At 51.6% G+C, this 269,396-nt stretch overlaps 12 protein-coding genes, 2 long non-coding RNA genes, 1 other non-coding gene and 1 pseudogene across 28 annotated transcripts; 10 read left to right on the top strand and 6 right to left on the bottom strand.

The window, feature by feature from the left end:
* Positions 1–35,179: 35,179 nt before the first annotated feature.
* On the top strand, positions 35,180–54,491 carry ADAMTS10 (ADAM metallopeptidase with thrombospondin type 1 motif 10). Its single transcript, XM_060007649.1, has 26 exons — positions 35,180–35,248; positions 37,477–37,555; positions 38,869–39,055; positions 39,294–39,640; positions 39,991–40,147; positions 41,145–41,362; positions 42,833–42,916; positions 43,015–43,160; positions 43,566–43,609; positions 43,758–43,863; positions 43,949–44,095; positions 44,292–44,433; positions 47,296–47,403; positions 47,813–47,958; positions 48,056–48,119; positions 48,848–48,950; positions 49,182–49,315; positions 49,414–49,537; positions 50,546–50,626; positions 50,715–50,878; positions 50,974–51,100; positions 51,196–51,325; positions 51,671–51,875; positions 52,117–52,293; positions 52,387–52,546; positions 53,710–54,491. Exons 3-26 carry the CDS (start codon positions 38,968–38,970, stop codon positions 53,817–53,819), a joined length of 3,312 nt encoding a protein of 1,103 aa, XP_059863632.1. The 5' UTR covers positions 35,180–35,248; positions 37,477–37,555; positions 38,869–38,967; the 3' UTR covers positions 53,820–54,491.
* A 1,355-nt stretch (positions 54,492–55,846) lies between these two features.
* On the top strand, positions 55,847–87,893 carry MYO1F (myosin IF). Its single transcript, XM_069540510.1, has 28 exons — positions 55,847–55,952; positions 64,662–64,799; positions 65,200–65,289; positions 65,373–65,467; positions 65,857–65,944; positions 66,072–66,161; positions 68,103–68,234; positions 68,400–68,534; positions 68,774–68,906; positions 69,112–69,308; positions 70,059–70,139; positions 70,248–70,334; positions 71,159–71,245; positions 71,728–71,895; positions 73,067–73,152; positions 76,461–76,542; positions 78,028–78,134; positions 78,583–78,681; positions 78,770–78,914; positions 83,047–83,161; positions 83,255–83,424; positions 84,078–84,223; positions 84,588–84,734; positions 84,921–85,069; positions 85,593–85,676; positions 86,270–86,465; positions 86,543–86,712; positions 87,440–87,893. The coding sequence occupies exons 1-28, from the start codon at positions 55,950–55,952 to the stop codon at positions 87,514–87,516; spliced, it is 3,297 nt and encodes a 1,098-aa protein (XP_069396611.1). The 5' UTR covers positions 55,847–55,949; the 3' UTR covers positions 87,517–87,893.
* A 3,792-nt stretch (positions 87,894–91,685) lies between these two features.
* ZNF414 (zinc finger protein 414) lies at positions 91,686–95,435 on the top strand. Its single transcript, XM_060006595.1, has 8 exons — positions 91,686–91,914; positions 92,622–92,931; positions 93,243–93,350; positions 93,450–93,555; positions 94,091–94,434; positions 94,515–94,565; positions 94,997–95,170; positions 95,264–95,435. Exons 1-8 carry the CDS (start codon positions 91,912–91,914, stop codon positions 95,335–95,337), a joined length of 1,170 nt encoding a protein of 389 aa, XP_059862578.1. The 5' UTR covers positions 91,686–91,911; the 3' UTR covers positions 95,338–95,435.
* A 749-nt stretch (positions 95,436–96,184) lies between these two features.
* LOC132421778 (uncharacterized) lies at positions 96,185–98,261 on the bottom strand. Its single transcript, XR_009518770.1, has 3 exons — positions 98,153–98,261; positions 96,583–96,781; positions 96,185–96,375 (listed from the first exon to the last, which is right to left on the bottom strand). It is a non-coding gene; the product is annotated as an uncharacterized lncRNA (long non-coding RNA).
* Positions 98,262–99,480: 1,219 nt separating this feature from the next.
* On the top strand, positions 99,481–107,091 carry PRAM1 (PML-RARA regulated adaptor molecule 1). Its single transcript, XM_060006594.1, has 10 exons — positions 99,481–99,669; positions 102,102–103,146; positions 103,236–103,293; positions 103,367–103,443; positions 105,951–106,008; positions 106,124–106,232; positions 106,382–106,544; positions 106,633–106,666; positions 106,751–106,785; positions 106,926–107,091. The coding sequence occupies exons 1-10, from the start codon at positions 99,667–99,669 to the stop codon at positions 106,961–106,963; spliced, it is 1,620 nt and encodes a 539-aa protein (XP_059862577.1). The 5' UTR covers positions 99,481–99,666; the 3' UTR covers positions 106,964–107,091.
* Positions 107,092–108,346: 1,255 nt separating this feature from the next.
* On the bottom strand, positions 108,347–147,442 carry HNRNPM (heterogeneous nuclear ribonucleoprotein M). 10 transcript variants are annotated; one of them, XM_060007647.1, is made up of 17 exons: positions 147,322–147,442; positions 138,583–138,752; positions 131,098–131,150; positions 130,188–130,195; positions 130,009–130,102; positions 128,853–128,891; positions 128,700–128,735; positions 127,884–128,037; positions 126,970–127,019; positions 126,027–126,087; positions 123,348–123,449; positions 122,038–122,082; positions 121,507–121,584; positions 113,925–113,978; positions 111,069–111,871; positions 110,358–110,409; positions 108,347–108,767 (listed from the first exon to the last, which is right to left on the bottom strand). In XM_060007647.1, the coding sequence occupies exons 1-17, from the start codon at positions 147,432–147,434 to the stop codon at positions 108,604–108,606; spliced, it is 2,076 nt and encodes a 691-aa protein (XP_059863630.1). In that variant the 5' UTR covers positions 147,435–147,442; the 3' UTR covers positions 108,347–108,603. The 10 variants fall into 10 exon arrangements, with proteins under 10 accessions (XP_059863630.1, XP_059863623.1, XP_059863620.1 ...); XM_060007640.1 differs by lacking the exons at positions 131,098–131,150; positions 138,583–138,752; positions 147,322–147,442 and adding an exon at positions 117,406–117,504 and having other exon boundaries at positions 130,009–130,899; XM_060007637.1 differs by lacking the exons at positions 131,098–131,150; positions 138,583–138,752; positions 147,322–147,442 and adding an exon at positions 117,406–117,504 and having other exon boundaries at positions 128,700–128,891; positions 130,009–130,903.
* A 2,381-nt stretch (positions 147,443–149,823) lies between these two features.
* Positions 149,824–164,303, bottom strand: MARCHF2 (membrane associated ring-CH-type finger 2). 2 transcript variants are annotated; one of them, XM_060006592.1, is made up of 5 exons: positions 164,166–164,303; positions 160,116–160,343; positions 154,529–154,724; positions 152,852–153,061; positions 149,825–150,602 (listed from the first exon to the last, which is right to left on the bottom strand). In XM_060006592.1, the coding sequence occupies exons 2-5, from the start codon at positions 160,289–160,291 to the stop codon at positions 150,444–150,446; spliced, it is 741 nt and encodes a 246-aa protein (XP_059862575.1). In that variant the 5' UTR covers positions 160,292–160,343; positions 164,166–164,303; the 3' UTR covers positions 149,825–150,443. The 2 variants fall into 2 exon arrangements, with proteins under 2 accessions (XP_059862576.1, XP_059862575.1); XM_060006593.1 differs by lacking the exon at positions 164,166–164,303 and having other exon boundaries at positions 149,824–150,602; positions 160,116–160,340.
* Positions 164,304–171,203: 6,900 nt separating this feature from the next.
* On the bottom strand, positions 171,204–181,736 carry RAB11B (RAB11B, member RAS oncogene family). The gene is made up of 5 exons (XM_060007636.1): positions 181,590–181,736; positions 174,395–174,590; positions 173,339–173,532; positions 172,907–172,987; positions 171,204–172,248 (listed from the first exon to the last, which is right to left on the bottom strand). The coding sequence occupies exons 1-5, from the start codon at positions 181,627–181,629 to the stop codon at positions 172,103–172,105; spliced, it is 657 nt and encodes a 218-aa protein (XP_059863619.1). The 5' UTR covers positions 181,630–181,736; the 3' UTR covers positions 171,204–172,102.
* Positions 181,737–190,864: 9,128 nt separating this feature from the next.
* Positions 190,865–196,477, bottom strand: ANGPTL4 (angiopoietin like 4). Of its 2 annotated transcripts, none has more exons than XM_060006590.1 (7): positions 195,954–196,477; positions 195,668–195,778; positions 195,424–195,541; positions 193,030–193,143; positions 192,607–192,702; positions 192,243–192,524; positions 190,865–191,521 (listed from the first exon to the last, which is right to left on the bottom strand). In XM_060006590.1, exons 1-7 carry the CDS (start codon positions 196,287–196,289, stop codon positions 191,340–191,342), a joined length of 1,239 nt encoding a protein of 412 aa, XP_059862573.1. In that variant the 5' UTR covers positions 196,290–196,477; the 3' UTR covers positions 190,865–191,339. The 2 variants fall into 2 exon arrangements, with proteins under 2 accessions (XP_059862573.1, XP_059862574.1); XM_060006591.1 differs by having other exon boundaries at positions 191,402–191,450.
* A 1,780-nt stretch (positions 196,478–198,257) lies between these two features.
* On the top strand, positions 198,258–205,726 carry LOC132421774 (uncharacterized). Its single transcript, XR_009518769.1, has 3 exons — positions 198,258–198,328; positions 199,084–199,354; positions 205,477–205,726. It is a non-coding gene; the product is annotated as an uncharacterized lncRNA (long non-coding RNA).
* Positions 205,727–208,626: 2,900 nt separating this feature from the next.
* On the top strand, positions 208,627–209,226 carry LOC132421772 (large ribosomal subunit protein eL20 pseudogene; annotated as a pseudogene).
* A 7,391-nt stretch (positions 209,227–216,617) lies between these two features.
* Positions 216,618–216,734, top strand: LOC132423779 (small nucleolar RNA SNORA40). Its single transcript, XR_009519087.1, has one exon. It is a non-coding gene; the product is annotated as a small nucleolar RNA SNORA40 (small nucleolar RNA).
* Positions 216,735–226,765: 10,031 nt separating this feature from the next.
* Positions 226,766–239,929, top strand: KANK3 (KN motif and ankyrin repeat domains 3). 3 transcript variants are annotated; one of them, XM_060007633.1, is made up of 11 exons: positions 226,766–226,792; positions 230,489–230,605; positions 231,393–232,703; positions 232,788–232,887; positions 233,091–233,288; positions 233,400–233,484; positions 233,965–234,181; positions 238,100–238,242; positions 238,372–238,572; positions 238,645–238,743; positions 239,664–239,929. In XM_060007633.1, the coding sequence occupies exons 2-11, from the start codon at positions 230,572–230,574 to the stop codon at positions 239,739–239,741; spliced, it is 2,466 nt and encodes an 821-aa protein (XP_059863616.1). In that variant the 5' UTR covers positions 226,766–226,792; positions 230,489–230,571; the 3' UTR covers positions 239,742–239,929. The 3 variants fall into 3 exon arrangements, with proteins under 3 accessions (XP_059863616.1, XP_059863615.1, XP_059863618.1); XM_060007632.1 differs by having other exon boundaries at positions 233,397–233,484; XM_060007635.1 differs by lacking the exon at positions 238,372–238,572 and having other exon boundaries at positions 233,397–233,484.
* Positions 239,930–240,110: 181 nt separating this feature from the next.
* On the bottom strand, positions 240,111–241,235 carry RPS28 (ribosomal protein S28). The gene is made up of 4 exons (XM_060007631.1): positions 241,155–241,235; positions 241,013–241,060; positions 240,393–240,526; positions 240,111–240,187 (listed from the first exon to the last, which is right to left on the bottom strand). Exons 1-3 carry the CDS (start codon positions 241,191–241,193, stop codon positions 240,404–240,406), a joined length of 210 nt encoding a protein of 69 aa, XP_059863614.1. The 5' UTR covers positions 241,194–241,235; the 3' UTR covers positions 240,111–240,187; positions 240,393–240,403.
* Positions 241,236–241,293: 58 nt separating this feature from the next.
* NDUFA7 (NADH:ubiquinone oxidoreductase subunit A7) lies at positions 241,294–246,917 on the top strand. The gene is made up of 4 exons (XM_060007629.1): positions 241,294–241,410; positions 241,865–241,914; positions 245,176–245,325; positions 246,705–246,917. Exons 1-4 carry the CDS (start codon positions 241,360–241,362, stop codon positions 246,793–246,795), a joined length of 342 nt encoding a protein of 113 aa, XP_059863612.1. The 5' UTR covers positions 241,294–241,359; the 3' UTR covers positions 246,796–246,917.
* A 2,586-nt stretch (positions 246,918–249,503) lies between these two features.
* Positions 249,504–254,172, top strand: CD320 (CD320 molecule). Its single transcript, XM_060007628.2, has 5 exons — positions 249,504–249,709; positions 252,387–252,512; positions 252,876–253,109; positions 253,390–253,548; positions 253,708–254,172. Exons 1-5 carry the CDS (start codon positions 249,571–249,573, stop codon positions 253,845–253,847), a joined length of 798 nt encoding a protein of 265 aa, XP_059863611.1. The 5' UTR covers positions 249,504–249,570; the 3' UTR covers positions 253,848–254,172.
* Positions 254,173–269,396: the final 15,224 nt, after the last annotated feature.

Genomic DNA, 269,396 nt, shown 5'->3' with positions numbered 1-269,396 from the left:
GTGGCTGAGGTGGAACTAGTATGCCAAGCTCAGTTTTTAAAAGCCCAGAAGTAAAATCTAGCTTAGGACCTGAGCCTTGAAGCCATCTGTGGCTCTCCAAGGGTGTTCTGTGGCATCCCCCTCTCTCTTTTCTGTTTTTCTTTCCTTTCCCTGTATAATAAGGTTGCTGCTGAGCTAGACTCAAAGCTCCTCCCTAATGAGAAACTGGGCTTCCATCCCCTGACTGGGCAGTGTTGGACAAGAGGTATGGAGAAATGGACAGCCCTCTCCTCCAAAATCAGAATGTAATTAAACAGAATCTTAATGTCAGAAGAGGAAATGACTGAGTGAAACTAAGAGGACTAGCCAATATTGGCCATGGGACGCTGATGGTGGTCTCTGAGCCTCAGATTCCTCATCTATAAAATGGGTTCAAGGGTCCCCATCAAATGCAGATGTTTTGAGAATTAAATAGTAAGTTGTGTGTACAAGACACCTGGCATGTCCAGGTGGTCTCACACAGAACACCTTCCTGGGGTTTAGCAAACCCCTTCTTTGAGCCCAAAGATACCCCAGATGAGGACAAACTACAGTCACCAACAAAGGAGAAAGAAATTTAAAACTTTGAAAGGAAAAAAAAAGGTGAGGAAAACAAAAAGATGAACCAAAGAAGAGAGGGTAGGCTGCCTCACAAATTCCCCACCCATGTGTGAGCCCACAAGCTTTCCCTTTGCTCTGTGCTGAGTGGGGAGCTAAAAATGAACACAGACTCTTCAGTGGGTGTGAGACTTCTTAACAGTCACAGACAAGAGGTGGCATTCATATGGGCCACGGACATGTGGAAAAATTGTTTGCCCCCATCCGTTATAAGAGAAATACTCACTTGTTTTCATTTACACAGTGAGATACTGGTTTTTTCTAGCTGAAATTGGCAAAGATTTAAAAAATGATAAAACCCAGTACTAAAAAGGATGTGGTGAGATGGGCACTTCTATATCTAGAAGGTGGAGGTGTAAATTGCTTCCTGGCAAAACAATTAGACAATATGAAATAAAGTTGGACTCATACCTCTCTGAGGAGTAAAGGTGTCCCGTCCTTCCCATCTAGATCACTGCTTCAAGCACCTGTCCTCAGCAGCCCCGATATCCTTCCTCAGACACACAATTCCAGCCACTTAGAACCTCTTTCATTTACTGAAAAGATATTCTCTCACCTCCATATACTGTTCCTTCTGCCTGAAACATTCTTCCTCTTCCCACACCAATTACCCAGCCAAATCTTATTCATCCTTCAGAACTTAGCATAGATGTTACCTCCTACAGGAAGCCCACCAGACTGACCCCTCTTAGCTAGGCCAGAGGCCTCTTCTGGGCTCCCTGTGCCCAGGGGTTTTCACCACCACCACCACAGTGATCAGTCTGGGTCTGCCTCCCCATGTCCACAGGTCTGCAGAATACGTGCTCAATAAACACAGGAGGAGTGAAATATTTGGAGAAGGGGTATGCTTTGTGTGGTCCCAGAAGGCGGAGCAAGGACCACAGAGAGGGGGGTGGAGGTTCAACTGGGGGTCAGCATCTGAAAGAATTTTATAAAAATTCCAGCTCACTAACCCAGGAGAGGCTGCCTTGATAGTTAATGAGCTACCCATCACAGGAGGTATGCAAGTGGTGGTGGGCAGTCAAAAACCACTTCTTTCAGTCTCTCTCTCTGACTTCTCCATCCTTCCCTGCCCAGACTCAGGGGGCCCGGGGTGAAGGAGGTGCCTTCCTCCCCGAGCTGTTACACGTGGTTCTCCTCTGACTCAGAAGGCAACCCAAGCCCAGGGAAAACAGGGAACCCACAGAGGCTGTCTAGCGCAGCCCAGCCCATTCCACGGAAGAGCCTCAGAGGCACAAGAGGCTACACTCTCATCCGGTTCAAGGCGCCCAAGTGAGCCTCGGGGCCCTGCACTCTCACTCTGAGAGAACCCCTACTTCATAAAACCCCAGTGAAACCGACCTCTAAAACTGAGAACCCTGTTCAGGAACTCAGATTTCAAGGGGAAAAATGCAAGGCACTCTGGGTCTGCCACCGGCCCTCCCCTTCCCCCGTCCCGGAGCACAGAGTGGCTGGAAGCCATTGGTACCTCTGTGCCCAGCCCGCAAGCCCAGCTGGAGTTCCCAGAGCCAGGAACAGGCTTGATGGGCAGGGAGGGGGCGGGGTGGGCAGGGGAGGGGTGTCAGGAGCCAGGCCAGGGGTTCAATCCCTGCTGTGCCGAGGACATATTACGTGACCTTAGACAAATGCCTGGTCTTCTCCAAGCCTCAGTCTTCTCACCTGTCAAATGGGTACAAGGTTGGTGCCTGGATTGGTAAGTAACCCAGGTACATGCTTAGTCACAAAAGGTTATGGGTGTTGTTCATCAACTCCAAGAACTTCAGGGAGGCCTCCAGGGCTCACGGGGTCTGATCCAATGGCAGGCTCATGTCGCCCGCCCATGAGTGTCAGCTCAATGGAAATTCACCTCCTGCAACTCCCATGGAAAAAATTCATCTCCAGGACCTTAAGCTCTCCACCCCTGGCCAGACGAGTCGCTCAGGCTCTACCTTGCCTTCTCTCCAGCCCAAACCAGAACAACCCTGAAAACGAGAGGAGGCTCTGATCCTCCTGGCAGGCTGGGGTCCAGTTGCCTGGCAGAAGTGCAGGCCCCCTACCCAGCCCAGAGGTGGTGTCACCAGGAAGGGCTTGAGGGCACCTGGCCCCAGTCATCACTCAGACTCTAGAGAAGGAAGCTCAGAGGTGACCCATGTCCAACCAACGCCAGGACCCAGCCAGCCTCTGCTCCCACTCAGGCCCCTGCCAGGAAGATCTCTCTTCCAGGCACCTGAGTCCCCAAATGCCCTGCAGGTGGCTGGACCCCATCCAGTTCCCCTGGGCCCTACACACAGCCTAACAGCTATGACTCCGCTGGCTCACTCTGCTCCAGACACATGGGCCTCCTCACTGTTTCCCTAACACACCAGGTATGGTCCTGCCTCAGGCCCTTTGCACAGGCTGTTCCCACTGCCTGGAATGCTGTTCCTGCCAGACACTCACATGGCCCCTCCCTCACCTCCTTCAGGTCTCACTTCCTCAGCAAGACCTGCCCGACCCCTAGGTTAAATTGTCACCCACAACCCCATTCATTTCCTCTCCTTCTTATCCTGTTTTGTGTTTATTCAGTGAACTTATCACTCCCTTACTTTTTAATTACTGACTGATTTGCTTAGTGTCTGTCTCTACCACTAGAACACCAGCCCCTGAGGGCAGGCACATCACCCCTCTGTGTCCCCAGTGCCTACAACAGCACCTGGCACACAGTAGGCGCTTTTTTATTTATTTATTTTTGGCTGTGTTGGGTCTTCGTTGCTGCACGCGGGCTTTCTCTAGTTGTGGTGAGTGGGGGCTACTCTTCACGCGGTGCGCGGGCTTCTCGTTGCAGTGGCTTCTCCTGTTGTGGATCACGGGCTCTAGGCACACGGATTTCAGTAGTTGTGGCACACGGGCTTAGTTGCTCCACGGCATGTGGGATCTTCCCGGACCAGGGTTCAAACCCGTGTCCCCTGCACTGGCAGGCAGATTCTTAACCACTGCAACACCAGGGAAGTCCCATTGCTTAATAACTATTCATATAACTAACTATTTGTTGGGTGAATGAACCAGCATGAACCATCTTGTTGAATTCTCACAATTTCTCTAGAAGGCAGGTTGTCCCATTTTTGCTACAGAGGTTCAGAGGTACAGTGTCTTGCCCAGAGTCACACAGCCGGTCACGGGTGAGTTTGGAACCTGGGCAGCTGGACCCCAGAGCCCACTCTCTGGAGCCCTGAGATACAGCCGGAGGTGCGGCAGGTCCCAAAGACACTCTGAGGCCAGGACGCATCTCCTGGCTCAGGGCTCAGTGTCTCTGGAGCCCCAGGGCCTCAGTCTCCCTTCTGAGCCGGGCCCAGGACCTTACTGGGAGTAGCAGCTTCCGGCTCTGGGAGCCCTGCCCTCCACCCCCAAGGGTGCTATCCCTCCCCTATCTCTACAGCTACACTTAAAGCAGGAACATCCCACTTTCCCAGCCCCTGCAACTCCCAGAGCCCAGAGACACAATGGTTCCTGGAGACAGGCCGGAGCTGTCCCTGGGGACCTCAAAGGGTAGGGACTGGACCTTGTGACTTCTCTGGGTCCCCAAAACCCCCACTGGTGTCATCCGGGCGCTATCTGGGAACCCAGCCCTGCCTGTGCTAAGCACTTTATAGCCACTATCTGCTGGAGAGATCTTGTTCACCACACAAATCAGATTATGCCACTTTCCAGCTTAAAATCCTCAACAGATCAACACCACACTCCCTTGCCCCACCCATAGGACCCAGCACAGTCCAGGTGGAGCTGGTCCCCTCCAAGCCCCAACCACTCTGGCTTTCCGACCACTCAGACACCACAGGGCCTCTGCAGGTGCAGTCCTGCTGCCTGGAATGCTCTTCCTCCGTTCCCCTAGATTCCTTTTTCTCATGCTTTGATTGCAACTTCTCCGAGAAGCCCTTCCTGACCTCCCAAGATAGATCAAGTGCCCGTACTCTGCACCTCTACTGAGCACAGGGTGTTTCTGCCTCCTAACATTTATTATGGAAGTCATTTTACATTCACTCGTGTAATTAACTGACTCATATCTCTCTTTCTCCCATGAGGCCAGGGCCTGTGTTTCTTCTCCCCAGTGTTTCCCCATCCCGGGGCCTAGCACACAGTAGGTACTTGATAAATACTCGTTGAATGAATGAGTGTACTGCATGCTGGCATCTCCCCCAGACTCCCATTTTACAGGTGAGGAAACTGAGGCTTGCTCACCTGAAGTGGCACCCTCAGCACCCACCATAAGCTCCCAGGCACCTGCTGCAGCCAGATGGCAGCCACAAAGTAATTGCTCAATAAACGTGTGGATGAGCGTGGACTCTAGTGGGACAAAGAAAGAGGAGGAGAGGGAGAGAAAGAGATGGACAGAGGAAGCAGGAAGGGCAGAGAGGGAAGGATAAAGGCAGGCAGAGCGAGAGAGAGAGAGAGAGAGAGAGAGAGCTGATGGCCACCACCCCACAAACTACAACCCCGCACTCAACAGACTCCAGCAAACGACATCCCAGATCTACAAGTCCTGCTCATCCTCCATGGCCACTGGAACTTCACCACCAACATGCCAGACCCCAGCGACCCCCAAACCCTTACAATAACTGGCTCCCCACAGTAATTATCTAGTCAGACCCCACAAGATACCGACCCTGCACAAACACAGACAGGTCTACACAGCTGCTGGGACTGCTTCACCACCAGATCCCAGAACACAGGGGGACTCCTGAGGAACAAACCTGACCCTCCCCTACACCAGACCTCTAGAAGACCACCCAACAGCAGGCCCTCCCTGGTCCCTGAAGCAGCCTCTTCTGAGACCTCAACCTCCCATCCAGTTCCCAGTCTCCCCAACATCCACAGGGGCTGCCATCTCCCTTCAGGACTGGCGCTCTTGCATCCTTTTTGGATGTGCGTGGAGCCTGTGCTTTTTCATCCCATTACTGCCAACCGGGTGAAACTAGCCGGACATCAGCCACCAGCAGCTGCTCCACGTGGGGGACAGGGGCCGGGCCCCTGTCCCCCACATGGGGCAACACCCACGTAAGGAGCAGAGACACACGGCAGGAGGTCGGGAGCCCCGTGATGGCAGAAAGGGCAAGAAGTGAGGAGAAGAGTGGGCTCGGGGAGAAGGCAGCCGCAGGAGGGCCCCCGAAATGAATGTCAGTATCGGGATCTGAAGGCTGATGCTCCCACACCCGACTGCATGGGGCCTGGTCCTGGATGCCACCTCCACCAGGCAGCCCTCCTGGCCCCTTCCCTAGGGCAATACCCTCCCCTTTGCTCCCCCTCAGGGCAACATTGTCAAAGGAGGCAGAAACTAAGAAGGGAGAGGAAGGGGACCCTTGGAAGGTGGAGAAGCCTGTTCTTCCCCTCCCCCACTGGCCAGCACGTGGGGATCGGATGGGGCAGCAGGGACGGTGGCAAACAGAGAGACACGCAGGTCGGGGTCACACAGAGAGAAACCCCAAGAGCCGCAGACCCTCAGAGCCAGAGTCCCAGAGACAGAGATCTAAGACAGAGAGAGACACAGAAAGTGCTAGCACCAGGGTGGGAGAACTGTAAGAGGCAGAAGAGACTCAGAGACAGTGCGAGAGGGAAGGGACATTGTCAGGAGAGGGGCTGAGATGGGCTGGGGGAGGTGGACTGGGTGTGGGGTTCCCGAGGCCCCCCGCCCCCTGGATGTTGACCAGCCTGGCTGGACCTCTACCTGCCTGCAAGGCTCACCTCCGGGTGGCTGTACCCCCAGCGAGTCCCACGAGATCCACGTCAGCCGCGTGAGGCCTCAAACTCCTCCGTGGTGGAGTCACCAGCACTTCTATAGCGGTGACACCCTGGCCCCCGCCTGTAGTTCGTGGCTTTCCCTGCAGGGCTGCATCTCCCACCTCCCACCTGGTGTCTACCCAGGGAGCAGGTGCTGTGGGCTGCCTCAGGCTCAGGAGGTCACGGGGGAGCAAACAGCCCCACCAGGAGGGCACACGGGGAGGGGGACCCACTGATCTAGCCAGTGGGGACCCAAGGAGGAGAGAGTCTGGGCTGGCCAAAGCTACAGCGTCTCATTCCAGCCCCTCAAGACTCTTCAAGATAGGGCCAGGGGCGAAAGGAAGAGGGCCTTTTCTCTCCCGCTCAAACACCTTCTGTGCTTCCCCACTGCCTTGCAGATCTTCTGATCTCTCACTCTGAACATACCTTCTCTGCACAGCCTTCCCATCAGAGGAAACTGAGGCACAGAACACCAGGAGAAAGTGGGTCTAAATCTTTACAGTACGGGTTTTTTGAGTGGACATCGGTAAACGGGAATGGAAGGCATTCCAGGCAGAGGAAACAACAATGCAAAGGCTCAAAGGTAAGGCTCAGCATTTATACATTCAGGGAACCCTGGAAGGAGGAGGGACGTGGGCAGAGCTCCTTGCAGGAAAAATCCCACACATGACCCCGGGAGGCGGATGAACAGACTGCAGGGGCGGGACGGGGACCTGGAGGTGGGGAAGAGCCTGAGGCACGCTGCGCATCCTCTGTCGGTGCCCAAAACCTGACCTGCTTTGACGAAGAATCACTCCGAGGTGGGATTGAGCGGGCCTTGATTTGGAAACAGCGGACCCTGGTGGTCGCCATGTAGAACTGCACCCTCCTTCATGGGTTCCTTCAACAGACATTTATTGCAAGCCCAGCGGCCTTCCCGGTGTATTAAAATATTTTTTTTCAAAGTTATGAATATTGTTATAATTTTATAAGCCATATACATACCTGATGATTTGGGTTTTTACTTATTTATTTATTTTTATTGAAGTATAGTTGATTTACAAAGTTGTGTTTGTTTCAGGTGTACAGCAAAGTAATCCAGTTATACTTACATACATATATATATTCTTTTTCAGATTCTTTTCCCATATAGGTTATTACAAAATATTGACTAGAGTTCCCTGTGCTATACAGTAGGTCCTTGTTGTTTATCTATTTAATTTAAAATATTTTTAAATTCCTCCTTCCTATACAATAAATTCACTTTAAGCAATAATCATGTAATGAACCAAATAATAATAATGGCCGTAAAAGAAATGCAGGCAGTGAAAATTTAATTAATATTTTACGTAAATAACTGTCCGGTAACTACATGAATTTTAATAAAATTGAAATATCTGCAAACACTACAATTTGGGAAGCCACAAAATCGTTCCATTGATGTACCATTTTATCTTCTTGATTCATTCTTTAGTGTTAAAACAACGAACAGGGCTTCCCTGCTGGCGCAGTGGTTGAGAGTCCGCCTGCCGATGCAGGGGACACGGGTTCGTGCCCCAGTCCGCGAAGATCCCACATGCCGCAGAGCGGCTGGGCCCATGAGCCATGGCCGCTGAGCCTGCGCGTCCGGAACCTGTGCTCCGCAACGGGAGAGGCCACAACAGTGAGAGGCCCGCGAACCAAAAAAAAAAAAAAAAAAAAAAACAAGCAACAATATAAAAAGAAGGTTTTATACACTTTGTTTGTTTTTGTTTGTTTGCCGTGCCACATGGCTTGTAGGATCTTAGTCCTCCCACCAGGGATCGAACCCGTGCCCCCCACGAAGGAAGTTCGGAGTCCTAACCACTGGACCACCAGGGAATTCCCAGGTTTCATACGCTTTAAATCTTACAATTTTATTTGTCAGTTATACCTCAATAAAGCTGAAAAAATAAAATTAAATAAGTATAAAAAAGTTTTTAAAAATATATTATTCAAATTCAGCACTATAGTTCATGGATGAGCTAATATTTACATTTGCCAACAAAAACAATATTGTAACTCATGATTTGCAATACTTTGTTGTTTTAATAAGCATAATAAAATCAAATGGTCAAAGAAAGTTATTATTATTATCTGAGTGACTACTAAGTGTCCAGCACTGTTCTAATCGCTTTACACGTCATAACCTCTTTTAATCCTTCCCCAAACCTGTGAAGCAGGCACTATTATTACCCCATTTTACAGATGAGGAGACTAAGGCACAGGGGTCAAGGTCACGGCCCAAGATCACACAGCAAGGAAGTAATGGAACCGGATTTGAACCCAGGCCGACTCCCTGTAGGATGTGTGTTCTTGACGTATCAGAGTGGACTGGGGTCAATAGGAGGGTGGTCAAGGACCACTTCCCTGGGAACATGGAAGGTTAACCAGGAAGAGTAGAGGAAGGGCATTTTTAGTAAAAGGGGATGACAGTGGCAAAGACGCTGAGGCAGAAATAAGTTTGATGAGTTGGAGGAATAGAGAGGAGGTCCGTGGGGCTGGAGCCGAGTGAGGTGGGGACGGTAGTGGGAGATAAGGTGGGAGATGACAGCAGGGGCTGCATCATGAAGGGCCTTAGGGAACCACGAAAGGCTCTAGGCAAAGGAGGAGTGACTCTAATTTCCTCCCTTCTGTTGTGCAACATCTGGCGCCACGAGGAAGTAGGGCTCTTTTGGGTGTAAACAACAGAAGCAGGAGGCAGAATCTTACACGGGATGAGGGGTCTAGGCATCCTGGGTCTGCCCACCCCAGCAGTGTGACCATTGACAGATTGCTTCACCTCTCTGTGTCTCAGTTTCCTCAGCTGTGCAAAGGGGATAATAATAATACCTACCACAGAAGGAGAATTAAATAGGTTAATACACGACAAGTGGTTAGAATAAGGGTCTGGCAGGTAGTAAGGGTTACATAATGTCACATATCATTATATTCCTTGTCACAATAAATATGGGCTCACATAACTGGGAGCCTGACAGCTTCAGGTGAGGTTTGATCCAGGTGCTCACAAGAGATCACCAAGTCTTCCTTCTGCCATCACAGGCTGCCTAGGTTTTATATGATGGCTCCACACAGCAGCTAAAGCCCCAGTCCCAGCCCGGTGGTCCACAAAACTGCTACTGCAGTTTCTCCCATCCTCAAACCACACCACCTAGGGCCAGATTGGGGGTCTCTTCCGGTTGCCCCAATGGAAGGAAGATGTGCCTCCCCAGAATCCCCACCAAGTCTCCCTGCCTCTCATTGGCTCTAAGTGGGCTACATGCCCACTCCTGAGACAATCGCTGTATCCAAAAGGATGAGGTAGTGGTTGGGAGCTGGGGCTAGAGCCAGTCACAGCTGATGACGGGGGAACATGGTCAGGAAAGAAATGCAGGGTCCTAACTCCACTTCACCTGGACTGTTGGGTTCTGTGCTGGATGCACAGAGAATCACCACCTTGCCCCAGCTTCCTCACACTGCCCCAAGCCCCCAAGTGCTACATCAAGTTGATTCCAGAGCAAAGACGTGGGGAAACCACACAAATATCATTTGTGTGCCGTTGGTCAGAGGGTACCAACTTCCAGTTAGAAGATGAACACGTTCTGGAGATCTATTGGACAGCATGGAGACTATAGTTAGCAATACGGTATTATATACTTGGAATTTGCTCAGAGAGTAAATCTTCAATGTTCTCACCACAAAAAAGAAATGGTAACTATGTGACAGGACGGCGGGGTTAGCTAACACCATGGTGGTCATCATTTTGCAATATGTAAGTGTATCAAATCAACACGTTGTACACCTTAAACGTACCCAATGTTATATATCAATTATATCTCAATAAAGCTATGGGGGGCAGGGAAAGGAGTAAGGATTAACGTCAGGGAAAGGCAAATGTAAATATGTAACAACAGCTGATTGGTTGAATAAACACTGAACCATCCATCCAAATACAAACAAACAAAACATTTAAATAAAAATAATATCTTACCCCCAGAATCACCTACTTGCTTAGTGTGAAGAAACCCAACTAAAATACTTGGAAACACAGCACAATGCCACGTCTCTTTTGGAGAAAAAGATAAGATTTCTGAATAGCATATACTCTGTGTTAGCCCTTACTCTGATTGACGAGATGCTATCTTAGGATCAATTGCTGTGGATGCAACTTTAAAATTCATTGTGTTTTAGCCCTAGACTTTACAAAATAAATATGCAATTTCAGGAACTTCTTTCATTACCAGTGACAATAAGAGAGGGACCACATTCTGATATTTAAACTATTTCGTGTCTGGGGTGAGGATCTTTTCCGCTATCACTAACTATTTGGTATACACTCTCTTCCCTTTTTTTTTAATAAATTTTTTTAATTTATTTATTTTTGGCTGCGTTGGGTCTTCGTTGCTGCGCACGGGCGTTTTCTAGTTGCGGCGAGCGGGGGCTGCTCTTCATTGTGGTGCGCGGGCTTCTCGTTGCTGTGGCTTCCCTTGTTGCGGAGCACGGGCTCTAGGCGCGTGGGCTTCAGTAGTTGTGGCACACGGGCTTAGTTGCTCCAGGGCATGTGGAATCTTCCCGGACCAGGGCTCGAACCGGTGTCCCCTGCCTTGGCAGGTGGATTCTTAACCACTGCACCACCAGGGAAGTCCTTCCCTTTTGTTTTGTCACCAACTAAAATTGGACTACTCAAGAAACACTTAACTGTTATGACTATTTCACTGTTAACAATTATTGGCAGAAGTTATCTTCAGTGCTTTAAAAAAACTAAATGCATTGGCTATCTAGACACTTTTCACAGGTTTGAAACATTTGCACATTTAAAGGAATGAGAGAAATTTGGCCAAGGAATTATTCAAGCCAAGCTGAAACTTAAAAAAAAAAAAAATCACCCTTGTGCCACAATTCCCACGTCGATACCTCTGGTTGCATCCTCGCTGGCCTCTGTGCGGGTTTCACGAACATCTCAAAGGTAATATGACCCCGGTTGTCTCAGTCAGCTCAGTCCAAGACAAATCTGTTCTTACATTTACTCACCAGAAGCTCTGGAGTGGCCCTCAGCTCCTCTTTCTACACCCCACACCCAGTCCTGGCAGCTCTGCTTCAAAATCTAGCCAGAATTAACCCACTTGTTCCCACCCGTGCTGCCTCCACCTGGTCCAGTCCCATCATCGCTCACCTAGACGGGCACAGTCACCTCCACCTTAGTCCTCCCTCGTTCCCCAGTCTGTCCTCCCCAAAAGAACCACCAGAGGGCACCTGTGAGCACCTGAGTCAGGTCCAACCCTCGGCTCTGGCTCTCGCCCCCACAGTCTGTCCTCCCTGCAGCAGCCACCAGAGGGTGCCTGTGAGCACCTGAGTCAGGCCCCGCCCCCTCCCCTACCTCCCACCTCCCTCAAGATTAAAAGCCCAAGTCTTCCCCAAGGCCCATGAGGCCCTGTACCACCTGCCCCATCCCCTCCCTGCCCTCCCCTCCTCCCTCTCTCCACCTCACTCTCTATGATCCAGCCACACGGGCCTCCTCACTGTTCCTCCAACACACCAGGCACAGTCCTGCCCCAGGGCCTTTGCACAGGCTGTTCCCTCTGCCTAGAACACTCTTCCCCCAGATGTCACACACTTCCCTCCATCACCTCCTCAGGTCTCTCCTCAAAGTCACCTCCTCAGAAAGGCCTCCTCTGACCCCAAGGCTGAATGACCACACCCCCTCCTCAATTCACTCGCTCTGTTTCTTGCTTTCAGGGCACTTATCACTACCTCCCATCTTGTTACTGACTGATTGACTTGTGTAGTGTCTGTCTCTGCCATTACAATGACATTACAATGACATCCCCTGGAGGGCAAAGATGGGTCCCCTCTGTGTCCCCAATGTCTAGAGCAGACCCAGGTGCCTGGGATCAAATCCCAACTCCACCCCTGCCCAGCAGCTGGGATCTAAAGCAAGTTTCTTGTCCTCCTGGGGCCTCACCTTTTCCATCTGGAAAGTGGAGATAATCATCGCAATCAATGAGCTTACCCACATGGTGGGCTTGGAAAGTGACTGGCACACAGTAGATGCTCAATAAGTGCATGGCTGAGGGTCCACCATGGATGGCCAGGGGTCCTTGGCCAGGTGCCATTTACCCAGATGTGTGTGTATGCAGGCAGGCGTGCACCTGTGTGTCCACACACCTGTGTGTCCATCTACAGGCATGGCACACACACAGAGGCAAAACATGCCAACCACTCTGGGCCTGGCCTGGCCCCAATGTCCTCCCTTCAGGCCTGATGCCCAGGGACCCTGCTCCCAGCCTGGCACAAGCTCCACCCCTCCCCACCAGTTCACCTGGCTCAGGAATGGGGTCTCTATCGGAGCTGAGGGCATCCATCCATCTCTGAGGGTAAAGGTGATGAGGTCAGCAGGGTCTCAGCTTGGGGTCCCCTGATGCTCCCATGAGACCCACATTCTTTTTTAAAAAAATTTTATTGAAATATAACTGATATACAATGTTGTGTTAGTTTCAGGTGTACAGTGAAGTGATTCCGTTATACATACATAGAGAAGGAGACCCACATTCTTTTGAGGATTCCACAGGAACGGTACTGGGAAGGGACCTTCTTCAGCTCCACAGAAGACTCCTCCCCTCCATCCCAGTCCCCCCTGGGGTCAGGATTCTTCTCCCACCCATGTGGCTCCATCCCCAAGCTCCCCGACCTCTGAGGTGTCCACCTGATCCATGCGGACCGATGGGCTGGGGGTGTGAGAGGAGCAGACCCAGGGCAAGCAAGAGGGACAGGGAGAGTTGTGAGGGACAAGTTCTCCTACCCCCTGCCCTCTACGCCCCCCCCAACTCACCTCAAGTTGCCAAGGCACCAACACTGGGCAAGCTTCTACCATTCTGGGGGCAGTGGAATCAGAGCAGGGTCACCCTTCCTCCCCGGGATGCTGAGTCCTACAGCACAGCGTCTGCCCGACCCTCCAAGCACAGGGCTGATGGGAGAGCATCAAGCTCAGCCCCTCAGAAGAGCAGGACGAACCCACCTGGCTGATGAGGTTTTCCCGCAGATCAGGGACCACTTATATATGCCCTGCTCTTTCTGGGGCCTGAGTCTAGGAGTGGAAGGGCAAGGGACGGGTGTCACCACTGCAGCCACCCGTACCCCCTCCCGTCGTGTCCCCCCCCTTCTGGGCCTCAGTTTCCCAAACAAACTTGGGATCCACACACCAGAGCTTCATGGAGAAGCAGCAGGGATGGGGGAGGCAAGGCAGATCCCACCTAGCCTCCACAACCCCAGGTAACAGGTGGGAGGAAGCAGGGGACAGGGGAATGACAGTGTTCACAGGCAAACACTCAGTTGTCCATGGTGGTCACTCACCAGCCACAGCCAGATGCCCGGCCATCCATGGTGGACCCTCAGCCACTCACAGAGGGACACACTGCCTTCAACAGGTGGGCTTGAAACCATTCTGTTGGGGAAAGGGAGAGAGTCATTTCCACACTGTATTCATTTCCTCTAACTGTCATAACAAATTACTACAAACTTTGCAGCGTAAACAACACAGATTTATTATCTTACAGTTCCAGAGGTCAGAAACCCCACCCAGGGCTCACCAGGATAAAAAGGTGTGCACAGGCTGTATTCCTTTCTGGAGGTTCCTGGTTTCCTTGCTTATTTGGGTTATTGGCAGATTTTACTTCCTTGCGGTTGTAGGACTGAGTTCTCCATTTCCTTGCTGACTGTCAGCTGAGAGCCACTCCCAGCTTCTAGAGGCGCCTGCATTCCTTGGCTCGTGCCCCCCTCCCATCTTCAAAGCCTGAAGCAGCAGATCAAGTCCCTCGCACCCTTCCTATCTCCCCTCCTCTTCTCCCATCTCACTTCTGACCCAGCTAGAAAGGGTTCTCTGATTTTAAGGGTCCATGTGATTGTGAGCCCACCGGATAATCCAGGACCACCTCCGCTTCTCAAAATCAGTAACCTTCATCACATCTGCAGAATCTCTTTTGCCATGAATGTGTAGGGAACATACTCAAGGTTCTGGGGATTAGGACGTGCACAACTTTGGGTGAGGCAGGCATTAGATGCACATGGACACCACACAGGTAAGTACGGGTCTGTGGCTAGCAAATTGTACCTGTATGCAAATTAGAACAAGTCACCTTGTCATCACAGTAGACTTCAAAGTCATCACAATGGACTGACTTTGACAGAATGAGACCCTTGACTGCCCTCTGCTGGAAAGTAGTCAAAATAAATAGACAAATCGACCGTGTTTCTGCTGTGAATGAAACCCCTCAAAGGTAGCACCCTAGTGCGGAGAAAACACATACAAACCAACTTAGTCAAACACTTGCATACTTACAGCCCACAGTGAAACTAGTTGACATAGCTCACAAAAGAGTTTGCTATGGGGACTTCCCTGGTGGTCCAGTGGTTAAAACTCTGCTCTCCCAATGCAGGGGGCCCAAATTCCATCCCTGATCAGGGAACTAGATCCTGCATGCCACAACTAAAAAAAAAAAAAAAATCCACATGCTGTAACTAAGACCCGGCACAGCCAGATGAATAAATATATATATTTTTTAAATAGTTTGGTTTTGAGCCATTGGTGCAAGTGTGGAGTCTAGCATTAAGTGAAGATGTCCAATGGAAGGGGGTGGACAGCTTGTCCTGTGGGAGCCTGTGGACATCGTGGACAGCTGACCAACAGTTGCTAAGGGGTCACACACACAGTTACAGAAGGGCTGGAGGATGGCGGGCAACAGGAAATAGCCCCTGGGATGATGCGAGAGTGGACACCCTCAGAAGTGAAAACTCTCGGATGAGGCTTGGGTCCTGCCTGCAGACATTCATTTATCAAGTGTCAGCCATGTGCCGGGCACTGTTCTATGGCAACTGGTGGATAAGACAGATGTGAGCCCACCTTGCCAGTGGGCCCTTTCTTAAGCCACGGAAGAGAGAAACAGTCCCTAGATCACCATGGCAGGGGACAAGAGGGTGGCCATGACCATCCCTCCATTCCTGAACAGCACATTCTACTGAAAACAATGCAGGGAAAAGCTATATAGTTCCCAAGCTAGCCCACAGTAGTCTACTTAGCCCATAAGGCAGGTGAAAGTGATGGGATAGATGGGAAGTGACGGGGGGAGTACAGACAGGTAAGGAAGAGAAATGTCCCATAAGGAAGAGGTCAATTTCCATAACTAGACTGATGGGCTAGCCTGGAGGTTATGGTCTCTGGCCATAAGTTCGCTTCTTTTGAGAAGTGAAAACATTTCTGAGCATCAAACCCTTTAAGTTTTAAACTGACAACTCAATGCCCAGTCACTCACCAGCAAACGCGTGTGGGGTATTGAAGGGGGAAAATTGCCACAATATTTGGTAGCTCCCCCATCAAGAAGATATGGATTCTGTTTCTCTTCCTCCTGAATCTGTATTTGACCATGTGATTTGTTTGGCCCATGAAACTTTAGCAAACATGACACAATGGGGAGCAAAAATGCTAGCAGGCTCTCTGCTTTTTCTGGTAAATCTGCAGCTACGGTGGACATGAGTTCAAGCTAACCTGCTGGAGAGACCACATGGAGGAGAACCAAGGCACCCTAGCCAACAACCTGTGACTACCAGACACATGCAGGGAGCCCTCCATGATCATCTGGCATTTGGCCCCAGCCCACCCACCAGCTAATTGCAGTCCCATGAGTGACCCCAAGAAAGACCAACAGATGTATCACTCAGCTTAACTCAGCCCAAATCTCCAGCCCACAGAATCAAGTGTTAATAAATGACCATCTTTTAAGCCATTACACGTTAGCGTAGTTTGTTACACAGCAAAGGCTAACTGCTACAATGTTGAAACACAGTCTCTTTGAAAGGAGACACACAAGCTCTCTAACGTGCAGCCACTAACTCTCTTAACAATAACCACACAAAGACATTGGTGTGGTCAACGTGTAAGTTTCAGTGCCAGAAATTCTAATTTATTCATCCTATAATTTATTCATCCTGCCATCCACTAGGTGGCAGGAATTCTTCATCTGGCTCAAACTTCCACTTAAGCTAGAAGTACAGGCTAAGGAATCAATTTGTGTTTCCACTTTAAAAAAAAAAAACTTTTATCTTGCAATCATTATCTTGATTTTGCAGATGAGGAAACCTAGGCATGAGGAGATTTACATCTCTTGCTTGTGAGGGATGAAGCCAGGGTTTGCATCTAGGCTGAGTCTACAATTAATTACTACATTGGACTGACACCCTGCTCCATCACTGATTATCTGTGTAACCCTGAGCAAGGCGCTACACTCTTATGCCTCAGTTTCATCTCGTGTAAAATGAGAGAGCTGAACTAAAACCAAAGGTTCCTAACCTGGAATGAACAGCTATGATACCATATAACTGTCCAAAACAATCTTGGGGGTAAATATATTTGGAGGGGGGGAGTTGAGGGCAATGGATTGGAGGTGGTCTTTAAATTCAGTTAATTCCCAAATGAGTCTATGATCCAGAAAAGGTTAAGAAACATTATATAATATCCTCCAGGAGACCTATTCCAGGAATCAAGTTCCTATTCAAGTTGATACCAAATGCTATAATTACAATTGTGCAGAAACCATGCAAGCCTTACAGAGAACAGTCTCAGGGACAATGTGGTCCATAACGCAGCGGTACTGAACTGTGGTCAGGGTTAAGCATGACCCTGGTCTTAATTCCAAGCTTGAATGGAATGCCTCTTTCTAACACACCCTGTGCCCTTATCTTGGAACTAGACCAGTTATGGGCTTGTCCCACTGAGTCACGACCTGCCCGGGGTGGGGGGCGTGCTTTCACCCTGCCCCAGGCAAGGTTCTGTTGCTATAGCTTTAACCTCTGAGCCCTACCTATCCACACCCTGAGAAAGCAGTTAGTGATGATTACAGGAACTACCAAAACAGTCTACAGCGAATTCTGTCTGAAGCAGCCTTGCCTAATTTTCCGGAAGTCTGACTCATTGTAACTGTTTCTGGTGGCTTGATGTTTCCCCAGAATGAGCTGCTGTCTCTCACAACTGCTCACCCCCCAGCCTCCTCTCCGTTCTGTACCAGCTCCCATCTGCCCCCGCCTTGAGTTCCCACAGCCAACAGGTCCTCCTACTTGCCTCCAAATCTGCACGCCAGCCTGACGTCAGAAGCACCTACAGCTGTTCACAGCCACTGGCCTCAGGTGTCCTGAGCGAGATCCCCCCTTCCCATGACAGCCCAGTTCACTCTAAGCTGGTCATAAAGTTTGCTATGTGGTGCGAGTATGCAAACTTTTCCTCTGGGCGGTGGAATTTTTGTCAAGCAACATCTTACGGAAACTCAAACAACGCGAAAGCCTTTGGGATGGCAGGACCTTAGAGAGAGCACCGCATCTTGGGGGGCATGGGGGTGGGGGGCACCCTCAGGTAAGTATGCAAAGTTCACGCGTGGGTGGCCCGGGGAAAATCGAGGAAACAGAACTGGTTTCCCCAAAGCGCTGGCCCCGGGAAGGTGGGTAAGAGCGAGGGTTCAGCGGGCAGGAACTCAGGCCAAGAAGCAAGCATGAGAACACAGGCCCTGGGAATTTACAGACATCTCGGGGAGGGCGCTGGGCTTCCCGCAGGTCGTGGGAGTGAGGCAGGCGCCAAAGCTCCGAGGCCTGAGTAACCCCAGCTGACATCTGGAGAACAGCTGTTATACAAAAGAGCCTGTCCCAGCCAGGGAGCAGTAACCCCAGCAGGGCTTTCAAACACCCAGCAGGGTTTTTTTAATAGCTTTAGAGAGATTCTTTCACAACAACAAACTCACTAAGAGCCACCGCTCAGCTGCAGCATGGACACACCCCGAGACACACATGTCCGCCACATATAATAATAGCCCAATATTTCATGCATGTGCCGTGTGCATCAGACAGGGTACGATCGCTTTACACATAGTAATTCATATAATTCTTATAACAACTCCTTGGGGTCGATGCTATCCTCATTCCCATAGCAGGCAGGGGAATTGCTCCAACACCCTCCCAGGGTGAAAGCGCAAACCACCCCCATCCTTGCCCATAGAGCCTTGCATGACCTGGCCCATCCCCTCCCTGCCCTGACCTCTTCTCTCTCTCCCCCTCGCTCATTCTGTTCCGGTCACGTGAACTCCCCAAGTAAATTCCTGCTCCAGGGCCTTTGCATGTGCTCCTCCCTTTGCCAAAGAGGTTCTCCCCACTGAAGCACTGCACAGCTCTCGCCTCGCCTCCTTCCATTCTTTACCCACAAATGTCACCCCCCTCCCCACATGCACATACACAGCACTTAACACCATCGAGCATATTGCATACTTTGATTTCCTCATCTAGCATGTTGTATACTTTTATTTCCTCATCCCTATTGTCAGCACGACCCACCAGAGCAGGGATTTGTGTCTGTTTTGTTCACTGCTGTGCCTGAAGTGCCTAGAACAGTGCCCAGCGCACAGTGGGTGTTCGGCAAGTATTTGCAGAGTGAATAATCCCCGATGAAAGAGGACACGGAGACAGGGAGAAATTGGGCCACGTACCCAAGGCCCACAGTCCTTAGAAGCTGGACTCGAACCCAGACAGTTGAATTCCCAGGCTTCCTAGTCACTGCGCCTCTTTTCCCTAAACACATTCCCGCGCACAGCCACAAACCCACACGATGGCTAACACATTCGTAAATACATGCTGCTTACCACCAGGTGCCTCCGCGGCTGGCGTTCCCACAAGCACACCCCCTCACTCAGGCCCACCCTCAGCCCTCAGACTCCTGGCCCCCAGCGCTCACCTCCTCGAGCCCCTCGCCCCAACACCCCAGGCAGGGAAGAGCCCTCGGTCTGCGCCCTGGAGAACTTGAGCTCAGCCTCCTAGGGCATCAGGCTGCTGTTTACCAGGGCAACCGTGCGTGAGCGGCTCCGGGCCACCCACCTGGGATCCGGGTTGATGGTGGCCAGGTCCAGCGCCTCGCCCTGGGGAGGGAAGACCCAGGAGAGCCGCTGGTGAGGCCGAGGGTGCGGCCACACAACCCCCCTTCCCATCTTCTGTGCCTTCTCAATCGCCGTGTCCCCATAGCACCCTCACCCTGGCGCCCCCAGGGCACGTGGGGCAGGCTGCTGAGACCCCACTGTCTTTACGTCCCTTCTCCCATCAACCCAGGCCCTCATCCGAGCCCGGCTCCCTGTGCTTCTCCAGCTTCCAGGTCTGAGGCAGGTAGCCGCCCACCGTGGCACAGGGCAGGCTGCAGAAGAGCACAGCCTTCCCTATCGCCCGCCCCGTCCTTGCCTCCCATCCTCCTTGGACCCCGGGGTCCCCTCAGGCTCCTCCCTCAGCCCAAGCCCTGCCCCCTCCCGGCCTCAAGTACAACGTAGCCTTCCAGGACAGGTGCACAGTCAGCACCAAGGCATCACTGAAGCTTTGCAAGAAGACCTGCCACCTTGAAGACCTCGCCTCCTAGGGTTCCTTTCAGGCCCCCACCCCAGCCAGCCCCACCCCACCGCTCCAGCCTCCAAGAAGGGCGAACTGTGGCCCCCTCACCCCCAATGGCTCCTCCCCACTCCAGCCTAGGCCCCACCCAGTCACCTACAGCTTCGGGGTGCGATGCACTTGGCCACGCACCGGCTGGCGAAGACGCCCGGCTCGACCTAGCTATCATGGTCCCTTCAGCCGCTCCCGGACCCTCCCAGGCCACGCCCGCACCTGCCCCGCGTCCTGCCCTGCACGTATCGCACCCCACGGCCTGCGCAGAGTGCAGGCATCCGTCCGCGTTCCGGTGCAGTCTGAGAGCACCTAGCCACCCCGAGTGCAGGACCTGGCGCAGCCGGAAGGGCGCGCGGGCCTTGCCCACCAGCTCAGGTTCCCTTGGGCCTCGGCCTGCAAGATGCTGCCCAGGAAGAAGGGGAGGTGTGGACCCCGAGTCGCCGCCGCCTCCCCACGCACAATACGCACCCCTGAGCCTCACTGGATCCTGCGGGGTCAAAGGGGGCTTTGAAGCAAGTCAAGCCCTCGACTGCCCTTCCTGACCATCCATCTGGGCAGAAGTAGCGGGCGTGGCGCAGAGCTGAGCTTGCAGATCCATCTAGAGAACCTGGTTTAAACCAGAGGAGCCCCAGCCTGCTGGGCTCAGATCAGAGACCCCTAAACCTACCTCTGACTTTTTAGAGACCTTGTACGGAGCGCCTCGATGCCTCCACTGGTCCCCATGCCCCAACCCCTGGAGCCATTCATTCCTTGAATGAACATGTGTTGAATTCTTATTGTGTTTAGACCCAGTGTTGGGGATACGGGGACGAAGAAGCAACCATCGTCTCTGCCCTATTGAAGCTAATACTCTAGGGGAGAGAGGGGAGCTCGATGGGCAAGGAAGAGACAAAAATCATAACGACAGATTGAGGTAAGGGCCACCAAAGAAATAAACAGGGAACAGCGCGAGAAAAGACAAGTGATTGTAGCCGGGATGTCGTCTTCTCTGAGGAGGTGGCATTTGAGCTCAGATCTGAAGGACGGTGGAGCTCACAGTTCAAAAAGCCAGGGGAGAGCACACCAGGCAAGGGATCCTGCAGGTGCAAAGGCCCTGAGGCTGGAACAAGTTTTGCCATCAAGGACCTTGCTCCTCAGCCTTCCCTTCTTCCTCTCCACTGACTCTTCCCCCTTAGCCTCAGAGATTCTCCATCGTCCTGAGAATCCCTTTCTCGCTGTGCCTCTTCCCGTCCCATCCCCCCATCATGGACAAGTTTCTAGAAAGCATGAGCTAACCTGAATGTCTATCAACAGGGGATTGGAATGAGATATATGATTCAGGGTTGGGATCGAAACATCTACCTGTAGGAGGGAAATAGGAAGTTTGTATGACCCTGTTTGGGGGGCTAGTGATGAAAGGTACTTTAATATCTAGCAAGGCAGATAACTTAAAATTGCCTACCTTCCACTTTCTGGGGATGACGTTAATGTTCTCTATCTTGATCGAGGTTGGATTACACGGGTGTCTGCACCTCTCCAAAGTCAGGGGATATACACAGAAGACTTGTCTGTTTCTTGCCTGTTTCACCCACTTCCCCAATAGCAAAGAAACATAAGATATTGAACTCTTAGGTAGCGATGTCCATGCTGAAGTGTTTCGGGGTAACGGGTGCTGATGGCCGCATCCTAAAAATAATGTGGATTGATGGATGGAGAGAGAGGAGGAGGGAGGGAGGCATATCTGATAAAGCAAATATAGCATGATGTTAATTGTCAAATCTAAGGGTGGGCAGGCCAGTGTACAATTCTTTCCGTTTTTCTGTACATATGAAAATTTTTATAACGTTGAGAAAATTTGTCTTCCCACAGAAGCTACAGGTCATTTTTCTATTAAAGTGGGCCCAGCAAGGCAACCCTGGTGCAGACCTGTGCTGAGGAAGGGTCCCTGAGGGTCTTTCTTAGTCCTGCAAGTGTAAGGGGAATATGAGGCAGCTTTCATAGGTTGAGATGGGCTGTTGGTACCCCGGGTGCTGGAGGAGAGGTAGGGATGGAGATGGGGCCATGGGGAAGACACAGGAGTGGGAATTTGGTGAGGGCTGGTTCGGAGTGGCCAAAGGAAGAGCTAGCATATTTGTTTTAAGCACATCCATCAGCTTGAAAATGGGCAAATGACCTGAACAGACATTTCTCCAAAGAAAATAAACTAACAGCCAACATGAATAGATGCTCAATGTCGCTAGTCATTAAGGAATTGCAAATCAAAACCACAGTGATATATCACTTCACACCCAGTGGGATGGCTAGAATCAAAAAGTCGAATAAATACAAGCGTTGGCAAGACTGTGGAGACATCGTAACCCTCATACACTGCCATGGGGAATGTAAAATGGTTCAGCCGCTTGGAAAACGGTTTGGCGGTTCCTCAAAATGTTAAACATAGAGTTTCCATATGACCCAGAAATTATACCGAAAAGAATTGAACACAGGTATTAAAGCAAATATTTGCCCAGGAATGTCCATTGCAGCATTATTCACAACAGCCGAAGGCAGAAACATCGCAATCGCCATCAGTGGATGAATAGATTAAAAAAAAATACATACATATATATATACATATATACACACAATGGAATATTATTCAACCATACAAATAATTAAGATACATACTGCACAGGAACATCGAAAACATTATGCTTCGTGAACGAAGCCAGTCACAAAAGGCTACATATTATATGATTCCACGTGTACAACATTCTGGAAAAGGCAAACTGTAGTAACGGAGAACAGATCAGTGCTTGCCAGAGGCTGGGGATGGGGGCCTATTCCGCATCTTGATTGACGTGGTGGGTGCATAACTGCATGCATTGGCCAAGAATCAGAATCGTATACTAAAATTGGATTTTACCATATATAAATTATACCTTATTTTTTTCATGAGAGCGGGGAAGGAGCCGGTAGAAAAGACACACTATGCGGTAAAAATAATAGCTGGATAGGAAAGGAAAGGCTGTCTGTACTCTGCAGATCCACTTCCTCCTTCCCATCCTCTCATCCAGCCTCGAACTCTCTCCCTGATGGGACCCTGCTCCCTTGGCTGGTTGAGTATCAGGCAGATGGCTAGCTCCCCAACGACGCCCTGTTCATTCTCCTTGTGCTTCTTGTTGCCGAGTCCCTTAGATGCTGGGGAGCACTCTCTCCTGCTTGAGAATCACAGCTCTCTCTTACGCAACCTCTCCAGCCCGCCTCCCCCATCTCCAACTCTGATGGCTCCTGCTCTGTCTCCTCCCTTAACTCCTCACCCCCCCCAGCTGGGCCATCCTGCTTGTGGTTTCACAGGCTGCCAACATGTCAGCCACACCCAGTTCCCCCCACCCACCCAGGCATCTCTTGACTTGGATCTGCAGTAACATCACCTCCCAAGTTCTCCACGACATATTTCTATTAATACGACCTGGGATCCATATCTGACTCACACTGTGCCTTGTCGTTGGCCGAACCCCCAGTCTGGTTCCCACGTGACCTGTGCTCTGAAGTCTCAAGATACTGTTTGGCAGGACTTCCCTGAACTTTCCCTGTTCAAGAAACTTCCGTGGGATTTAAAGACCTAAAATTAAGAGTTAGGGGCTTCCCTGGTGGCGCAGTGGTTGAGAGTCCGCCTGCCGATGAAGGGGACACGGGTTCATGCCCCGGTCCGGGAGGATCCCACATGCCGCGGAGCGGCTGGGCCCGTGAGCCGTGGCCGCTGAGCCTGCGCGTCCAGAGCCTGTGCTCCGCAACGGGAGAGGCCACAAGAGTGAGACGCCGCGTACCGCAAAAAAAAAAAAAAAAAAAGAGTTAAAACTATAAAACTTTTAGAAGAAAACATTAGGGGAAATCATAAAAGTTTGAGAAATCTTCATGATGTTGAATTTGGGAACAATTTCATGTATATGACATTAAAAGCGCAGGCAAAAAAAGGCAAAATAGATTCATTGAACTTCATCAAAATTGAGAACTTTTTTGCATCAAAAAACACTATTAGGGCTTCCCTGGTGGTGCAGTGGTTAAGAATCCGCCTGCCAATGCAGGGGCCACGGGTTCGAGCCCTGGTCCGGGAAGATCCAACATGCCGCGGAGCAACTAAGCCCGTGTGCCACAACTACTGAGCCTGCGCTCTAGAGCCCGCGAGCCACAACTACTGAGGCCTGTGCTCCGCAACAAGAGAAGCCACTGCAACGAGAAGCCCTCGCACCTCAACGAAGAGTAGTCCCTGCTTGCCACAACGAGAAAGCCCGCGCACAGCAACAAAGACCCAACGCAGCCAAAAATAAAATAAATAAATTTTTAAAAAACACTATTAATAAAGCAAAAAGACAACCTACAGAATGTGAGAAAATATTTGCAAATCATATACCTGATAAGGGATTAATATCCAGAATATATAATGAACTCTTACAACTTGACAACAACAATAAAAGTTCAAAACTGGTCAAAGAACTTGAACAAACATTTCTCCAAAGAAGGTATACAAATGGCCAATAAGCACATGAAAAGATGTGTAATAGCATTAGTCATTAGGGAAATGCAAATCAAAACCACAATGGGATACTACTTCACATCTACTAGGACGGCAATTTATTTTTTTTATAAATTTATTTTATTTATTTTTATTTTTGGCTTCATTGGGTCTTCGTTGCTGTGCGGGCTTTCTCTAGTTGCGGCGAGCAGGAGCTACTCTTCGTTGCGGTGCGCGGGCTTCTTGTTGCGGTGGCTTCTCTTGCTGCGGAGCATGGGCTCTAGGTGTGCAGGCTTCAGTAGTTGTGGCTCGCGGGCTTAGTAGTTGTGGCTCCCGGGCTCTAGAGCGCAGGCTCAGTAGTTGTGGCGCACGGGCTTAGTTGCTCCGCGGCATGTGGGATCTTCCCTGACCAGGGCATAAACCTGCGTCCCCTGCATTGGCAGGTGGATTCTTAACCACTGCGCCACCAGGGAAGCCCTAGGATGGCAATTAAAAACAAAAACAAGGGCTTCCCTGGTGGCGCAGTGGTTGGGATTCCGCCTGCCGACGCAGGGGACGCAGGTTCGTGCCCCGGTCTGGGAAGATCCCATATGCCGCGGAGCGGCTGGGCCCGTGAGCCATGGCCGCTGAGCCTGCGCGTCTGGATGACTGTGCTCTGCAACTGGAGAGGCCACAACAGTGAAAGGCCCGCATACCACAAAAAAAAACAAAAAAAAACAAAACAAAAACAAAAACAAAACAAAACAGAAAATAACAAGTATTGGTGAGAATGTGGAGAAATTGAAACCCTCTTGTGTTACTGGTGGGAATGTAAAGCGGAAAACAGTTTGGTGTTTCTTCAAAAAATTAAACTGAGAGTTACCATAGGACCCAGCAATTCTACTCCCAGGTATATACCCAAAGGAATGTAAGGCAGGAACTCAAACAAGTATCTGTACATAAGTGTTCATAGCAGCTTTATTCACAGTAGCCACAAGTTGGAAACAACCCAAGCGTCCATCAACAGATGACCCAATAAATAAAATGTGGTCCATGCATATAATGGAATATTATTCAGCCTCCAAAGAGAATGAAATTCTGACACATACTCCATCATGGATGAACCTTGAAAAACATGTAAAGTGGAAGAACCCAGACATGAAAGGACAAATACCGTATGACCCCATTTACATGAGATCCCTAGAGGAGTCCAATTCGCAAAGATAGAAAGTGGGATGGTGGGCGCCAGGGGCTGGGGGAGGGGATGGGGAGTGAGTGTTTCATGGGGACAGAGTTTCAGTTTGGGAGGATGAGAAAGTTCTGGGGATGGCCAGTGGGGATGGTTGCACAACAATGTGAATGTACGTTAACACCACTGAATCGCACACTTAAAAATAGTGGTAAATTTTATGTTATGTTATTTTACCATAAGTTTAAACATTTTAAAAGAGCCTGCATAGCTCCCTCTTACTACTTCATTGAACCTAAACAACTCAGCCCTCTGCTTCAGCCGGCCTGGGTCCCTGGCCTTCCCTCTAACCCACCCTCACACACTTTTATACATGGGATGCCCTCCACTGGGGGCACTGTCTCCACCCCTCTCTGTCTCCCCTAATCCACCAGCCCTGCCTTGCAGACTCGCAGACACGCTCCCCTGTGGAGAATCAGCGCAAGGTAGCAAGGTAGGGGGCTTGTCCTGGGACCCGAGACCAGGTGGGAATAGCTAAGCTAGTCTCGGTTCAGGAAGCTGAGGCAGGAAACCATCCTTAGTAGAACTAGAGAAGCTCCTCCCCACGGCAGCTGCAGGTGCAGCTCGAGAAGCCAGAGGTAGGGGAGGCAGAGACAGAGGTAGGGGGCGGACCCTCGGAGCCCTGTCAAGGGCCCCAAGGTCAAGATGTCCCAGAGATGATGCATTCTCTCTGCGTTCTCAACTATGTCCCAGCATTCCTGTCTTATTGGCAATGACAACAACAACAGTAATAATAACAGCCCGGGGGCAGCCAGCTTTGCATCTGCCTCCGCTTCCCTGTGCCCTTCTAGACTGTGCCCATCAGGGCCACACAGGGGCAAGGCCTGGAGTGACCGAGTCCCCGGGGTCCCCACAGCCAGAGATGCTGGGAGAGGCCAGAGCGGGTGGGCAGAAGGAGGTAGAGGGTGTAAGGCCAGGGGCTGACATGCTGGAGGGGCCGCCAAAGGAGGCTGGGCAGAGGCCTGGCAGCTGGACCGAGGGGGCCTGGCCAGCAGTGCGTGTTTACTTTAGGAAGAGAGGGGCCAATCTGCGGCCTCCCACTGTGACCCTGGACTCAGGGGTCCGCGGGGAATCAGATGTTTCTCTCCTGAGCTAATCTCTGGGCTTCATCCCAGGGGATTCTCTGGCCTTCCCAGAAGACACGCCCACCTCGAGAACCCTCAGACATCAAGAGACATTATCCGGGTTCAGGAATCCTGTGTCTCCACGCCCCCAGGAGCCCGGTCAGCCCCACAAGCCCAGCCCCTCAGTCTCGCCTGGACTGACCCCATCCAGCCTCATCCTGAGCTCCTAATTTGGCTGGGTTGCCCAGAGTTTGCAACCCCACTGGGCCACCCCAGAGAGGGCCGTGGGACGCCAGCCTTGTTCTCAGTGCCCAGGTTCTGGGAAGAAGAGGAAGGGGAAAAGCAGGAAATCTTTGATGCTCGGCCAGAAGTCTCTGCCTGAAATTCCACCATGCAAGTTTCCCCTTTGGTTTAAGGCACTGTTTCCTTTATGTATTCCAGGACCCCCCAGACCCCTAAAAAATGCTTCGGAGGGGAAAAAATGTCAAGGGGGGCACATAAGTTCTGGAAAGCTCTGAGCACATGAAAGGCTCTGAGAAGACCCGCACGGAACGGCCCCATTTAGCTCTACCTAATCCCCACACTTGGCTCTGGTTCCACAGAACATGCTCTGGGCATCCAAGGCCCCAATTAAATGCCCACTGTGACAGCCCAGAGGAGTAAGGGGGACCATCAAGCTACAGAGGGAGTAAGTCATTTCGACTGGACCTGGACGGAAGGGATGTGGAGGACAAAAGCCCTGCATGCCACCCTCGGTTAGAGACCAGAAACATCCCCAAAGCACGGGAAGGGGGCTCAGACCTCACTGCCACCACCTTGCTCCTTGCTCAAGCTCCTGGCTCTCTGATCAAACCCCTGTTCCTGCACCCAAGACCTCAGATTCCCCCAGAACCGTGTCTCCTGCTCTTGCTACCACCATGTGGCCGTGGCGCGGGCCACTGTACCCATCCACAGGGCTCTAACAGAGGCATCACAGGCATTGGCAGCCAACTGAATGCCACGCGGCCACGTTAGAAAGACCAATGACGGGAGTTAGACTTTGTTTGTTGGTTGTTTGTTTATCAGATTAGCAGTGACTTTTTTTTTGAATTGGGGTATAGTTTTTCTTCAATGTTGTGTTCGTTTCTACTGTATAGCGAAGTGGAGTTCCCTGTGCTATACAGCAGGTTCTCATTAGTTATCTGTTTTATACCTATTAGTGTATACGTGTCAATCCCCATCTCCCAATTCATCCACCACCCCCCTTCCCCCCTTGGTGTCCATACGTTTGTTCTCTACATCTGTGTCTCTATTTCTGCCTTGTAAACCAGTTCATGTGTACCATTTTTCTAGATTCCACATATATGCGTTAATATACGGTATTTGTTTTTCTCTTTCTGACTTACTTCGCTCTGTATGACAGTCTCTAGGTCCATCCACGTGTCTACAAATGACCCAATTTCGTGACAGGAGTTAGACTTTAATGAACACCTTCATCTATTATTCCTGACACCAGGAGAACAGACGGGTGTTATTTGACCTTCAGGCGTCCTTGGCAAAGGCAAGCAGCCTTTAATGCTCACTTGTAGCAGGAGCCCCGCTTCCTTTAAAAACTCTGTCTAAGGAACTCAGACCACCCAAAGGGTCCCCAGATGCAGGTGAGGGAACCCTAGGCATGTCTCACATGTCCCATACTCATTTCTGGAGGCCCTAACAAACAGCAGGTGACTCCAGAGAAACTCACTGAGTTCACATGGATCAAACATGATCGATCAGGGAACAGTTAGCAGCTGCGCGATCCTGGGGCAGTGAATCAAACTCACCAGACCTCATCTGGAAAATGGGGCCAGCAAATGAGTCCATCACAGGATGACGGCGGGGATTCTGTAAGATATGGAACCCAAGACCTGGCCTGCTCTTATGCTATTTTGTCCTTTTCTGGAGTCTCCTGTCCCTCCTCTGCCCACAGCCCTCCAGGGCTCCCATCTCCCTTGGGGTACAAGCCCAAGTCCTCCCCAAGGCCCACAAGGCCCTGCACCACCTGCCCCCATCCCCTCCCTGCCCTCACCCCCCTTCCTCTGTCCCCCTCGCTCACTCTGCTCCAGCCACGTGGGCCTCTGAATGATACCAGAACAAGTCAAGCACAGCCCAACCTCAGGGCCTTTGTACCGGCTCTTCCCTCTGCCTCTTCCCCTCAGATCTCCCGCACTTCCATCGGGTCGCGTTCAAATGTCACCTCCTCCAGGAGGTCACCCATGATGTCTCCATGCTAAAACAGCCCCAGGGACTAGGTTGGATAGGGTTCCCCCCACCAAATTCACATCCACCCAGAACCTGTGAATGTGATCTTCTTTGGAAACAGGGTCTTAATGTCATCAAGTTAACATGAGGCCATACTGGGCCCTAAATCCATCATAAAAGTTGGGGGGGGGGGAAATTGGGTACATGTACACAGGGAAGAAAGCCATGTGACAAGGGAGGCAGATGCATCTGCAAACCAAGGAACTCGCAGGGTCACAGGCAACCAGCAGAAGCTAGGGAGGGGCAAGGAAGGATTTTTCCCTGGACCCTTCAGGAAGAGCACAGCCCTGCTGACACCTTGACTTTGGACGTCCAGCCTCCCGAGCTGTGAGAGAATAAACTTCCGTTTAGTTAGGGCAGCCCTAGGAAACTAACATACCCCTATCTTCCCTCTTCATCCCCCCAATCCAGGAGTCTCTTCTCAGCACTCATTACCACCTGAAACAGTACACAGTCTGTCCTCAGGATTCGCAGATCCCACAACCGCAAATTTGCTGCCTCACTGACGTGTATGGGTAACCGCGGAATCAATGCTGGTGGGACTCTCGCGGCCACGCAGGGCGCCTGGGGTGCACAGTCCCAGATGGGGTCGATTCAGACAGGAGTTATAAAGCTGCTGGCCATGAATTCAGTGGAAATGAATCAACAGTGTATATTAAGTAAGGGATCTTTCAACAGCAACACACACCACACAAGGTTATGTACCAATCAGTGGATGAAAATGTGTGTCCTCTAACTTGGGCCTGGAAGAGGCCAGACTCCCACGGATGGCCAAGCCAGGGGGTTTCACCGCGAGACAGAGGCTGTAGGTGTCCAGCCTGGCTGGATGGCGGACACACAGGCCAGGGGATGGTCAAACACATGGTTCTGGGGGTGTCTGTCCAGCTCGAGCAGGAAGGCCAGCGCAGCCACTCAGACACTCACACTGTCACGCACTAGGTACCAGCCTTTCTGAGACTCCGGGTCCCTGTCAGCTAATGGCTGTCACTGGGAGAGCCAGTGGGGCAGGATTTTAAGTGTTCACTGATGCTTGTCTGATGATGGGGGTTTTCCAGTTACCAAGGATCTTCCTTCGTTTAAGTAACAGCCAGTATGTCAGCTTCCACTGTCTCTTAGAGAGAGGCTGTCTCAGCATAAAAAAGAAAAAGAAAAAGAAAAAGGCTTTTATGCGTCTAAAGTCAGGATACTGAAAGAATTAACAACCCGGGGCTGGGAGGGACACGGCTCATCCTAGTGGATCTGGTATAGACAGAAAACAACCTAGGCTCAGATCAGTGGTTCTCACCCAACCGATCCTGCCTCCCAACCCAGGGGACACTGGCCAGGGTCTGGAGATGATTTGGGTCCTCAGAATTGGAGGGTGTTACTGGTACCTGCTGGGTGGAGGCCAGAGATGCTGCCAAACACCCTATAATGCATAGGATATCCCCCTATCCCCCACCAGCAAGAACTCTCCAGCCCAAAATGTCAGTAGTGCTAAGGGTGAGAATCCCTGGACCAATCACCCATCAGGCTGAAAATGATGTGGGCAATCAGAGGCATCACCAACATCATCATCATCATCCTGAGCCTGTTTATTATGCACTTACTGGGTGCCAGGTCCTGTTCTAAGTGGCCCCATGACGCCCACTCATGTGGATAAGCCAGGAGCAGCACCGAGACCCAGGCAGGGCAGGACAAGAAAGGCAACCACATTTGAAGTTTACGTCAAAGTCACAAAGTGCTGGGCTTGAAGAAAATCGCCTGCCACGGATTCTGGGGGTGGCAGAGGGGGACAGCTGAGCTTTGTCTGTCCCAGCAGCAGAGGGGAAACTGAGGCCAGCGCTCAGATCATCACTCTGAGATCAGGGGTGATGTCTCCAACAGCTGGCCCCAAACCGGGGAGGAGGGGCAGGGGATCTGTGTGTGCTGTGATGAGGGGGAGGGGGCAGTTGGGGAGGCAGTGGGAGCAGGGAACCTCCAGGTCTCATTGGAAACAAGGGGGAAGGCAGGAGGGTTATGTCACCTTTGCTAGGCAGACTTTGGGGGTTTTGAGTTGCTTTTTGTTCCCCTGCTTTGTTGAGATACATAACTGACATATAACATTGTGTAAGTTTAAGGTGTACAACTGTGATAACATGGTACAGTTACATATCATCAGCTAACACCTCCATCATGACACATAATTACCATTTCTTTCTTGTGGTGAGAACATTGACAATCTTAGCAACTTTCAAGTATACAATACAGTACTGTAATCACGATGCTGTCCATTACATCCCCAGGACTCATTCATCTTCTAACTGGAAGTTTGCCCCCTTTGACCAACATCCCCCCTTTCCCCTACCCCCCAGGCCCTGGCAACCACCATTCCACTTCGAATCCACGTTAAAGTGAGGTCATAGATGGGGCTTCCATGGTGGCGCAGTGGTTGAGAGTCCGCCTGCCAATGCAGGGGACACAGGTTCGTGCCCCGGTCCGGGAGAATCCCACATGCCGCAGAGCGGCTGGGCCCGTGAGCCATGGCCGCTGAGCCTGCGCGTTCCGGAGCCTGTGCTCCGCAATGGGAGAGGCCACAGCAGTGAGAGGCCCGCGTACCGCAAAAAAAAAAAAAAAAAAAGTGAGGTCATAGAGTATTTGTGTTTCTCTGAAAGGAAACTTACCACACGCCCTTCCCTCTCCCACTCCAGGTCTCTGCCCATGATGTGTCCTCAGCCTGAAACTCTCTTCCTTGCCTCTCCTAACCTTCCTACAGAAAGCCTTTCCTGACCCCCAACTAGAAAAGGATGGCCTTTCTGTCAGTTTCACCTGACCTTGAGCGGGTGCGATTTGTCTCAGCATTTAAGAGGATACCAACTCCCTGGCTGGGAAAAATATCTGGCAGGTGGGCTACAGATGGGGGCTCCAGGCCCTGAGAAAGGGATCACCACGCAACACAATGATCCCAGGGCACCTCAGGGATTCCCTCCCACTCTGGGAGATCTTCCACCTCGAAGCTCACCTGCCTTCCCCCTAGGTGGTCAGATAACCTGTGACTTTTATCTTGGTTGTTCTATTCTGGTTCTGCTACTCCTTGCTGGGCAATCTTCATCAAGTTACTGAGCCTCTCTGTGCCTCAGTTTTCTCATGTGGGAAATGGCTATGATAATGGTGCCCACTTCATAGGACTGATGTGAAGTTAAAACGGGCCTGAAAGCAAGTGCTGCAGCATCGTGGTCATTATTATTATTATGTCTCTCTTCTTTTCCCAGTTCCTACAGTCCAAGGGCAAGAATGAGATTCTGCCACACCCTCCTGTGGCAGCTCTGGAGTACTGCATCCCTCCAGGCACAACTCATTACATCACTCTGGGTTCTAAAGGTTGCAAATTACAAAAAAAAAAAAAATCTTTTAAATCAGTCCAAGCTGGTTTAAGTCCAAAGATAATGTATTGGCCATAACAGCCTTTGCACTTGCTGTGCCCTTCTCCTAGAATGCCCTCACTACGGGGGGGCCCCCCCTCACTTCCTCCTTCTTTAACATTCAAACCGGGATGTCAATGCCACCTCCACAGGGAGCCTTTTGACAGCTCCCTATTTATTCAATACTGACACCAACTCTGTGCCAAACCCTGTTCTAGGCACTCAGGAGACTGCTGTGGACCTCACAGATGAAGACTCCATCCTCAAAGCTGACATTCCCGTCAGAAAGACAGAATCAACAAACACAAGTATGCCACAGAGTAGGTCAGGTGGTGACTCACGCTGAGAGTAAAATAAGTCAGGAAATGGGAGAGGAGGTATGTGTGTTGGGGGGGTAATCTTGAAGTGTGTGGGGGGTGGGGTGGCTGGGCAGGCCTCACTGAGGGGGCTATGTTTGAGACTAGACTTGAAGAATGAGATGCAGTTGGCCTTCCAGGCACAGCAAACAGCAAGTGCAAAGGCCCTGAGGCAGGTCAATTACCTCTGGGGAATGGAGATTGTCATTGCTCCTGGCTGTGTCTCCGGTACCTGCACCAGCACCTGGCACAAAACACTGTTTAATAAATATTGCATGAATGAAAGCCCAGCTATGGGCTTCAGGAACAGCTGGCTCAGGGCTGAAATGATGGCCTTGGGGCCATTGCCCTCCTCCACCTGGGTGGCTTCATCTTTTTTTTTTTTTAATTGAAGTATACTTGATTTACGATGTTGTGTTAATTTCTGCTGTACAGCAAAGTGATTCAGTTATATATATATATATACTTTTTCATATTCTTTTCCATCATGCTTTATCACAGGATACTGAATATAGTTCCCTCTGCTATACAGTAGGACCTTGTTGTTTATCCATCCTATATATAATAGTTTGCCTCTGCTAATCCCAAACTCCCAATCCTTCCCTCCCCATTGGCAACCACAAGTCTGTTGGCTTCAGTCTTATTAGAGGTCTCTCCCTGTCGTCTAAGATGGGGACTCAGCTTCAAATGCTACTCAAGATGCAAAAATCTGTTTCCCAGGATTCCTTGCAAAAGCCCTGACACAGCTCATTGCGGGTTGGTTAAGTGCCCATCCTCCAATCAGTCCAGGAGGCCAGGAGATGGGATGTGGGTGTGGCTTAGGGCCAAGTTACATGTCCTACACCCAGACCACACCTAGCGGGGAAAGGGAGCACCCAAGGGACATCTGGGGTGGTGGCACGTCAGGGAGGGGGAATGGATGCAAAGAGCCAGTTTCCCAGACGATTATAGGAGGTTTTACAGCTAGTAAGTGGCAAAAGCTGGGAGCTCCTTGTACAAAGCAGCCCTGAAATTCTCAGTGCTGTCTGGTGGCCACCCATCACCAGACTAAGGACCTGTGGCTGGAGCAGACACTGGGCTGAAAGGAGGAGGTTTTAGCATCAGGGCAAACTGAGAATGCAAAGGCAGCCACCCCCTCCGATGGAGAAAGAAGTAAACAGAAGGCAGCTCAGGGTGGGCTCCCAACAGGCCCATGCTGGGAACAGAGGGACAGGCTGGCAGAGGCAGAGAGGGCTTTCTTAGACTTGCTTCTCCCTGGGGGGGTGGAAAGTGGGTAGCAAATGAGAATGGGCTGCCCCTCTGGCCTGGCCTGGGGAGAGGATGGGGTGGAGGTGGAGCTGTAACCTGGTGGGAGCTCCGGAAGGACTCTGGTATTTGTGGAGTACCTACTGTATGCAGGAGCCCTGACACGTCATTCCAAGTTCAAGGCAAAGAAAACAAATGTTTGCTGTTGGCTGAACCCCTCCCGCTTGGCCCTGTAAAGGCTACTACGCCCCCCACCCCCCCCCACCCCACCAAGGGATGAGGAAGATGAGAAGGCCAAGGGCAAGGCCAGGCCAGCCTCTGCCTAGCTCCCTGGGGGCCAGGCCTGGAAAATGCCTGGAATCCTGCGGTCTGCGGGTCACCGCCCTGCCCCTCCCGGAGCACCAGCCCCTAGACAGGCACCCAGAGGCCTGGGGGGCAGCCGGCCACGTGGGGTTCAAATCCCATCCCGGCCCTGACTGTGCAGGTCACCCCTACTCATGCCTTAGCTCCACGTCTAATGAGCATTGCTCCAGGGGTAACCAAAACCCACAGGGCCACCCCCTCTCACGGAGCGTTCACTCGCCCCCTCTCCGGCCTCAGTTTCCTCTTCTGTGAAATGGGACCAGCCAGGCCAAGCCCTGGCTCCGTCCTGGTCAGACTCCCAGAGGGGAGCGCTGGGAGGGCGGGGGCGAGCTGAGATGTATTCAGCCTCCCCGGGCACTGTGCCTGGCACACGGGAGGCGCCCAATAAATGCTTGTTTGAGCGAGGACTCGCCTTCAATAAATAACAGCTGTTGTGGACGCTGTGGATGCCGGCGAGGGAGTGGGCCCTCCCCTCCCCCACCCTCTTCCCCCATCCCCCTCTGGCCCCATTCCTGCCCCTTACCGCCCCCCCTCACTTTGCCTCCTCCTCCTTGCCCCGCCTCTTTCCCTTCCAACTTCCCCCTCCCCCAACCACCCCCTTCTCCTCTTCCTCCATTTCCCTTACCCTTACCCAATTCTCCCTCCCTCTCTAGCCCCCTACCCTAGGCTTTCTCCCCTCCCCCCACCCTTCCACCTCTTTCTCCCCGCCCCCCCCCCGCCGCCGCCCATTATCCCCGCCCCCACCGTATTTCACCCCCATCCTCCATCCCTCCCCCGCCCCCACGACTGGGCGCCTGTCCGGGCGGGGCCGCCCGAGCTCCCGGGTCCCTGGCTCGGGTCCAGCCCGCGGCCCTGCACCGGCGGCGGCGGCGGCGGCGGCGGGCGGGGTCTTGGCGGCGCGCGGTTTGGGGGTTTTTTATAACCCTGGCAGGCTGCTCAGGAAGTGCCGTCCCCGCGCCCCCTCCCCCGGCCACGCCGCCGCGCTCGCTCCCTCCCTTCCTGCGCGTGGGCCGGCGAGACGGCGGCGGGGACTGCAGGCGGAGGCCCGGGCGGGCGGCCGGCCGCGGGTAACGGCGCGGGGCGGGGCGGGGCGGGGGTGCGGGACTAAGGGGGACTTTGTGTGTCCGCGTCGTCGCTCGGGGATGGCCGTGGGCCGCCGGACGATGAACGTCGGGCCATGGGGGTTGTGGCGGTGTGCGATGTCCCTAAGCGTGTGCGACACACAACGCGCCCCTGAGTTCCTGGGAGCGCCTGTCTGCGTTTGTTTGCTGCGTGTGTGTGTGTGTGTGTGGACATCCACGTCTGTATAAATGCCGTGTGTCTGCGCGTGTGTGGCTGTGTGAAAATGTAAGTGCCTGGCTGTGTTTGAATTTGTGTGTGATGTGTGATTTGGGTGTTATGTCTGCGGAAGTGTGAGTGTAAGCCGGTGTGTGCACGTAGGTCAGCATCTCCTGGGTGTAAATGTCTGGATGAGTGTGTCTCTCCAAACATCTGCCGGTGTGTCTCCGTGTGTGTCTGAGTTTCATGTGCGTAAATGCCTGTGTGTACGTGCATCTGGTGGGTCTCAAGGTTTGGAGGACTAAGTGAATTTGTTCCTGGTCTGCTGTGAGTGTGGAAATGAGTGTGTACGTGTCTGTGCACGTAAGCCTGGGTGTGTAACTCTGGGTTGTGTGTGTATGTATGCACATAGGTCTGGGGAACGTGTAGTTGTGTGTCTCGGATGTTTGTCTCAGGGTGTGAGCGTGTCCTGAGTGTTGGGGGGTCCTTTGTGGGTCTGCGGTGTCTGGTTGTTGGTCCCCAGCCTCACAGGTGTGGTCACCCTCAAGTGTGTGTGCGTGCACGTCGTTGCCAATGTGTGTTTGTGTGTCTGGGTGTGGGAGTGGCGCCGCCCATTTCCCCTGAGTTGGTCATCGGGGCCACAACCGTCTGTCTCCGAGTGTCTCCAGCCATCAGCTCAGGGCCTTTAATTAGCGGCTGGTTGCAGACCCGCCGGGTGCCGGGCCCCCTCCTCCTGCAGGCCGGGCCTTTGTCTGCTCTCCGGGCAGGGGCTGCCGCCTCTCCTGCCTGCCCGGCCAGATGTGCAGAGCCTGGGCTGGCCGGGCCTCTGCCTGGGCAGTCTCGGCCTTGGCCTCCGCAGGGAGGCTCCGCGGCCCTGTCCCCCAGCCCGGCCCTGGACATCTGGGTGTAGAGCGGCAGATCCCTGCAGGATCCCGGGGATGGGATGGAGCCTCTGTTTCCAGAGGCTGTTTCCGCCGGTATTTCCTCCCCCACCTCCAGCGGGCTGGCACCCTCCCCCACGTTGGCCATCTCCCTCCTGCCTTGTAGGAGGGAGGGGCTGGAGGAGATGGCCAGGCCTGGGTACACACACACAAACACACTCTTACGGTCACACACAGGGTCACATGGGCAGACACACACAGTCACGTGGGCACACACCACACACAAAGTCACATATACACAGTTACAGCCTCATGGATGTGTAATCACCCACACACATCCCAGGGGAGACCCCCAGCTGACATCCTGTGGCCCCCCCACCCCAGGCTCAGGCCCAGTAATCCTCTACCCACCCCCAAGCCTTCTCTTCCCCCCCACCAGAGCCACCAATCTGTTCGTGGTCCCCCCAATGCCCAGAGCAGGTCATACCTCCCAGCCCCACTGTGGGCTGTACCACTGTTCCAGATTCTCTCCCCCTGGCCTCACCCTGGCAGACACCTGTACCTGTACATTCCCCCCCCCAGACTCCTCCTATCCTGCACCTCACCCACCACCTGTGCTGGGTCCTTCTGCCCTCCCCACACCCCACTTGAGCTAGAAGCACCAGAGGCATGGGAGAGGTTGTAGGGGGGAGGGGCCCAGCTTCAGAGGACCGAGGTGAGGACTCAGAGAGCCACAGAGCCACTGAGCTTCCGCACCAGGCCTGGCAGCATGGGAAGGAGGAAAGGGGCAGGATTGGGGGGCTGGGGGGCTCCAGCCTCACTTGCAATGAGAATGCTGCCGCCTCGGCATGGGGAGGGGTGTTAAGGCAGGAGGGGGCTCGAGGGACCCCCCACACACACACACAGAAGGGGCTTTGATCCCAGAGCTAGTCAAGGATGGAATAGGGGAGGGGATGGGGATGGGAGGGGACAGAAGTTGGGAGGAGGGAGGTGGGGATGGGGAACTAGGAACAGAGGGAGGATGAAAGCGAAAAGGAGGATCACCAGGGCCGGGGAGAAGGGCAGGGTGTCCTCAGTGACCCCTGAACTCCAGACCCAGCTCTGCTCTCCTCACTGCCCCCTCCCACCCTGTCCAGGCTCCCAGAAGAGGCACTGAGGCCCAGAGAGACTCACACACAGGTTCGACACCGCGCCACCAACTGAAGACCCCAAAAGGTAAAAAAAAAAAGAGAAACCCAAGCATCAGCCCATCTGAAATGAGCACCACAGTCATAGAGTGGGAGTGAGCTCCCCATAGCTGGAGGGGTCCAATCAGAAGTGGCCGGGGACGGGGGGTGGGTGTCAGCTTCTAAGTCAGCATCTTGGAGGAAACCTGGCTCCATCTCTCAGGAGCTGAACTGCCCTGTTTGGGGATCGACTCTCAGACTTGGCCAGGCTGCAAAGAAAACAAGACAGTATGTGATTAAGGGGGAAATTGCACAGAGTAGGAGAAGGAGGGCGGAGACAGGAGGGGGGTGGAGGGTTTGGCACAGGGTGGTGGCCCAGAGTGGTGTCTGTGGCAGGCCGGCCTGGGGCAGATGCTGGAGAAACAGACCTGCCCGGCAGGCCCGGAGCTTCGAGGAGAAATGAGAGGAAGCAGGACTAGGGGCCGGGCTGGAAATGTAGGGTGGAGGAGAGGTCACAGGAAGAGAGACCACGATGCAGGGGTTTGCAGCCCCGCTGGTGGGGTGAGTTGTGCTACCCGTGACACAGAATCTGAAGGCAGGGCCCCCGGGGGAAGGGGTGCTCCGAGCACTGGCCTCGGGTTTAATATGGGTTGAAAATTCACGCTGACCAGCCTTCAAGTGTGTCCCAGGCCAGCAGCCCCTTGCTGCCCTCCTGCCCTGGCCCTTTGTGGTCCTGGGTCCACACCAAGCTCCTGCCTGCCCCTGGGCCTTTGCCCCTGCCGTTCCTCTGCCTGGACCACTGCACTGTCTCCTGTCTCTTCACTTCTCATCCTTCCCACCTCTGCTTGCAAGCCTCCTGGTTATTTCTCATGAAGAACGTGTCCTGATCTGAATTACACGTCTTTTCGTTTACTTGTCTGTCATCTGTCATTCCTGTGAGACTGAGCCCCACGGGGTGGGGGGGAGTGGGAGGAGAGGGACTGTATCCATATTACACACAGTCGCCACCCGATGAACGAATCCCCTGGGTTATTGCAGAAATGAAATGAGATGGCATGAACAAGCTTGGCCAGTCGCTGGCACATAGTAAGTGCTCACGGAGTCAAGGTCCCCGCCTGTCCTAAGAGCATACAGAGGATAGTGGGGAAGTGGGGGGAGGGGGGGGACAGAGAGGCTACTGAGTAAGGAAATGCATTCAGAGTCTTCAAACCAGGGGCGTGGAGGGGGGAATGCCATGGGCATCCGTGAGGCTGGGAGTGAAGGGCTTGCTGCAGGTGTCTTTGTCTGCCTGGTGAGGGACCTTGGCACTGGCTCTGCCCGGCAGCAGGACCAGGCCCCGCTGACCCAGCTCTCCCATCCCAGGATCCCGGTGATGCTGCCCAGGCTGTGAACAGGGAAGGCAGCGCTGTGGGGGCTGCTGGCAGCCGGGGCTGGGGAGAGACATGTGGACACGTGGCCTCTATGGCTCCTGCCTGCCAGATCCTCCGCTGGGCCCTCGCCCTGGGGCTGGGCCTCACGTTCGAGGTCACGCACGCCTTCCGGTCTCAAGGTAGGGGTGGCTCGGGGGTAGTGGTGGGGGACCGAGCAAGGAACTGAGGAGGGGTCAGTGCAGCTGGGCCGGTGGTCGTGGTGGGGTAGGCCCTGGGGTCAGTGAGACCAGAGTCTTGGAGCAGGTGACCTGGATTCAGGATTCACTGAAGCCAGCATCGTTTACCCTGCAGCCAAGCGGGCAGGACACAGGGGTCCTTCCCAGGGCCCGTCCCCAAGCCTTTGACCCCCACCCACAGATGAGTTCCTGTCCAGTCTGGAGAGCTATGAGATCGCCTTCCCCACCCGAGTGGACCACAACGGGGCACTGCTGGCCTTCTCACCGCCAACCCCCAGGAGGCAGCGTCGGGGCACAGGGCCCCAAGCAGAGTCCCGCCTTTTCTACAAGGTGGCAGCACCCAGCACCCACTTCCTGCTGAACCTGACCCGCAGCCCTCGCCTCCTGGCGGGGCATGTCTCCGTGGAGTACTGGACTCGAGAGGGCCTGGCCTGGCAGAGGGCCGCCCGGCCCCACTGCCTCTACGCCGGCCACCTGCAGGGCCAGGCCAGCAGCTCCCACGTGGCCATCAGCACCTGTGGGGGCCTGGTGAGTGGAGGGTTCTGGGCGGTAGGGGGAAATGCCCACGAGTTTGGGAGTTAAGAAAAACACGTATATAGGTCAGAGAAGGAATCACAGTGGAAGTTCTTTAAGCATTTCGAGCTAATCGAAAGGATTAGCTATTTTAAGATGCAGCTAAAGCAGTCCGTAGAAGAAAGTGTGTAGCCGTAGGTCAGGCTAAAGATTAATGAGCTGAACGTCGAAGAAACCGGACAAGGAACAGTAACATAAACCCAGTACAATGGAAGGAATTAAATCATAGAGACAGAGATAGGGTCCCAGGGGTCCTGGGAACCAGAACCTGAGCCGAGCCCTCTGTCCCACTTCCCAACCCCCAGCATGGCCTGATTGTGGCAGATGAAGAAGAATACTTAATCGAGCCCCTGCAAGGAGGGCCCAAGGGGCAGCGGGGCCCAGAGGAGAGTGGTCCCCACGTGGTGTACAAGCGTTCCTCCCTGCGTCACCCCCACCTGGACACAGCCTGTGGAGTGAGAGGTACATACATCTTTCTCTCTGGGGCTGGGCAAAGGGGGTGCACAACATCTTTGCCTTGAGGCAGAGGTAGCTGGCAGTGTCCCTCCATCCAGAAGGTCGGCAGGCAGCTACACCAGGGAGCAGTGCAGACAGTCAGCAGGGCAGCAGACAGTGGAACAGCGCATCCGTCGCTGCCGTAGTCCGATGGCCCAGCAGTGAGTGAGACGGGCAGCTGGACAGCCAGGCAGGCGCTCAGGTGTAAAGCCATCCATCTCTAGGATTATCGTCTGATCAGACAGTTAAGCAGCGGGATGGTGGTAACCAATATCGGGGCAGTTGCACAAGGAAAACACCAGGAGACCTTAGCCACCATTCGGAGGATCGGATTCACAACCCGACTTGCAGGAGGACAGTTGTAACATCAGGCATTTAGGGAATGGGAAAGTAAGGAAACTAGCTAGACAACAGAAGATTCCCCAGGACAGTCGTACAGCTAAAAAAAATGATGTCTGTCCAGTGGAAAGGCAGAGCCACTGGAACATTGAATTAGTTGCATAATCTGAGAGTCCCAGAGTAGCACACCGTGGCAGACACACCACCACAGGGGGTTGTAGAAACAGAAAAGTGGATGGTGTCACAATTGGACAGTCGCTGGGACAGCCGAGCAATAAGACCGTCAGGCAGGTGGATTGTTTTACAGCCAGACAGTTGGCAGCAGGGTGAGTAAAAAGTTGCACAGTCAGAAGGCCAGGGAGCCGTACAAGCACACAGTTCTGGCAGCGAGGCAGGCTGCTACACACATCCATTCGAGCCGTGGAATTGTCGGGAAGTTGCACGGTCATGTTGATTGTCATGGGATGCTGGGCGGCTGTTCAACCAACCAGTTTGGCAGAGAGACAGCCACATCATTGTAGAACCAGCAGCAAAAGAATGAGCTATTTGACAGCCAGATGAATCATCAGACAGGGAGTTGGACCATCAGAGCAAGCAGCAGAATGACCAGAAATTGTCCATCCAGATGAGAAACCGTGGAAGGGGCGGCCTTGGTGGCTGCGCACCCTGAAACCGCCACCTGCCTGGCCCCTCGGGAATGAAACAGAGCGCGGCCAGCCAGGCCTGAAGCGCTCGGTCAGCCGAGAGCGCTATGTGGAGACCCTGGTGGTGGCTGACAAGATGATGGTGGCCTACCACGGGCGCCGAGACGTGGAACAGTATGTGCTGGCCATCATGAACATTGTAAGTGCCTCCCCCTCCCTGGGCGTGGGGCGCCAAGAACATAGAGCTCGCTCCAGAGGTTAGGAAAAGGGGTGTCACCATCCCCCCCCATCCCTGACCTGAGGCCAGTGAAAGAGAATGGAGAGGGGACAGGGTAAGTGAGAAGGGAGGGCTTTTTGTGGCCAGGAAGGAAGAGAAGCAGCCTAGCACAGTGGCTAGAAGCATGGACTCGGGAGCAAACCAGCCTGGCCTGAAATCTCAGCTATGCCGCTTTTGAACTGTGTGCCCTTGGGCAAGTTACTTTACCTCTCTGCCTTGGTTTACCCATCTGTAAAATGGGTATAATAATAGTACTGACTTCATAAGGCTAAGGTGGATGCAGTGAACTGCTAAAGCTTAACACGGCACGTAGCACACAGTAAGGTGCCCTGTAATTATTTGCTGTATAAAAAAATAAATGGGCGACTTGCAGGTACTTGCCCAGGTTAGCAGTACACACGTTGGTGCACATCTGTCTTCATGCAGGGCTCGCCCAAGCGCCTACCTATAAATGCATACAGGCTGACCTGGCTGACCCACGCTCAGAGTCAGCACCCATCCTAGATCTTGATCAAGACGGTGGACCTCTCTGAGCCTCAGTTTCTGCCTCTGTAAAATGGGGCTATACTAGTATCTATCACAAAAGGGTAGGAGATAGTGAGAGGGAAGCCAGCTAGAGCACTTGGCACACAGTAAGGGCTTGATGAGTGATGCTGTTGTTCCACTAAAGCAAAAAGGGAAGACAAGAAGTTTAGTGCAGACAGTTGGCCCGTTACGTTGACATAACTTCATATCTGATACCCCTGCTTTCTGCCCAGGACCCGCCTTCCTCCCTTGGGCTTCCAAAGTTCCCTAAAACCTGCCAGGGTTTCTGGGGGTTTCCACATGGGACCGTGATGGCTCAGGGCTCCAAGGTCATTGCACAGAGTGGCCTCCATCATCTGTGCCCACTCTCCCCCGGGCACTTCCTCCTCCCCTCTGACCACTGTCTCCAGAGCTTCCTGCCCCCACACTTCCACCTTCCGGTGGTGATGCTCAAATTGGTACCTTCAGACAGTATGGAATGAGGCCAGATGAGCACATCCTTTAGGCCATCTCTGGGCAGAGGCAGCCGGCGGGTGGGCAGGGAGGAAGGAGGACAAGTAGACAGACAAGCTGAGCAGGGTAGGGGTGAGTTGGAAAGAAACGCACTGGCAGACAGGCTTAGCCGGACTTGAATCCCACTTCCAGCGCCTGCCAGCTGCGCATCCTAACCAGCTGAGCATCAGTTTGCTCATCTGTAAAATGGGAATGATAATACGTACTCCTGTGAAGATCTATGCAGCAGGCTTAGCCTGAGCCCCAGCACACAGTAGGTACTAGATCGAAGCAAGCTATTGTCCTCGTTTCACTTTTTGTTTTCTACTCTGGGCCCCTCTTAAGACTCGGTCTCTCTTGTTTCTTGGAGGTCAGGTTGCCAAACTTTTCCAGGACTCGAGTCTGGGAAACATCGTTAATATCCTGGTAACACGCCTCATCCTGCTCACGGAGGACCAGGTGCGGGGTTGGGGGGGCCCACCTTCCCCTGCACGCCAGCGCTGCCCACCTTCCCCTGGGTGGCTAGTACCCATGCACCTCTCTCTGTCCACCCTCAGCCCACCCTGGAGATCACCCACCATGCTGGGAAGTCCCTGGACAGCTTCTGTAAGTGGCAGAAATCCATCGTGAACCGTAGCGGCCATGGCAATGCCATTCCAGAGAACGGCGTGGCCAACCATGACACAGCGGTGCTCATCACACGGTGAGGGGCGGGGACGGCTCCACTAGGACTTGAGCCGGGGGACGAGCTGTCCAGGGGACTGTCCAGGTCTAAGCAGGGATCACTTCTGCCGAGAGATGGAAGAGGCCGAGACTGTGCAGCCACCCCCTTGGGGAGCCGGGGAGGGGGAGGGGCTGCTGGGGAGCCTGAGGATGTGTGGCGCTGTTCGGACACTGACGCATCCTTCACTCACTCTGTCATTCATTCAGTCGGTCATTCATGCACCCCAGCATCTCCAAGGCCAGCTGGGGCAAGAGCATGAGGCTTCAGTTCTGAGGCAGGGAACGCTTCCCAGGCAGGACTCAGCCACCAGAGACAGGCAGGATGGTAGCAGCGGGGCTTAGGGAGTCAGCCCAGCTCCCTCACGGCCCTCCTCTCCTTTCACAGCTATGACATCTGCATCTACAAGAACAAACCCTGCGGCACACTAGGTACCCGGGTCCCCTGGGTTTCAGGCACGTCTGAAGGCAGTGGGCTGGGTGACACTGGCCCTGGTGGGGGTGGGGACCTGACAGAGTGGACAGGGTCGACGACGCAGTCCCGAGCCCCCAGCTGCAGCCCCACACGCCCATTTCCCAGGCCTGGCCCCCGTGGGCGGGATGTGTGAGCGAGAGAGAAGTTGTAGCATCAACGAAGACATCGGCCTGGCCACAGCATTCACCATTGCCCACGAGATCGGACACACGTGAGGCGGGGACACGGGAGGGGGCGGGCGGGAGGAGCCTGGCAGGTCCCTCGACACCCGGCAGAGCCGCCGCTCCTCTCCCCAGGTTTGGCATGAACCACGACGGCGTGGGGAACAGCTGCGGGGCCCGTGGCCAGGACCCGGCCAAACTCATGGCCGCGCACATCACCATGAAGACCAACCCGTTTGTGTGGTCCTCCTGCAGCCGTGACTACATCACCAGCTTTCTGGAGTGAGGACCCACCTGCCTGTCCCACCCAGGGACACACACTCGCGTTGGGGGAGGGGAGGACCTCTGGCAATCAGGGCCGCTTCTGAGAAGGGTCATGTGCTCCCAGGGCTGCTCCCCGGGACCCGCACCTGGCTGGGGCCTCTGAGCTCTTGGCCTGCAGCCCTCCAGCGTGACAGCTGCTCTCTTCTCGCCACAGCTTGGGCCTGGGGCTCTGCCTGAACAACCGGCCGCCCAGACAGGACTTCGTGTACCCAACAGTGGCCCCCGGCCAGGCCTATGATGCAGACGAACAATGCCGCTTCCAGCATGGAGTCAAATCGCGTCAGTGTAAATACGGGGTAGAGAGAGCCTTCCTGCTTTCCTTCCTGGGAGGGGAGGGGGCCACCACCACCAGGGTGGGGGGGCCACCGGGGGTGGGAAACTCCATGTGGGCACCCCACACACGGGCAGCGGGGGTGGGAAGAGCTGGGAAGGGAAGTGGGCCTCAGTGGGGGACGGGAGGACAGAGGTGCATGGGGTTATACGAGCGTCACGCACAGTCACAATGCTCGGGAACAAGAACGGGATCTCCTGGTTCTCCAGACCCCTGTTTTGGGGACTGAGCTGGGGAGAGCCTGGGGGTCCACCTTCTGCTGCAGCAGGACTGAAGTCCCAAGATCCCTAACTGGGCCATTTTTAACGAAACATCCAGATTTGGTGGAACTAGTTTCCCTGGGGATGAACCATCTTCCCCACTTGGCAAAAAACTGGAGAGATCCTTCTAGGGATACCCTGTCTGCATTCCCTCCTTCCCCCACTGACTGGTTCACGAGATCTCTCGACCCCAGTCCTTAGCTGGACGAGCTCTGAGCCTCCTGATCACTCCCCACTCTCGCTGGAGGATTATACTCAGCTCCCAAAGCCCCATCCACCCGTAGAGAAGTGAGCTGGGGATGCCGCTCCCAGCTCCCCCGAGGAAGCTGGTGACCCTCTTCAGCCACCAGGGACCACCGGCTCATCCGGGGTCTGCCCCTCCATTGCCTACCTCCCCCAATTCCCTGAACACACCCCCTAACTCCTCACAGCCTCAGCCTTCGTAGCCCAGACGCAGTCCCAATTCTGCACACCCTCAAGACTCAAAAAGATCAGCTGGAATGACTTGCCCAAGCTAAGGCCATGTTAACTCAAAACAGGGAGCAGGCAGCTGTTAAAATGCCCTCGCTTTATTCCAGTGCAAGACAAGGAGACAAACCCTGGATCAATTCATGTTTAATCCACTCTCAGCACCCCACCCCACCCAACTTGGCTGGTAACTAACTACAGCTCCCTCTGATGAATTCCTAAAGAGTTCAGAAGGTACTCTTGAGCATCTGCTGTGTCCAGGTGTCCTAACGATGACAACGATGGCTGACATTTATTGAATGCTCACTGTATGCCAAGCATGTGATATGTATCATCTCAGTTAAACTCCTGACAACCCTGTTGCCCCCACGTTGCAGAAGAAGGGACTGAGGCCTAAGGAGGATGCCTTGCCCAAAGTCACCATTTGAGAACATGACAGAGCTGGGATTGGAATCTAGGTTTCTCTATGAATCTAAATTTTATAAAGGGGTGGGTAAGTGGAGAAAGTGCCAGATTATCAAGCAAGGACCACTGCTGGCTGTATGTTGAACTGATTCTTCCTTTTATTTTTCCAAGGAACATCTTCCTGGCCTTCCTGGCAAAGGGGTAAATGATTGACTACATGTAAACCAGTTAATATGTGTAAAGAGCTGGGCCTGGTGCCTGGTCCAGAGATAGTTGTGGTCTTATTACTCAACAACAGGGTGTTTATGCAAGCCCTTTCATATCTACTCCGTTACATGCCCCTCAGCCATATGTAGACAAGGCCCATCTTAACAGATGAGGCCCAGAGAGGGGAAATGTGTTGCAAGTCAGTGGTGGAGTTGAAGTCTCCATGAGTGGCCCAGGACTCATTCATGTATACCATGGCACCTCCTTGTGGAGAGGAGGAAGAGCAGGACTGGATTAGGCAGTTCTCTTTAAGAGGTGTCAGAAGTGGGATCAGGGCCTGTGATATTTTTACACATGGCCAGGAGAACATAAGCCAAGTGAAGCCAGCAAACCAGGCTGAGTTTTTAGATGAGAAGTATCTTCTGAGGGAGCAGGTTTGAGAACAACCCTCCAAACTTCTCATGTGTGTGCAGGTGTCTCTCAGAGGCTAACACAGGAAAGTTCCTTCTTACCGCCATTGCTCAGTCCAATCCCAAATCTTCAAAGTTTGGAAGGATCAGGTTCTAAGAGAAGATTACATGTGATTGTAAAAAGGGGACAGAAGAATCTTCACTTCTCAGAGGAAAGACCCTGGGATATGGAGCGGGATGTAGGCTAGAGGATCAAATTTGGCCACACCTGAACCCAGTGGGGCTTGTCCAGGGGTATTAATTAACCTGAACCTAAAGGCTCTGAGTGACTCCCTGGGACTGGTCCAGCCTCCTGCCAGGGACAGGACCTGATGCCAGGGTCTGGGCCAGCCCAAGTAAGACTCAGGAGGAAGATGGGCTGATTTTTCACTGGGAGAACTAGAGGAACTTTCCACATAAACCCAGCCTGCCCTTATCCCCTCTCAACCCTCCATAGATTAACAGCTTTGGGAGCTTCCCCAGTTTAGGTGGGGGAAACAATGAGAACTACCAGCTGGAAAAAGAATTAGAGACAGGGCCCTTGACCTGAGCCATCATCAGGCCTGATTTTTCAACCACTGCTCTTGGGTGGGCTGCTTTGCCCATTCTAAAAATCCTTCCTCTTCATTTCTCAGCAGGTCCCAAGGTTTCTCCTAGAAACTTGGGAGGCGCCACGGGTTGAACTGTAGAGGGATGAGATCATAGACGCTGCGATCTAAGTTCTAGGTTAGGATCCAGACTAACCCTTAGGAGCTGTGTGACTTCTAGCGAGTGACCTTACCTGGCTGAGCCTTGGTTTTCTCATAGTAAAATGGGGATTGTGGTGCCTAAGGGAGTTTGCGGCACTCCTAGGTGTTTTATAAGTGCTGCTTACGGGCAGAGGAGAGGTCCCAGCCCATGCCCCCACAAGGGCTTGCAAAAAGAGACCCAGGAAAGGAACGCTGGGGCCCCACTGTCCGCCGGCAGTGAGCGGGTCGCCTCGGTCCTCCCAAGGCAGGTGGGAGGGGGGCGAGGCTGAGCGGGCGCCTTGGCCCGCAGGAGGTCTGCAGCGAGTTGTGGTGTCTGAGCAAGAGCAACCGGTGCATCACCAACAGCATCCCGGCCGCCGAGGGCACGCTGTGCCAGACGCACACCATCGACAAGGGGGTGAGCGCAGGCCAAGAGCCTCCACACCCCCACCCCCACCCCCAGACCCCTCCATCGGCTTTGGCCACGCCTACTGCTTGTAAGCCCCACCCCTGGCCTGAGGCCACACTCGCTTTCAAGCCGTGCCCTGCACGCTCGTCCCAACACTAGCTTCACCACTCGTTCCGGACCCAAAGTTTAGGCCACGCCCCTTCTTTGAACAGTGTCTCACCCTAGCCACGCCCCCACATTACCGGACAGAATCCCGGTCTTCAGACCCCACCTCCGTCCCCCACCCCCTCCCGCTTTCGCTCCACCTCAGGAGGGCTCAGACTTCCGGCTGGGGGGCTGGGGTGGGGGTAGGGTTGAGCGCCAAGCCCCAGAGAGTCCGCAAAGCCCGACTCACCCCTCCCCATCATCCCACCCGCAGTGGTGCTACAAGCGGGTCTGCGTCCCCTTCGGGTCGCGGCCGGAGGGCGTGGACGGCGCCTGGGGCCCGTGGACCCCGTGGGGCGACTGCAGCCGGACGTGCGGCGGCGGCGTGTCCTCCTCCAGCCGTCACTGCGACAGCCCCAGGTCAGCCCCCAGGCCCCGCTGCCGGGGGAGCGGGGCGGGCGGTCCTCGCCCCCTACTCCCCCTGCCCCATTTCTTTGCCGTCCACCCCCATTTCCAGGCCGACGATCGGGGGCAAGTACTGCCTGGGCGAGAGACGGAGGCACCGTTCCTGCAACACCGATGTGAGTCCCCCCAGGATCCCAAGCCGGGTACCGTTGGCCCCTCTTACACGCGGGAAAAGAAAGGCATACATCAGCTTCCAACGAGCCTGGGCCAGCTGGCCACCGTCTCCTCTGGAAACCTGCAGCGGCCACCCCCTCCTTTCCCGGACCTCCCTACACCAGCCCTGGGCCCTGTCTCCTTCCAACTCTTCACACTTTTGCAGTAGATGCGTCTCCCACCTGGAAATAACTGCTTGGCCCCTGACAACCCTCTCCAACTACACGCGTTCCTCCCTTTACTGCCCAATTTCCCCCCAAAAGCCCTGCTCCTGCCCCAAAGCTGAGCCGAGCTCCCTGCCCCAAAATCCAGTGGCCAAGTTTTCGTCCCCTGCTTGCACTGCCTTCTGCCCAAAGACCACAGTCTCCTGTCCAACACTTCCGTCCACACATCCCCCACACTCGCGAAGAGTGGGCTTTGCTCCTTCCTAAACCAGCTCTCTCGAGGCCCCATGGTCTGAGACCAGAAACCCAGGTGTTATCCTCCGCTTGCTCACAAACTCTAATGAGTCACCTCCTCCCATCTCAGACACCACGCCCCCTCCCCGGCCTCCTCCCTGGCCTCCTTGCCTCCGGCCTCACTCCTCCAACCCACCCCTGCTCAGAGCATTAGTTCTCCGTCCCCAGGCCTCTGCCCTAACTGCATCCCCCCCAACACCTGGCCTCCCTACTTCTCCGTTTTTGTGCCCCAGGACTGTCCCCCAGGCTCCCAGGACTTCAGGGAAATGCAGTGCTCTGAATTTGACAGTGTCCCCTTCCGTGGAAAATTCTACACGTGGAAAACGTACCGGGGAGGTGAGCAGGGGACTCAGAAGGCCTTGGGGCAGTAACGGGACAGCCGCAGGTGGAGACCATATCATGGGGTCTGCCCTGAGCCCTCCCCTCACCCAAGGAGCCAGAGCGCCCGGGATGTGGCTCAGCAGCGCCTAGACTGAACACCGGGAGGCCCCGCTCCCTCTGCCCAACCTGCCCGTCCTTGTTGGGTCTGGGGTCTGGCCCTCAGTCTGATGGGGCCGTGCCCCCCAGGGGGCGTGAAGGCCTGCTCGCTCACGTGCCTAGCAGAAGGCTTCAACTTCTACACGGAGAGGGCGGCGGCTGTGGTGGACGGGACGCCCTGCCGCCCAGACACAGTGGACATTTGTGTCAGCGGCGAGTGCAAGGTGGAGGGGACTCCCCGCGAGAGGGGAGGGGAGAGGGGGCCGGAGGTGGAGGGGGGCGGCTCCCTGAATTCCCCCACGCACACCACTGCCCTCCCCAGCACGTGGGCTGCGACCGGGTCCTGGGCTCTGACCTGCGGGAAGACAAGTGCAGAGTGTGTGGGGGTGATGGCAGCGCCTGCGAAACCATCGAGGGGGTCTTCAGCCCAGCCTGGCCTGGAGCCGGTGAGAGACCCCCCCCCCAGCTTCCCTTTCACACTCCCCACTTGGTGGCTGGGGGCGGGGCTCGCCCCACCACAGTAGCCAAGATCAGCAACTCCTCAGAGCCGAGGGCCCACTGGGGTGTAAGGGACCCCAAAAGGTCCCGGATGTGATGCCCCAGGTCAGGGTCAGGGACCGGCTTGGGTTCTTGGTGCCTGAAGCTCGGCAATTAAAGTGTCCAAGGGGGTGGAGGCCTACCTCTCTCCCCTGCCCCATCCTGAGGGCCTCAAACCGGGTCTTGAGGGGGCAGGTGCCTGACCCCCCAAGGAGGCTGAGGGACCCTCTGTGCTGAAGCACAGAGCTTACTAGGGGTGGGGATAGCTGCAGGGTGTGGTGAACTTGAATGCCTCCCAACCTTGGGCTGAAGGGAAGAGACCCCCGTGAGGTGGGAGAGGGGAGGTGGGCTTAAGGGACCAAACGCACACTGAGGGCCAAGTGTGGAGTTCAGGGGACAGTCCTGGGGTACAGATAAACTAGCGGGGACGCAGGTGGGCAGGGATAGAGGGTTCACAGGGTCCCAAGATCATCCAGGTCGTAAGTGATGGAGCTCACTGCAAACCTGACTCTGACTGCTAAAACCGCCAAGTCACCCTGTGTGGGTCAGGGCCTCGCGGTGCCCCCTTCCCCCTGCCCAAGCCCAGCCCTGCTGCTTGTTGGGGGGTGGGGGGCGGGTCGGACCACTTTGATGGTTTGAGAGGTGAGAAAGTGTGGGTTCAAATCCCAGCCCAGCCACTTCCTAGCTGTGGAACCTGAGCAATTTGTTTTGTTTCTCTGAGCCTCAGTTTTGTCATCTGTAAAGTGGGTGTGATGACACATCTACCTTCACAAGGTCAGAGCTGCGGATGAGGTGGCATGTCTCTGTACGTGCTTAGCATGGTAATGGTTAGTTGTTATCATCAGGGACCAGGAATGGGGGAGACAGGCAGGTGCAGGGAAGGGCCAAGTGGGTGACATCTGAGCTCCACTGTCCAGGGTACGAGGAAGTCGTCTGGATCCCCAAAGGCTCCGTCCACATTTTCATCCAGGACCTGAACCTCTCCCTCAGTCACCTGGGTGAGCCAGAGGTGGGAGGATGAGGACGGGGGGTCAGCAGGGGCGGCGTCAGCGTGGCTGGGGTTCTGACCCCTATGCTGTCCCCCAGCCCTGAAGGGGGACCAGGAGTCCCTGCTGCTGGAGGGGCTGCCTGGGACCCCCCAGCCCCACCGCCTGCCCCTGGCCGGGACCACCTTTCAGCTGCGACAAGGGCCGGATCAGACCCAGAGCCTAGAAGCCCTGGGACCCATTAACGCATCTCTCATCATCATGGTAACAGCAGGGCTGGGAGCAAGGTGCAGGAGGACATTAGCATCCTTGTGGGGCCTCGAACTTGATTTCCATTTGATCCCCGCCTACAACCCCAGGTGCTGGCCCGGACTGAGCTGCCGGTCCTCCGCTACCGCTTCAATGCACCCATCACCCGAGATGCGCTGCCTCCGTACTCCTGGCACTACGCGCCCTGGACCAAGTGCTCGGCCCAGTGTGCAGGCGGTGAGGCCGGGGTGGGACGGGGTGGGGCAGGTCCTGGTCACCAGGCTGACCTTCTGGGTCGGGCAGGGCTGAGCAGACCTCTCGCCCGCCCCCAGGCAGCCAGGTGCAGGCTGTGGAGTGCCGCAACCAGCTGGACAGCTCAGCCGTGGCTCCGCACCACTGCAGCGCCCACAGCAAGCTACCCAAGAGGCAGCGCGCCTGCAACACAGAGCCCTGCCCACCCGAGTGAGTGCCTGCCAGGGGGCAGGGTCGGGATGGCAAGCACTGGAGTGACGGTGCTACTGGGATCAGAGGAGTGGGTGCTCCCTAAGGTGAGGTCAGAGTCAGAGCAATGGTGCTCCCTGGCCAAGTCCAGGTGAACTCCCCTGGGGATGATGCGCCTCCCAGCCCCCAACGTGGGTGCGGAAGAAAGTTGTTCTGAGTTCGAGGTGTGGGGCACGGGAGCAGCAGGCATCCCGGTGCCAGTTTCCACAATGATGTTAACTGTTGACGAGGAGGAGGATCTGCTCGTGCCCCAAGCTCAGGGTGGCCTGCCCGGCGTCCTGTCTCAGACTAACCCTCCCCCCACAGCTGGGTCGTAGGAAACTGGTCGCGCTGCAGCCGCAGCTGTGATGCGGGCGTGCGCAGCCGCTCCGTCGTGTGCCAGCGCCGCGTGTCGGCCGCCGAGGAGAAGGCGCTGGACGACAGCGCTTGCCCGCAGCCGCGCCCACCGGTGCTGGAGGCCTGCCACGGCCCGGCCTGCCCTCCAGAGTGGGCCGCCCTCGACTGGTCGGAGGTCAGCCGCCTCTTCCCGCCCTGTGCAGAGCAGGGAGGGGCCTGGGTTGCCCATGTCGGGTGCACACTGAGGCGCCTCCCCACTCCCGCTAGCCCTAGTGAGCCCCCCCCACCCCGCGCCGTGACTGGTCCAAAGTTAGCTGTACCGTCCTCACCTCCCAGCGGACCAGCATCCTTCCTACCCCTTGTGTGAGCGGGGAGGGAGGCGCCCACTGAGCATGAAACGCCCCCTCCAACTGCAGTGCACCCCCAGCTGCGGGCCGGGCCTCCGCCACCGTGTCGTCCTTTGTAAGAGCGCAGATCACCGCGCCACACTGCCCCCCACGCACTGCCCGCCCGCGGCCAAGCCGCCGGCGACCATGCGCTGCAACCTGCGCCGCTGCCCGCCGGCCCGCTGGGTGGCGGGAGAGTGGGGTGAGGTAGGCGGGCGCGCCCTGCAGGGCGGGAACCAGGGCACGGGTGGCAGGGTGGGTGGCCGCGCTGGGCTGCGGCTCATCCGCGACTCCCCACAGTGCTCCGCGCAGTGCGGCTTCGGGCAGCAACAGCGCCCGGTGCGCTGCTCCAGCCACACAGGGCAGCCCTCACGCGAGTGCGCGGACGCCCTGCGGCCCCCCGCCACGCAGCAGTGCGAGGCCAAGTGTGACAGCGCGCCCCCCGGCGACGGCCTGGAAGGTATGTGAGGCGGGGAGGGAACCAGGAGGGTCCTGTCCAGAGGACGCCGTAGATAGGAGAGCTGGGGCTCCAGGCCATTGGCCCTAGAGCTTCTGCAACCACGGAAGTGCCTTTCTCTGTCTTCTCCAGACCATCTTTCACCATTCCCCGCCTGCCAACATGTATTAGGTGCCACTGTGCGCCAGGCGTTGTAGGCACCTGATTTTTCTGGGGGCCCAAACTCGGGTCATTCCTCCAGCCACCTCCATGACCTTCACCTTGATCATCTCCATGTATAACATTATCTGCCCGATATTTTTCTTTAAATCAGTTTCTCAGCCTCAGGCACTATTCATGTTTGGGGCCAGATGATTCCTTGTCACGGGGGCTGCCCTATGCATTGTCGGGGGTTCAGCATCCCTGACCGCTACCTGCTGCATGCCAATAGTACCCCTCCTCCCCGTGGTGAAAACTGAAAAATGTCTCCAGACATCACCAAATGTCCCCTGGGAGGCAAAATCGCATCTCCTTGAGAACCACTGCTTTAAATATACCCATTTTTTTCTACCTAAGTAAATTTATGTTTCATAGAGAGCAATAGGTTACTTACTGAGGGCACCGGAACCAAACTGCCTGGATTCACATTCCACCTCTGTGCCTTCGTATTCTTATCTATCAAGAGGCGTTTAATATATTCACTTGAGGGAGTGCCCTGTTAGGGAGAGGGACTAAAATAATCCACGTGAAGCCCTTTATTAGCACCGGGCCCTGTCATACATCATTAACTGCTAACTGGGAACCCTGGTCCATTGTCATGAACAGACTGTCAATTACCCTGAACACAAACTACACAAATACCCTGAGAGGAGTGACTGCTCTGGAGCTCAAGGTCCTCAGTCTGTTACAAAGGGAAACGAGCAAGGATTACAGCTCCAAACAGATAACTGGAAAAGGAACACTTTTCTCGTGGTGTAGCACGGTGTCCCAGCCCCAGACCTGCACTTCCCTCCCAACATCCTCAAAACAACCTAATGACATAGTTACTGGTATAAGACCCCTTTGAGAGGTGAGGAAACCCAGGCACAGAGGAGCTAGGAAGCGCTGTGCAGCCTGCGGTCGCGCCGCTGCCAGAAGGGGTGCTGAGACCTGATTCCCCTCACCTACTCTTCTCCCGCCCCCTCCAGAGTGCAAGGATGTGAACAAGGTCGCCTACTGCCCCCTGGTGCTGAAATTTCAGTTCTGCAGCCGAGCCTACTTCCGCCAAATGTGCTGCAAAACCTGTCAAGGCCGCTAGAGGGCGCACGGTCCTCGGAGCCAAGGCTGGGGGCCGGCTGGGGATGGGGGTGGGGCGACCAGGCCTGCAGCTGGCCAGCCTGAAGGAGCCCGAGGGGGGCAGGAGCTGGGAGTGAAGGGTGAGACGGAGCCGGAAGTTATTTATTGGGAACTCTTGCGGGGCTCCTGGCTGAGGGGGATGGAGAGGGGCTGGCCACGCCCACGGCCCCTCCTTTTCCCGTCTCCCAGTTCAGAATGAGACCCCCTCTGGGGTGGGTTTGAGGTGGGAACAACTGTTCGCCCTAATGCTCTTGCCACCCACCCTTAGGGAGACCCCCAGCACAACCCCCGCCTTTGATCGGAATATGTACTGTGAAGAGTGGGGGTGGGGAGGGGGTCAGCCGGTGCCCTGCCCCCCGCCCCAGCACTGCCCTACCCCTCCACTCTGAGCTGGGGGGGAATCTATGTCCGCCACGGGGGAGGGGATTAGCACGACCTCCCTGACACCCTCCACCTAACCAGACCAGCTACAGGGGGAGGCAGAGCTGGGAAGATCCACCCCATCCTGTGCCCTGCCTGCCCCAGGGGGACCATGTCATCCAGGCCACCCCCATCATGGTGCTACAGGCCCTGCCCTGGGGCCCACACACCCCTCGCCAGGAAGCCCTACATCAATAAAGTTCTGTCTTGTGTAGATTTCCGTGCGTGGGGGGGTGTGTGTCAGTGAGACTGGGTCACATTCAGCTGTCCCCTACCCCCGATCCTGCAAGCGACCACAGCCCCCCGCGGGTCGGCCCCAACAGGCCAAAGGGGACTTGTTCCAACACAGACTAGAAACCAGTGATTTTAGGTCGAAAATACAGCTGCTCACGGAGGCGCTCTAAGCAACACAGCCTGGCGCCTGCTTTTCCAGCCACCACACTCCCTGTCACTCTGCAGGCTCCAGTCACGCTGGACTCCCGGAAGTCCCTCAATCTCCCTACCCTCTTCCCATCTTGGGACCTTTGCTAGAGCTGTTTCCTCTGCCAGGTGTACCCTCCCCTTCCCTGTTCACCTAGTTAACTCCAACTCACCTCTCAGCACAAACATCGCCTCCTCCCAGAAGCCTCCCCTGACGCCCTCAACGAGGTGGGGGTCCTCCAGACTCTTCACTCCTAGTGGCTGGAAGCATTGCTGAGGTTTGCGGAAGCCAAGCCAGTCGGTTGAGCAAACTTGCGCAGGAGGTCCAGGGAGAAACGGGCTTCTCCCCAGATGTGGCCACTAGGGGGCGCCGAGGCGTGCCAGCCTCTAGGCAGGGTGTGGTGTGCTGCCGGGAGCCCAGGGATACCCCTGGTCACAGCCCTCCCTGCCAGGCTCACCCAGGGTCAGCTTCTGCCCCCGCCACCTCCTCGATGTGTATCAGATGACAGCCTCTAGGAACTGCCGTTTCCTGCTGGTCTCCCAAAGATCCGGAGATGGGCCGACCCTTGGATCCCACGTGTGCCAGGTGCCGCCGTTCTACGATGACAAAATGGGGAGATCCGGAAGTAACAGAGCTGGGGGTCATTAATTCCAGGTGTGACATCCGAAGTCTGGGACCTTCCAGGTGCTCTCAGTTCTTGGTACCCGCCACTCCCGCTGCCCTCCCTTTGACACAAACACACCTGGCTCCCGAGGTCCCTTCTGGAGGAAGGACCAGCCGAAGCGGCTCTGGAGGTGGGAGTTTGCTCGGGGATGCCCAGAGGAGACATACATCTGAAGTGGTTTCGAAGCCCAGGAAGGAGCAGTCAGTCCTGCAGCCAGCTGACCTGCAGCGCAGTTTGCTGCAGCCGCGTCCCAGAGGAGTTGGAGAAGCGGCTTTCTGGGGTCTGACAGCGGCTGTCATCCATCCTTAACCTCTCCCTTCAGGCTCAGAGCCCCAAACAACCAGCTCCCTCGGCCCTGCCTGGGCTCTCTCCCCGCCCCCCAGGCCCAGCTTCCCTCCCCTCTAGTCGCGGCCCCTCCCGCCAAAGGAAGTGAGAAGGGGGCTGTCATAAGAGGAACTAGGTCTGGGAGTCCGCTGAAGCAGCAGGAACAGGGCCATGCCCAAGCCGCCCCCTGGAGCCCCCTGAGCCTGCATCCCTGCCACGACCCATTCAGACATCCCCCAGGGACCCAGACACCAGCCCCCACCATGGTAAGTCCTTCAGGGTGGGCCCTCAAGTGCAGGGGTGGCGGCACCAGCCAGGTGGAGGCACCTAGAGGCCACCATCAGAAAGTGGGATGATGAGAATGGGCACAGCAGACCCTTTGGGGTCCCTCTGTGCAGCTCAGGTGCTGCCAGCATCCCTCACAGGGGACCAAACTCCCATCGGCTGGTGGACAGGATGCCAGAATGGGGATGGGGCACCAAAGGACGGAGCAGTAACTGGAGGACAGAAGATGGTCCTAAGGGATCACACAGTGCCTGCAGGGACAGGGACAGATCCCTTTCCTGGGGCTTAGGGAACCCAGTTCCCAGCCGAGTTTGGTGCCTCACCTTCCTGTGTGGCCTTGGGCAAGTCACTTCCCCTCTGTGAGTCTCAGTTCCCACATATGTCATATTTGGAAGTTTGTCAAGATGTGGAAGGTGTCTGGGGGAATCTCTCCACTGGAACGTTCAGAGGGTTTGGGATTCAGCCCCTCTGCGTCCACAGCTGGGAGGGGAAGCTGTGTCAGATGGGTCACATGGGCGGTGGGTTGCAGTGATGGTGGCGTGACAGCATGCTGGTGTGGGCGACGGGGTGGTCTGGCTGTAGCAATCACAGAAGCAGGAGTTGGTGAGATGCAGCATGTCCGTCCCACCACCGGTACCCTTCTCCGGGAGGGTGGCAGGGAAAAACACTGCAGCCAGAAGCATTGCCACCTGGGGAGACTGAGGTCTGATGATGACTGTGGTGACAGGGTTGGGGAGACTGTCATGGTCCTGGGTCTAGATGCAGTAGCATCATGTCACACACATCAAGAGGGAGCCTGGGCTGGCTATGTCACTCCACGACTCCGTGCCTCTGCAAACCACTTCAGCTTTCATTTTTTGTCATTCTGTTAATGAGGGTGGGTGGCTGGGACAGTCACAGAGCTGGTGGTGACACCTGTAGTGTTTCTGGCAGTTGCGGCAGGCGGCTAACCAAGGTGGAGGCAAGGATTGCCTTAGCCTGAGAGAGAATGTCTTATTTCAGAAAGTCAGTGATAAATTGGGCATCACTGTCCAAGGACCCCTTTGATTAATTCACAAGCAAACCACCAGCTAGAGCTCTGGGCTTGGGATGGAAACTCTTCCCAGACAGAGCCAAGCCAGGTAGACTCCTTGATCAAAAGAACACAGGAAATGATTTGCTACTTGAGAGAAAAGCAGCCCCTCTTGAGGAAGCTGTGTGAAATGCTTAGTCAATGATTTGCTTGGCCAACCGTGTCTGGGAAGGGAGAAACTCATGCAAGAGGACCACAGAGAGAGAGAAAAAAAAAAAGTGGAATCCATCCATGAGGCCAATCCCTCTGTCTAGGGATGCTGACATCTTCCTGGAGGTGTCATGGGTGCCAGGAAGAGTGTCGAAAGATTCAGTGAAACGATGTTCGTAAAGTGCTTTAAAGAGCACATAATACGTGCTCAATGCACGGTAACTGCCGCTGTGGGTGACGCTCATTCACGGTGGGGGTTAGCGGTGGTGGTGGGTGGATGTGCCTCCTTCTTGGTTCCCGTAGAGGAGTTGGGTTGTTGGTGCCATTGGCTGTGATGGTGGTCATTGCTGTCAGTTGTCCCAAGTTGGTGGTGCCCACGGTTCTCGTGGGTGTGCTGGTGATAGTAATGGTTGCTTTTGGTGCTGGCGAGTGTTGAATGTTGGTGGTTGGCGGTTGGTTGTCTTCAGCTGGAGGGTTGATCTGTGGAACGATGGCAGCTGGCCATCCTTTGAAGTCAGGTGGTCACGATGATGTTTGTTTGCCGTTGGTCGTTCATTGCTGATTTGGGGTGACGGTCTTGGGACTAGTGGTGGTGCGTCCCTGGTTTTGGAAAGGGGTATGGTTGACTGCTGCTTTAAGGGGTCATGTGTGGTTGTTGATGGCTAGTATCTTGCAATCGCGGTTGTTACTGTCAATGGTGGTTGGTTATTATGGGTTGTTGGTGCTGGTGATAATAAGTGGTGATGGTGGTGAGTGATTATGGGGAAACAGGTGGTGGAATCCGTCAGTGTTTTTCTGTCTGATGTGAGCTGGTGGTGCTGGCATTGAGGTTATCAGCAGTTTCTGTTGGGCTTTGGTTGGGGGGGCAGGTACAGGCAGCCATCTGTTGTCCTCGGTTGATAATGGTGGTGACCTGAGGGTAATCGTGGTTGTTCTGAAAGTACAGATATAAAGCAGGGAGACCAGTGATGCGGCTGCTTGACCGAGGGGCGGCGGCCATGAGGATGGATGGAAAAGGCTGGGAGGTCAAGAGAGAATTAGGAAGAAAGACTCTAGAAGGACAAGGGTCCCCACATGTTGGAGAACAGCCTCTGTTTAGGCCAAAAGAAAACTGAGACACCCCTCCCAAGGGAGGGGGAGACCTGAGAGCCTTTAGAGACGAGAATGTTGTTTGCATGGTGTACAGACACAGGGTGTAGCCCCAGAACCCCACTGAGTAGGACCAAGGCTCCAGGGGCACACCGGGGGGCCAGGGCGTGGCCAGGGCTGGAGAGCAGCTTCGCCTCTGCCTCTCTGCTGGCTGGCAGCCACAGTGCACAGGACCCCGGCGAGGAAGGAAGTGGCTGTTTCGTTGTTTTCTCCAGTCTGGGGCTTTGCTCATCACCACCCAGGAACAGGGAGGCCAGAGCAGTTAGGGCAAGTTGCAAAACCCTCATCCAGCCCTTCCTCCTGACCCTGTGCCCCATGCCTGTGGGATCGGCCAGCTTCAGGCTGCCGCTGCTGCTGCTGCTGCCGATGGAGGGAAGCTAGTGTTTCTTCTTGACAAGCTTGGCCTTGTTGAATCTGCACAACTGCCCCGTGAGGTCCATGGCCCTCAATATTCCCATTTGCCTGATGAGAAAACAGAGGCAGAGAGGTTAGGCGAGCTGCCGTACAACCCAAAATAGCAGAGGATTTCAACTCAGTGATCCCCAGGGTCACACTTTTAACAGCCACCTTGACCTACAACCTCCTCCTCCTCCTGCCAGGTAAGAGGCCACCTGGGGGTGTGGGCTGACCCCCATACTCTCCAGGCTGCCCACCCCTGCCTCATTCTCTATTCCAAAGAAACTAGGATCCTGGTGTCCCACACACACCCAAGGCCTTCCTGGCCCATGGCTCCTGCTGCCACCCCTGACACGGTCTGGGACGTTCATGTTGCAAAACCTGCCTCCTACAGGAAGCCTTCTCTGATTGCCTCAGCTCTCCTTAGCACCGTCTGACTGGGATCACTGTCTCCTCTGGGCAACTTGCTTCTGAACTACTCAAGGGCAGAGTCTAGGCCTGGTCCCCACCTACTTCCGTGCACAGTAGGGGCTCAGGAAGTGTGTTCACTAGAGGGCCCCAATGCCCCAGCCCCACAGGAGCCATCACCTTGGCCCTCCCTCCTTTGGCACCAGGGAAGCTCCACCCCTCCACACCCTCTGCGGTGGGTTGAGGGGAGCCTCTCTGAAGAGCTGAAGTTAGAATCTACGTCCCCACTCCCATCCCAGCCACCTCTGACCCCTGACTATCTTTCACAAGAACCCCAGCCAGTTGAGTCATCCTTGACTTGCGGTCAACTATGACCACAACCTCTTTGTGGTACCCTCACCCTCCAAGGAAGGAACAAACAGCTTCAACTTGACGGTTGGAGACTTGGGGGTCACAGAGAGATGGACACCCATGACACAGGGCAGGGGGCAGTCTCATCCCAATGATACTTTGTTCATTTATTCATTCAACGAGTCTACATCGACCAGCTCCTCTATCCTGTCAAGCCACTGATCACTTCTATTAAGTGCTCTTGGGGCCACCAGCTGCCATTTCCTGAGGCACCCCAGTGCATCTTTTCTCAGCACTGGCTCATTTATTTCCCCTAGCAAACCCACAGAGGAGATTTATTATGGAATCCATCTTACAGATGGAGCAACTGAGGCTTGGAGAAATGAAGTGGCCTCCCTGGGGTCAATGGAGCCGACTGTTAAGCCAGGCCTCACACCCAATCCATCCCTTGCCAAAATCGTCGACTCTCCTCCCTCACACTGTACCCTCTTGAGGAAAACCTCTCGCTCTGCCACAAACAACCCCGTGGTTTTTGTGATCACATAGAGCTAGGATGGATCTGGGGGTCCCGGGTGCCTGGGGCGGGACACAGAGGGAGAGATAACAGGGACCACTAGAGGCAGAGGCCCACTCAACTGGGTGGGGGAAGGAGGAAGGGACAGGAAGAGGAACCAAGTCCTCGGGGTCAGGAGAGCCAGCCAGACACAGCCAGCCTCGGGGCTTCTGACCTCAGAGAAAGGAAGTGGTCTTGAGTCTCAGGTGAGCCTGAGGGTCCCAAGAGCATGGGGACTGGGGTGACCCCAAAGGGGAAACCGTGGACAGGACCAATCTTGTCTTCTCCTTGTCCTCATATGACCTGAAGAACAAACCCCGGCCACCCCCCAGCCCCGACATAGACCCGGCTTCCCTTCCTGCTGTGTGACCTTGCGGAGGACACCTAACCTCTCTGGGCCACAGTTTTCTCTTCCACAAAATGGACCTAATCAGAGTACTGACCTCGGCATGTGCCCAGAGGATGCAGTGAGGTAATTCACTGAAAAAAGCTTAAACCAGAGTCTGGCGCAGAATAAGTGCCAGTGGGGTGTGAACTATTGTTATGTATGGTTCTCGGTTACCATGGTTACCACCCAAGCCCCACCCCTTGAGGTCTCCAGAGAGAGAATCCACTTCCAGTTCCCCCTACACACCCCTACCCAACCTCCCCACACCAACTCAGGGAACGAGCAACCCCACCATGTCCGTGAATGACACCACTTCACCCCTGAATTTCGAATTACATGGGTTCTTCTCACCAACACACTGGAGAGCCTCCCCATCTTGAAAACAGGAAATACACTCCCCTGACCCTTCCTCTCCCCGAAGTCTCTTTCCCTCTTCCCCAAAAGCAGTCCTCTCTCCCTGACCTCTAGATCCGACTTCTGACCCTGAGGTCAACAACGCTCTCCATGGGGTCCCTCTGAGTCTCCAGTGAGCGTGGAAGTTCTTCAGCAGCTGGGGGTCCGGTCAACAGTTCCCTGCTTCTCCCAACCAGCCCCTGTCACCTCCAGGCCTCCCCAGGTCCTGGCTTCCTCCAACCTCAGCCTCTGCCCTGGGCACACTTGCCAACATCTCCGTCCTCCTGCTCTCACAACCTTGTCTTCCCACCACCCCACCCTTCCCACTGCATCCTGGGGTTCTCAGAGCATCACATCCAGCACCCCCTTCTTATAACAAGCATCCTGGCAGGTGCCCTTGAAATGCTGAAATGGAATAGTGAAACACACAGACTTCCATCTTCCGAAAACACTTAATGTGGCCCCCTGCAAGGCGAGGAGAAAGTTATTTAGAATAAAATTGCATGCAAAGATGAAAGTGCTCAGGCCGGTGGCCCAAGAACGTCCACTGGAGTGGCCAGGTGCTCACACCTGGACACAGGTGCGTCTCAGCGAGCGAGACAGCCCCCCCGCCACAAGCAGGACACGTTAACCTCACTAGCAGCATGAGCTTCCGAATGCTGGACATTTCTTAAGTGAAATCTGAACAAAACTAAATCCTCCCTTGCTACGCAATAGCAACTTTCCTGTAAAATGCAGTGGGTATCCACCATGCAAAAAATACATAGGTCTTCTGTTTATACATAAAATAGGTTTTGGTTCTCGGTTCCAATGGTTATAAACAGGTTTGTCACTTACATGAACTTCTGCTGGGTTGGGGTGGGGAGCTGAGGGCAGGACGATTATGTATTTGTAAAATAATGTAATTAGGTACATGTGCAAATTTAAGGGGACCTATGGCCCCCTTAAATGCCAGCCATGTCCCCATCCCTGGAACAACCAAATATGCTCCCACGATTCTTTTTCCTTTGGCCGCGCCTTGCAGCATGAGGGATCTTAGTTCCCCAACCAGGGATTGAACCCCTGCCCCATGCAGTGGGAGTGTGGAGTCCTAACCGCTGGACCACCAGGGAATTCCCCCACAATTCTTAAAGTGCCCCCAGGAGCAGTACAGCCCAGCTACTGTGCATGACGTCCAGAACGTGGATGGGGCTATGGTGAGGGATGCCTGGGGGCTGGGGGGTTCCGAGGGAGCACCTGACCTGTCCTGGAGTCAGGGAGGTCTTCTCGGAGGAGGTGTCCCCTGAGCCAAGCCTTAAGGCATGGGTTGGCATTAGCCAGGCAGGAAGGGTGTTCTGGGCAGAGGGCTCAGCCTGTGCAAAGGCTTAGAGGCAACACGGTGAGGCACTGAAAGAGTTCCTCCCAAAGTCCTAAGTTACCGGCACAAAGTAGGTGCTCAGGAATTCTTTGTAGAGTGGATGCATGGAGGTGGCAATGATGGGAAGCCATAGACAGAGAAATGAGATGGTATTTGTCATATGAAAACCTCACTCTCAATATTCAGGCTGGAAGCAGTCTCAGGGGTTTGAGCCCTGCCCACCCCCCTCCTCTGAATTCTCTTCCTGCTTCGGTCACACCTCTGCACATTTGCCCAGGCAGTTCACTCTGCCTGGTGAACCCTTTCTCCCTGCTCTTGATCAAAACCTTTCTCGGGGCTTCCCTGGTGGCGCAGTGGTTGAGAGTCCGCCTGCCGATGCAGGGGACACGGGTTCGTGCCCCGGTCCGGGAAGACCCCACATGCCGCGGAGCGGCTGGGCCCGTGAGCCATGGCCGCTGAGCCTGCGCATCCGGAGCCTGTGCTCCACAACGGGAGAGGCCACAACAGTGAGAGGCCCGTGTACCGCAAAAAAAAAAAAAAAAAAAAAAAAAAAAACCTTTCTCGGCTTTCACATCCCACCCCAAACACCCCTTGGGTCGCAACCACTCATGAGCATGGATGCAAGAACCTAGCCTTTGCTGTCAGATGGACCCAGATTCGAATCCCACATCCTTGGAAACAGTTTCGCTGCATCCTTGGTCAAGGGTCAAATACTTCTCAAGTCCCAGTCTCCCTCCTAGCCTACACCACACTGAACTGCTGTGAGGATTGCCAGTAATACTGGTGACACCTGCCTCCAGCAACAGGCAGGTTGTAGATTCTTGGTGAATATTAATTCTGTCAAGTGTCCCTCTGCCCGGGGATCATCCTCCTACCCCACTTTTTTCCCCAAAGCCGTTAATCCCTCACATCAACCCTGGGAAGTGAGGCTGCTTCTCACATTTTCCAGATGAGGCCACTGAAGCTCTGAGCACTGTTAGGTCACACAGCCAGGATTAGAACCCAGATCTACTCCACACCAAAGACTGGGCTCACTTAGTGTCTGTGGGTATTCTTCCACGAATGCCCCCAGGGTTGTCAGCATGTCCAGAATTGGAGCAAGCACCTCCCCTGCTCAGGAACTTTCTGTGGCTCCCCAGTGCCCCCAGGTGAGACTGGCTTCTCATCCACCTCTGCCCTACAGTTGCCCATGCTGACCCTCCTGCTCAATCCCTGCCTGAATTCCTTCCCAGATGGGCCCAGCGCACCATCTCCATTCCCCAGAATCTCCCTGGCAAACCGTGGTCATCTTTGAAGACTTGACTTTGGTTCCCAGCATCTTTGCTCTTGGGGGTTTTTCCTCTGAAGCTGGGTTTCTTTCTTTGCCCTTGTCCCTTGTTTGTTCGATAGGTCCTCCCTGCTGGGACTAGCAAGGACTCAATCCCAATCCCTGCCCTCCAGGAGCTCCAGGTCTGGGGCGGGTAAGGGGCTTCCCAGAGGAGGGACATCTTGTCTGAGCATGAGTTCACCAGACAGGAGAGCTCCAAGCCACCATCACTCTGTGTGCTGGACTCCTCCATGACAGGGGTATATTGAATGGAGGCAGAGGGGGCCTGAGAGAGCCAGTGTGCTTGAGTGTTTTAGGCACTGGATGAGTTCATTTGGGCTGAAAGGAGAGAGCATTCCTGGCAGGCTTCCTGGAGGAAGGGTTTTGAGGAGCGCCTGTGTCTGAGTCTCCTCGTTGGGGCCTAAGGAAGGTGTCATCTGAAGAAAAGCTGAGGGAGGAAAGGAGAAGGCAAAGTGGGAGCCTGGGAAGGTGCAGGAGCTGACTCTCTGAGGATGGAGAAGCCCACGGCAGGGGTGGTGGGAAGGCTGTGCGAGCTGAGGACCAGAGTCCCAGCCAGGCACAGAAGCAGAGATCACAGACACATGGTGGCTGAGAGAATCTCAGAGGGATGGGCTAGGATGACCCCGAGGGAGGAGGATGGGAATGGGAGGAAGGAATCCATCTCCAGGTGGAAGGGGTGGCAGCAGGTCAAATGCCATGGAGAAGTCAGGGACTCAGCCTGGGCCAAGGTAGGGAGAGCGGGGCTGGGGACGTGAGAAGCAGGGTGGGGACTCCGCCATCAAGCCTTCTCTGATACCCTCCTCTCCTCCCACAGCCACCAGAGTCCCAAGCACACTCTGCCCTGCTGGGCCAGGCATCACTGTCTCCTCTATGGCAACGGGATACTAAGTGGAAGCATGGAGGGACCAAAAGAGAGGGTTGAGGGATGTATCCGAGCTGTCATTCTGTCTGGCCTCCTCCTTTGGGACTAGACCTTGCCTGCCTCTCCTGGTGTCCCGGAGACGCAGAAGAAGGAAGGGAGGTGGTGGGGAAGGGGACAGCATCAGAAGCTGCTGATGGAGGTGAGCCAGCAGGGGGTGCTGAGGCACCATCCCCCGCCACGCCCCCTGCAGGGGCTCACCGCCACCCCGCGGCCCCCACCCCCAGGGCAGCAAGGAGCGTTTCCACTGGCAGAGCCACAACGTGAAGCAGAGTGGTGTGGACGACATGGTGCTGCTGCCCCAGATCACCGAGGACGCCATCGTGGGCAACCTCCGCAAGCGCTTCATGGACGACTACATCTTTGTACCCTGGGCCGCGGGCGGGGTGGGCAGACGAAAGACAGAGGGACAGGAGGATGACTGACCAATGGATGGAGAGACGGTGTGCGGATGAGAGCAGAGAAGGATGGCAGAGGGACTGAAGCATGGAAGGGACACACATAACTGAGCACAGGAATGGGGTGGGGGGATGGGCAGTAAGAGCGCTAGGTGTTAGGACAGGGGACAGTGGAGTGACAGCAGGGCCCCGGTTGGGGGTGGCCCTGGCCCTCACTGCTCCCTCTGCCCCAGGGATAGCTCAGCCACAGCATATTCTATTCTCCCCATTCTGGATCCAGATCAGTTTTTTCCTAAGAGACCCAGGGTGCATCTGAGGGACAAAGCCTGCTGGGACACTGCATGGCCCTTAACCCTCCCCCAACCAGACCTACATCGGCTCCGTGCTCATCTCCGTAAACCCCTTCAAGCAGATGCCCTACTTCACAGACCGTGAGATCGACCTCTACCAGGGCGCGGTGAGGCCGGGGCCGGGTGGGAGGCACAGCCCCAGGACCCCCAGGGCCCTAGCCCTAGGCTGAGCCCAGACCTCCCCCGCCAGGCCCAGTACGAGAATCCCCCGCACATCTATGCCCTCACAGACAACATGTACCGGAACATGCTCATTGACTGTGAGAACCAGTGTGTCATCATCAGGTACGGAGTGGGGGTCCCAGACCCTCGTGCCCAGGTCCCGCTAAAACAGCATCATCACCCCAGGGAGGGGTACTAGGAACTCCTGATCCAAACAGAGGCTTGTTGCCCCTCTCCGCCTCTGGCCCTGCTTTACTTTTCTTGTCACCATCTGACTCATGATATATTTTATGTATTCATTCTGTTATCGCCCATCTGTCCCATCTAAATGTCAGGAAGACAGGCACTTGGATCTGCCTTGTTCACTATTGTATCCCCAGTGCCTGGACTATTGCCTGGTACACAGTAGGTGTCATTCATTCAGTGAATGAATGAATGATTGATCAGACAGTTGAAAGAGCAATTCCCCCACCCCCTGGTCACTCATGACTCCTTCCCTCACCCATCCCCAGTGGAGAGAGTGGAGCTGGGAAGACGGTGGCAGCTAAATACATCATGGGCTACATCTCCAAGGTGTCGGGCGGAGGCCAGAAGGTCCAGGTAAGGCGAAACAGAAAGAAGGGCTGAGTCTTCCCCACTCTGCACGGTATTTCATCCCCCCCACCCTGAGCTCCCACACCCCCCATCAGTCTGACCTCTTCCCACCCCCACCTGCTTCTTTCCCCAGCATGTGAAGGACATCATCCTGCAATCAAACCCACTGCTGGAAGCCTTTGGCAATGCCAAGACTGTGCGCAACAATAATTCCAGTCGCTTTGTGAGTCTCTGCAGCCTGCTTGGAGCACATGCTCCCTCCACACTGACTCACTGACCTCCCCCTCTCTCTCTCTCTCTCTCTCTCCCACCTGTATTCTCAAGAATACAGGAAATACTGCTCCTTACTGGGAGACTCATTTCCTGTTCATGGTTCATCTGAAAAAGAGTCCCCCATCAGCATATCTGTGGAGGCCATGACATGTCTGTGTAGTGTTCAAGAACACTCCTCCCCCGACTGCAACCAGGCTACGTCTGTTCCTATTCACATTTCAGGTCCCATGTATTCCCTCATTCATTCTTTCTTTCATCATATGGTTCTTGGACCTTCTTTGTGTCAGGTCCATGCTGAGCCTAATGGAGGACAGAGTAGGTAAACGGAATTGGATTTGTCCTCCGTTTCTGTCACGGCTTAGAAGTGTGGCTTGGACAAAGAAAAACAATGTAACCTTGTGGGGCTCCTCTGCTGGGATGGGGATGATGTTAATATCCATCTCATAGACCTCGATAATTTCAGTAAATGCCTGAACGTGGAACTGGATTAACGAATTATGACACTAGTGATGTTTTTTAATTTCCTTAAATATTATTAGTTATAGTTATTAGCTCTAGTTTTATTTTCTAATATATTTTCTAATATAATTATATTTGAAGTAGCTTCCCCAACATTTTATTGTAAAATTTTTCATATACATGGAAAAGTTGAATGAATACTACAGTGAACGCCTGTATGCCCATCTCCTAGATTCTACCACTAATAGTTTACTATACTTGCTCAATCGTATCTCCATTCATCCTTTTTCTTTTTTTTTTTTTTTTTGCGGTACGCGGGCCTCTCACCGCTATGGCCTCTCTCATTGCGGAGCACAGGCTCCAGACGCACAGGCCCAGCGGCCGTCATCCATTTTTTTTTTTTTGATGCACTGCAAACTAAGCTGTAGACATCATACCTTTCCCCCCAAACACTTCAGCATGTAGATCATTATAGTCCAATATAATTTTGCAGTTCTCTTTTATTTCTTTTAAAGTAACAGCAAAATATATAAATCTGAAGGGGACCATTCACTGAGTTTGGACAAATGCATACACCTGTGCAACCCACACCCCTACTGATATACAGAACATCACCATCTCTCCAGAAAATTCCCTCTTGTCTCTTTCTAGTTGATCTCTGCTCCTACTTTACCCCAGAAGCAACCACTCTGATATTTTCTTTTTTCACCGTGGATTAGTTTCAGCAGTTCTAGAACTCCGTATAAATGGAATCACACAGTCTGTGTTTTCAAACTACTAATGCACACCAAAACATGAATGACTCTCAAAAATATGTCATTCTATTTTATTTTATATAGTTTTATTATACAATAGAATAAGTATTTGTCATACATTATAGGTGTTTAATTGTGTAGTATGATGATGTCATTTGTATTGTAATTGGATGTAGGTGGCAGAAAGGAGAAATAAGGGGCTTGTCTGCCTTCCAACCTCCAGCCAGAGTGGAACCCAGATGGTGTCAGAGACCAAAGATGGTGTGGGTCCCTTGCTCTGGGCTCAGGGACAACATATGGGATACACCCAGGATCACTGGAACCAGTAGCATTCCACAGAGACATGGAGGCCTCTGTGTTATGATGAAGGGACTGGGGAGCTGTCAATAAACTGTGATACTTCTCTGTGCCAGGCACAGGGCTAAATGCCCCAAGTGAGGGCTTGAATCATCAGAGAGGGAGGAAAAGGCATTCCTGGCCCAGGACACAGCTTAAGCAAAGGCTGGAGGGAAGAGCTGGTGAAAAGAACAATAAGTGGGAGGTGAGGAGAGGAGAGCAACTTGAGGTCACGTGGCGAAGAGCTACAAAGAGGCCAGGCTCACAAGACCGATCCCCAATCCTTCCTCACCTGCAGCCCTGGGACCCTGGGAGGGCTGACGTGGCTCTCTCGGGTTCAGGGCAAGTACTTTGAGATCCAGTTCAGCCGCGGTGGGGAGCCAGACGGGGGCAAGATCTCCAACTTCTTGCTGGAGAAATCCCGAGTGGTCATGCAGAATGAAAACGAGAGGAACTTCCACATCTACTACCAGGTGCACGGAAGGGGGCCGTGGGGCTGGGGCAGAGGGAGCCCCACCTGGAGCCCGGGGGGAGACGGTGGGAGGGTCAGCATTTGGAAGCCCACGACAGTGAGCCTCGGGGATTACGAGGGCTGTGCCGGTCCATCACCACATGCGTGAGGATCGTTTGTCCTCCAGCTGCTGGAAGGGGCTTCTCAGGAGCAGCGGCAGAACCTGGGACTCATGACCCCCGACTACTATTACTACCTCAACCAAGCAGACACCTACAAGGTCGACGGCACCGATGACCGGAGCGACTTCAGCGAGACTCTGGTGAGCGCCAGCTGCCCCTCCAGCCCCGGGAAACTTCCCGTGTTACAAATTGGGAAACCAAGGCCCAGAGAGGGGAAGGAACTTGCCCAAGGTTACAGAGCCAATGAGTGAAAGAGCCAGGACAGAGGCCCAGGTGTCCTGACTCCCCAAGTCTGTGCCATGGCCCCCAAAACCTCAGCCAGGGGGCAGGCTGGAGGTCGGGACTTGTGGCACAGGCTCTGCCCCTGTTGTGCCCCCAGAGCGCCATGCAGGTCATCGGGATCCCAGCCAACGTCCAGCAGCTGGTCCTGCAGCTTGTGGCGGGAATCTTGCACTTGGGAAACATCAGCTTCTGCGAAGATGGGAATTATGCCCGGGTGGAGAGCGCAGACCGTGAGTGTGGGTGCTGTGGAGGGCGGGGTGGAGGCGTGTATGCCTGTGTGACCTGCTTCCTCCCTGGGTGGCCCCCCAGGGGTAAGGTCCCAGGAGGACAAGATCGGTGTCACTGGGCATAATGGGGAGAGATGGGGGCGCTCACACAAAACCCAAGAGCCCAACCGACTGCTCCCTTCCCCCCACCCGCCCCATCACCTGGCAGTCTTGGCCTTCCCCGCCTACCTCCTGGGCATTGACAGCGGGCGGCTGCAGGAGAAGCTGACCAGCCGCAAGATGGACAGCCGCTGGGGCGGGCGCAGCGAGTCCATTGACGTGACCTTGAACGTGGAGCAGGCGGCCTACACTCGGGACGCTCTGGCCAAGGGGCTCTACTCCCGTCTCTTCGACTTCCTCGTAGAGGCAAGTGGGGCTGGGGGTGGGAGAGGAGCTCGGGGACAGCACCAGGCCCTGGGCTCGGACCAGCCCAGCGGCGGGGCGGGGGCGGCGTCTGGACTGTCATGACCAGTTGGTGGGCATGACCTCACCAATGCCCAGCCGTAGGAGGCATCAAACAGGGCAGGAGGTGATCTGATGGGAGATTTAGGGGCTTCCTGGCTGTGGCATGGAGCCCAGGAAGGAGGGGTCTATTGGAAACGTCCAGGCCTGGACTGCGATGGGGGCTGTTGGGATGGACAGGGGTGGGTGCATTTGAGAGCCACGAGGTGCGGGGGGGGGGGGCTGTCAGGAGGACAAAGTGATGGACTAGACGGGGGTGGATGAGAATGGGACGCGTCAAGGTCAAGAATAGTGACTGCAGTAGCCAACATTCCATAGCACCTGATGCGTGTCCGCTGTGGTTCTGTTTTCCAAGCATCAGTTTATTTAACTCTTAGAGAATAGACCTCTAAGAGAGTTGCTACTGTTACCCATTTTAAAGATGAGAAAGTAGAGGTGCAGAGTGGTTAAGGGGCAGAGCCAGCTCCCAAGGCAGGAACCCGGATGTTCTCACACCTGGATTTCTCATAGGAATGACCGATGGGGGTATGGGTATGCACAGAGGTGGGGAAGGCAGGAGAGAAACTGGTGGGAGGGTACCCAGCCTGTGAACATGGCTAAGAGCATTTCAAGAGAGCGGCAGGCCACTCACCTAGTGTCCCCACCGCATCACAGGCCATTAACCGTGCCATGCAGAAGCCCCAGGAGGAGTACAGTATCGGTGTGCTTGACATCTACGGCTTTGAGATCTTCCAGGTACGTATGACACTGCCACCGGCCCACGGCCACTCTAGGGTGGCCCAGTGGCCCCGGAACCTCCAGTATCAGCCCACTTAGGGAAGCATTCTTTCCCTCTCTTGGCAGAAAAACGGCTTTGAGCAGTTCTGCATCAACTTCGTCAACGAGAAGCTACAGCAGATCTTTATCGAACTCACCCTGAAGGCTGAACAGGTGGACAAGGGCATCCAAGTGGCCAGGAGCAGGGGACACTGGGGGTGGGGGCAGGACCATGAAGGTTGCCAAGCAACCGGGGCACCCCAGCCCCACACTGGCACCTGTCTCTGCTGACCTGTCCAAGCTCCTTCCTTCAGGAGAGGTTTTCTGCCTCTGAAGGTTTGACAAGGGCTAGGGAATAGCTCCTTTGTTCACACCTTCACACCTCAATTATTTATTGAGCACCTGCTGTGTACCAGGCACTGTCTGCAGTGCTAGGGAGACCTCCATGAACAGGACAGACAAAAATCCCTGCTGTTTTCATTCAACCCGTCCCATAGAAGCAGAGCCTGAGACTAGGTTTCAGGGCAAATACCAGGACGTGACTGAGGAAGTGAGAAAGGGATTTTTTTTTTTTTTTAAACCACCATTCTTTTTTTTTGGCCACTCCATGTGGGATTTTAGTTTCCCGACCAGGGATGAAACCCATGCCCCCTGAAGTGGAAGCGCAGAGTCTTAACCACTGGACCGCCAAGGAAGTCCCCAGAAAGGGATTTATTTTTAAAGAGCTAAATAGAATGTATTCATGAGAAGGTCACATTTCAGGCAACTGGGGCTCAATTCTTGGACCCCTGGGGAACCTTCTGACCTGCCCCACACGGGGGAATGGGCTTTGTTATCAGAGACAGTCCTAAGTGATGAGATGGGAAGAGGAGTTATATGGGGGGGGGGGAACATCTGTCACACCTCCTTCACCCATCCTCATGAAGCTCAAATTCTAGAAACACAGGCACCTTTGCCCAGACACCTGGTCCCATCCCTGCCCCCTTTGCCGCCACCAGGAGGAGTACGTACAGGAGGGCATCCGCTGGACCCCCATCCAGTACTTCAACAACAAAATCGTCTGTGACCTCATCGAAAACAAGCTGGTGAGGGCCAGGGCAGATCTGGGGGTTCTCACTGGGCCCCGGAGCTGGGCTTGGGAGAGCTGGGAGAGCCGGGGCGGTTCCAGCCCCCGTAGGCCCTTCTCACTCATGCTCCCCCTTGGGCAGATGGAGCCCCACTGACGATACCTGTCGGCCACCTTGCCCATTCACTCTGCTTACCTGCTCACCTTTCACTTATTCACTCAACAAACATCCCCCCAGGCAGGCTGCTGGGGATAGAGGGGTCAAAGCTGACGGGTCCCCCCACCATCTCAGTCTGGGGAAGGGATACAGGCATGGGTCCCTTATGGGGTCCCCCACCCTATCCTGCACCAGCGAGCTGGGCCCCCCACCAGCACCATTTTGCTCTTGTATTCGGAGGCCTCTCCTCTCCCTCCCCAATGAGCGAGATGGGGGCAGGGCCGGGCCAGGCTGATCCCTGCCCCGCCCACCCCGCCCACCCGACCCGACGCCCGCTCCCGCAGAACCCACCGGGCATCATGAGCGTCCTGGACGACGTGTGCGCCACCATGCACGCCACCGGCGGCGGCGCCGACCAGACGCTGCTGCAGAAGCTGCAGGCGGCCGTGGGCACCCACGAGCACTTCAACAGCTGGAGTGCCGGCTTCGTCATCCACCACTACGCGGGCAAGGTGCGCCCCACCTCCGCCCCGTGGGCCCCAGGGGGATTCGGTCCAGACCCCCAGCCAGGGCTGAAGAGCTCCACCGACCCCCTTCTCCAGCCCTCCCCCGACTGGCCAAAAACACAGACCCCCTCCCACTGACCCCCAAGAACTGGCCTGTCACCCCAACCCATGGCCCTTCAGCCAGGGCTGTGGAGCCCACTGGCCCCTGATCAAGCCCACAGCTCTCGCAGCTAACAGGACAGCGCCCCCCCTTACAGGACACAAACTCCCCCCTCCATCGACACCAAATTAAGCAGCAGACCCCCAAGCCCCAATCTGAGCTGTTAGCCCCATTATCCCCCTGAACCAGGACACAGCCCCCCTCCTTCTGATCTCAACTTGGAGTCCCCAGGGCCATGTTGCCAGCCACTGCCTGCACGATAGGCTGGAGCCCCCTACCTACAGACCCCTAGCCAAGGCTTTCGAAATCCAGTGGCCTCCAACGCTGGCCATGGTCCCCCTCCCCAGCTTACAAGACTGAAGACTCTCCCATTGACCTTAACATGGGCAGCGAAGAACCTCAGGGGTCCCCTGGCCATACTGCAGCCCACCAATCCCTAAAATGGGCTGGAGCTCCCGTTTTCCCTCAGCAGGAAGTAGCCCAGACAGGAACTATGCAGGGCCCCCCACCCTTGGGGATGGCAGACCCAGCCCACAAGCCTGGCCAAAGCCCCCACCACCACCAGCCCCCAGCCAGTGCTGTAACCCTCCTGACACAGTCCCCCAGCCCCCTGCCCCCCAACCAACCCCAATACAGATGCTCAATCTGACCTTTTGACACCAAATTCAGTCGTGGAACCCCGGGGCCCACCCCTGCCAAGATTGCAGCCCCTCACCCCCCAGTCTGAGCTCTAACTGTCACCTCCCCATCCCTCGGATCCAGCCTGCAGCCCCCGCCTCCTAATCTGGACTGTAACCCCCATCTTCCCTCACCTCTGACCTAGACTGTAGCCCTAACCCTCCAACCCCACCTTGAACATCAGACCTCCAGGGCCCCCAGGTCCATGCTGCCCCCGACCCCCTATTTTGAACTGTAGACACCACCCAGTCCTCTCACCCCAGAGCAGGCCCCCACAGGACGCCCCCCCCCCGACCCTCTGCCTAAGTCCCTCACTCCCGCCACGCCGCCTTCCTCCAGGTATCCTATGATGTCAACGGCTTCTGCGAGAGGAACCGTGATGTCCTCTTCTCCGACCTCATAGAGCTGATGCAGACCAGTGAGCAGTGAGTGGTCCCAGGCGGGAGCCTCTGGGCAACTCCTTGTGGGGACGGGGGAGGCCCAGAGACCACCTCGTCTTCCCCAGAGCTCCCATCACGCCATAAACTTTGGAGGGGGGGTGGCTGTGTTTCTAATGACTGGTTCTGATTAAACAGTAGCCCGAGGTCCACAGGGGGAGCCCTAGCAGCAGTTCCTTATGGCCCTTCCAACGCTGCCCTCTGCAAACCCAAGCATCTGTGCTGGTGTGGACAGCTTCCCTTTCTACGCAGTGAAAACACATCTCGCTATGCATTTTTCTGTATTAATATGTATGGATCCATCTCCCTGATCACAGCAGCATACCGGGTTCCATCTTTTTATACCTCAAAATTTTATTCAAGCGCTGCTGTGTACCAGGCATCATTTGAACTTTTGGGGGTAGAGGACTGAACAGGTCAGAGAACACAGCTGCTCTCATCAAGCTGACAGCCAAGTGGTGAGACAGACATTGAACTAGAGGGAAAAAAAGGCAAATAGAGGGCTTCCCTGGTGGCGCAGTGGTTGAGAGTCCGCCTCGATGCAGGGGACGTGGGTTCGTGCCCCGGTCCGGGAAGATCCCACATGCTGCGGAGCGGCTGGGCCTGTGAGCCATGGCCGCTGAGCCTGCGCGTCCGGAGCCTGTGCTCCGTAATGGGAGAGGCCACAACAGTGAGAGGTCCGCATACCAAAAAAAAAAAAAAAGGCAAATAGAATATAGCATGAGTGAAAGTTCTAAGACAGTGGTTCGTATAGTGCTGAAAGTGTGGTTACTAGACCAATAACGTCAGCATCCTCTGAGCTGATTATAAACATAGAGCCTTAGGCTCCACCTCAGATGGACTGAATCAGAATCTGCATTTTAGCAAGACCCCAGGAGTCATGGGTACATTAGAGTTTGGGAACCACTGATGTAGAATGATGCTGTCCAATATTATTCCACCTCCAATAGAACTGAAGCCACACACGTAGTTATTTTTAAATGGCCTGATTCAGGTATAAGTTACATACCATTAAATGCATCCATTTTAAGAAATGGTTTTTAGTGAATGTTCAGAGTTGTACAACCCTCACCACAATCCAGTTTGGAACACGTGCATCGCCCAAAAGATCCTTCATGCCACATTGCAGTCAATCCCCATTCCTGCCACCCGTGTAGTTTTAAACTTTCTGGTAAGCACACTTAAAAAGTAAAAAGGTGTCACACAACAATGTAAACGTACCTAATACCAGTGAATAGTACATTTTTAAATGATTTAAATGGTAAATTGTATGTTGTTTTGTGTATTTTACAAAAGAAAGAAAGAAAAAAAGAAAGCTATGTGTACCTAACAAAACACATCTGCTGGTCAGATTTCGTCTAGGGTTTGTTCTTTTTAAAAAACAGAATTGTAGTAAGAGATTTACCATAGAACTAATTGTCTGTGGAATATTAAATGGTGAAAGAATTTTTTAAGAAAGTAAAACAGGTGAAATTTTGTTAATGTTTTCTTTAGCTCAGTATACCCAAAGTAGCATTTTAATATGCAATCGGTACTAAAAAATTATTGATGAAATACTTACATTCTCTTTTTCCATCCTGCATACTCTTTGAAATCCAGTGTGTGTTTCCGCACTCACAGCATATCTCAGTTTGGACAGGCCACGTTATAAGGGCTTCAGGAACCACGTGGGACCCATGGCTGCCGTATTGTAAAGCACAGAGTTAAAGCTGTGGTTCACAAAGTGGGGTCCCTGGACCAGCACCCTCAGCATCACCAGAAATTATTGTTAGAAATTATTGGCCCCCAGCCCAGACCTGTGAATGAGAACCCCCAGGGGCGAGGCCCAGCTATCTGTGTTTCAACAAGCTTCCCTGGTGATTCTGGTGCCCACTGAGGTGTGAGAACCACTGGGACGAGTGTGGAGAAAAACTAAGTTGGTAAGGGGTAGACAGTGAGAAGGGCATCGTTCTTTCATTTTTTTTTTTTTTTTGCTTTCTTTTAATTGTGATAAAATACACAAAATATAAAATTTACCTTTCTACCCGTTTTAAAGTATACAGCTCAGTGGCATTAAGTATTAAGTACATTCACAATGTTGTATGACAATCACCACGATTAGGTTCAGAAACATTTCATCACCCTAAACACATACTCTGCATCTATTAAGCAGTCCACTTCTTCTGGGTTATGGTGGTTAGGGAAGATCTCACTGAGAAGGAGGAAGAAGCTGTGAATGTAACAATGTTACCAAACTGAACTTGGGCCCCTCGCTCAATGCGCAGCAGAGCCAACCCCCTGACACTAAGTGGTGGTGAAGGAGAGTACAGCGTTTATTGCAGGGCCAAGCAAGGAGAATAGGCAGCTCATACTCAAAAGACCCAAACTCCCTGATAGCTTTCAGGGAAGGGTCTTTAAAGACAGTGTGAGGGAGAGGGTCACAGGGTGTGTGATCAGGTCCGTGCACAATTTTCTGATTGGCTGATGGTGAGGTAACAGAGTGATGTTTCTGGAATCTCCATCATCAACCTTCTGGTTGCAGCCAATCTGGGGTCTATGCACTGGTGGTCAGCATATAATTACCTTCTTCTACCTGATGGGGGTTTTAATATCTGCAAAACAACTCAAGGATATGGCTCAGGATATTATCTATGGCCCTTGAGGAGGAACTAAAAGTCCTTCACTTTGTTTTACGGCTGAACTATTATTATTTTGTCTTGCTTGGCTGCTTTCCTTTGTTTCTGCATGTTCTCACTTTCCTGATTAAATTTGCTCAGAGAAGGCCTGGGAGGCTAAAGCTTTTCTAAAAACAAGAGGCAGGGGACATGGCGGGGGATTCTGTCTCCGGGAAGGCCCCACAGGGTCCTGCTCGGTTTCACCAGAGTGAATTTAACAGATCCCCTGTTGATGGACACTTAGGTTGTGCCCATCTATGGTTATCACAAACAGAGCTACAGCGACAAGATCCTTGTCCATATTTCTTTGCACACACGTGCAAGCCTGTGCCTGTAAGACGGTTCCTCCCAGGGGACCTGCCCCTGTTGCCCGAGATGCTGCATCACTTAGCTTAACTTTGTTCTATTTTACTTGCTACCCAAGTCATACATGGTCATGGAGGAAAAAGTAACAGTACAAATAAATCAAGGAACCAGAAGGACAAAACCAACTTTCTGATTCTCACCATCACACCCCCTAGCATTAAGGAAGAACCACACTGTACAGCATGTCCTCTGCGTCCCAGGCACCTAGACAGCCCACCTCTGGGAGGGCATCCAAGTTCTAGCTGCACCTCCGACCTCCCCTCTATCCCTGCCCAGGGCCTTCCTCCGGATGCTCTTTCCCGAGAAGCTGGATGTAGAAAAGAAGGGCCGCCCCAGTACAGCCGGCTCCAAGATCAAGGTGGGCATGGGGAGGGATGGGTCCATTTCCCTCATTCCAAGGTCAATCCCTCCCCCATCCCAGGGCCTCTGCCCCTCCCTCTGGCACCCTCTGTTCACCAGGGCCTTCATCCAGCTCTGGGGTTAAGGAGCTTGGACCAGCTTCCTTAATGTCCTCCTAACTCCCTAAATCCAGAAGTGAACCATCATCCTAATGTTTTTTGTTTTTTTGGTATTTTGGTCATGTCACTTTTTTCTTCATTGTGGTAAAATATGCATAAAATTTACCATTTTAACCATCTTTAAGTATACATCTCAGCAGCACTAAGCACGTTTGCATTCGTGCCACCACCCTCACCATCCATCTCCAGAACTTTCTCATCTTCCCAAACTGAAACTCCGTCCCCATGAAACACTCACTCCTCATCCCCTCCCCCAGCCCCTGGCCCCCACCATCTAGTTCCTGTCTCTATGGATTTGACCCTTCTAGGGACCTGCTATAAATGGAATCAGACAGCATTTATCCTTTTGTGACTGGTTTATTTCACTGAGCATATCTTCAAGGTTCAAGCATGTGTCAGAATTTCCTTCCTTTTTAAGGCTGAATAATACTCCATTTACGGATATGCCGTTTTTTCTTACCCATTCCTGCACTGATGGACACTTGGGCTGTTTTCACCTTTTGGCTATTGTGAATAGTGCTGCTATGAACATGGGTGTCCCATCCTAATAATATTTCAATAACCATATATGGGGCACTTATCAGTGCTGGCAGCAAACACAAGACATTTTACAGACGTGGGACTTAGTCCCATCTGGCAGATGGCAGGCCAAGGCTCAGAGAGGCGCAGTCACTGGCCCAGAGCTGTGATCACACACCGGGGTCTCTCCTGCCGCTCCCCCGATCCTCCCACCTGGAATAATTTCCTTTCTAGTCTCCCCTGAGGGACTAAAATGCACAACCCTAGCCTCTCAGACACACACACATGATTCTCTGCTTCCAAAGTACTGTGCCCCAAAGGACAAGCAGAAATTTCTGGGCAACATGTTCCCGCGTGCTCAGTTACTCCATCAACAAACGTTAAACAAGAGAAGCCACCGCAAGGAGAAGCCCGCGCACCACAAACGAACAGTAGCCCCCGCTCGTCACAACTAGAGCAAGCCCGCATGCAGCAACGAAGACCCAACGCAGCCAAAAATAAATTAATTAATTTAAAAAAAAAGTTCACTGAGCACTTATTATGTGCCAGGCTAAGTGGTGAATATGGCAGACATGTGAGCTCCTGGTTTTCGGTTTGAGGGCCAGGTAGACGCACGATATCAGCCCCATGTGATGTGTGCTAACAGAGTCACACATGGAATGGACCAGGGACACCTGAGCCCGTGGTCCGTCAGGTGCCACACACCCAGCCAGTGTGTCCTGTCTCTTGTATTCAGGGTGGGAAGAGAGAGGGGCCAGAGGGTCCCATCTGTGCTCCCCACCCCCACTTTCTCCCCGCTCCCTTAGAAACAAGCCAACGACCTGGTATCCACGCTGAAGAGGTGCACCCCCCACTACATCCGCTGCATCAAGCCCAACGAGACCAAGAGGCCCCGTGATTGGGAGGAGAACAGGTGACACCCCCGCCCCGCCTGGGCCAGTCCACACCAGCTGACCCTCCCTTCACAACCCCCCCAGGGTCATGGGACCCATCAAAGGGCTCACCCAAGCCGACCCCTAGGACCAATGCAAAACCCCTCAGGGCCCCAGGGTTATACCCAACACTGATCAAGACCCCAACGGAGGACCCCAGACTGTCTGTAGGATGCCCCAGGGACTAACACAGTCCTCCTCATTCCCCAAACCCCACGTGCCACCCCCTGAAACTGAAACTGACCCCCGAACACAGATCCCCCAGAACCGAGGCCCCCCCAATGCACAAAACTAACCCTCAAGCAGGCCCCTGTGTCCAGCAGTGAACCTCCCTCCCTAGACCTCAGAACTCACCCCCTAAACTGCCTCCAGCACGAATCCAGACACCTCCCCCCAACTCCCAGGGGACTCAGGCTGCCCTCCCTCCAGGGTCAAGCACCAGGTGGAGTATCTGGGCCTAAAGGAGAACATCAGGGTGCGCCGGGCAGGCTTCGCCTACCGCCGCCAGTTTGCCAAGTTCCTGCAGAGGTGAGGCGCCCTCCACCACACACACCCTGGCCCCAACACCCAGCCGCCCTGCTAGCTGCTCAAACCCTCCCCTGCTCTCCCCCTCCAGGTATGCTATTCTGACCCCCGAGACGTGGCCGCACTGGCGTGGGGACGAGCGTCAGGGGGTCCAGCACTTGCTGCGGGCGGTCAACATGGAGCCAGACCAGTACCAGATGGGGAGCACCAAGGTCTTCGTCAAGAACCCTGAGTCCGTAAGTGTGTGTGAGAGACAGACAGACAGACACCAGCATCACCTGCACGGTCCTGCTCTTCAGGCCCCTGTGCGACTGTGGGCATGCTTCCTCTCCCCTCCAAGCCTCAGTTTCTCCATTTGGAAACTGCAGGATCAGGGCGAGGATGAGACAAAACAGAAAGTCCGAGGCATGGTGCCTGGCATGTAGTAGGTGCTCAAAAAAAACTAAATTAGCTGAACAGTCCATGGTGGCCAGGAAGCAGGTGAAGAAATGCATGGCCACCTGTGCTGACATCCCCTTGGAGGAGATAAGAACTCACAGCTTATCCAGAATATGTCTTTTTCTATATTTTTTTTTTTTGGCCGTTCCATACAGCTTGCAGGATCTTAGTTCCCCCCCAGGGATTGAACCCGTGCCCCCTGCAGTGGAAGCATGGAGTCCTAACTACTGGACCGTCAGGGAATTCCCAGCTCTTAGCCTTTTATGAAAAGGCTAGAAGCACCACTGACATTATGCCACCTCTGCTTCCAGGGGCAAAAGGAAACAAACAAAGCAGCAATGACAAAGAAGTTCTGGGGATCTAATGTACAGTGCAGTGATTACGGTTGACAGTACTGTATTATATACCTGAAATTTGCTAAGAGAGTAGATCTTCAATGTTCTCACCGCAAGAAAGACATGGTAATTATGTGACAGGACAGAGGGGTTAGCTAACCTAGGTGGTAATCATTTTGCAACATATATGTGCATCAAATTAACTCAGGTACACTTTAAACTTACGCGGTGTTATACGTCAGTTATATCTCAATAAAGCTGGCGGGGGAAGTTTTTTAAAAAGCAACAATGACAAGAAGAACGAAAAAACAAGGCTAGGAATCCCCTAAGGGCCCATCTGGCCCCCTGCTTCAGTGCACAGATTGGAAAGCACACAGGGAAATGGTCATCTCAATGAGCTGTACTGGTTCACCAGACTCCCAAGGGAATCTTAGGTTCCCCAGCCCAGGACAAGCTGTAGCACCAGGGAAAGGTATGCTGGGGACGTGGGCCAGGCCCAGCTGGGTGCCCATCCCCTGCATAATCACGGCACCTGCTCTATAGCATCTCAGGGACTTTATGAAGACAACCAGGAGATTGTCTGCATGATTCCCTTGATGTTACTGTAACTTACAAGTAACTATTCTCTCATCAAAGCAAAAAGATAACACAGTGGGGTGGAGCCTCTAGAGGTTTCATAGCTCCAAAAATAATCTATCTTGGGAGGTCCAGATTCTTCATCCCCCAAGTGTGTCTGCATCTACTTCCTAGAGCTTTTCCCTATGGAGGCGCTTTGCTCCAAGAAATAAAAACAGTCTAGAATCAAAAGCACACAATGTAGATATTGTTAGCAGTAGAAACTCAGCACAAACCAAAATTGTCCAAGGCTAAAACTGCACCTGGAAGAATTTAAGTGGTAATAGATAAGAAAGAAAGGAAAGAGGGAGCAGAAGGGAAAAAAAAAAAAAAGGAAAATGGGAGGGAAAGAGAGAGAAAGAGAATCCATCTCGCTGGTTACTGGCGGATTGCAGCATCTGACTCTGAAAGGAAAAGATAAAAATTGACACTGAAAAAAAACAGACAAAATAAAGCTAGCGCTGCCTAAGACGATAGAAGGTAAAATCAAATTTTGACCAAAATTGCAGTCTGCACATTTTGAGGTGGAGAAGGGGAACCAGCTGGAAATAATGACATTCACAAAGGTAAAAGCTTGCTGGGAAAGTTTTATAAGGAAAAAGACTGAAATTTTGCACAGGAAAAAAAACCTGATCCTGATGAGAATAATTTTAGTAAAACGGAAACAATGTAACTGTGCTAGGTCAAAAACTGATCAAAGAATTGAATTACTTAATGGAGTTGAAGCCTTTCTCAACTAAAAAGGCACTTATGTTAGATTTGGGTTTTGTTTCTTCTAAACGTGGACTCAAAATGCCTTGAATGCTTTACACACCTATCGGCCTTCACGGCCCATCATCCCAGGTGTATTCGTTTCCCAGGGCTACTATAACGAAGTATCTGGATGGCTTAACCCAACAGAAATTTAATTTCTCACATTTCTGGAGGCTAGAAATCCAAAACCAAGAGCAGGGCCACGCTCCCTCTGAAGTTTCCAGGAAAGGATCCTTCTTCGCCTTTCCCTAACTTCTGGCGATTGCCAGCAATCCTTGGCATTCCTTGGTGTGTGGACGTATCACCTCTACATCCTTAGTGTATAGTCTCTGCCTCTGGCATCACATGGCCTTCTCCTCCGTGTGTCTGGGTCCACATTTCCCTCTTCTTATAAGGACACCAGTCAGGCTGGATTTAGGGCTCACCCTACTCCAGTATAACCTCATGTTATCTTGATTACATCTGCAAAGACCCTCTTTCCAGATGAGGTCACAATCATAAGTTCCCACCGAGTGGATAGGAGTTTTAGGAGAACGCTATTCAACCCAGTACACCAGGGCCAAGCTCAGATTTGGGGCACGCCCACCCCTGCCTGTCCCAGCGTAAAGGAGATGCCGTTAAAACTCCGGAGACAGGAAGATACATTTCCCAAACTGAAAACACATCCTTTTCACTGGGCAGAAATCACAAGGTTGGAGGACACTTGTCCTGGTTGACTGGCCCACCCCCAGTTCTGCATGGCTGGTCTCCCTTTACTTGTAACTGTCCTTCCCTCGGCAAACCACAGAATGCATTTACGTGCCCTCCAGACACCCTATACAAGGCATTACTTGAATGTGCTTTGCACACATACCCATGGACCCACAAAGTATTGGTCTGAGAATCAAAAGAAGATGTAAATGCTAGTCAACTCCCGGCAACCTGTGAACCTGAGATTTTTTTTTTTCCTGGTGAGAACTCTCCACTTTTTATGAACAGTTATTAAACACCCACAGCTTTAAAAGTCCTTCAAGGTATATATTTTTAAAGTGAGAATTCTTTTAGTCCTGGCAGGGAAGCCTGGGGTTTCTGGGAGACATCAGCCACCTTGGTCAGCAAAGTGGCAGCCATGCTTTCAGCAGTGATGTGATATTTGTGTATTTGAGAAACCCCTCTGGGTGAAATGTCAATTATTTTTCTAAATGAAGCCCGACTTTATTTTCAATACTTTTCCCATTTTCACTGATTGACAATGCTGTACCTTCTGTCACTAAATTTCCATTTGAATTATGACATTTCCCCATCATCCATCCTGGTCCAACTGGTTGTTCTATTCTTTGACCAGCACCCCATTGTTTTTATTACTGTAGATTTGTAATATTTTCATATCCAGTAGTTTTCTTTCCCTGATATAGTCACCAGTTATTATTCCAGATGACCTGCTCTAATATAGTTTATTCTCTAAGTCCCCTGTGGGTGGAGACTCTTAAAATTCAAAAGCCTTGGGCTTCCCTGGTGGTGCAGTGGTTGAGAGTCCGCCTGCCGATGCAGGGGACACGGGTTCGTGCCCCGGTCCGGGAAGATCCCACATGCTGCAGAGCGGCTGGGCCCGTGAGCCATGGCCGCTGAGCCTGCGCATCTGGAGCCTGTGCTCCACAACAGGAGAGGCCACAACAGTGAGAGGCCCGCATACCGCAAAAAAGAAAAAAAAATTCAAAAGACTTTTCTCTGCTTTCTATGAAAGCTTCCTTTCCAGGGCTGCCACGGATGGGTGTGCAGGTTGTATACTGCACAACCATGTGGTAGCCGGTCACATCCCAGTCCTATCCATCAGATTTTCACATCTGCAGTACTTCGTTGGTTTTCCAAGATGCACACTGGTTTGCATTTCTAACATCTCTGAAACTGAAGTGTACCTCACATGGATGACATGCCATAGCTTAATTAGCATGAGAAACCATGATGTTTTATCGTTTCCGGTAAGACCACACAGCTAGTAAGTGGCAGAGCTGGGATTTGAACCCAGCAAGACAAACCTGCAGTTATAATTTAATGCAGAAGATTGTGCCCCATATTGGGACCCTGGGTCCGGTCATTTGGAGAAAGACAAAATTTTTTGCCCACAGCGTAAGAGCATGTGTGCGGGTGCCTGTCAGCAAGAGCACGTGGGTGGGGTGGGCTCGGGGGAAACTGGAGACTGTGTTCCCCGGGGAGATGCCAGGACCCACCGGCCCTCCTTCTTGCCCAGCTCTTCCTTCTGGAGGAGATGCGAGAGCGCAAGTTCGATGGCTTTGCCCGCACCATCCAGAAGGCCTGGCGGCGCCACGTGGCAATCCGGAAGTACGAGGAGATGCGGGAGGAAGGTGAGAGGCTGCAGGTGGGAGGCTGGGGCTGAGGACAGAGGGGCCTGGAGGAGCCAGGCTGTGATCTCTGCCCCTCACCCTGTGTCGCCGCAGCTTCCAACATCCTGCTGAACAAGAAGGAGCGGAGACGGAACAGCATCAATAGGAACTTCGTTGGGGACTACCTGGGGCTGGAGGAGCGGCCGGAGCTGCGTCAGTTCCTGGGCAAGAGGGAGCGAGTGGACTTTGCTGACTCGGTCAACAAGTACGACCGCCGCTTCAAGGTGAGGCACTAGCAGGTGGCCACATCTGGGACCCTGACCCCAGCCTGGCCGCCCCCCACCAGAGGTACACCCTCCCCTGGCCCAGACATACCTGCCCACAGGTGTAGGCTCAACTAATGTAAATACAGCTGTCCATCAAATACGCCCTCGTGTAGCCCAGACACACCTGTCCATCAGATACATCTTCACCTGGCCAGACACATCTGTCCATAATTACACACTCACCTTGTTCAGAAGCCCTGACCACAGATTCACTTTCCCTTATCCTGGACATACCTATCCATTAGGTGGTACATTCTCACCCAGTCTAGACAGACCTCTCAGTTAGACACACCTTCACTTGGCTCAAATGCACCTGTGCACAGGTAAACTCTCATCGGTCCTGGGCGCCCATGTCCAGCAGGCATACCTTCACCTACCCTGTACCTGTTCACTGCCCAGAAACCCCTTTCTAGCCAATATACCCTTACTTAACCTCCTGTTTCTTATATAAAGTAACCACTCATGTAGCTTCACATGGAGGGACCCTCACCTGACCTGTCCTTCACCTGACCTGCCAGCGCTACCTCTCTGCCTGGGGTTGATCCCCTGGGGCCAGGCTGCCGATGCCCGGGGCTCCTGCCACCAGTCTCTCTGGTTTTGCATCCTCATAGGCCATCAAGAGGGACTTGATCCTGACGCCCAAGTGTGTGTATGTGATCGGGCGGGAGAAGGTGAAGAAGGGACCTGAGAAGGGCCAGGTGCGTGAGGTCCTGAAGAAGAAGCTGGAGATCCAGGCCTTACGGGGAGTTTCCCTCAGGTGGGGCTCCCACAGGCACCCCCGCCAGCCCCCTTCGTTCTCAGCTGCCCTCTTACTTGTTACCCCATCTGTCACCCTGAACGTCTTACCTGCTGCTGTACCTGCAACCTTCACTTGGTCCTACCTGTCACCTTCACCTGCCCTCGCATTCATGATCCTTATTTGCCAACAGCACCTGTCCCCTCACCTGACCCTTACCACCTTTTCCAGCTCCTTGCCACCTCTCCCGTTTCCCCCCACCTGTGTAACCCCTCACTTGCCCCTTACCTGACCCCTGACCCTACTCTGCCGCATCTCAAATGTCAGTCCTTCTGCCAGCCTCACCTGTCACTCTCACCTGCCCTTCCTCCCGCCCCTCCCCCAGCACGAGGCAGGACGACTTCTTCATCCTCCAAGAAGACGCGGCCGACAGCTTTCTGGAGAGCGTCTTCAAGACCGAGTTCGTCAGCCTCCTGTGCAAGCGCTTCGAGGAGGCGGTGCGGAGGCCCCTGCCCCTCACCTTCAGCGACACGTACGACCCTCACCTCCTGCACCATCCTCGGGCTGGGCACAGTGCTTCCTCCTCCGCCTCGCGGACCGGCCGAAATGCGCCCGTGCCTCGCCCCCTCCCACCCCTGGTCCGGCAAGGATGGAATGGGGAGGTGATCCCCTCTTGGGGGGAGGTGGGGACCCCCACAGCTTCCTTCTCTCCTCACAGACTACAGTTCCGGGTGAAGAAGGAGGGCTGGGGCGGAGGTGGCACCCGCAGCGTCACTTTCTCCCGTGGCTCCGGCGACGTGGCGATGCTCAAGGCTAGCGGTCGGACCCTCTCGGTCAGCGTGGGTGATGGACTGCCCAAAAGCTCCAGTGAGTCTACGCCGAACCGGGAGACGGAGACTAAGAGGCGCTCAGGAAGAGGCGGGCCCCTAGGGGCGGGACCATCCATAGGGACCAATCAAGGCTGTGGGGGCGGAGCCAGTGGCGCGGGCCAGGGGTGGGTGAAGGCCATGGAGGGGCGGGACTTGAGAGACCTAAAGAGAGAACACGGCCGTGAAGAGGGCAGGGCTCGCGAGGTGACCAATGAGTGGGCGAGAAACATGGAAGGGGCGCGGCCAGGGAGTCCACCCTTGAGCCGGCTATGAATGGGGAGAGCCTTGGAGTGGGTGGACCCAGAAGCCAATGAGAGATAGGTTCCCGGAGGGGCGGAGCCAATTATTGGGCGGAACCAGTGTTCCAGTAACTAAGGGGCTCCCTCCTGGTGGGAGAGCCGGTGAGCCGCGGGAGCAGGGACCGGGGCGGAGCCACAGAGTGGATTGGACTTGTGGGCGGGGCCAAGAACCTTGTCTAGTCATCACTCAAATCCCTACATCTTTTCCCCTTTCCCTTTCAGAGCCTACACGGAAGGGAATGGCCCAGGGAAAACCCAGAAGGTCGGCCCAGGCCCCTACCCGGGCAGCTCCCGGGCCCCCTAGAGGTGAAGAGACACCCCCCACTAAGTGTCTTCCTTGCCTCTTGTGGGCTCCAAGGCCTAAGCCAGACCTCTTGTCGACAGGATCTAACAAGCAGAGATGACCATGCTCTTCTTTTCTGTCCAGAACTCTCCATAGCTCCCCATCTCCCAAAGAATAAAGCCAAAGCTTAGTTTGGTATTCAGAGCCCTTCAGAATCCGAACCCAGCTAACCACTGACCTCTTCTCTCCTCCCACCTTACACTCCTGTCATGCAAGCTACATCTTATTTTGCCAACTTACCAAATTTGTTCTTACCTCCAGGCCTTTGCTTGGGCTGTTTGCTCTGCCTGTCTCCCAAATTCCTGCTCCACTTGAGCTCTTATTCATCCTCCAAGACCCACCCACAAAAGCCCTCCTACAGAAGAGGGTAGGGGAAAATCTTACCCCTTCAGAGTCTCCCTCTAGGGCCTCCTAGCCCCAGGGTCTCTCTCTCCAGGCCATTCCTTACCATACTGGGTTAAGAGTAGCTGCCTCTTCCCTCAGACAGGGAACTTGGAGCCAAGTCCCCCCAAATCCTCCTAGCATCACCCTGACAAATGCCCCCATCTCATTGCAGGCCTGGATCGCAATGGGGTGCCTCCCTCTGCCAGAGGGGGCCCCCTACCCCTGGAGTTCACATCCAGACGGGGCTCCCAGAAGCCACCACAGGGCCCTCCGTCCTCAGCCTTGGGGGCCAGCAGACGCCAACGGGCACGGCCCCCCTCGGAGCACAACACAGAATTCCTCAGTGTTCCTGACCAGGGCATGGCTGGGTAGGTGGTGTGGGAGGGCAGCCCCAGGAGGTGGGGGAGTGTCTGGGGCTATGACGAGTGCCTCCATGTGCCCACAGCATGCAGAGGAAGCGCAGCATAGGGCAGAGACCTGTGCCCGGTGTGGGCCGACCTAAGCCCCAGCCACGGACACATGGCCCAAGGTGCCGGGCACTGTACCAGTACGTGAGCCAAGATGTGGACGAGCTGAGCTTCAACGTGAACGAGGTCATCGAGATCCTCATGGAAGGTGTGTGTGCCAGGGCAGAAATGGGAGGAGCCAGGGCCTGGAGGTCACCTCCTAAGCCACCCTGGGAGCCTGGCCTCACTTGTATCGCACCCTGTACCCCAGCCTCATTCTTCTCACCTGTCAAGCACTAGGACTAATAACAGAACCCACTTTGTGAGTAGGAAATGGGCCATGTCTGGATGGCCCAGGCCTCCAGACCTCCTACCTTGCCCCTGGGTTGCCCCTAGAGGAGCCTGGGACTCAACAGCACCCTCTGCAGGTGGGTAGGGGAACCCTTAGGGGTCATTCCTGGTTCCACCAAGGGGATTATGGGGAAGGACCTATAGGAGGAGATGGATGAGGGACGAGCACAAGTGAATGGTCAAGAAAATGTCAGAGTGTGAGCCAGTGGCAAGGAAAACCCACGCGTTGCTCCCTCCCTTCCTTCTGTCTTCTCTTTTTTTTTGGAAGTCCCCTAAAAGACATGTTTTTTCTTTTCTTTGCCGCACCGTTCAGCTCGTGGGATGTTAGTTCCCGGACCAGGGATCAAAACGGGGCCCTCGGCAGTTAGACCGCAGAGTCCTAACCACTGGACCGCTGGGGAATTGCCCTTCTGTCTTCTCTTTTCAGCTTCTGCCTTATGCCAGGCCAGTGCAGACGAATGACAGAAAGACAGACACAGAGCCAGCATGAAAGGCTTTCTCCGGAGCGGGCTGGGCTCAGCCTCACGCTCTCTTCTCTCCCACAGATTCCTCAGGCTGGTGGAAAGGCCGGCTGCATGGCCAGGAGGGCCTTTTCCCAGGAAACTACGTGGAGAAGATCTGAGCAGGACAGGGGCCTGGGATCCTGCCATCCCACCTGCCTGCCTGGATCCTGCCAGGGGCCAGGCCCTGCAATGCAGGTCTCATTTCCCTTGGCTGCATTGGCCAGAAGGTCCAGTCCTGTGGCCTCCAGCCCAGCCTAGCCCAGGTCCTGGGTCTAGGGATCACCACTTAAGCCACCCCCGGGCCCTGGCTTCCCCCAAGGCACACCTGTTTCCTCCTGTGTCAAACAGGGCTAACAGCAGAACCTACCTCCCAGCTGCCTTGTGAGTAGGAAGTGAGCTGTGTCCTGCAGGCAAAGTGCCGGGCACAGTCAGGGGGACCTTGACAAGCTTGACTTCCCTCCTTTTCTCACCACTGAGGCAATAAATGTTTGCCGAGTGAAAACATGAGTTAACTTACTGAGCCCCAACAAGGACCACCTTCTCACAACCCTGTGGGGTGGTAGCAGTGAATATCCCATTTTACAGATGGAAAAATGGAGGCTCACAGAGTTTTAGTCACTCACCCAAGATTGCACAGAGCCAAGTCCTGAACTCAGATATGCTTCTGCCCCTCACAAAGCTTGAATTTGTCTCACCTGCTAGCTTACAGAAGCTGCATGCTAGCTTTCCTGCAGCAAATGTTCCAGTGGGTCCTGTCAGCTTTGACTCTGCACCCCCTGCCAAACAAACTGGGACCCTACTGGACCCTGACAAAGGAGGCAGGTCCCACATGGCCCCCCATAATTCACCCTGAATCACCCCTGAACCCTGACCCCCACCCCATGTCTGTGTTTACTTAGCCCTCACTCACCTGGCGTCAGGACCACTTCTGACATTCGAGGGCCCTGGCCTTCTGCACTTATTGTCATGGTGAAGAGGGGGTCAGCCTAGCTACCAGTCCCCTCCAGCTGTCTCTTGGTCCCCGCAGCTGTCTCCAAACCAGTGCCGGAGTCTGAGCCTTTCAGACCTTTCCAAATGAACAACCGCTCTGTGCTCAGCCCCACGAAGAGCAGTCAGTCTGGGAGAGATGGAGCCAGATGGGTGGGGTCAGGACTGTGCCAGAGAAGGGACAGGGCTTGGAGCAGGGGAGGGAGATGCAGAGAGAGTGTGGACATTGCTGGAGGAGCCAAGAAGGATGAAAAGAGTCAGCAGACCTTTTTTTTTTTTAATTTATTTATTTACATATATTTTTTGGCTGCGTTGGGTCTTTGTTGCTGTGCGCGGGCTTTCTCTAGCTGTGGTGAGCAGGGGCTACTATTTGTTGCAGTGCGCGGGCTTCTCGTTGCGGTGGCTTCTCTTGTTGCAGAGCATGGGCTCTAGGCACGTGGGCTGCAGTATTTGTGGCGCACGGGCTTAGTTGCTCCGCGGCATGTGGGACCTTCCCCGACCAGGGCTGGGAACCCATGTCCCCTGCATTGACAGGCGGATTCTTAACCACTGCGCCACCAGGGAAGCCCTGGGTCAGCAGATCTTGATGGCAAATACCACACAGAGTGATCTATGCTGTGATGGGAGGACTCCAGGCAGAGGACACCTACCCACCTGGGGGATGAGAGATGAGGTATCAAAGAAAGACTGGTCAGCAGAGCCTTCTGTAGAATCTACACCTACCTGGGAAGCTGAGCGTGGCTGGGAAAAAAAAAATCCCAATTTTGCAACTGGGTCTCAACAGCCTTTTATTAGCCAATCACTATACAAAAGCATTTAACCAGTCCCTTGAATGTCCCTGGTTCTCTGCATCTCTGATTTTTGCCCCTCCACTGCCCAGTCACCACTGTGAGTGTCTCTCTCCAAGACTTAGATTGGGGGACAGAGTCGGGGAGGACTGTGTGAGCCACAACCTCATCAGCTGGGCATTTCCTGGTGCTGAAGGGGAATGAGGGCCTCTGTCTCCCTTCTCTGCCCTAGAATTCATCATGCAGGCTGCCCCCCCTCCTGGCACTTTGGGGTACAGCCCTGTGGCCCCACTGCCACAGCAGGCACCCTGTTTGCAGGAAGTGGGGCCTTCCGGGCAAGACTGATGGGTGAGGTGTGGGTGAGGCACTGGGGGTGAAGAAGGGAGTGGGTTTGACATCTTCTAACAGACAGCATCTCACATCTAGGTTATAGCATCTTCGGACTGCAAACCTCAGTCAGCTTGGTCCCCCCCACTCAGCAACATCCTGTTGACTCTTTTACAAAATTTCTTAAGTTGGGCCCCTCCTCTCTCTTTCTTGGTTCCCTGTCCTTTCTGGGACCTCGCCCCACCCTTCCCCAGATTGCACCAACCTCCCCTGCACACACACACACACACACACACACACACACACGCACACACACACAACTCCACCCTGTATCAAAATGATGTTTTTTTTTAATTAAGGAGTTTTTAATACAGTTAATGAGTTTTAACTGTATTAATGATAATCAAAAGAAAACAGTTTTTTAAAATTCAAACAGCCCATGGGAATTCCCTGGCTGTCCAGTGGTTAGGACTCCGCGCTTTCACTGTGGTGGGCCTGGGTTCGATCCCTGGTCGGGGAACTAAGACACAAGGAATTTTTTTGGCCGCAATGCACAAGCTGCGTGGTGCGGCCAAAAAATAAATTCTAACAGCCCAAAAGTGTGAAAAATCTGTCTTCCCCTCATTCGAAAATTCCTGTCCCCCCCAATTTGTTAATGTCCATCTCCTTCCAGTGGTATTCTTAGCGTATAAAAGCAGATAGGTACATCTTATGTATATATAGATGGAAATACACCGTACGTAAAGCCTAAACTTGCCTAGAACTCAAGAAATACTTCCTGAACGGTTAAATAATGTATTATAGAGATCTGAGATCAAAGATCCACTTTACCGTCCCCACAATGACCCATCCTCCAAACGACAACCGGCGATCAGATGGTGTACCTCCCCCTGCTAAAGATTCAAGGTTAGAATAGAGATCACATGCCTCTCTTTCCATGGTTCACAAGGTCCCTGCATGACCTTTCTTGCACCATGTCCACTTTCTGACCTCCACTCCCTGCCTCCACTCTGCTCCAGCAGTGAGCTGATCACCTCATTGTTTCTTGAAAAAGACAAGCTTGTCCCTCCCCAACTCAGGCCACTTGCACCAGCTATCCATTCTTCCCAGAGTGCTGTGGCCTCCTGACCTTCCATTGGCTCACTCCATCCTGACCATCAGGTGACAGCTCAGAAGTCACCTCACAGGGCTTCCCTGGTGGCGCAGTGGTTGGGAGTCCGCCTGCCGATGCAGGGGATGCGGGTTCGTGCCCCGGTCCGGGAGGATCCCACATGCTGTGGAGTGGTTGGGCCCATGAGCCATGGCCGCTGAGCCTGCGTGTCCGGAGCCTGTGCCCCGTAACGGGAGAGGCCACAACGGTGAGAGGCCCGCGTATCGCAAAAAAAAAAAAAAGAAGTCACCTCACAGAGAAACTTTCCTGACCCATCACCATCACATCCTTCTGGGGTTTTGTTTTGTTTTTCCTTTGTAGCACTTAATATAACGTAAGATCCTTTGCTGCATGTGTTGATTCATTGTCTCTTTCCCCATTTTAAACCGTGAGCGGACTCTGGGAGTGGGGATGTTGGTCTGTCCTGTTCATCTCTGGGTCCCCAGCGCCTAGCACAGAGTAGGCACTCAAGAAACGTAGGTTGACGCGCAGCAACGAAGACCCAACACAGCCAAAAATAAATAAAAACAAAAAAACAACAAAAAACAGTAGTGTTAAATTCTAGAGTGACTTTCTGAGATGTAGCGACACTTAGTGAGGCTGTATTAAAAAAAAAAAAGAAAGAAACGTAGGTTGGATAGGTGACTCATTCCACGCCGGTATACCCAAGGCTCTCCATCCATCCTCCTGAAAACACGCACCTCTCCATCCTTAGGCTACACCCGTTCCGGGTGTCCCGAGGACGGACAGTTGGCTTGCTTCCCGCCCTTGGCTATCTCAGCAGACCCGTTCCAACGTCAGAACTAAGTGCATTGAATATTTTGACGGCCACTGCCAATTTCCCTCCAAAGACAAGGCTCTCTAAACACGACCTCTTCAAAAAAGAGAACCGCTGTTTATCCCCTTTCGAGGTACGGTGACGGGACTGGAGAGGATGAAGATGCTCATTTTGCAGAGAAGAACACAGAGGCCCGGGGAGATTTTAATCCTAGATCTCTGCCTGCAGATTCTTTGCACCCCACGACTGCCCTCGGCTTGCAAATCCACCACGGCGCACGCTCCGCCATCCAGGACAATCCCGGATCTCAGGCCCCGCCTCCTCGCGGAGCACTGTGCACAGGCCCCCTCCTCCGTTCTCGCGAGACCTGGGAGGCGAAAAATGGCGCCGACGTGAGCGCGAGCTTGCGGCCACCGAAGGAGTCACCGCAGCCTTAGCTGGAGCTGCCGGAGCCGCGGGAACAAGAAGCCGAACCAGGCCGAGGATGGTGAGCGCGGCGCCGGGGACGCGGACGCGGCGAACCAGCGGGGACTGGCGGGGAGCGGCCCTGTAGCGCACATAGCCTCCGGCCGACCCCGCCCCCACATCCGGGCACTCGCCCGCCGCTGGCTGTCACTCGGGGAGCACCCTACCCCCTACTTCTGGGCCTGGTTTCGACTGGGCCACGCCCACAGGGCTCGGGCACCGCCCCAGATCTTCATACGGCCGGGGCCCCAGCACTCCCAGTTCGCCTGCACAGCTCGAGCCCAGCTGGTAGATATATCTCCGTGCTCGAACAACCCACTCGGCCACTTTTGGCCTCTCCAGCATCTTCCTATCCGCGCCCGGTTCAGAGCCCCGCCTTTGCCCCGCCCACTCCCTATGGGCCACGCCCCTGCCTTGTAGGGGGCCTCCCACCTTTCCAATTTAGGGTCAAAGGCATGCTTCTTTCATATAGATGATTCTTAAAAAGGTACCCCCTTCTACATTTGGAACACCTCCAAGCTCCCTCCCAGAGGATGGGGACACAGGAGGCAGGAGCTCTATCCACCCTCACCCCCTGCCACTCCTTAGGATGGGGGCTGACTGGGTGACGTCTCCGGGGCATTTGCTGCTTCAGGAATGCCCAGTGGTCTTGGCGGGGTGGAGTTCCCCTGGCTGGCCCAGGCAGACCCTGGGCCCAGAGGGGTTCTCCCCACCTCTTCCTTCCACCAGGAGGAGGAAACCTCGGGTCCCAGCCCGGACATGCCGGGCACTGCAGAGCCCAGCTCCAGTGAGACCGACAAGGAGGTGTCCCCAGTTGTGGCTGCTGTAGCCACTTCCTCTTCCATGGGGGAGGAGCCAGGCTCTGACCAGGCAGCCACACCCCCAGTGTGGGAACGTGGAGGGCTTGGAGGGACCCAGCAGGGTGCCTCCCCAGCCCCAGACAGTGGCCATGCTGGCCCTGGACCCGGCCTTGGCCTGACCAGCACTGTCTCCGGAACCAGTGAGGACCTGCGGCCTCCCAGACGACGCCCACCACCAGGTGACCCGTGATGGGGCCTTCTGGGGGATCACAGGCCTGGAACGATAGAAGTGAAGAATACAGAGTATCTCCAGACTTGGGGCCCATCTAGAGGGAATCACCACTTACTGAGCCCCAGGTGTATGCCAGGCTGTGAGCCAGGCCAACTCAGCCCCAACCCTCTGTTGGGGGAGGCAGAGGGTGAAGGCCCCAGTAAGAGATCATAGGGTAATTGCAACCCCATACATGCCTCTCTGGGGTAGGGCCCTGGACAGCGTGGATGGAGAAGGGATTGTGACACACCCCTCCCCTCGCTTCTCTGCGTCCTGCAGGGAAGCAGATACCCTGCTCCAGCCCTGGCTGCTGCCTCAGTTTCCCCAGCGTTCGAGACCTGGCACAGCATCTGCGTACCCACTGCCCACCCACACAGTCCCTGGAAGGTAGGGCCAGGGTAGGTGGTGGGGAGGCAGGTTAGGGCGGGAGGCAGGCAGAGCCGACTGGCCACCCCTCTCCACTCCTCTGTCCTTCATCCCTGCCAGGCAAGCTCTTCCGCTGTTCCGCCCTGAGCTGCACCGAGACTTTCCCCAACATGCAGGAACTGGTGGCACACGGCAAGCTGCACTACAAACCCAATCGCTACTTCAAGTGAGACCCCGTCCACCCCCACGTCTGCTGGCGCTCGGTGACCAGGCAGCTCCCCCCACCACTGATTTGACAGCCACTACCGGGGGTCCGGGCTCTTCTCCCTTCCTAGTCCAGGGGGTTGGGTCGGGGAAGTGGGCATGAACTAGGGCAAGCCTTGCCCTTAACCTGCCCAGAAGAGACACTGGTCGCTAGAGCAAGTTCCAGGGACCCCGAGGGCGGGGCTCGGAAGGGGTTTGGGGGGGCATTCTTGGCGCGGCTCCGCCCAGCCCTCTACCTCCCAAGAGAAAAAGCGATCCCCTAAGTCACAATTGAGACTTCCTTCCTCATCTTCCCAGGGCTCCGACCTGGAGGGGTCCGGAAGGGTCGCGACCACAGTAGGGGGACGCTTAGGGCAGACTCCTCCCCCGCAGATGGGGGATCTGTTGTTTGGGCCCGGGCTCCCTTACCACCCTCGAGCGGCGGCTCCGCAGGTTACTACGGATAGGCCCCTCCCTTGTCCCGCAGGAGACCCAGCCCAGCCCTGTGCCGCCCCCAGGTGTGAGAACTGCCTCCTGCGCTTCCGCACGCACCGCTCCCTCTTCAAGCACCTGCATGTTTGCGCCGAGCATGCGCAGAGCCCAGCCCCGCCGCCACCCCCCGCCCTCGACAAGGAGCCACCAGCGCCCGAGCGCCCCCCGGAGTCCGACCCTGCGTTGGCGCCTGGGCTACAGTTCCCGCTGCTCGAGCCGTTCACGACCCCTGCCCCTGCCCCCACCGGGCCCTTCCTGCCGTGCTTGAACCCCGCGCCTTTTGGCCTAAGCCCACCACGCCCGCGCCCCTTTCTGGCCGCCGCTCCCGGGCCGCCCGCCTCCAGCGCCGCAGTCTGGAAAAAGAGCCAAGGTGAGTGTGGGGGCAGGGACGCCTGAAGGGTGGGCTGGGCTCCCTCTAACTTCTGACCTTGACCCGCCCATTTACCGCAGGTGCCGGCGGCAGCCCGCGAAGACCCCAGGGCGGCTCCGATACGCCCTCAGGTGCGTGCAGGTGATCACCGGGGAGGGTGGAGGGGATTTCTCCCCTGCGGGGTATAGGGGATACTGGGAGGCAGCGGTGCCCACCCCCTTCCCAGGTGGCCAGAAATGTCACCCCCGAAATACAGGATTTTGCCTTAAAAAATTACGGCCCCTGCTCTTTATCTGCGCCGGCGTTTCCGTGTAAAACTCTCACCCGGTTCCCGAGTCCTTCCCCCTACGTTGGTTCAGAGGATGGGAGAGGGTTCAGAGGATAAGTCAAGTTTGGTGCCCCCAAATACATGGGGAAACGCCCGGGACAAATGGATCAGCCGTTCCAGAGCCCCGGCGCCTGGGAGCTGAGGGGGAGGCGGGGAGAAAGGTACGACCCGCCCTCGCCCCGGTCCTCGCCCTCGCCCAGGGCCCGGGGCTGACGGGGTCCCGCCTGCCCGCAGGGCACGCGGCCCCGAGCCGCATCGTGTGGGAGCACACGCGCGGCCGCTACTCGTGCATGCAGTGCGCCTTCTCCACGGCCTCGCGGCCCGCCATGACCCTACACCTGGAGGACCACCGCCCCATCGCCCCTGCGGCCCCGGCGCCCGGGCAGCCGCGCCCCGACGCGCCGGCGGGTAAGGCCCGGGAGCGCATGGGTGGGGAGGGCGGGGGCCCTGAGGCGAGGGGCGGGGCTGAGGCTCAGGCGCCCCCTCCTCTGCTCCACCCAGACCCGGCCCCGCTGGCACCCAAGGTGTCGCCGCTGCTGTCAGAGGGGGAGTGTCCGGTTTTCTCGCCGCTCTGAACCACGCCGCGTTGCGGGTGGGCTGTGGGTAGTTTTGTAATTTTAGGGGGGCCTGCGATGGGCGGGGTGGCGGGACAATAAAAGAGGCAGATGAGCCAGCCTGTGCTGTGTCTGGGTCCCATGCCCCTCCAGTGCAGTCCTGGGGCGCTCCCACCTCGGAAGGGGGCAGGCCTCCCCCTCACAGCCCACCTGTGTCCCACCTCCCCTGTCAACCTCAGCAGTGGGACAGCTGTAGATGGTCCTCTTTCCTGTCCCACCACTTCCAGAAACCATATGAGACGGAAGTTTTCCAGTTTTATTTAAAAACTTCCAGGAGTCAGGAGCGCCCGCCCAGCTGGAGCCCTCCAGGTCCTGAGGCCAGCACTGACTCTCAGGGAGGTGACAGGGTGGTGGGGCAGTCCCAGCAGTAGAAGGGAGGTGCCAGGGCCCCCAGGGCTGGGCACTCTGGCAGGCGGGAGCTCAGGCCTCATCGTCATCCTCCTCACTGTCTTCGGCTGCCCCCTTCCCCTCCTCCCCCTGCCCCAGCTCTGAGGAGGGTGGGTCAAGGCCAGCCCTGGAGAGCCTGGGCTTCCTCCCTTCTCACTTCTCCCCCATATAGGTCCTCTTCTTCCTTTCCTTCCTGGGAAGTCAGGTTGGGGGCAGAGTTCAAAATCTGGTCCCACACTGCTGTCACCAGAACCTGAGGGTCAAGCCTCCAGGGTATGGAAGCCCCACGCATTGCTGGCAGCCACCCCTCAGGCCGGCTTTACTTCCTGCATCTTGCTCCCTTCCAGCCCAAGCTTCAATCCCGCCCCACCCCGTTCTGGAGCACCGGAGGCAACCACCCCCCCCCGCCCTTCCCCCCAGTCTGAACACCTCTGGAAACAGGGAACTCTTCCGATCGTGCTCCTCCCCTGCCTAGTACCCCCACCGCTCCCCACAGCTCCCTTCAGCTCTCTGGATGAAGATCCTGTTCTCCTAGTAGCCCACAAGGCCCCATCTTGAACCTCTCCACCTCCTCTTCTCAGGACCACACTCAGCATCTCTCTCCTCTTCCTCCTGGGGAACATAGACATCCTGTGAGCAAGAACCCAAGGACCAGGTCCCCAGCCCCACCCCACCCTGTTCATTCCATATCTCCTCCATCTTCCAAGTCATCAGAGTTGTCCTTTATCTGCGGCCAGCAAGACATTAGTCACCCCTTGGGTGGAGTCCCCAGGCCTCACACCCCTCACCAGCCTCCCATCTTCCCCTCGCCCCCCTTACCATCCTCCGCCTAGTCCTCCTCAGAATCTTCGTTCCCCAGCATGTTGGCCTCAGCCTCAGAGTTGAGCAGGGTCCCCAGCATCGAAGCCATCCAGGTAGCCAAGCTCGGGTAACGACTCAAAATCCTGCTCCGTTAGCGCAGCTGCTGTGACTCCTCGAAGCTGAACAGCTCCAAGTTCTGAAGGCCCTTCAGCTTCTCCTGGGAAGGGCAACAGGGAGATCTGGGCACCCTTTGGACCTGTCCCACCTGGACCCAGGAGCCGGCCTGCCCGCCTGCCTGCCCCACTGCCCTCAGCCTCACAAGGGGCTTTAGGGCTCCAGTGTCCTTGATGGGGTTGCAGCTGAGTCGCAGGTGGCTCAGGCCAGGCGCCCACTCTGCTAGCACCTCCAGGCCCCCACAGAAGCGGCTGTCACTGAGCACCTGCTGTAGGGCCAGATGGGCCGTCAGGGAACCCTGGGGCTCAGGCCCCCTGTGAGCTCCCCTCCCCCTTCTCAGCCAGAAGCCTTGGAACCACAGCTGGGTGATCCTGGGAAAGACAATCTCTCTGCGTCTCAGTTTCTTACTCCTTAAAATGAGTGTCATGAATGCTCATCCTTTGGAGTTCTTGTGAGGATTCAAAAGAGGGATGGGGAGCGAGGGAGGGGGCTTGGGAAATGTTCGCAGGTGGCTGACATCACTCCAACCACCAAGCCTGTGGCCGGCTGCCTGGGACCCTCTCAGGAACCTGGGGAGGAGGTGGGTCCCGGGGCCCACTTTACAGATAGAGGTGAGGCTAAGAGGGTAAGCTGACTGAGCCCTGACTCTAGCCGGGCCCGGTTCCAAGTCACCGATTCTGCACCACCCCAGAAGCGGGGCAGTTACCACTGATGAGAAAACCCAGGCAGCAAGGCCCAAAGGGCACTCTCCTTTTCCTGCACTCACAAGGCCCCTAGACACCCTTGGGAATATGGCTCTAGGCCCATCCCTTCCTGCATCTTCAGGGCTTGGTGTCCCATCTCCAGCGTACCAGGGTCCCCCAGCCCCTGGAGTTTCCCCCATCAAGCCCCTCATTCAGGCACCCCCGAATCTAGGCAGTGCCACTTTGCAGTCTGTCAGGACCTTCCCAGAGAGACCCAGGTATCTTGGTCCAGGTAGGTGCCGCCCCCCCCCAACCGCGTCACCCACAAAGATGCAACAGCCCCTCCCATGGGTACAGTGGGTCCACAGTCCCCCCTGGGCCCCTCGCTGCCCTCTGGAGCAAGCTGAAATTGCCCTGAGGCCTAGGGAGTTGGCTCACTCTGAAAACTGACCCCTACCTTCACCCCCTCCCAACTCCCATCCAACCTTTGTCTGCTCGCCTGGGAAGTCTTACTGTTCCCACTGTCCCCTCTGGGCTCCTGCAGCCCCTGACCTCCCTCTGGCCAACCAAGCTGGGAGCCCCACAGAGGGTCCCTCCACCGCACCCCAACTCCAGGATGCCTGAAAGCTGAGTCCTCTTAGGGCCCCGGATCCGCCCGGCAGAGGGCGCCCAAGAGTGTCGGTCTGAAGGGAGAATGAATGAGGGGCCGGCGCGTCCAAGCAGGCACCCACCTTACACAGCCGCCCCAGAGTGGGCAGGTTGGCCTGAGACTGCAGGCTCACGTTGAACAGGCTGAGCCGCTCCAGGACCCAGACCTCTTCATCATCCCCAGCCTCCTACTCGGAGGCGGACCAACATCCGGAAATGTGACCCAGCGCGCATGTCTGTCCGTTGAAGGACAGGGATGCACGGGCACGGAGGCTCCAGAATCCCCAAGCTGTGCTCTTAAGAGCAGACACAGGCAGAGTCACTGCCGACTGCTGTCTGTGGCCTTCATGGCAGCGGCGAGTGAGGGGCTCCTGCTGGGATGCAATGCCCAGCCTCCGTCCCTGTCTCCTGTGGATCTTTCTGGAGACTTCAGTACATCTCTGTTACTCTCGCTGTGATCCTTGGACCAGCAGTATGGGCCTCACCTGGGATGCTTCAGAATCTGAGGCCCCACCTCAGACCCGAGACACAACCCACACTTTCTCGGGGTCTCAGGGTGACTTGTGGGCACCAGTGCTCCTCAGCGGCACACTAGAATCCCCCTGAGGGTGTGTAAGAAATCCCCAGGCTCAGGCCACACCCCAGACCAATTAAGTCAAAATCTCCAGGAGCTTCTGTCTTTCTGTGATCTCAAAGATCCCGGTGGCATAGCTGAACTGAGAATCGGGGCTCTGCACTCTCCCACTGGGTGTTTTCTCCCTTTCTCTATGAGCCCGAGGTCACTGACTTCCTGGGGACCGAGCCCTGCCATCAGGGTCTCCCTTGTCTGGCCTCGCACCCTGCACCCTCACAGCTCTAATCTTGCCTACCACCTTCACCCCATCTCTGCTGGCCTCCCAGCTGTCCCCATTTTCCTCCTCTTGTCCTCTGGGAGCCTTGGACATTCCCCACCCACCCACCACCAAACGTGCCATCCCACCTGGGCCCTCGGCCCTTGTTACAGTTGCCCCTGTAACAGGGAAGTCCTAAGTCCTGCTCAGAGCTGGAAATCAGGCTACAGGGAAGTGTTGAAATGAGGAAGGCGGACTGAGGCAACAAGAGCCAGCAGGAGGGCCTCACCCGTCAGGCTTGCTCTACTCCTGGGGTCTCACGGCCCGGAACTGGCCGTGCCCCTTTCCCGCTGAGAACTACCACTCGCCTCCCGCAGAGGCCCTGGGAGGAGTTGGCCTTGGCCTGCCTCTGTCGGCAGGAGGTCCTCAGGGCCTGGCATGAGTCCTTCCTGGAGTCCGGAGGTCAGCACACAGCAGGGCATGGGGTGGGAGAGGGGGGGCCAGCAGAGTCGAGAAACGAGTGACTGTTGGGTGTCTGCTGAGAAATGCACAAAGCGCAGCGCAGGACAGGAATTCAAGAAGCTCCCAGCAGGACCTGAAGACAGGCTGGGGCTCTCCCCCCTCCTCCCCTTCCTCCTCTGCCCTCCCGCCTGGCCAGTAGACCCCACCCCGTGGGGCCCGTGGAGCAGAAGCTACAGTCACTTCCTGAAGGCAGCAGCCCTGGCTCAGGTCCCACTCGCCCTGTGGCCCGTCACCCGCCTGCAGCCATGGTGAGTGAGCCCCCAAGCCCTTGGAGAGCCCCCCACTGGCCGGAGGCAAGGGATGCCACGGGTGGAAACTGGAAGGCACATTCCAAGAGCGGGCCGGCAGAGGGGCAAGCAGGTTTTCAGGGTTGTGACCGACACAAACGCCCAGAGGTAGGAGGCAGCCAAGACCCACCTCTGGGACAGCTCAGGCTCCCGAGGGGCCTGTAGCAGAGGCTGAGGCTGCGACTAGAAGGGAGATGGGTGGCACTGCCCAGACGACCCCCCCCCACGCCATGAATAGCAACCCGGTAACAGGCAGCCAGGGTGAGGGGCAGGGCCTTCCTGGGGGCGACAAAGCGGGTCACGCACACGCTGCCAACCCCCCACCCCAGCAGCGCCCCAAGGCCTGACCTGCTGACCCCGGCTTCTCTGGCCCCCTGGGTCACCTGGGAGCCTTGCCACAACCCACCAGTTAGGGGGGCTTCCACAGAGGCGTCTCAGGCCCCGGCACCTTTCCTTGTTCTCTGGATCAGGGCAGAGTGAGGCACAGGCGGGGGCAAAGTTCCCGAGGTCGTACCCTTCCCCTCCCCGGTCTCCTCGACCCCAGGTAAAGCCAGGCCTGGGAGCTGTGGCAGGGCCACCTCTGGGGTGACCTGTCGGTCAGAGCAGCCCTGGCCTACTTGTGCATCTCCTGTGTCCGTGACCAAGGATGTGGGGCTGGTCAAGACCATACCTGGGACGGACTTCCTGTGCCAGGGCTGGTGCGCGTGCCCACGCTCGGGAGCCTGCCTGCCGGGCCTGGTGGGCATCCCTGACCATCAGTCGGGGTGTCTGGGACTGTGGGGCCCTGCCCTCAGGTTTGCCTCTAGGTCTCTTAGTGTCTCTCCACGTGAGTCTGTGTGAGAACGTGATGGTCAGGCCGCCCATATGCCTGTCTCTGTGTCCTGTACGTTCTTTATTTTCAACAAAGAATTACTGAGCATCTTAGCACAGGCCAGGCACTAGGAGGACAGCAATGCACAAGACAAGCTACTGCCCTTGGGGCGCTGACAGTCCACAGGGGCTGGGGAAAGGAGGAGGAGAGAGACCAAAACAAAACAAAAAAATCCCACAAATAGTCAAAACACATTTAAAAAACAAGTATTGGAACCTCCCCGGCGGTCCAGTGGTTAAGACTCTGCACTTCCAATGCAGGGGGCGTGGGTTCAATCCCTGGTCGGAGAACTAATATCCCACATGCCGTGAGGCATGGCCACTGCCGCCCGCCCCCTGCCCAAAAAAAAAAAGTATTAAGTAAAATAAATAGAATGATACAAGGTGTCAGGTACTAACTAAGAGAAACATCAGGCAGGTTGGGGAGAATAGAGAATCCTGGGAAGGGGGAATCCAATCTTCTCTTTTTAATTAGGGTGGTCTGGGAGGAAGTCCTCTCTAATAAGGAATATGGGAGCAGAGACCTGGAAGAGGAGAAGGAGAGCCATGCAGTGGGGAGAGTGTCCCAGGCAGAGGGCAGGAGATGGGAGAAGGGGAGGCCAAGGAGGTGACTGGGTAGGAGAGGTCGAATCTACCGTTCAGGGCCTTTGTGAGATTTTTTTTTTTTTTTTTTTAATTTATTTGGCTGCACTGGGTCTTGGTTGCAGCACGTGGGATCGTTAGTTGTGGCACGCGGGATCTAGTTCCCTGACCAGGGATCGAACCCGGGTCCCCTGCATTGGGAGTGCGGAGTCTTGGCCGCTGGACCGCCAGGGAAGTTCCTCGTGAGATCTTTAGCTTCTACTGTGGGGAAATGAAGGAACACGGCCGGATTTTGAGCAGAGGTGCACAAACTGACTCTGGGTTAACTGGCCTCCTCCGGCTGTTGTGAGGGGCCTGACCAGGGATGGGGACGCGGGGGCGGGGGGCGGGGGCGGGCAGGAGACCAAGGAAGAGCCTATTAAATGATCCAGGCAACAGGGGATACTGCCTTACCCGGTTGGGCTCCCCTGGGCCAGGACAGTGGTGCAGGCGGTGAGAAGTGGCTGGATTCCGGATGTATTTTGAAATGAGAAAAGAAGGGCCTGGGGGCATGGCGGGGGGGGGGGGGGTGCGGGGAGCTCGAGGATGCTCCCCTGACTGAGGGGGCGGGGCGGGCTATGGGAGCAGCAGGCCCCAGGGGCCCCAGGAGCTCGGGTCCAGAGTGGGATGAGGCTGGGTGCGCATCCTGGTCCTGAGTGGCGAGGTCAGAGGGTGTGGTAGTTTAGGAGGGCCTGCGACCCACCGGGAGGCTAGAGACACAAAAACGTGGGAGTCTATGGCCAACAGAGATGGCGGCCAAGGGCAGAAGGTGGGGGAGAGGAGCTAACTGAACAGGAGCCAGGGGAAGGGGGTGCGTGTCCGTGACCATGTCCGCTTGTCCCACGTCCGTCTCTCCACCACCCGCATGTGTCTGAGTCCCTGCCTGACTCCGTGTCCCCTAGGGGAGTCATCAGGACTTTCGGAGCCTTCAAGCAAAGTTCCAGGCCTCTCAGCCCGAGACCGGCAAACTCCCCCAAGTATCTCCAAAGCCCGAGTTCAACAAACTCCTCAAAAAGTTTCCACAGCCTGAGCTAGGCGAGCATCCCAAGAAGCACCCCCAGCCCGAGTTCACTGATCTGCCCAAGAAGCCCTGCAAACTTGAGTTCAGTGAACTCTCCAAGAAGGTCCCACAGCTCAAGGCCACTCCATTCCCCAGGAAGCCCCTGCAGCCTGAGCTCAGCCACGCCCCAAGGCCCCCCACAGGGCCCAAGTTCGGTGCATTCCCCAGGAAGTCCCAGCAGCCTGAGTCCAATGAGGCCACCCTGAAGCCCCCCCAGCCCAAGTTCAGTACCGTTCCCGAGAAGCCCCCGCAGCTTGGGGTCAGTGGTCTCCCTGAGAAGTCCCTGCCGCAGCCCGAGTCCACTGAGGTCCCCCCAATGCCCCCTTCAAAGCCCGAGTCCAGTGAGCCCCAGCCTCACTCCTCACAGCCCAACTTCAGTACAGTCCCCGGAAAGATGCCACAGCCTCCGCTGAGTGACCTCCCCGAGAAGCCCCCGCGGCCCGAGTGTGGTGACCTCCCCAGGACGTCCTCGGGGCCCGAGTGCAGCCTGCTCCCCAACGAGTTTCTGCAGCCCGAGTGGCGGGGGCCGCCCTGCAAGTCCTCCCAGCCCAAGCCCAGATCTCTGCCCAGGAAGCAGGCAGAGTTCTTCGGTGACCTCCCTAGAAAGCCTCCACTCCCTGGCTCCCGTTCAGAGAGCTCACTGCCCACTGCCGTTGCAGGCTCCAGCCCTAGGTTCCCACTCAGCCCAGGGTTTGGAGCCAGGCAGCAGAGATCTGGAGCCCTCACTTGCGGTGGAGGCTCGAGGCTGGGCCTCAAACCTGGCCACCCACCCCGGCGGAGGCCTCTCCCCCCAGTCAGCAGCCTGGGCGCCCCTCCAGCCAAGCCCCCACTGCCCCCAGGCCCCAGGGACGTCCAGAGATTTCGAAGGACCTTGGCAGCAGGCACAGGTGGGTGAGGGCGGCCCAGGCAGAAAGGAGGGTGTGGAGGCTCCCTGGCAGTGCCCGCCTCCCTCCCTCCTGTTCTCATCTCCCCACAGCTCTGCCCAGGAGCTTTTCTGCCGGCTTCCTGGCTCGACAGCCTGAAGACACCCCACAGTGAGTAGGAGTCAGGGGGTACAGGCGTGGGTCACGGGACCGAAAGAGGCCCTCATCTCAGGTATCCCCGCAGGGACCCAGATGAGGCCTACAAGCTGTACGAGGACGTGGAGCCCACAGACGACTCCAGACCCAGCCCCAAGGGCAGAGGTTTGTTGGTGACAGGGCCAGGCCCTCAGCCAGACCAGTCTGCCAAGGCACCTGGGGAACATTTGTCACAAGGGTGTGTTCTGCCATGTTGCTAGCGTGACGCCAAGTGGCAATCCACATCCCTGATGGATTGAAAGCAGCGCCAGGGGAGGAAGCAGAGAGGAGGGGGGCCTTTCAGAAAGGTCACACCAGCTCCTGGTGGGTGGAACAATGTGAGTAAGGGCAGCCCAGAGGCCAGCAGCCTGACCAGGGTGTGGCCAGGGCAGGGGTGTGGGCCAGGGTGGTGGCAGAAGACATGGAGAGCAGTGGAAGGATCAGGTACAAAGCAGCAAGAGGACTTGGTGGTGCATCACCAGGGACGAGAGCGAGCTCATGACAGGGTTGAGGCCCAAATGTTGAGCCTGCACCTGAGTAAGGGACCCGTGGTGTTGGAGGTGCCTGAGGGATATCCAGGCAGGACTTGGGCCTGAACTCAGAGGCAGGGGCTGGAGACAGGGTGTGGCCGACCCTCCAGGTCTGCAGTCCCAGGCAACTCTCTCTCTGTGCTCTGGGTTTCCAAGGATGCTTCTTCTCTCCCTTCCACACCTCTGCTCCTGGAGAGCAGGATGAAGGCCAAGCAGGCCCAGCTCGCGGATGATGCATTCACCAACCCCATGTGAAAACACCAAGGCTCCCATGCCAGCACTTAACCGAATGTGCACAGCCCACCACCCCCGAGGCAGTGTCCTGCCCATTTTACAGGAGTGGAAGCTTGAGGACAAGCTTGAGGCAAGAAGTGACTTGCCCCAGGTCGCACAGCCGATACACAGGAGCCCAGACCCTAGGCTCCCGGGCTGCTTCCCTGCCCTGTCTTTGGAAGGGTCTCCTGCAGGGGAACGTATCATCAGAGGTGCCTTTGGGATCCCCAGCTACCGCTCCCACCTCACCAGCCCACCCTCCAAAGTCTGCTGCCTATACAGCTGTTACTCCTTCCCCAGCCCCTTCTGCTTCTCCTGGGCTTTCCCCAGGGGCTGCTTGCAACACCCCTGTTAGCACAGAGCTTCCTGACAGGGCCCCTCCTGCTTCCGCTCCAGTTAAGCTCTGTGGCTTGGGTCTGGGGGGCCTCTCTTGGGGATGTGGACGTGGGGAGGGAGCACCTCTGGCCATCCACTTCCAGCAGCTCCGCAGGCATGGCCCACCACTTCCCCTTCCCCAACCCCAAGTAGACGAGGCACTTTCCTCCCTCTGCTCACCGTCCCAGCCACTGGACAACCGCCAGTCATTCTTCAAGGTTCTGAGCCGATACCACATGCTTCCCCAGATCTCCCCGCTTCTCGAGTGGGGCTCAGTGATTGTCCCAAAGGCAGCTCTGCCCTTCTCAAGTCTGTCCCCAGTTGGAAGGACTCTGGGCTCCCCCCTCCCACTCTCTGCCTCACTCAGAGCAGTGGCGGCTCCACTAGAGGCTCCCTGCACAGCTGGGGGCTCCTCTGGAGGGGCCGGGCCCAGCTCTTTCTCAGGAGCTGAGGGTAGCGTGCTCAGGATCACACTGCCAGAAAGCTGGGGACACAGGGCACCAGGGTCTGCCCCGCACTGCCGTGCCCAGGGCTGCACTCTCTGGCTGCGGCAGGTCTGTAGGGGCCCTGGGGTGAAGTCAAGGCTGCTCCCAGCCGGGTGACCATCTCCGGCCTGGGCAGCCTCTGGGTGGCACCGTTACCCGAGCACCACCCAGCTGAGGCTGGAGGCAAACTCAGTGTCTGAAGGGGTGGAAGGGCCCCATGCAGATGCCCCTCGGGCAGCTTGATGGAAGGGTCTGCTGGCCTAGAAATGTCCAGAGCAGCACTTCAAGTCACTCAGAGAGGACTGCAAAAAGCTAGGGGCTTCAGGTTCTGGATCCTTCACTCCCCTTGTGTTCACAAGGCTCTCACTGTAAGCCACACCCTTGGCCAACAGGGCTCATACCTGGAAAGCTGGTCATTTGCGGGGTAGTCAGTCCTCACCTGGGAGACCCCTCACAGTCCAGTCTCATCATCAGCCAGGCCAGGCAAGAGTCCCAGCCCAACAGCCCCTTCTTAGAGGGAGACTTCTTTGCTTCCAGGAAATACTTTTCTTCGCCTTACTTTTTGACCCAAATCTCATCACAATTCCCAGAACCCCACCTGCTCTACAAGGCAGGCGTGAAATGGCCTCAAAAGCCTACAGAGAAATCCTGCCTCTACCATTTAACAGCTGGGTGACCTGGGGCAGGCTGTGTTACCTCTCTGAACCCTTAGGTCCTCTTCGGCAAGCAACTTGGGATGACAGTCAAGACAGCTGAAATGAGTGGTAACGTTTCTGCCACGCCTGTCCTGCGACAGGAGTTAAGAAAATGAAAGGCAATCCACTAGAACTCACAACTCATGAGAAAGGCCTGGGCAGCGGGGTGGGGAGGGGACCAAGGTCCTGAGAACTGACAAGGGAAAGAGCAGGCCGCCAGATTCAGAGGCCGAACCAATGGTCCCTGCCCTAACTCAGCATTCTGACTGTCCCAGATGAAGTGCTGTCTACCCAGCAACCCCCCAGGAGGCCACCACAAGACCAAGAGCCCAGGTACCAGAGGGCAAAGGGGGTGGGACAGGGTGGGGCTGAGCTCTGGGAGGACGGTAAAATGGGGTCCCTGAGAAGCACGTCTTGCTCACGAGCACCCAACTCCCCGGGGGCTCAGGAAGGAGAAGGGCCCCCAGCCACAGCAGTTGCCGCCCACGGACCTGAAGTCTCTGAAGCAGATCCGGAAGGCAGAGAAAGCTGAGCGGGAGTTCCGGAAGAAGTTCAAGGTGTGAACCCCAAGCAAAGCAAGAGTCCTGGGAGGGCTGTGCTCAGCCCCAGTTGACCAAAGCCCCACAAATTCCATCCTCAGAAAGAAGCCAGGCAGGGGTCCTCGGGGTGGCAGCATGACCAAAAGCTCTGATGTCTTCCTCCCCAGTTTGAGGGGGAGATTGTGATTCAGACAAGGATGATGATTGACCCCAACGCCAAGACCCGTCGCGGGGGTGGCAAGCACCTGGCGCTTCGGCGTGGGGAGATCCTGGAGGTGATAGAGTTCACCAGCAAGGAGGAGATGCTGTGCCGGGACACCAAGGGCAAGTGTGAGTGAGCCCAGCAGGGGCAGCCCTGGGAAGACGCCAAACACCAGGGAGGGTGGAGAACTCACCCACCCCCGCTCTCTCCTTGCAGATGGCTATGTACCCAGAACAGCTCTACTGCCCCTGTGAGTGCTGGCCCTGATGGGGTGGGGGATTTAGGGGGGAGGGGTGGGGTGACCCTTACTGACCTTAACTGCGCTCTCAACCAGGGAAACAGAGGTGTATGACGACGTCGGTTCCTGGGGTATGTATGGGGATGCTCCGGGTGGACTGGAAGGGACTACAGTGTCTTGGGAGGGGGTAAGGTCCCATCCCACTCCACCAGGGGCTGCTGGCTACCTGCTTATGGGGCAAGGGTCACTGGAAGTCACCCCTCCTCGGCAGATCCTCTGGATAACCAACCATTCCCCGGGGGACGATAAGGCCTACAGGGGTGGGGACCCAGGACAACCCACCAATCCAGCCACCTCTTAACCGAAGGAGCCCTGGATCCCAGTTTGGCCGTCACAGAACTGCCCAGGCTCCTGTCTGACCACGGACACAGACCACATAAAGCCCCTCTTTTAAAGCAATTCCTGCTTCTTGTCTTGTCTCTCCCTCCTGATGGGCACCACACAGTGGAGCCATGATCAGACACCTGGGGGAATCTGTGGGGTCACCCCCCTTCTCCAAGGTCACACCCCTCAAGGATATAGGCCAGAAAGGAGAAAAGTAGGACAGGAGAAGGTAGCAAGGGAGCTGGCACCTTGCTAGACTTAGAGGTGGGAGTCCCCGTGATGGTACCCCGTGTCAGCCGCCAGCCAGAGTGAAGACCCTCCACATCCAACGTGACAAGCAGCAGCTGCAGCTTCTCACAGGCTACACAGCCCAAGTGGACTTACGTATGAGATCACATCTTGGGGGGAATGTGACCCAGTTCTGGTAAGAGTCCAGGTATCAAGTTCAGCCTAAACCTCTGACAGGACAAAATATGCTCAGAAACTCTCACCCTACTTGGTCTGTTTTAGCAAAGAAAAGCTGCTATGGACTGAACATTTGTGTCCTTGCTGCCAAAAACAATTCCTGCGTTGAAAACCTAACCCTCAACATGATGGTACTAGGAGGTGGGGCCTTTGGGGAGGGGATTAGGTCGTGGCAGCAGAGCCCTCATGAATGGGATTCGTGCCCCTACAAAAGAGGTCTGAGAGTTCCCTGGCAGGCCAGTGGTTAGGACTCTGCACGCACTTTCACTGCTGAGGGCCCAGGTTCAATCCCTGGTGGGGGAACTAAGGTCCCACAAGCTGTGTGGCGCAGCCAAATAAATAAAGCTAAAAAATTATTTTTTTTAAAAATAAATAAAAGAGGTCTGAGAAAGTTCCCTGGCCCCTTCTGCCATGTGAGGTTATAGCTAGAAGGTGTCATCCACGAACTAGGACCGGGCCCTCACCAGGCACTGAATCTCCCAGCGCTTTGATCTTGGACTTCCCAGCCTCCAGAACTGTGAGAAACAAATGTTTGTTACAGCAGCCAGAGCAGACTGAGACAAAAGTCTAACTGGAAACGAGCCCGATGCAGCATTTGTGCCCTACAGAACTGCACCAGGGGAGACAGGATGGCTCCGACAGCCAAGTGCACCATTAACGAGCCCTGGGGGATTGAGGTCCACTCAGGATTCCGTTTCCACGAAATTTTTCTGAAGTGGCTGGGGCCAGTGGCCTCCCAGCCCAAGGGTCCACAGCTCCAAGGGTAGAAAGGAGACTGAGCAGCTCTAGCTCCCCCAAACTCGGGCAGTTACCCCACAACACACACACAAAAGCAAGCAGCTTTCAGGAACTGGTATTTATTATCAAAGTCATATTCGATGTCAACAAGATGCCACAACTACAAAAAAAATTGCGCACATTGCAATCTCAATGCAAACAGTCAAATGGAATCCCAGTCATTAAAAAAGTAATTCAAATTACCCCAAAAAGCAACTGAATTTTTTAAACATCTTTATACATCCAGCCAACAAATTAAAATGGTTAACAAGAAAAAATACAAATTCAGAGGTCTGGTATCGATGTTTAAAAAAGGCAACTGCTTAAGCATTTCTATCGATTCGAACATCAATCTCTCGGCCACTCAGCTTCATCCCATTCATCATCCGGCAGGCTCTCTCAGCCACCTCTGGCGACTCAAACTTAACCACACCGCACCCCTTGGACTTCCCATTCTCCATCTTGATGTCGGCATACAGCACGTGGCCTGGGCACAGGGAGGGAAGAAGAGACCACAACTCATCAGGCAAACCCAGAGCTCAGCCTCAGTCTGGGCTCCACTCAGTCCAGATCACCTGTTGGATTTCGGTTGACAGAGTCAAAAGGGAGGGTGGCCCTCGCGCCTGGCGCATGAATGCTCAGAACACAGCGGCTGGAACCCAGCTACTATGGCCCTCAGCCACATTGCCATTCTTCTGCCACAGGACAACAATCTGACCCACCATGAGCATTCCTGGCGGCTTCAAATGCACACTTTTACTCTCAAGAGTTATAAAAAGACGCTGTGTGAAGCCAGCTTTACAGGCAAATTTCACAGAGGCTTCACTTATTTAATACACTGCTCCACCGCATTTACAAGGCCAATGCCAATACCATGGACACTTCTGTACTGTCCAAATACAAGCTTTGTAATAATTGGCAAACAGGTTACAAATATTCATTCAAGCTCCGGTTAAGCATCCAGGTATGTGTCAAGCACCATGGAAACAATCTACAAGGGAAGAGCCACAGAAACACAGGGCCAAGAACACACAGTGTAACTGGTGCTGGCACTCACAATTCTAGGGCCATCAACTCTGCTTAAGAGGTCAACATCCTGGAGGGCTTCTCACGGGAAGGGTCTAAAACAGCTTAGGGTGACATTAAGTCGTACAGGGGATCGTAGTTTGGGCTTTCTCTTGACAGCAGAGGGACACCTCCGGGCATCTGTGGCAGAGGGAAGTGATCCAATTTGACTTTTCAGAATATCCACTACAACTTGGGAACTAAGGAGTGGAAAGAGGACAAGAACAGGGCAAGAAGGCAGGCTATGGCTCAACAGTTGACCCGAGAGAAGAACCAGGAGAAGCAGCAATTGTGGTGAAATCTGAGTCACTGCAGCAAAAGGAAATGAGAAAACACTGAGGAAGCCTTGATCCAGGGAGCTACCCAGACCTCTGGCTTAGGGCTGGGGCTCCCAACTTGACACGGTTAAAAGAAAAGAGGTGGTAGGCGTGAGGGGCAGGGCCTCAACCGGAGACAACTTCTTTTTGGCCACAAAGTGACCCTTCCAGAATGGCTGCCTGGTGTGCCAGGAAACCTCTATCAGAGACCCTTAGCTTCATCGCACACAAGCTACTGTGTGCCCAGAGCCTGTGAAACCTCACCCAAGGGACCTGCTGGGCGAGTGCTCTCTGAGGCGCAAACCAATAGTGCTATTGTGGAAAACAACCTTGTCTCAGATGTATTTATTTTATTTAGCTTTGTCACTTAGAAGCCATGTGACCTTGGGAACATGATTTGGCCTGACTGTAAAATGGGGTCAACACTACCTCCTTTCAAAAACCGGAAGGGGGAAAAAAAGAGAAAAACAAAGATGAAATGAGAACACAGGTGAAAAAGTATCTGACACATAAAAGGAAACTCAACAACCTGCTTGAATATTTGCACAGGCAGAAAAATGGCAAGTCCCATCCATCCTCCAGAGTCACGGAAGGTGTCTGTGAAGACTAGGATGGAAGCCTCGCTGCATGACTCCAATGCAGCACCAACAAGCCACAACACAAGGAAGCACCTAGAAAGCCTCTCAAATACTTACCACATTCGTTGAACTTGTCTTTTAGCATCTTCCATGTAAAATCAAATGGGAGCTGAGGGAGAAAAAGGAGACTGGTGAGTGATTCAACCAAATCCTAATGCACAAACGTCAACTGTCTCAGAGTGCCTTTAAAACTTATCACACAGAGAAACTGGCTGACCTTCACACTGAGACTGATCAGCAGGGAACAGAGTCTGTCTGCGTGAGGTTCTAAACTAGCACAGCAAGTTCATTCCCTCCTGTCTGCATCTGTCTGTGGAAGCACCATGCACAGAGCAGAACACACAGCTGCCTGTGGTGAGCAGCCCACAGAACCACTGAACAGTAGCTAAAGGTGGTCAATCTGGTAAAGATAATTCAGATACAGCCTTTCCCCCCCACCCCTGAACTGTCGTGCCATGTCATTTAGCAGCTCATCAAGCTGACAGTTCAAGAAACTCAAATTCTTCAGATCACTGGCTTTTCCATCCAGTAGTCAGAGAAGCTTAGGATTTCACAAAACCCACTATTTCTGCTGCACGAGTATTCACGAGCTCTCACATTCCCTCCTCATTTTCCCAACACCAAACTTCGGGGAAAGTGGCAAAGGGCCCTTGCACGCTACTCAGCTCTCCCTCTGACTTCGACCTGTTACCACTCGGTCCTGCTGGCTTCCTGCCCCCTCCTCCCTTGTGCATACAACCCCTGAGAAGTTCCTGAGGAGCCACTTACATTTCTCACAAATATCTGGCAGGCCTTCCTGGCCACCCCAGGAGCATGGCCTCCGGCTCCACCAAAGGAACCTGCGAAGCTTCCTCCAAAGTTGCCACGCTCCATCTCGATGGCACGGTCAAAGCTGGCACCGCCACCACCACCCATGGCCAGGCCCATGCGCTCAATGCCAGCGCCCAGGGCCGGGCCCATGGCGGGACCCATGCGCTCCAGGCTGTTGGCGCCCATGCGCTCCAGGCCCATGCGCTCGAGACTGTTGGCGCCCATACGCTCCAGGCCCATGCGCTCCAGGTTGTTGGCGCCCATGCGCTCCAGGCCGGTGGCCATGCGATCCATCACAGGGCCCATGCGCTCCAGGCCTGCCCCCATGCCTGCGGGCACCATGCGCTCCATGCTCAGGCCCATGCGCTCGATGGCAGGGCCCATTCGCTCCACGCCAGAGCCCATGCGCTCGATGGTCTGGCCCACACGGTCAATGGGTGCGGCCATACGCTCCAGGCCAAAGCCCATGCCGGCACCCATGCGCTCCACACCAGAGCCGATGCGCTCCATGGTCTGGCCCATGCGCTCGATGCTGGAGGCCATGTGGTCGAGGCCCAGTGGGCCCATGCGCTCGATGCCGGAGCCCATGCGCTCGACTGAGCCCATGCGGTCCATGACCAGGCCCATGCGCTCAATCTCAGAGCCCACACGATCCATGCCGTGGCCCAGGCCTGCACCCATGCGCTCCATGCCGGCACCCCCAATGCGGTCAATGCCGGGGCCCATCCTCTCAATTCCAGGGACACTGCCTCCGCCTCCACCTAAAACAGAGACATGAAATGTGTCAGGCATATGTCAGGTACTTGAGGATCTGTGTGCACACCATGCCAGGAGGGTTCCCTGGGTGCAGAGGCCTGGGCACTTCACAAGCTCAATCACGGTTCAGAAATTTTAAGTCCCACAATAAGTTATCATTAGATATCCTGCAAATGTTGACAACTGTTAAAGCTGGGTAGTGAGTACATCATTCTTCCTACTTCTGTGCCACAGTTAATTTCCATAATAAAATTTAAAGAGGGAAAAAACCCACCCCGAGAACTTTGATCAACAATGTTCTCCACATTACTTCAAAAGTGCTAATACTTGTGACAAGCTTTGTGAGCAACAGGCATCAACTCCTTGAGAACTCTGCAGTCTCCCCACCACCAGACATTGATAAAGGCTCTGGGGGGCGGCGGGGGAGGGGAGCGCGAGGGACAGAAACCCCACACTCAGATGGTCACCCGACATAATGGATTACATGGATTATAATGGGGACAATTAAAATTGCTCACAACCTCTATCCTCTCCCAACTTGTCCCTCTACAATGCCCTGCTGGTAACCAGTCTGGCTGCATTTCCTTAGCACCTCCACGGCATAAGTAAGTTATTACACAGCCATGTACTCAGGCAGAGATAAAGAAAACAAACACCAACACCAATACAGATCCTCATGTACAAATGAACACAGCCAGCCACTTCTAGGGAACCTTACTCTGTCACGGAAACCGCCAACCGACTTTGCCGTGTATAACTTTGCTAGCTTTGGAGGAAAAAAATCTGATGGCACTGCAGAGTAGATTTAGTAACAGGCCTGGGATCAGTCCCTCACTGTCATGGTTCAGCTGGACACATGCTGGCAGGTCAGCAGTGCACAGCCGACCCTGTGATGCTTACAATTCTGGAGAAGGAGGGTCTGGCTCCACCACCAAGGCCACTGGCCACCAAGTTTTTCCACATGCAGAGCCCGAGAGTCCCCCTCACTCAAGCTTCACGACCACCACCACCTGCCTCTGAAAAATGGGCAGCTGGGCCCTCAGCCAGCCCATTCTTGAATCAAGCAGCCCAGGCCAAGATGCAAATTCCAAAAGAGGAAATTCAGCCGTTTCTTTGATTCTCTAACTGACCAAAGCTGTGACCTCGCACGAGTCATGCCACTTCTCGGTGACTGTTTCCTTGGCTGAATAACAGTGCACCAAGTGGCAAAATATAAACACAATTTTAAGAATATTAAGCTTTCACAGCAGAAATATCTCAGCAACTATAAAAAATGTAAGAGACCTAGAGAGGGTGGGTAGCATCCCCAAAAGTACCAAAAATGAGGGTGACACTCCAGATGCCAATAGCAGCAGAGAACTAGGAAGAAACGGTACCCACATGGAGTTCTAGAATCAGCCCACCACAGAAATAAATCCAGCAAGTGGAGTTACCAAGGAAATGCCAAGATGCTCAGAGCCATGAGGAAAAAAAAAAAAAAAATCAGACTGAATTAAAGTACATTTAGTTTTAGGTACCCCTTAAAAAAAAGTGTATTAATGGGAAAATATATTCCAAAATATTTACAGCATTCATCGCAGGGCAATGAGATTTCAGGTATTTACTTTCTTCATAATGTTCTGAATTTTTGTGAGTACACGTGTACATAGGAAACATATGCTATGATTAGGTGGTGTACACTTTTATAATCAGGTGAAATATTTACTTTTAGCAATTTACAATTTTATAATACTAGAAACAAGAAAGCCCCCAGATTACACAGACATTTTGACAATGGCTAACGTGTACGCAGCACATACGTAGGTCCTCTTTTATGCATTAACTCATTTACTCTACAGAACAACCCTATGAGGTAGGTACCATTATATCCCCATTTTACAGTACGAAAAACAGAGAAGTTCAGTAACTTGCCAAATGTCACACAGCTAGGAGGAGCCAGAGCTGGTTCCCCACCCCAGGCAGTCTATTTTAGAGCCCATGCTTTCACCACTACACTACTATCCCCGGTAACACAGGCCTATTCTAAAAATCAAAACATCAAAACTAAGCGTTTCCTACCTCCTCCCTGCTTTGCAATGATCTCTCCTCTCTTCAGTGCATTACTTAGGATTTCTAAGGAAATCAGGAAGAAAAAAAAATTAGCCAAATTCCTCTATGGTAATAGAAATTTATTACAGATTCCAGAGCAGGACTACTACTAATTAAAAAATAAAAAAGGAAAGGGGAAGGGGTTGAGAAATATACACACAGACAAGGTCATTTTACTGGAAAACTGTAAGGGTCCTTGATGATGGGTCATGATGCTAGAGTTCCATGTAGCTCCAGAGTCTGAGGCCCAGTTGGCAGGGCCTCTGGTACTGCACCCACGAGCTGAACTTGGAAGGTTAGAGCAAGAATGGGGCCAGTAGCACAGTTTTCTAAAGCTGGTCCAGACACTCAGTACTCACAGACTGAAGCGTGCACTCACCCACCCAGATCCAATCAGCACCTCACAGTTACCCTTCAACAAACTACCGCTGTAGCTACACTTAGAGCCCAACCCCAGAAAACCAGCAGCAACCGCATGCACTGCTAGAAATATGACCTAATCAACGAGCCAGGCAAGGGAAGACTGCAGCAAACTGAGCCTACAAGCCCTGCCTGGAAGGAGCTAAATGTGATGGTAACCAAGTGACAGACAAAGCCTCAGGTAAACAAAACCCCAACACACTCAGCTTTCCAAAACAGCAATACTGCTGCTTGCTGGCTGGCAGTTCATTCAAACCTCTATTAAGTTTGTCTAATGCTATCATTAGTGTTAGCTTTTAAGTTTCTTCTGGGTCTTTCACTATATAAAAGAAACTTGTACCCACCCCCTCTCTGGTCCTGAAGTGTGCTGAGCAACATGGACAACAGCCACAGAGCACATATCATATTTTGACCATGACCGTGAGAGATTAAACCCTAGCCCTGCAGCTGTTTCAAGTATTACAACTACCTGCTAAAGGAAGGGGATGGGAAAGTACACCAAGAAAACAGACCTCCAGCCAGGAAGCAAGACCGGGGCTTATTCTTCCATGATGCCTGGGAGCCTACTCAGCACGCCCAGGCCTAGGTTCTAGCTCCTAAAACAGCACTTGGATCAAACCATTCCCTGGCAAAAGACTTCACAATCAGCCGACCACCGATTTGAAGAGAAAGGCCAAATTATTTTCATGGGTGTTCACAGGGCCCCCTGCTCTGACCTAAAACTTTATAATCTGTTCTGTTCTTCCCACCCCAAATAGACTGACATCTCCAAGCCTCTGCACCTGATGCTGTCCGCCCTCTCTGTGGGCCAGTACCCCACTTCTACCTATGCTGAAGTCCAGCCCCTCCAGCGTGAACTGCATCTCCTGCATGGTCTTCTTACACCCCTGCCTGGATCCTGTGTTCTCTGAGCAAAACACTTCTATCAAGCATCTAGAGCAGTGCTTTTTCAAATCTTAACACAGAAAATGATCGCCTTTGTGTGGTGCTCACATAGCTGCCGAGAGCCCGGGAATCAACATCTCCACTGGCTCCCTCAACTAGGCCACTTCTACGTGCTGATCTCTGGTGCTGCCCCAAGCCACTCTGAGCACCGTCTCCTCAGCTATACCACATCCTTCAAAGTTAAGGATCACATATCTATCTATAGCCCTGGAGCACCAAGTACAGTTGTTTGCACAAAGAACTACTGCCTTGATAGGAAAAAAGGGATACTGAATAGGGAGAGCACTACAAAAGTAGCACACCAAAATGATCCAACTGTCAAGTAAATAATACAGAAAAAAAAGATCAAGAACTGAATCTGAAAAAAAAAAAAAACAATCCAGGCAACTACTCTGAAAACCTGACTTAAAGATTTTACTTGGTACAAAGACCATTTCACTAACTTGAGTCTGATCATAAGTAGCAGGAGAACAAAAGCTCCTTGCTCTTGCCCATGGTCACTCTGGGAAGCCTCAGGACAAACAGACCATGGTCTCAATCAGAAAGAAGGTGCCAAAGTAGCAGGAGATAGGCCTGCAGATGACCTTCCTATATTCAGGTCAGGACAGGACGTGTTTCCTGATGCCACGTGAAATAACCTCACCAGTCCACCTCTTGTGCCTCCACAGGATCTGGGACAAGGCTGACAAGCCTCATCACAGAGATGAGGTGAGAGGACCCAGAGCAGCAAAGGACTGAAGGCTCAAGAGCAGCACAAAGTGCCTGTGGGAGGAAAGTCACGTGCCATTTTGTTCTTCTCACCACAGGTATCCATCCACAAATTAGTATTTGCAGCCAAATGACAATAAATTAAAATTTTTTAATACCCTACCATTTCAAGACACAAAAAACAAAGCCAGTCATGGCAACAAGAAACTTTTAACTGACCTAGTCACATACAGATTATGAACTCACCCCCAAATTCTAAAGCTCTGGAACAATCTAGAATAAAGCTACAGTCATATCAAGTAAGTACAGAAAAAGTAAATCTTCAGTACCAGCTACTTTTTTTCCTCTTTTTTTTCCTTTTTCTTTTTTTTTTTTTTTAAAGAAGAAAGCAAAGCTAGTTTTGACGCAAGAAAAATCACTTAATTATCCTAACCATGGTCAGGGGGACAAATGAAACAAAAGCCAACAGTCTACTCTGAGAGAAACAGTTCCTAATAATTCCTGGTTTCCATGAAGGAAACAAAGAAGATAGGATTCCTGGAGATAAATACAGCTCAGCTCATACAAACTAGACATAAAAAAGCTTAAAATCCTCACAGCTAGCCCAAGGTGTCCCATAAAGACAGGCTGAACACTCTTTGAGGTTATCACCTAGTAGCCGCCTATCTGCACAGGCTGAGAAGCTGATGAAGATGGAGGAGGGGGTGTTGGGGAGAGAGTTATCCATGCTCTAAATCTCCTTTGAGAGAAACAAACTTCAGAGCCCAGGAATAGACAATCTCCTTATTCCAAACTAACTAAGAATCAGGCTGACAGATTCTCAGAAACGTCTAAACTCCAAACAGGGGAAGACATCCATGGAAAAGTAAAGAAGAAACTGCTTTGCAAACTAACCAAAACTACATTTAGACAGACCCAATACTCCAGGCCTTCCAACATTAGGAAACTTCCCTGTTCACCAAGATCTCTTTCAATTGCATCAGCAAGCACACCGTCATCCTTTGTTAACTGGAACACCAGAGGCCCCTGGACTAAGGAGACTCACACCCCCACTGAGCAGGGCCTTGAAGATCTCTACCGTGACTACACAGCCACAACGTCATGTAAACACAGCAGTTTTTAACTCCACAGCAAGAAAACACCTTATACCAATGTGAAAAAAGCAGCCATCTGAAAAGACTAAAGACAAATGGTGCTGTTGATACCAATAAAAAAATTCGAGGACCAAAAGTTCGTATCTAGACCTAGAAAACATACAATTTTTTTAAAGCCTAAGGAAAAATAGCTGACTTTGCCTAAGAACCTCCCGACATCAGGGTGAGCCTGCACCCCCGGGGGGTTGACCCCGCCCACATAGGGGCCCATGGGGCCTTCTTACCCATTCCTCTGCCAAGGGGCTCTCCAAAGCTTCGAGACATTCCCATTTCATTTCTGGCAAAGTCTCTCTCAAATCCTCCACCCATGCCACGCTCCATCTCTGTGGAAAAAAATATTACCCTAGGCCTTTCCAAGAATACCATCATGTTTTAGACATTAAAAACAAAAAACTATAAACACACAACAGCTACCAGCAAGTCAGCATGTTTTAGTTTTTCTATAGGAAACCATCGTTCATCCTTTATTCCTTAAAAAAGGAAGTCACCTCAAATGAATCCCTGAAAACAACCCACCTTTAGTCCATTAGGACTAATTTCCAGCTTACACACAGTCACACAATGGATACACCAAGCACCCAGTACTGCAGTAACTGGTGTGGGGAGGCTGCAGTGCATGAGGCATCAAAGGTAGGCTGCAGGAGAGCCTGCCTATGTTACAGCAGCAGCAGGTACCACTTCTGGGGCACCTCCCACATGCCCTGCCCTGCCCAGGGCTTTATATGTGCTATTATTTCATGGAATCCTCACAACCAGACTGTACACCTACATTACCCTCCATCACCACTGCTCCTTTACAAAGAAACTGAGGCTCAAATGACAGCATCTTGACCAAGGTCACATGCCTGGTAAGGAGTGAGGCAAAGGCTGGAACCTAACTCCAATGCAAAAACCCATGTTCCAATCACAAGCACAGCCATGAGAACAGAGAAAGACGCCTGTGTGCAAACAACATGACTTCTCTACTGACAACTGGAGTGGTTTCATCTACATAATGGGGTTTGGTAACTTCATTATTTTTTTCTATGCTGATTGCAGTAGTATTTGTTGTTTTTCAGTGTCTTTTTTTTTAAACAAATTTATTAATTTACTTATTTATTTTTGGCTGTGTTGGGTCTTCGTTGCTGCGCATGGGCTTTCTCTAGTTGCGGCGAGCGGGGGCTACTCTGTTGCGGTGTGCGGGCTCAGTAGTTGTGGCGCACGGGCTTAGCTGCTCCGCGGCATGTGAGATCTTCCCGGACCAGGGCTCGAACCCGTGTCCCCTGCACTGGCAGGCGGATTCTTAACCGCTGCGCCACCAGGGAAGTCCCACAATGTCTTTTAAAACCAAAGGTCTTCGGACTTCCCTGGTGGCGCAGCGGTCAAGAATCCGCCTGCCAGTGCAGGGGACACGGGTTCGAGCCCTGGTCCGGGAAGATCTCACATGCCGCGGAGCAGCTAAGCCCGTGCGCCACAACTACTGAGCCTGTGCTCTAGAGCCCGCAAACCACCACTACTAAGCCCACGAGCCACAACTACTGAAGCCTGCGCACCTAGAGCCCATGCTCTGCAATGAGAAGCCTGCGCACCGCAACGAAGAGCAGCCCCCACCCGCCGCAACTAGAGAAACCCCGTGCGCAGCAACGAACATCCAACGCAGCCAAAATTAAATAAATAAATTTATTTAAAAACAACAACAAGGTCTTAGCTTCTGTGGGGGAAAAGCCCCGCCACAGCTGTCACCTGTTTGAGAAACCCTTTCATGACTCCTGTCACTGGCTACTTCTGTCCTTGTATATTCATCTAAAGCAAGACTTAAAATGTGCATCACACTTTGTCTCCTTTCCATACCGAGAGGTCCCTGGAAAACCCAGTTAATTAATCTTGCTCCTTAGAAATATCAGGTATACATGTGCTACATAATGGACATCTTTTACTGCACAACTACAAAATATGCAGCTGGAGCCCCTATACTTTGAAAGAAGTAAATGAGTCTATTACAAACGTGGAAGCGGACTAGCATTATGAATTAATAAGAAGATGCAGCAGATGACAATGGTGGACTTTACATTCATAGCTTGAATCCACCCAACTGAATCCCATAGGTTGGTGGCATGCTATCTGCTGGAAATATATCTAACTTGTGCGAGCCTGTATATGCAGAACAGAAATCCCAGAGTGGCACCGTAATGGATGGGGGCTCTCCTGCACTCCTTTAATCCTTACCGTAAGCCCGTGAAGAAGACACCCCCCACACACATTAGGAAGTCACATGCAGGCAGTAATGTGTTGCCAAAGGCCTCAGAATTTATCTTCCCAACTGTCAACAGAGTGTAGAGTACAGGGAACCAACCCTGTACGAACTCCAATGTACTCCCCACCGACACAAAAAAGAGAGCAAGAGAGACAGAGAAAGAATTTTCATTGTCAAATATTGCATCAAACCAGTCATCATTTAATATTTGATGATCTTTCAATTTAAAATTTTTGTACCCGTTCTATAAAGATTTGACCTCTACTGGTTGGTTGACTAGCCCTGAGAATCTGATTTCTAATCAGTCTAACGTTGTCAGCACCTGTGACTATAATGTGACGCATCATAATAATCAACTAAACATTAAGTTAAATCTGAAACATCCCTATCAACTTTTTCCCAGTGATCAAAACCTTCCCTGGACGCAGCACCCAAGGGCTCTAGAGCCAATTCCACCCAAATCTCAAAACAGCTCCAGGGCAAGGAAGGCCCTGTTCTCTGCTGTAGAGGATGGAGAAGGAGGACTCTGAGTATCTATCTGTATCAGAGAGCCACTAATAAGCACACAGCGTAAGAACACATCTTCCACTGTGGCTCTTCAGGACAATCAGCACTCTGAACCTTGAATCACCAGGCTCAGAAGCGTGACTGCTGCATTCCACCTGCCAGATTACCAAAGACTTTGTCCCCGTGGCTCAGCACAGTTCCTACCCTCGTTTCCATCTACTTCTAAGTCGCGTCACTAAATTCCTCAGAGCAGCAACCCAAATCTCCTTTCTAATGGCTCATCTGTTCTGAGCAAACACTTTATTAAGCCAGACCTCTCCAACTCTCACTTTTTATTAAAAACTCCATGCACACATGAGCTAAAGGCAAGCCTGAAAGCACACTGGAAACACAGACCTTTGTCCCTTCATTCCTTATTAATGGTAAGAACCTTCCTGAATCTCTTCATCATCATCTAGAACAAGGCACTACATGAAGAAGGGCAGCTTATTCATCAGGAATGTCACTCTTTGCAGTTTGACAGTTAATATCTATCCTAGTAAGGTTCTTGCTTGCTCTGTACCATCTTCACATGATATGTTACTACAGACCAGCAAAGAAACATTTAAACCCAAGTCCTTACGTGTATAACTGAGTCACTTTGCTGTACAGGAGAAATTAATGCAGCATTGTAAATCAACTATACTTCAATTTAAAAAGGAAAAAACAAAAGAAACCCCAAGTCCTTAGTAACTTCCCATTCCAGAAAAGTCTGTGTATAAAAGCAGCAGCATTCCCACAGGTGTGGGTCAGAGTCCACCCACACCCAGAGGATTTAGAAAGACAGATTTTCATAACAGCAAGTTTCTCCTGGCATTTTACAGCCCTGCTGGTGGGCGGGGGCGGGGGCGGGGGCGGGGGCGGGGGGTGACGCCTGAAGGCAATTCTAAAAGGCAGAATCTCAGTGTGATTAAGAGCCAAGCTCTGGAGCCAGACAGCCGGGGTCCATATCCCACCATTACTAGCCATCGGACCTTAGGCAAGTCACTGTGGGCCTCAGTTTCCAATGAAATGGGGATAACAGTACCTACACGTCATGCGGTTCTTGCGAGGACTAAATGAAATAACACAGTGTTACTACTACAAGTGATATAATTATATTTCGGTTATTAAGTTGGGAGGGCTGGAAGATTTAAATAATAGTATGCCAAATTTTGCATTATATAAATGCTAAATTAAACAAATGCCTCTGCTCACAATTTGGAGACATCAGAGCAGATGGTGAAGAACTCACCCAGTCCAGCACTCCAGGGGAGACAAGTGCTGGAGGCAACAGGAAAGCTTTAAAGTTTTATTGGACAATTATTGGGAAGATCTGAAACACAGAAAACCTCAAGAATTAAGTAACTAAGAGAATTAACACTTCCCTGCCACTAAGTCTAGCTTCTGGAATACAAACTATTTAAGGCAATTCAAAGATATCAGATTCAGTACAGAAGTGGAAGCGAGAAGTCACTTATTAAAAATGGGTCTGCTGCCTAAAGGTCACCTGAGAGCCAACAGCCAATAAAGGTAGGTATAAGCAGGAAGGAAACACAAATCTTACCGTTTATTCTGCCCATGTTCATCCCAGATCCAAATCGACCCATGTTTTCCATACCACCACCAAAGGGTCCCTCCATGCCTGAAAGAGACATTCGCATTTTAGCACCAGCCTAACAAGACTCAGACTGAACAAGCAAAGAAAAATGTTTTTACAAGTTTCACCTACGGCACTGTCTGCCAAAAACTCACTTAAGGGCTTTGGGAGAAAAAAGGCTAGTGCCTTTACTTAAAAATCACTATCTTCAAAAGGCTGATCTGATCCAACCCCCTCAACGAAGAGACAAGCAAAGAAGGCCCAGAGAGATGGAGTGATTTGCCCAAGGTCACAGAGCTAGTTAGTGAGAAAGCCAGAACCAAAGGCCAAGACACCCACTAGAAGGATCAACAGGTAAAAGTTATTTCTAGACTCAAACTTTTTGGAAACCTAAGTGAGAATTTCATGCAGGGCTTAAGAGAAAAGGAAGGGGGCAAAAAAAGAGGGAAAACCATACCTAAAAGTAATTACATTTGTACTTCATTTTAAATTTCTTACCTCCCATTTTATTTATTCCAAATCCTATGCCTTCCATTCCCATTCCTTAAAAAGAAAAAGTCAATGCAAACTAAAATTATGTCAAAGCAGTAAAGTTTGAACTTAAAAAGCACAAGAAATTCCACACCAGCAAATGAGCAAAAATATCCCTGACTACAAATATATTTTAATTGCCAAGTGCAAAAAATGGAGTGGGGGCTCTTCCATTTCAACTGTCAAACTAGTACATTCCAGGAAAACTATTTAAGCCTTTAACAAAATAATCACCATGTGACTCAAAATTTTATAGTGTCCACATAGTTTCATTAAATGCCCAAGGTAGACAGTTTTAAACATGAAATATAAATATCAGGTACAGACTACGGAACAGAAGTAGATTTAAAACTCCCTTTTAAAGGTAAAATGCTCTAAATAAAAAGCAGTTCCTCAAAACGCTGAGGCTTCCCTCCCCGCCACCCGCAGCCTTTCCTCTGAGGTATCAGGGGATGTGGTGTTCAGACTGGCCACCCAAGGTGATGGGCCAAGACGTTTTGGTCAGTCCCAGAGTTTAATCTGGGAGGGAGTCAAAGGATATGCAGAACTGACAGTAGTACGGTAGAGGGCATCCATCTTGCAATTCAAAGAATTTCAAGAAAGACATAGGCCTGAGGTTATAAAAATGAAATATTTTAAAATGATATACGAATACTTCGTTGCATGAAAACGAAAATGCTAAAAAGTGAAGTTCAAAGTTTATTCTACATGCCGAAGCTTTTATTCATTAGCTATTTTTCTTCTTAAACAAAGACAACACTGTGCATCATTCGTCCTTGTGGCCTATGACAGCTATGCGGTCATGCAATGAGGCCCTCCATACCTTTCTGCATCCACCAACGCCCCTACCTCTAGAAGCCATGTCAACACCAGGTGAGAACCCAAGGGGGTCTGGGTAATAGACTGTGGCAGTGCTGTGGTCCCAGGATCAGGAGACCTACAGTTTCTGTCACTAACTGATAGTGTGACCTTGAGCAAGACCAACCCTCTGGCTTGCCTCCTTTTACCAAAAGGTTTAACTGAGTACCTCAGCTCAGAAGGTCTCGTGAGGATAAAATGCAAGCATAATAGCTTTAGAAAAGAACACTCAACTTGGTAAAAATACAAAATACTGTTTTTATCAAAATGCATCAAAGATAAATAAGGAGGGAATTAATTTTGTCCCAATTAAAGCCTCATTCCATTTGAACTACTCAGTGTCCAATTATCCCAATAGTTAACTTTAATAACTTTAACTTCCCCAAAAATCCCCAGTCGAGGTACACCGTATTTCTCACCTGCGGGTCCTATGTTGCCCATTCCAATGCCTTTATTCAAATGATTGGCGTCAATAGGCTGCCCTCCTGGTCCTAACCCCATGCCAATACCACCAAGTCCATCTGAAAGGAGAAGAGAAAGTCAGAGTATTGATTCCACTTACTCAGGAAACCATGACTCTCAAAGCCAAAAAGAGCCTTGGTTTACCGTGTAGCTGTTATGCTTATCCCACCGCCCACCTCCACCAGCAAACCCAGGGTCTAATCCATGAGTCAACAAGGGCGCATTTAGGAGCTCTCCCTTTTAAGGCATAAGCTCTTATACAACTTTACGGATTAGAGTGTGAGGTATGTATAAAACAAGGGCACCACGTGCCATAACTACTGAAGCCCATGCGCCGAAAGCCTGTGCTCTGCAACAAGAGAAGCCACTGCATGAGAAACCCACTCGCCGCAACTAGAGAAAGCCCACGAACAGCAACAATGACCCAACGTAGCCAAAAATAAATAAAGGAAAAATAAATTTTAAAAAATTAAATTAAATTTAAAAAATAAAACAAGGGCAACTAAAAATCAGTTCACGTGAAAACTACAGAGTAGAACCATGAACAGCCCACTCAACGAGAATTGTGAACACCGATTTGTTTCCCTAAATCGTGAACTGAGAAATGTTTAAAATCAAAACAGGCAACTGGAGACATCAGGTGGCAAGCGGTACACATATGCCCAACCCACACCTCTCAACCTGCAGACCCAAAGGACTTTTCTCACGATAAACAATGTCATAAACCAGCCAATTAACACACTGGGCTTACACTATTCTTACTCCGCTGCAGGCAGTTTTAACAACAATGAAGCTAGTGTATTCAAAGAACATATCTTCTACCCAGAAAGCTTCCTAAGGCGTGCATTGTACCCAAACTACCTTCATTCAACTCCCTGTTCCACAAACAGGGAGCAGCCAACAAGGCCTGACAGCCTAAGACACTTACAGTGCTCTGGGTCACCATGGGTCGGAGGCTTAAACCAAGACCAGGTGAGATTTCTGAAACGGGAACAAAGTTCACTAAAACAACCTGACACTGGTTCCCAAATATTTAATCTGATTAAAATCCCTGTTCTTAAATTGCATAGAAACAGCAGCAAGAGCTCACCAAGGTTACTTACTCCCCAAAGCACTGAAGACTTTGAAGTCAACCCTCTGAAATGTGCTGGGGAGACCAAAAGCCACAGATAATGGGCTCCGTGGAGCCCAGTGTGCCAGACGAGGCTGCCAAGCAGTCCTCACCCCCCTCCTCCAGGCCCAAAGTCAACAAGAGCCATCGCCCTGTTCCTGGGTAATTACTGCAAGTGATCACACTGACTATGACAAGGAAATGGGGTCCTTAACTTTCAACAGATAAGCCATCTCCTATTCTTGAAACCACAGACCTCCGCTCAAATCTGCCTCTATGATGCTTCTACAATCCTAAAGTGCGAAGAAGAGTTAGTGTTCTAATCTAGGCTCCCATTCAGTTCAATCTCCCACAGCTGAACCACGGCTCCAGACAGGAGGGACTGGCCAGCCCTCCAAACAGCTCCACCCCAGCAGCCTCAGCGGGGGAAGTCCTCCCTAGCACAGCACAAGCAGATTTTGCCCTTACCCACCACCCAGTCTTCCTTCTACAGATTAGCCCTGCCCGCACCGCAGATTCCCCAACCCTCATGCTACAGCAGGCCCTCACCCCCACTCCCTGGGCTGTCTGTGCTCAGGCTCTGCTGCTCTCTGTGGGCCTGCCAGAGGGAGTGCCTAGGACTTCACTACTGTGCGCTGTTTCCACCCACGCGGTGACGAACCAACCAACAAGCCTTCCCTGTCCCAGGATAGATTTTCACCTGCATGTTGCAAATAACACTATGTAAAACTTCTGGTTGCTGTACTTCACACACCATAAAATTCGCCCATTTAAGTGTGCAGTTCAGTGATTTTTAGTATATTCAGAGTTATACAACCATTACCACTATCCAATTCCAGAACATTTTCATCACCCCCAAAAGAAATCCCATCCCCATAAGCAGTCACTCTCCACTCACCCCTTTCCCCAGCCCCTGGCAACCACAATCCACCTGTTGTGGACTCGCCTATTCTAGACATTTCTCAGAGATGGAATCAAGGTTCATCCATTCTGTAGCATGTATCAGTACTTCACTCCTTTTCACGGCTGAGTACTATTCCACTGTGTGGATTTATCACATTTTATTTACCCATTCATCAGCTGGAATCATGCTGCCATGAACATCTGTGCACAAATTTCTGTGTAGATGTTAAGTTTTTAGCTCTCTTGTAGTATACCTAGGAGTGGAATTGCTAGGCCACATGGTAATAACCAATCTCTTTTGAACCAAAGTGCAACCTGGCTTTAATTCCCTTTGCAGTTTGTTTCTTCCCAGCTACAGCCTCTACATCCTGAGTAGCCTGCCTCACACCACAGTGTAATCCTAACAATCCTTCCTAAGTTGTGAATCTCTCTACTCATTTTTTCACCCAGAAAAATCTACAGGGCAAACAAACAAACAACCTTCTTGAATGTTTTACTCAAGAATGGTCAAGATAACTGACACGGCACTAGAATGACATGGCACAAGTTCAAAGGTAATTGCAGTTTTCTGGTTAGAATAAATCAAATTCAAAATTTTAGCCATAATAACTGAGACACTTACGGGGAAGTTGTTGTGGACGCTCAGGAGGGAAAAAATCTCCCTTTGGTAAGGCCCTCTCATCCTGAAAGAGAAAATGAATAAATCTCAGTATTCCCTGCAGTACTGTTAGCAACAGCAAAAGATGGAAACCATTTCTATCAACAGAGGACGGGTTAGATGCATTACGATACACCCATGCCACAGAATAACATGCAAGTATAAAAAGAATATGTGAGAGTTAGTTGCTACCTTTTATGTACAGGGGGAAAGATTTAAAAAATATACATTCATATCACTGTGGGGGATGGATGGAACCTGGGCATAAAGTAAGAACAAGACTCCCACACTGAATTTTTCATGCTTTTTGACTTTTGAATCATGTGAAGCAATTATCTATTCAAAAAACTAAACTGAATGTTTAAAGGAACTAAAAAATTCCTTTAGAGCTCCTTTTATGTCCTTCCTGATTTGGAACCCTAACTAACTAGACTGCCCTCAGCACGTTCTGGTCATGCTTGTATTAATACTGTTATCTTTGGCATCTTGGGCACAGCCATAGCTGGGCTAATGTTTATACTGAAACGCTTCAACAGAACTTTAAAGGCTTTCTGAATCAGATTTAATTATGTTCACAATAGATATGATGCTAATTAAACGTACTGCAATACTCTGAAAACTGGCAACCTATATATATAAAACCATTCTGTGAAACTGATCACTTGCTCAAGCAGGATATGCAAGTGACCTCCTGACCATGCCAGTAACTGTGCAACGGAAAAACTATCTGAGGAGGTGCATGAGCAAAAAGTTATTTCTGTCATAAATTTGCTCAATGTGCTGTACCCTTTAACTTGGACTGATCCATAAAGAAAGTACACTGGCTATGTGTATGTATACTCTTAATAAACCCATGTTTTTGCTAAACTTATCTGAGTATATTAAAGGAAAGATCCTATTAACTTACCATTTTCACGTGCATTGGTCTGTCAAATAGCAGTTGGCCATTAAACATAGCTGATATTACAATTAAGGCTATTTCCTGCAATTCTAGAAACATGCACAGCATAACAGAAATACCTAAGAGAAAAATACTCCAACTGCTGCTACCAGTCCCTCTAAGTGGTGAATTTATGAGCAATTTTGATTCCTGTTTATACTTTCAAGTATTTATTCCTACAGTAAGCATTAAAGGGACAATAAATAACACTCAAGGGGAAAAAAGGAAACCTCAGCTTACTCCTTAGGTGTGGCGCGCCATTCATAAAACCTTACACTTCTCACCAAACCATCCTCCTCTTAAATTAAGCACTGACATCAGTTTTCTGTGTGTGTCCAATAAGCCAGGTGTTCTACCATTTTTTGGAGTACCATGTTTTCCGGGTAATACACTCAGTGACAATCGTGCCTGAGTTTAGTGACAGTGTTCATGTGTGGTATTCTCCCTGTGACTACAAAGATGTAACTCGGGTGAGTAGGGTGAGCAGCCTAGGGTCAGAGAGAAGTGATTCTTCCAGAATGTCAATCCACTGAAGAGATAGGGCCCTATAAGGGCTTACATATGAAATAACACTGAATTTCTCTCCAGTGGCACATTCTTTGGACTTCTCCCTTCAAACCAGTCTCCTCTAAAAAGAGACAATGGAAAAGACCACTCATGGATATGTGCCTGTTTTCTAACCATCTCTTCTATCTACATAAGTACAATACTATGTAGATACTTTGTATTCCCTTAGTAATATCCATAGTAACGTATTCTCTCGAGTCACATAGGAAATACTAATACACAAAATCACCACTTCCCCACACAAACCTGTCTTACTAATACAACATTTAGGCTAAACTAAATTCACCAGGAGTTGAATTCCGATCAAAGGATACATATAGCTTGCACAGCTTCAATGGACTGTTCAAAAGTAACAGTGCCTATTCCACGACTTTTTCCATCTTTATCCTCAAGAATGTCTGCTCGGACCACCACACCAGCCATACTAAAAACTTCCTTCAGTTTCTTCCAGCCAACTTTATAATCCAGCTAACCAAGAGAAAGGAGAGGAAAATCTCATTGTAAACATTTTTACTACATGAATGTGACATGCTCTGGTTGGAAAACAAGCATTAGAAAATGTCACAAAAATAATGTCACAAAAATATGTCAGTATAATTTTTCAAACAGGATTACGAAAGTTTGCCTTCTACTACTTACTCTTTTCTCTGAAATAACAATTTAAGTCACCTCATACCTTTCAAGTTAATGCTTATTTTGTGAATACTAAAAAATGCTGTTCCCCAGATAAGGTTTACCATCATCCTCCCCAATCCACTTTCTTTTAAAAATACTTCCCTGTGCAAATGGCAAAGTATTACCATTCACCCAGACATTAACAGGAAGAGGGAGATGTCAATACACAATCTCTGCTCATACACTTTACCCTGCACCTACTTTTATACACACCAGCAAAACTCCATAAACATGGCCCCAAGAGGACCATGGTCAAGCCTGTGTGACTTATGACTGCAGTGGTCATTAGGGGACAAAGCCAAGCCCAAGGATGATTTTTTAAATAAATCAAGAAGATAACATAACCCTCTTTTAAGTTTTTCTTCTCAAATGTCAGAACTACTTTTATAACACATTGACAAGATTGTCTAAAGTAGAAAATCAAACTTTATGAAACAATGTTTCCATTTACTTACATTTGCTACAAATACTGTGCTTCCAAGTCTTCCAGCCTGTAATGCATGGATAATCTCATTTGGGATGTTAGGATTATTTAGGATACTGGGTGGGATATTAATCATTCCTGGGCCACCTGGTCCCATACCCATCCCACCAGTCGTAGCCATCACCTTTTGCATTGCTCTCCTGGCATGTTCACCATCAGGATCCTAAAACAAGCACAAAAGGGTTACATTTAACTGACCCAGTGACAATTAAAACCATGCTCCCACAGTAAGTGATACCCCCAAAACTTCAGAGATTGAGAGGTTGTTTGGAAACCATTTCTCAAAATCTGTAACAAAAAATTCAAATGAAGTAAAACTAAACCACCAGGCCAGGAACAATTCTAGCCAAAAGAATGAGGAAGAAAGAAAGGGTGTAGAATTTAGCTCTCAATTAACTAAGTAAAAAAACAAAAAAAGGGAGGGCGGGGGGATGACATGATTAAAGCTTCCAGGTTGAAATAAGATCTTCAAGGGCTTGGTACAATTGAACCTCACTAACTCAAGGGGGTTTTATAATTTCTGCAAACCCAACTGGTGATTTTCCCAAAAGTTTGAAAACACAGCTCTAGACCACCAAGGTACTCCATCCTTCAAGTATTCAGGCATTTGACTCATGTGTAAAGTCTGGAAAGGTTTATGCATCTCTGGTGTTGACAATATTCTTAAACTCTTTGCCCTTCTGCGTGCTACCTTCACACAAGAGAACTTAAGCGCTACCATGCTTTCCTCTCTGAGCTCGCATATACTGATCTTCCTCCAAGAATAAGAGGTAAAAATAAGTCAAGGAAGGATTGAATTAACAAAAAGTCTCCCACTTCCCTACAGGGAGAGAAGATACCTGATTTGGATTAGCTATGAAAAAGGATTTAAACTCATTTTAAAAAAGAAAAAAGATGGGCAAAGAACAGGGTTCAGACTGAGTAAAACTGTAGATGTAGAATACCTTAAAACAAACAAACAAAAAAACAAACACACACACAGTAAAAAAAAAAACCATGGACTCAGTTTGACTGCCCCTGAGAAAACCAAGGCAGGCTGGCCTAATACAAATCAGAGATGTTAGGAAGGCAGTCAGCAGTGGCTCAAGATGTGCTCAGCCACTATCCCAAAGTGCTTACAGGAATGACTGCTGAAGCCTGTGACTGACCCTCCTCGTTAACGACAACTGGTTGTTCTGCTCCGTAAAATGTCATCAAGGACTATTCTGTCTTTTCCTAACTCGAAACAGGGACACTCGACAACTACAAATGGTATCCACCACGGTGTTTCATGAGCTTACTTCTTTGACTTTCAGTGGTCTTCCACTCAGACTATGCTTGTTTAGAACTTCAGCAGCTTTTTTCATGCTCTCTTCCATCTTGAATTCAACAACGCTATGAAGAGTCAAAAGGAAATAAGTGAAACCAGTCCTACAACTTAGAAGGCTCAAGTGCCAATAAGTAACTAGACAATACTTACGCACATCCCTTTGGAAGAAGCCACAGACAGTCAGAAGAGCAAAGGGAAAAAAAAGAAAAGAAAAAGAAATAGTAAATTTCAATGACAGTTATAAATTAAAAATATGATTTATGTAACAGTTTTTAAATTAACCCTTCTAAGGGGAAGCTGACAGAAGTGTCTTGCCTAGCCTTCCTTATTAAGAGCTCAGCTCCTTGGTATCTCCTCTTCCTTCACATTACCAGCATTGCACTATAGCTGCTGAAGTTATAATGAGCAGACCTAAATTCAGGTTCTCCGAGAAATCACACAAACTTTAGATCTGCTTCTCTCTGTACTCAATCAATTCCTTATCATACTCCTCCTAAATCCATCCCTTCCATAAATTAAGCTCATCCTTTTGATTATTCTAAGCCATTCTATTGCACGACAGAAAATAGTTAATTTTCTCTTTAAACTAGGCCAATTTTAAACGTTCAAGTTTTAGTATTTGTTTTACAATTTACTGGCACAAAGGCAACTTTTCAGAATCTTTGGTTCACACAACTTTCAAATACAGCAAACAACCAAAAGTAACATTTTCTAGACAAGAACACACGTTTTACATTAATATACCACCGCTAAAATTCCATGCATAATTCACACACAGCCAATTCCTCTGTTAACAAAGAGACAATGCTGCTATTGGTCCCCAGTTATCCAAATTGGGCATCCAAACAGAATACCAAAAAGCTCTTTGCCCAGCCATTTGGAAAAGCGGGACTCCCGTTTGCAAATCCCCTCCCACCCCACTCAAATGTTTGGCAAAATCAAACATAGCTACTATAACATGAGCACTCACTGCCTTCCTGATTTCATTCGATTCCACGCCACCATACAGTTACATTTTTCATGTAGTAAATCCACAGAAGAAATTCTCTCAGACACTTACCCTTGACTTTCCTTCAGCGTCCATTAAGAGCTCCACGTATGTTACCTCACCAACTACAAATCAGTTTCCAGACGACACATAAACCAAGGGAGAAAAGCCAAGAAAACAATGGGAATTTAGAACAATCATCAGCAACCTTGTATGGAGCCTCTGCCTTATAAGAAAGCCCAGAAACACTCCATATTCTCTAAACCACCACACTAGGCATTACAGGTGTGCAGTAAAAGTAGGTGAAACTTGTTAACAATGTCCTTGATTTTCCTCCCACCTCAAACAAGCTATTTCCACAGATTTCCATATCAATTTCCCTGTCTGAAATACTCATTCATGACTAGAGGCAATCCAAATCTACAGGAAAGAAGTCTGCCTGATTCACTTTTTTGGGGAAAGAGAAAAACAATTTTACAAATACACTCTTAATATTGCAAGAAGGTGAACAGCACACAAATTGCAATGCCACTGAACTGAGCTCAAATGCTAACTACAAAGACGCGTATATGTATAATATATATCCTCAAAGGTGCACACACGGCATGGCCGGCTACGTGGGTGTGCAACCTGTCCAATCGCATGGGACTTTGCACTGAGGGCCATGCACTTGGGTTTAATGCTCTGTTGCTGTCTTGAAATTCTCAGTAATTTTTAAATAAGGGGCCCTGTGTTTTCATTCTGCACTGGGCCCCACAGATTCTGTGGCTGGTCCTGCACACAGCACTAGGCTCCACAACCGTCACAAGTAGGATGTGTAAATATTCTATCACAAAACCAGAGCAGCATCTGGATTCTCTTCAGTGAATTAAAATTAAGCCAGGCTGTATTCTTGCTGCTCTCTCAACCTTCTCATTTAAGGACACAGATAAATGCAAACTCAGAGCTCAGTTTGCATCTAAACAGCTACACAGACTCACTTAGGATGCTAATCTATACAAAAGGGGAAAAACAAAGCATTTCAAAAGGTTCTGCAGATTTTCCTCAAGGTTTGGATTGCCAATTCATGACCACCACAACCAGATGTTAGAACCCACCTAGACAACCACCAAAATGGCTGCTGAACTTGAAGATGGCACACAGACACCAAAAAACCCCCAGAAATTTAAGTGTTAACTTTGTGGAAACAATATCTAAGCAGGCTCTCCAAAGTCAAGAAAGGGCTTTTGCTCTAAGAAATACTTTTTCTTTTTTAACGATTATTTTTATGATGGTAAAGCCTTCTCTCATTCAGTTTTCAATTTGGTTTAGCAGCCAAGGGTAAAAATAACCCTCTTAATGGGCCCAAGTCCTTCCTAGTCTAATTCCTTTGTTCAAAGGATATTAAAATTATTATGAAGATTTTAAAATTAATACACCAAGGAAAGACTGAAATGTAAAGTAAAAGTATTTTTAAAAATTTGAAGGGCATATTTATTAGTAGTATATTTGCATGGCAGTTGACAGCAAGAAGGCCAAGTGTTCAAAGTTTAACTGTACAGCCTCACCTCCCTTGTCCTTTCCTGAAATATTACAAACCAAACCAGCACTTTGCACAAAACAGGAAGGAGAATCAGTGCAAAGAAATGAAGAAACGAATTAGGAGGGACTGGTATAGTTTAACTTTTGGACTATGTACAACTGAAAAATGATCACAGCCAAGGGACAGTCATACAAATTGGCCTTCTGTTATCCTTACAAAAATAAAGCAATTCCCAAAATGTTGTGGTCATTCCTGAGGCCATGTTAAAAGCCATTTGTTTCAACAGCAGCAGCCATTTGAGGACCAACAGCCCCTGTCTCCACGTTGATGAAAATGCCAAGTAGTGTCAAGACAGTAAAGAGACCCAACCCCAAGTTTACTTCCTAGAGCTATGACTACCGCCTAATAACCTTAAAAATAACTAAAACAATCACAGTATCTAACTGACAGCTGTAACTATGTTGTCAGAATTCAAATATTGTTGCATTTTCAAAGTTTCTAGTTTGTGCCCATAAAGACACTGATTTATATCAAAAAGCTGTCATTGCAACCCAGAAACCAAGCAAGTCCAAACCAAACTTTTTTCCATGGTCATAACCATTTTTACAAAAAGCCAGGTTTAGAAATTAGGACTTTTTCTACTTAACATTCTAGAGACAGCACAAATCCAACTTCAATCCTCTACACCAATACTCTGCTTAAAATGTTCCCTCTTTTTCCCCAAATGGTATAGTTTATTAAAAACAAAAAATTACATTTAAAAAAGCCTCCAACCTATCAGTTTAGCCATAGGTTAGGCAAGCCTTGGGGCTCTACCACGAGTAGTGTTGCTCCCGAGTATCATCAATAATGACCATGCTCCTCATGAATTCATAATTTTCTGATCTCTACCCTGAGAGACCACATCAATTCAGAGATGTAAGCAAATCACTGTTACAGGATCTGCAACAGTTGCCAATTCATACTTCCGTACAGGAAGAGAATAAGAAAACCTTTAAAAGACCACCTCTCTTTTAGTTCTACATTATTAAAGCAAAGACCTGTTTAGTATAGTCAGTACAACTATCAACAAAACTTTGAAGGCAAAATTTACCAACTATTCATAGTCTGGTCACATTCAATGAAATGAAGTTTAAAAGAGCAAATCAACCAGAGCAGATCAGTTAGGATTGAGGCAGAGTTAACAAATTGGCAGTAGCAAGTCTCATAGACACGGAATTCACAGGTATTAATGAAAAATACTGCTGCTCCTCTCATTCCTGAACATGGATGGAATCCATGGAATCCCAAGAGCAGGCTACTAAGACAAATTCTATTGCAGCTTTAAGCATCAAAATATCTAAATGAAAAAACTAAGACTCTGAAAAATCTAATGCCAAATGTCATCACCTACCTTTATTTTTTTTTAAGGTAAGATATTTTAATATTTATTTATTTGACTGTTCCGGGTCTTAGATGCGGCAAGTAGGATCTAGTTCCCTGACCAGGGATCAAACCCGGGCCCCCTGAATTGGGAGCACAGAGTCTTAACCACTGGACCACCAAGAAGTCCCTACCTTTACTTTAAAATGCTCAAAGAAAATTAATCGACATTTAGGTGGATTATTAAAAATACTACCCCAAGAATAAAACATATCACCATGAGGGTAAGATAATGAGCAACCCCAAAAGAATTCACACAGTCCCTTGGAGCTACTTTAACACTCCTGCACATACTTATATCACAAAGAGTATTTGTTTCTGTATTCTCATTTCATTTACTGCTCAAGGCTGAAACAAACACGCGTACGCGCACGCACACGCACACACGCGCGCGCGCACACACACACACACACACACACACACACACACACACACACACGAGTACAGGGGCTAAAGCTTCACTGAAAAGAATTCAAAGGGGGGTGGGGGAGTAGCTCCAAAGCAGGGCATGCTCTAATGGAGGGGTGCATGGAATAAATGCATATTTTAACTTGGAAAGCCTGTTTCTTTAATACACAGACAACTTGAAACACGGCAAAATAATTATACCATACAATGATTACTCAATTTATGGAAAAATTAGAAAATGATTAAGCACCTTCTTGCTCCTAATTCCATGGACGAGAACAGAATTCTGCCTCTCTAACTCGACCAAAAACCAACAAATAAGCCAGGCAGGCTGCACTATTAAGGTTCAACCCAAGTACCCACAGATATGAATGCTTTAGCATCAACAGGCCTTTCCAAAACGCAGGCTGAATTTCCAACAAAGGAAACTATGAAGGAGCCAAACAGACTGAGTAGGGATTTTTACTTAAATTGAAAATAAAGTTCTGCTCCACAGGCCCACAATGTAGATGATCTTCGAGAGCCAACAGAGACTTACTACTGGACTATACTTGCCCTCTGGGCCTCAGTTTTCTGTCAGCTGGAATTTGAAACTGACTTAAAGTGATGTATTCAATAAAAACAGAAGGATTAAGTTCTTAAGAAATCTTTGCTTACACAAGTTAAACTGACTGCTGCTAAACTTGAGACTGATTGAGAGTAAGCTGTATCACTGACCCTCCTTTCTTTCCTCCTCAAACTGTTCTCCATGTCTACTCACTGCTCCTGCAGCTCAGTCCTGCCTAGGTTGCAGCTGCCCCACCTCAATGCTGCTGGCTCCCTGGTTAGGCCACGAGAACAACAGCCCGACGACGACGAGCTTTCTTCATCCACACAGGACTTCTCAGTAATGCAGCACAACACTATTTAAGTTTAGAATTCCCAAGATCAATCACCTTTTGTTCACGGAAGTCTTAATTTTTTGCTCAGACCTTATGGTCAAACACTTTTGAGATGTGTATCCCAATATCGATCCAGTGATGAAAATGAGGTAGCTGTTGAGACTGTTTACTTTCAAACCTGGTTTGGCAATCTCCAATTCAAATTTCCTATTACACTGGCTCTCAATTTTTGTTTCAAATCCACTCTTCAGTGTTCACAGCAGTCATTTGTTCCATGTAGTATCTCCGTTAAAAATAAGCATGATCAAAAGGACGGACAATAGAAACCTTTCCTTTGCTCCATCAGACACTTAAGAGCAGGAAGGGGAAAGCTCAGGGAAAGCTCAAGCTCAATTCTGCAGGATGTTTAATCCGTGTCCCTGAATGATGTGATGGGGGAGGGGGCAGGGGAAGCACCCTGGCACAGAACTAAACAAAGCTCTCAGTACCTTTTCTCTTTAAAGTCAGCAATGCTGATTTCATGATAGTGCCACCAAACAAGCTTTGTGATCCCATCCAGGGGAAAAGGCATAAGTGGCCTGTTCACATAATACATGCGTTATTAATAGGATCTCCTAGAAGGCTGTTAAATGCTAACAAACATGGAGAATATACACTTGGTGTCCAAGGAGGGGGAAAAGATCGGGAACTAGGGAGGGGTACATGAGGCACTCTCAGGCATGATTATTCTTAGGAAAAAAACTCGTCTTGCCATCTCAAAGCTACTACTTGAGTTCTGACAGGCAGCAATTATAGGCAGTGCTGCAATGACAGAGCATTTTTCAGATCTTTAAGCCGAGGACAACTAATTCTAGCTATTCCACTAGTTTCCTGAAACAACAGGACTATGATTTCATCAGGAATAGACTCTTGAAATGCAGACTGATAAAGAGTGGTTGGATTATAACAGCCCAAATCTCTGTGGTTTGCCCACTTCAGAGACTATCTTGAGACTAATACTTTTAGAGTGTGAGTGCCTCTATCCGCAACTTTTTTTTCCTATGCAACAACAGTCTTCAAAAACCTTAAAACATGTGCAACGCATTTCATGTAAATATTTCAGATTTCAAATAATCATTGAAACATATTTTTGGTATACCAAGACATGAATTAAAATATTTTTTAAAACCACATAATGAAAATAAGGACATTTTTAAGAAACCGTACGTATGTAAACAGTAAATTTCTTTAGACTTCACATACTGAGTATAAGATTTACCATAAAGAGATTACCTTTCTCTTATGCATCCCTTTAACCACAATCCAATACTTCTAATAATTTAATTAAACAGGAAAGTAATTAATTTAACCTGTACAGGGGAGCTCTAAACAAGAACATTTTAAGGTTTGTTAAGAATAACTGATTTACTGCACACCTGTAATTCTAAATTACACCACCAAAAATACACTGAAAGGGCTGAGCCAGGGCATTAATAGCAGTATGCCAAGGGAATATGAGAACCAGTTTGGAAGTATCCAAATAAACCACCAGGCTGGCTCCACACTTAATACAGTGCAAAATAGGAAATTGAGGTGAACTGCTTCTACATCCAGAAACGTCATGGCTGCTGCTGCTACCAGCTTTAAGGCTTCCAAAACTGAATTACTGAATGGTAAAGCAGTAAAAATGTCACCTACTTTATCCATCATGTCCCAAAACTGGTTCACACACTCCTAAAAATGGAAAAATAATTTGGCCTGCAATCTCTTACAAAATTCTAACAATTGCATTTTCAAAGCCACATTCCTGGTTCTTGGAACTACTATACCTTATTATCAATGGAAGTATCAATTCAGCGGTTCAACCAAATCACGAGAACACAAATTTGGGGGTTATTCCAAAAACTAATTCGAATGAGACCCAACTGTACTGTAACAGAAATTCTAAGCTTTATTGAAGCAGCAGTCCCAAAAACCAAGAACACTGCATCTGGGATGCCACATGACACGCCCTTCAGACAAAAAGAAGAAACTTCACTCTTGCCCTAGGAGCATTGGCAGGAATGATTTGGCTGATCAAGGCAGGAAAACAAATCTCACACCAAAACGTTTTTCCATCCATGTTACCTGGAGAAATACTACATGGGAGCAGCCTACATGACTGTACAGAGGTTCATGGTGCCTAGTGCTTCTGGCATGTCATGGTTGAATTAAGTGATGGGACAATGATGGCAGTGGGCCATTCATAATTTCAAAACCCAATGCTGGGAGCACCAGTACACATACCAAAATGGCCTATCCAAGTGGCATCTGTCACTGAAATGTTAATCATTTGACAAATCAAGCTCAAATCTCTTTTCATTATGAATGCTCCAGAAAAACCAGTACCTTTCAGTCCTTCAAAAAGACTCCATTTAAGAATAATTTGATTCTAGGTTTCCCTTGGGGTAGGGGTGAGGGGAGACCTCAACGCATTACACAAATGGTTCTCTATCAATAATTTTGTTTAAACCTGGGCTGAGCAATCTCTTTAGCCCTGTGTGCCACCAGCAGGGCCCAGAATCAGGAAAAGAAGACAAAAGAAGCAGAACAAGAGTATGAAAAGAAAGACACACGTGGTGTGCACGGGGGTGGGGGTGGGAATGGGGGGTGGGTAAAGCAGAGGACCATGGGGGCAACCAACCCCCTAGGACCTCCTGGTGGCAGCAGAGCTCCATTCAGTTGCTTCCTCTGCCCTAGGCCAGACTTTAACACCAGGGCTGTGACCGATGTGTGCCTAAAGGCACCAAATTACACAGCAGATGCTTTATTTTGAGCTATCCAATTGCCAATCTACTCTGTGTTTTCCTCCCCAGGGTGGGGAAGCTTAACAGTTTAAATACAAGCTACGGTTTTATAATTTAGGATCTGAGCAGCACAAGTTCCAGCTACCAACTTTTGATCCCAGGAAGACAGCCACAAAATTTAAACAAACTACCTTCCCGCCAGAACTTTAAAACAAAAAGGAAAAAGAAAAAATTTCTCCCACCTCATATGAAGAATTCAAAAAATTTCCTTAACACAAAGAGGCTCCCCTCAAGCTTAATCAAAGCCCTATTAACCATATTAAGCCAGTAAAATCATTCATAGGCCAAGGGATCAAACAAACAACCTGTTTGACACACAAGTGCATGACCACAAAAAGTAAAAATAAAAAAGTAGGATGGGGGGGCTTCACTCTCAAGCCTGGAGAGAACACATGCTCTACCCAGAACAGCTTCACTGACAAAAAAATAACCAAGGAATTATCCACGGAGAAGATGACACACCAACCTTCTGACCCTACTCAACCACCAGTACCATTACCTTTTTCTTTAACCAGGTCTTTAAGTGACTGCCATTTCACATCAAAAGGTATGTTTGTAATGAAGGCTCTGTATCTTTTAGTTGGATTGGCATACGGCTCAAAGCGATTGCCTCCTCTTTTTATGTTTTTCTCCTTCCTCTTCTCATTCTGAGCTGGTCGTTCTCCTTCACTGAATTCAAAAGAGAGGGGAAAAAAAGTCCATATGTTAGCACAATACTAAAGACAATATTTGATTTTCCAGGTTTACAATCCCACACAAAGTTACATGTAACACAAGACTAATATTGATTCTGATTTGAAACAAACTAAAGTGGTCCATACAGCAGAATATTGCAGTAGTACGCTCCTTAAAACCCACCTATCAAAAAAAATCATTCCCAAGACAAATGTGCTTTCCTAGGCCTTCACACACTCCTGTGGGGCTCTAACAGAGGTGGGGGAGACAGGCCAACTCCCTGCCCAAGGTGCTTTAACGCCAAGACAGAAACAGGAAAAGAGAAAGATTTATAACATTTCATGGAACAGAAATGAGGTGGTACACATAGGTCCAACCAATCTTAGCTTTACAAATAAAAGCGTCTTTCATTGTGGGCGGAAAAAAATTGGACTCAGGTACTTGTACACCATTAGCAGCATTATTCACAATAGCAAAAAGTGAAAACAACCCAAGTGTCCACCAACAGATGAATGAAATAAACTAAATGTGGTAGATCCATACAATGGAATATTACTTATTCAGCCATAAAAAAAGAATGAAGTGCTGATACATGCTTCAACACAGATGAACTTTGAAAACATTATGCTAAGTGAAATAAGCCAGACATAGAGACAAAAGGAATAGAGGTTACCAGGGACTGGGGAGAGGTGGGAATGGCGAGTTACTGTTTAATGGCTAGAGTTTCTGTTTGGGATGATAAAAGAAAAAAGTTCTGGAAATGGCGAGTGGCTATTGGCATAGTGTACAACACTGTACCTAATGCCACTAAACTGTACACGTAATCATTTTAGAATGGCAAAATTTACATATATTTTACCACAATTTTTAAAAACAAAATTTTTAAGGGAAAGAAACCATTCTCTACTCAACCCTATTACTTTGAGGCTAGGGAAACTGAAGTCTGAGCAACGCTGGTAGGTAAAAGACAGCACGCAAACAATTCCACCTTTGGCAAAGAAGGGTGGATTCGTTTTTCTGACATGGCCTTTCCTGTAATCCTCTTTACCTTTGTGTGTTAGGTGCTTCCATGGAGTTAACATTTCTAAGCTCTACAGGTATGAATCTGGCTTAAGAGTGGGCAGGAAAAGTTTCACAAGAAACGCAGGCTCCCAAAGCACAGAACAAGACAGGCTGGAAGCCCAGTCCATAGCCCAGGAACCGGACAGGGTGTGCACAGCAGGGCAAGGCCCTGTGCCGGCTGCGTGTGGCTGTTCCGAGCCCCCTTTGACGATAGGCAGACACCTGTGAGAGCTGACCAGGAACAACTGGGGAGGCAGCAGCCACAGAAGTCCTCTCAGGGCACTAAGTCCAGCACTTTCTGCTTCCCAAGCCCTATGCTTTCCACCAGTGATAATCAAGGGACTCCCAAACTACAGATTCTAGCAGAGACTTTGTGATCCACAACAAAAATGGAAAGAAAACAAAAAGTCAAGATTACAGCATTGATGATTTATAAGACCACCTTCTTTAACGTAAAGGGTTGATCTTTATTCTAAGATATGTCTTCCCTGTGTGGGGGAGGGGTATTGTTCAAACATCAATGGTAGCTGGAGGGTTTTCAGTGTACTTGGAAAAATTTAAGTCAGCAACCTTTTGTAGTCCCCAAAGTATTTTTTTCTACTGGTCCCTCATATCCAAACACAGCCGTGCCAAGTGGTAACCCAGTGAAGTTATCACCCTAGGCAAAACTAAGGAAAGCAACTTCCTCTATGATCTGAACTATACCAACATGCAATAAACAGACCTTCACATGGGCCGGCAGATGGGGGAGGGGGAGTAGGGCCACACCAATCCCCAGATTCCTAGAATTCTTCACTCTGTCTACCCAGGCTCACAACAGACCCTCCTCATGCTGACTGCACACCACAAGCACAGTCCACCCATCCACTCCATATGAAAGCCCTGCACCCGTCTGCCAGACAGAGCATGCATCTCACCCTCCCTACATAAGGAGGAAGTGTGTTACAACAATTCATAAAATGTAGATCAACCTACATTTCATGGGCCTACAGAGGGCCTGTGGGTAGGAATATATTTTAGAATTGGTTTCTTTTGAAACCCAAATATTCTACAATCTACATTAAAAAACATTATTCTGACACAGGGTTCATGACACAGTAATGCTTCCAGCCTGGGTTTTCAAAGACTGCCCAGCTCACCTTATTAGTTACAAAATGTATAAATAACGAATTACAAGACATAGTAGGTAACAAAGTGTCTAGGCCATATTCTGCCATGCATCATTACTGCTAAGAATAAACTACCCAATCTAACCCCAGAAGCTGGGGATTTGGTTTGGGGTTAATCCACCTCACATGGCTCATCATCAAGAAAGCAGCTCAAATGGGTTATGGCCAAGGTGTGAGCAAAGCACTACTACACCCAAGTCTTTCTCTGGCTAATCATTTCCTCTCTCTGAGAAGTTTCCTCCTATCTCATCACTTCCAGTTTCTTAAAAAATTGACCTTTTTGTAACTCTAATAATCACCATCAACTCTATTCTTGACAGAACTGTAGAAAACCACCCTCAAAGAAACCTCACGTGACGCATGTTCAAGTATAGATGATGTGACAGTTTAAGAAAAGCCCATTTATTAAATGTTTAATTCAATTTTCTCACTTACCTTCGGGATAAAATTAGGGGAATATGCTTCTAGCCCTAAAATACATATAACACTTAACTGTGAAAACCTTTTAGAAGCACATTTTTATAGGTAGATTATAATTTAGCTACAATGATGAAATAAACTGCTTTATCCTAAATACCCCAAATTTAGATTATAGAATCTTAAATGTTAAAACACACCTACCATACATTATCCACAACTAGATACTTACCCAGAAGAAAATATATCCATACAAAAATTTAGACCCGAATGCTCATAGCAACATTACTTGTAATATCCCAAAAGGAAATCTAAATGTCTACTAACAGGTAAATGAATAAACAAACTATAGTATATCCATACACTGAAATACTACTCAGCAAAAAGTAATGAACTACACACAACGTGGATCAATCTCAAAATACTTACACTCGAAATCAGACAAAAGAGGAGTACATATGGTAATATTTCATCATATACAACTATATTTGAGAAAAACTAATCTGGCAAACTAATCTATAGTGGGTTTTCTCAACCTCAACACTACTGATATTTGGGGGCCAGATAATCCTTTTGTTGTGGGAGGCTGCCCTGTACACTGTAGGATGTTCAGCAGCATCCCTGACCTCTACCCCAGAGAGGCCAGTAGCAGCCCCATTCCTCAGACTTGAAAATGAAGACCAAAAGTATCTCCAAGACACTTCCAAACGTCCCCTGAAGGGAAAGAAGAAATCACCCCACTGAGAACCACTGATGCATACTAATGGCCTGGGGGTGGGGAAAAAAAGGACTCAGAGGATTACAAAGGGGGAGCAAAGGGGGTTATGGTTGTATTTATTATCTTGATTCAGTGAGGGTATCAAATCGTACACTTCCAACTTATTCAGTTTATTGTGCCAATCATACTTTTTTTTTTTTTTTTTTTTTTTTTTTGCGGTACTCAGGCCTCTCCCGTTGCAGAGCACAGGCTCCGGACGTGCAGGCTCAGCGGCCATGGCTCACGGGCCCAGCCGCTCCGCGGCATGTGGAATATTCCCAGACCGGGGCACGAACCTGTGTCCCCTGCATCGGCAGGCGGACTCTCAACTACTGCGCCACCAGGGAAGCCCCAATTATACACTTTTTAAGTTTCCACTAGTTTCTTAAATTTCAAACCTGACCCCAATATAACTTGACTTTTAACTCCTATATAAAGTAACAAATTTGTCATCTTTCAAAGAAACTGAAGCTACCTAAGCAAGCTAAATGTCTTACCAATATTCTCCTTGCTAAGTGGCTCCCAATTCCCAATGAACACCCCATCTGATTCTGGCACCCAATCATCTACCTGAAGTTCTAAATAGACCCAATATGTTAAAAAACTTTTTCTGACATTCTATCAACCTAATTCATGATACATCAATAAAGATAAGGCCAAAGTATCTGCAAGAACCTCTCAAATCATTAAAATAGATTAAGTATGTTTAATATGGCTTTGGAATTGTTTCACTGACTGCATTCTTTGAAAATTGATAATTTAACATGTCACTGCTCCACCATACTAGAATTATACTGTACATAAAGATCACAAGTAAAAAGATTGAGTGCCTGCCTACTTCACCAAGGGCTGCCACATTCACCATGTAAAACAGTGAATCCCTACCCTCCCTTACGCCTCCATGGCATTCCCTCTCACATATAATACTCTCATTATTCTCACAGTTTTTCAATCAAGTGTAGTTTGAAACGGCAACCCCGATACCTTGAAATCCTGACCACATCTCCTGAGGGAAAAGACTCCCCCACCCCCCATATTCCCTTGAGAACCATCCCTTATGTAAAATGACTCTTCACAGAAACCCTTTCAATCCTGAGTTTCCCCTAATGCATTTAAGATGTGGAGAGCACTATTCACAGCACTATTCTAGCTCCAGGTCCACCTCTTCACTACCCACGTGACTTAAGCGCTTTCCGTCTCTGGTTCTTTACCAGCAAAACCAGCATAACCTGTATCCATGTAGCTCACAGGGATGTCTTGAGAATCAACAATCAGCCTAACAAAAAGCAGGTTGGTAAATGTTAAGCACAATACCTAAGGGAGCAGTACTACGGGTGACTAAGAGGTAGGGTTATCTAGGTCTGAACCCCAATGTCACCAACTCTTTGTCAGGCCTCAGTTCCTTCATCTGTGCAAGGAGGTTACTTATCCACCCTGACAAGTTTAAAGGAGAGACTTGGCACACTAACTGTGGCAATGATATATTTTTGTACCAAAAATTTTCTGGAGAATGATTCACTCCTTGCCTTCTACCATTGCACATACTGATTAAGCTTTAAAATAAGCCCACTGGGGCCGTGGCTGAGGAAACCTAGGCACTGTACTCATTACAGACTACCAAAGGAGCAATTCAGCTTTCACCTCTATGACTGCAAAACATGGTAATGGGAGAGACCATCTGCAAACTCCTAAATGAAACAAGCAACCTAATCTTTGCAGACTAGCATCTCCCTGCCTAGCCATGAATAAAATCAAAGAGCAAAGTGAAAGCAAAGAGCTGGCAGCATGCATTCAAACAACCTACAGCCCCTATTCTAATCTTGAGCTCACAATCAAATGTGCCTCAAAATTATTATCAAGTATACCATCACTTTTTAAAGTACAGCAAACACTCAAATCATTGCAAAGCACGGAGAATCTGGTTAAAAAAAAAACACTTTAAATAACTGTGTTCAGTGAGAGGTTACCAGGGTGGTGTGTGGAAGCAGCAAAGGACCTGGAGTCAAGATGGCCTCCCCCAGATTCTTTGGGTCAATTTCCTTAACCTGGGTCTTCTCAATTGTTTAAAAAAAAAAAAAAAAAAAGTTTTTCTTGACTGTAAAACAGTGTCAACACTAACATTACATCCCCAGGAATTTATACTAAATACAAAGTTTCATTTTTAAAATAGCCTCTCTCTCAGTTTTCTGATTCAGCCACAAGGTTACTCTGAAAGTGGAGTAGGTTAAGTCACTGATTTTAAATGGACAGTGCAAGCTTTATTTTTAAAAAATAAAATTTTAAATTAAAAAAAAAAAATCAAACCTAAGCCTACATAGTCCTCTAAAATGAACGCTTTTACCTCCTGATTAATATACTCTAACTCTGAATCTTGATTATTTTTTTTAACTTCAGAATTTATTTTTTTAATTTATTTTTTTTTTATTCATTTATTTTTGGCTGCATTAGGTCTTGCTGCTGCATGCAAGCTTTTCTAGTTGTGGTGAGCACGCTTCTCACTGTGGAGGCTTCTCTTGTTGCAGAGCACGGGTTCTAAGCACGCGGGCTTCAGTAGCAGTGGCAGCTTGCAGGCTCTAGAGTGCAGGCTCAGTAGCTGTGGTGCACGGGCTTAATTGCTCCACGGCATGTGGGATCTTCCCAGACCAGGGATTGAACCCGTGTCCTCTGCACTGGCAGGCGGCTTCTTAACCGCTGCACCACCAGGGAAGTCCCTTGACTGTCTTTAGATGGAACAGATTTCTCATCAAAATAAAACAAATCCTCCTCTTATACCCAGAAGAAAAGGAACTGCAAAACAAGCTGTCCCATCTGGGGTCCTCATCAAGCTTGCTATCTCACTGCCTTTTTGGTTTACAGCACACTCCACTCCTGGTGGAGACAAAGGTAAGAAGAATCCAGTCTCACTCATTTCCCATCCCTCAAAGGCTTTCAAGATAAAAATCTAAATTCCTTCGTCTGGAATTCATTGCCCACCAGCTGGCCCCCAGTGCTCCAGCAGTTTGGGTTCTTTATAAATACATATCAAATATATAAATATATAAAAATCCCTAGTCTTTGGACACTCTCCTGTGCCTCTCTCCATCATCTTTCATCCTCCTCCCCCTAGAGGAACACCTCTTAACTGCCCCCAGCTGGTTAGGTTGGGGGGAGGGGAGCCCCTCCATGCTCCCTACCTAGTAACTCCTTTTACTAATACCACAGAACAATTACTTTACTACAAAAATATTCCTTGGCCTTCCCTGTGGGGGTAGGGGGGTTGTTTTCTAAAGAACTCTGCTTTAAAAACTCTGTGATGTAAAAAAAACACAACGAACACTAACTTTTCCAATGGCCCTCCCAAACAGATCTAAGTGTTCGTAACTTTCTAAAATAGTCTCTACTAAGCAGTCCTAGACTTTGAGGTTCTTTCCAACAAGGGCTCTTTTAGCTCTGAAACCTTCAGATTCTTTCTAATAGCCCATGTGTTAACGTTCGTCACAAAATGACTATTTGGAATCAGTCACAAAATGACTATTTGGAAATGGACAGTGGAAAATGGGAAATTTGAAAAATGTACCCCAGATGCTATAATCTATAACTAATAACTTCTCACCTAGCACGATTCTAGCAGCACTCCATCCTGTGATAAAGAAATAAAGGAAATAGGTAATGAAAAAAGTTTAAATGAACACATCCCTTTCCAGAGTTTTCAATAATAAAGGGTTGGGAATACTTCTAAGATGCCTTTCTCTTGATTTCCAAGGACCAGTAACCACGGTATTTTGTTCCTCCCCACCTAAGGAGAGAAAGTTCAACAACATAGCTAGTATTTAGTGAGTGTTCATTAACAAAGCGTTTTAACTACATTCACTTTTAATCCCCACGAACTCCAATTAAAAATTTGTGGGAAGGCAAATTCATAGGAGACAGAACGTATAACACAGGTAACCAGGAGAGGGGGAGAAGAGGAAGTTACTGTTTAATTGGCATGATGAAAAAGTTCTGGATGTGGATACTGGTGATGGCTGCACAACACCGCAAATGCAGTTGACGCCACAGAATCGTACACTTAAAAATGGCTAAAACTGTAAATTTCACCTTACGTATGTTACCACAATTTTAAAAAAACGTATGTGGCAAATCAAATGTGTGCCCAGCCTTCCCCTGTCCTCCCCCCGACAGCTGCCGGGAGGAGGCAAAACGTCTCTCCATCTTTCAGGCGCCTGTAATCAGAATGAATGGGGTTCAAGGGGACATAAGGTGATGCTTTAAAGCTTTATGGAAACTTTAAAAACCGAGGACCCGAGACAGACCTCTAACCAGGACTGAAAGGGTGACGGAGTTTGGAAATGGGTGAACCCGCCTGATGATGGAAAAATCTTCCCCTGGAACACGGAAGAGAATGTTTCCTTTTTTTTTTTCCCCCCCACAGTTTGTTTCTACGGCTGAACATTGAGCAGCAGGTCCGATCTCTCCACAAATACCTACTGCGCACCTGGGGAGGAGGTAAGGGACTTGAGCCGTGGCCAGAGCGTGGAGCGAGGGGCGGTTCCGACAGAGGCACTTATCGCGGGGACGGGGGAGGGGGGGCTGGAAAGGAGGGGAACGGCGCGCGCCGGGGGGCGGGGGGGGGGAGGAGGCTCCCGGAGCCGGCCTCGCGGTCCTTCCCGATACCCACCCGCCTCTGCTACCGTTTACCCGGACCGACAACGGGCGAGATCCTGCGTGCGCAATCCCTCCCCTCCCCCCACTTTACCGATCGGGAAACTGAGGCCCCGGGCCATTGCGGAGAGACGTGAAACCACGCGCCCAACCAAGGTCACCCGACAGGCGAGCGGGTCGCGGACTCCGGGGCTCATCGGCTCCGTGGCCCGCGCGCCATTATCCCCGCGCGCAGAGGCCCAGCCTGAGGCCTTTGCGTCGGGGTCGGGGTCGGACCCGGCCTGGAGGGACCGGGAGAGTTGAGGCCCGAGACCTGGGAAGAAGGAGCTGTCCTAGAGGCGCTCCCGGGGCCGCCCGGCTTCATCCCTCACGGCCTGGGCGGCCCCCACCCTCGGCAGACCCTGAGGGGAAAGCCCGGCCGAGGCCGCGCCGGTGGGAAGCCGCCAAGACCTAACAGAGCCGCCGCCGGCCGCCGCAGAAGTGCCCGGCCAGGGACAAGGAGCCGTGGAGTACTCACCCTTTCGGGCCCGGAGCTCCGTTGCCACTCGGCACGCCGGGCGCGCCGCTCTCCTCCTCCATTTTGGGCTCCGTCGCCGCCACCTCGGCTGCCGCTTCGACCCCTGCCGCCATTTTCTCCGCGTCTGGGCTTTGTGTGAGCGAGCGGGATGCGCGGCGCTGCGCCTGCGTGCTCACGTGATCCAGCTCGACCAGTAACGTCTGCTCGCGCCGCGGCGGCCTCCCGCCTCCTTCCCTCCAACCCCGGGCCACGCCCCTGTTCCGGGCCACGCCCCCGCCGCGCGCAGGCGCGCATCGTCAGCTGTTACTAATTCATTCTCGCAACTAACTTGCGTTTGGCGCCTACTGGATACTCCATCCGCTCTCCAGGTCTGGTAGAGGCACCATCTCTCCACCCCCCCACACGTGGACCTCGTCACTCCCAGCTTTCTGTAATCACAGCTAGGGCAGAAGGGCAGCGAAAGTTCTGTTTACTAGGCTAGAAAGGAGTTAGGCAGGCAAGGGTAGGACACTGAAAGACCAGGCCGTAGGACAAATGTGTAAAATGCTCTCTCTCTAAGCAAGTATCGTCCTGCACCAAGAATATCTGGGCTCTATCCGACCTGTCTCCCCACCACTCTGAGAAGTCCTGGGCGCAGAGCCCATGGCCTAGGTCTCTCTCACTAACAGCCGTCAACAACCAGACGCCTAGCTGGAGACTTTGAATGTGCTTATGAATGTTTCTTGAGTGAATGAACAAGCAAGAAGCCAAACATGGTGATAGAAATCACACGATGGAGGCTCCTTCCTGCCTGACCGTGGGTCCCTCTGCCCTGAGAGCTTGGCCCTGTCCACAAATGGGTTTTCAGGGCTGTTACAGGACCATGTCCTGGGACAGCCACAGTGGCCTGGGAAGAGGCCAGAGCCCCCAGCATTCAGAGGTCTCAGGCTCCCTTACCCAGCAGCCACCCCTGGTCTCTGTTGTCTCTGGTACTTTGAAATAAATGCTTCACTGGATCTTGAAGAAGTTCCCATCTAACCACCAAACTCTAAGCTCACAATGGGAAAAATGGGTTTTTTTCCCCCTATCTCACAAAATAACTACATTTCATCAGGCTCTGAGGAACTATCTCACCTGCCACACCTTCCTCCAAATTAAATACTTAGTCCAGCCAGGCTGAGAACTCCAGGCCCGGAGAATAAGTCCAATAGCCCAGGCTAAGGCAGAGAATAGGCCCCACCCTCTCTTTCCAGCTCCCATTCCCAAGAACTTCCCAGACTCACCTGTCTCAGAACTCCTTTCTCTTGCCCATCTGCAAGCCCCTCCTCTCATCTCCACCCACCCACCCCGCCCCCTCCCCCCGGAAATCTCTGATCTACTAAAATCCCCTGTGCACACCAACCCTCTTCACATGGTCCCACTGGAATCTATCTCAGTTTCCTTTCCTCCCCGTTAGACCTCTCTCTCTCTCTCTCTCTCTCTCTCTCTCTCTTTTTTTTTTTGGCCTGGACAGCCAGGGAAGTTCCCCCCTCCCCCTTAGATCTCTCTAGACCAGAGGGGCCCCTGGACCAGAAGAAGCCTCATGAATCTCTGAATTCCCTCGCCCAACAGGGCTCAGAAATGGCGGAAGAGGCCACAGCAGTCTGTCAGAATCATGGAGAGGAGGCCGAATACAAAGCAGCGGGGACAAGAAGGCACCTTTTCTCTGATCCCTTCTCCGGCAGTGGGTGTGACTGGAGATGAGCCACAAGCCAAGCCCAGGCTGAGGAGACAAACTTTCTACTAGGCTGTGCTCCTCTATAGGCTGGTTGATTTAATCCAACACTGCCCAGATTCCTGGGTTTAGCCATTGCCTGCACTATTAATTCCTTCACTCTTTCCTGTAACTGACACTTTATTTTCTTTAAAAGAAGGATGTTTTGGGAATTCGCTGACGGTCTGGTGGTTAGGATTCTGCCCTCTCACTGCCAAGGCCTGCGTTCGATCCCTAGTTGGGGAACTAAGATCCTGCAAGCCTCCCAGTGAAGTCAAAGAGAAAAAGGATGTTAAAATGTTGCTTTACCTCACAGCCCACATTGAAACCCTACTATAAATAGCTTATTGTAAAAAATAAATAAGAGAATGATGCTGTTAAAGTGTAAATTCAGTCATACGCTCTGTCAAAGGATCTGAGTCTAAGACTTGCTCTCTCTCTGCTAGGGTTAAGGGTCATGAAAGTCAGCCTAGCACCAAACTACAACTCAGGACTTCCCTGGCGGTCCAGTGGTTAAGACTCTGTGCTTCCAATGCAGGGGGTGAGGGTTCGATCCCTGGTTGAGGAGTTAAGACCTCACATGCTGCATGATGTGGCCAAAAAAAAAAAAAGTACTGGGCCCTGTTCAGGGTGACCCTCGGTAAGTGTGGACATTACTTGTGAGTGAGTGTAAAGGGCCCAGCGGGGTATCTGACCCACGGGAGACACACAGGAAGTAGACATTATTCTTATGTATATTTATTTTAAATCATTTAATACATAGCCTTGCTACCTGCTCTTCACTTGAAAACTCGCACTTTGCTTCTAGCCCTGTGATCCCTCAAACCAGCTGAGAGCCTTGGTTGTTGCTGCTGTTACCTCTGTGTGGTCCTGACTCCCCTCGGTCCCCGTGCCCTCACTTTGAGGCCTCAGAAACGTGACTGACAGGTCCGTTTTGTCCAGCAAGGGCTCCTTTTATTCATTGGGGGTGGGGTGGGGTAGGGGGGTGGGTTTTGAAACACGGTGCAACTTTATAAAGTTGAGGGTGCCGGGAATGTGAGCCTGCCAGGTGCAGAAAAGTGCAAGAAGCTTGCGGAACCTCCCAGCTCGATGGGTGCCCGCGACTCGCCTCTGGCCATGGCTGCTGGCCCAGGAGGGGCCAGGTAGACCTCAGAATGAGATCAGGGTGCCTGCTCCATCCGAAGCTCGGGACCACGTCCGTCTGTTCTCCTCGTGTGTAAGAGTGTGCAAAACGATCTGAGAATAGCTTCACACGGGAATCACGGAATCAGCTCCACTTTGGCATCTCTTGGCCTAAGAAGCATTCCAGCTGTGCGGAAGTGTCGGGCAGTTTCTGTCCTTCCAAACACCAGGGCATCGCCAGCTGCCTCTGGCCCTGCCAGCCCGGCCTTCACACAGGCGTCTCCTCTGCCACCTTCTTCAGGAGCCCAGCTGCCAGAGAGGAGTGCTGGGTGCCTTCGGGGCCATCGGTGGCCCGGATCTTCAGGCGCACTTTCTGGTTGGTCCTTCTCCACTCGGAGTACAGCTGGCAATGGTAGCGGAATGAGACCTGCAGGGCAGGGTGGAGATGAGTGGGAGGGCCAGCCTCTGGCCATCCAGCCTCTACCCCCAAGAGAGGAAAAGCGGGCCCCTGAGGCATCTGCCTCGACCTAACCAGGACCAGGCTCCTGCTTGCAGAAGCAGGGGCAGCATCCAGGCATTTCTCACACAGACAGTGCACACACACCCATTCCCTCACCTGGGGAACCTCCCCACCAGCACTGAGGGCCCTGCAAAGGTGAGAGAGTCTGTGTGTGTGTGTGTGTGTGGAAGGGGGGGGGTCCCCTTCTGTCTCTCAGAGGGTGGCAGTGAAGTAATAAAGCCTCTTGGAAGGGGCCAAACATCAATGGATCATAACTGCCAAAATGTGGAAGCAACTAAGATGTCCTTCAGTGGGTAAGTGGATAAATAAACTGTGGGACATCCAGACGATGGAATGTTATTTGGCACCAAAACGAAATGAGCTATCAAGTCATGAAAAGACATGGAGGAAGCTTAAATGCATATGACTAAGGGAAAGAAGCAAATCTGAAAAGGCTACAGGAAATTCCCTGGCGGTCCAGTGGTTAGGACCCGGTGCTTTCACTGAAAAGGCTATAGACTGCATGATTCCAACTATAGGACATTCTGGAAAAGACAAAACTATGGAGACAGTAAGAGAAGCAGTGGTTAGCAGGGCTTAGGGGGAGGGAGAGATGAACCGGAGGATCACAGAGGCGTTTTAGGGCAGTGAAAATACTCTGTATGACACTCTAATGGTGGATACATGTCATTATACATTTGTCTAAACCCACAAATTGTTCAACACCAAGAGTGAACCCCTAATGTAAACTATGGGCTGGGGGTGATGATGTGTCAGTGTTGGTTCATCGACTGTGATAAATGCACTGCTCTGGTGGCCTGCTGATCGTGCAGGAGGCTCTGCAGGTGTGGGGGAGGATTTTGGAGAACTCTGTACTTTATGCTCCATTTTGCTGTTTAACCTCAAACTGCTCTAATGAGTCAAATCTATTAAAAAAAAAAAACTTTTTTTTTCCAATAAATGTCAATGGTTCATACTCTTTAACCAAGCCAGTTCCAAGAAACATTTGCACAGGTGGCACCCAAAACACAGTTTATAACGGCAAAAAAAAGAAGGGAAACAAAAAAACAAACCAACAAAAAAAAACATTGGAAATGATCCCAGTGTCCATCAAAAGGGATTAGTTAAAAAAATACAGCATGCCCATACAATCAAGGATTGTTGGGTGGCTGCCTTTTTTTTTTTTTAAAGGACATTAGCAAAGTGAAAACAAGCAGACTGCAAAGCAGGACCTATGATTTCATCCTACTTGTATTAAAAAACCTGCTTGGGGCTTCCCTGGTGGCGCAGTGGTTGAGAGTCCGCCTGCCAATGCAGGGGACACTGGTTCGTGCCCTGGTCCGGGAGGATCCCGCATGCCGCGGAGTGGCTGGGCCTGTGAGCCATGGCCGCTGAGCCTGCGCGTCCGGAGCCTGTGCTCCGCAACGGGAGAGGCCACAACAGTGAGAGGCCCGCTACCACAAAAAAAAAAAAAACCTGCTTGGTGGATGTGCTGGGAAACAATTCTTGAGGAGGGAGTGCCCCACAGCTGGAGGCCAGTGGTTCTGTCTGAGGGGCCAGACTCTGGGGACCTTTCCTCTCTGAGTGAGGGTTCTCATGCCTGCCAGAAGCCGGGGACAACACCCCACTACACTCCCTCTCTCTCAACCCCAGTCGTTTTCTCTCTCAGCACCCACCCCACCCCGTGTGGGGCGATCGATCTTAGTTCCCGGACCATGGATCAACCCATGCCCCCTGCAGTGCAAGCGTGGAGTCTTAACCACTGGACCGCCAGGGAAGTCCCTTCTCTGTCTCTTGATGGTCCTCTCTCTCTGTCTCTCTTTCTCCTACTCTTTCTTCCGCAGCCTTTTGGTGTCCCTCTGCCTCTCCCCCCCCAACCCCCTCACCCGCCCTCCACCGCCAGTACAGTCTTGGTGGAGCTCGTGGCTGGCAGGGCCTGCACTCAGCAGAGGTGATCACGTGCCCTTGTATCCTTGGGGCAGAAGGTTCACGCCTGGCTCCCTGGACCTTGGACCAGCTTGGAATCTGGAGCTCCATGAGATGCTGGGAATTGCTTCCACCCGAGGGCCAGCCACAAACCGAGGCAGGCAGGGCGCCCCCTACCCCCTCCAAGCCACTGACCAAACCCCGGGCCTGACTGCTCGCAGATGCCTGCTCTGTGGCAGGCAGCCACTCACCAGCGTCCAGAGGACATAGATGGTAAAGAGAGCAATGGTGAGGGCGATGAGCCCCACCGCCTCCAGCCGGCTATGGAGCCTGAGGTGGTCCTGGGCCCCACGCAGGCACAGCCAGCCTGAGATCGCGGCCAGAGGCGTGATGAACAGGAAGCACACCATGTCGCAGCACAGTGTCCTCTTCTCTGTCCGAGGCCCTGGGTCCTTCAGCCACTGCGGGGAAGAAGGGAGGGGGAGCCGCTGAGAGAGACCGTCATGCACCGCCCTCCCTCGAGCCTCTGCGGGGGGATGGGGTGCAGGACCGCCAGGCCCTCCGCCCCTTCTGCTGATGCCCATCTTCATCACTGGGCCCTGCAGGACCAGCCTCCTGCCTGGCACCTCCCTGCGTTCATTCCTTCTTTCAAATATTTATGGAGATGATGACGATGACAGGCCAGGCCCGGATAGGTGCGGGGCACTTCTGCCCCTGTTTTTTGTTTTTTGGTTCTTTGGTGTTTTTGGCCGTGCAGGGGATCAGACGCATGCCCCCTGCAGTGGAAGCACGGAGTCTTAACCACTGGACCGCCAGGGAAGTCCCATGACCTTGTTTTATAGATGGGGGAAACTGAGGGCACAGAGAGGCTGACCCATTTGTGCAAACTCATATGGCTAGTCGTCCACAAAGCCAGGACTGGAGCCCAGGAAGTCTTGTCCCAGGACCTGTGCGTCTTGGCCTCTATGCTACACTGCCTGCCACAGTTGATGGCAGGAAAAAGTCCCTGCCCATAGCTCCCATGCTAGTCAGGGGAGGCATGAAACAGGGTGAATGATCCGGATGGGGAAGGCTATGCCGAGGAGGTGACACCACAGAGAACCAAATGAGCAGAAGGGGCCTGGTGAAGAATGGGGGGGACAGCACTCGAGGCTGCAGAAAGAGCATGTGCAAAGGCACTGGGGTGGGAGCGTGTGGGGGGGGAGCGGTGCAGGCAGGCTGGCTCTCCCTCCAACTGTTCTCCTAAGAGCCCAATGTCCCGGGTGGGCCAGGGGCATTTCCAGGAGCCCACACCTCGGCACAGTGACATCCCCCTGCAGCTCTCAGCTGCCCCATGCCAAGCCAAGCTGGGCAGAGAGGAGCCTGGAGGGCACCCGGGCAACCAGCAATGCTCTGGAAAGCCATGTGGCTCCCGTCATGCCTGGGAATATCCCATCTCAACCCCCACCCAGCACACTCAGGCTACAGTCTAAGCTCCCAGGCTTGGCCCACAAAGTCCCCCGGCAAGGCCACTACCCCTCCTTCTGGGCCACTCTCCTCCTCCTTTAACTAGCTCCACTCCAGCCACGTGGGCTTTGTCAAAAACACCAAGCTTCTCCTGGCCTCAGAGCCTTTGCACTTGCTGTGCCCTCTGCCAGGACTGCCCTTCCTCAGGTTGGGCACTCCCTTCTCATTCCTCAGGTCTAAGCCTTAGGGTCACCTGAAGTGATCAAAACAGGGAGGAGGCACAGGGTCTGTCAGGTCTGGAATCTCAGGCCCGGTTCCCCACCCCCATCAGCAGAACTGACCCTGGGGACAGGAGAAAGGTTCCTCCCTATAGAGAAGCTGCTTCCCCAGCCCCCCAGGATCCTCCAGGGCAATTCCCTCCTCCTGCCCCACGCCTACCTTCTTCCCCTCTGCCCACTCCAACCTCAGACTCCCAAGCATACCTCTGTGAGGGGCCGGGGCCTCTTCTCCACTGCAAACTCCGTGTGGCACAGCTCGCAGTAGCTGGTATTGGATGAGGAAAGCCATCTCTCCAGACAGCTCTTGTGCACAGCGCCCAGTGTGCCGGTGCAACCACATGGAGACAGCAAGCTCTCCCCATTCGCTCCCTCATGGCAGATCCTGCAGAATGGACCATCGCTAGACACAGAGATGGGACACATGAGTAACGATCAAGTTTCCTGTCTATGCCTACTTCACATGCACTGGATCACAAGCTCAGCATCACCCCTATATGCTGCTACTTGGCAAACTCCTACTCATCCTTCAACGCCCGGCTCCAAATATCCTTTCCCTTGGGAAGTCTTCACAGACTCCCACAGGTGGAGTGATGTGCTCCCTCCCCAAGTTTCCCGTGGCACCTTTTTCAGCCCAGGGTGAGCATCACTTGTACCTGCCTGCCCAGCGTCCACTCCTCCTTCTCCTACAATGCCACCATGATTGTACTGGGCAACCAATCCACTCTCAACTCTTGGTCCTCAAGACGACACCCCTAATGACCTCAGGCCTGACCAATCAAAACACCACACGTCCCTGGTCACAGGGGCCGATTCAGGGAACAGCATGTGTGATGCAATCAGAGCCGCTGGGAATTGATTCCTGAAATTCTTTTTTTTTTTTTTCCCCTAAACTCCAGAACTACAGGCAGCATGGCTGATGTAAGTCTGGAGCTGCTGGCAGCAGCCTGGTCCCCACATGGAGTCTGTAAATGATGCCAAAACAGAGGGAAACAGAGGAAGGTGGAGCCAAGAGATAAGGAGAAGCAGAGTCTCAAGGACACCATCAGAAGCTCTGGATCCAGCCGCACCTGAAGGCCATGCTACCTAAGAAACCTGTGCATCCAGGGAGAAGAGCTCCCTGGCTCTTCTGCTCTAGTGAGGCTCGGAAAACAGACATAAAAAGCGTCTGCAGGAAGCTGCTTCAGGGAAGTCTCGGCCCCAGCTTGGTCTCTGGGGATGCTGGGTCCTTCCTGGGGCAGCTCAGGGCCAGGGGCGTGGCCTTGGTGGCCCCAGCGGCTGTCCAGCACATGAGTCATTGTTTTCCAGACATTTCTGCCCAGAGAGAGGACTGCGGGAACACACGGAGGAGGCAGAGCAGGAGAGCTGTTTTCCAGATAACGCCAGTTTCCCCTCAGAAACTTTCTATCCTTTTCTCAGTGTCTCCTGCTGTGGGACGGGGCCTGGCTGCTTTGAAACCCAAGAGCTGAGCTGACCCCTCAGGTCTGCTTTCTGGTCCTCAATCCTGTGCCTGGGCTGCTACTTTTTCCTCCAAGGTCAAAAGGGCATGCCCGGCTCCCCTCTGCTCCCACACTCCCCACACACATCAAGTGAACAGGAAAGGGATCCCTGCTCCGGAAACCAAGCCGGGAAGTGGAAGTGACGAGGACCTTGAGGGAGAGCCACGTCGGTTTTGGGGTTTGTCCCTGAAGAACCCTACTTCAGAGGTGCAAGTTCAGAGAAAACAAAACACAAGAAAACAAAGCACACACTGATTTATGATTGAGCACTGATGAGGTCCCATGCACAATTTGGAGGGCAACATCTGGGTTAATTTTTCTCATTCTCACAGGGAGCCGGGGAGGAAGGTGCTCTTTTTGCCCCTGTTTTACAGACAGGGAAACTGAGGCATCGAGGGGTTAACTTGTTTGTGCAGAAGTCACACAGCCAGTCGTCGGGCACAGCTGGGATTGGAACCCAGGAAGTCACTCCAGGCCTGTATACTCTGAGCCACTAGGCTGCCTGCCACCGGTAGTAGGGCAAGAGAAATGGGCTTTACTCCCGAAATTCTGGGAGGAAAATTATGCAAATGATACAGTTGAGGAGGAGATGGGACGGGGGAGCGGGTGAGACATCCACAGATCCCAGTGGAGCTGACCAGAGCATGCTCCATGGGCAGAAGGGAGATGGAAATGGAAGCCATGGGGAATCGGGCAGCGGGAGGAGGCCAGGTGGAAGGCCTGGGGGGTGTGGAAATGCTCAGGGCAGCTTCCAGGAGGGCCTGGCTCACAGACCAGGGGGCGGAGAGAATGGAGGCCTCACAGAGGCCAGAGGGGCCCCAGGTGCTGGCCCTCAAGCCTTGAGCCTTTGTGGATTGTCCTGGGGCCTGGAGATACCTCCTGGGCCTTCCTCTTTGTCCTCTGAAGGTTTCAGGGTCCAGAACTTTCTGCCCCACTTGGGGTGCCATGCGCCCCCAGGAATCAGGGTCTCCTCTGAAGTGAAATGGAAGGCTTGATTTTATGGTCATGGAACCAGCCAGGTGCTGGGGACAGTATCTTTCAGCCCCACCCTTGCTGCTCCCAGATGGCACAGGCTGGCTGGGAGGAGGAGTTACAGGGTGAGTGAAGAGAAGGAGGGGGACAGTGACCTGCTTGTGTGGCCTCTGCCGATCCCAGCACCTCCCAGCAGTGGCAGTGGAGGATCCTCATTTCCTCCTGGGGAGATCGGCCAGGAGGCTGTAAAGAGGGCCCCATCCCTGGATGATGACAACCCTCTGGGAAAACAGCAGCCCTCTCTCTAGGAAGGGTTGTTCTCTTCAGTCTGGGCAAGTTGGGATTGAGCTGCATCAAAAGGCAGAGGGGGGCTTCCCTGGTGGCGCAGTGGTTGAGAGTCCGCCTGCCGATGCAGGGGACGCGGGCTCGTGCCCCGGTACGAGAAGATCCCACATGCCACGGAGCGGCTGGGCCCGTGAGCCATGGCCGCTGAGCCTGCGCGTCTGGAGCCTGTGCTCCACAGCAGGAGAGGCCACAACAGTGGGAGGCCCGCGTACGGCAAGAAAAAAAAAAAAAAAGGCAGAGGGGGGACTTCCCTGGCGGTCCAGTGGTTAAGACTCCGTGCTTCCACTGCAGGGAGTACGGGTTCGATCCCTAGCCGGGGAATTAAGATCCCACATGCCTCACGGTGCAGCCCAAAACCAAAACAAAACAAAAAGGCAGAAGAGACAGCCGTCAAAAAGAACGAAATTTTGCCATTTGCAGCAACATGGATGGACTTGGAGGGTGTTATGCTGAGTGAAATGAGTCAGACAGAGAAAGACAATTACTATACGCTTATGTGTGGAATCTAAAAAATACAAGAAACTAGTGAGTATAACAACACAAAAAGCAGACTCAGAGATATAGAGAACAAACTAGTGGTTACCAGAGGGGAGAGGGAGGAGAAGGGCAACGTGAGGGTCGGGAAGCGGGAGGTGCGAACTATTGGGTGTCAGATAGGTTACAGGGATGTCTTGTACAGCACCGGGAATAGAGCCAATATTTTGTAATAACTGTAAATGGACTGTAACCTTTAAAAATTATATAAAAAATTTAAAAATTAAAAAAAAAATAGCACTACCATACAATCCAGCCAAAAAAATAAAAAATGGCAGAGGGGCAGATCAGGAGGGCCCTGCGGTCGGTCTCAGTGGGCAGAGCTGTCCTGACCACCAGCTGCCCGCGGAGGGGCCGCTCTGGTACCGCTGCTTGCCTGGGTCTCTGAGGGCTGCAGGGGAGGCTGATGGGACCGAACAGGCTTCTCCTCCTGCCCCCCACACCCAAGGGGGAGCCCTAGGTTCAAGCCTCAGCTCTGCTCAGTGACACTGGCAGGGGTCCAGCTCCCTCTGGGACTCGGTTTCCCCAGGTGTAAAAAGGGAGGGTGGGGCAAGGTGACGTCAACTCACTCAGTGGCCCCCAGGAACCCCATGGAGGGAGACTTCCTCCCTGCCCCCCACCCCGGCAGCTCTGGCTAGGAGGCCCCTGGGCCCACCAAGGGTCCCCTTGCTCCCAGCCTGGCTCAAGCAGCACAGACCCTGTCCTGACTTCAGGGGGTCTGATGGAGATGCAGACATAAAAACCAAGACCCTGGAGGAAGCCCAGAAGGAGAACGCCAATCTCATCTGGGCTTAGGCAAGGCTTCCTGAAAGAAGTGATGCCAGGCAAAGACTTACAGCGTGACTGGCAGTGGGCTCCCTCCAAAGCACTGCAAGGCTTCCATCTGCTTCTTTTTATGTTTTGAATGAAAAGCTTATGAATTGACTCTGACACCTGCTACAACACAGATGAACCCTAGAGACATGATGCTCAGTGAAAGAAGCCGTCACAAAAGGACAAATACTGTCTGATTCCACTCACAGGGGGTCCCTACAGGAGTCAGATCCACAGAGATAGAAAGTAGATGGTGGGGGCCGGGGGCTGGGGAGTGAGTGTCTAATGAGGACAGAGTTTCAGTTTTGCAAGATCAAAACAGTTATGGGGTTGAATGGTGGTGATGGTTGCACAACACTGTGAATGTACTTAAAGCCACTGAACTGTACACTTTAAAATGGCCAAGAGGGCTTCCTTGGCGGCGCAGTGGTTAAGAATCCGCCTGCCAACGCAGGGCACACGGGTTCGAGCCCTGGTCCGGGAAGAACCCACATGCCACGGAGCAACTAAGCCGTGCGCCACAGCTACTGAGCCTGCACTCTAGAGCCCACGAGCCACGACTACTGAGTCTGCACGCCACAGCTACTGAAGCTGCGCACCTAGAGTCCATGCTCTACAACAAGAGAAGCCACCACAATGAGAAGCCTGCGCACCGCAACGAAGAGTAGTGCCTGCTTGCCACAACTAGAGAAAGCCCGCGTGCAGCAATGAAGACCCAACACAGCCAAAGATAAATAAATAAAATAAATAAATTAAATAAAAATAAAATGGCCAAGAAGCTAAATTGTGTTATATCGTAACAATAAAAAAAAATTGGAAAGAAAAGCTTATGAATTAAATTGTCTCAAGTAAACATCATGAAAATACATTAAACTTGAAAAACTGGTGGCCAGATTAAATCTTAATGAGTTAAAGTGGATTTAAATTTGTGTGGGGTTTCCTTAAATCTCTTTTCCTTGGAACTGGTGACAAGTTGGTGAACCAGGCAGACTCAGCTCACACGTGGGTCTGGAAGGCTGGCACTGAGGTTTAAATACATTTATCAACTGCTTAGGAGGTGGCAAAGCCCCTTGCGGGCACTTTATGTGGACCACGGCCATGTACTCTCAAAACAACCCAGTGAGGAAGGTGTCCCCAGTTTAGAGATACAGGGGTGAAGCAACTCTTCCCAGGTTGTACAGGGAGAGAGGCTTCTACTCAGGACCTGAGCCCAGGCACCCTGAGTCCACAGCCAGCCATTTCCTCAAGCAGCCTCCCCAAGACGTGAGCTACTCATCAACATTGGACCTTCAGATTTCACCCAGTAATCTGGAGTTTCTGCTTTTCATGAAGAATCAGACCTGGCTAGCCAGTTTCCACGTGGTGATTACTGGTTTATTTGCCCACCTGGCCCCTCTAGGTGGCTGGATTTCTTTTTTGTTTTTTTTTCTGGCCCGCGGCTAGTGGGATCTTAGTTCCCCAACCAGAGATCGAACCCAGGCCCCGGCAGTGAAAGCACCAAGCCCTAACCACTGGACCACCAGGGGATTCCCGCAGTTGGATTTCTGACCCCAGGCAGGGCTGGGAGGAAATCCCTTGGGCCCGAGAGCGAAGTGAGTGAAGGCAAAGATCCCTGCTTGGCCACCACTAACCTCGGTGTGTCCAAGGCCCGGATGACAGTTGAGAGGAGCCGGCCGTCCCTTGAAGTCACCTGTGCCACATACTGGGGTGGCCCAAGGCCCGTGGCCTCCACGACCTTGGAGAAGGCGGGGCTGTCGGAGCAGTCGCACAGGGAGCCAGGGAGGTGACAGCAGTCACCCGTCGTCATGGCCACAGGGAGCCCCGCGTCCTCAGGGCCCGAGGCCCATGGTCCCAGGAGCCTGGGGAGAGGCCGGCAGGAAGATTAAGGGCAAGGTTAGCAAGCCACACACCGAATCCAGCTCTCTGAGCCTCGGTTGCCCAATCTATACAATGGGGCTTTGGAGGGGGCTGTGAGGATTCAATAAGGTCACACATGCAGCTCAGCCCAGGCCTGGCACGTCTCAGGGGCTTGATTATATTACCTCTGACCCTCCTAAGAAAGGCCAGCCCGGCCCAGCCTGCAAAGCATGCAGGTCACCCCCAATATCACCTTTCCAGACATAATAACAGCACCTAACAGTGACTGAACACCTTCTGTGTAGCAGGCCCTGTGCTTGGCGCTTTCCAGGAACAGAACCATGCCCGCCAACCATGTAGAGACTGTTCTCCATGGACTGGATTGCTGGGCCTGGGCTCACGCCCACCTTTGAGTGGGCCAGAACTGAGCTAGAAACTTGGCCCAGCAGACCAGGATGGTGAGTCACATTGACCCTCCTGGTTGACGGCCTCTTGTGGGGCTCTGAACTCCTTGATAACTCAGGCTATCAAGGAAGTGGCCCAGGCTGGGGAGGACCATGACAGTCTCTGTCCCCACCCACCAAAGCAGCTGCTCTAACCCATGCCTCTGTCCCCAAGGAAAGGCCACCGGAGCAATCTGGAGTCTGCTCTGGGTGGGAGACTTCAGCAGGATTCTGTCCCCCACCCCAGGGTCTGACCTGACAAAAGGAACCCTTGGCAAGCTCTTCTTCCGTCACAGAACCAGCCAGCGAGTCTTGTGTGTTTCCCTTGAAGAATTTCATGAAAGTAACAGAGGCCTCTTGAAGCCAATACAGGTGCTCTGGAGCTAAGGATCTCTGTCCCAAACTTGTCTCATACTCCACCGTTTGTCCCTAGGAACTATGATCCAGAGACCCCCGAAACACTCGCTGAGGTCCCCCCACAATTGTTTTTTACCAACCCTTGCCAGTCAAACTCTGAGACCCAAAGAGGGGCGGGAGGGAAGCAGTGTAAGTCATTGGCTAACTTTTTGCACCAGGACAGTCTGCTGCCAGATCAACAGTCTCTGAACAGCTCAGCCAGAAGACCTCCAGGCTCAGCAGGCCCTTCTGAGCCTCTATAGTTGGGCTGCTGTTGGCCACATAAGCAAGTGTCAGCCCAGAGGCAGGAGGAGGCTGGGAGGAAGGCTGCATGACTGAGATAACATCCTCAGGGCAGTGGCCAGGCCTGCCATGTTGTGTACACTGCTGTCCCTTCCGAGTGCCTGCAACCAGAATTTCCAGCTCAGAGGCCAGCAGGGAAGTCGCTGGGTTACCCAAGGGAATGCAGGCAGAGGGGAATCCACTCCTCTTGCCCCTCCAAGGATTGGCCTTCACATTTCTGCAAGTAATTGGGCATCACAAGAAACATCACAGCTACTGTATATTAAGTTCTATCATTTCTTTTACTGTCAAGGGAAAAACAAAAACACTGGTAAAATCTGCTAATGCAAGGCCTGCAAATCACCAAAATAATAATAGCAGCTACTGTTTATTAAGTACCTACTGCAAGCCGGGTACTGTTCTAAGCTTACTGAACTCAAACAGTTGTTATAAGTGTCCCCTTCAAAGGTCATCTCCCCAGAGAGGCTTTCCCTGACCACTCTGGTCAAAGTGCCATTGGTGTCCACATTATTGCCCTTACAGAATGTACCCCTCTCTGAAATGCTCTTTCCTTTTTATTTTGAGAGGCCAATGCCGCCTTTATTCCTGAGGCAGCAGCTACTGGAGAGGGTGCTCAGGCATATGGCCGCAGTGGGCTCCCTCTCGATCCATCCAAGAACCGGGCAACGGCCAGACCCAGGGGGTCCAGTGACTCAGCGGCCTTAGGAACAGCGCAGAAGACTCTCTGCCTACGGGCCTGAAATGCCCTTATTTCTTTCCCTTTTTTTCTTTTTTGGTCGCGCCGCACGGCTTGTGGGATCTTAGCTCCCCGACTAGGGATTGAACCTGGACCCTCAGCAGTGAAAGAGCAGAGTCCTAACCACTGGACCGCCAGGGAATTCCCATGAAATGTTCTTATTTCTTCATCTACTGGTTTAACCACGTCTGTCTTCCACTCATAAGTCTCTCCAGCACCTGGCCCTGTGTCTAGTACAGAGTTCCTGCATTAATTTTTCGGTCCCTCCTCTGTGTAAATGCAGGGTTGGGAGAGCCAGGTCTCTTGACCCCGCCCCCCAGACCCTGGTCTGCCAGCACCCATGACGGGAATCAGAAATATTTAGAGGCTAGAGATCTGTGCAAAGCACAGAGGCTTGGGCTTGCAAGAGGCCAAACTCGAGGCTGGATGCAAGGATAGGGTGGCTGCAGCTCTGGGGCTGCTGGGATGGCAGAGCGAGCCAATGCCTCAAGCAAACTTGGCCCAGTGCTTGAGAGATGGATTTCACTGAGTCTTCACAACAAAACTATGACGTAAGTCCAATAATTACCCCCACTTGACAGGTGAGGAGACTGAGGCTCAGAGAGGGGCAGCTTCTTGCCCAAGATCACACAGCTAAGTCAGGACAGTGCCAGGATTTGAACTTAGTCCAGTGGGTGGGTCTGGGACTCAAGAGATCTGGGTTCTTTTAAGTCCTGACTCTGTTACTAATGCTGTCTGTCCTGGAACAAGACACTTGGCTTCTCTGGGCCTCATTTTTCTTTGTCAAATAAGTTGATGAAGCTAGTGGACTGTGTCTGCTGAGGGCTTCCTGGGAAGGAGCAGCCAGGCTCAATTCCTCCAGCGAAGCTCGCCCTTGGCTAGGCTTGTCTGGGGTGGCGCTGGGGAACCACAACCTTTCCACACCTACCCAGACTCCTTTTTTCTGAGGGCAGGAATCCAAGGGAAGAAGAGTCAGAGGGCCCTAGCTCCCCACAGCGTCATCTCAGTCCAGCTGCTTTGCTCTCTGGGCCTCAGTTTTCTCTTCTGTATAATGGGGGTCCCAGTGAAACCCAGCTCATACATGCATAAATATGAGAAAGTCAATAAATATTAGCTCTATTGATAATTACCATCATCAGCTTATAGAGCTGTTGGTAGGGTTTGATGAGACAAGGCACAGCCAGTGCCTGGCACACAGTAAGCACTCAACAAATGCTCACTGTTATTATTTTTTAGGATAAACATGGAGCCTGTCAAATGCATTCATTCCTCTTCACTTACCACAGAGAGGCTCCTGTATGCCCTTCAGTACTTGAATGGCCCTGCACTGAAGGCCAGGCTCTAATCGCAGCTCTGATCATTACTCGCTGTGTAGCCCTGTGCAAAAGGCTTGACCTCTCTGAGCCTTGATTCCTCATCCGTATAGCAGGGAACGTTTCTAGTACTTCCACTTAATATGGTCGATAGAGGACTAAATGACCTAATCCTATAAATTCTGGCTATCCCGTTTTGAGCACACACGAACAGGCAGGCACTCTGCTAACCAAGTGCCTGGGTCATTATATTTACTATTTTCCTGGCAGAGCCCCTCTGAGGAGGAGGTTGGGGAAGGTGACTGGTCATTTACTGACCGCCTACTGTGTGCAGAGCGCTTTCCTCATTTGCCACCTCCTGATTCCTCCCAACAGCCCAATTAGGTTGGTACTAGGATGACCCGGTTTCACAGATGAGGAGACCGAGGCTCAGAGAGGCACCTACTGTGTGCCGGCCCCCAGAGGACCTCCTGACTTCTGCAAAGACGGAAATTGCGATCACCTAGTCCCTGGGAAGGCTGAGGCCGACTGTCCGAGCCCGGCCGTCCCGCCTGGGGGCCGGGCTCGGGCCTCAAACTCGGGGCCGGCCCGCGGATCGGCACCCTCCGGCCCCATCCTCCCGCCCGTGCCTACCTGATCCGCGGCCGGGCCGGGCGGCCGCGCAGGCCCCTCCGCTTGCCCCGGCCCTGGTCCCGGCCCGGCCGGTCTCGTCAGCGCCGCTAGCTCCGCTCCGGCCGGCACCTGCGTCGGGACACCGCCCGCCAAGCAGACGGCGCCACGAACCAATGGCGACCGCCTCTCGCCTACACTGGCCAGTCGCCGTAGAACTCCCGCCCTGGGAGGCGGGGCCAGAGGCGACGGGGACGTCCTGGGCCGCACAGGCCCGGCGGCGCCGCAGCTGCTGGCCCCGCCCCTGCTGCGTCCTGGCTCCACCCCAGTCTATGCCCCGCCCCCATCCCTGGCCCCTCCCCATGCCGACTCGGGGCACGAGCGGGGCACGTGGCGCCACCTGCAGAAGACCAGTTAATAGATACCGTTACAGAATTCAACGCGAGGGAGGGTGGGAGGGAGCGAGACGCAAGAGGGAGGAGATATGGGAACATATGTATAACTGATTCACTTTGTTATAAAGCAGAAACTAACACACCATTGTAAAGCAATTATACCCCAATAAAGATGTTAAAAAAAACAAAAAGAATTCAACGCGACACTAGCGAAGGGATTTGTAAGTGTTCGTCACCTCTCTTAGGCTTCTCGCCAATCCTGGGGGAGGGATGAACCGTCCGATTACATTTTACAGAGAGGAACTACAGAAGTCTAGAGAGGTTAAGGGGCCGTGGAAGAGCATAAAGCCAACATCATTTATTTATCATTCACATTCATTCATACATACAACAAATTCATTCATTAGATGTAATAAGCATCAATAAGAGGGCCTATTATGAGCCAGGCACTGTGCTAGGCGCTGTGGACACAATGTTGAGTAAATACTGCTGCTCTCATGGACCTCAGTCTAGGGAATGACATAGACATTAAGCAGTCAATTATGTAATTCTTAATTTCAAAGGTGATAAATTATAGCGAGTGAGGGAGGCATATCATGGAATATTTGGAAAGTCCAAAAATATTTCCCTAAAGAAGCAATGGTGAAGAGCTTGAGGTGGGATGCAAAGAGCTTGAGGTGGGGTGGAGAATGGCCTCAATACTCCTTTCTTCCCCTGCCTTTATTGAATATGTAGATCAGCTCAATTACCTTAATCAAATTCTTCTGTGCTGTACTAGCTTACATTTTTCAAAAATGGAACAATAAGGGCTTCCCTGCTGGCACAGTGGTTGAGAGTCCGCCTGCCGATGCAGGGGACACAGGTTCGTGCCCCGGTCCGGGAAGATTCCACATGCCGCGGAGCGGCTGGGCCCGTGAGCCACGGCCACTGAGCCTGCGCGTCCGGAGCCTGTGCTCCGCAACGGGAGAGGCCACAACAGTGAGAGGCCCGCGTACCGCAAAAAAAAAAAAAAAAAAGGAACAATAAATCATAACAGTTTTTAAAAGGTTACCTATAGAGGGAAGGGGTAAAATAGAAGGGACAAAGATAGAAGGTAGACTTTTAAAACTGTACCTTGTTTTGGATATCTGACTTTACAACCATGTAAATATTTTATATAACTTTAAAACAAAATTTTAAATATAAGATATCCCTAAAAACAAAAATAAGATAAAACAAATTAACCTGTGTATCCAGTTGGTGACAAAACAACGCAGAGATGAACTAGTGACTTTAAAACTCCACAGTTTGATTGTACATACCACTATATTGGTGGTGGTGGTGTTAAAATTGTTATTCTGAGCTTGTTGCACATTTAGTCTGGGATAAAGAAGAGGAGTGATTATGTTGGTGTCAAGAACTGAGCTTTTCAGAGGGAGTGAAGGAGGTACAGATGTAAGATTGATCACATTAAAGAAAAACCCTGTGGTCTTGAATTTGAATTGGGAGTATCATGATATATTTTATCTTTATAAAAAGCAAACATTTCCTACCTCTGTCCACTGAAAAAAAGTCTGAAACAAAGACCAACCTTCTTAATAAGCACCCCATAAGCCCAGATCGTGGTCTCTAAATACCATTTCCAACTGAAAGAAGCCAGGAACACTGAGGAAAAATCTGATTCTGAGTCAGGGGCAGGAAATGTACAGACAAAAATGGCACATCTTGATATACCAGAAAGGGAGTTATCAAAGACATTACCTGGTGAGATAATGTCAATGGGAGCCAATAAGAAGCTTCCATTGGCCACAAACTGGACAATTTGATCCTCAATAAGGATAATGATTGCAGATCAAAATGCATCAAATGTTCAACTTTGTGCATTTGGGTTTTTAATTTTTTATCTTAAAATAATGTCAAATTTACATAAAAGTTGTAGAAAGAATGCAAGAGCTCCCATAAACACTTTGCCCAGATTCCCCAATTGTTAACATTTTTGAATCCTTTGAGTATAAGATACACACATGGTGTCTCATTAACCCTTAATTCTTCAGTGTTTCTTTCTTTCTTTGAGGCAGGCGGGCTTCTCTCTAGTTGTGGCAAGTGGGCTCAGTAGTTGAGGTGCACAGGCTTAGTTGCCCCGAGGCATGTGGGATCTTAGTTCCCTGACCAGTGATCGAACCCGCATCCCCTGCATTGGAAGGCCGATTCTTAATCACTGGACCACCAGTGAAGTCCCTAGTGTTTCTTTCTTTTTTTTTTTTTTAACCGATTGGTTTTCTTAACTTTTTAAAATTTATTAATTAATCAATTTTTATTTTTGGCTGCATCATGTCTTCATTGCTCCCCTTGGGCTTTCTCTAGTTGTGGCGAGCAGGGGCTACTCTTCGTTGCGGTGCACGGGCTTCTCATTGCAGTGGCTTCTCTTGTTGCAGAGCACGGGCTCTAGGCACGCAGGCTTCAGTAGTTGTGGCACGTGGGCTCAGTAGTTGTAGCTTGCAGACTCTAGAACGCAGGCTCAGTAGCTGTGGCGCACAGGCTTAGTTGCTCCACAGCATGGGGGAATCTTCCCGGACCAGGGCTTGAACCTGTTTCCCCTGCATTGGCAGGCGTATTCTTAACCACTGCACCACCAGAGAAGTCCCAGTTTATTCCTTTTTTTTTTTTTTTTTTTGCGGTACTCGGACCTCTCACTGTTGTGGCCTCTCCCATTGCGGAGCACAGGCTCCGGACGCGTAGGCTCAACGGCCATGGCTCACGGGCCCAGCCGCTCCGCGGCATGTGGGATCTTCCCGGACCGGGGCACACGAACCGTGTCCCCTGCATCGGCAGGTGGACTCTCAACCACTGTGCCACCAGGGAAGCCCCCCAGTTTATTTCTTAAGTAAAGCACATTCTTCCACATAATCACAGTATGATCTTCAAAATCAGGAAATTTATATGGATCCAATATCACCAGGTAATTCCCAAATCCCATTCAGAGTTTCAGTAAAGTTCTTTAAATCTCCAGCATCCGTCCCAGGATCACATGTTGTATTTTGCTGTCTAATTCAGTCTCCTGCAGTCTGGAACAATTCCTCATTCTTTCCTTGTCTTTTATGACCTTGATATTTTTGGAGATTACTGGCTAGTTATTTTGTAGAAAGCCTCTCAATTTGCTTTTCTTTAATATTTCCTCATGACATGCATTTAGGACAGAAACCACAGAAGTGATGTTGTGTTCTCAGTGCATGTATCAGGAGGCAAAGAATGTTGATTTCTTCCACTACTTATAACCTACCCTAATTATATTAACCTGATTATGTTAAAACGGTGTCTTCCAGGGACTTCCCCTGAGGTCCAGTTGTTAAGACTTTCCCTTCCAATGCAGGGGGTGTGGGTTCCATCCCTGGTCGGGGAGCTAAGATCTCACATGCCTGGCGGCCAAAAAACCAAAACATAAAACGAAGCAATATTGTAACAAATTCAATAAGGGCTTTAAAAATGGTCCACATCCGCAGTGGTTAAGAATCCACCTGCCAATGCAGAGGACAAGGGTTCAAGCCCTGGTCCGGGAAGTTCCCACATGCCGCGGAGCAACAAAGCCCGTGCGCCACAGCTACTGAACCTGCGCTCTAGAGCCCACGAGCCACAACTACTGAAGCCTGCGTGCCTAGAGCCCGTGCTCAGCCAACGCACTGAGAAGCCCACGCACTGCAACGAAGAGTAGACCCCGCTTGCCGCAGCTAGAGAAAGTGCGCACGCAACAGGGAAGACCCAGCGCAGCCAAAAATAAATAAATAAAATAAAAATAAAAATGGTCCACATCAAAAATATATATATATTTTAAAATTAATTAATTAATTAAATGGTGTCTTCCAGGTTTCTCCAGCATGAGTTCATGTTGCACTTATCAGTAAGTGCCTTATTGGAAAATACCATGAAACTGATTAAATATCTGCTCCTCAACAGACCTTCACCCACCAGATTTAATATTCATTGATGATTCTTGCCTGAATTAAATTTTGTTGCTGTTGTTAGCAAAGAGGGTTTTATTTTTATTTACAAGAATTCTGGAGGAGGATGGCTGCTGGCATTGATTTGGTCAAATGATATTAGGGTTAATGACCTAGATTCTCTTGGCCTTTTTCTCATGTAGCTAGATGGCTGCTGTGGCTCCAGGCAGCACATCCTCAATGAAGGCAGGAAAAAGGGAGTGGCACGGAGGTGTCCACCATGTCTGTCTCTTCTATCAGATAATGGTTGTTAAATGATGATTGTTTTCTAATTCCATCTTTGGCACTTCCTTCCTTATTGGCTCAACAAGATGTTCCAGCGTGGTTTTTCCTTGAAATTTTACTGGCCCAGCTCTGGACTCCACCCTTTCTCCAAGGAGCTTTCCTTCTGTTTAGTGGGGAATAATATTTAGAAACCAAGATCTGGGTGCCAGGTGGGCTCATTGCTACCACAGTATCATTATTTCTTTTTTTTTTTAAGTTTTTTTTTTTTTAAACAAATTTATTGATTTATTTTTGGCTGCTTGGGTCTTCGTTGCTGCGCGCAGGCTTTCTCTAGTTGCGGCTAGCGGGGACTACTCTTCTTTGTGGTGCGCAGGCTTCTCATTGCGGTGGCTTCTCTTGTTGCTCTAGGCACGGGCTCTAGGCATGCAGGCTTCAGTAGTTGTGCCTCACGGGGCTCTAGAGCGCAGGCTCAGCAGCTGTGGCGCACGGGCTTAGTTGCTCCGTGTCATGTGGGATCTTCCCGGACCAGGGCTCGAACCCGTGTCCCCTGTATTGGCAGGCGGATTCCTAACCTCTGCGCCACCAGGGAAGGCCAGTATCATTATTTCTTGCTTCTCTCATTGTAATATGTTACAATATGTCCCTATATTATCTTATGTCTTTAAACGCATGAGTGCACACCAATATCTCTAATTCGAATTCAACACCAAGGTTTATTCCAGCCGCTTTACATGTTTCTAAAGTCCTTCTGTGACGGTGAAAAACCTGGTTCCCGGGGCTTCTCTGGTGGCGGGATCCAAGGAAGATCCCACATGCCGTGGAGCAATTAAGCCCGTGCGCCACAGCTACTGAGTCTGCGCTGTAGAGCCCACGAGCCACAACTACTGAAGCCCGCGCGCCTAGAGTCCGTGCTCCGCAACAAGAGAAGCCACTGCGATGAGAAGCCCCCACTCACCGCAACAAGAGAAAGCCCGTGTGCAGCAATGAAGACCCAACGCAGCCAAAAGTAAATAAAATAAATTTATATATTTTTTAAAAAGTGCCTGGCACAGAGAGAACACGCTGTGCTTAGTAGAATGTAGAGTAATTGAAACAACATCGCTGTACTGTGACCCCCAAGGGCACAGGGTCACATCATTCTTGTTCTCAGGTATGTGCCCCAGGGCTGGCCAATCACAGAGGCTCCAGAAAGGTTTGATTTTTTTTTTTTTTTTTTTTTTTTTTTTGGCTACGCTGCAGGGCATCCGGGATCTTAGTTCCCCTAACCAGGGATGAACCCGTGCCCCCTGCAGTGGAAGCGCAGAGTCCTAACCACCGGACTACCAGGGAAGTCCCAGATTTCATCTTCTGGCTGCTTGAAACCCTTCAGGGTGCCTCACCACTTTTCCTGGCCCTCCCGACCTCTCCTTCCACCACCCACCCTCTCCAGGCCCTGCCCTGTCCAAACCCAGGGGAGTCAGCGCCCCCAAGGGCTGTTATGAACGGCTCCCACCAGACCCCCAGCTCTCCCACCAACGTCCTTGGCCCAGGATACCCCTTTGGCCTGGACCACACACCCTGACTTACTCCACCCCCCTTTTCGGAACATTCCCTGTGGCTCTGAGCTCCTCGGGAGAGATGTATCTGGGCTCGCCCATCCCTCCAGGCAGGGCAGCCAGTGCCTGGAGGGCGTGCATCCCCCTCTCTGGTGGCTCTCCTAGGGGTCAAGGTCACAAGTGGCTTTAGCCAGAGGCTGGAGCTTCTAGAACAGCTGCCGGAACTCAGGTGAGAGGAAACACACATTGGGTCATGTGATCAGTGCAGGGTAGGGTGGAGGGCCCATATAGGCCTGGGGGGATGGCTATAAGCCTCCTCTGCAGTGGCAAGTGGCCCTCAAGCCAGCCCTGCCACCCGGACCAGCGGGAGAAGCTGGGTCCTGAGGAGGGGCAGAGCAACAGTTGCCCCCCGGCCTGTGCGTTTCTCCTCTATCACCAGTGTCCCCCCCCCCCCCCCCACCGTGGGCCCTCCTCATAGGTCAGTCTGGGATGGAGGGAGCAGGGGTGGGACTGGCATCGCCAACCTCCCTGGGCAAGGTGACAGGTGAGGTGGTGGCTAGGTGGGTGGGCAGTGGATGAAAGCAGTGAACCCAACCGGGGGGGGCTGAGAACAGGGAGCAGCGGGCACAGCCCACCCCTTCCCAAGGGGCACCCTCTGGTCTTAGGGCTGGCTGTCCTAGGGCCAGGGAGTTTACCTGCCCAAGCCCTCGCCTTTCCTTCCTCCCTGCCACACGGGTAGCAAGAAGAAGGTCCACCCAACAACACCCTCACCCACCCCAGGACCCCCGTGGTCAGCTCAGGGTGCTCCGCGTTGTCCGCGGGGCGGGGGTGGGGGGTGGGGCTGAGCCAGGGCTGCTGGAGCTTGCAGCGACGGACCCTGGCTCGGGAGCGCCGCCTGGTGGAGAGAAAGAAGACAAAGGCGCAGCGGCAGGTTTCTGTACAGGAAGTCGGATTATACATTTTAGTAACCGGGCGAGAGAAACGAGGCATCGGGGCAACAGTGCAGGGGCCACAGGAAGAATAAGAGATCGAGAGCTAGGGTTTGGCATAAATCTTACAAAGTGTATAAAGAATCTGTGTTTCTCTACAATAACAAAAAAACCAAAGGCTACAAGAGCGGTTGTATATACAAAACACGGAGATATTGCTTCACTTGCAAACAGGTTCCTGACCAGACAGGGAGACAAGACAGAGAGAAGGGCACAGGGAGGGGGTGGTGGGTGGAGAGCGCGCCGCGTGCAAAAAGGAGGGTAAGGTGGGGAGAGGGTCTTCTCCCAGCATAAATCTACAGGCAGGAGCTGGACTTGCGCACGCACGGGAGAGGTCGAAGGCATGTGCGCTGCTGGCTGCGCGCGGGGGAGCGGGATGCCAAGAGCCAAGAGTGTCCGTCTGCCTGGCCCCTGGCGCCTTGCTCTTCGGGCTTCAGCCTGGAATGGGGCTCTGGGTGGGGACCAGGGGCCAGCTGGGCCAGCTGGCCAGAGAGGGAGGGCGGCGATGGCTCCCCGGAGGCTACCGTGGAAAACTGGAGAAGCCTGCTCGGTGTGCCCATCCTCTTGGCCTCTGGCCGGCCCGGTCCATCCTGCCACCCTCCCCTCCCCGCCCCGCTGAGATGCCCACTGGGACCCAAGGACAGCAGGTGCAGCAGCCGGGGCTTCTAGCTTTCCTTGGGCAGGACAGGAGATGCCGCTCAACTCCTGTTCTTCGTGCGGAGCTCGATGGGAGGGCAGGAGCCAGTCACAGAGGGGCGGAGGGGGTGGGCAGGGAGGACAGGGCAGTGAGGGGTGGGCGGAGGATGAGGACGTGCACGCACGCTGAGACCAGGCGCCGGGCGGTCACAGGTTCTGGCAGCACTGCAGCTTGTTGGGTTTCTGTCCGTCGGTGGTGGGTGGCACGCTGATGTCCACCACGTTGTTTCCGGGGGACTCGTCGTGCGCTGCGCGGTCCGCGATCTGCTTCTGTGACACGATGCGGTAGATCTCTGCGGTGGGCGGGGGCGGGGAGAACGACACAGGGTGAATGCACTGTGTGCCCCCAATCTCGGTTACCTCCCCCTCCCACAGGACTCATCTGCATGTCACCTCCTCACGGTAGCGCCCTGGATGCTGAGTTGGAACCCCTTCCAAAGGCTCCCACTGTGCCCTGTGCGCCCCCATCACGTCAGGGGGAGCCATGCCATGGGCTGGGCTCCTGGAGGCTCCCTGCCCATCCCCAATGCTGGCTGTGTACTCAGCAAGGGAAGGACCCATATCTGTTTGCAGATGTAAGTCCCAGCACAGGTATCGCATTCTTTAAGATCAGAGGCCCTCCTCCCTCAGGAGAAACTCCCAGAAGCCCAGCGGCTCTGGGACCCTGAGGCCACCTGCCTCCCCAGCTGACCCTGTGTGCTGTTCTCTAGTGAAGCCATGGCAGGGCCCATCTACGGGAGCTGGGCTGAGAGGGTCTCTGTGCCCTGAGTGCCAGCAGGGGTGGGATCTGGCCTCACGCTGTGGAAGGTGCCCTGTCTGTCCTCGTGTCCAGACTGAACAGCAGTTTTAAGGAAGGAAGGTTCAGGGGCTGCGTTCTGGAGCACGTGACCCGTGTGGCTGGTGCCCTTCCCACGCCCACCCTCTGTGATCCCAGCTGGGCCCTGTGACCACCTGTGAGAATGTTCTTGAAAGCTTCCTCTACGTTGGTGGAATCCAAGGCTGAGGTCTCAATGAAGGACAAGTTGTTCTTTTCTGAAAGAGAGAATATTTGCCCAGGTGAGTCAGCTGGTGGAAGCGGGGGAGGGTGGTCCCCTATACCCTCCTCTTGGGAACCGTGGCTGCCTGTCCGCTCACCTGGCCCAGGAAATGAAGGGCTGGGGCCGAAGGGGTAGGATGGAGATGCCCACCCCTGCAGCCATGGGCACGGCCAGGGAAGATGCACCTGGTGCAGGGGAGCTGCCTGCATTCCAGATGCTTCTCGGATGCTTCAGTCAGAGTCTTGCTCTCAGAAGTGTGGCACCTAGAGGCCCTGGCCAGAGCAGATGGCCCGGACTGACACCTAGCAGCCCTCTGGCCATGCCCTCTGGCCCGGCGTGCGCTCACCTGCGAAGGCGCGGGCCTCATCCGTGGGCACGGCCCGCAAGTGGCGCAGGTCGCTCTTGTTGCCCACCAGCATGATGACGATGTTGCTGTCGGCGTGGTCCCGCAGCTCCTTCAGCCAGCGCTCCACGTTCTCGTAAGTCAGGTGCTTGGCGATGTCATACACCAGCAGCGCACCCACGGCACCACGGTAGTACCTGCAGGGATGGGGGCAGGGCCCAGGCGTGAGCCGAGCCCGCGTCCCTGGGGGCCCCCCAGGCTCTGTGGGCAGTGGCTCCTTGGCCCGAGGGGTGGCCATCAGGGCCTCGAGGGAGGGGTGCGTGTCCTGAGGCCCCGGCTCCACTCCCCAGATTCAGCTCAGGAATGGGGAGGCCTAAGGAGGGAGGTTTGGGATCTGGGATCAGAAGACACCCACGGGATCAGCCATCAAAAGGGGAGGAGGAAAACAGTGACTATGCAGGGAAAGGGCAGAAGCTCTAATGCCTGCCATGGCCCTGCCCGCCCAGAGCACCAAGGAAATGGATGGACGCACATCCACTCCAAGGAATCGAGGAGCCGAGAAGGTGACCAGGCCTTGGTGGAGGGATTCCAGAAGACAGCAAGTGACTGACAGGGAAGGGTCAGGAGTTGGGAGGGTCAGGGAAGAGGCAGTCGAGGGGGTCCTGATGGTGGGGTGGCACAGGAGGGCCAGGGGTGCCAGGGCTGCACCTGGAAAAGGCAGGCTGGGAACACGGCTGGGCAGGGCGGGCCGAGCAGGCAGGCTGGGGAGCGGGCAGAGGCTGATAACAGCCCTCACCGTGTAGCCAGCACCCGGCAACGCTGCAGTGCCTCAGTGGGACGCCAGGGGTCAGAGGGGCTGTGGGACATGCCCACCTGGGGTCACAGCCTGACCAAGCCTGGGCACTGGCCTTTCAGAGGGTCCCACAGCTCCTGGGGGTCTTGTCCCTCCACCCTGCGCCCCCTGCTCTCAGGTCTGTGCTCTCCCCTTCCCCCGCCCCCCCCCAGCCCAACTCCTACCCATCTTTTGGGGCCCTCGGCCTTCCCGGCCCCGCCACTCACGCCGAGGTGATGGCGCGGTAGCGCTCCTGGCCAGCGGTGTCCCAGATCTGTGCCTTAATGGTCTTGCCGTCCACCTGGATGCTGCGGGTGGCGAACTCCACGCCGATCGTGCTCTTGCTCTCCAGGTTGAACTCGTTGCGGGTGAAGCGCGACAGCAGGTTGCTCTTCCCCACGCCCGAGTCCCCGATGAGCACCACTGTGGGGGCGGGGAGGGATACGAGTGAGCCTCCCTGGGTCAGAGGGGGGCAGCGCCCCCGAGCCAAGACCCCACGCGCTGCCCACGTCCACCCACAGAACCTTCACAGTGGCGCTCCGGGTGCTGCAGACACGCGACAGCCAGTGACGGGGCAGAGTTGGAGCTGTCCTGGGGCCACTGGCCCGAGGAACCACGCTTCCTGGTACAGAAGCGAATAGGGTCCTTCAGAGCAGGGTTGCCCCTGCTCTGATGGGACACAGGGATCCAGGCATCCCGGCAGAAGGCAGCTTGGGGATCCATCAACTCCCAAACCTCCAGAGTGCCCTGGTGACCTGGGCAGCCAGGCATGCCTGAGAAAGCCCCAGGGCTGGGTGACCTTGGGCAAGTCACTTAACGTCTCTGGGCTGCCTTTTCCACAGGTGTGAAAAGGGAGACAGTAACAAGAGCCACCTCAGGGAGGGGGACACGGGAATGCCTGGGATCAGAACTCAGCCAGCATCTCGTACGCTAAGACGGGGCGGGGGTGGGGGGGTCAGATCGTCCTGCAGGGAGGTGGGAACAAGGGCCCTCCTGAGCAGCGCAGGGCAGAGCAGGGCAGGCATAGGCGGGTCTTTCCCTCCATCCCTCCCTTTATTGAGCTTCCTGCCCCCACCTGAAGAAGCCCTGCCTCTAGCGGCCCAGCCGCTCCAAGCTCTAGGCTGGAGGGTCCTGGAGGGGCCCGGGCCTGGAGGGCTGTGCTCAGACCCAGGACACAATGGGGACTCGTGTCAGTGTGTGCATAGGTGTGTGTGCGGCGCAGAAGAAACAGCCTTTCTTTCCGACGTCCCAGCTGGAAACCACAGGGACCCCCAAGTGTGGGCCTTAGGCTCTGGTACCCCAGGGTGGCTCTGGCTCGTGGGGAGCCACGGGGGCTGCAGACTTGGTCACCCAAGGCCCCGATGTAAAGTTTTTCCTTGATGAGAACTTCTACGTGTACGTGTTCAGATTCCTGCTGCTTCTTACCACTTTCACTGCTCCCTGACCCCAGGCCATCATCACTCCCGTCACTCCCTGTTGCTGTGACAGCCTCCTCCCTGGTGCCCGCCCTTACATTTACTCTCAGCTTCAGCCAACAGGCTGTTTTCCTCTTGGCCGCCAGAGGGTGCCTGTGAGCACCCTGCGTGGGTCCCATCCCTCCTCTGCCTACAGCCTTCCAGGGCTCCCACCTCCAAAGTCCTTCTGGCAGCCCACAGGGCCGTGCATGACCTGCCCCGTCCCCTCCCTGCCCTCACCTCCTGCCTCTCTCTCCCTCGCTCACTCTGCTCCAGACACACAGGCCTCCCTGCAACGCTACCCTTTGCCTGGAGTGTTCTTCCCTGGGTACCCACCAGGTTCCTGCCCTCATCTACTCTGTGTGGCCCCTCGGATGGCACTTGATCGAGGAGGCTCCCTGCAGCCATCCTCTTAAAACCCCCCTCCCAGGACTTCGCTGGCGGTCCAGTGGTTAAGACTCCACACTTCCACCGCAGGGGGCCCAGGTTCGATCCCTGGTCGGGGAACTAGATCCCGCGCGCTGCAACTATGAGCTGGCATGCCGCAACTAAAGATCCCGCACGCCGCAACTAAAACCCGGCACAGCCAAATAAATAAATATATTTTTAAAAACCCCAAAACCCACTCCCCCCAACACTCCCCATTCCCCTCCCCTACCTTTCCCCCATAGCTCTCCCTACCCTCTCACACTCACCAGGTTTCCCTTATAGATTTTTTTTTTGTCATTCTGCCTCGAGGGCAGCCATCTCAGACAGTCTGGTTCCCTGCTGTATCCCCAGGACCTGGTGCACTGCCCGGCGCACGGGACGCACCTGAGCAATGCCTGTCGAATGAACAAACGCCAAAGTGGCTGGCGGAGCTTCCCAGGCCCACCTCCCCCGACACTGGAAGATGGCCAGGACACCATCCTTGGGCCACAAGTAAGGAGGGGGCGGGCCAGGCAGCCCCCAGGACCCAGCACCCTCTCTGGACAGGCTGCTTTAGAGCCAAGAACAACAAGAACAGGAAGAACGTCCCGTGCCATCATCTCACATATGCATCACATGACCCATTTTACAGATGAGAAACTGAGGTGCAGACGGGGGAATGACCAGCTTAAGGCACGTGGTCACCAAAGGCAGAGCTGGGCTCTGAGTCCATGCATGACTGCAGGCTCACTCCCATCCCCCAACCAAGCGCAGCGACCAGCAGTTTGCCCAGGGCCACCCAGCTGGAGAGTGGTCCAGCCGGATGTGAACGCAGGTTTTCTGGATCCAGGGCTGAGCTCAGGGGTCTGGGTTCAGCTTCCTCCTCTCCCACCATCTGGGGTATCCTGAACCCCTAGAGTAGCTAGCAAACTCCTACTTGTCCTTCAAAATCCCTGGGTGCAGGCTTCTCCTCTTCTCCTAAACCACCACGTGGCCTAGCCCACAACATCTGTGATGACAGTGTCAGCATCCTCCCCTGACACTGGGGGCACCCAGCATAAGAATGCCAAGTTGACTTCAGAGAAAGGTGGAAAGAGGTGAATGGACATGGGCCTGGGGCTGAGGGTCAAGGGCACCCAGCCATGCCAGTGGGGCCATGACTGGACTGACTGTCCACACTCTCACCCCGTCACCTCGTGCCCATGGCAGCTGCAGGAAGCTGGCCAAAGCCAGGGAGGTCTGTACATACTTCTCATATCCTCAGGAACAGAACAGGAAATGAGGAGGAGGGTCCTTTTGGGCCCTTGCCTGTATCCTCCCCACCCTCTCACTCCCTTCCCAGCCCTGTCCAGCTGTCCAGCCTCGGGATCCCCTTTGCCACATCGGGGTTCTGCCCCGGCCCAGCCAACCATCTCCTCAGCCCTCAGGCCGGGCCCAGCCCTAAAGGCTTTGTTACGGAGCTCTCAGGGCCACCCCAGCGACAGATGTTCATGTTATCGTGTACAGCTGGAGACGCTCAATACAGAGTGACCAAGTTCCCTGGCCCAAGGTCACCCAGTGAGAACAGTGGAGGCCAGAGCAGAACAACGGCCACCAGCCGCTGCCCGGACAAATGGCGGGGAGGCGGGGCTGCCCCCGCGGTCCCTGGCACGCAGTGCCCAATGCAGAAGTGGCCAGCAGGGCAGCGGCCGGGCTGGTCCCGTGTGCAGGCTGGGAATGAGAATGGCATTGTCGAAGATACAAGTCATCTGTTGTCTCCGGGAAAGAAAGGGCCCTTGAGGACGCAGCCCCCAGCATTTCCACAGGAGTTGGTGGCATCACTGGCCGGGACACGGTCCCCCTGGGCACACCAGTTGGCTGGCAGAGCAGGCAAGCCCAGTTGGCAAAAACAAAGAGCTGGCAGCTCCTGGAAGCCCTTGGTCCTCGGGCCCGCCCCACGACAGCGTGGCACATCTGGGGCCCCCATTCTGACACTCAGGTCACCGAGTGGCCATTGGGGGCGCTCGGCTCCCCGACTCCAGGCAGAGCAGGGCTCCACCCCTCCCCCCAGGAGCTATTCCCCGGGGGAATCAGAGAGCAGAGGACAGGTGCCCCAAACCGGGGCACAGGCAGGGCCACCATTCATAATGGGGGGAGCTGGTGTGCTCGGGTCCCAGACCAGCCGGCCAGGTGTGAGGTCTGCTCAGGCTGGAGAGCCAGGAGGCTGCCTCGGGAGCACCTGGCGAGCACTGGGGCCGGCCTGTTCCCTGGGAGTGAGTGAGTGGTGGGAGCTCTGGGAAGGCCTTGGTGGCCCTTGGGGACCTAGCTGCTCGCACTGTGGCCCCTGCCGCCCAGTCCATCAGAGGAGAGTTTGGGGCGCCCCCAGGGATTGATCGGCAGGCTGGGAAAATGGCCCCTCGCTGAAAAGGATAAAATGTTAGCAGGATAAATGTGAGGATCTATAATTAGGTACAAATAAACAGCCTCACTCCTGGCGGGGGCGGGGGATGAGCAGGGAGGAAAACAAGCCACACGGGGACTGGGGGGGGGTCGTGGAACACCCACAGGGATCTGCTGGCCTCTGCTGGGGGGTCAGGAGAGCCAACCTGTGACGTGGCTGCCAAAAAAAGCAAGTCAGTGGTGGGAAGGCTAGAGAGGGGGCAGCCAGCGTCCCACGTGAGAGGTGTGGTCCCTCTGTGCCCAGGGCAGGGCCTGGGGAAGGTGACTGAAGCCTGGGGGAGGCCGGCACGGGATGGGGGATGAGAGGATCACAGCCCCCCTCCACTCCTGAAGGACTCCCCGCACCAGGCAGCAGGGCTGGGGAGATGTACGGTGAGAGTACCGGTCCTTGTCAACCCTTCTGGTCCTTGTCAACCCTTCTGGCACAGCTGTGTCCTGGACACCTCTGTACTGCCTAGGCCTGACCCTCTGCAGGCCACGGGGTCTCAGGAGGGTCTGTGGGGTGCAGTGTATTCACGTTTCAGTCTACCTGCCATATTTATGGCCAGTGATGCCGTGGTGGCGGCCTGCCTACCTGCTGGCTTCCTTCCTTCCTTCTATGAGTCAGAAAGAATTTCCTTTTCCTATTTAAGTGAGACAAAAACTGAGTGGATTTAAAAACAAATATTAGGGGACTTCCCTGGTGGCGCAGTGGTTAAGAATCCACCTGCCAATGCAGGGGACACAGGTTCAAGCCCTGGTCTGGGAAGATCCCACATGCCGCAGAGCAACTAAGCCCATGCACCACAACTACTGAGCCTGTGTGCCACAACTACTGAAGCCCATGCACCTAGAGCCTGTGCTCCACAACAAAAGAAGCCACTGCAATGAGAAGCACGCGCACTGTATCGAAGAGTAGCCCCCGCTCGCCACAACTAAAGAAAGCCCGCATGTGCACAGCAACAAAGACGCAACACAGACAAAAATTAAAAATAAATTTATAAAAACAAACAAACAAATATTAAAAGATAATAGAGGGTCCTCCAACAAGGTGTTACGTGTGAAGGTGAGTCAGAGGACCCGTTTGGTAAACACTGACCTTGTGAATTACACTTTCGCTTCTGACCTGGCTTGAGACAGTCAGCAGGGCACCTGCTCTACTCAGAAAAGGAGCCCAGTGGGAGAGGGCAGCGGGGCAGGCAGGCACCGCCCCCGCCCCCCCCCCCCCACACCAGCTGTGGTACTAGTGTTTCCAGGAAGAGGACTCCGGAGATGAATCCTGAGAAGCGCACAGCCTGCTCCCTTGCCCCTGACCCAATAACTGGACTTCTGGGAACATACTTCAAGGAAATAACCCAAAGGGCAAACGATGACTCGTGCAAACACTTGGAGCTGGGTTATTTACAACAGCAAACGGCTGAAAATAACAAGTGGGGAATGACCACAGAAACACTGGGAGGAACGCCCCCTGCCCTTGTAGTAACACATCCAGGTGGGTGCCAGCCAGGACCTGGGGAGCAGCTGCCTCAGGGTGGGCTGGGTAGAGACAGGCACCAGCTGCAGCAGGACTGGCGTCCAGTCCACCTATCATCCGTCCCCAAGGCCCTGACAGAGCTTCCTCTGCCTCTAAAGTGAGACCCCAAGGTTCAGTCGGCACAAGGGCCTGGGCCCAATGCCTGCCGACCACACAGCCTCACTTGGCAGCAACGTATCAGCCTGCAGGCAGCTCCTCGAGCCCATGGTGCTGTGTGACAACTCCAGACCTTTGCATGGGGACTCGTTCTGCCCAGAAACCTTTTACCATGTGGATATCCCAGGTAGGAAGTGCTCCATCCCATTTTCTACATTCCCAAGGTCCCCAGAACCCCAGACCCAACCAGGGATAATACCATAGACACACAGTGTCACACAGGCCACACTCCCAGGGATGGCCAAGCTCCCCCAACGAGGGAAAGATGTCAATGGCTGGCATGGGAAGCACACCCTCACGCAGCAGGCAGCATGGCAAAGGTGTCCTGTGTGCATCCAGGGGTTAGCTCTCAAGGGTGACCAATGCCAGCCAGGGAGCCCAGCACAGCAGCACAAGACCTGGCCAAAGCCTAGGGTGGCACAGAAGGTACTGGAAAGTCAGTGACCCCTAAGCTGCCTGACCTTCCTAGGCCTTACTTGAGGCTCCTAGAGTCCTCTGTTGCCTTGGCAGGGAAGATCCTCCAGCAGGTTGGAGGAGACCGTCTGACAACCCCAGTCCCAGATCTTGGCCACAAGCCCCCCCAGATACACTCCTTAAGTGGTCTGGGTTCAAATCTTGCTTTAATACTTAAACTGTCCCTCCAGTTTCCAGGTCCATAAAGAGAGATGCTGGATAATATGGATCTCACAGGGTTGTGCTGAGGATTTCAATGAATTCATGTGTGTAAAGTGCTTAGAAAAGTGCAGGTGCTTTGACAGCGCTCTCAAGAGCTCTAAGAGTTAAGACAATTATTGCTGTTAACCACCAGGCCTGGGTTCAGCACACACAGTCCCCCGCCACCACCCCAGGTGCCCCTACACGCAATTCCGACTCTGCTCCCCAATCCAGGGTAAACACCCCCACCCCTGCCACACACGCACCTCAACCCCCATTGTCCGCCCCTCCCTTCCAGGGCTCCGCCCCCAGATGCACTGCCACCAATCAAGACTGGCCCCTCCTACTCCATGAGAGCACCACCCCCACCCGCCCACCCTAGCCCACTAATTGGACACGCCCACCACATCCTAGCCCCGCCTCTAACGGACACGCCCCCATCACGAAGGGAGCTTTCCACCCAGCCCGGCCCGCCAAATGCTGGGGCGGCCCCGCCCCCTCTGAAAGCCCCGCCCCTAACGGCCTCTCCCACTGCCCCGGGCCCCACCCCCCTGGGCCCTGGCCCCGCCTCGGAGCATCCCGGGCCCCCAAACCTCTCTGGACAGCCTGCCCCGCATGGCTGCGCATCTCGGCCCGAACTTGACCAAGCCCGGCCTGCACTGGCCATCCCGGCTGCCTGGCCTGCCAGGCCCCAAGTCTCGGGCTCCGGCCTGGGCCCAGAGGCCTGGAGCGCAGCCTGGGTGCTTGCCCGGCGCCTCGCCGCCGCCCGCTCGCCCGTCTGTGCCCCACCAACCGCACCTTTGAATAGGTAGTCGTACTCGTCGTCCCGAGTCCCCATTGTCCTGGCGCTTCCGGCGGGATTGGCGACTTCGCAGCCCCACCACAAACACCCGACGGGGGCGGAGCCGGCGCCGCGCAGAGTGGCGGCCGGATGGCCAATCAGCGATGGATGGCGTAGCGACCGGCACCCAGAGAAGCCAATAAGAGGCGGAATCAGAGCCCCCGGGGTGGGCGCCGCCGGAGATCCACCTTCTTCTCTCTCGGTCTCCTGGAGAAAGGCGGAAGGAATGCGGACCTTTATGAAGTGACGGCCTCGCCAGCCTATCACAGGCGAGATCTGGAAGGCGGGGCGGAAAAACTGGAAGAATGAAACGGATTGACGGAGAGAGTAGCCAATGAGGGGTTTGATTCAGGCAGTACCGGACCAGCAGAGGACCTGTCCGGGAGGGGAAATGGGGCTACGTCCAGGTAGTGTTACGCTATTTACCGTCCCGATGACGTCATAGGTCAATGCGCGCTGCTCTGCGGGCCGCCCACCCCCACCCCCACGCCCGCTGCCCCCAGAAATGGCAGTTTCTGGGGGAACATCTGAGTGGGGACTTTTTTAGCTTAGAGGTCTCCTCTCCTCTCTGGGTTGCAGTTTTCTCCCTCTGTAAAACGGGAGAAACTCACCTTATGGAATCTTTGGAGTATGACTAGATCGTTGACCTAAACACATACTAAATCAACCACCCACTGTCTGTCATTAAGTCTTTAACAAATATTTGTAAATCCTTACTCGGTGTCAGACTGTCTCCCCTTCTCTGTCCCCTTATCCTGTTTTATTCCACCCCCACTCCAAGGATTTATCCCTACTTGACATTAAAGTATGCATTTCTTTCTCGATCCTGTTAAAAAACAAACTTCTACTAAGTGTGAAGGTCTAATTGCCTTTATTAAAAGATTCATGAATCAAGCAGCATCTCATCTGTCAAGCAGAGATACTCCCAGAGGTTGTACAAAATGGAAGTCTTTTATAGAAAAGACGGTGAGACAAGAAGTCATGGACAATAGTGAAATGAAAGTTAATTCGGAGGAAAGTAAGCGTTCAGGTGCGGGCAGCTTCTCATTGGCTAAGCTGTGGTGTTTCCATTGGCTGGGCTTGTTGCTGGGAGGGAAGAAAATCTCCAGTTTTAGTAAAGTAATCGCAGTTACTGTTTGGGAGTGCAAGGTACGTACATCTCTTCTGGTTGGGGTCTGTAATTGATGTCTTCCTGTTTGGGGTAACTGAGGAGTGGCAGAGCATAAGAGCTCCCTCTGCAAGACTTCCTGACTCCAGTTTTAGTTAAGGTTTCTTCTTTTAAATTTTCACAATCCTATTTAGTTTCTGTCCCCCACCAACAGAACATCAGCCGTGTGAGGGCAGGGGCTGTGTCTGTGGCAGTCGCTGCTGTGTCCTCAGTGGGCAATAAACGTTGTGTTTTGTTTTAAATTATTTATTTATTTATTTGGCCGCGCGGGTCTTAGTGTGGCACGTGGGATCTTCGTTGCGGCATGAGGGATCTAGTTTCCTGAACAGGGATCAGACCCAGGCCCCCTGCATTGGGAGTGCGGAGTCTTGACCACTGGACCACCAGGAAAGTCACAGAAATGTTTGATTAGTGATCATGTAAGTATAGCTCATGTGCTAATTATAATAATAATAATTATTGCCTCCTGGACCTCATCCTTGGGATGTCCATCAGGCATCCCAAACACAAATTTGGCCTCTTTTTCCCATATCCTCTCCTCCTCCTGTGACTCCATCCATTCACCCACATCATCAAAGCCAGAGGTGGTGGACTCCCCTCTCCTCCTCGTCCTTTACTCCCCTGCCCCTCTCTCCCAACCCCTCCCTCAGTTGCCTTACTCTGTCCCTCCTCCCTCTTAAATTTCTGACCACTTCTCACCCTCACCACTGCCACCACCCCTATACTGGCCCTGTCATCACTTCACGGACCTGTGTAGTTTCCTGCTCCCAAAGCTCCCTGATCTGAGCTCACCTCACACAGTCTGTTCTTCCCATAGCAGCCACATGGAGTCTTTTATTTATTTATTTTTAAAATTAAATTAAAATTTTTTTGGCCACGCCGCATGGCTTGTGGGATTTTAGCTCCCCAGCGAGGGACTGAACCTGGGCCCTCAGCAATGAAAGAGCTGCATCCTAACCACTGGACCCCAGGCAATTCCTATTTATGTATTTTTAAATTGAAGTATAGGGACTTCCCTGGTGGCGCAGTGGTTAAGACTCTGCTCTCCCAGTGCAGGGGGCCCAAGTTTGATCCCTGGTCAGGGAGCTAGATCCCACATGCATGTCACAACCAAGAGTTTGTGTGCCACAACTGAGGAGCCTGTATGCTGCAACTAAGGAGCCCACATGCCACGACTAAGGAGCCTGCCTGCCTGCTGCAACTAAGACCCGGCATAACCAAATAAATAAATATATATTTTTAAATTGGGGGTGCTTCCCTGGTGGCACAGTGGTTAAGAATCCATCTGCCAATGCAGGGGACGCGGGTTCAAGTCCTGGTCTGGGAAGATCCCACATGCTGCGGAGCAACTAAGCCCGTGCGCCACAACTACTGAGCCTGCGTACCACAGCTACTGAAGCCTGCGCACCTAGATCCTGTGCTGTGCAACAAGAGAAGCCACACAATGAGAAGCCCGTGCAGCACAACGAAGAGTAGCCCCCGCTCACTGAAACTAAAGAAAGCCCGTGCACAGCAACGAAGACCCAACACAGCCAAAAATAAATAAATAATTTTTTTTTAAATTGAAGTATAGTTGATTTACAATGTGTTAGTTTCAGGTGTACAGCAAAGTGATTCAGTGGCATATATATTCTTTTTCAGATTCTTTTCCATTATAGGTTATTACAAGATATTAAATATAGTTCCCTGTGCTATACAGTGGGCCCTTGTTGGCTATCTATTTTATTTATTTATATACTTTTAAAATTATTTATTTATTTATTTGACTACACCGGGTCTTAGTTGCGGTGTGCAGGATCTTCTTTGAGGCATGCGGGCTTTTAGTTGCGGCATGCGGGATCTAGTTTCCTGACCAGGGATCGAACCTGGGCCCCCTGCATTGGGAGCGCAGAGTCTTAACCACTGGACCACCAGGGAAGTCCCTGGTTATCTATTTTATATATAGTAGTGTGTATATGTTAATACCAAACTCCTAATTTATCCCCCCCACCCCCGAGAGTCTTTTAAAACATAAGTCAGGCCAGGCAATGCTCTATGGGCTGGAGATGCAGAGTTGAAGGAGACAAGTCCCAGCCCTTGGGGAGCTGACGTCTAGTGGAACAGGCAGACAAGAAGCAAGTAAACAACAGCACGCACAAGAAATTTCAGAGTGCAGTGAGCCCAGGAATAAACTGGGCTATGTGACAGCGGATCTACTTAGTTAAGGAGGCAGGGAAGGCATCCCGGAGGAGGTGGCATTTACACTGAGTCCGAGGGAGGGGGAGGAGGTGGTGGGAACAGCATTTTAGACAGACAAAACAAAGAAGTGAGAGAGAGCCCAATGGCTCTGAACAGCCAGGAGGCCACAGTGGCTGGAGAGTTGAGTCCAAGGGCCCAGAGATGAGCTTAGGGGAAAAGTTGAGGCAGTCTGGAAGCCAGTCCAGGGAGGACCCTAGTGGCCTTTGCACACTCCTGGGCTGTTGGCTTGAAGCCCAGCACATTCCCACCCAAACCCCCTCCCCACCCCACCCGCATTCACCACCCAAGCTTCTTGCCTCTCGCTGCAGCCAGGTGGGGCAATGCACTGGTTCTCCAGACAGGAGCCGTGCTTCCTTCCAAGGCAGCCAGGCTTTTGCTCTCAAACAGTGCTCTCCTGCTGCGGTGCCACACCCCTCCCCCATCTTTGTAGAATTTTTATCCTTTGAAAACTGACTCATGCGGGAGGGATGGATCGGGAGTTTGGGATTAGTAGATGCAAACTATCATACATAGAATGGACAAACAAGAAGGTCGGGGCTTCCCTGGTGGTCCAGTGGTTAAGACGTCGCCTTCCAATGCAGTGGGTGTGGGTTCCATCCCTGGTCAGGGAGCTAAGATCCCACATGCCTTGGGGCCAAAAAAACAAAACATAAAACAAGTAATATTGTAACAAATTCAATAAAGGCCTTAAAAAAACAACAACAAAAAAACCCAAAAAGGTTCTACTATATAGCACAGGGAACTATATTCAATATCCTGTGATAAACCATAATGGAAAGAATATGAAAAAGAATTTATATATATGTGTATATATATAAATTATACATATATATGTATAACTGAATCACTGTGCTGTACAGTAGAAATTAACACAACATTGTAGGGAATTCCCTGGTGGTCTAGCGGTTAGAACTTCGTGTTTTCATTGCCGAGGGCCTGGGTCCAATCGCTGGTCGGGTAACTAGGATCCCACAAGCCATATGGCCAAAAAAAACAAAACAAAAAGCCCCACAACATTGTAAATCAACTATACTTCAATAAAATAAATATTTTTTTAAAAAGTAAACCTTCTTAATAAACATTTTAAATAAGAAGAAAAAAAAAAAACTGACTCAAAAGTGACCTCCACCATGAAGGCATTTCTCCTGTCTAGGTCATGTTGTTCCAGCGCCCATCCAGCATGGCTCACAGTAATGATAGTGTTAGTAATGATGGCTCACGTTTATGTTGTGTGCTCACCATGAGTCAGACACTACTCAGACTGCTTTTCATGTAATGCTACATGAAATCCTCACAGTACCTGGAGAACAGGAAGGGGTGGTGCGGATGGGAGGGTGGGGTACCAGACCATCCCTATTTTCCAGATGCGGGAGCTGAGGCCACAGAGCTTGAGTGTCCTGTCCTGGCCCCTCCGCAGGAGAGTGATATGGTTAAGGGCGCCAGCTCTGAAGTTGGCTGGGTCAGGATTCACTTCCTGGCTCTTGTTTGGTTCCCAGCCATGGTGGTTACTCTTTCTGTCATTCCCAGTGATGGAGGGGCAGGAAATGCTGTGTTGGAGGAGGAGGAGATAGCAGAAGAAGCAGCAGCATTGGAGCAATCAGCCCTGTTTGGCCGAACCTGAGAATAAAGAGTACGTAACTGGGAGGGCTCTGCCCCCACCTCAACAGACTGGACTCCCCACCAGTTCAGCCACAGTGGTCTCAAGGGAGACTCTCCAAGCCTGCCCGATACAGGACACCCCCAAACAAGGATCCTGGAGAGGGTCTGGCCTCCAAGTGTTGAGGAGATCGTCACCCATGCTCAGCCAGGGCCCCAGGGAAGCTAGTGTGTCCCCAACACAGAGGCTCTCCTCTAGTGAAAGAGGCCCCCACTACCTTCCCAAGGAACCCCTAGGAATATTGGAAAAATAGGTTCTCTATTAAAACAGCAGCTGGGGCTCAGGGCACAGGCAAACGTCCCAAACGTGCCCTATGATAATGCGCCATATGATAGGGGTGATAATCGTAAGCAGTGCATTAAATAACATTGAACCACATACTGTGAAAGTCCTACCTTTTCTCAATTCCTTTTTTCAATTTTTTTAAAATTATTTATTTATTTTTGGCTGCATTGGGTCTTTGTTGCCGTGCGCGGGCTTTCTCTAGTTGTGGCGAGAGGGGGCTACTCTTCGTTGCGGTGTGCAGGCTTCTCATTGCGGTGGCTTCTCTTGTTGTGGAGCACAGGCTCTAGGCGCGCGGGCTTCAGCAGCTGTGGCACACGGGCTCAGTAGTTGTGGCTCGCGGGCTCTAGAGTGCAGGGTCAATAGATGTGGCGCAGGGACTTAGTTGCTGTGTGGCATGTGGGATCTTCCCGGACCAGGGCTCGAACCCGTGTCTCCTGCATTGCCAGGCGGATTCTTAACCACTGTGCCACCAGGGAAGCCCTCAATTCCTTTTTTTTAATGAATTAAATTTTTTATTGAAGTATAGTTGATTTACAATTTTGTGTTAGTTCCAGGTGTACAGCAAAGTAATTCAGTTATACACGCACACACACACACATATATATTCTTTTTCAGATTCTTTTCCTTTATAGTTTATTACAAAATATTGAGTAGAGTTCCCTGTGCTACACAGTACGTCCTTGTAGTTTATCTATTTTATATATACTTGTATGTATATGCAAATCCCAAACTCCTAATTTATCCCTCTCCCTTTTTTTTCAATTCTTGAAGACCTTTATTACCCATCAAGGAGAGAGGCTCACTCTCTCTTGCTCATATCTCTTCAACAATTATCTAATCCTCATCTCCCTTTTTGAGCTCAGACGAAGGATGAGAGCCTTTAGAAGGCAACAGGATCTCGTTAGGATTTTCTTCCCTACATACATTTCATTGTGAAATTTTTTAAACATTTAGAAAAATGGAAAGAATTGTCAGAGAATACCCAGACCCAGATCGCACTATTAACATTTTGCTTTATTGCATATCCATTCCTCTAGCCACCCGTCATCTAATTTTTTGATGCATTTCAAAGGAAGTTGAAGATTTAGGGGATCTAATGGACAGCATGGTGATTACAAGTAACACTGTATTGTGTACCTGAAAGCTGCTAAGAGGGTAGATCTTCAATGTTCTCACCACCAAAAAGGAAAAGGTAATTGTGTGATGTGATGGAGGCATTGGCTAATGCTAGGGTGCTTATCGTTTCACAGTATATGTGTATCAAGTCAACATGTCATACACCTTAAACTTACACAATGTTTTATTTTTTTTTAATTAATTTATTTTTGGCTGCATTGGGTCTTTGTTGCTGCACGCGGGCGTTCTCTAGTTGCAGTGAGCAGGGGCTACTCTTCGTTGCAGTGTGCAGGCTTCTCACTGCAGTGGCTTCTCTTGTTGTGGAGCACGGGCTCTAGGTGCGTGGGCTTCAGTAGCTGTGGCTCGTGGGCTCTAGAACACAGGCTCAGTACGGGCTTAGTTGCTCCGCGGCATGTGGGATCTTCCCGGACCAATGATCCAACCCGTGTCCCCTGCATTGGCAGGCGGATTCTTAACCACTGCGCCATCAGAGAAGTCCTATTGTGTGTTAATCACATCTCAATAAAGCTGGAAAAAATTTAAAAAAACAAAATTGAAGACATCAGTTCACTGCACCTCTAAAACACTTCAGCATGCATACCATTAACTAGAGTTCCATGTCTTTTTATGACTGTTGTAGCTTTTTTTTTAGGTGAAATTTACATACAATGAAATGCACAAATCTTAAGTGTATACTCACCTGGGCAAAGGTGAACACGGGAGTAACCCACCTCTACTGAGGTTCAGAACATCACCGTCACTTGGGAAAGTTCCCTTATATCCCTTCCGAGTCAATCCCTATCCCACCTCCCACCCTTCCAGAGGCAACCACTATTCGTTTATTGTGGGGTTTTTTTTTCACCATAGATCAGTTTTCTAGCTGGATTTTTTTTGGCCAGGTGGCGGGGCTTGTGGGATCTTAGTTGCCCCACCAGAGATTGAACCCACACTGACAGCAGTGAAAGCCATGGAGTCCTAACCACTGGACGGCCAGGGAATTCCCTCTAGCTGGAATTTGAAAGCATTTACATTGTTTTGTTTTCACCGAGTTTAGTTTTACTAACCTATTTATGGCAGGGTTTTCCACACACTGTAAGATATATGACTACATTTTTAGAAACTGGGTCAGTAAGTCCCTATATGCCTGGGGGTGAGCTGCTTTACATCTGTCATCTGGCGTAATTATTAACAACACCCCGCCTTTCACTCTCAACAGTGTCTCCAGTTTGGACCATCAATTATAGGTCACCTTCTCTGTAATGGGAGGGGCTTTGAAGGCAAGCTTGGTGCAGGCAGGGATCTTTCTGTTCACTAGAGTAGCCCAAGAACTTGGGACAGGGCCTGACCTGTAGTAGGTGCTCAAGAAATATTAGCTGAATTTTAGATACATATATATATATATTTTTTTTAATATCTATTTATTTTTGGCTGCATCAGGTCTTAGTTGCGTCATGTGGGACCTTTCGTTGCAGCCAGCAGGCTTCTCTGTAGTTGTGTCACGCAGGCTCCAGAGTGCGCGGGCTCAGTAGTTGCAGCACACAGGCTCTCTAGTTGTGGCGCTCGGGCTTAGTTGCCCTGTGGCATGTGCAATCTTAGCTCCCTGACCAGGGATGGAACCTGCGTTCCCTGCATTGGAAGGTGGATTCTTAACCACTGGATCACCAGGGAAGTCCCAAGATACATATATATATATATACATACATATATATATATTTTAAAGCCAATTTAAAGGGAAACTTCTGCAGACATGGCCAAAAATGGGAAGAATTTACCCAAAACACTGCATTAATGTCACACAGTAGAGCTGGGTTGTCCAAGATGGTGGCCATTGGCCACTGTGGCTACTAAGCCCTTAAATACGGCCAGTCCAAACTGAGATGCGCCATAAGTGTGAAATCCATACTGAATTTGGAAGACTCAGTACAAAAAGCCACGTCAAATATCTCATCAATAACTTTTTTTTATCAATAACTTTTATATTGACCACATGTTGAAACAGTAATATTTTGGAAATATTGGGTTCAATGAAGTATATTCCTAAATGTTTTTTTTACTTTCTTGTAAAACTTTTCTTTTTTTTTTCTTTTTTAAAAATGTGGCTACAGGGCTTCCCTGGTGGCGCAGTGGTGGAGGGTCTGCCTGCCAATGCAGGGGACACGGGTTTGAGCCCTGGTCTGGGAAGATCCCACATGCCGCGGAGCAACTAGGCCCATGAGCCACAACTACTGAGCCTGCGCGTCTCGAGCCTGTGCTCCGTAACAAGGGAGGCCGCAACAGTGAGAGGCCCACGCACTGCGATGAAGAGTGGCCCCCGCTCGCCGCAACTAGAGAAAGCCCTCGCACAGAAACGAAGACCCAACACAGCCAAAAATAAATAAATATTTTAAAAAATGTGGCTACAAAAAAAATTAAACACACAACTCACATCATATTTCTATCAGATGGCAGGACACTAAAAAGTTAATAGTGATTCATATGCCTAAGTATGGTCAGGAAGAGCTTCTTATTTTCTCTATTACCTGCTTCCAGAAGGACTGAATGAGGGTTTTATTTTGTAACTTTGAAAGTAAAAAATGAGATACACATCATGAAACCATAAGTGAAGGAAATTGAAATCAGCTGTCGGAGGTGGTAGGGATAACCAGCATTGCCCTCAAGAGCCCCGGAAGCATTCACCCTCCACCCTGGGAACATGTTTATGTGGACTTTGAAAACTGTCCACTTTTTAAAACAAAAACAAAGGACGAAAAGGAACGAAATGTTCTGAGGTGGTTTTTATTCCAAGAATTCCGTGGGCTCAGCCCAGATGCCGTCGGCGTGGGCTCGCCTATAGCACCCACACGCTACAGCACCACAAGGGCGCCCGGGGTCTACGGGAGTCCTGGTCCCCCAGCCAGTCAACGTGACTGAATCCGCCATCAAGGGCCGGCCTGGCTGCCCCCGAGTGGTCCCTCTGCGTCCCATACTCCTCGGGCGGGCGAGGAGTGGGCTTCAATGCCCCCATGTCCCACGCTTTTGGGGTCTGTGCCCTGCAGCCCTGCAGCTCTGTTCTTCTCAGCGGGCATTTCCTGCAGCCCCCCCACTCATCGCGGGGGCATCTCCAGTCGTGGACATCTTCTCTGTCCATGAGGTTTCAGGTGGCCCCTGCTTGGAGCCGCTGCCCAGGCAGGGAGTGGCCACATGCTGGGCCAGAATCAGAGTCCCTGTCCTCCAGGAGCCTGGGACCAGGCCCCAGCGAGGAGGCTAGGAGGCTGCTTCGGCCGCTGTGGGCTGGATCAGCATGGTGGTGGCCTGCAGCGGGTAGTAGCGGCCCCGCCAGGTCTTCCAGAAGATGCCCTTCTTAAGCTGCTGCCGCTGCCGTGGGATGGAATGGAAATACTGGCCATTAAGATTGGAGTGGCCGCAGGTACCAAACCACCAGCCACCTGCCGGGGTCAGAAAAAAGGGGACTTGGTTAGGCCCATGGGTCCTTGGGCCTCCACTGGGCCCGGGATGGGGATGAGGCTGGGTGTTGGATGTCACACACTTTAGATGAGATGTCTTTGGCAGTGGTTGTCAAACTGTGTTCTGAGGAACCCCAGGTTGTGACAAAGGCACCCCAGGGGCTCTGGGTACCCCCCTTCCTGGTAACTGCAGCTTTTATGTCTGTGACCCTGGCGAGTGACTTCTCCGCACCTGGCACATGGCAAACATTTATCAAAGCCTCTCTATGACTGTCATGCATCTCACTAGTTTATATTAGATTGAACCATATGAAATTAACCACTATTCCATCCTTCTTTGACCCACCAAAAGGCAGTTTCATATATTTCACTTCACAGGGCCCGGGCTCTGCCTCCGATTTCATTAGAACAAGATGGGGTCTGTCTCGATGGCTTTGCCACACACCAGCCACCATCCCACAAACGTCAACTCATCATATGTTCATAATAATCCTATGGCGTGGACGGTATGGTTATACCCATTTTGAAGATGGAGTAAGTGAGTGTTAAGTCAGTTGCCCAAGGGTATGCTGCACGTAAGGAGAAAAGTGGGGAGGGAATAGATGGAGTTGAAGGCAGGGGACGGATGCAGAAAGGTAGGGAGGGGAGGTCCCAGCTGTGTGGCAAAGGGCAAGACAAGGAGGGACAGAGCTTGCTTGCTCACCAGAGAGGCTCTTTGCACAGTTCTTGTCTCCGCGGAGGTCGTGGTCTTGGTCCCAAGTGGAGAAAGGCAGGGAGAGGCCGCTGGGTGAGAAGGCGGTGGCACCCAGTTTGCTGGCCACGGGCGCCGTGAGCTGCAGGCTGTAGGCTGTGTCTTCGCCACCCAGGTGGACAGGGAACTGCAATGACTCGGCATTGCCCTCCCAGTCCTGCAGCTGCACAGCCAGGCGGCTGCCACGCTCCCCCATGATGCGGTGCACCTTCTCCAGGCCCAGCCAGAACTCACCTACAGTGGGAAAGGCCCATCTGTGAGAACGACCCACCTCCGTGGCCCCCTCCTGTGCCTCTGATCTGCAGGAAACACCCACCTTGGGGGTCTCCGAAGCCATCCTTGTAGGCGTCCCAGGGCTGGTTAAAGTCGACTGAGCCATCCTGGCGCCTCTGAATTACAGTCCAGCCTCCATCTGCCCAGAAAGGTGCAAAGTCACCAGGAGGATTTTTTTTACAAGAGACCCTGACTCCCCCATCTGGCTCCCAAACCCCAAACCACGTCTAAACCAAGGGAGAGCAATGTTCCTCTCATCCATCCCAGCAGGACTGCAGGAAGATGGTTAAAGGAGGAAGATGGGCTGGTCAGCAGGCGGAGGGCTCTGCCTGGATCTTTGTCCCAAGGATCCAGCAGGGAAGGAGAAAGCGGGGAGCAAGGGAGGGAGGGGGGGTGAGCTGCATTTGACAGAAAGACAACCGGGCCCATGATATTTGGGGTACCTGGGGGGCCAGAGCAGCCCTACCTGAGGTCATCTTGCAGTTAACCAGGAATGAGGAGGACCCCCGGGGCTGGATCTGGAACAATCCACTTTGCCTCTCTCCCTCTTCAAACAGCTCTTGGCAGTCCCTGGGCAGTCCTGCAGGGCAGACAAGGGTGGGGGGATTGAAGCAGAGAGCAGGCCTGGGGGTTCCAGGAAACAGGCATGTCTGGGGGCTGGGCAGCGGGTGACAGAGACGGGAGGGGGCAATCTAGAGCTCATGACACCCCCCCCACTTGCCTAAAGTCTTCCATAGCACCCCATGCCTTTCCTCGACACAGTCTACAAGGCACCCCAGGACTGGTTGCTATACCCATCCTCCCTCTCCTGCACTGCACGCCCACCCTCTGGCCACATAGCCTTCCTGGTACCACACCCCTCTCCTGCCACAGGGACTTTGCACGTGCTACTGTTCTGAGACCCACTTCCCTCATGCCTTTCCTTGCCTCATATTAAAGGTCCCAGCTTCTGAAAGGGATCATGTCCCTGACCATCCCACCCAGACCAGGTTAGGGGCACTGAGGACTTCCTACTCCCCAACACTGGGGTCATCTGATGGTCTCTCTCCAACTCCCCACACTGAAGGAGGTCCATGAGGCTAGGGACAATGAATGGCTCTTTGCCCACCATCTGGCACCGGTGCCCAGGCTGATCCCAGCCCACAGCAGGTGTTTACTAAAGATGCCATGAAGGAATGACTGAAGGAGCTGGACCAGAGTGGGGATGGGGCAAGAACTGCGATAAACAGGAGGGGGCTCTGCTTTGTCCAGTGGCGGGAGGGGAATCAGGCCTGGATGGGGCTTGGGGACACCACAGAGGCCCTGCCTGGGGTCCCAGGTATCAGAGAGGGAGGGGGAAGGATTGAGGAGGGAAGGAGGGAGGAGGGAGGAAAAAACGGAAGGATGGCCAGGGCACATCGGCAGACCGGGGAAGTCCCCGCCCCCAGCCCGTCCCATGCCCAGCCCAGCCCGTCCCATGCCCAGCCCAGCCCAGGCCCAGCCCAGCCCAGCCCCAGCCCAGCCCCAGCCCAGCCCGGAAAGTAGGGGAAAGGTCGCAGGGGGAGGGGAAGGCTCAGGTCGCGGGGTGAATGTGTCCACACTGTGGGAGTGAGGGCGGGCCCGGATGACTGGAGGCATTTTCTGGGCCCTGAAGCAGCTCCCCTTTCCCCTACTTTCCTCTCTTCCAATCACAACAGGCAGCCCGCCAAACCACCAATGTGGCTTCCATTAACACCAGCTGTTTGTCTCCACAGCTCTGAACTTTCCCATACTTGGCAGGGGCGAGCCTGGAGTCCCCAAACCTACGCATGACCCCCCCCCCTCCCCATCACATTCCCCAGCCTGGATCTATGCCTGCGGGCCCCACCCAGAAGCCACTCATACCAGGGCTACGGTTTGGGAGGGTGTAATGGACCCTTCCTGGTTGGGGAGGGGAGGGAAAGTGGTGGGATGGGGAGGTGCCAGAGCCCTCAAGACTAGAGGGCGTGAAGCCAGCAACCAGCCCGAGGGTGTGAAGAGGGAGATCTGAACTTTCACCCAGTTGGCTGCAGACTGCTGCTGATGCCAAGGTGGGTGATGGGGTAGGAGGACCACAAGGAAGCCAGCCAGCTCTGGAGCAGTAGGCCAGAGACACCGGGAGCTGGGAATCTGTGTCAGATACCTACAGACATGTTAGGAGATCTGGGGTGCATGGGGCATACACAATAAAGGAACCAGAACTTGGGGGGGGGGCGTGGGAAGGGCTGATCTGGGACTTCCGGGCCAATAGAAGGTTGAGGGACGGAAGAGGTGTGTGAGTCAGGAGGCCTGGATTTGTAAGAGTTGCAAGAGTGATGCGTCTGGCCAAGGAGATGGGGGTTCCCTGCCCTAGCCTCCCCTCCTAGATCCACACTCTAAAAGCCCATGGTGGGTGGGTGTTGGCCAAACATCAGAACCTCTTCTCCCAGGCCGCCATTCTCTCTTCACCCAACGAGAGCTCCAGCCTCCAGCCTCCCTAGCTGGCACCCTTTCGTCCCCCATCCTGTCCCTCCTAGAAGGTTCCAACCTCCAGGAAGGTGGCCCTGAGCTGTACCACCCCTTTTCCCACACCCCTGCAGCTCAAGTCCCCCTTGGACCCTGTTTCCCAGCCACCTGCTGCTCCACTTAGTGGCCCGTGGGAAATCCCAGTGGCTTGCTGGGAAGAAGGGTGGGGTGGCCCCGTGGGGCAGGGAGAGGACTGAGGAGGGGGTGTCCCAGTCACCCCTTCACCAGAGCCCCGTCAGCCCACAGGGACGCAGGGCCGGGGCCTCTCTCCTTCTCAGTAAGGTGGACCTGACAAGGGTGGGGGGCAAGAATAGTGGGGGTGTGGTTTCCGGAGAACAGCAAAGGTCTGGACACTCACTGTGCAAGCGGCTGATATTTTGAGCTGGGCCAGCAAGTTGGGCCATCTTGGGTAGCCTCTTCCTCCTGGCACGCTTGGCCACCCCGTGGCCCAGGTGCATGGGGGCCAAATGGCCCATCTGGGACAGGACAGGAGGAGGGGGTCAGGTCTGGCTGGCTCAGGCTGCTCGACCTGCTTAGCTCCACGTCCAGACCCATAGGTCCAACTTCAACCTCCCTCCCCACCTGGGGCAAGCATCGGGCACCTGGCTCTGCAGATTCTGGATTCTCAGGTGCTGCTTCTCCAGGTGCCGCTGCTGCTGGGCCACCTTCTGGAAGAGTTGCTGGATCCTGCTGTTCTGAGCCTTGAGCTGAGTCTGGGGAGAGTATAAAACCCTGGTGAGGATCTGGCCTTCCGCCTCCAACTTCTCCATTCATCCCCGGTCCTACTCCCAACTCTCCATCCTTTGAGGCCCGGGCAGGAGAGCCCAGGGAGTCCGGGATGCGCCCCCTCCCGTCCACACACTTCCAGGGCAGTAGGAGCGTACGTACCTGAAAGCTGCGGAGGGTCTCCGGGACTGCATCGCCGCCGGGAGGGACCAGATTCTCCGGGGCGAACGGAGGTGCGGCTGACCCCTCAGGATCCTTGCAGGCGGCCCCGCACGAGCCCAGACGCCGCTCCAGCTCGCCCAGCTGCCCACGGGTGCGCTCCACGTGCTCGCGTAGCCCGTTGCCGAGCTGCAGGAGCCCGTGCGCCAGCACATTCACCTCGTCCCAGGAGGCGAAGCGCGGCTTCTCGGGAGGCTCCGGGCGGCCCTGCGCGCTCAGCAGCCCGGCGGTGGCAGCGCACAGCACCAGGGCTGCTCCGGCTGTTGGCGCACAGCGCATCCTTCCGGGTGGTGTGGACGCCGGGACGCGGAGATCGGAGAGGCAGGGGTGAGGGGGCGCAAGGGGGACTCGGAGGTCGAGATGAGAGGGGTGGAGACGCGGGGGCCCTGGTGGAGACTCGCTTGGGTGCAGAAGCCAGAGAGCAAAGACTCGAATCACAGCTTGGCTTGTGCGCGCTACGCCCTCTATTATAAGCACAGTGCGGGAGTAGAAGGCGGAGCCTGGGAGGCGGGGTGCGTGGAGTTCCGGGGACGGGGCGTGGGGACGGGGGTGGGGTTCAGTTGCTGGAGGCCGGGTAGTTTTGGGGGTGAGGGGTGCCCTGGGAGGTGCAAAACTCTGGCTCCTCCCACCAGGCCCGGACGTGCGTGGTCAGCCGTGCCTTCTCTGCTGACCGTGGGAGACGTGACTTCCTCTCCCCGCGGTCCCTTTCCAAGCGCCGGAATTTCGAGCCCCCCCCCCCCAGCCCCCGCCGCGCCCAGTGGGGAAAAGGCGCTGGTGTCAGCGGGGACGGGGCGTGCGGGCTGCATTCCTGACCCCCTCCCCAAGTCAAAAGCTGGGGAAGAGGGTCCTGGTACGCTCAGTCCAGCAGAGCTAGGCGGAAACCCGGGACCCCTCAAACATCCCCGCCTCCGGAACGCCTCCCGGAGAGCATCCCAAGACCAGGCTGGTCTCCCGGGGAGACATCTCGGGCTTTCGCGCTCCTTCCCGCTCAAGGCTTGGTCGTTGCAGATGCGTTTGTGGGATTCTTTAACGTCCCTCATCCCACTCCGCACAACTTAGTGCCCAGGTGGCAGGGACCAGATTTGTCTTGTTCAGTCTCCAGCGGGTGCCTCTCTCCCCACTGCCCACTCTCTACCCTCAGGGTCTTCAGAGTGTTTGCCTGAATCAAAGCAGGAACCTTGGAACAGAAAGAGGGGATACATGGAAGGAAGGTCTCCCCATTCTCCCTCATTCATTCATTCATTCAATAAACAGTCCTCTGCTCTCCTACATGGAGTTCCCAGGCTGGTGGAGAGACCCTCGGGTAGGGAAAGAGTTGGGACAGAGGAAGAACTGAGTGAGGCTGTGAGGTGGACCACTTTCATTTCACAAGGCTAAGCATTTATTCAACAAACTTTTACCAAAGTTCTCCCCCTCCATTCCCACCAACTTCCCTATACCTTGCCTGAAAATTGAGGCTGGCATAGAAAACCTGCCTGCCAGGAAAAACCCAGGGCACGATGGCTCAGAGAACAGGCAAGAAAAACAGAGTTGACTCAGCAGGGCTCCGAGCCAGCTCAGCCTCTGGAATCCAACACTGTGTGCCCCATACACTTGGCTGGGCCAGATGCCAGGATAGCAGATCCCGGCAGCAGTGACAGGCAGGTGGGAAGGGCACAGAGGAAAACCTTGGCAAGGAATAGATCCAGATAGCCACCATCTGACCTGGCAGCCGGCCTGTCCAGCCCCCAGCCCCTGGCCACCTTCTGAGTGGGGGACATAGCTATCCAAGAGTGAGCTCTCCTCCTCCCTGGCTTCTTGCACTGAGAAAAATGATCAATTACCTTCCCAACCTGAAGGCCTCTTTCTGATCCACTCTGAAGGAACTTCTACCTCTGTGCTGTGTTTCAGAGGGCACAAAGTACACCCAAGCCTCTTAGAGGCACCTGCAGTGAGCAGGCTACAAAAGAATTTGTCCAGGGACCCAGAGCTGGCCCTGGATTATATCTTAAAAAACTGCTCTGTGGAATATATTTCTGACCCAGCAATAACATATCACCATGATCAATTGTTTCTTTGGTACCTGCTGTGTGCTGGTTACTATGCTGGGTCCATAATGGTGGGCAAGATGCCCCCTCCACCCAATGTAGGCTACTCTGGGTGAAGTAAATGGTATTAGAAAGGTGACATGCGGGCTGGAGTCTCTCATCAGAAAGCGAAGCAGTAAAATTGACTTTTTTTTTTTTGTCTGTCTGTGGGCAGCTGAAAGGAAAATCCCTGCCTTTGGGAAATTTCAGTCTGGAGCAGGACACAGTCTCATGAACAGTGTCTTTCCATCTGTATGTATCTCTAGGACCTAATTACTGGGGACCCCTCAGTTCCTCTCTACTAGTCTTCAATCATTGGGGCTTCTGGTGGGTTGTATGGGAGGAGCTGATCTGTCATTGGAGGGGCTGTGTATAAAAAAGTAGCAGCAGAGACTTCCCTGGTGGTGCAGTGGTTAAGACTCCATGCTCCCAATGCAGGGGGCCCGGGTTTGATCCCTGGTCCGGGAACTAGATCCCACATGCATGCTGCAACTAGGAGTTTGCGTGCCATAACTAAGGAGCCACGTGCCACAACTAAGATCTGACACAACCAAATAAATAAATAAATAATAAATAAATAATGAAGTGTACAACTCAAGTAAAAAAAAAAGTTGTGCACTATTGTGTACTTGTTATATGCCAGGAATTGTTCTAAAGTGATTATATATTCCCTTAATCCCAATAACAACTGCAAATGAAGCAGATACTGTTATTCTATCTTATAAATGAGGATGCAGTGAAAGACAGGTTAAGTACTTGTCCAAGTTCTCACAGTTATCTAGAAAGAGCTAGGATTTGAAACCAGCCTGCCTGACTCACAGCTCTGCTCTTAGCAGCCATGCTACCTTTATTCATAATAGCGCAGTGATCCTTGCTTCCTGATATTTGCACTCTTGTGTAGTTCCTCTCCATCATATAACCAAGAGGATATTGTTGAAATGACAATGTGTGTGACTTCTGAGGTTAGGTCATAAAAAACATGTGACTTCCTTCTTGTTCTTGATTAGCTCACTTGCTCCGGGAGAAGCCAGCCACCATACTGTGAGGACACTCAAGCAGCCCTTTGGAGAGATCGGCAAGGTGAGGAACTGAGGCCTCCACCCAACAACCAGCATCAGCTTGTCTGCCACACAAGGGAGCTATCTTGGAAGCAGATCCTCCAGCCCCAGTCGAGCTTTCAGATGATGTAGCCTCACTTGGCATCTGTTAGCAACCTCATGAGACTCCAAGCCAGAACCACCCAGCTAAGCTGCTCCCAAACTCCTGACCCACAGAAAAGTAAGAAATAATAAATGTGTCTTGTTGTTTTAAGCCACTCATTCTGCAGCTAATACAGTAGCCAACATTTAAGTAGTGCCCACCCTGCACTTGGCATTATTTTATGTATTTTATATATATTCACTCACTTAATATATCCTGTAAGGTCTCTATTTTAAAGAAGGGGAAACAGAGGTACAGAGAGATCACATAGTCTGAGAGAGGAGGTGTGGGGGGAATAAAGTTTCCCAGGAAGACTAGGATTATTATTGAGCTTAAACCTGCTCCAACCATGCTTTATTTTGAGTTCTGCCAGTGGCGGACATGGAGTGCAACTGATGCTGCTCCCATGAGTTGCAATCCCGTCTCCTGCTCAAATTTGCACAGAAGCCAAGCCCCCTCTGCCAGCTCTGCTCTCCCACCCACCCCATCCCTCACCCTTTTTTTTTTTTTTTTTTTTTTGGCTCAGCCGGGTCTTCGTTGCTGCACATGGGATCTTTTTAGTTGCAGCATGCAGACTTCTTAGTTGCAGCATGCATGCAGTCTCTAGTTCCCCGGCCAGGGATCGAACCCGGGCCCCCTGCATTGGGAGCATGGAGTCTTACCCACTGGACCACCAGGGAAGTCTCCCTCACCCATGTTTTAGGCACAGATCCTGCATGATCCTATGCTGGACCCCACAGGCCAAACTCCACCTGAAGATACGCTTGGTTTGTTCTGCCCAGAATTTTGAGTATCAGGAGATTTCTAATGAAAATCCGGAATTTCTGCTTCTCTTGAAAAATTGGAAGGTCCAACAGGAGTGGTCTGCAGTCCTGCTTGTTTGCAACGGTCCAAAGCTGAAGGGGAGCTGCCCTCTTTGGCCAAGGGAAGCCCTCCCGCCCCATCACTGCTGTGCGACACAGGCCATTCCATGTTCTGTTTTTTTGCAGATCCTTTAAGCCTCTGATCATTGCCTTTGGGCTGGTGTTTTTCTGTTGCCAGTGCCAGCCTCAGACCAGGGCAAGAGGGACCTCTGTTATGGCACTGCACTTTGGAGGGTGAATGCCTCCACCAGGCAAGGAGTTGTGGGAGCAATGGGTATATTTACTGGAGCCCATAGACTTCCTTTTAGACCATTGAGTTTCCATTTGGGCTGGTGGAAAAGTTCTGGAACTAGGTAGAAGTTGTACAACATTGTATGTGTACTTAATGCCACTGAATTGTATTCATTAAAATGGTTAAACTTTTTCTATTATGTGTGTTTTACCACAATTTAAAAACGCTAATCTAAAAAAAACCCAAATCTTATTAAAACAAAAAAGAAATAATAAATTTGGATCTGACCTTTCATATTGTTTTGAAGGTATATTTTAAAAACTGGGAGGATAGAACATATTTTATTATTTAACAGCATTAGTGTATCAGTTTTCCTTTTTTTTTTTAGAAATCAGGAGCATATTTTTTTTTTTAAAGCTGTGGTTTTTCTTTTTTTTTTTTTTGAAGATGTTGGGGGTAGGAGTTTATTAATTAATTTATTTATTTTTGCTGTGTTGGGTTTTCGTTTCTGTGCGAGGGCTTTCTCTAGTTGTGGCAAGAGGGGGCCACTCTTCATCGCGGTGCGCGGGCCTCTCACTATCGCGGCCTCTCTTGTTGCGGAGCACAGGCTCCAGACGTGCAGGCTCAGTAGTTGTGGCTCATGGGCCTAGTTGCTCCGTGGCATGTGGGATCCTCCTAGACCAGGGCTCGAACCCATGTCCCCTGCATTAGCAGGCAGATTCTCAACCACTGCACCACCAGGGAAGCCCAATCAGTTTTCTTTTGCTGTGTAACAAACATTCCCCAAACTTAGTGGCTCAAAACCACATCCAGTGGACTCAGCTGAGCAGTTCTTTTCCCTGGTGATCCTCCCTCACATAAAGGAAGAGAGGCATATATATATATATTACACACAAATATATATATATATATATATTCCATATATATTTCTCTTCTCTGTCTCTCTCTGTCTCTCTATATATATATGTATGCAAGATTTAATTATAAGGTAGTGCCTAGTTCAGTGTATAACATTCTCAGGATTTGTAACACTTACATGAACAGACAGAAAAAATATTTTCTACTTATTATGTGTAAAGATGAATTGCTATTTTTCTGATGCCCATTCTGATACAACTACTTTTCATGTCAAATATTTACTGTGCCCAAATGTATTCAATTAAAATCATTACTCTGTGAAATAAATAAAACAGAGATGATTCTTGTACAAAAGAGAGAGGAGTAGGGCTTCCCTGGTGGCGCAGTGGTTGAGAGTCCGCCTGCCGATGCAGGGGACACGGGTTCGTGCCCCGGTCCGGGAAGATCCCACATGCCGCGGAGCGGCTGGGCGCGTGAGCCATGGCCGTTGAGCCTGCGCGTCCGAAGCCTGTGCTCCGCAACGGGAGAGGCCACAGCAGTGAGAGGCCCGCGTACCGAAAAAAAAAAAAAAAAAAAAAAAAAGAGAGGAGGAGAGAGAGAGAGAGAAACATTTATATACAGAGAGACACATGTAAATACATATAATATGCACACACACCTATTATACAGATGCACATATATAATGCACACATATACATGTATATATAAAATACACATAGAAAAAAGATAATCACACACACTTTTGTGTGTGTGAATGATTTGAGGGTATGCTGCAGACATGATTAGTGCTTTTACTAAGAACAAGGCCTTTCACTTACGTAACTACAGCACAGATAGCAACTTGAGGAAGTTTGAGCCTGACATATTGCTGTTATCTAATCTTCAGTCCAGATTCCAGTTTCATCATGTCCTTTACAGCTGTTTTCTCCCCCTCTGGGGTCCCATCCAGGATCACATGGTGCAATTACTTGTTGTGTCTCCTTAGTCCTCCATAATCTGGACCCGTTCCTCAATCATTCTTTGTCCTTCACGACATTGACTTTTTAAAAATTGTTGATTTACAATGTTGTGTTAGTTTCAGGTGTACAGCAAAGTGAATCAGTTATACATATACGTATATCCACTCTTTTTTTGATTCTTTTCCCATATAGGTCATTACAGAGTATTGAGTAGAGTTCCCTGTGCTATACAGTAGGTTCTTACTAGTTATCTATTTTATATATAGTAGTGTGTATATGTCAATCCCAATCTCCCAATTTATCCCTCTTCCATTCCCCCTTGGTAACCATAAGTTTGTTTTCCACATCTGTGACTCTATTTCTGTTTTGTAAATAAGTTCATTTGTACCTTTTTTTCTTTTTTTTTGGCCACACCTTGCGACATGCGTTACTTCCCCGACCAGGGATCGAACCCATGGCCCTTGCAGTGGAATGTGGGGTCTTAACACAGAACCACTAGGAAAGCCCTGTACCATTTTTTTTGACATTGACTTTTTTGAAATGCACACACTAGTTATTGGTGGAATGTTCCTCACTTTGCATTTGTCTGATGCTTCCTCCTGATTACTATGCATTTTTTGGCAGTGATATTGTGACCTCCGGGCATAGTAACAGGGGGCAAATCTGTTTGCCCATATTAGCACCGTTAATTGTGATTTTTAAAAATTTATTCTTGGGACTTCCCTGGTGGTTCAGTGGTTAAGAATCCTCCTGCCAATGCAGGGGACACGGGTTCGATCCCTGGTCTGAGAAGATCCTACATGCCACAGAGCAACTAAGCCCGAGCGCCACAACAACGGAGCCCACGTGCTGCAACTACTGGAGCCCATGGGCCTAGAGCCCGTGCTCTGCAACAAGAGAAGCCACCGCAGTGAGAAGCCCTCGCACCACAACGAAGAGTAGCCCCCACTTGCCACAACTAGAGAAAGCCCGCACTCAGCAACGAACACCCAACGCAGAAAAAAAAAATTCTTTCATTGAGACATCATTGACATAATATTATATTAGTTTCAGATGTACAACATAATGATTCGATATTTATATACATTGCCAAATGATCACCACAATAAGTCTAGTTAACATCCATCATCATACAGAGTTACAAAATTTCTTTCCTTGGGAATTCCCTGGTGGTCCAGTGGTTAGGATTCTGTGGTTTCACTGCTGAGGGCCTGGGCTTAATCCCTGGTCACAGAATTAAGACCCTGCAAGCTACACGGAGCGGCCAAAAAATAAAAATTATTTTCTTATGATGAGAGCTTTTAAGATTTACTCTTAGCCACTTTTGAATATATAATAGTATTATTAATTATAGTTGCCATGCTGTATGTTACAACCCCAGGACTTCCTTATTTTATAACTGGAAGTTTGTATCTTTTGACCTAATTTTGATTATTTTAAGCATTTTTATTTTTTACATTTATTTTGTTGAAGTATAGTTAACTTACAATGTTAATTTCTGCTGTACAGCAAAGTGATTCAGTTATATGTATATATACATTCTTTTTCATATTCTTTTCCATTATGGTTTATCACAGGATATTGAACATAGTTCCTTGTGCTATACAGTAGGACCTTGTGTTTTTTTCTGTTTGTTTGTTTGTTTTGCGGTACGCGGGCCTCTCACTGTTGTGGCCTCTCCCGTTGGGGAGCACAGGCTCTGGACGCGCAGGCTCAGCGGCCATGGCTCACGGGCCCAGCCGCTCCGCGGCACATGGGATCTTCCCGGACCGGGGCACGAACCCGTGTCCCCTGCATCGGCAGGCGGACTCTCAACCACTGCGCCACCAGGGAAGCCCAGGACCTTGTTTTTTATCCTTCCTATATATAATAGTTTGCATCCGCTAATCCCAAACTCCCAGTCCTTCCCTGTCCCACCCCTCCTCCCCCTTGGCAACCACAAGTCCGTTCTCTATGTCTGTTTAACCACTTAACTTTAATATTGGATGATCAGTGCTGTAATGGGGAAGCACAGGGGCCTAGAAGAGGTCAGAGAAGGGACCTATCCCAGCAGGTAAGGCTTTTTGGGCAGGGGCCCTGGGGCTGAGAAACAGTAAGATTATCCAGATGAAAAGGATATGGAATGGGTGACCCAGATTGGGGAAGAGCATGAATAATGCATTGTAGCGTGGGATATGTGACTGATTCTTCCCAGACGAGCCCAGAGGGACATTGTATGTGGACATCCCAAAACAAGGCTGCTGGCCCCCCAGGAGTGGCCCCCGCCACCCCTGGCAACTGCCCATGCCCTTTCCTGTCAGCCTTTAGTCACATCAGGTCATCAGGAGAGGTCAGTTTTAGGGCAGGAGCCTCAGAATCTCAGAGCAGAAAGAATGACTCAGATTCTGGGCTGGGGCTCCAGAAAGGAATGGAGTGGCCTCTGCCCAAGACACTCTCCCCATCGCCACCCATCTCCCAGAGTCCTCCCAGCCTGGGAGCTTGCGTGTGTGTGAACCTGCCGCCTTTGGACACCAGGGCAAACAGCCCTGAACTCACTAAGGTAAGAATAATAATTATAACAGTGCACATTAATTTAGCACTCACCTTTATCCCATTAGGCACGTGCATAGTCTATGTTTTGTCACCCTTTAATCAGCCTTGAAAACGAAAGCATTCCTTTCCCTTTTGGACTGATAGGAAAACTGTGATGTTCTGAGATGTTCACATACTTGGCCAAAGACAGACAGCTTAGAAAGGCCAAGATTTCAACCTAGTTCTCTCTAGTTCCAAACTAATGAATCTTTTTTTTTTAATCCTGTCTGTTTTTGTAAGTTACAATTTTGAATGGGGAAGGCATTTGCATTGTGCCAAACCCCAAAACTCTAAAAATCATAGCTGGAGGACTTCCCTGGTGGTCCAGTGGCTAAGACTCCCAATGCAGGGGCCTGGGCTCACTCCCTGATCAGGGAACTAGATCCCACATGCCGCAACTAAGAGTTCGTATGCTGCAACTAAAGATCCCGCATGCAGCAACGAAGACCTGGCTCAGCCAAACAAACAAATAAATATTTTTTTTAAAAAGAGAATATTAATTTTAAAAATAAATAAAATAAAAACCATAGCTGGAGAAGTCTCCCTTTTCCTAATTGTGTGTCCACCTAAAACTTTGTTTGAGAATGTTTACCCAGGTTTATTCATAATCACTTTTGAAGTTTTTTTGTATGTCTAAACATTTTCCTTTTCAAAATTGTTATGGACTGAATGTTTGTGTTCCCCTAAAATTCATTATGTGGAAACCCTAATCCCCAGGTATGATGGTCTTTGGAGGTGGAGCCTTTGGGAGATGATTAGGTCATGAGGACGGGACTCCCATGATGGGATTGGTGCCCTTAGAAAGAGAGACAGAAGAGAGCTTTCTCTCCCTCTCCACCATATGAGAATACAGCGAGAAGGTGGCCATCTGCAAGCCAGGAAGAGAGTTCTCCCCAGGAACCGAATATACCAGCACCTTGATTTTGGACTTCCCAGCCTCCGGAACTGTGAGAAATAAATTTCCGTGTTTAAGCCACCCAGCCTGTGGCATTTTGTTATAGCAGCCCAAGAGGACTAAGACAAAAATGGTGGGGAAAGCATCTTGGCAGTATATTGTAGTGTAATTGACATACCATAATCTGCACATATTTCAGGTGCACAATCTAATCAACTCTGACCTATGTAAACACCTGTGAATCTATCACCATAATCAAGGTAATGGAAATCTCTATTACACCCAGAAGCTTCCTTGTGCCTCTTAAGAACCTCTCCCACTGGCTCCTCCCACCTTCCCCAGGTAACCATGACCTGCTTTCCGTCACTACAGGTAAGTTTGCATTTCCTAGAATTTTATATAAATGGAATCACATAGAGTACATAGAATGTACTCCTTTCTTGCCTGCTTTTTTTTTTACTTAACACAATTATTTTGAGATTCATCTCTGATGGAGTGTGTATCAATAGTATATTTATTTTTAACATTGATATGGATAAACCACAGTTTCTGTATACATTCATCTGTTGAAGGACATTGGGGTTGTTCCAGTCTTTGTTTATTAAAAATAAAGCTGTTATGGGGCTTCCCTGGTGGTGCAGTGGTTGAGAATCTGCCTGCTAATGCAGGGGACACGGGTTCGAGCCCTGGTCTGGGAAGATCCCACATGCTGCGGAGCAACTAGGCCCGTGAGCCACAACTACTGAGCCTACGCGTCTGGAGCCTGTGCTCCGCAACTAGAGAGGCCGCGATAGTGAGAGGCCCGCGCACCGCGATGAAGAGTGGTCCCCGCAACTAGAGAAAGCCCGCGCACAGAAACTAAGACGCAACACAGCAAAAATAAATAAATAAATAAAATTTAAAAAAAAATAAATAAATAAAGCTGTTATGGACATTCACATACACGTTTTTTTTTTCAATTTTTTAAAATTGCTGTATAGTTGATTCACAATATTGTGTTAATTTCTGCTGTACCGCAAAGTGATTCTGCTATACATATATATACATTCTTTTTTAGGTTCTTTTCCATTGTGGTTTATCATAGAATATTGAATATAGTTCCCTGTGCTATGCAATAGGACCTTGTTGCTTATCCATCCTATATATAATAGTTTGCATCTGTTCATCCCAAACTCCCAATCCCTCTCTCCCCCATCCCCCCTCCCTCTTGACAACCACAAGTCTGTTCTCTGTGTCTGTGAGTCTGTTTCTATTTCATAGATAAGTTTATTTGTGCCATATTTTAGATTTCACATGTAAGTGATATCATATGGTATTTGTCTTTCTCTTTCTGACTTACTTCACTTTGTATGATAATCTCTAGTTGCATCCAATGTCACATACAAGTTTTTGATGGGAGAGTGCTTTCATTTCTCTTGGAGGAAATTTTTTTAAATAAATTTATTTATTTATTTTTGCCTGCGTTGGGCCTTCGTTGTTGTGCGCAACTTTCTCTAGTTGCGGTGAGCAGGGGCTACTCTTCATTGCGGTGCGCAGGCTTCTCATTGCGGTGGCTTCTCTTGTTGCAGAGCATGGGTTCTAGGTGCACAGGCTTCAGTAGTTGTGGCATGCAGGCTCAGTAGTTGTGGCACACAGGCTTAGTTGCTCCGTGGCACGTGGGATTGTCCCCGACCAGGACTCAAACCCATGTCCCCTACATTAGCAGGCGGATTCTTAACCACTGCTCCACCAGGGAAGTCCGGAAAATTTTTTAATTAAAAATTTTAATTTCAATCTCCCTAACACTCTTGTCCCCTATCTGTCCAGTTCCCCTCACTCATACCCAAAATCACTGTCAATAGTTTCTCCTCTGTCATTCTTGCATTTATTTATACAGATATAAGCAATTTTCCCCACTATCTTTACACAGAAGATAGCACGTCACATGCACTGTTTTGTATCTTTTTTCACTTGACATAAATCTCAGAGCTCTTATCAGCCCATAGAAGGTTCCTCATTTTTTATATAGTAGCTGAATAGTATTCCATTTATACTTGTACTGTATTTAACCAGGTCCCTATTAAGGACCTGCGTTGTCCCTAATCCTTTGCTATTACAAACCATACACTAATGAATAACCTTGCAGACTGTCATTTTGTACCTGTGCAATTATACCTGGAGAAAGAGTTTCCCAAAGTGGAATTACTAGGTCAAAAGGGATATATATACGTAATTTTGATGAATTTTACCAAATTGCCCTCCATGGAGTTGGGCCAGTATACACTGGCACCAACAATGAGAGACCACTTATGAGAGCACTTATTTTCTCTCAGCATTGTCAATAAATTACCTTATTAAACTTTGGAGTTTTGCCACTCTGATACGTGGAAAACAGCACCTCACATAGTTTAAATTTTCATCTGTCTTAGTATGAGATGACCTTTTCAGATGCTTAATAGCCATTTGTATTTCCTTTGCCCTATTAAAAAAATTCTTGTGTTGTTCTTTCTGTTATTGATTTCTACGAGGCAGATTAAGTCTTTGTGATATGAATTGCAAGCTTTTTTCTCAGCTTTTCATTCGTCTCTAACTTTACTTTAAATATTTTTTGCCATACAGAAATTTTATGTGTGTATGAGAGAGAGCAAACTAATCAATTTTTTAAAATGTCTTCTAGATTGCAGGAGAAGGGATAGAATAGGAGTTTGGGATTAACAGATACACACTACTATATATAAAATAGATAACCAACAAGGACCTGCTGTATAGCACAAGGAACTATATACAATATCTTGTAATAATTTATAGTGGAAAAGAATCTGTAAAAGAATATATATATATAAATGTATATGTATACATTTATATATACAAATGTATATGTATTCATATATATGTATTACTGAGTTACTTTTCTGTAACCTGAAACTAACACTACATTGTAAATCAACTATAATTCAATTAAAAAAATAAAGACCAGCTTTTCGAGGGTGGCGGCGAGCGTGGATAGGGCGCTATGAAGGCCTCGGGCACGCTTCGAGAATACAAGGTGGTGGGGCGCTGCCTGCTGACCCCCAAGTGCCGCCCGTCGCCCCTCTATCGCATGCGCATCTTTGCGCCTAACCATGTTGTTGCCAAGTCCCGCTTCTGGTACTTTGTATCTCAGCTGAAGAAGATGAAGAAGTCTTCAGGGGAAATTGTCTACTGTGGACAGGTGTTTGAAAAATCTCCCCTGCGGGTGAAGAACTTCGGCATCTGGCTGCGCTATGACTCCCGCAGTGGCACCCACAATATGTACCGGGAGTACCGGGACCTGACCACAGCCGGTGCTGTCACCCAGTGCTACCGAGACATGGGCGCCCGGTACCGTGCCCGGGCCCACTCGATCCAGATCATGAAGGTGGAGGAGATCGCAGCCAGCAAGTGCCGCCGACCAGCAGTCAAGCAATTCTACGACTCCAAAATCAAATTCCCACTGCCCCACCGGGTCCTCCGTCGCCAGCACAAGCCACGCTTCACCACCAAGAGGCCCAACACCTTCTTTTAGATGCAGGACCTCCCTGTCCCCAGGTCTGCCCAAATAAAACTCGCTGGGAAAACAAAAACAATAGAATAAAATAAAATAAAATAAAGACCAGGGCTTCCCTGGTGGCGCAGTGGTTGAGAGTCCGCCTGCCGATGCAGGGAATGCGGGTTCGTGCCCCGGTCCGGGAAGATCCCACATGCCGCGGAGCGGCTGGGCCCGTGAGCCATGGCCGCTGAGCCTGTGTGTCCGGAGCCTGTGCTCCGCAATGGGAGAGGCCACAACAGTGAGAGGCCCGCGTACCGCTAAAAATAAAATAAAATAAATTAAAAATAATAGTAAAATAAAAAATAAAGACCAAAAAAAAAAAGGTCTTCTAGGTTTTGTCACAGAAAATCCTTATTGCAAGATAAAATTCTCCCTTTTTTTCCCTTGCAGAACATTTATGGTTTTATTTTCATGCTTAGTTATTTGATTGAAATTACAACATCTTAATGAGTCAGTTACACCACTTCCCTAACCAATGACTTATTGTAACAGTGATTGGCTGACAGTCTGGAAACAACCTAAGTGTTCCAACATGAAGGAACAGCCATCAAGTGCAACAAGATTTCAAATTGCAAACTATTTCAAGGAAGTACTTAGTGACCTAGGAAAAATATAGGGTGTGTTAAACAAGAAATCCAAACTGTGTATCCAGTAGCATTCCAATATTTCTTCCGTTCCTGTTTTTTAGTTGAAGTGCAGTTAATCTACAATGTCGTGTTAGTTTCAAGTGTACAGCAAAGTGTTTCCGTTCCAATGTTTCTTTTTAAACGTGTTTATGAGAAAAGAGGCTGGCGAGAAACAGAGAAATGGACTAATAATCTCAGGCAGGGTTTCTGTGAGAACATTCATTTATTCATTAAGATAATTGTTGATGCCCAGATCACAAAAGGGAGGCAGCTCTGCATCTCTTACTGGCAGTGCCCATCACCACCAATGAAGTCACTGTGCTGAAAAATCGAACTTGAACCTAAAAAATTCTCTAGAATGTCCAAAATCCAAAATTGCAGCAATGAGGTACCTGTGGCCGTCAAGCACTTGAAACGTGGCCATTCCAAGTTGACATGTGATGTGCTCTAGATGTAAACAACACAACAGATTTGGAAGAGTTGGTTAAAAAAAAAAGTGTTAAAATATCTAAGTTTTTAATATTCATTGCATGTTGAAATCATCAAATTTTGGATATGTTACGTTAAAACTAACTGGTCAAAATAAAGAGAAAGACAAATACCGTATGACATCACTTGTATGTGGAATCTAAAATATGACACAAATGAACCTATCTACGAAACAGAAACAGACTCACAGACATAGAGAACAGACTTCTGGTTACCAAGGGGGAGGGGCTGGGGGAGGGAAGGATTGGGAGTTTGGGATTAGCAGATGCAAGCTATTATATACAGGATGGCTAAACAACAAGGTCCTACTGTATAGCACAGGGAACTATATTCAATATCCTGTGATAAACCATAATGGAAAAGAATATGAAAAAGAATGTATATATATGTATAATGAATCACTTTGCTGTACAGCAGTAATTAACACAACATTATAAATCAACTATATTTGGGAATTCCCTGGCGGTCCAGTGGTTAGGACTCTGTGCTTCCACTGCAGGGGGCAAGAGTTCCATCCCTTGGGGGCAAGTGGTGCAGCTAAAAAAATTTAAAAATAGATAAAGAAACAAATAAATAAATCAACTATACTTCAATACAAGTAATTATAAAAAATGATTAAAATAAATTTCATCTTCTTTGTTTTTGTGTTTAAAGTGGCTACTAGAAAAATTTAAATTGCACGTCATTCATATTTGTGGCTCACATTATATTTTTGGTTTTTTGTTTGTTTTTTTGTTTTTGCGATACGCGGGCCTCTCACTGTTGTGGCCTCTCCCGTTGCAGAGCACAGGCTCCGGACGCGCAGGCTCAGCAGCCATGGCTCACGGGCACAGCCGCTCCGCGGCATGTGGGATCTTCCCGGACCGGGGCACGAACCCGCGTCCCCTGCATCAGCAGGCGGACGCTCAACCACTGCGCCACCAGGGAAGCCCCACATTATATTTTTATTAGACAGCATTGGTCTAGATCTAGATAACAAATTTTACAAAATATGGAAGACGGAGAACATCTTAAATGACACCACAGGTGTGCAGTCAGCTAAATCCAAACTGTGAGAGGATAAATCTTTTTCTTTCTAACAAGTAAATTGCAAATAAATAAATAAAAAATAAAAAGCTGGTGAGAAAATTTTTAGATCAAAAGAGATTTTAAAACATTTTGACCAAATGCAATGTATGGATATTTAAATATCTTTATTCAAAACATCTCTAAAATAATAAAACAAAAGATAAAACAAATTATAACATTTATGAGACAACTAGAAATTTGAACACTTACTGGACATTTGACGATAATAAGTTTTTAAAGTATAATAATGCTATTATGGGTATTTTAAAAAGAAATGATTCCCAAAACAAAAAAGTCCGTATCTCCTAGAATGCACGCTCAAATATTTACAGGTGAGGGACCATCTAGGATTTGCTTCAAAATAATCCAGGGACTTCCCTGGTGGCACAGTGGTTAAGAATCCATCTGCCAATGCATGGGACACAGGTTTGAGCCCTGGTCCGGGAAGATCCCACATGCTGTGGAGCAACTAAGCGCTGTCTGCGTGCAGCAATGAAGGCCCAATGCAACCAAAAATAAATTAATAAGTTTATTTTTTTTAAGTTGTATGTGATTTCACCAAAATAACACTTAAAAAAAAACAAGAACAAAAACAAAGTAATCCAGATGGGAGGAAGTGGGAACCTGGGAGGAGATGAAACAAGACTGAGTTGATAACTGGTGTTCATGTTATACAATCTACTTTTTTTTTCATTGTGGAAAAATATACATCAAATAAAATTTGCCATTTGAAGTATTCTGAAGTGTACAGTTTAGTGGCATCAAGTACATTTTGCTACTATTTTTGGTTTAAAATTCTCCAAAATCAGTAATTGTAGCCCGGGGGCTCAATTGGGATCTTAGTGGGATCTTACTTAGTTCCCGGACCAGGGATCAAACCCTCATCCCCTGCATTGTAAGGCGGACTCTTTACCACTGGACCACTAGGGAAGTCCCCCAATTTTTTCCCCCACTATTTATTTATTTGGCTGTGCCGGGTTTTAGTTGTGGCATCAGGGATCTAGTTCCCTGACCAGGGATCCAACCCGGGCCCCCTGCACTGGGAGCGCAGGGTCTTAACCACTGGACCACCAGGGAAGTCCCTGGTAGATCCAATTTTGATGGGCTAGCGCAGCAATTTTTATTTCTCTCTTTAGTTTCTTAATTTTCTATGATGAATATGCTAATTTTAAAAAAATATTTATTTATTTATTTAGGCTGCGCCAAGTCTTAGTTGTGGCATGAGGGATCTTTCGTTGCGGCATGCATGTGGGATCAACTTCCCTGACCAAGGGATCCAACCCCGGCCCCCCGCATTGGGAGCGCAGAGTCTCACCCACTGGACCACCAGGGAAATCCCATGAATGTGCTAATTTTAAGAAAGTATTTTTGTAACAATAAGAAAAAGCTAGAGATTGCCTCTTTCCTTCCTTCTTTCCTCCCTCCCTCCCTCCTTTCTTTCTATCTTTGCTTTCTTTCTCTCTCTCCTTTCTTTCTTTCTCTCTCTTTCTCTTTTCTCCTTCTCTCTCTCTTTTCTTCCTTCCTTCCTTCCTTTCTTTTAAAAATTTTCTGAAGAATAATTCTTACCCGAAGTGGCCTCCTGGTGGCGAATCAGAGAGCAGCTCACGCGCGTTCCTTTCCGCTGTCACGGGCTCCCGGGAGGGAAGGAAAGTGCCCGTGGCTGCTGAGCGCCCCCTGTGCGCGATTCCTGAGGGCCGAGGGGCCCCCCAGAAGTGGCCTCGAGGTATTGTCCTAGAAGATGAAGGATTCAAAGGAGGAGGCAAAGGGAGATGTGGAGGTGATGATTAGCAACTTTCCTCTTACTCCCTCCTCCCCGCCCCCAACTTCCTCCTCCTTTCAGGCCATCTCTTTTACTTACCAGCAATTCATCCGTTCATCAATGAACTGAGCGCCTACTGTGTGCCAGGCCCTTTTTTTTTTTTTTTTTCCCGGTACGCGGGCCTCTCACTGTTGTGGCCTCTCCCGTTGCGGAGCACAGGTTCCGGACGCGCAGGCTCAGCGACCATGGCTCACGGGCCCAGCCGCTCTGCAGCATGTGGAATCCTCCCAGACCAGGGCTCGAACCCGTGTCCCCTGCATCGGCAGGCGGACCCTCAACCACTGCGCCACCAGGGAAGCCCCAGGCCCCTTTTTAAGCACCGGGGACAAAGGCCTTGCCCTAATGGAGCTGGCACAATGGCTGTGTGAAAGAGACACAGTAAACAAATAAAGAAAATATATAGCATGTTACGTGGTGATAAGTACTAAAAAGAAAAATAAATCGAAGAAGGGAGATACAGAATGGGGGGATGTTGGCAATTTAAACTAGAGTGGTCAGGAACTGTCTCACTGGGTGTGTGAGTAGTGAAGTGAAGGATGTGAAGAGGTCAGTCAGGCAGATATCAGGGGGAAGGGCATTCTAGGAGGAGGGAATAGCCAGTGCAAAGGCCCTGAGGTTCCTGAGGCAGGAATGTGCCTGATGAGTTCGAGGAACACTAAGAAGTTCGGGTTGGCGGTGGGGGGCTGGGGGCAGAATCAGACAGAGAAAAAAATACGCAAATGTGGCAACAGGTTAGCATTTGCTGTAAGGAAGACACACACACATCTAGGTGTGTATATATAGAGAGAGAGGTATAGATATAGATACACATTTTCTTTCTGAACCTTTTTTGAGCCGGTTACAGACATGACTCTTTCTTATTCCTAAATACTTCAATTTATATTTCCTGAGAAAAAGGGCCTTCTCCTATGGAGGGTTTCTCTACCTTATTGACACCGAGGCTGGATAATTCTCTGCTGTAGAGGGCTGTCCTACGCTGCAGGATTTTTAGCCTCCCTGGCCTCCACCCACTAGGTGTCAGCAGCACACACATCCTGGCTGTGACGGCCAAAAATGTCTTCATACATTACATAAATGTCCCCTGGATGACAGACAGTGCCCCTCCCCCAACCAGTGGAGAACCATTGCTTATATAACTACAGTATAATGATCACAATCAGGAAATTTAATACTGATCTAATCTTGCTACCTGAACTACAGATATTCAAATGTTATCAAAGGTTCAATAATGTCTTTCTTAGTAATTTTTATTTTCTGGTCTCTGGTCCAATCCAGGATCACACATTGCAGACAAATGTCATGCCTGGAATGTCCTTTCTCCTTTCCTTGTCTTTCATGACATTGACTTTAAAAAAAAATTTTATTGAAGTATAGTTGATTTACAATGTTGTGTTAATTTCTGCTGCACGGCAAAGTGATTCAGTGTTATATATATATATATATATATATATATATATATATATTCTCTTTCATATTCTTTTCCATTGTGGTTTATCACAGAATATTGAATATCGTTCCCTGTGCTATACAGTAGGACCTTGTTTTTACCCATCCTGTATAAAATAGTTTGCATCTGCTAATCCCAAACTCCCAATCCTTCCTTCCCCCACCTCCCTCCCCCTTGGCGACCACAAGTCTGTTCTCTATGTCTGTGAGGCTGTTTCTGTTTTGTAGATAAGTTCATTTGTGTGGTATTTTAGATTCCACATATAAGTGGTATCATATGGTACTTGTCTTTCCCTTTGTGACTTACTATGCTTAGTATGATAAACTCTAGGTCCATCCATGTTGTTGCAAATGGCATTATTTAATTCTTTTTTATGGCTGAGTAGTATTCCATTGTATTTATATATACCACATCTTCTTTATCCATTCATCTGTTGATGGACACTTAGGTTGTTTCCATGTCTTGGCTATTGTAAATAGTGCTGCTATGAACATTGGGGTGAATGTATCTTTTTGAATTAGAGTTTTGTCTGGATATATGCCCAGTAGTGGGATTGCTGGATCATATGGTAGCTCTATTTTTAGTTTTTTGAGGATCCTCCATACTGTTCTCCATAGTGGCTGTATCAATTTACATTCCCACCAACAGTGTAGGAGGGTTCCCTTTTCTCCACACCCTCTCCAGCATTTGTTATTTGTAGACTTTTTGACATTGACATTTTTGAAGGTCATAGGCCAGTCGTTTTGTAGAACGTCCCTGTCTGGGACATTGGGGACATTGCATTTGTCTGGGGACATTGCATTTGTCTGATTTTCCTCGTGAATAGATTCAGGTTAAGCATCGTTGGAAGAAATACCACAGAAGTGATGGTGTGTCCTTCTCTATGCAGTATATTAGGATTTGATTTGTCCATTTGCCCCATTCCTGGTCATTTTAACTATGATCACTTGATGAAGCATTATCTCTCTGTTTCTCCTCTGTGAAGTGATAACTTTTTCCTCTGTCACGAATGTGTATTTTATGGGTGGTTACACTGAAACTACACAAATATCCTGTTTCCTCACGGAACTTTCACTGACTATCTCATCCATTGAGGATTCTGGCCTGAATCAACTGTCCTGATTTTAATAATTTTTTTCATATCTATTTAATTAATTTATTTATTTGGTTGTGCCAGGTCTTAGTTGTGGCATGCGAACTCTGTTGCAGCATGCACACGGCATGTAGTTCCCTGACCAGGGATCGAACCCAGGTCCCCTACATTGGGAGCGCAGAGTCTTAACCTCTGTGCCACCACGGAAGTCCCTTAATAACTGCTTTAAATAGATACTGAACAGGCTGAAAAGGTTGCTTCTAACATACATGTGAAGTGGGAAGAGTAACAATGAAATGCACATCCATGTAAATTTCAACCAGGCTCAGAAAGAGATACATCGGCATATGTGAAACCCCAGCACGTTCCTGCCTGGGGATAAACATGGATTGTTCAAAGCTGGGGATGGGTGTGGGGGGCAGGAGGGCAGCAGGGAGGCCTGGGATGGTGGGGTCTTTGAGTAACTAGATGGGGAGACGGATAAATTCCAGAACTACTCAGGTGGTGAAACTAATAGGATGTGGACGGACCAGTTAGATTTTGAGCCTGGGGAGGAGGGTGGAGGGCGAAGCGGGGGACTGGGCAGAAGGAGATGCTGCCCTTTGAGACCCTCAACTGGGGCTGATGAGCCCTCAGGGCTGGGGATGTGAGTGTTGAAGGGCAGACACAGACTCTCTGGGACAGCTGGACATTCCAGACCAGGGCAGGGCTGCTCCGGAGTTTCCAGTAGGCCCTTGAACTGGCAAAGGAGCTGAAGGTGGCTCCCAAGAGGCTCACGTGCGTCATGGAGTGGCCAGGAGACTAGCTCTCCTCTCCTCTGGCTCAAGCCTCAGCCCGGGATAGGGTGGAACAGAGAAGGGTCATGTGTTCTACCATCAATGGTCTTAGGAATCTGGAGGAAAACAAAAGGTTATTTAAGAGAACTAATCCTCTTTTGAGACCCAGAACACATTGTTCGGTATGAGTTTTGATACAGATAAGAAGGAACATGATACTTAAAACAGATTCAAGTGATGGGGGTGTATTGGTAAACAAAGATTGCTTCTGGCACTGTAGAGTTGATAATTTGAAAGCTTAAGATATGAGGGAAATTATCAGATACATTCATTTAATGTTCTATTTTTATTTTTTATTTATTTATTTTTTGTGGTACGCGGGCCTCTCACTGCTGTGGCCTCTCCCGCAGGCCCAGCGGCCATGGCTCAGGGGCCTAGCCGCTCCGCGGCATGTGGGATCTTCCCGGACTGGGGCACAAACCCGCGTCCCCTGCATCGGCAGGCGGACTCCCAACCACTGCGCCACCAGGGAAGCCCCTAGTGCTCTATTTTTAATGTTGATATGAAACGAAGATGGCTTTTTAAAAATTTTATTTATTTTGTTTATTTTTTTGGCTGCGTCAGGTCTTAGTTGTGGCTCGCGGGGTCTTCATTGAGGTGTGCGGGAACTTTCTTTGCAGCAAAGGGCTCTTTTTGTTGTGGCACATGGGCTTCTCTCTGGTTGTGGTGCACGGGCTTCTCTCTGGTTGTGGTGAGCCGGCCCCAGGGCTCTGTAATTTGCTGCACACGGGCTCTCTCGTTGAGGTGCGCGAGCTCGGTAGTTGTGGCCTGGAGGCTTAGTTGCCCTGCGGCATGTGGGATCTTAGTTCCTCGACCAGGGATCGAACCGGAGTCCCTGCATTGTAAGGTGGATTCTTTACCACTGGACCACCAGGGAAGTCCCTGAAATGGCTTTTTCATTAAGGCTTTTACCTTCAGAACACAGTGTCTGGACTTTAAAAAGTTATTGGCACATCCCAAAGATCTGTACTGTTCTAGGGTGTGATAGCTTAGAAGTGAGTATAATTTGAACATAATGCCTTTTTAGAGTGTCAAATTCAGAACCAGGCAGATCCATCTCCTGACCCTAACCGTGGTCCTAAAGTAACTTGCTTGAGGAAATTGGATCCCAAAGATTACAGGTGGGGAATTTTGAAGTGTGTCCATATTCCATTGGAGAGCAAAGAAGCCCAACTAAAAGAATTGTGGACCAACTGACATGACAACTGTGGACTGAGCAAAACTTCTTTTTGAAAGGGCTGTCTTATCTTGAAGATTATGACTTTGGAGGCACTAAGGTGATTGGCAGGGGAAAGAATCAGAACACGTGAAATTCCTTAAAAAATTATTGACAAATAATTTTGCCTATGTTACACATTTAAAAAAAAAACCTTTACACTTTGTGCAAAAAAAAAAAGAGAGAGAGAGAGATCAAAGATAATTGCATCTTTCCCCTTCATCCACCCAATCAAAGTGCCTTCTCCCTGTTACATACTTCCACACTAGCTGGAGAGGCTGGGACATTCTTCCAATGCTGCTCGGATATCCTTGGTCCACATGGAGTCCAAATTCACCTTTCATTCCTTTCATTCAGCAAACAAGTATTTATAGAGCACCTTCTGTGTGCCAAGCATTGTTTGAGGCTCTGGGGACCAGGCAGTGTAGAAGACAGACAGAAAAGTTCTGGCTCATATGGGACTGACATTCCAGTGAGGAACAGATAGACATGTATAAGAAGGTGATAAGTGCTAGGGAAAATAATTAGTGCAGGCCAAAGAGGTGTCTTGAGTGGAGAAAGCGTGGGAAGGTGGCCAGGGGAGCCTCATTGTGATATTTGAACAGAGATCAAAAGAGGTGAGGCAGAAGCTGTGTGGACATCTATGGGAAGAGCATTCCAGGAAGATGGAGCAGCAGGTGCAAAGGCCCTGAGGCAGAACTGTGCCTAGTGGAGCAGAAGGAGTGAGCAGGAGAGTGAGTGGGAGGAGAGAGGAAGTCAAGAGGTGATAGAAACGGGTCATGCAGGGCATTGTGGGCCACTCTAAGGATTTTAGTTCTTACATTCTGTGAGATGGGAGCCATGAGAGGGTTTGTACAGAGGAGGGATAATGCCTATGCCCCCAAACTGGTCCCTCCATCTTTCGACCTGGTTATAGTTCCACCCAGGCTGAAGCCCTGTCTTTCTCACCTCCCAAGTCTCACCTCCATCTGGCTCCCCTTCCACCTCCAGCTCCATCTCTCTCTCACATCCCCATTTTTATCTCGTTCAGTGTTTCTAGGAAAGATAGGACACAACAAATGAACACAAATACACAATACCAATAGCATTCCAATATGGTGAAAGCATCCAAGTAGGAAAAGATAAGAAACAGAGCTTCTATCTACAAAAGCAGCCATCTTTGGGACTTCCCTGGTGGTCCAGTGGGTAAGACTCCACACTCCCGATGCAGGGGGCCTGGGTTCGATCCCTGGTTGGGGAACTAGGTCCCACATGCATGCCGCAATTCAGATTCCACATGCCGCAACTAAAGATTCCATGTGCAGCAACTAAGACTCAGCGCAGCCTAAATAAATAAATATTAAAAAGAAAAAAGCAGCCATCTTTCTCCCCCAAAGAGAATAACCTTAAGGAGGAGGGTGTGGTCTGTTTCAAGAAAACTCTAAAACTTTACTAGGAGGTTAAAATAAGACTTGGATTAATTAACTGATATGTCATGTTTATGGATGAAATGACTGAATTTTATTTTATAATGTCAATTATATCTAAATTAATATACAGGTTTTGTTTTGTTTTGTTTTTTGGTTGCATTGGGTTTTAGTTGCAGCACGTGTTGAGGCATGTGGGCTTCTCTCTAGTTGTGGCGTGCAAGCTTTGTCTCTCTAGTTGTGGTGCGCAGGCTCCAGAGCACGTGGGCTCTGTATTTTGCGGCAGGCGGGCTCTCTCATTGAGGCGCGGGAGCTCAGTAGATGAGGCATGCGGGCTTGCCCCTCTGCTGTGGGATCTTAGTTCCCCAACAAGGGATCGAACCCACGTCCCCTGTATTGGAAGGCGGATTCTTAATCACTGGACCACCAGGGAAGTCCCTCTCATCAGACTTTTGAGAGCAATGCTTTAATGCAAGAAGAAAATGGAGTGACATGTTTAAAGATATTTTAGCAAAGAAAATGGGAGCCAAGGATTTTATATCCAGCAAAATTGACTTTCACATATAAAGGATATAGACTGTTATCAACATGTGAGAGCTAAGGGAAGATGGTTTCCATGAGGTCTTGAGGATTCCATTTCAGATAAACAAATGTCTAGAAAGACATGTGTTTATGACTGCAAAGAGTGTGAAACATAACATTACTTGTAAACCTAAGACCGAAGGGCACTAAACAAAGAAGGGTGATGTATGTAATGGATAAATGTTCTCTCAGTGTAGATGCAGTACAAATATATCCATATGATGGCAAAAGGGGAGAGTATACGCAAGAGATACTTTAAAACAGTTTTAGTAACATATCGATGGTAGTATTTGCATTGTTTTTTGAGACCACTGTGTGAGCAGTGTTCATTAAAGCAAATGAATGATTCTGAGACATTGTAATTATGTTTTCATCTGTGTTCTTAAGAACCAGGATTTTTATGGAAGAAAGAAGAAACAGATAGTATTAGTATCCTATTGCTGCTGTAACAAATTACCACAAATTTAGTGGCTCAAAACATTAATTGATTATCTTACAGTCCTGGAGTTCAAAAGTCCAACATGGGTCTCACCAGGCTAAAAATCCAGGTGTCCTCAGGGTGGCATTCCTTCTGGAGTCTCTTGGGGAGAGTCCATATCCCTGACTTTTCTAGCTTCTAGAGGCCACCTGCAATCCTCAGCTGGTGGCCCCCCTTCCAGCAATCACAACACTCTCACCTCTGCTTCTGTCTTCACATCTCTTTCTCTGACTCTGACCCTCCTGCCAACAATTATAAGGACTTTTACGATGACATTGGGCCCACTGGAGAATCCAGGACAATCTCCCCATCTCAAGATTCTTAACATAATCACATCTGCAAGTCCCTTTTGCCATGTAAGGTACCATTTTCATAGGTGGCAGAGGTTAGTATATGGACATCTTTGGGGAGATGTTATTCTACCAACCAGAGAGAGGTTGAGTAAAAATCATGTAGTCCTGAAATTGAACTGGAAATATGAGAATGAATTCATAAAGTATTGTACATAATAGAATATGGACATATATATCATATGTATATGCATAAATGTACATGATAATATATTACATACACATTATAATATATTATATACAGATTATATCATGACATATAATTGTGTGTTATATTATAGGACAGTATATTATATGTTCTCTCTGTATTATATATACAGATATTATATAATATATATATTCCCCTCCTTTTAGCTCTTTTTTTTTTTTTTTTTTTTTTGCGGTACACGGGCCTCTCACCGCTGTGGTCTCTCCCCAGGCCCAGCGGCCATAACTCACAGGCCCAGCCGCTCCGCAGCACGCGGGATCCTCCCGGACCAGGTCACGAACCCGTGTCCCCTGCATCGGCAGGTGGACTCCCAACAACTGTGCCACCAGGGAAGCCCCCTTTTAGCTCTTTTGACCAAGAAAGTCTAGACACATGGCCAACCCAATAGCAAATGAGCATTTCTAACACCCAAATGAATATAATTTTGCCACCAAAAAAAGCCCCCAGAGTTTCTGGCTGATGCCAGGTCTGGGACAGGAAATGTCCAAGATGTGCCTGGAACATCTGGTCATAGGAGACAGCAAGAAAACTATCAGAGTTGCTCCAAAAAGTTCCAACCAGTAGAGGCTCCCACTGGCCAGGTGGGCCCACCAGTGAGGATAAAGGATTGGAGCACAACATATTTAAATCCATAAGCTCATAACTACTTAAAGAAATAGCCAGCCTATAATTATTAGAGAAATGTAAACCAAAACTACAATGAGGTGTCACCTCACACTGGTCAGAATGACCATCATCAAAAAGTCTACAAATAGGGTTTCCCTGGTGGCTCAGTGGTTAAGAATCCGTCTGCCAATGCAGGGGACACGACTTTGAGCCCCGGTCCAGGAAGATCCCACATGCCGCGGAGCAACCCTGCGCCACAGTTACTGAGCCTGGGCTCTAGAGCCTGAAAGTCACAACTACTGAAGCCCGTGCGCCTAGAGCCCATGCTCGGCAATAAGAGAAGCCACCACCCACCGCAACGAAGAGTAGTCCCCCGCTCACCGCAACTAGAGAAAGCCTGTGTGCAGCAATGAAGACAAAAGGCAGCCAAAAAAAAAAAAAAAAAAAAGTCTACAAATAATAAACTCCGGAGAGGGCGTGGAGAAAAGGGAACCCTCCTACACTGCTGGTGAGAATGTAAATTGGTGCAGCCACTATGGAGAACAGTATGGAGGTTCCTAAAAAAACTAAAAATAGGTTTATCATGTGATCCAGCAGTCCTGGGAATATATCTGGAAAAGACGAAAACTCTAATTCAAAAAAGATACATGTGGGACTTCCCTGGTGGTCCAGTTGTTAAGAATCCGTCTTGCAATGCAGGGGACACCCATTCGATCCCTGGTGGGGAACTAAGATCCCACCTGCCGTGAGGCAACTAAGCCTGCACGCCACAACAACAGAGCCTGCACACCGCAACTACTGAGCCTGCGCACCACAAGGAAAGATCCCACATGCCACAACTAAGACCCAATGAAGCCAAAAAATAAAAAATAAATAAATATTAAAAGGAAAAAAACCCAAAAGATACATGCACCTCAATGTTCATAGCAGTACTATTTACAGTAGCCAAGACATGGAAGCATACTAAGTGTCCATCAGCAGATGAATGGATAAAGATGTGGTACATATATGCAATGGAATATTACTCAGCCATAAAAAAGAATAATATATTGCCATTTGCAGCAACACGGATGGACCTAGAGATTATCATACTAATTGAAATAAATTAGACAGAGAAATACAAATATTATATGATATCACATATGTGGAATCTAAAAAATAATACAAATGAACTTATTTACAAAACAGAAACAGACTCACAGACATAGAAAACAAACTTTTCTATGGAAAGGGAGGAGTGAATTAGGAGTTTGAGGTTAACAGATACACACTGCTATACATAAGATGGATAAACAACAAGGACTTACTGTATAGTACAGGGAACTATATTCAATGTCTTGTAAAAACCTGTAATGAAGAAGAATCTGGGGAATTCTCTGCTGGTCCAGTTGTTAGGACTCCACACTTTCATTGCCAAAGGTGTGGGTTCAATCCCTGGTCCGTGAACTAAGGTCCCACAAACCTTGCAGCGTGGTTAAAAAAAAAAAAAAAACGACTGAGAAAGAATATATATATACTCTTCATTGTGGTGCATGTGGGTTTGCTGTCCACCAGAAGCTAACACAATATTGTAAATCAACTATGCTTCAATCAAAAAAAGAACCAGCCTAATTTATCACTTTCAGAGGATTATGGGGGAATTAATTCACTATTTAGGTAAGTGGTCTCTAAAGGGAAAGAATCAAGCACTCCTACATGAATGTGCCACTAGGTAACCAAATGGAACCTAAGGGAAACATCTGCAAGGGAAGAATTTTAGCTAATAAACAAGGACGAAATTCGAGGAGGAGGACATCGCTATTCTGCATTCACCACCAAGTTAGTTCTCAATGGCTGCTGGCCTCATGCAAGGAGAGACAAAGAGTGTGAGCCTGATGTTGATGGGACGAACAGCACCCACAATCGGGCCAAAGGCATCAAACCCTAGTCTAATCCCAGTTCTGGAAACAACTGCAAATTTGCCTGGAAGATGAAGGACAGAGAACCATGCCAGCGTGCACCACGAGGATGGGATCAGAACCACCCAGACCGTGGGAAACAGCCTGAGTTGTGCAATCGATTTATTGCAAGGCAGGGAAGGGATAGAGGGGAACCCATGAATTAAGAGACTTAAAAGATAAATATATATATATATATTTTGCATGTGCAAGACTAAACCACAGTGTCTAGAGATTCAAACTTCCATGATAAACTATTCAGAAATGCCAGGCAGTTACTATCACACAAGTCACAACAGTGGTTCCTTTGCGGAGCGAGGAGGCACTGTGATTGGGATGCAGCCTGTTGGAGGGGCTTCTGGGGTCGCTGGTGACATGCTCTTTGTTGACCTGGGTGGGGGTTAAAATGATGTTTGCCTTCCAGCTGAGCTTCTCACACTCAGCGCTATCAACATTCAGGCCAGATGATTCTTGGTTGTGGGAGAATACCCCGTACATTGCGGGATGTTTAGCAACATCCCTGGCCTCCACCCACTAGAGACCAAGGACAGCCCTTCCCCCCACTCCATCCTGACAATCAACATGTCTCCAGTTATTGCTGAATATCTCCCAAGGGACAAAATCGCCCCTGGTTGAGAACTGCCCCTTAGGAACTCCTTAAGTTATACATTTATTTTTATGTGGTTTCTTGGATCTAGCTTTCTGTGTATGTGTGCATTTTTAAATTTTTTTAATTTAATTTTTATTTCATATTACAGTAGAGTCGATTTACAATGTTGTGTTAGTTTCAGGTACACAGCAAAGTGATTCAGTTATACATATACACGTATCCATTCTTTTTCAGATTCTTTTCCCATATAGTTTATTACAGAATATTGAGTAGCATTCCCTGTGCTATACAGGGTAGGTCCTTGTTGCTTATCTATTTTATACATAGTAGTGTGTATATGTTAATCCCAAACTCCTAATTTATCCCTTCCCCCCCACCTTTCCCATTTGGTAACCATAAGTTTCTTTTTGAAGACTGTGAGTCTGTTTCTGTTTTTGTTGTTGTTTTAATATTTATTTATTTATTTGGCTGAGCCTGGTCTTTAGTTGTGGCACACAGAATCTTCGTTGCCGCCTGCAGGATCTTCATTGAGGACTGTGGGATTTTTTTCTTTTTTTTAATTGCGGCATGTGGGAACTTCTAGTTGTGATGTGTGGGATCTAGTTCCCTGACCAGGGATCAAACCCGGGCCCCTGCATTGGGAGCATGGAGTCTTGACTGCTGAACCAACAGGGAAGTCCCTGTTTCTGTTTTGTAATGCATTTTATTTTATTTAAAAATTTTTTTTTTAATTCCACTATAGTTTTTATGGGGGAAACTTGACAGGATTCTACAGTTTATTGGGAAGGAAAAAAAAAAGACAGTGAAAATAGCCCAGGAATTTTGCAAAAAGTGGAGTATCAGATATTAAAATATATTCTAAAGCTACTGTAGTTAAAACAGAGTGACACTGGGACAAATAGAGAGATGAATCTTTGGAATAAAGTAACTTGCCTCCAATGGGCCCCATTTTATCAGATAAAGTCTGAGCTGCTTCAGACACACCCTTCTGCCTGTCCCTCCAGCTCCCCTCCCACCAACATCTTGACTTAGTCAAAGTTCACCATATCTTCCTTTGCATGTGCATTTTCTCCTGTCTGGAGTACATTTCCTTAAGTGTCATCCCTACAGGCTGTCTCCCCAGATCCTCTACGACAATGATGTGTCCTCTTTTCTCTTCCCATAGACTCCAGCTCCCATCCCTGTTACCCCCTGACCATAAACCATAGCTTGAAAATCTGTCTCCTCCTCTCAGCTTTGAGGCCCAGGATGGCAGGGATTATGTTCCCCTCAAGGACCTGCACAGTGCCTGGAACACCGTAGGTGCTCAATAAATGCTAAATTAATAGGGGAAAAATCTGTAGATTCACTTTCGATCATAATATTTTCCAAATGGGTTAAAGAGTTCAATGTAATTTCAAATCATTCTTTAAACAAACATTTTTTAAAAATTTTATTGAGGTAGGACTTCCCTGGTGGTTAAGAATCCGCCTGCCAATGCAGGGGACACGGGTTCGAGCCCTGGTCCCGGAAGATCCCACATGCCATGGAGCAACAAAGCCTGTGCGCCACAACTACTGAGCCTGCGCTCTAGAGCCCGCGTGCCGCAACTACTAAAGCCCGCACGCCTAGAGCCCGTGCTCCGCAACAAGAGAAGCCACCGCAATGAGAAGCCGGTGCACTGCAATGAAGAATAGCCCCCACTTGCCGCAACTAGAGAAAGCTCGCGTACAGCAACAAAGAGCCAACACAGCCAAAAATAAATAACTAAATTTATTTTTTAAAAAATTTATTGAGATATAGTTGATTTACAATGTTGTGTTAATTTCTGCTGCACGGCAAAGTGATTCATATATATATATATATATTCTTTTTCATATTCTTTTCTATTATGGTTTATCACAGGATATTGAAATAGTTCCCTGTGCTATATAGTACAACCTTGTTGTTTACCCATTCTATATATAATAGTTTGCACCTGCTAATCCCAAACTCCCAATCCTTCCCTCCCCCACCCCTCCTCCCCCTTGGCAACCACTAAGTCTGCTCTCTATGTCTGTGAGTCTGTTTCTTCAACAAACATTTATTAAGTACCTACTGTGTGCTTGGGGCACTGGATGAAACAGCGTCCAAAATCAATCAGTTCCCTGTCCTTATGGGGAGACAGATGGCAAACAAAGAAACAAATAAATAATAGATTGTTTTCAGATATTGAAAGTATATAGCTATTAGATTCATAAAACAGAGTGACTGGAAAGATAGTGGCTGGAGAAGGTCCACGTTAGGCCTTTAGGGGACTGGAACACACAGGTTGAGCCCCCAAAGGTAGGAGAAGGTGGCCAAGTGAACAGGTGCAGGGAAGAACAGTTCAGGAAGATTGAGCAGCATGCGCAAAGGCGCTGCGGTGGGAAAGATCCAGGGTCCAGGTCCCTCACCCAGACACTGGGACAGGAGCGTCAGCTTCCACCCAAGGTATCTTCCAAATACACAAATCCCACCGGGTAACTGTCATGCTTAGAGTGTTCCCGAGGCTCCCTGTCCCCTGTGGATCATATCGAAGCCCTTTAGCCCTGAGCTGGGCACCACTCGGCCTCTGCTCTCCCCACTACGGACCCGAACGCCCTCAAGGGCAGTCACTCCAGGCCCCACCCCAAGCCACTCCCCACACTCTCAGCGCCGGGACAGTGCGGTCCACCTCGCCTCACCATTGGACAGTTTCGGAGAGCATGGAACGCTGGTTGGCTGACGTGGCCGTCAGTTAGGGTCAAGGCCTTGATAACCGGTCCCCGAGCTTCGAGGGGGCGGGCTCGGGTGCGGGCGCGGCTGCGGCTGCGGCTTCAGGTAAAGCGCCAGCTTTCGGGGCACCGATGGGGTCCTGGGGGGATCAGGGTACGCAGCGGGACGGGGCGCTGCGCTTCTAGCCCCTTTACGGGCTCAGCGCGCTGCGACGGGGCGGGCGCTGTGTCCTCTGGCTGGGATCCCTCCCACACTGGGAGTCCCGGGTGGGCGGCGAGCAGAGTCGGGGGGCTCTGGATTCTTGCGGTCTCCTACTTCCCGCCCTTCAGGAGCGAAGTGGGGGGCTTTGTTCGCCCCCTGGCGCCACAACCGACTTCGGGATGCTTTCACAGAGTCGCTCCTGGACAGCTTGGGGACCCGGGTCCATTCCCTCGCGCTGGACCTGAGTGTGTGTGTGTGTGTGTGTGTGAGATGGGGGGTGATTCGGAAACGGTGTTGGGGGGAGGGACGGATGGCCCCCGGGCGGGCAGACAATGGACAACGGATGGAACCGCCCGGCGGCGTTTCCTGTAGGAAACTGCTCTGTCTCCGTGAGGCCGTCCTGAGGGGACAGGGAGGTGGGGGGTGCTGACCTCAGGACCTCCCCCTCCCCCCATCATCAGCCTCCACTCCCACTTCAGGGGTCTGAGAGTCCCGCCCCAAAGTTACGGGGTGCCACCACCCAGAGCCTCAGTCCGGGAAGACGCCCCCTCCCCAAGACCGGGATCTGCACTGCCCGCCTCGTATCCCACCCCTCAGGTTTTGTGAGCACAGCTCTGAGTCCCAAAATAGTCCCTGGGGCGGGAGTGGGGGCGTGTGGCGTCGGCTCTGACGGCCTAATAAGGGGGTCTCAGGCAGAGGATCCGGATCTAAGCTTGCCAGCTCGGGCAGGGAGCGGAGGAGAGGGGAGGGCAGTTGCACGCCTCCACTCCGGTGAGGCTGCAGCCCCTGGAGCCGCCACGGTTTGGGCCTGCTCTTCCCATCGGGGACACACGCAGGGGACAGGCAGGAGGGCTGTTTATAGAAAGCCGTCAAGTGGAGGGGTCAATGCAGAAACACTGGCAAAGCTGCAGGGTTCAAATCCTGCTTCTGCCCGTGTCCGACTTTGGCTGGGTCACTTAATCCCTGTGTCTCAGTTTCTCCATCTGCACAATAGGGGGAAAGAATAACCTACCTCAAAGGGTTTACCTAGGATTTTTTTTTAAGTTACCCATAAATTGCTTAGAATAGAGGCTAGCCCATAGTAAATGGCAAAAGTCATTGGCATATTTTTATTTACCATTCTTGGGGCATCCACCCATTTTTCAGGTCAGTCTCTGGGTCTGGCGGCTCCAGCTGGTTTGGGTCTTAGGAATGACTCACAGCTGTTTTTTTTGAATTCCCAGGGTCTCAGATTTGGGTGTAACCAGGTCCCCGGAGTGGGGGGGGCTGACCCCACAGAGTCACACGGCCAGCTGTGTGTGAGGCAAGCCCAGACCCCTAAGCCCCAGCCCAGGTTTTTTCCATGACCCAGCTCTTCCCTGGCAGTTTCCTGAAAACAAGTCCTGAGAGGCACTGGCTGTCCTCCGTGTTGCCCTGCTGGCCGGCCCCTTACAGCCAGTGTGAGGGGACGGGAAACAGCTGCTTCAGGACTGGAAGTTCCCCGTCACTCTCCCTCCTTGGGGTGGGTTAGGGGAGGTGTCAGGGACCCAGGCTGGACAGAGTGGTGAGTGGGAGGGTTCCCCCAGCTGTGGAGAAGAATGAGTCCGGTAGACCAATGGGTGCTCAGTTGCTGGTGGGTATTAGGCACGCAGGTGGTCATCCGGAGTGCAAGAGACCAGAAGGGGTGACTGGGAAGGTTGCCAGGTGGTTAGCACAGATGGGCAGTAGGTCAGGAAGAGTACAGATCGGGTCTGGCAGGCACCTGCTGGTGGAGGGCTGGGCAGACAAGAGGTCCCCGCCAGAAGATGAAAGCCCAGCCTGAGGGCATTTCCCATAGGCAATTGACTTAACTGCTTTATGCCTTCATTTCCCCCATCTGGAAAAGGGGGAAACATCCTACCTTGCAGGATTATACTTGTGGGGGGGGTTACATTTAGTCAGGCCAGGCATAGAGTAGGCACTCGATAGAAACTGCTTTCCCTTCCCTCAGGGTTTTTCACGTGAGCTCTTCAAAGCCCCATCTTTCCTGCCCTATACTCTCTGAATCAAATTTCTGGACTCAATATTTGTCCTTGTTAAATATCACATTATTAGATGTGGCCCAATCTCCCCAGTTTCTTAGAGCCTCCATCACATCACCTGAAGTGTCTGTATCCCTTTAGCCCTAAGCGTAGCCACAGCTCCGAGTTTTTTGTTTGTTTGTTTTTCTTGTTTTTGGCCTCAACACCTGGCACGGCTTGTGCGATCTTAGTTCCCTGACCAGGGATTGTACCTGGGCCCTCAGCGGTGAAAGCACCGAATCCCAACCACTGGACGACCAGGGAATTCCCTAGCCACAGCGCTGACAACCTGGGTGCTTGTGGTACCACTACAATCTCTTACAAGCCAAGGGCAGAGCCCTGTGGCGCTCCAGTAGAGACATCCCAGGAAGACTGGTATCCATTGATTTGCATCCTTTGTGCATCTGGCCCACAGCTCTCCATCATTCCTAAAGGATCTCACAAGTGACCCTGGTATAAATTCAGATGTACATGAGCCCTCGAAGGGCTTCCAACCTTCGCCTTCCTCTTCTGAATGTTCACACTCCACCCCTTTGAGCATCAATTTCTTTCTTTCTTTTTTTTTTTGGTACGCGGGCCTCTCACTGTTGTGGCCTCTCCTGCTGCGGAGCACAGGCTCCGGACGTGCAGGCTCAGAGGCCATGGCTCACGGGCCCAGCCGCTCTGCGGCATGTGGGATCTTCCCGGACCGGGGCACGAACCCGCGTCCCCTGCACCGGCAGGCGGACTCTCAACCACTGCGCCACCAGGGAAGCCCTCAATTTCTAATTTTCCCCAGGGACCGAAGAAAACTCAGCAGGTCTGGAATGCACCTCACCCTGCCCCCGCCCCGGCTGCTCTCGTTCTCTTGATCATCATCCTCTTTTTCTTTTTCTTTTTTTTTTTTGCCACGCCATGTGGCATGCAGGATCCTAGTTCCCCAACCAGGGATCGAACCCTTGCCCTTGCCGTGGAAGCACGGATTCCTAACCACTGGACCACCAGGGAGTTCCCCTCTCTTCTCCTTTTGATGCCCTTCCTGCCTCCTCCTGCCCAGCAGGCTGAGGCCTGGCATGTGAGGGTCCCCACAGTCATTCATTCCAAACTTTCTTTTTTTATATATAAATTTATTTATTTAATTTATTTATCTTTGGCTGCGTTGGGTCTTCATTGCTGCACGTGAGCTTTCTTTAGTTGCGGTGGGCGGGGGCTACTCTTCATTGCGGTGTGCGGGCTTCTCATTGCGGTGGCTTCTCTTGTTTCAGAGCACGGGCTCTAGGCGCACAGGCTTCAGTAGTTGTGGCACAAGGGCTCAGTAGTTGTGGCTCATGGGGTCTAGAGCACAGGCTCAGTAGCTGTGGTGCACGGGCTTAATTGCTTCGCGGCATGTGGGATCTTCCTGGACCAGGGCTTGAACCTGTGTCCCCTGCATTGGCAGGCGGATTCTTAACCACTGCGCCGCCAGGGAAGTCCCCATTCCAAACTTTCAAGGCCACTTGAGGGAGGAGGGAGGAGAGGGCCTGTGTGTGGGGGTGTTGGGGTGGTGGTGGAGACGACCTCTTGGGTCCATTTACTCACTCAGAGTCCGGACTGACCCCAGAGGCACAGCCAGAGGGACAGGGCCCAGCCCCACTCTCACCCCCTCTGGGGGCTACTCCAGGAAACATGGCCAAGTTTGCCCTGAATCAGAACCTGCCTGGTAAGTGTGCAAAATGGGCTTTGCATGTGTACAGATCCACACTTGGCACCCAGATGCAGACACAGCCCTGCAGCTCCCTCCTTTGCAGAGTGGCCAGAGGGCCCTTTATAAAGGTGGATAATATCATGGCTTAAAATCTGCCTCTGGTGCCCTGTCACAGGTGGAATAAAACTCCATCTCCTCATGGTGGCCCAGAAGGTTCCCCACAATCTGGTCCGAGCCCACCTCTTCTACTCCTCTACCCCCTCCCTTCCTTCACTCTGCTCTGCACATCCTCACCTCCACTGGCTCTTACTCAGGCCCACCCTGGTCATTCCACCCCAGGGCCTCTGCATGGGCTGTTTTCTTTTAGGAACCTCCTGTCTCAGCTGCTTCCTCCCCCTCATTCAGGGCTCAGCTTGTAAGTCCCCTCCTCAGGAAATCTGCCCTGACAGCCAGAGCCCACGTCTGTCAGTTATTCTCTATTTCATCTTGGAATTATTATTGCCCTAAGCACCATTTGGAACGATTGTGTTTATCTGTCTCCTATAAGAGGGCAGGGATGCTTGTCTTGTTCACTGCTATGTCCGCAGCACCTAGAAAAGTGCTTGGTACATAGTAGGTGCTCAATTAACGCGTGAACCCTCGACTTTTTGGGAGCAGAGAGGCGTTTAAGCCTTGGGTGTGCAATCCAGGTGTGCAGGGTTTGGTGCAGGTGGAGTCGTGCACGCGTGTCGTGGGGCAGTGGGGACGCGTTCTCCGGGTCTCTCCGGCTTAACGCCCCTCCACGCCCCTGTCATGCCCACAGACCTGGGCGGCCCTCGCCTGTGCCCCAGCGTGACTGGGGGAGCTCGCAGCCCGAGTTCGCCCTACTCAGTGGAGACGCCCTATGGCTTCCACCTGGACCTGGACTTCCTCAAGTATGTGGAGGAGCTGGAGCGCGGCCCCGCCGCCCGCCGCGCCCCGGGCCCGCAGCCTGCGCGCCGCACCCGCGCGCCACGGGCCGGCCTCGCAGGCGCGCGCAGCCCAGGCGCCTGGACATCCTGCGAGTCCCTGGCCAGTGACGATGGCGGAGCACCGGGCGCTCTCTCCCCGGGCGCACCGTCGGGGCTCATGCTGCTGCCGCTATCGCCGCGCGCACCCGTGCGCAATCCGCGCGTCGAGCACACGCTCCTGGAGACCAGCCGGCGGTTGGAGCTAGCGCAGGCGCACGAGTGCGTGCCCAGCCCCGGCCGCAAGATCCCGCGCAGCCCGCGCGGGTCCGGCCACAGCAGTCCCGCCCCCAACCCGGCCCTGGCCTCGCCCGGCCCCGCGCAACTGCAGCTGGTGCGCGAGCAGATGGCAGCGGCGCTGAGGCGCCTGCGCGAGCTCGAGGAGCAGGCGCGCGCGCTGCCCGAGCTGCAGGAGCAGGTGCGCGCGCTGCGCGCCGAGAAGGCGAGGTTGTTTGCCGGGCGCCGGCAGCCCGAGCCCGACGGGGAGGCCGAGGCGCGCCCGGACAAGCTTGCTCAGCTGCGGCGGCTCACCGAGCGCCTGGCCACCTCTGAGCGCGGCGTTCGCGCCAGGGCCAGCCCCGGGGCTGATGGCCCCGACGGGTCGGCTTCTAGCCTCAGTGAGGGTGCGCTGCAGGTCCTCGATGGGGCGCCCCAGACGCGGGATACAGGCACCCAGACCGTGCCGGAGACTCAAGAGGCTGGAGCCCAGGCGTTGCCGGAGACCCAGGAGGCCGGCGTGGGGGCAGCTCCCGAGACCCTGGAGGCGGAAGTGTGGGTGACGGAGGCTCTGCTGGGGCTGCCCGCGGCCGCCGAGCGCGAGCTGGAGCTGCTTCGCGCCAGCCTGGAGCATCAGCGCGGGGTGAGCGAGCTCCTGCGGGGTCGCCTGTGCGAGCTGGAGGAGGCCCGCGAGGCTGCCGAGGAGGCACAGGCAGCCGAGGAGGCACAGGCAGCCGAGGAGGCACAGGCAGCGGTGGCGGCCCAGCCCCAGCCGTGCGAGGCTGCCACCCAGACCCCGTGGGGTTGTGCCGAGAGGGCCACGCAGACCGAGCCCGCTGTGGAGGCCCCTGCCCCGACGCAGGAGAACCTGCCCGGACCCACGGATGGGGACAGGGCAGTGGCACCCGCGGGTGAGTCCCCTCCCCGTCCCTCGCTGAGCCCTGGTTTGCTGGCCACCGAATTCTAACTCACTGTCTTCATCTGATCTCCGCCAGGCACTCTCAAATCCATTATGAAGAGGAGAGACGGTACACCTGGCGCCCAACCCAGCCCCGGACCCAAGAGCCTGCAGTTTGTTGGGGTCCTCAACGGAGAGTGAGCACTTTCCCCCTCCCCATGGCAGCATCTTCTGGGACTGGAATGGGGTTTGAATCCCAGCTCTGCCCCTCGCTCGCGGCGTGGTCTTGGCAAGCCTCAGTGTCCTCATCTGTAAGATGGGAACAGCCACTCCCACCTCGCAGGACTCCAGAATGAGCCCCCAGGGGAGGCTCAGCAGATGCCTCTCACCCTGCCCCCAGATACGAGAGCTCATCCAGCGAGGGCGACAGCGACAGCGAGGACGGCGCTGCCGAGCTCCCGAGGAGCAGTTCGTCGGGCTCAGGAGACGACAGCGGCGGGGGATCCGACTCCGGGACCCATGGCCCTCCCAGCGGCGGGGAGGCCCGGGACCCCGAGCCGGAGGCAGAGCCAGAGCCTCAGCCGGGCGCGCAGGGGAGGTGAGCAGCGCCGCGGACACGTAATAGGAACGGCTGCTCTCTTTCCCGTCTCCCCACTCCCCATCCCAACCCCTCCTTGGCCTCTCCCTGTCTGCGTCTCCTCGGCAGTAGGTGCGAGCTGAGCCCGCGTTTGAGGGAGGCGTGCGCAGCGCTGCAACGGCAGCTGAGCCGGCCCCGCGGAGTCGCCCGCGACAGTGTGAGTGCGGGGAGAGGCCTTCGCAGGAGTCATAGGCCCGCCAGGGACCTCCTCTGACGCCTACCTAGGGAAGAGCATCGGGGTCTTTAGAGTTAGGAGGGTCCCAAGTTCCGTCACCTCGCGCCAGGGCCCTGCACGGATCCCAAGCTCTCCAAAGGGCTCTTCGCCCCAGGACAGGGCTGATCTTTCCCTGATTTCCTAAAAGGGGTCCGCCCCAAGCCCCAGCCCCACTCCCGGACTCCCCAAAGACAAGCGCTCACCGCCTTCCGCCACTTCAGCTTCTTCCCCAGGCTCTTCCTCAGAAGGGGAGCATCCCAGCCCCCTCGAGCCAGATACCCACACTAACTGCACTCCCTCCTCGAAAGGGGTGTGGCCCTAGGAGTGACCATCCTCCCCTGCCTGGGTTCCCAGTCCCGCCCCCACACCCTCCCTGCCACCCCTTCCTGGACCCTCGCCGAAGTCTTTCCCCCGTCCTGGCAGGGCGCGGCGCGCCTGGTGGCCCAGGAGTGGTTTCGAGTGTCGAGCCAGCGGCGCTCTCAAGCGGAGCCCGTGGCCGGGGTGCTGGGCGCGGTGGTGCGCCTGGGACGTGAGCTGCTGGAACACGTGGTGAACCTGACGGATGGCAACGGGAACACAGCCCTGCACTACAGCGTGTCCCATGGGAACCTGGCCATCGCGAGCTTGCTGCTGGATACAGGTTAGCATTGAGGAGGGGTGGGGAGGGCACCAGGGAATAGGGAGCCAGGGAAGGGAGAATCTGGGCAGGTCCTGGCTGGGAGGACCCAGAGAAGGATGCAGAGAAGGGCTGGCCAGGCAGAGGGCACCACTGGCCCTTCTCTGGAGGTTACATGACCCGTTGTGGATAGATTGACCTCTCTGAGCTGTGAGCTCTGCCCTGACCTGCCTCTCACTTTGCAGGAGGAGGGTATTCTGGGCTTTGGGATTGGGTAGACCTAAATGTAGAGAAATTACTTCATTTCACCAGCTTTAGCTTCCTCCTTTGTGAAACGGGGGATGCAGCGCCTCCCTCCCTGGGCAATTGTGATAACACACACGTAGAACAGCACGAGGCACGCAGGTCAGTCAATGGTCCCCCTGCCTTCTGTCCCTGAATCTCCAGCCTTGGCGTTCACCTTGTTCCTGAGCCCCAGTATCCATCCACTGCCTCTTCAGCCTCCAGGGGAGGTACTGACTGGTCAGGGCTGTGACTGCCTCCCGGGCTGGGACACTGGGCCTGCAGTCCTCCACCACCAGGTCCTGCGTTGGCCCCATCTCACACACATTTCTATCATCTGTCTCAACGTTTCCCCCTCTGGAGCAGAGAGACACACATCCAGGTGTTGCTGAGTCCACAGACATATATTGAGAGCCTTCCAGGCACCAGTGCAGTGCCAGGATGGGGGTGGGCCACCCCCATGGGACTCACGGCAGAGGGGACAGTGGACAGTAGACAAACTGATTGCCCACCAAGAGCTCTCCTGGGTGTCCTCCTTCAGGTCCAGTATCCTCTGGGGCCTGCCCTGCCTCTCCTTCTCACTGCAGGCTGAGGCAGGTCCTGCTGTCCCATCCTGCATGCCACCCCCTAAATACACAGATCCATCCCATTTCTGCAGGTCTTGGTGACCAGGGGGAAGGGCACAGCTACTCTGGGCTGGACAAGGAGCTGGGGCTTGGGAGGAAGGGACAATGCGTGAATTCAAAAGGTATTTTCTGGGACTTCCCCGGCGGTCCAGTGGTTAAGACTCCACACTTCCAATGCAGGGGGTGTGGGTTCGATCCCTGGTCAGGGAACTAAGATCCCACATGCTGCGCATCGCGGCCAAAAAAAAAAAAAAAAAAAGGTATTTCCTGGGCAGCTCCTGTCTTAAAGGGGGCTGAGGACTGGGGTTATGGAGGGTGGCAAGGCAGTCATCTTGGTTGCAAGGCCCGAGGCTCCTTGGATCCTCTTATTTCCTGCATTTGAAACCCCCCCCTTCAGCTCCAACTTTCCAGACCTTGCCGTGGGCCTTCTGGTTCTCACATGAGTCAGCCCCTCTGGCCCTCCCCTCCCCCAGGACCCAGAGCCCACAGTGCACCCTTCACGCAGGGGCTGTTTCCTCTCATCTCCCTGGAATGAAGGGCCTGGACATGGCTGTGTCCTCCTTGTTCTTTATCTCCACTTCCAGACCGTTTCCCCTTCCTCCTTTAGTCCCATCTTGGAGCCTCTAATTGATCAGACCACTACTCCCTCCGCCCCTTCTGACTTCTCCCTCTCACCTCGTCACTCTTCATTTCTTGAATCTTAGCTCCTGGCTGGTTCTCCTCCTCTCCAGCCTAATCCTCACCAATATCAGTTTCCTGATGGATGACCCCTCCCACTTCCTGGCTTCTCAGTTCCTTTTTTTTTTTTTTTTTTTTTCTGGCTATGCCACAAGGCATGTGGGATCTTAGTTCCCCGACCAGGGATCGAACCTGCACCCCCTGCAGTGGAAGCGTGGAGTTTTAACCCCTGGACCGCCAGGGAAGTCCCTTCGCAGTTCCTTGACCTACTCCTCTCCCTTCACCCTGACATCAGCCTTACACTTGTAAGGTCACCATGACACCTTGATGTCATCAGTAACTATGCCCCCTCCATAATCTCACTTCCTAGCATTCTCTCCTGAACTCTCACCGTCCAACATCTCAGCTCACTGTCTCCTGTTGCCCAACTCCCACAGTCCTTGAACCTCATGGGACCATTATCCATTGCTCCCACCACATTTCACTGTTCTGTCTCCTTGCCTCCTGGCCTATCATTAACTACTCCTTTAGGTACCCTTTCAAACCCATCCCCATACCCCTCCCTCACCTCACCCTACTTGCCTGGCAGACCCCAGTGGGGCACACAGTAGACCCTCAAGTGTTTGTTGAATGAATGAATAAGCTTTCATGAGCAGGGGCTCTGGGTGTGTGTGTGGGGGGAGCGGAGATAATTATCAATTTTACTCGATAATTATCAAGTAAACATAATTTCCAATAGGGGTAAGGGCCATGACAAAATAAAACCAGGGGAGGGAATCAAGAAACAGGGTGATCCTTTAGCTTAGCAAGGCCTCAGGGAAGGGAAAGGGAGAGGGAAAATAGGTGGGTTCCCTGGCTAACTGAAGAGACCCCACTTTGGTTATTTCTCTGAGCCCCCTTCTGCGCCCAACACCCTCCACCAGGGTCACAGAAGCTTGTGGATGGAATGGACACCTAGAGAGTATGCCACACAGCCCTTAATCCTGACTTAGCCCTTTTACTCCCCAGCCGGTTGTCTCAGATCCCCTCTCACTAGGGCACCCTCTCCATGACCCTGATCCACTCCTTTCCCCAAACCTCTCCCACCCATTCATCTCTGCAGACTGTCCCTAGACTTGTGGAGCTTTCAGAATGGTGGGGTACACGAGCGGTAAACATTCTGGGGAATGAGGTCCAGAAGTAGGTGCTGTGCTGTGAGGAAGAGGGCCAGGATGGTAACAGAACTGACCCCAGAGGAAATGGAGCTGATGTCTGTGTTCAGTTCGGAAGGATGGGCAGCAGTAACCAGGCTGTTAGTTTCCTAGGGCTGCTGTAAAAAAGTGCCACAAAGTACCACAACGTGGGTGGTTGAAAAGAGAAATTCATTTTCTTGCAGTTCAGGAGTCCAGAAGTCCAAAATCAAGGTGTTGGCAGGGCTGTTTCCTTCTTAAGGGCTCAGAGGGAGAATCTGTTCTGTGCCTTTCTCCAAGCTTCTGGTGGCTGCCAGCAACCCGCAGCGTTCCACGGCTTAAGGCAGCTTGTCTTCTCAGCCTTCTGCATCACATAGCTCTTTGTCTTTGCTTCTTCCGAGGATACCAGTCATATGGAATTAGGGCCTACCATAATGACCTCATCTTAACTTGATTATGGTTTGCAAAGATCTTATTTCCAATTAAGGCCACATTCACAGGTACTGGGTGTTAGGAGTTCAACATATCTTTTGGTGGGGCAATGGTGGCGGGGGGGGGGGGGACACAATTCAATCTGTAACATAGGCTTGTGGGAGAAAGGCCAACTCCAGAGGAAGGGACAGAAGTTGATAACAGAGCCTCGGAGGCAGTGGTGAACAACGGCCTGTATTTCAGGTGCAGTGGGGAGACACAGGAGGGCTCTAAATAGGTGATGGGGCCGAATTTCTTTTGATCTCTTTCTGGCTGCTGCATGGAAACTGGAGTGGACTTGGACACCAGGGGGGCCCGGCTGGCATTTCTCTGGGGGAGCAACAGTGGTGGCTTGGTGGGTAGTAGCTGTGAAAATAGAAACGTCCGTTTATCTTTCATTGAGCAGCTACTAGGTGGCAGGTATTACTCTAGGTACTGGGGGATACAGCAGCAGACAGAACGAAGCCCCCAACACAGTTTGAAATAGGAAGGTGAGGAAACTCTTCACTGAGATGAGATGCGAGCAGAACCCTGAAGGTAAGGGAGGAACCATGTGGATCTTGTGGGGAGAGCCTTGTAGGCAGAGGGAACAGGAAAATCACGCATGACCCTCAGTGACCAACCTGACTGAACAAATGAACCTGAGGCTTGGAGGGAGGCGAGTGGACTAGCGGGTGTCAGCTTCTTGGTGGACTGACCTCTCTTCTCTCTCCCAGGGGTCTGCAAGATTGACCACCAGAATCGAGCTGGCTACTCCGCCCTCATGCTGGCTGCACTCACCTCTGTGGGGCGAGAGGAGGACATGGCCGTGGTCCAGAGACTCTTCCGCATGGGCAGTGTTAATGCCAAGGCCAGCCAGGTGCGTAGATATCTCCTCCCTGGCTCGGAGTCCAGGGGTCTTTTCCACTTTTGGAGCCAAATGTCTGTGACCCCCCCTCTTTCCCCCGGAGCCCACACCAGCCCTGTCCCCTTCTTTCCCATTCCCCAGACGGGACAGACAGCCCTCATGCTGGCCATCAGCCACGGCCGCCAGGACACGGTAGCAGCCCTGCTGGCGTGTGGGGCAGATGTGAACGTGCAGGATGCAGATGGGGCCACAGCGCTGATGTGCGCCAGCGAGTATGGGCGCCTGGACACTGTCCGGTTGCTCCTGGCCCAGCCAGGCTGTGACCCCGCCCTCCTGGACAACGTGAGCCACCATGGGGCTGGTGGGGTAGTCACACCTTGGTTCAGGGACCTGACTGTCCCTATCATCCCTCAGGAGGGCACCAGTGCCCTGGCCATTGCCCTGGAGGCTGAGCAGGATGAGGTGGCCGCCCTGCTGCATGCCCACCTGAGCTCAGGCCAGCCCGGTCCCCCGGTGAGTGCAGCCCCAGCCCCAGCCCCAAGAGACAGTTTCCCAGCTGCACAGCTCAAGGATCCCCAGTGAGCCCCAGAAAGGTGGCTTCTCTTCATGCACCCCAGGGTAGTACCAGGGGTGGGGAACCTGCGTCTGAATTCTCTGTGGCTGGGATTTGATGTTCAACCTGCAGAACACCCAAAGGGCTAGACACACCTTCACATGAACCTGAGGCCTCCAGAGGGGACATGCCATTAAGATCAGAGTAGAGCTGTCAGACCTAGGTCAGACCATGTCATGTCAGGGGACTCCTGTTACTGCCCCCAGGCTCACAGCAAAGGAATAAGGGGCCCTTTAGGTCGAGGGGGCAGGGGAGCGGGGTGCAAGCTCCCCACAAGTCAGAGCTTCAGGGTTGGAGACAATGCGTTTGCCAGCAGCAGGCAGGAAGGGCTGGTTTGGGGGCAGAGGCTTATGTTCAAAAGGCAAGTGCCAGGCTGTTCTCAGCACTTTCATAATTAAACATCATCCTGGGAACTCCCTGGCAGACCAGTGGCTAGGACTCCACGCTTCCATTGCAGGGGGCACGGGTTCAATCGCTGGTCAGGGAACTAAGATCCCGCATGCCTCATAGCGTGACCAAATAACACAAAACGAAGCAAAACACCAACTCATGCTGTGAGCCTAGCCATCCCGCACTCTCCTGTAGAGATGGGGGAAAGGAGCCAGGGAGGCCAAGTGCCTCTTCCAGGTCACGTGGGACAGAGGCAGGATTCAAAGCCAGGTGCTCTGGCTCTGCTGTAAAAGGTGGGGTTCCTGCTTAGGCAAACCCAGTGGACAGAGGCAAGACCTCCACTAGGCTAAGCAGCCCTGAGTCTAAGGGGGCTGAAAGCCAGTGTCCTGCCTACAGGAGACTGACAGCCCCCCTCAACCTCTCTCACCAGCTGCCCTCTGACCGCCCCACGGCCAAGCCTAGTGAAGGAGGCTGCAGTGACAGTGGAGAGGACCCCCCACCTCAGTGACTGGCCTGACACACTGGACCTGGATTGGGGGAGAGCTTTCCCTTGCCCACCTCAACCTCGGGGCACAGCAAGGGTCAGGGTCCACAGAGAGGGGCTCAGCTTGAACTCTGCAGGGTGAGGTGGGACCTGAGGCACTCTGGTCCACTCACTCCTCCAAACTTTTTCCTTAATAAAACATTCCTAACTCAGCTTGTCTTGTTTTGGAGATACACACAGACACGTGCTTCTCCCTCCTCAAAAAGAAAACGCGTTGTTGGGGATGACAACTCCCCCACCCCCCTTCCAGAGTGCAGTGGGTCAGTGCAGACCATCTGAGGGTCCCATGGGAGGGTTTTATAAGCTTAGTGGCAACTGAGACAAAAACCCAAGTTTACACAGAATATAAACGCTTTATTAACAGCAGATCATCCTCGTGCGCCAGGTAGTCGACCCATACATCCAGGACCCTGTAAACAAACCCAAGTATGAGATGCTGACAGGTCCCTCTCAGCAAGTGGCAAACTCCCTCCCCCGTCTTGCCAATCTCAGCAAACCCTTTCTTCACACCCCGCCACCAAGAGCCCCTGCAAGAGCCCCTCATCCGTATGCTTGGCGAAACCTCCCTACCACCTGCCAAAGGTCTACTGTTTCCCACTCCAGTTGTGCACTCACCAGTCCCAAGTTCAGCGCAGCCTCCGAGCCTCTCGCTCTGACTCCAATAGGGTGAGCACGTCGCCCTCGCGCACGGGGCCTTTCACGTTTCGGATGATGGAACGGCTCGTGTCGTCCATGAATTCTACGCGCACCTATGGGGTTGACGGGGGGTGGGGGACCGGGAAGAAGTCAGTGTCGGCCACAAACTGGCACCGTGGGATAGCCAGCTGACTTGGATTCAGAGAACGTGCCTGCTTAGACACACTTAAAAAGGGGGCTGAGCCTGGGAAGTAGGTCTGGGCCGGGAAAGAAGCCGGAGAGGGGCCGAAGCGTGGAGAACAAAGCTCTCGAGCGCCAGAAAAAGCCACTGGTGGGGGACAACTGCCGCTCTGGGCCCGTCGGGGACGGGAGCACAATCGTGAGGGCGTGGAGCTACACAGTGGTCGTTGGGATTGGCTGAGCCAGGAGAACGAGGTATGTCAGAGCCCAAGGAATGAGGGGCAAGGCCTCGGCAAAGGCTCGGACCGTCCGCGAGCTTTCCGAAAAAGGGTACGTATCGGTTCTCAGATACCAGGGCACAGAAGTCATCATCGGAGACTCAAGAACCCAGACCCCGCCTCCTCGTCTCTCCAGCTCACCTGCGTGCACTGTCCCTGCGAACCGGTCCTGCCCAGCACCTTGGTTACCTGGGGTAAAGAAGCTGGGATCAGATCTGGACCACCCGGTTCCCCTACTCCTTCCTCCCTCATCCGGGCCCTCAAACCCGGGCTTCCGCCTCACCCTGGCAAGCTTGATGGGCTGCACACGACTCGTATCCATAATGGCGACACGGCGACTGATCGGGCGGAGAGGAGTCACGTGCTTCGGAGAGAACGTTTATAAGGCGTCCTAGCCCCGCCCACTCCCGTTCTCGCGAGAACATACTCCATGTTCCCAGCAGCCCTGGTAGAGACGTCACCGGCGCCCTTCAGCGCAGGGTTGAAAGATGGCGTCTGCTACTCGTTTTATCCAGCGGCTGCGGAACTGGGCATCCGGGGTGCGCGGGGCGGGAAGGGCTGCACTGGGGAGGGTGGGGCTGTGGGCTCCGTGCGCCCCGGACACGCTCCCGTTACTCACCCCCCTCCTGCATCTTTGGGGCCGAGGCCAGTGGTGCCGAGATTCCCCTTGTAAGCCGGGACCCCGCTCTCAGCCCGGAGCCTCCAGCTCTTGACCTTTCCAGCCCAGGGCACGCCCACCTCCACTTCCAGCCCTTGGCCCTCTCTTGGCTGGGGTCCCACTCAGGCCTGGGATTTACCTAGTCCTTCTTAACTTTGGATCTTGTGGCCCCGGCCTCCAGCTTTCCTGTTCACCTCCAGGGCCCATATCCTTGTCGCCAAATGCCCATCTCCCGCCTTCCCTTCATTTGTCCAGCCCTGGACTGCCCCACGTTCGCTGGCCTTCTCTTCTGGGGTGCCCTGCCGGCTGACCTCCTTCCTCTCTTTCTCCCACAGCAAGACTTGCAGGCGAAGCTGCAGCTGCGTTACCAGGAGATCTCCAAGCGGTGAGCAAGCCCCGCTCGCTGCCCGGACTGCAATCCTGTCCTTCCATCAAAAACAAAACTCCTGTTCTTTTAGACCCCTGAAACACTGGGCCGAAATCCTGCCTCTAGCCGCCTCTAGTGGAGGCAGAGGTTTGCCTTTAATCTTGCTGGACTATGTCTGAGAGTGGTGCTCGTGGAACAACCAGATGGGGCTTGAATTATGAGTGGGAATCCTCAGTGTGATTTGCAGTCCTAAGTGTGGCCCTGTTAGTGTTATCATCCCTAAGCTACACATGAAAATATTTGAGGCTCGGAGAGACTAAATCATTTGCTTAAAATCACTCAGAAGCCAGCAAGTAACAGCTGGGATTTGAACCCAGAAGTGTCTTGATTTCAAACTCATTTGAGTCCAAAAATTACTTGACATTTACAAACCCCTGCTGTGTCCTCAGCCCTCTGGGATACCAGTGCTAACAAAAAAAATTCTCATTCCTTTCATGGAGCTCATATCCTGGGGAGGAGGGAGAAACATAACATAGTAGGGAAATAAACACAGCAAGTAAAAAACATTGTTCTAGAATGCTCTGAAGACAAAACAAAGTGAATAAGCTGGAGGGTGCCTACCTCAGATCAGGTAATCAGGAAAGGCCTCAGGGATTGACATTTGAGTCACCTGAAATGCCAAAGGATAGTTATTAAAACATTCCGGGCAGAGGCAGCAGTAAGTGCCAAGGCTGTGCAGCCCAACAGAGCCAGAAGTAGGAAGGAGGCTAGTGTGGCTGAAACACTCTGAGGAATGGGGAATGGAGATATGTGTATGAGTGGCAGGCAAAGGTAAGGCAGCCATGGAGGGTTAGCATGAAAAGAAGAACAATAACATTAAAATAACCAAGTCTGTGTGATTGCCTGCATGTTGCGACTGATTCCAAATATCAAAAGTTTTAAATTGCTTTTCCATCCAGGTTAGTTGATACAGTTGAGGAAACAGTTTTGTAAAATTTTCAACTTTTTTTTTAAGGGTAATGGCGCCCCCTAGTGATTCATTTCGGCCTTTCTGTTGGGCCCTGGTTCTTTTTATCCTTTGTGTGCTTGTTTTCTGTTGGTCCCTGGCCAACAGAGGGTCATCTCTGTACTCCAGGGCTTAAGCAGATTCTAACTTCAACACAGGATATTGCCTTTATTTATTTTATTTTAATTATTTTTTAAAATTTATTTATTTATTTATTTTTGGCTGCGTTGGGTCTTCATTGCTGTGCGCGGGCTTTCTCTAGTTGCGGCGAGCGGGGGCTACTCTTCTTTGCAGTGCGTGGGCTTCTCATTGCGGTGGCTTCTCTTGTTGCGGAGTATGGGCTCTAGGCGCGCGGGCTTCAGTAGCTGTGGCTCACGGGCTCTAGAGCTCAGGCTCCGTAGTTGCAGCGCATGGGCTTCGTTGCTCTGTAGCATGTTGGGATCTTCCTGGACCAGGGCTGGAACCCGTGTCCCCTGCATTGGCAGGCAGATTCTTAACCACTGAGGCACCGGGAAGTCCTATTTTATTTTTTTTTAATTTTTAAAAAGTATATTTATTTATTTTTGGCTGCATTGGGTCTTCGTTGCTGTGTGCGGGCTTTCTCTAGTTGCGGCGAGCAGGGGCCCCTCTTCGTTGCGGTGTGCAGGCTTCTCATTGTGATGGCTTCTCTTGTTGCAGAGCACGGGCTCTAGGCGCTCGGGCTTCAGTAGTTGTGGCACTCAGGCTCAGTGGTTATGGCACACGGGCTTAGTTGCTCCGCAGCATGTGGGATCCTCCCAGATCAGGGCTCGAACCCGTGTCCCCTGCATGGACAGGTGGATTCTTAACCATTGCACTACCAGGGAAGTCCCTAATTTATTTTTTATTTATTAAAAAATTTTTTTTTGGCCATGCCACACAGCTTGTGGGATCTTAGTTCCCTGACCAGGATCGAACCCGGGCCATAGCAGTGAAAGCACCGAGTCCTAACCCCTGGACTGCCAGGGAATTAAGATACTGCTTTTAATATTAAGTTTTAAAACTTTGTTTTTATCTGTATTTCTTTTTTTCTCCTTGGTACAATGACTATCACTTGTTTTAAGAAAAACTTAAGTCCTGGCAAAATGATTATCAGAAAAAAGTTGGTTAAAAACCCAGATGAGGGACTTCCCTGGTGGTGCAGTAGTTAAGAATCCTCCTGCCAATGCAGGGGACACGGGTTCAAGCCCTGCTCTGGGAAGATCCCACATGCCGTGGAGCAACTAAGCCCGTGCACCACAACTACTGAAGCCTGCGCACCTAGAGCCCGTGCTCCGCAACAAGAGAAGTCACCGTGATGAGAAGTCCGTGACCTGCAACGAAGAGTAGCCCCTGCTCACCACAACTAGAGAAAGCCTGTACACAGCAAAGAAGACCCAACGCAGAGAAATAAACAAACAAACAAAAAAGATGAATGAGAACCCGATCTGTTTATGATTTTTCTATCTTTTCTGCCCTCCATCTCTGCAATGGTTTCCAGGGAAGCACATCTTTTGTTAGTGATTTTGTTTTTTGTTAGTGTCTTTTGTTAGCGAGGTTAGCGATTAGTTTTCAGGCCTCAAACTTTGTATATTGACCCCAGGGTTTAGTCAAGCGAGGACAGAGCTCTGTTCACTCCCCCTCTGGTGGCAGTGACCACGAGGTGGCAGCAGAGACCCCAGAGGACAAAACGCTCTTTGAGTAATAAGGCTTGATCCCAGTAAGAGTTCTTCAGAGAGTTCCTGAGAGAACTGGAAACCCAGAGGTTCTGCAGCCTGGCCTTTGGGGACAAAACCCCTCAGAATGAGCCAAGTCTGGGGTTGTTTCCCAAGCGTTTGCTGACCACGATTACTTGGTAGGTGATGGGCAGAGCCCCAGGCCCCAGCCTCTTCATTTCCCGAGGACCTGTGGTGGAAATGAGGCCAGCTGCCAAGCTCTGGGCCATGGAGAGGTGGGAACAGGTCTCCCTCATGAAAGGGTCCTCCATACCTGCCACGTTTGGGGCAGGTTGGGGACCTGTGGTGGGGCAGACCCAGGCCTGGCCTTCCAGCACCTTCACATCCAATGCAGGGGCTCCCACCTGCTTCTGGGCATTGGACCCTCCCCAGGCATATGGTCATGGCAGTGTATCAAGGGCTACCCCTGGCCTGCAGCACATCCAAGGGGCTGCCGACCCCAAGCCTCGTGACTGAGGTGATGGGCCCATGTTCTAGCACAGCCGCGCAGTGAGAACGACTTGTCATTTTTGTTTCAGTGCCCATGTTCTTTCTCCTCAGAACTCAGCCTCCTCCCAAGCTCCCCGTGGGCCCCAGCCACAAACTTTCCAACAATTACTACTGTACACGTGATGGCCGCCGGGAAGCCACGCCGCCCTCAATCGTCATGTCCTCACAGAAGGTGCTGGCGTCAGGGAAGCCAGCAGAGAGGTGAGGATGCCTCAACACCCCTCCTGCGACCAGCCCTCTCTCCTGCTTGTGCTTTTCAAGGTCCCAAGTCTGTTGAGCATCAACTGTGGCAGGAAATGTACTGCCGGGGGCTTTTCATCTGAGAGCTCAGGAATCCCCACCCACCCTGGGTGGGTTTCCTGCAAAAAGCAGAGGAAGCTCCAAGGGCCCTTCAAGGGCCTTGGAAGAAGCCCAGGGATTGTTGTTTTTCTAATTTTATATTCTTCTTAAAGAGAGAATTGTATAAACCTCAGGCCCCTCAAAACCCACTTTGGTCCCTGGCATCAGGCACTGTCTCTTAATTAACCAGGAACAATAATGTTATTTACTTTAGAGAGTTCTGCTGGGACAGAATCCCAAGACTGGGTGGCTTATAAACAATAGAAAATTGTTTCTCTTGGTTCTGGAAGCTGGGAAGTCCAAGTTCAAGGTTCTTGCAGATTCGGTGTCTGGCACTTTCTTTGTTTATAGATGGTATCGTTTTTTTTGCAACACCATGCAGTATGTGGGGTCTTAGTTCCCCAACCAGGGATCGAACCCATGCCCCTTGCAGTGGAAGCGCTGAGTCCTAATACTGGGCCGCCAGGGAAGTCCCCACAGATGGTATCTTTTTGCCATGTCCTCACATGTTGGAAGGGGTAAGGGATCTCTAGGGTCTCTTATAAGGGCACTAACCCCATTCATAAGGGCTTCACCTTCATGATCTAGTCACCTCCCAAAGGCTCCACCCCGTAACATCATCACATTGGGGCGTAGGATTTCAACATATGGATTTTGTGGGGACCCATTCTGTCGATAGCAGAGTCGTTCTGAGGATTAATCCTCATAATTAAAATCTGTAAGTTCAAGAATGGAGTCAGTGCCATATCTGCCTCCTGATAACTCCATGAGTTAGGCAGCGATGGCCCCTGCTGCAGAAGAAGAAATTGAGTCACAGAGAGACCAAGTGCCCTGCCTGGGTCACACAGCTGGCAGGTAGTAGACGCATGATTTCAAAGCAGTTTGCCCAGACCCCCAGTGCTGGTCCTTGGCCCTTCTGCCAGTGTCCTGTTCTGGGGCAGCGGGAGTGGGGTGCGAGTGGGAAGGGGTGCTGGAGGAGGAGCCCAGCTATTCATGCTGGTTCTGGGACCAGGAGCCAAGGCACGCCGACCAGGGGTTCATGCAGGGCTCGGGGCTTGTCAGCTCACCCTTTGGGGGACCCCATTGGAGGGCTCTGGGCATTCTGAAACACCCTGCACCCTGGCCTCCAGATCCATGGTGTCAGCAGATGTGTTCCTGCTGGGGCAGGGGGGTCTCCCGCAGCTTCCTCCACACTGTTCTCTGAAACCTGGGCCTAACTCAAGTCTGTTTTCATCTTCCAGCTCGGCTGTAGCAGCCACTGAGAAGAAGGCTGTGACGCCAGCTCCTCCCATAAAGAGGTGGGAGCTGTCCAGGGATCAGCCTTACCTGTGACACTGTGCCCCAGGGTGCCTGGCTAAGCCCTCAGGGCCACTGGAGTGCTTCCTTTTCCTTGGACTTTGGATTCCCTCTGGGGAGAACGTGACCTAATTTATAAAAAATATATATTGAGCTCTCCAGAATCGCTTCTGTTTTTACTTTTGAAAGGACACACAGGCTTACTTGAACTTCAGGGTGAAGTTGGTGCCGAATCTCTTAATCCCATGAACGCTCCAGGAGCAGGGGAGGATAGTGGTTCTCGAGCTCCAGGGTGACGGTGCTGTCACTGGGCACAGAGATGTCACCGTCCCTTTCACGAGGGCCTGGCTCTAACTCTGAGAGTGTCAGAGCGGGTTCCAGGACCTCTAGGTGTTTGGGGGCACTGATTGTAAAGGACAGTGCGGCGGAACAAAAACAGCTCGCTTCCTTGTCTCCCGAGAGCTCTCCTAACCAGCCATTGCTTGTGCGGACATTCACCAGCAGGCTCCCACTGTGGCCCCTGCCTGACCTTGACCACCCTGCCGCTCAGCAGGGACGGCAGAGGACAGTGAGGTGGCTCACAGGGAAGGCTCACCTAGGCCAGTGGGGAAAGGCCTCCCTGAGCCAGAAACGTTTCTGTGTGGGCCTGGGGGACGCGAGGCGGAGTCAGCCCAGGAAAGGAAGGGGCTTCTTTCTGTGGAGGAATAAGCAGGGAGTGAAAGCTGAAAAGGAAATGGCCTTGATTTGGTTGTAGGAGCGAAGGGGAGCCATGCGGTGACCTCAGGTGGGGGAGTGTTGTGGCTGCCCTGTGGAAGAACCCCAAAGCCCATCAGTGGGTGAAGATCAGCTGTATGCCTGGAGAGTGTCGAGGCTGGCCCGCCTTTGGAAGCTGGGAGCAAGGCAGGAAAAGGGTCACAGTCCCAGGAGGAGGTATAAGTGCCCCAAGAGTGAGTGGTACAAATGCTAAATGCTTATGAGAAGAAAAGGCTGGGAAGGCTTCCTGGAGGAGGTGGGATTCTGGTTGGAACAAAGGATGAATTAGCTACAGAAAGATCAGGAGAGCTGGGCAGGCTGTGCAGAGGCCACAAGGAGGGTAACGCTGGGGCTTTTAAAGACCCCAGGCAAGATGTGCCATTGAAAGTTTCTGAACAAAGTTTTATGACCCAGCCCCCTTCTGCCAAGTGAGGTAGCAGTGAAAAGATGGTTGTCACTGAGGATGCGGGCCCTCACTAGACACCAAATCTGCTGGCACCATGGTCTTCGACTTCCCAGTTTCCAGAACCGTGAGAAAATAAATTGTCGTTTACCGTATAAGCCAAAAAAAAGAAAAAAGGATTTATGACCCAGACTTGAAGTTTGGCGAGGGACTGCAGTAAGAAAGAGGTCTGACACCTCTTGAGCACTTCCTCTATGCCAGGTACCGTTCTAAATGCGTTATATCTGTGATCTTGGTACCTTCCCGGAGCAAGCCTGTGGTTATAGCTGTTGTCAAACCCTTTTACCCTCAACAGAAGAACAGGCGTGAAGAGACAAAGAACTCTCAGGCTCACTGAGAGGTGGCCCTGAACCTAGCCGCTGATGAGTCTACACTCAGCCGCTACATATTGTCAGCTGGGTGAATCCACAATTTCTTCAGTTTTTCTCCCTGGACCCCAGATGCCAACCTCACCAAGAAGCCAAGCCTCACAGGTGGTGTGGGACGCTCCCCTCCCCTCCCTTCCCCTGCCGCAGGCAGTCCTATTTGCTGCCCTTTCCAACTGCCTCTGCACCAGTGCACCTTTGCCTCTTACCCCATGTCTCCTGGGAATTGGAGATTATGAAAAAATTTATATATATGTATATATATACATACGCTCCAAAGGCAGCTATAATCTCTAACACTTTTGAATAAGGATGCCATCAACCTGCAAATAGAGGCCTTTCTGTGCTTTTGTGTTGCTTCACGGGAAATTTGCACAGCTGTTACAACGCTGAGGACAGTGACTTGTCTGGGGGGCCTGCTGGCAGTAGCGCTGCTTCTCCTAGGGGCAGAGCTGTAGATAAAACACAGCAGCCAATTGGATAGAAAACCTGCAGAAGGTTTGTATTTTATGTGCCTACTGGGTGAGCGTGAGAAGAGAAAGCCCAGGCTGTCTTGTTCCCAGAGTAAAATATAAGACCCGCCTCCCTTTGAGGAGCCTATGCGGGTTAATGAGGTAGTGAGCATCGGTGAGAACATCCAGGTGCAAGGGATAGAGGACCCAGGATGAAAACCAAGAACCAACATTTCCTTCATTTATTTACCAAATATTTAAGAGCTTGCTATGTGTCAGGCTCAGTTCCAGGCACTGGGGATACAATGAGCAACACAGCGTTCCCGATCTCCTGGGCCTGACGTTCTGGTGGGGAATCAGACTATAAACCAAAGTAAATAAGTCGGGCGCTCGAGAGAAGCAGGAGGAGGGCGTGCCTGGGCGAAGTGGCTGCCATATTAGGATAATTAGGCAGGAGTATTTGGTGCATGTGGAATGTTAAATATTGTAAGTTGACAAGACTTGTCGGTACTAGTTCGTTTGCACCTCCAGAAGTTTCTAATTTCAAATAGGACCAATACCTTTTGATATACCTTGTCACAGGGAACAGTGGGAAAGAGCCTCAAATAGTGGGTCCCCTCGCATTCGGACATTTACGGTACCCATAACGCGTGGCCGCCTCGGGACCCGCCTGGGGCGTGGGCCCCGCCCCCCCGGACCTTTGCGCACGCGCGTACGTGGATCAGAGCGAGGCAGGGACTGGTCTTGGCCGGAGCCGGCGTCTGGCAGGGGTGGCGCGATGAGCGGTTGGATGGCGGGGGGCCGAGCGCAGCGGGCTGCGGCCCTCGGCCTAGCGCTGCGGGTACTGCTCAGCTTCGGGCTGGGCCTGGAGGCCGCCCCGACCTCGATCCCGGCATGGTCCTTGACCCAGGCCCCAGGTGAGTGTGCTCCGTACAGCCCTGGCGCCCTCCAAGCCTGCAGCTTAGCTCCGCCCCTGCCCGCCAGCAGCGCCTTACCGTTGGCTGCGCCGCACGTCTGTCCCGGTCACTCCCCCCTGCACGTGGCTCTAGGGGACCCAGGCCCTTGAATGAGCCTTCCCCAGTGAGGGACCCTCCGCCTGGGTTGCTCTGCCAGTCTTTAACTACCCTGCTTCGGCCCTGCTTACACTCGCGTTGCTTTGTCAAGCCCCGGTGTCACCTCTAAGCGACCCTTCACTCCAGCGTGGGCAGGAACGTTCTTTACAGGCTCTGCTTCTCCGACTTCCAACCTTACGGAGCTGGTCTCCTGGCGCCTTCAGCAGCTGCGGCTTCCATACCCTGGCGCCTAGGGCCATGTGGCTGAGTTTGCTCGGCGACCGTTTCCCGCCCTCCGAATCTCTGCACCTTCCTTCTCCGGCCTTAGAGAAAAAAAGGTCTTCCCTGTGACCCCAGGCCCTTGGACACGTTTGCCTTGGCCTAAATGATGTTGGTGGCCCTCTCAGAGGTACCCAGAGGCAGCTGGGCAGGTTAGAGTGACCTCTTTGTGCTCACAGGTGCCCCTGACTTTCAGCTGTGACTCAGGTTCACACACCGTCTTATCTGGTTCCCCATCTCACCCCAAAGCCCCTGCCTTTTCAGGCTAAATGGTCCTGGTTCCTACAAGGATCAGGACTCACGTTAACCAAGTACCACACTCTACACGCAAGCAGTCTCTTCTCTTTAGCACACTGTGGTAGGGACTCCCAGCGTGCCCCTTTTACAGGTGGAGAAACTGAGGCTGGGAGGTGCAACCACTGGTTGCTCCAAACCAAAGCCCTGTGAAGCCAGGTCCACTCTGTTCTGCTGCCCACCCACTTTACAGAAGGACACATGCTTCAACAGGCCGGGGAAGGAGGTCAGAGGTTGCTAGGGAGAGTGGCAAGTCCTGGGGAGGAAGCTTTAGGTTGCCAGATCCCCATGGGCAGGGAAGGAAGTCAGCTGCAGTTGGCTCCACAGAGCTTAGGGACTGTGTGGCCCACAGGCACAGTTGGGCCTGGAGGCCGGCCTGCGGAGGGGCTGGCTGTGGGGAGTGGGGGCTTGGAGGCACAGGCCCTCGTGAGTAAAGGTGGAAGGGACAAGAGGACCAGGATTGTATGGAGGGGGACTAGGCTGGGGCCAAGCCAGGTATCTGCCACCCTCCCTGCTGCACCCAGGAGGAAACCATAAAGCCCACTCCCTTCCTCTGTCCCTTGGACTCCCGCCTGATGGCCCCGCTTCCAGGCCCTTCTGTGTTCATCCTGCTCTGGGTCTAGGAAGGCTCACATCTCAGCTGGACTCAGCCCGGACCATTGTGTGACCTGTGTCCACTTATCACTAGGCGCTGCCCCGGGTTTACAGTCAAAAGGTCACTGCCCTGACCACCACTAAGTGTCCAGTCTACGCGGGTGCCAGTTCAAGGGCCATTGTTCTAAGTGGGAGGCTGAGCTTCAGGGGTCTCTGAGAGGGGCCTGAGGCCCATCCCAGGAAATAAGCTGAGACTGTGAAGTCTGAGGAGGAAATCACGAGGTGCAGAGAGGAGGGAGGAGAGGGCAAACTGGACCAGGGAACAGCATGGGCAAAAGCCCTGAGGGGGAAAACGAGGCCAGGCCTCTTGCAGAAGCATCAAGGTGGCCGGGTCAGAGGGAGCTTGATGAAGAGGGGGAAAGTGGGAGGTCCAGGGAGGGTTCAGGGCTGCTCAGGACTTGTGGGCCACATGGAGGTTGTAGAATTTGGTTGTGAGAGGGTCATGGGACCAAGGGCTGGGTTTCTGGGTTTTTTTGAATTTTATTTTATTTTTTTATACAGCAGGTTCTTATTAGTTATCTTTTATACATATTAGTGTATATATGTCAATCCCAATTCGTACCACCACCACCACCCTGCCACTTTCCCCCCTTGGTGTCCATACGTTTATTCTCTACATCTGTGTCTCTATTTCTGACCAAGGGCTGTTTTTGAGCAAAGGGGGGCAAGGGTGGGTGACCAAATGGTGTGGTGCTGAGAGGTCTCTGGTGTCTGAGTGGAGATGGGGGTGGGGAATCTGGAGAGGTGGTGGCACATTCAGGATGGGGAAAGTGGTCAGATCTGGGAGGAGTTTAGTGGGTGAGTCGACAAGCCACAGTGACTAAGCAGGTCCTCTACCCAAGGCCTCAGTTTCCCCTTTGCTGAGCAGCTGGGACATAATGGGCCCTGCTGACCCTGACAGGTGGGCCTGAGCCAGGCCAGCTTCAGAGATGGCTCCTCCCCCAGTCTGTTTAACCACGGAACTTGGAGAGACTCCTGGGGAGACCATCTGGCCATTTGGAGCCGGGTAAAGACCCCGGGATCAGTGAGACCTGGGTTCGAACCCCGACTCTGCCACTAGCTTGTAGCCTCAGGCCTTACCTCTCCTAAGTGTCTTGTGTAGAATGGGCATGGGAGTAGAATCTGCCCAGTAGGGCTCTTGGTGAGGCTGTGAACTGCTCAGCTCCAAGGCCCACACATAGTGCATCCTTAGCAAAGGGTGACCACCAATGTAGTTCCTGGGACCTGGCCTGTCTCCTGGTGGTCGCAGCCTGTGACACTGTGCTTCCAAAGGAGGGTCCAGACCTCCCAGGCCTCACTTGTGTGCATCTCTCAGGCCCCAGCGCAGCCTCGTGCCCGCCCACCAACTTCCAGTGCAGGAGTGATGGCCTATGCGTGCCCCTCACCTGGCGCTGCGACGTTGACAAGGACTGCCTTGATGGCAGTGACGAGGAGGAGTGCAGTGAGTGGCCATGCCCTGGGGGCGGGGCTTGCAAGGGGTGGGGCCACAGGGAGGAGGTGCTTGTGGAAGGGATGTGGCTTTCAGACAGGGCACTCTGGGGTGGGCGGGGCCTGAAAAGAAGGAGGTCTGGGGAGAGGTGGGTTTGCAGCGGGGCGGAGTTAGTGGGGTCGGGAGGGAGGGCTTGCGGGGAGGCGAGTCCTTGGAAGGTGGAGCTAACAGAAGCAGGGGGAGGAGCCTTTGGGATGGGCGAAACATATAGGGTCGATTGTTCTCGGAAGGCGGGGCTTGCAGGAGGTTGGGCTGTGGGGAGTACCTGGGCCCTCTTGGCTGGGTGTTTGAGACCTGACTCACCTTGTACCCCAGGTACTGAGCCGTGTGCCCAGGATGGGCAGTGCAAGCCACCCACTGGCAGCCCCTGCTCTTGTGACAGCATCGATGACTGCCCTGATGGCATCAACAAGAATGTTCTCAACTGCGGGCACCAGCCCTGCCCGGAGGGAGAGCTGCGCTGCCCGCTGGGCGGTTCCTGTATCCCACGCACGTGGCTCTGCGATGGCCACCCGGACTGTTCCGACTCCAGCGATGAGCTTGGCTGTGGTGTGTGCCTGTGGGGGCGGGGAGGGTGGGTCGGTAGACAGGGACGCCTGACACCTTCCAGTGTATGACAAGGCTGGGAGCGTGGACACGTGTGTCTGCCTGTGCCCGTATTCCCATGGCGGCTGCACGAGGGCACTCGGGCAGCAGGGCTCACCAACCTCACTGAATTTGGGATGGAGGGTGAGCCCTAAGGTCCCCCCTGCGCACCAGAAGCATCTGTTCATCCCCCCATGCCCCAGGTGCCCGCTCCCCAGCTACTGAATGCCTGGACTTATTGCAGGAACCAAGACCCTCCAAGAAGGGAGTGCCACGTCCGTGGGGACCCCTGTGACCCTGGAGAGTGTCACTTATCTCAGGAATGCCACAGTCACCTCTGTCGGGGACCAGGACTCAGTTCAGTCTGGAAACCGAAGTGCCTATGGGATCATTGCAGCTGCTGGTAAGATAAACAGGTCCTCCCACCCCTGGGGCTTGGAGCAGCTGCTCCTGGGAGCCGGCAGGCTGCAGAACCCCCTTTCCAGTGTGTTAGGAGCTCGGTGGGTGTGAGCCTCCTGCCACCCCCTCCCCTCACCCACTCCTGTCTTTCTGTCCCCCACAGTGGTGCTAAGTGTAGGTCTGGCCGCCGCCATCCTCTTCATGTGGTCACGGCTCTGTGCCCAGGGACGCCTGTCCCCGCTGGGGCTGCTGGTGTCTGTGAAGGGGTCTCTGCAGTCAGAGAGGACGGCCTCAGTTCTCTGAGGATGATTTCTTGCTGCCACGTCACACGGTCCCGAGTATGGCAGGTATGGGGACCCGCGCGTGGCTGTTGGCACACCAGCCCCCAGACCTGGGTTCTTCTGGCCACGTGGCGCCAAGTACCTGAGCTCCTGCAGATGTGATCGTGGAGGCTGGGAGTGTCCAGACCCTCCCCTGGACTCGAGGAGCCTGGATGGGGAACGTGCCACAGCCAGAGCCGAGGGGCTGGCCCTAGGTCGTTCCCGGGCTGGCCCCCCTGCTCAGATACTACTGTTGCCCCCTCCTGAGGATGATGATTAAAGTTACTTCACGTCTTCTGCCTGCCTCTGGGCCTCTGTCTCCCTCTGCCTGGGCAGCCTGGGGGCTCTGCTGCAGCCCCTCCTCTGGAGCACCCAAGCCCAGAGAGGGTGGGAGTTGGGGACCCTGCCTCTGGCTTCCTGGAATCCAGAGCAGGGGACAGTGGGGCTGGGGGCAGCAGGACAGTTTGCATCCCCCAAATGGAGCAGACCTTGGGCAGTGCCTCCCAGAGTCCTGGGCTGGGGGACCTCCATCCATTATGGCTTCTTCTCTTTGAGATGGAAGCTGGGTGTCCCCAGGTTGGTCTCCACCCTGTTTCCAAATGTAGATCTTCTTATTATGCAGCTACAGCAAGGCCAACAGATCAGCAGATGACTGCCACGGAAAAGACACTTTGTTACTCACCGATCCCAAGAGGAAGGGCATAACAGGCCATGTGGAGCCACACGGGGAAGCACCAGGGTCCAGCAGGAGGCAGAGCGAGAGGGAACAACATGGACAGGAGCTTTTATTGTGGTTTCCACTGGAAGGAATGGGTGAGGCAGGGTAAACAGGCTTGGAACTGGCTAGACTGAGTAATTTCCATGGGCTCTGGGGTGTCGGCACTGAGTATCGTGTACATCTCAGCCTATCAACGGCAAGGCTTTCAGAGAGCAGCATCTGAGGACACCTGGGTCCCTACTACTTACAGCAAGGCCCTCACAGACATTACCCCAGCTAGAGCCAGCATTGTGGCTAGGCCGGCCCTCGTGGTTCTTATCATGATCACAGGACGTACTTCAGGAAAAACCATCAGGGAACTTGGCAGAACAAGATTCGTTACTCACAGGTTCTGGAGGGTACACAGCAGGCACCCCCTCTGAGGGCCACGGAGCAAGATCATGGGGAGAGAGAGAGGGAGGGAACGCAGACCTGAGTCTCTGCCTTTATTAGGGTCCGGGGGTCGGAGTCTCGGATTCACTCTTTATTGAATATAAAGCATAAGAGCTGGAATTAGGGTGCCAAAAGGGAAAGCGGGGTCGTTCAAGGCGTCACTTGTCAAGGTTGCCTAGGGTTTCTGAAAAGGGGACCTTCCTAGGTTGGGGTAGCTAATAACCAGGTAGGTTGTGTTGCTAGTAGCTGTGCCGTGCAGCTATCTGTGTGTTTGTTCATGGTGGGTGTTGGCAATCAAAAGCTTAACGTCAGGGACTTCCCTGGCGGTCCAGTGGTTAGGACTCCACGCTTCCCTTGCAGGGGGCACGGGTTCAATCCCTGGTCGGGGAACTAAGATCCTGCTTAATGTCAGGCACTCACACTACAGTGGCCCTGGGGTGAGCAGGGAAGGGGCACAGTGGCTCTGGATTGCCTGGTATGCATAGGAGAGGTACACTCACTGGTTACTTGTTTGTCATCTCCAGGAACTCGCTAACCCCTCGAGGGACAGCCCCTTCCTGGTCAGTGAGGCCTCAGCTGACAGGGTGTCAAGAATACAGAAACTGGGAATTCCCTGGCGGTCCAGTGGTTAGGACTCCGCGCTTTCACTGCCGAGGGCCTGGGTTCAATCCCTCGTTGGGGAACTAAGATCCTGCAAGCCGTGTGGCGCGGCCACAGAAAAAGAATACACAAAGTGTAGTTGATACACCCGTAACTGCTGGGTGATGAGGACACGGCTCTTCTTTGGCCTTCATTTTCTTCATCTCCAAATGCGGTGGCCGGGGCCCTGGTAGCCCAGGGGAGCACCCAGGGTCCCATACAGGGTCTCGCGGCTTTGACATCCAGCAAGCAGGGAGCTGGTCCCTGATGACAACATGCTGGGAGAAGGTAGATCTTCCTGGGGGTGGGAAGGGTGGGAAAGTTCAGCATTGGGGCTCCGCCCCCCACGGGAGGTTTGTTTGTTTGTTTGTTTTGGTCCATGCAGCATGTCTTGTGGGATCTGGAATTCCCAATGGGGTTTGGAGTCTGGGCCTCAGGAAGCCTGTGAGGGGCCCGAGTTCTCTGTCGGGCAGCCGTGGGGGCTTGGGAGGTGGGCTGCAGCCAGGATTGGGGGACTTTGACTGACGGTGGACCAGAGGGTGCCCAGCTGCCTGGGGTACAAGGCCTTCCCCCGGCGCCTGCTGGATACCTCCCAGCCCCAGAGCTGGGCCGAGGTTTCCTGCTGCAGAACTGGAACCCTGGTGGGCTTCTTCTAGTTGGCAGGAGGGAGTTATGCCAGAGAGTAGCATTTTCTTGTTTTTAGATTTTTTTTCCCCCTTCGTTTTTGTTCAGGTGTGGACAGCTGCAGTGGGCCAACAGGGCATGTTAGGGGGGTGAGGCCGGTGTCAGACGCCACCTGAGCTGAGGTCTAGGGTCTGGATCTTCCCGGGTGTCAGCTGGATTCTCAGTGATCAGTGGTACAAACCACCCTGCGCTGACGGGCTCCGCACAACCACCGGCATATTCCCTTTTGTGGTTCCACGTTGACTGGCCTGGCTGGCGGCTCTTTGTTTCCCCGTGAATGGTGGCTGCTGGCATCTGGGGGCTGGACTGGCTGGATGTTACCATGTCATTGGACGGTGCCAATGTCGTGTCTGGCGCATGGGTGGATGGGGACGCCTCTCCCTCTCTGCGTGGCCTCTCTGGATGGCCCTTCCACGTGGGCACCCAAGCAGGACGGCCGCATCCCTTTCCTGGTGACTCGGGTTTCCCCAAAGCGCAGAGCCAAAACCCTTCTAATGCTTCAAATGCTCAGGTCCAGAACTGGGCCAGCATCGCTCCTGCTGCTTTCAGCAGGGTCTCAGGTCAGCCCAGGTGTGTGCTGGGGGCACAGGTGGGGGCCACACAAGGGCACGAACACCAGGGAGGCCTAGTTCATTGGGGCCACCACGGGGGCAGAGGGCACGAGCTGGGAATGGGCAGGCTGGAGTGGGCGACTCCTGTCCACTGGAGCCAGCTGACTGGCTGTGGGCAGGTGGCTTTGCTGTCTCAGGGCCAGCTTTGTCACCTGCACATTGGGGCAGCCACAGGTGCAAACGCCCTTCATGCATGAGCAGGCCGGGTTTCAGCTGCCTTTGTTCTCTCAAGTAGGGTCACCCTGTGCTGCCAGCTGCCCGCCCCATCCTATAGGCAGCAAGCCCAGTGACTGGCTTCCAAGAAACTCCAGAGAGGGTCAAGGTTGAAAAGGGAGGGATGTTTGGGGAGCCCACAAGGAGGGGGACATGGTCAAGTGGGCACGGGTCCCAGTACCTGGGGAAATTCTGATAGGCCTGAGAAGGGAGGGGATGGAGTGGCGGGGATGTGTGTGGGCTGCAGTGGTGAAGATGGGGAGGGGGGCTCCAGGGGGTGTGTGTGTGCGTGTGTGTATCTTTATCCAGCTCTCACCATTTCTCTTTTTTTTTTTAATTGGAAAACTCACATAACATGAAATTAACCATTAACTGTTTTAAAGCCTACAATGTGTTTAGTACACTTGCAGTGTTGTGTAACCCTCACCTGTCTAGTGGCAAGACATTTTTATTCCCCCCGAAAGGAAACCCCTTCCCCGTTAGCGGTCACTCCTCTCCCCCACCCCCATCCCGGCAACCACAAAAACCACAGATCCACATTCTGTCTCCCTGGACTTCTGGACATTTTGTATAAATGGAGTCGTACCATAGGTGGCCTTTGGTGTCTGGCTTCTCTCACTGAGCATCATGTTTGCCAGGTTCTTCCCCCAAAAGTCTCCTTGTGTCCCTTTTTTTGCCGCTCCCACCCCTACCACCACATTACCCAGGCAACCACCAACTGGCTCTGACACTGTAGATTAGCTGCATTTCTAGAATCATGGAGTATGTACCTTTTTTTTTTTTTTTTGGTCTGGCAGTTTTTACCTGACACAATTATTTTACAATAATTTGCATGTAGGAAAAGTGATTTGCATGTAGGAAAAGTGATTTGCATGTAGGAAAATGAGCTCGCTTTTACGGTGGAGCTGTACTCCACTGTACGGCTGTTCCACATCCATTTACCTAATTCCTCTGGTGATGGCTATCTAGGTGGTTTCCAGTTTTTTATGATTGCAAATAAAGCTGTTGAGAACATTTCTGTGTAAGCGCGTTCATCTGCTTTTAGTTCTTTCGGGTAAACTACCCAGGAGCGCAGTGGTTGCATCATATGGTAGGTGTATATTTAAATTCTAAAGAAATCGCCAACGTGTTTTCCGAAGTGGATGTGCCCTTACTTTCCTTCCCCCGCCCCCAGTAATGTCTATATTTTCATCTCCTTGCAGCCTTGGCATGACCTGATGTGGGCAGTCTTTTTGATTTTAGCCATTCTCACAGGTGTGCGACGGTATTACGCTGTACTTTATTATTATTATTGAAGTGAAATTCACATAACAGAAATGTAATCTTTTTGTTTTATACATCTTTATTGGAGGATAATTGCTTTACAATGGTGTGTTAGTTCCTGCTGTATAACAAAGTGAGTCAGTTATACGTATACATATATCCCCATATCGCCTCCCTCGTGCGTCTCCCTCCCACCCTCCCTATCCCACCCCTCTAGGTGGTCACAAAGCACCGAGCTGATCTCCCTGTGCCATGCGGCTGCTTCCCACTAGCTATCTGGTAGTGTTTATCTGGCCATGCCACTCTCTCGCTTCGTCCCGGAAACGTAATCATTTTATTTATTTATTTTTATTTAATTTATTTATTTGCTTGGCCACACTGGGCGGCATGTGGGATCTTAGTTCCCCAACCAGTGATTGAACCCGTGCCCCCTGCAGTGGAAGGGCAGAGTCCTAACCGCTAGACCGCCAGGGAGTTTCCCGAAATGTAATCATTTTAAAGTGACCAATCCAGCAGCATTCAGCACATTCATAACATAGTACATCACCTGCAGCTAGTCGTACACGAATCTTTTCCTGAGCTCCTCGGCACCTGGTAAAAGATCTAGTTGGGACTTTGGGATCGCATCGCATTTGAAGGTTAATTTTTGCAGGAGGACAAACATTCATTGAGCACCTACCGGGTGCCAGGCATTGTTATAGGTACCTGGAGACTTGGCCTTGAACAGAGCAAAACCCCATCCCCCATGATGTGGAGGTTGGGGGGAGGGGACAGAGGATCAACCAACAAACCAGTACATCATGGTTCTGTTCTGGGGACTAAATGCCTGAGTAGGAGGGATGGACATTCCAGGTTGGGGGAAAGAAGGGTCACTATTTTTATATTAGATGGTCAAGAGAGGCCTCTCGAATATGGAGACCCTTGAGTAGAGACCTGAAGGGAAGTAAGAGGATGGGTGAGTTGTGCAGGCGTATAGGTGAAGAACATTCTCGGAAGTGGGAACAACCCGTGCAAAGGCCCTGAGACAGCAACATGTTCCAGAAACAGTAGGTCTGCAGGGAGTGAGGGTGGTGGTGGTCATAAGATTTGATGGCAGAGAATGCGGGGTGGGGGGTGGGAGGCACAGAGGGTATGTAGTGAGATGGGGAGCCTTTGGGAGGTTTTGAGCAGAGGTGACCATTCTCTGATTTAGTTTTTTTTTTTTTTAATTGAAGTACAGTTGATTTATAATTGATTTAGATTTTAAAGGGTGTTTTGGCAATGAGATGATCCCTCTGTTTTTATCTTTTTAAATTGAAGTATGGTTGATTTACAGTGTTTCAGGTGTACAGCAAAGTGATTTAGGAATATATATATATTCTTCAGATTCTTTTTAAAAATAAATTTATTTATTTATTTATTTTGGGCTGCGTCGGGTCTTCGTTGCCTAGTTGCAGCAAGCAGGGGCTACTCTTTGTTGCAGTGCGCAGGCTTCTCATTGCAGTGGCTTGAGGAGCATGGGCTCTAGCCGCATGGACTTCAGTAGTTGTGGCACACAGGCCCGGTAGTTGTGGCTCGCAGGCTCTAGAGCACAGGCTCAGTAGTTGTGGCACACGGGCTTAGTTGCTCTGCGGCATGTGGGATCTTCCCGGACCAGGGATCGAACCTGTGTCCCCTGCATTGACAGACGGATTCTTAACTACTGCACCAGCAGGGAAGTCCCCAGATTCTTTTCCATTATAGGTTAGTACGAGATATTGAATACTGTGCTCTACAGTAGGTCCTTGTTGTTTAAGAAGATCCCTCCTGGGAGTTTCCTGGTGGCCTAGTGGTTAGGATTTCAGGCTTTCACTGCTGGGCCTGAGTTCAATCTTGAAGCCTTCTGCCTTAAGTTAGACTATGCATTTTGTTTTTGATTTTTACCAAATTGGTTTAGTAACAACAATTTGTGGGTCCAGTTTGTTCTGAAACAACACTTACGTTAATTCGTATTATTATTGATTCATTCTCCTTCAAAAAAAAAAAAACTAGGGAAAAAAAGGATCTTTCTGATACTTCCTTCTACTGTCTTGGCACAGTCTGAAGTTTCTACTTTTAGGCAGTTCTTTGGGTTAGATTATGAAAGGTTCTTCGTTTATTCAGGAGATACTTGTTGTCCATAGATGTCCATAGTGGTCCAATCCTAACAGCCAAAAGGTGGAACCAACCCGTATGTCCATCAGTGGATGACGAATAAACACAATGTGGTAGGACCATAACGTGAGCTGTAATTCATCCCTAAAAGGAATAAAGTTCTGACACACGCTGCACCATGGACGCATCTTGAAAACATTATGCTAAGTCAAAGAAACTAGGAGCAACACGTTACGTAGTGTATGACTCCATTTATATGAAATATTGAGAATAGGTAAGTTCACAGAAACATAAAGGAGATTAGTGGTTGCATAGGGCTGGGGGATAGGCGGGGAAAGGGGGTGATGGCTAAAAGGATATGGGGTTTCTTTTTGTGGTCATGAGAATGCTCTCAGATTGACTCTGGTGATGGCTTCACATTATCTGGGAGTATACTAAAAAGCATTGAATTGCACATTTTAAGTGGGTGAATTTTATGATATGTGCGTACATTTTTATGGGTGCTGAATTTTGTCCCCTCCAGATTTATGTGTCAAAGCCCTAACCATCGATACCTCAAAAAGTGACTGTAGTAGGAGACAGGACCTTTAGAGAGGTGACTAAATGGAGACGAAGCCATTCAGGTGGGCCCTGATCCAATCTGACTGGTGTCCTTATAAGCAGGGGACATTTGCGCACTCTGACACCAGGGATGCAGGCCCAGAGGCCAGACCATATGAGGACTCAGGGCAAGCCAAGGAGAGAGGCCTCAGAAGAAACCAGCCCTGCGGACACCTTGATCTGGGGCTTCCAGGCTGCAGAACTGGGAGGGAAAAAAAGTTTCTGTTGTTTAAGCCCCCGCCCGCCCGCCCCACCCCATTCTGTATTATTTTGGTAGGGCAACCCTAACTGAATAAAACGTGTATTATATCTCACGTTTAAAAAGACATTTGTTTGGGGCTTCCTTGGTGGCGCAATGGTTGGGAGGCCGCCTGCCGATGCAGGGGACACGGGTTCGTGACCCGGTCCGGGAAGATCCCACATGCCGCGGAGCGACTGGGCCCGTGAGCCATGGCCGCTGAGCCTGCGCGTCCGGAGCCTGTGCTCCGCAGCGCGAGAGGCCACAACAGTGAGAGGCCCGCGTACCGCAAAAAAAAAAAAAAAAAAGGCATTTGTTTGTAAAATAGATACCTAGTGAGAAGCAGCTGCATGACACAGGGAGATCAGCTCCGTAAGTTGCGACCACCTAGAGGTGTGGGATAAGGAGGGTGGGAGGGAGACGCAAGAGGGAGGGGATATGTGGATATACGTATGCATATAGCTGATTCACTTTGTTATACAGCAGGAGCTAACACAGCATTGTAAAGCAATCATACTCCAACAAAGATGTTTTAAAAAAAAAAAGGACATTTGTTGGGGTATTTCCTGGCGGTCCAATGGTTAGGACTCTGCCCCTCCACGGCAGAGGGCCCGGGTTCCATCCTTGGTGGGGGAACTAAGATCCCAAAAGCAGCGCACGTGGGAAAAAGAAATTGTGGAATAGTGCTAGGTATTAGGCACTGTTCTAGGCACTCAGGATATAGCAATAAATAAAAAAGAGTCCCCCAAAGTGGGGGCTGTGTTTCTGATTATAGTGGGGGGGGACACTATACGGTGGGAAGGCACAGAGATGGGAGCCTGGGGGTGACTACAGAGAGGAGGCGACCACCCTGGTCCAGGGAGGGCATGATGGTGCTCTCGCGGGGTAGGGCCGTGCAGGTGGTGAGAAGTGGTCGGATTCTGTATCTGTTTCGAAGGAAAAGCCGACGGAGCTGCAGGATTGGGTGGCGCATCCGATGTGGCCGTGAGAAAGAGGAAACGAGCGCGCCTCCCAGGTATCCGGGCTGAGCTGCGGAAGGATGGAGCCGACCTTGATGGGGAGGACGCTGGGGGGCGGGCGAGGGTGGAGGGGGGGACCCCTGGGAGCTAAGTTTGGACCTGCGTGGCCCCCACGTGGAGAGACCGGGAAGGCGTCTGGCCCTACTGTCTGGGTTGGAGAGATGAATTTCAGAGTTGTCCCAGTGGGTGGCCGTGGTTTGGAAAGGAGGAGGGAGTGTGGCTGATATCTAGAGGTTTCTGGGGGGTGAGGAAGAATCAGGAAAGAAGGAGCGACCATAGAGGTGGCAAGAGAAACCAGGAGAGTTCAGAACAGAGTGAATCAAGCAAAAGTCTGCCATCCCGTCACAGGCTGCGATGCGCTAGGTAAAACCGGACGTAGACGGAGACCGTAGGGTTTAATAACGTGGAGGTCATTGGTGACGACGGCAAAAACAGTTCCACCGGTTGAAGATAAAACGTGAAGGAGAAAGGGTGTATGGATGACTTTTTCTACAGTTTTGCTTGGGGGGGGGTTGGGTTGGGCGGAGGCAGAGACTTAGGGCAGAGGCCAGACGGTGAGGGTGCTCAGAGTCTTTTTTTCCCTTTAAAATGGAAGATGCCCATGAGAATGGCTATAATTAGAGAGAGAGAGAGAGAGAGAGAGAGAAGCAAAAACAGAAAATAAGTAATGGCGAGGGTGCAGCGAAATTGGAACCCTTGTACATTGCTGGTGGGAATGTAAAATGATGCAGCCTCTGTGGAAAAGAGTTTGGCGTTTCCTCAAAAGTTAAACACAGAATTACCATATGGCCCAGAATTCCACTCCTAGGAATGTACCCGAAAGAACTGAAAGCAGGTATTCAGACAAATACTTGTGTGTGCTTGTTCATAGCAGTGTTATTCACACTACCCAAAACATAGGAACAGCCCACGTGTCCATCCATGGATGAATGGATACACAAAATGTGGTCCAACCAGACAACGGAATATTATCCAGTCATAAGAACGAAGGAATTTCTGACACACGCTACAGCGTGGTTGAGCCTTGAATACATATGCCAAGTGAAAGAAGCCAGACAGAAAAAGTCAGAGCGTATGAGTCCCTTTAGTGTGTGCAATGTCCGGAATAGATAAATCCATAGAGACAGAAAGTAGATCAATGGTTGCCAGGGGCTGGGGGAGCAGGCAAATGGGAAGCAACAGCTCAATGAGTAAGTGGTGAGGAAAAGAACTAATAAGAAAAAACTTTATATTTCGGATCCGTTTTAGGTTCACAGAAAAATGAAGAGGAAGGTACAGAGACTTCCCCTATATTCCCTGCCCCCATACATGCATAGCCTCCCTCCTTATAAATATAACATCCCCCACCAGAGTGGTACCTTCGTTAAAACTGATGAACCTACAATGACATGTCATTATCACCCGAAGTCCATAGTTTCCCTTCAAGTCCACTCTTGTTGTTGTACATTCTGTGGGTTTGGACAAATGTATAATGACATGTATCTACCATTATAGTATCATACAGAGCATTTTCACTGCCCTAAAAATCCTCTATGCTCTGCCTCTTCATCCCTCCCTCCCCTCTGATCTCTGGAAACCACTGATCTTGTTACCCTTTCCATATGTTTGTTTTTTCCAGAATGTCATAGCGATGGAATCACGCAGTATGGAGTCTTTTCAGATTGGCTTCTTTCTTTTCTTTTTTAATATTTATTATTTTTTTATTTGTTTGTTTTGGCTACAGACTTCTTAGTTGCGGCATGCGGACTCTTAGGTGCAGCATGCGGGCTCTAGTTCACCGAGCAGGGATTGAACCTGGGTCCCCTTCATTGGGACCACGGAATCTTAACCACTGGACCACGAGGGAAGTCCCAGATTGGCTTCTTTCACTTAGTCATGTGCATTTAAGGTTCCTCCATGTCTTTTCATGGCCTGATAGCTTGTTTCTTTTTAGTAGTGAATAACGTTCCATCGTTTGGATGTACCACAGTTTGTCCACTCACGTGCTGAAGGACATCTTGGTTGCTTCCAAGTTTGGGCAATTATGAATTCATCCATATGCAGGTTTTTGTGTGGACATAAGTTTTCAACCCCTTTGGGTAAGGACCAAGGAGTGCTATTGCTGGATCATATGGTGAGAGTGTGTTTAGTTTTTTAAGAAGCCGCCAAACTGCCTTCCAGAGTGGCTGGACCGTTTTGCATTCCCACCAGCAATGAACGAGCGTTCCTGTTGCTCCACATCCTCGCCAGCAATTGGAGTCATCGGTTTTCTCGGTTTTGGCCGTTCTCATAGGTGTGTACTGTTTTCTCACGGTTGTTTTAATTTGCAGTTCCCCGATGATACATGTGGAGCCTTTTTTCATGTGCTTATTTGCACTGTGAATATGTTTCGGAACTAGATATTGGCAGTGGTTGCACAGCTTTATGAATGTACTAAGTGCACTGAAATTTTATTTTATTTTTTAAAGGTATTTATTTATTTATTTACTTGACTGCGTCAGGTGTTAGTTGCAGCATGTGGGATCTTTGTTGCGGCATCTGGGATCTTTCTTTGCAGTGTGTGGCCTCCTCTCTAGTTGTGGCGTGCGGGCTCCAGAGTGTGCGGGCTCAGTAGTTGCAGCGCACAGGCTCTCTAGTTGTGGCGCTCTAGAGCACGCAGGTTTAGTTGCCCCACGGCATGTGGGATCTTAGTTCCCCGACCAGGGATCAAACCTCCTGCATCCCCTGCATTGGAAGGTGGATTCCTTTTTTTTTTTTTTTTTTTGCGGTACGCGGGCCTCTCACTGTTGTGGCCTCTCCCGCTGCGGAGCACAGGCTCCGGACGCGCAGGCTCAGCGGCCATGGCTCACGGGCTCAGCCGCTCCGCGGCATGTGGGATCTTCCCGGACCGGGTCTCGAACCCACGTCTCCTGTATCGGCAGGCGGACTCTCAACCACTGCGCCACCAGGGAAGCCCGGAAGGTGGATTCTTAACCACATTTATGTTATGTCGATTTCATCTCAATAATAAAACAAAACAGTGGAAAATGAATCAGCATATTTGTATGTCTGTGGGTATAATCTAGTTCAGAGGGAAGACTGTTCAGGTGGCTCCTTAAATAGGCAGGTAGGGTGGGAGCTGGTGGAGATGGCCTAGGTTTGCCTGGGATCAGGGCAAATTGTTTACTCACAGCAGCAGGAAGGAGAGCTGGGCGGGCGCGTGGATCTGGATGCAGGTCTGCGGGTTGGAAGGGGGTGGTGGCTTTGGAAGTTATTTTTCTCCTGCTGGTTTCTATTGTCTCAGTGATACTGTCTGTTCTGACAAAATTGTTGGTAAACGGGAATGATGTCAGTACAAGGAGGAAATAGCAGTGGATTCTGAGCATGTTTTTTCAGCCCCTTGACGAACACAGGAAGCCACCAGTAGGTGGCGCTGTCTCCCTGCGCTTCATGCTGACCCAGCCGTGGGTTTCCTTTTTTTTTTTTTAAACTATTTAAAAAAAAAATAAATTTATGTATTTATTTATTTATTTTTGGTTGGGTCTTTGTTGCTGCACGTGGGCTTTCTCTAGTTGCGACGAGCAGGGGCTACTCTTCGTTGTGGTGCGCGGGCTTCTCATTGCGGTGGCTTCTCGTTGCGGAGCATGGGCTCTAGGTGCGAGGGCTTCAGTAGTTGTGGTATGTGGGCTCACTAGTTGTGGCTCCCAGGATCTAGAGCGCAGGCTTAGTAGTTGTGGCGCACGCGCTTAGTTGCTCCGCGGCATGTGGGATCTTCCCGGACCAGGGCTCGAACCCATGTCCCCTACATTGGCAGGCGGATTCTTGACCACTGCGCCACCGGGGAAGTCCCGAGGGTTTCCTTTTGACCACGTGCTTATTTTACTCTTCTTCCCAGCCTTTATGCATTCGCTTTTGCCTCGACCCTTCCTCACTCTCTTTTCCATTAAGCAACCTTCTCCTCCTTTGTACGTTTTTAATTGTAAAATATATATAACACAAAATTTACCACTTTGACCATTTTTAAGTGCACAATTCCATGGTATTAAGTACATTCATCTCGTGCAACCATCACCATCAACCATCTTCCGAACTCCTTTCATCTTGCAAAACTGAAACTCTGTCCCCGTTAAACTCTAACTCCCCATCTCCCTCCCCCAGCCCCTGGCACCCCTCATTCTATGTTCTGTCTCTATGGATTTGACTCCTCTGGGGACCTCACATAAATGGAGTCATACAGTATTGTCCTTTTGTGACTGGCTTCTTTCATTCAGCATAATGTCCTCAGGGTTCATCCATGTTGTAGCACATGTCAGAATTTCTGAATTTTTTAAAAAGGCGAGTTTCTATATTTCTTGATGCTTATTAGAAATGTAACAGTTAAAAATGTAACTTTTAAACCCTGCAAGTGTTTTTCTTAAGCTCCTTTCTGCTTTTGTTAATGCTCTGCTTCCAGGATTGCAAGGAGGTTGAGCGGGTTGTCCCAGCCCTCTGCCTGCATAAGCCATAGCGCTCTCAGGTCTGAGTTCCTAGAACACACATATGACTCTGCGGCAAAAACAAGCGCCTATGTCAGAAGCAAGTCCATCTGCTGACAGAGATCAGTTACCTTGGTTTTCTGAGACTGACTCATCTATGCTCTTCTGGCCAAATTGTCCTTGGTCATGATGTAATTTTCTCCCAACACTGCGAGATTTGAGTAAGAGTATTTTTTTTTTAATTTTTATTGAAGTATAACATTGATTTACAATGTGTTAGTTTCACACTTGCTGTACAGCAAAGTGATTCATATATATATATATATATGTGTGTGTATATATATATATATATATATATATATATATATATATATTTCCCCTTCTTAACCATAAGTTTGTTTTCTATGTCTGTGAGTCTATTTCTGTTTTATAAATAAATTCATTTGTATCTTTTTATTTTTGGTTGGCATGTGGAGCTTCCCATGACCAGGGATCGAACCTGTGTCCCCTGCAGTGGAAGCATGGGGTCTTAACCATTGGACCACCAGAGAAGTCCTGTATCATTTTTTTAGATTCCACATATACGTGATATCATATGATATTTGTCTTTGTCTGACTTACCTCACTTAGTGTGATAATCCCTACATCCATCCATGTTGCTACAAACGGCATTATTTCATTCTTTTTTATGGCTGAGTAATATTCCATTGCATATATGTACCACATCTTCCTTATCCATTCATCTGTTGATGGACATTTAGGTTGCTTCCATATCTTGTGGGTAGCAGTATTTTATTTAGGATTTTTGCTTCTATGGTCATCACTGAAAATTGGTCAGAATTTTCCTACCTTGTTCCGTATTCTTATCTGTTTTTGTTTTCACTGAGGTGAAATTCACATCAACAAAATTAACCTTTTGAAAGCGAACAATTCAGGGGCATTTAGTGCACTCACAATGTTGTGTACTCACAACCACCACCTCTGTCTAGTTCCAAAACATTTCCATGGTCCCAAAAGGAAACCCAGTACTCAAACATACGCTCCCATTCCTTCTCCTCCCCCTCTGCCTGGTAACCACCAATCTGCTTTCTGTCTCTGTCGATTTACCTATTCTGGCTATTGTATATAAACAGAATCATACAATATGTAACCTTTTATGTCTGGCTTCTTCTTTCACTTAGCATAACGTTTTCGAGGTTCATCCATGTTGTAGCCCTATCTGGTTTGGGTGTGTAGCCTATATCATCCTCTTAAGAGAAGTTGGGTATTCTGCTCTACCCCCCACCTTTTTTTTTTTAATTCTTGGTATCAATCTGAATAAGATGGGAATTATCCGCTACTTGTAATGGCGATAAAACTTGATTGTAAAATCCTCTAAGTTTTGTGTGTTAGGTAGAGGGAGTTCCCCCCCCCCATTATTTCCAACTCATTAACATTTATGGGTCTAGTCAAGTTTTCTGATTCTTCTTGGTACAGTTTTTGCATTTTATATTTCCCCATAAATGAATTCATTTCATCTTGATTTTCAAATTTATCAGCCTATAGTTCATATAGTTTTTTAAAATCGCCTTCACCCATTTTGCCTGCCCCATGCCCTGCCCTGCCTCTGGCACCCACCAATCTGTTCTTTCTATCTATGAGTTTGGTTTTTTTTTAGATTCCACATGTAAGTGAGATCATACAGTATTTGTCTTTCTCGGTCTGACTTAATCTCACTTAGCATAATGCCCTTAAGGTCCATCCATGTTGTTGTAAATGGCAGGTTTTCCTTTTTATGGCTGAGTAATACTCCATTGTATATATACCACATCTTCTTCGTTTTTAAAATTAATTTATTTGGTTGCTCTGGGTCTTAGTTGCAGCAGGCAGGATCCTTAGTTGTGGCTTGCGGGCTCCTTAGTTGCGGCACATGGGCTCCTTAGTTGTGGCATGCAAACTCTTAGTTGCGGCATACATGTGGGATCTAGTTCTCTGACCAGGGATCTGACCCGGGCCCCCTGCATTGGGAGTGCAGAGTCTTAACCACTGCACCACCAGGGAAGTCCCCTATACCACGTCTTCTTTATCCATTCGTCTGTCAGTGGACATTTAGATTGTTTCCATATCTTGGCTGTCGTAAATAATGCTGCTATGAACATGAGGGGTGCCTATATCATTTCAAGATAGTGATTTTGTTTCCTTCAGATAAAAACCCAGAAGTGGAATTGCTGGATCATACGGTAGTCATATTTTTAATTTTGGGGGGAACCTCTGTACTGTTTTCCGTAGTAGCTGCACCAATTTACATTCCCACCAACTACGGTTCCATTTTCTCTACATCCTCACCGACACTTGTCATCCCTTGTCTTTTTGACGTATAGTTATTCTTAACCTTCCCATATATATTTTTAAAACTCTCCTCATTTCCTCCTTGCTCATTCTCTTCAGGGGTTTATCTTATTAATGTTCCCAAGGAGCCAGAGTTTGGTTTTATTCTGGCCATTTTTGTTCCTTTACCCTCTGTTTTGTTGATTTCTTTAATCTGTGTTACTTCCTTATTTTCTGTGTCATTGGGTTTTCTCTATTGTGCA

This window comes from Delphinus delphis, chromosome 3 (genome assembly GCF_949987515.2).
Source record: "Delphinus delphis chromosome 3, mDelDel1.2, whole genome shotgun sequence".
NCBI lineage: Eukaryota > Metazoa > Chordata > Mammalia > Artiodactyla > Delphinidae > Delphinus > Delphinus delphis.
This window is presented reverse-complemented; position numbering and strand designations above follow the sequence as displayed.

What these genes read in the sequence shown, in the direction of transcription:
- ADAMTS10 (XM_060007649.1), top strand. Translation starts at nt 38,968, where the DNA reads ATGGCTCCTGCCTGCCAGATCCTCCGCTGGGCCCTCGCCCTGGGGCTG. An exon ending in TCCTGCTCACGGAGGACCAG is followed by an intron (nt 42,917 to 43,014) that starts GTGCGGGGTTGG and finishes GTCCACCCTCAG; the next exon opens with CCCACCCTGGAGATCACCCA. An exon ending in ACGCATCTCTCATCATCATG is followed by an intron (nt 50,879 to 50,973) that starts GTAACAGCAGGG and finishes CTACAACCCCAG; the next exon opens with GTGCTGGCCCGGACTGAGCT.
- MYO1F (XM_069540510.1), top strand. An exon ending in GCGGAGGCCAGAAGGTCCAG is followed by an intron (nt 65,945 to 66,071) that starts GTAAGGCGAAAC and finishes TTCTTTCCCCAG; the next exon opens with CATGTGAAGGACATCATCCT. An exon ending in CCCCTCACCTTCAGCGACAC is followed by an intron (nt 84,735 to 84,920) that starts GTACGACCCTCA and finishes CTCTCCTCACAG; the next exon opens with ACTACAGTTCCGGGTGAAGA.
- ZNF414 (XM_060006595.1), top strand. An exon ending in CAGACGACGCCCACCACCAG is followed by an intron (nt 92,932 to 93,242) that starts GTGACCCGTGAT and finishes TGCGTCCTGCAG; the next exon opens with GGAAGCAGATACCCTGCTCC. An exon ending in AAACCCAATCGCTACTTCAA is followed by an intron (nt 93,556 to 94,090) that starts GTGAGACCCCGT and finishes TGCCGCCCCCAG; the next exon opens with GTGTGAGAACTGCCTCCTGC.
- PRAM1 (XM_060006594.1), top strand. An exon ending in GACCTTGGCAGCAGGCACAG is followed by an intron (nt 103,147 to 103,235) that starts GTGGGTGAGGGC and finishes ATCTCCCCACAG; the next exon opens with CTCTGCCCAGGAGCTTTTCT. An exon ending in ACCCAGCCCCAAGGGCAGAG is followed by an intron (nt 103,444 to 105,950) that starts GTTTGTTGGTGA and finishes TGACTGTCCCAG; the next exon opens with ATGAAGTGCTGTCTACCCAG.
- HNRNPM (XM_060007647.1), bottom strand. Translation starts at nt 147,434, where the DNA reads ATGGCGGCAGGGGTCGAAGCGGCAGCCGAGGTGGCGGCGACGGAGCCC. An exon ending in GGAGCTCCGGGCCCGAAAGG is followed by an intron (nt 138,753 to 147,321) that starts GTGAGTACTCCA and finishes TTTTGAATTCAG; the next exon opens with TGAAGGAGAACGACCAGCTC. An exon ending in GACCACTGAAAGTCAAAGAA is followed by an intron (nt 128,892 to 130,008) that starts GTAAGCTCATGA and finishes TGCTTGTTTTAG; the next exon opens with GATCCTGATGGTGAACATGC.
- MARCHF2 (XM_060006592.1), bottom strand. Translation starts at nt 160,291, where the DNA reads ATGACGACGGGTGACTGCTGTCACCTCCCTGGCTCCCTGTGCGACTGC. An exon ending in CGGGCCTTGGACACACCGAG is followed by an intron (nt 154,725 to 160,115) that starts GTTAGTGGTGGC and finishes CTCTGTGTCTAG; the next exon opens with CGATGGTCCATTCTGCAGGA. An exon ending in GGCCCCGGCCCCTCACAGAG is followed by an intron (nt 153,062 to 154,528) that starts GTATGCTTGGGA and finishes TCTTCCCCGCAG; the next exon opens with TGGCTGAAGGACCCAGGGCC.
- RAB11B (XM_060007636.1), bottom strand. Translation starts at nt 181,629, where the DNA reads ATGGGGACTCGGGACGACGAGTACGACTACCTATTCAAAG. An exon ending in GTACGACTACCTATTCAAAG is followed by an intron (nt 174,591 to 181,589) that starts GTGCGGTTGGTG and finishes CCGCCCCCACAG; the next exon opens with TGGTGCTCATCGGGGACTCG. An exon ending in TTTCAAGAACATTCTCACAG is followed by an intron (nt 172,249 to 172,906) that starts GTGGTCACAGGG and finishes CGCCCACCGCAG; the next exon opens with AGATCTACCGCATCGTGTCA.
- ANGPTL4 (XM_060006590.1), bottom strand. Translation starts at nt 196,289, where the DNA reads ATGCGCTGTGCGCCAACAGCCGGAGCAGCCCTGGTGCTGTGCGCTGCC. An exon ending in TGGCTTCGGAGACCCCCAAG is followed by an intron (nt 192,525 to 192,606) that starts GTGGGTGTTTCC and finishes TTCCCACTGTAG; the next exon opens with GTGAGTTCTGGCTGGGCCTG. An exon ending in CTGTGCAAAGAGCCTCTCTG is followed by an intron (nt 191,522 to 192,242) that starts GTGAGCAAGCAA and finishes TGACCCCGGCAG; the next exon opens with GTGGCTGGTGGTTTGGTACC.
- KANK3 (XM_060007632.1), top strand. Translation starts at nt 230,572, where the DNA reads ATGGCCAAGTTTGCCCTGAATCAGAACCTGCCTG. An exon ending in CAGGGCAGTGGCACCCGCGG is followed by an intron (nt 232,704 to 232,787) that starts GTGAGTCCCCTC and finishes GATCTCCGCCAG; the next exon opens with GCACTCTCAAATCCATTATG. An exon ending in CAGCCGGGCGCGCAGGGGAG is followed by an intron (nt 233,289 to 233,396) that starts GTGAGCAGCGCC and finishes TCTCCTCGGCAG; the next exon opens with TAGGTGCGAGCTGAGCCCGC.
- RPS28 (XM_060007631.1), bottom strand. Translation starts at nt 241,193, where the DNA reads ATGGATACGAGTCGTGTGCAGCCCATCAAGCTTGCCAGG. An exon ending in AGCCCATCAAGCTTGCCAGG is followed by an intron (nt 241,061 to 241,154) that starts GTGAGGCGGAAG and finishes TCTTTACCCCAG; the next exon opens with GTAACCAAGGTGCTGGGCAG. An exon ending in CGCAGGGACAGTGCACGCAG is followed by an intron (nt 240,527 to 241,012) that starts GTGAGCTGGAGA and finishes TCAACCCCATAG; the next exon opens with GTGCGCGTAGAATTCATGGA.
- NDUFA7 (XM_060007629.1), top strand. Translation starts at nt 241,360, where the DNA reads ATGGCGTCTGCTACTCGTTTTATCCAGCGGCTGCGGAACTGGGCATCC. An exon ending in TGCGGAACTGGGCATCCGGG is followed by an intron (nt 241,411 to 241,864) that starts GTGCGCGGGGCG and finishes TTTCTCCCACAG; the next exon opens with CAAGACTTGCAGGCGAAGCT. An exon ending in TCAGGGAAGCCAGCAGAGAG is followed by an intron (nt 245,326 to 246,704) that starts GTGAGGATGCCT and finishes TTCATCTTCCAG; the next exon opens with CTCGGCTGTAGCAGCCACTG.
- CD320 (XM_060007628.2), top strand. Translation starts at nt 249,571, where the DNA reads ATGAGCGGTTGGATGGCGGGGGGCCGAGCGCAGCGGGCTGCGGCCCTC. An exon ending in GTCCTTGACCCAGGCCCCAG is followed by an intron (nt 249,710 to 252,386) that starts GTGAGTGTGCTC and finishes TGCATCTCTCAG; the next exon opens with GCCCCAGCGCAGCCTCGTGC. An exon ending in CAGCGATGAGCTTGGCTGTG is followed by an intron (nt 253,110 to 253,389) that starts GTGTGTGCCTGT and finishes GACTTATTGCAG; the next exon opens with GAACCAAGACCCTCCAAGAA.